A 273412-nucleotide genomic window follows, 5' to 3' on the forward strand; every position below is an offset into this window, starting at 1 on the left:
GGGAGGTGCATCAGTGAAACTGTGAAGTTCAGAGGGGACTTGGTGCACTGGCACCATCCCCCAATGCCACTTCCTAGGCGCTGCATATTTGGTGCCACTGTTTGCCCCCATGAGGCCCCTGAGCTGTTCCCTGAAGCCAATGGTTTCTATGCCCAGTTGCCCACTTGGCCTTGACCAAATCTTCTAACAGCCGCCCTCTCTCCCCTCTCTTGGGACCCTCAGGAGACAGACTGCACCAGGCCAGGCATCCTCCGTGCTTCATTGTGTGTCAGAGTGGGTCTCTTTATAGAAGACATGAGACTTGATGCTTTGATTCCTCACCTGCTCACAGACCTAGTGTTTCTGTCTGGAGTGTGGCCTTTGGTTCTGTGGGCATCTCTGCTGAGAGGCCTGCCTGAACTCTTCCTCTGACACTTCCATAATGTTGTCTTCCTTCTAATGTTGTCCCTATTTCAATCAACAGTGTCTTAGGAGGGAGCCTTGCAGACCAGGCAGAAGCTCCGCCATCAACTAAGAACCAGAGAAACATTCCAGAAGGGAGCTTGCCAGCCCAGAGTCGACAGTTATTGTCCAAAGACCAGCAGAACCTTTCAGAAAGGAATCTGTCAACCCAGAGTGAAGGGTCATTGTCCAAGGACCAACAGAACCTTCCAGAAGGGACCCTGGCAGTCCAGAGTGAAGCATTATTGTCTGAGGACCAGCAGAATCTTACAGAAGGAAGCCTGACAGTCCAGAGTGAAGAGTCATTGTCCAAGGACCCTCAGAACCTTTCAGAAGGGATCCTGGCAGTCCATACTGAAGGGTCATTGTCCAATGACCAGCAGGACCTTTCAGAAGGGATCCTGGCAGTCCATACTGAAGGGTCATTGTCCAGTGATCAGCAGAACCTTCCAGGAGGGATTCTGACAGCCCATAGTGAATGGTCATTGTCCAAGGACCAGCAGAGCCTTCCAGAAGGGACCCTGATAACCCAGAGTGAAGCATCATTGTCTAAGGACTCACAAAACCTTCTAGAAGGGAACCTGACAGCTCAGAATGAAGAGTCATTGTCCAAGGACCAACAGAACCTTTCAGAAGGGAGCCCAGCAGCCCATGGGGGACAGTCATTACCTGTAAAGCAACAGGACAGTGTCTTGAGTGGGAGCGGGCCAGATGTTGTGGACACGGAGCCACTTGCTTCCTGTGACCCACAGGAGACCCCCCTGCTTGGTGGTGTAGGGGCTTCGTGCCAGGATGCTGGACGTCAGGAGCTGGACGGCAGCCATGGCCACAGTTCCCACCACTGGGCCCAGTCAGCAGAGCCTGAACACCAGGCTGCAGAGCAGTGGGCAGGGCCTGGCAGCCCCTGCAGGCCCTGGGTAGAGCGGGACGAGCTGAGGACTTACCTGATGAAGGAGAGCCTGTCTGGCCAGCAGCTTCCCCCTAATGGGCGCTCAGGCTGGGCAGCCTGGCCGCTGTGTGACCCGGGGGGTGCAGAGCAAAGGTGCTGGCGTGTGGGCAGCTCCTCGGCCTGCTATGCTCTGGCCACGGACCTGCCTGGGAAGCCTGAGACCTCTGACAGCCCCCAGTCCCGGCACCTCTCAAAGCTGCCATTGGGTGAGTGGGCGGCCAGTACCTCCTCCCGGCTGCATGCGAGGACCCCCTTACCCCCACTGCAAGCCAGCATGGTGCCTGAGCCCAGTGAGCGTGAGATGCTGCTGCTGACCGGTGCCTGCTTCCACCTGCCGGAGAATCTGGCACCTGGTGCCCATCTCAACACGTCTCCCTTCAAGGAGCCTTTGCTGAACATTCAGGTCACCTCCACGCCGGTGAGAGAGGACAGCTTGCCCACTACCAGGGATGCCACCCAAGTGCCTGAGATCCTGGAGGGCATTTTCTTGGACAGCTGCTACCACCGCGATGGCTCAGAGCTGAGTGCGTACCTGGGGCAGGCAGGCAGGCACAGGGACAGATGCTGAGCTGGACAGGGCATGGGGGGGCAGAGCAGGAAGAGGGGTATGTGTGTGTCTGTGTCTGCATATGTGTGTGCCTGCATGTGTATGTGTGTGCGCACACGCATGTGTTTATGTTCACATGTACCTATGTGCAGGGCTCTGGGTGGGATCGGAGCACAGTGAGCTCAGTGGCCTATCCCTGTGTGTCTGTGGGAAACCCACATAGCGCCCCCTGCAGGCTGGGGTTGGTGCGGGTGGTTTGGAGAGTGTCAGTTTCATCTCATCCGCCCAGGACCACCCTGCTTCCTAGGCTCTTCTGTGTGTGTGGTGCTTGGGCTCTGCTCTGCGCTTCAGTCTGCTCTCAGCGCCTGGCTCTCCTGGGTAGGGCCCCACTACAGTGGGCAGACTGGAAGTATCTGGGGAAGGCTCAGAGCCACCATGTCTGGGAGCAAAGGGTGTTCCTTCAAGGTTGGGAGGGTACCTCTATGACCCTGAGCTCCCAGCCCCACCTGCACCTGTTTCAGCTGCCAGGACAAGGGACCTGCCAGGCCTCCTTTGGAGCCTGACACACAATTTCTTGATGCCAGACCTTCCCCCTGCAGCTGTGCCCTCCCTACACCTGGTGCCCCTCCCTCTCCTTGCAGCTGTGCCCCCCACCTGGTGCCCCTCTCTCCCCCTGCAGCTGTGCCCTCCCCTGCAGCAGCAAGGCCCTCAGGCTACCTGTTCCCCCAGGTGTGCAGGTGGAAGTACGGCGGGTGGAGCTCTGCGACACTGCCACGCTCTTCTGCTGCTGGCTGGTGAAGGGCCTGCTGCAGGGGCACCTCCGCTCGGCCACCCACACCCGCCAGCCTGGCTCCTCCCACCACGAGGATGAGCCGCCTGGGGCCAGCCTGGGCGAGGTGGGTTCTCGTCCTTGGGCCTGGGAAGAGCAGGTCTTTGTCCATGCAGTCGGCTCTGCGGGCTGAGCTCTGGGGGCTCTGTGGGTGCAGAGGTGAGGGTGCAGAGGCAGGGCTCATGGCCCCCCTGGCTGGCCTCTGGTCTTCCATTGCCCTCATAGGTGCTGAGGACCTCTCTGTGGTGTGAAGAGCCCCTCAAGGCTGCGGAGCTGGAGGGCCCAGCGGCCTGGGAGGGACCCTATGCCCACAAGTACAGCACCCTGAGCCCACTGGGCAGCGGCGCTTTTGGCTTCGTGTGGACCGCGGTCGACCGGACAGAGACCAGGGAGGTATGTTCTGGGTATGGCTCTGCCTGTCACCATGGTACCAGTTTGGCTGCCCGACCTGTCCTCTTCCAGACACACTTGCCACCCGGGCATCTCCTCTTCTCTTCATCTGTCCAGCAGGCACTTTGTGCTTGGGGTGGCTTCCCAGTTAGGGGCCGCTGTCTCCATTGGTGCCAGGGTCCGGGCTGGTCCCTGTCTGACTTTGCACAGGACAGGCCTTTCTGACCCTCAGGTTCAACGTCGGTTGGCTGGCTGGGTCCTCACAGTTTGGTTTTGGGGCGCTCTCCATGCAGTGGCTTCTCTAGGAGAGGGGAGAGTCTAAGCCTGCCCAGAGCGCTGCCCACCTAACCTCCCGACGGCTGCCTCCTCCTCCCTTGCTAGAACCCAAAGGAACCATCAGTTGGTTTTGCTCATCAGGCACTGGCCTGCATGTGGATGCTGCCACTAGATAAGGCATTGGCACCGCTGCTGGGCTTTTGTGTGAGAGTCTCATTTGAGTCAGTCCTCAGGTCATCTTGCAGATCAACCCCGTGCATCTTGTTGGTGAAAGGGTCTTCTCCCCTCAGCACCAGCATGTGCACTGCTCTTTCACAGAACAGACATTGGCTGTCTCAGTTCACTAAGTGGTAATTTGCTTTAATACTCAGTGCTTCCTTAGAGGGTCTGTGCTTTTTTTCACTGGAGTCCTGGCTAGACAATCCTCCCTCCCTTCCCTCCTTTTCCCTTCCTCTTCCCTTCCTCCCTCTTCCCTTCCTTCTTTCCTTCATTCCTCCTTTCTCTCCTTTCCCTCCCTTTCCTTTCATCTTCCTTTCCTTTTTTGTTCCCTATTTATGTGCAAGCAAATTCTCTACTGTAGTGGAAGCCTCATGCCCTGATTCCTTAGGATTGGGGAATACAGGTCTGGAAGCAACAGCGACACAGCAGTTAATTCACACAAGGTTGAAGAGACTAAAACAGGTTCAGGAAAATTCCACCACATGCTTTCTGCTAGGTGGCAAATGATACCAGCAGGCAGATAGGCCAGCTGTGGAACCAAAACAGCAAGCAGCTTCTCCCCATGACCCAAGGTCTTTATTGGATAGAGAAGGACCACCTCCTTGGGTGGACAACAGGTAGGTGTAGAGCACCAATCCAGAAGTACTTCCAGTCCATGAGTGACAAGCACAAGTAAAGAAGAATTATCCTGAATAGAGTGAAAAATTGGTTACTCCAACACTCTTACCACTGAGCCACATCCCTGGTTATTACTTTTCCTAAGGTTGGACATTTAAAAAATTTTGGTTTTTTTGGACCACACTCACGAGCACAGATACTCAGGGGTTACTCCTGGCTTTGTACTCAGGAATCACTCCTGGAAGGCTCCGGAGACCTTATGGGATGCTGGGATTGAACCTAGGTGGGCCACAAGCAAGGCAAATACCCTACCTGCTGTATTATTGCATTGGCCCCAAATACATCATTTTGTTTGTTTGTGTTTGGTTTTGGGCCACACCCAGTGGCGCTCAGTGGTTACTCATGGCTCTTTGCTCAGAAATCACTCCTGGCAGGCCAGGGGACCATATGGGATGCCGGGAATCGAAACTAGGTTCATCCTGATTTGGCCACGTGCAAGGTAAACACTCTACTGCTGTGCTATTGCGTCAGCGTCCTTTTAAAAGATCTTCTCTTTGTATTTGAAGTTCTAAATGCATTCTCTGCATGCCATAAAATCTGTTTTTATTTTACTTTTTTTTTTTTTGGCCATACCTGACAGTACTCAAGGCATACTCTTGGCTTTCGGCTCAGGGATCACTCCTGGTGGGCACAGGGGAGCATATGCCATGATGGTGACTGAACTTGGATCAGCTATGTCAGGAAACTTCCACCACAAGCTTTCTGCTAGGTGGCAAATGATACCAGCAAGCAGATAGGCCTTAATCCCTCTACTATTCCAAGCTCCTTGTTTCACTTTGTTGTTGTTGTTTTTATTTGCACCCAGTGGTGCTAAGGGCTTACTCCAGGCTTTGCACTCAGAGATCACTCCTGGCAGGCTCTGGCGACCCATGGGATGCTGGGTGGGGATCGAACTTGTGTGTAAGGCAAGTGCCCTCCCCACTGTATTGTTGCTCTGGCTCCTCCTTGTTTCACTTTTTCAATGTTTCCCAACTTTACCTCTGTATTATTAAGAACTATGATGCTTCATTTCCAAGGATGGGGCTGTTCAGAGATGTTTGTGTTTTCAGTTTAGTGATTTTATGAGAAAACGTGGTTTAAAAAAAAAAGACTTGGGGGCCCGGAGAGATAGCACAGCGGCGTTTGCCTTGCAAGCAGCCAATCCAGGACGTGGTTGGTTCGAATCCCGGTGTCCCATATGGTCCCCCATGCCTGCCAGGAGCTATTTCTGAGCAGATAGCCAGGAGTAACCTCTGAGCACCGCCGGGTGTGGCCCAAAAACCAAAAAAAAAAAAAAAAAAAAAAAAAAAAAAAAAAAGACTTGGGACTGGAGAGATAGCACAGCGGTAAGGCATTTGCCTTGCATGCAGAAGGACAGTGGTTCACATCCTGGCATCTCATATGGTCCCCTGAGCCTGCGGGGGCAATTTCTGAGCTTAGAGCCAGGAATAACTCCTGAGTGCTGCCGGGTGTGACCCCAAAATCAAAAAACAAAAGACTTTAAAAGAATAAAGAATAGGTTTTGGGGAGTGGGGGGGTGGGGAGAAAGAATAAATAATAGAACGTAACTTTTATTTTGGGGCATTTGGATCACTGCTATTGCTCTCAGGGGTTATTCCTGACTGCACTCAGAAATCACTCCTGGGGAACAGCGATGGCACAGTGGTAAGGCATTTGCATTGCACGCGGCTGACCCAGGATGGACTACGGTTTGATCCCCCGGCGTCCCATATGGTCCCCTAAGCCAGGAGCGATTTCTGCATGCATAGGCAGGAGTAACCTCTGAGCGTCATTGGGTGTGGTCCAAAAAACGAAAAGGAAAAAAAAAGAAATCACTCCTGGCTTAGGGAACCATATGGGGTGCTGGGAATTGAACCCAGATTGGCTTCGTGCAAGGCAAATGCCCTAACACTGTGCTATCACTCTCCCCCCGCCCCCCATTGTAACTTTTTAAGGTAGAAGGGTTTTTTGGTTTTTGGTTTTTGTTTGTTCGGTTTTTGGGTTACACCCAGCAACGCTCAGGGGTTACTCCTGGCTCTATGCTCAGAAATCGCTCCTGGCAGGCTCAGGGGATCATATGGGATGCCAGGGTTCCAACCACCACCACTGTCATTCTGCATGCAAGGCAAATGCCTTACCTTCATGCTATCTTTCCAGCCCCAACCTGATTGTTCTTTGGAATGTTTAAATTATTGATGTTTCATAAAATGACTGATAATTTTTTTTTTTCCATCCCTGGTGATGCGCAGGGACTAATTCTGGCTCTGCACTCAGGAGTCACTCCTGGTGGTGCTTGGGGGACTATATGGGATTACAGGGATTGAACCTGAGTTGGCTGTCTGCAAGCAAGCACCTTATCTGCTGTGCTCTCACTCTGACCCCAGGGCCATGAGTCTTTTTATTCCTCTAAGGACACACTGACAGGTGTGGTGACTTTGCAGTAAGTTCTCATGGAGATGAGCTGCATCTTTCATCACATGATGTCTGCAGCTCAGTCATCCCGCTAGGTCTCCAGGTCTGACAGTGCCCATGCTCCTGATTCCTGGTCTGTGCATGCATGCTCCTGTTCCCTTGTTTATGCACATGTGCTTGTGGGGCACACCTGGATTTGAGCTTTCTAATTTCTGGAGCTGGAGGCATTGAAGGCAGAGTTTCTGTCAGTGTCTCTGCAGCGCTGGTGGAGTACTTGTCAGTCCTGCAGCTCAGCCATCCTTGTAGGTAGTGGTGAAGTTCATCAAGAAGGAGAAGGTGTTGGAGGACTGCTGGGTTGAAGACCCCATACTCGGGAGAGTCACCTTGGAGATTGCCATTCTGTCCAGGGTTCAGCACCCCAACATCATCCAGGTGGGAGTCTGAGTAGTATGCATGTGCAGGCTACAGGTGAGTTCCCGGAGGGTGTGCAGCAGAGCGACCTAGGCTTTCATTCCAGATGCTGGATGTCTTCGAAAACCAGAGCTTCTTCCAGCTGGTGATGGAGAAACATGGCTCCGGCCTTGACCTCTTTGCCTTCATTGACCGGCACCCCAACCTGGATGAACCCTTAGCAAGTTACATCTTCCGACAGGTGAGAGAGGCCGCATCAGCTCCTAGCCAGCACTGCACATCTGGAGCGTGAGCCTTGTCCTGAGAAAGGGGCCCGAGGTTGTGAGGTGCTGTGAGGGGCATGCTGGCTCTAGGGACTCAAAGAAAGGGGTTCCAGAAAGGGGTTCCAGGCTGTGCTGGGTGGGCCCTTCCCAACATGGCTACTCTTGGGTACCTTCAGGTGGTGGCGGCCGTGAGCTACTTGCGCTCGAAGAACATCCTGCACCGTGACATCAAGGATGAGAACATTGTCATCGCAGAGGATTTTACCATCAAGCTCATTGACTTTGGCTCAGCAGCCTATCTGGAGAAGGGCAAACTCTTTTATACCTTCTGTGGGACCATCGAGTACTGTGCTCCCGAGGTGCTCATGGGAAACCCGTATGTAGTGCGCATGTGGCCCTCACTGGGCTTGGTGGGGCAGGGTAGGTCGCTTGGGGCCTTGGTCACTGGGTCCAGGGAAAAGATGGCGTCTGCAGAGGAAGTGGCTGGCCTGCAAGTAAAACTAGGTCAAAGGTGTTTGGCCTGGGCATGCATCTCGACCTCACCTTTGAAATCCTAGGTGTCAGCAAGGATCTACCTAGGTAGAGATCAGTCTGGTAGGGGCAAGACCTGGAGGTCCCCATAGTAGTAAAAGGAAGGAAAGTGGTTCAGGGAAGGAGCAAGCATTGGTCCCAGTTAGTTCCTGGTGCTGTACAGCACCCCTCAGGTACTGCTGGGGGTAAGCCCTAAAGTGGCAGTAGAACCTGAGCCCCCAAATCACACAGAGCTTCCTCTGTTTTCTGGGAGTCAGTACAGAGGCTGCAGGGGCTCTGTCCCCTGCCGGCACTGCCTGCCTTAGAGAGGCTCTCAGACCTGGATGGACCTGGATAAGAGCATTCTGCTGGCCCAGCTCTCTTGGGGCCCCGCTGTCTTATGCTTTGCCTCACATGGGATGTGCCAGGCTGGTGGGTGGTTCCAGGTTGCTTCAGGGCGCTTCTCCAAGCCCCTGCCTTCTCCACGCTCGCCCAGACCCCAGTGGTCAGGAATGGGGCTGTGATGAGATCCTGGGAGGATCATGTCACCTGCTCCTCTGGCTCTGTCTGGCCCACTCAGCTGTTTTCTGTCACAATGTCCCCAGCCCTGGGATCTGGACAGCAGGTGACATGGGCCTCTCACACTGGGCCACCTCACTAGCAGGCTGCTTGGGCCTGCTGTATGAGGCCTGGGCAGGGGCCGCAATGAATGAGGCACTGATATCACTGGCCTCTGAGACTGCGTCTCCCATGGTTCCAAAGTCATTGAGTACAGGACTCCACTCCAAACCTGCTTCCCCACATGGCCTATTCCCCTATCTCCCCTTCATGTGGCCATCCCCCAACATCTCACAGCTCTGAACCTGTCCGAGGCTCCCACCTCTTACGCCCTGTACTGCTCTGTCTGTTCTGTCTGTTCTGTCTCTGTCCTCAGAGACACCCTGCACCCCGCAGTGTGTTCTACCTTTTTTTGTTTGTTTGTTTTTTGGGTCATGCCCGACAGCGCTTAGGGGTCACTTCTGGCTCTATGCTCAGAAATCGCTTCTGCAAAAGAAGAGAAAGGAAGGAGGAGGAGGGAGGGAGGTGGAGGGAGGAGGAGGGAGGAGGGGGGAGGAGGAGGGAGGAGGAAGAGGGAGGAGGGGGGAGGAAGAGGGAGGAGGAGGAGGGAGGAGGGAGGAGGGGGGGAGGAAGAGGAGTAGGAGGGAGGAGCGAGGAGGAGGAAGAAAAAAGAAATTGCTCCTGGCAGGCTCAGGGGACCATGGAGGATGCCGGGATTCGAACCAATGACCTTCTGCATGGAAGGCAAATGCCTTACCTCCATGCTATCTCTCCGGCCCATGTTCTACCTTTTTGAACTGGCCCCTCCCCCCATGCCAAGTGCCTGCTGTATCCCATCATTGCTGTGACCCTGTCCTTGTCTCTGGGTGCTGGGCTTGTCTATTCTCTGGTTCTGGGTGCTGGGTTTGTCTATTCTCTGGTTCTACAGTGTGACCGACATGATGGGATTGGTTATACTAGAGAGATGGTGTCACTGGCTCACTTGTGACCCCCCCACCCTCGACAGTTACAGGGGACCCGAACTGGAGATGTGGTCACTGGGTGTCACACTGTACACATTGGTGTTTGAGGAGAACCCTTTCTGTGAGCTGGAGGAGACTGTGGAGGCAGTGCTGAACCCCCCGTATGTGGTGTCAGAAGGTGAGGCCCTCAGTGGAGCAGAGAAAATTATGTGTGGAGCATTGGGGACTTTGGTTTGCTGGGGTCCCTTTGGCTCACAAGCCACAGTCTGTTTTGGGGCCACACTTAGTGGTGTGCAGGGGATACTAATGGCTCTGCACTCAGGAAGAGCTGGCAGGAGCAGGGGACCATTTGGGGTGCCAGGGATCGAACCTGGGTCGGCTGCATGCAAGGTAAATGCCCTCCTGGCTGTGCTATCACTCCTGTCCTTCCAAGCCCCAGTCTTATCCAGAGCTTGCCTGGAAATCTGGGCTTCTGGCACATTGGCAGCAGCCATGTCCCCAAGAGCTAGGCTGGGGTACAGGAGAGGATTTGCTGATCTGGAGGATCCCCCAAGGGACTGGCATGCCTGACAGGCAGCACAGTTGGTGGAGGCAAAGCCGACAGGGCATGATCCAGATGGTCCCTGGCCTCAGGTATGGGGCTGCTAGCTCTGGCTCGGACACAAGGTCTGGACCAGGATCCCAGGATCTTTAGCCCTGATCACTGTCCAGTACCAGGCATGCTCCCAGAGGGTTTGGAAAGTGTGGTGGTGCTACTGGGGGACCTACCTGGGACGAGACCCTAACCCAAGCCCCAGAGTGGCGTCTGATCCAGGCTGGTGTCTGTGTCTTCAGAACTCATGAATGTGGTGTCAGGCCTACTGCAGCCACAACCTGAGCAGCGCACCACTCTGGAGAAGCTGCAGGATGACCCCTGGATCACGCAGCCCGTGAACCTCGCTGACTACACCTGGGATGAGGTGTGTCGCCAGCACAAGCCAGGTGCGTGCACTGCATGCAAGGGTGTGGGGGAGGGCACCAGAGCTTTTGGCTCTGAAACACAGCAGGGCCTCACATGGTCCTCAAGTTCACACTTGCTTGTGGCTGTGAGGAGGTGAGAGGCAGCCCAGAAGGGCCTAGAGTGGCTGGTACAGTTGGCTGCCCCGGTAGCTTGTAACAAAACTCTGCCCTTAGGAAGTGGTGTGCTTTCCCCTGCTGGCCCGGACACCAAGAGCAGAAACTCCAGCGAAGCTGTTCAGTCTCCAGAGCCACGCTCAGCCCCCAGCCCACACTGAATTCCACTTCTGCTACTCCTCCACTACTTGGAAACACCTGCATTCCAGCCAAGGGGTGCACCTGGGCCCTCAGCTTGGCTTTTGGGCTGATGGTCATGGCCAGGGCAAGTGTCTGGTGTCCTGTGCTCTTATAGTGGCAGGCTTGTACTTCAGCACCTAGTGGACTGGTCGGGTGCTCCACGCACCCCAGGACAGCATTTTTTTTTTCTCAGTCTTCCCAGATTAAAGGACTCTGTTAACTGCTTCCTGTTGCCAAATTAGTCTCTCATGGCTGGGAATGCCTCTTGGTGTTTGCTTGGAGCCTCACTCTGGAGAAGGGTTCAGATTGTCAGGCCAGGGGTCTGTTGCAAGGACCAGTGCTCTAAAGCCAGTCTAGGACTGGAGGTGACACTTCCTGGTGTGGTGACTTAGGAGCAGGACCAAGTTAGAAGTTTGCAGAAATGACCTTCCCAGGGAAAGCCTGTCTTGTCAGGGACACACTAGGCCTGGGAGCTTTAGTCTCTCCTCTTGATAACCTGTATCTCTGGGTCTCTAACATCTCTGAGCACCACCAAACAACCTCTTTCCCCAAAAACAATTTTAATTTTTTTTTTGTTTGGTTTTTGGGTCACCCCCGGCAGCGCTAAGGGGTTACTCCTGGTTCTACGCTCAGAAACAGCTTCTGGCAGGCTCAGGGGACCATATGGGATGCTGGGATACGAACCACCGTCCTTTTGCATGCAAGGCAAACGCCCTATCTCCATGCTATCTCTCCGGCTCCCAATTTTAAATATTTTAAACAAGGAAAATATTTCAAGGCCAGAGAGATAGCACAGGATGTGGAATAACCGGGTTCAATTCTACTCAGGATATGGTTGTTATTCAGTGGTCTGAAATACCTTTGGATGGAAGCATCCTTTAGATTGATGCCTTAGACTACCTGATCTCCACCCTAGGGTGTGGTCTGGTGCTTGCTAATAAAGACCCCGATCTCAGGGAAAAACCATTTGCGGTTTTTGTCCACCATGTGGGAATTTCTGAATCTATTTTTTTTGGGGGGGGTCACAGTGCTCAGGGGTTACTCCCGGCTCTACGCCCAGAAATTACTCCTGGCAGGCTCGGGGGACATATGCCGGGATTTGAACCACCGTCCTGCATGCAAGGCAAACACCTTACCGCTGTGCTATCGCTCCGAGCCTTCCCCCCCCCCCCCCCCCGGCGGAATCTATCTTATCCCCTTAACCATGTGTAAATTATTTCCTGCGTCAGTGTTTGCTTCTAAACCCATGTTTCTCCAGTGCCCTGGATTTGGGGCATGAGGCTTCCACTTCACAGGGGAAGGGTGCTTGCACAAGGCAGAACAGGTTCCGTTCCTGGCATGGCATATGGTCCTATAACACTTCCAGATCTGACCCCTGAGCACTGTGGAGTATGCCCTCCAAAAGAGGAAAAGTCCGAGACATTTTCCCATACAGTGCAAGCACAAGTCGGGTATTTCCAGGTAGTGTGCGGCAAGGAAAGCCACGCTCCCTGACTTGCTTCCTGTTATCTGACTCTGCATCTATCTTGGATGCGAGGTGGAAGACTTTGAAGATGCTAAAGCTGAGAAAGAATTCTTGGTTTCCTTCTGGTTCATTAAAGATGAAAGATGTCACTTTTGGGGATGCCTGGGTCCAGCTGCTATTTTCAGGGGCAGGAGACTGCGTGGAGGGCACAGAACCCATGGGTCCTGGGGCTCTAGTCACACAGTAATGGGTGGGATATGCGTTTCTCCAAGGAGTTGGATGGATCACAGACTACTTTCAGGGGTTGCATGAAGTAGATCTCCCAAGGATTAGGTGGGATCCGTTTCAGGAACGGGTGCTATAGACCTCTCCAGACTAGGTGGCCCGGACTGGACGGACCACTTGCACGGATCTGAGAATTCATCCGCTCATTCGGTTGAAGCGAGGTCTTTGGGGCTGGATTGAGGGGTGCTGGGCACCCAGAGCCGAGGGGCCCCTTCGCGCTATCCTGGGCACGGCTGGAAGTGACGAGGGTGTCGCTGTGCGGGGTGCGGTCCTTCAAGGGCCGGGAAGGGGCTGTCCCGTGACCACCCGGCCAGAGCGAGAGCACAGCGGGGAGGACGCTGGTCTTAGGGGCGCCCGGCCCGGTTCGAGCCCTGGTGCCCACGTGGCTCGCCGAGCCCGCAGGGATCATGCTAGGGCCCACCCTTCAAAACGACAAGGTGGAACCTGGGCGGCGCCCCCGTGTGGCGTCGTTGTCCGGTCCTGATTCCCTCAGGCCTCGGCCCGGGGCCAAGCGTCGCCCCGTTCTTCGGGAGCCCCTCCTGGCCTGGACAAGGCTGGCGAACTGGAGCTGAGAGAAGGGGGAGAAGGGCGGGCCGGGGGCGGGGCAGCTTGGGCCGCGGTGCACGCCGGGAGGAGAGCCAGAGGGCAGCGGAAGTGCCTCTCGGGGAAGGCTGACTTCCGGCGGCGCGCGTGCGCGTACGCGATGGCGGCGCTCGGTCGGCAGGTGAGCGGCGCGGCCGCTTTCCGCGGCTTGTCGGCCCTGCGGCCTCGAATACGAGGCTCGCGGGCACCAGGTGCCGCCAGCTGTGGGCGGGGGCGGTGTGCGTGGAGCCTTGATCGTTCCAGACCCGCGAGGCGCGTTGCGTCTCCCCCTCCTGAGGTTCCCTAAACCCGCCCCCCAAGGAGGCGTTTGTGTTTGCGAGAAATGGTGATAGTGCTCTTAAAAGGACGCGCTTCTCCGTGCTCGCAGCGAACCCTGGAGCGGAGGGTTCTAGGCAGGTGTTTGCTGAACCCGCACGTCCGTGCTCCTAGACCGCGCCGTGCAGATGCGAGCTGCCTTTTCTGGTATCTTTGCAGTTCTACTGGCCTTGTAAATGGTTTCTGAGAACGGGTGAGCTGGACGCCGGAGCGATCGTGCAGCTTGGAGTGTTTTTGCCTTTCACAGGGCCCGTATGGTCTTCCAGCACCACCAGGAGTAACCAACCCCTGCCCCTGCGCATTGTGGGTGTGCCCCCCCCCAAAAAAAAACAAAACAAAAAACAAGACCAGAAAGAAAAGAAAAAGGAAGATGGTCAAACTGGGGCTGGCCCAGTGATTAAAGCGCTAGCCTTGCAAGCGTGCTTCTGCAAGTTCTGAGGCTATATGTGCACTGACCAGAAATCCCCACAGCTTTGCTGGTGATCCTGGTCCCAACTGCAGTAGCCACGCGGCCAGCAGATGTGTCTGAACACTGCACCACAGGTTGTCGCTTCAGCCAGCAGCCCCAGACAGAATACACCATGGTAGGGCTATGGCCCATTGCAAGCTCTGAGTTGGTTGTGAGCACTGTAACCTGAGCACCACCCAGGTCATTCTATCAACAGGCAAAGGATTGGGAAGGGAAAGCAACAAAACTGTTCAGTCTTTGGGACCTATACACACAAGTTCCTGGCTGTGATTGGGGCCTACCACATCCTGTACTGAGGACTTTATTTCTTTTTTTTTTGGTTTTTGAGTCACACCTGGCAGCTCTCAGGGGTTACTTCTAGCTCTATAGTTCAGAAATCGCTCCTGGCAGGCTCAGGGGGACCCATATGGGATGCCGGGATTTGAACCACCGTCCTGCATGCAAGGCAAACACACCTTACCTCCATGCTGTCTCTTCGGCCCTTTGTACTGAGGACTTTCTGTCTTGTGTCTCACAGGTCTCTGGTTGGTGCCGCCGACTTCCCTTTCACCCGGCCTGTATTGCTAGGCTTGCTCCTCTTGGAGAACAAAAAAGGACTGTTGCTGCTGCTACCTTTCGTAAACTGACCACCTCCCCCAGTGGAGGGAGACTGGAGTTTCCTTGTGCTGAACCCACAATGCCTGCTCGGGAGCCAGAGCGAAGGGTGAAAGTCAGTCTTGAGCACCATCTTGAAAAGCTCAGGGCCTCTGTGGGCTCTGAGTCCATGGAGCTGGAGAGGTTCACCCAGGCCCTCCAGGACATGGGTTTCAGTGAGGGCCACATAAGGGACCTGCTCAGTATTGGACCAGGTGTCCAACTTCAGAAGTTGCTGGATGTCATTTCAGAATTAGTTCTTTTGGGCGTGAATCCGGATCCTGTGTGTGAAGCCTTGAAGTCAAGTTCTCAGTTGCTGAAGCTGCCCGTCACGAGCATGAGGAAGCGCTGTAGTCAGCTGCGCAGGCTGGGGTTGGGAGAAGGTACCAGAAAGTCCAGCTTTCAGGGGAGCCAGACCTCGGGAAGATTAGCCTCACAGAGGGGTCAGGGAGGGCTTCTGAGGTAAAGTCTTGGAGGTGATCTGTGGGCTTGGTAACGCCACCCAACTTGCTGACCTGGAGCTCTGGTATGTAGAAGGATCTAGGCTCAGTCGAGGAAGCTGATGTGTGACCTTTCAGAGTGAACTGTACGCTTTGTGTGATTTGTAGCTGGTGCCTTCTATTCCCTTGTTAAGATTTGGGATCTAGGGCCCGGAGAGATAGCACAGAGGTGTTTGCCTTGCAAGCAGCCGATCCAGGACCAAAGGTGTTTGGTTCGAATCCCGGTGTCCCATATGGTCCCCTGTGCCTGCCAGGAGCTATTTCTGAGCAGACAGCCAGGAATAACCCCTGAGCACCGCCGGGTGTGGCCCAAAAACCAAAAAAAAAAAAAAAAAAAAAAAAGATTTGGGATCTAGCGTATTGTCTGCCCATATCCCCTCCAGCCATTATCAAGTTCACAGCTTCAGGTTCTGAATTTTCATGGACTCTCTGTGGGCCATTCGGAGTGGCTGTGGGGCCTGTTAGTTTGCACAACTCCCTTCCTGCTCTTGTTCTTGGCTCTTACTGGAGTGATGCAGTGGGGAAGAAAAGATTTGGGGACAGCAGGAACTGTCTAGTCAAGCCCCAGCATGGGAAAAGTTTTCTCATCTTTTGACTCCAGGTGACCCTGCTAAGATTATTTTTTAATTTTGGGCCCACATGGAGATGCTCAGGGATTATTCTTAACTATCCTTACTCCTGGCAGCCCAGGGGATCATATCGGATGCCAGGGATCGAACCCAGGTTGGCTATTGTTCAAGGCAAACATCCTCCCTTCGCCCCACCCCTCTTGAGATTAGGGGAGGAAATGTAGGTGCAGAGATGGAGCCTTTCAGCTGGGAGGGCAAGAGAAAGAAATACTCGGGAGGGGAGCTGGAGGATCTGAGGAATGTGGGGATATGTGGGAAGCTGGTATGCATGCCCATATTTCTGTGCTACTGAGGGAGAGTGGGTCTGAGATACACACATGTTCTGTGGGAGACGGGCCTTCATCCAGTACTGACAGATCTGGGTTTCTGCACGTGTTTGCAGGAAAAATGAAGAGGGTGCTCCACTGCTGCCCCGACATCTTCACCATGCCTTCGCAAGACCTTGAGACCATCTTGGAGGTGCTCAGGGAGAGGTGCCTTTTCACTGGGCAGCAGGTGACCGAGATCCTGCACAGGTGCCCCTATGTACTGCAAGAGGACCCCGATGATCTGGAGTACAAGTTCCAGGTCAGAATTCAGGGAGCTAGTTGGAGCTTATCTCTGTGTTAGGCTCTGGGTTTGGTCCCTGGCACTGCATGGCCCCTGAACATGGCCAAGGTCACCTAGATGGCCCACAGCCCCCATGAGTTTGACCCTAGGGTTCCCAGTTGCCACATGTTGTTGGACCTAGTGATACCAAGTCTAGCTCGAGTGCTTGGTCCAACAACATGTGGCAACTGGGGACCCTAGAAAGAAAAGAAAAAAAGATTATAGTGACACAGAAAATCCTTAGATGTCTTCTGTAATTTTTGTTTTTGGATCACACCTGGCAGCACTCAGGGGTTACTCCTGGCTTTGTGCTCAGAAATGACTCGTGGCAGGCTTGGGGGACCATATGGGATACCAGGAATCAAACCCAGGTCTGTCCTGGGTTGGCTGCATGCAAGGCAAATGCCCTACCACTGTGCTAACTCTCTGGCCTTTGGCCTTTGTTCATGATTGAGTTGAGTTTCTTTTTTTTTTTTTTTTTTTTTTTGGTTTTTGGGCCACACCCGTTTGACGCTCAGGGGTTACTCCTGGCTATGTGCTCAGAAATCGCCCCTGGCTTGGGGGGACCATATGGGACGCCGGGGGATCGAACCGCGGTCCGTTCCTTGGTAGAGCTTACAAGGCAGACACCTTATCTCTAGCGCCACCTTCCCGGCCCCTGAGTTTCTTTTTTTATTTTTGGTTTTTGGTTTTTGGGTCACACCCAGAGGTGCTCAGGGTTTACTCTTGGCTCTATGCTCAGAAATCACTCCTGGCAAGCTTGGGGGGCCATATGGGATGCCGGGATTTGAACAACCATCCTTCTACATGCAAGGCAAACACCCTACCTCCATCCTACCTCTCTGGCCCTATGATTGAGTTTCTGTCATAGGATCTATACCACCCTTCATCTTTTTTTTTGGCATGTTCGGGGAACCATATGAGATGCTGGTATTCGAACCACCATCCTGCATGCAAGGAAATGCCTTACCTCCATGCTATCTCTCCGGCCCCACACCCTTCATCTTCTGTGATTTTGTTTGTTTGTTTGTTTGTTTTTAGGTCACACCCAGCAGAGCTCAGGGGTTACTCCTGGCTCTACACTCAGAAATCGCTCCTGGCAGGCTCGGGGGACCGTATGGGATGCTGGGATTCAAACCACTGCATGCATGGCAAACACCCTACCTCCATGTATCTCTCTGGCCCCATCTTCTGTAACTTTTACTCATTCTTTCTGTATTGTCCTTTTCTCAGTCTGAAGGAAAGTAGCAATTAATTAATGTCCCTTTCCTGTTCCTTTATTTTCTGAAGCATTTTTCTCAACATGAAGTTAGAAGTGCTTTGACAGGGCTGGAGGGATAGTACAGGGGTTAAGGCACTTGACTTGACTTGGTTTGATCCTCAGCACTACAGATAGTTTCCCAAGCCCCACCAAGAGCGATCCCTGATAACAGAGTCAGGAATAACTCCTGCGCACTGCTGAGTGGTCACAAACCAAAGAAAATGAGAAAGGCTCACATAGTCATGAGCCTACTCAGCTGTCACATGTCAGTACCGTGCTTCTCAGGCAGGTATCTGAAAACTGTGGGCAGTGAGAACTGGGTTTGACCGGGGTGGGCATGGGGCAGTGCAGGGCAGTTTGGTGCACATGTGCTTTCTGACACTGTCCATTGTCTCTAGTATGCCTACTTTAGGATGGGGGTGTCTCACTTGGATATAGTGAGGTCTGACTTCCTGCAGTACTCCATTACCAAGATCAAGCAGAGACACATGTTCCTCGAACGCCTAGGACGCTACCAGACCCCCGATAAGAAGGGACAGACACAGATTTCCAACCCTTTAATCAGGAACATTCTCAGAGTTTCCGAAGCAGAATTTCTGTCCAGGACAGCCTGTTCTTCAGCTGAGGAGTTCAGTGTGTTTAAGAAGCTCTTGGCTCAGGAGGAGGAGGAGGAGTCTGAGAGTTGCATATCCAAGGACAGAAGTGACCATTTGGAGGAGGAGGAAGAAGAACAGGAAGAGGAAGAGGGACAGTGATGGAAGAGCTGGAATGAAGAGAGCCTGGAGCTATCAAAGAATACTTTTATTTCCTCACAGTTCTAGGGAACTTTTTTTGGATCTCTTCAGGTTAGTTTTCATTCTGAAACTGGTATTTTGGTGAACAGATAATGACAGATTGGTGGGAAGCAGTTTGGTACTGGGCCATTCTCTTGTCAAGTCTCCATGTGCCAGATTCATCTTTAATAAAAGACTTGGAGTGTTGAGCTGTTACATTCAGAGGACTTGTCTGAAGGACACTTTTGCTGTTGCCTTTTCTTTCATTTATTGTTGAAAACCCCATGACACTGATATTTTCATCATATTGTTCCAGTGCCATTTACTTCAAGTGATGAAGGTCAAATCATGAAAAGACAGCAAGATTCTAACAATAAAGTTCTTTCTTTTGGGGTCAGAACAATAGCACAGCGGTAGGGTGTTTGTCTTGCATGAGGCCAATCCTGGACAGACCTCGGTTTGACCTCGGTTTGATTCCCGGTGACCCATATGGTCCCCTGAGCCTGCCAGGGGTGATTTCTTTTTTTTTTTTTTTTTTGGGTCACACCCAGCGGTGCTCAGGGGTTACTCCTGGCTGTCTGCTCAGAAATAGCTCCTGGCAGGCTCGGGGGACCATATGGGACACCGGGATTCGAACCAACCACCTTAGGTTCTGGATCAGCTGCTTGCAAGGCAAGCACTGCTGTGCTATCTCTCCGGGCCCATTTTGTCAGTTTTTTTTTTTTTCAGGGGTGATTTCTGAGTGCAGAGCTAGGAGTAACCCCTGAGTACCACCAAAAGTTTTTTCTTTTATGGGAGCAAGTAACAAGGTTTCCACACACAAAAAATTGTTTTTTGTTTTTTGTTTTTTTTGTTTTGGGGCTATACTCCATGGTGCTTGGGTCATTCCTGGGTCTGAGTTCAGAAATCACTCCTGGCAGGCTTAGGGGACCATATGGGATGTCAGGGATTGAACCAGGGTCGGCTGAGTGCAAGGCAGATGCCCTCCACACTGTGCTACGCTCCAGCCCCTCTACAAAATTCTTGTGTTTTCAAAGTGGTAGTCAGTGAGAAGGGTGCTTGCCTTGCACGTGGCCAACCTGGGTTTGATCTCTGGCATGTCATGTGGTCCCCTGAGCCCACCAGGAATGATTTTTGAATGCAGAGCCAGGAGTAACCCCTGAGGGCAGTCTTGGTGTATTGCTGGCACACCAGAAGGCACTGTGGCAGGCAAGAGACCCTTGGGTGTGTGGAAGAGTTTGGAGTTGGGAATGGAAGTAAGGGGAGCTAAGCCTGCCCTGGAATATCTGGGATCTGGCTCTGCAGATCAGGCTGAGAACCAAGTGTCCCCATCAAAAGAATCCATGAAGAATCTTGTCTCCTATAGACAGGGTTGCAGGGATCAGGGAAGGGGCCTCAGGGCTGAGACTCTGGGCATGGTGACAGGGCAACTTCACCAGGACCTGCTGCTACTTTGCTGAGCTCAACCCATGGAGTCCTGACAGGAAGAGGGCTTATTATGCCTGGGCTTGTCTTTCCAAGTGGTTGCCAATTGATGGGTTTAGAGACCCACCTATACCCCAACTCCATAGGGGCTATGCTCTAGGCCAAAAGCTCCCTGAGCTCCCCCTTGGGGCTTTTGCTCTGTCTCCAAACCCGTTGAGAGTCACTGGGTGGTGTGAGATCTCCTGGCCCCTATCTGGACATGGCAAGTCTGGTACACTGAGTCAGGCAATGACTGCTCTGGGCCACCTCAGCCACTACCTGGAGCCCCCAACCCAGGTATAGTCCAGGACCCCAAGCTCACAGTGTCTGTCCTTGAACCTGGGGCTATAGTCATAGGTGTGGGTGTCTATGCAGGTGCCTCCATTCTGCTGGGTTCCCCAGGTACCTCTCGACCATTTGTGGATAGTGGAGCAGTACCATCTGTGGCAGGGCCCCACAGGAGCTGTGTCCCCTACGGCTGGAACCCAAAGTTTCTGTCAGGGCATGAGATGGGCCTCAGTTTGCCACACACTTGTCCCATTATGGGGGGTGTTCTCATTGCTGGGACTCTCAGTGCTAAGCCACCGCAAGGGACCCTGACTCAACTCAGTCTGGCAGGTGTTCCAGTCACCATGGGGATCTTGAAGCCCTGCTCTCTGTCACCCCCTGAAATCTCACCTCTGCAAGCTGCCTCTAGCTTTGGCCCAAACTATCAGCTTGCATAGAGCAGCTTAGTCAGTGGTGGAAATTCTCATCCTGACACTGTGTCTTGGTGCTAGTGACTCATTTTGTGCTGGTAGTTTCAGCTTTATCCTACGGCCAGGTAGCCACTGCTGGCAGTACTCAGAGAGCCAGATCTTGGTCACAAAGCACAGTCCTGATCCCCTGCGTTTGCTCTCTGTAAGGCACCAAGAAGCATCCTGCTTTCCCACAGCCTGGCCTTGTTGCCCATTTGCAAATGTCTGTTCTGTGGTCTTCCTCGGGCTCCACCTGGCCCCAACATGCCTGCAGACCCCCTCCACAACACCTCCAGCCTTCTTTCCCTTCTTGCAGAGACTAGCCCTTGCTTGCCCTTTTTGGGGGTGTGTGTGTGTGTCATACCCGGCAATGCTCAGGGGTTACTCCTGGCTTTGCATTCAGAAATCATTCCTGGCACACTCAGGGGACGATACAGGAAACTGGAATTCGAACCACCATCTGTCCTGGGTTGGCTGTGTGCAAGGCAACTACCGCTGTGCTATTTTCTTTGCCCCCCCCCCTGCCCTGCTTGCTTTTTAAATATGTGCAAACACTGTTTCTCTTCCTTCTTTGCCCTCTGATGAAGGTACAGAAACACTGCACACTACAGTTTTACACCAGTGTGACTCATTGGTTTTGAGCATATCCCAATCTCTGTGCATTCTTACCAGTCAGCCTCAGAACCTTCTTAGCGGTTTGGGATCAGAGAGAGTGTACATATAGCAAGTAAGACGCTTGCCTTGCACAGCCCTGAGCCTGCCAGGAGTAAGCCCCAAGCAATACCAGGTGTGATCACCAGACAAAATCATATTCCTGGTCCCTTTAGCAGTTTCTCCATCCTAAACATGGATGCATGGTGTTTTCGGGCTTTGGTCTGCACGGCTAACAACACTGGTGGCTGGTGGCATGGGCTGGTTGGTACTAGTCTGGCTGGTGGAGGCTACTCATGCTTGGAGGAAGGGCTAACGGGCTTCCTCATCCCACACACCCCTGCTGCGTGCTGCTTGTTTTGGTGTTTGTCCAGCCATCTTGGAGGATGCAAGGTGAGTGTCATAGCTGCTGACTGCTGCTGCTGACTAATGACATCCCTGTAGGTCTCCCAGGTCACCAGTGCCTCTCCCTTGGGTGATGCTTTTGCTCCCTCACCCACTCCCAGATCAGCTCTTTGTAAGAGTTCTGTCCACCGGGTGCATGCAAACCCCTTGTGTGAGGCAGGTATTTCCTCTCAGACTGGGCTATTTCCACTTCCTGGTCGGAGGGTAGGGCCTTAGAAGCATGAAAGTTTTAGCTCATGCAAAATCCAGTTTAATCATTTTTCTTTTGTTACTCAGTTATTTAGTGTCAGCTAAAGCTCTTTAAACAGATCTAAGGTAATGATGATTTACACCTCTTTCTCTGAGCTTTAAGGTTGGGTCTTTCTGTGTTGGAATCCTCCTGTGAAGTGTGGTCTTAAAGCCCAGCTCCATTCTAGTGAAGGCACTCAGTCCACTGATATTTTATTCACAAGTCTTATTCCATGTAATTTAACACACCACCATAGGTGTTTATGTTCTCTTTTTTATTGTTTGGAGCCAAACATGCTCAATGCTTACTCCTGGCTCTGTACTCAGAGATGACTTCTGATGTTCCTTGTAGAACCATCTGTGTGTTGTGCCAGGACTTGACCCAGGTCTGTGATGTACTAAGCAAGTGCCTTATTCCTGGTGCACATTTTCGAGCCTGTGTTTCCCTGTCCTTCTTGGACTGTTTAGCTCTTCTGATTCCACATGGATCTTACTTGAGATACTTGAGAACTCAGCAGGGATGGATACCAGGAGTTTGAGAGCGACGGCTGCAAACAGTGTGTCATCTTGGGCAGTGGGGATCCCAAGCCTGCAGCTTATGCACCCACTGGAGCATCATTCTACAAATTTGTCTCCAGCAAATGTGAAGTTTGGGAAACTTGCACACACATAAATGTGAACAGGGAAGACAGGTGGGTGGGGGGGCAAGGTGTGGCTGTGCTAAATGACAGAGGCTTTACATTCTGTCCTGCTCTGCCCTTGCCTGAGGGTAGAAGCTCCTGCCTCCTGCTGGCTGGCAGCATCTCAGGCAATTGCAGATGCCCAGGAACCCTGATGGGGTAGTGGGTAAAAACAGAAAGAATTTGAACAGCTTTGTATCCACCCCCAAGTCCAGGATGACCGTTTCCACCTTAGGACTCCCCTTTCTCTCCAGAAGCTTGAAGGGGCAGCTCTGAGCCTGACCTGCAGTGCCCTTGGCTAAGCAGCACCTTTGTGTAGTATAGTACGGTTGCCCTAGGGGTGCCTGTTTCTCTCAGGGGCCTCCCTTCTTCCCTTGAGAATGACTAACACTTCCAGTGAAGAGGGGTTGCAGCACCCCCTACTTACTGGAGAGATCCCAGCACATCTCTGTCAGGGCTGTATGAGCCTCAGCACACCCTTGAGATGTGCGTGGAGAGTGCTGCCTGTGAGGCCCAGCTCTGGGGCTTGGCCTATGGACACTTGGAGTCTCTCATAGCCAGACAGACTGACTTGTCACTTTCGTGGAACATGTAGGGCCTCTGAGCGTCAAGTGAAAGGTTGGACCTGACTAGAGGCTCATCAAGGAACTGAGGCATGTGAGATCTCAGATTGACATCAGGGAAGAGCACACATAAACCCAAACCCCAAAAGGCATGCCCACCTTCTTGAATTTGGGGACTGGGACACTGGAGTCTCTCGAAACTCCTCACTGTGAGATGTGGATGATGGAACCACATCTCCTCACTGTGAGGTTGTGGGTGACAGGAACTACATCTCCTCACTATAAGGCTGTGGTTGATGGAACCACATTTCACTGATGGTGTGGGTGACAGGAACTATCCTCACTGAGGGTGTGAGTGAAAGGAACCACATCTCATTATAAGGGTATGGAACCACATCTCACCGATGGTGTGGGTGACAGAAAGGAACTATCTTCTCACTGTAAGGGTGTATGGGTGATAGGAACCATATCTCACTGAGGGTGTGGTTAATAGGAACTATCTCCTCACTGTGAGGGTATGGCCGAGGGATCACATCTCATTGTGAGGATGTGGGTGATGGAACCACATCTCATTGGAAGGGTGTGGGTGACAGGAGCAGTTCTGAGCGAAGCCAGGCTGAGGCTTACATTACATAGAGCCCCCAGTGTTGAGGTGTGCTTATGCACACATGGTATCACTCCTCCCCACGGTTGCTCCAAAGAGAGTTTGGCACCAGAATCCCTGGCTTGAGACCACCAGAGTGTTGTATGTTGGTGTCTGATCAGGTGGGTTCCCAAGCCGCTGGCTGTTTGTCAAGCACTTAGAAAGCACCGAGCAACATAACCAAGGATGAGAGAACTGGCATGGGCTCATGAAGACGATGGCAGGGATCATAGATGACTGACCATGCACCATGACCAGCAGGGCACCTGAGGTAATGCCAGACTCTTCCTGCTGGCTCCCCATCGGCAAGCTGCAGATTGTGGGGACACTTGGGCCTGGGTCAAGTCCTCTTCTGAGGGGACCTGGAGAGGTCGGTCACGCCGCTCATGCCTGGGTTTCATGGAACAACAGGTTTAATACTCAATGGGCCAACGTGACGTGCCTATTCCACTTACAACAACAGCCATGTAGATATCTTCCCTGAGGTGCCTCAGCTGGCACTGCTGGTGCCTGTGGGTGGGCCACCAGCCTCACCCCTGTCTGCACTGCGACTGGGGGGTAAGAGTATCCGCAGGGGCTGTACCCATCAGGCAGCAGTTTGGCTCAGGACCCCCTTTTCCATGTCTTCTGCCTCCTTGGGGTTGTGGTGAGCCCCAATGGAGACTGCAGGGTGACATGGAGAAAGGGGCTCTGGGTCCTGGGGTAGCTGTCCTAGAATGTGGCACTGCCCTCTGCCCACTGGCAGGGCACCTGACTAAAGAAGCCCTGCCCAGTGTCTCTTGGAGAGGGCAGGGCACTATAGTAGGATCTCTGTGGGCTGCCTGCTGGACAGGGGCTACCCCCCACCCCCAGTGAGGAGTCACTCCTCACCAGGAACCTTGCTCCCCTGGACCCCCTCTGCTGACTTACTGTTCAAATCCTTGTCCCTGGCGTTTCCTTTGGGGCGCTGGGCTGCCTCATCTGGGTTCCTGGGTTGTGCCAGGGTTGGGTGCTCTAGGAGAGACAATGTCTCCCTCAGGGTGGGTGTCCTTTCCCAGGAACATTGGCACTGGATGGGGGGCTGGACTGGGCCTACAGAACAGGTTCCCACTGGGTTTGCCCTGCATGGCACCCTCTGTAGATGTGACCTCGGTCCTCTGTGGCTCTGGGCTGGTGTAGCAGGGATGCTGGTGACACCAGGCCACTCGCCCAGACAGCCCCTTTGCTGCAGGCAGGTACACACCTGGCCTCATGGGAACTGACTTGCTGGCTGCACTGCCTGCCTTGGCACTTGTATGTCCTCTGCCACCCACCAGCTCTGAGAACCTGTAAGAGCCACAGATGGGGTCAGAGGGCAGGTCGAAGGTGGCTCCTACCAGTTCCTGTGGGGTTTGGGCTGAGGTACTACCTGGGGGCCTGGGTGGGTGTCTGGGGGCCACCCTGGTTGCTCAGCAGGCGCAGCTCCGGCAGGTGTGCGGGCATCATCCGGTTCCTGAGCCCTCGGGGCTGCGGGCCCTCCCGGTGCCAGCGTCTGTCCACACTGTCCCTGGGAGCTGCAGGTAGGGCAGGCAGTGGCACCAAGACTGGCATGGACATTCCCTGCCCCCTACACATGGCCCTGGGGAGGGTCCTCTGCTCTGTGCCACCTGCCCTGGCCCTTTCCCGTCCAGTCTGGTGGCAGCCCTCCCCGCATGTTCCTGTCTAGGGCCACTGAGACAGGGGGCATCCAGCGGGGTCCTGTGCCTGAGCCCAGCCTGGTGCTCTCACAGGTGATGATGTACAGGTTCGCTGGCTCGCTGTGCAGCTGCTGGCCCTCGGCGCCCTGCACGGCCGTCACAGAGAGCTGGTAGTGGCGCCCAGGCGCCAGGTCTCGTACAGTGTAGGCCAGCAGCCGCCCGTTGGGGACGTAGCGGCTCTTGGTGCTCTGACTGGCTGTGACGTTGATAACGTAAGCCTCCAGCTGGGTGCCGGGCACAGGTGCATCCCACACCACATGGGCAGAGGTGGCCGTGACCCGGGCAGCGCTCAGGTTGGCGGGGGGCAGGGGCCCTGGGCAGGACATAGGAGCAGTGAAGGGCAGGACAGCTGGAGTCCCAAGTGGGTGCTCAACTGGTCCCCATCCCCTGGGAGAGGGCAGGACCAGGCTGGGCTGAACCAGACTAGACGGTGAGCCCGCTATCAGGATGGTGGTCCTGGAACTTGGGGGCATCAGTCTACGATAGGGCAAGTGGGATAGACTCAGGTCTCCTCAGGAGCTTCAGCAGTGCCTGGTGGGGAAGGGAAGAAGCAGTTGGTCCCATGAGGGCGAAGGATGGGGTTTCCACTCACGGGTCCAGATGTGCAGTGGGGCTGAGGCCAGGCTCTCAGTGGAGGGCTCCTGCCCCACCTGCCCGCTGAGGGCTGCCACATGGATGGTGTACCTCCTTCCCGGCAGCAGTTCCCTGTGGGGAGGCAGTAATGGTGTCAGGAGCAACCCAGAACTCAGTGCTTGGGATGCCAGGGACAGGCCACAGTGTGCTCAGAACCATTGTTGGGCTGGGGTGGAGGGGGATAGGCCACAGGGCTGAGGCAGCCTGGCTCAGGGATAGAGACAGGGACAGGGACAGGCCTCTGGTGCCTCCAAGGAGGATTCAGCCCTGCAACTGTGGTGTGGCTGTGCCCTGGGGGTACACATGGCCAGGACACCAGAGGGCTGCAGCCTTCAGTGGTGGGTCAGGGCACAGAGGGGTGCCCATCTCACCCGAACATGAACTTGTCCACATGCTGGTCCACATCAGCCGTCTGAGCCTCCTGGGCCCCGGGTTGGTGCAGAGTCAGGCGGACGCCACTGACTGTGGCATGTCGGATCCGGTGCAGGGCCCAACGCACCCACACAGCACTGGCTGTCACATTGATGACCTCAAGACCTTCGATTGGGTGAGGTCCTGGGGACAGGGGCTGGTGCTGAGGCTGAGACGAGGCCCAGGACAGACTCTGCCAGTGGCCCTTGTCCCTCAGTGAGGGTGACAGAGGACATTCCCTAAGCTCTTGCCATTTAGATAGACTGGATGTGGGCCAGAAGGGGGGTACTGATTCGGTGTATCTGGGAGATGGGCTGGGTTGATCACAGAGGCCACTCCTGTCCTAATAAGCCGTGCACTGTGCGGGACAGCCCTGGGGTGTCCCCTCAGCATGGTATGGACTGAAGGTTGTGGTATGGGATTGGGGTCAGAGCCAAAGGGCTATGGTACAGGGTTGGGGTCATGGTCAAAGGGCCATGGTAGAGGCCAGGGTCAGGTCAAAGGGCTGTGGTAAGGGCTGGGGGTTAGGTAAAAGAGCTGTGGTAGGATTTGGGGTAAGAAACAGCAGTGGTATGGAGTCGGGGGTCAGGGTCAAAGGGCCATGGCATGGATTCTGGGTCAGCGGTCAAAGGGCTGTGGTATGGAGTGGGGGGTTGGGGTCAAAGGGTCATGGTGTGGATTCATGGTCAGGGTCAAAGGGCTGTAGTAGGGATTGGGACTGAGGTCAAAGGGCTGTGTAGGGATTGGGGCTGAGGTCAAAGGGCCATGGTAGAGGTTGGGGGCTGGGATCAAAGGGCTGTGAACCAGGCTGGGGCGGCGGGCACTTACGTGTGCGGGCCAGCAGCACTACAGGTCGACTTATGTCATTGCGGTTGTTGGTGTTGCGCTTGACAGAGAACACAGAGACATTGTAGGCCCGGCCGGCTGCCAGCGCCTGCAGCTGGTGTGACGAGTGGCTTCGCTCCACGAAGTCGGTGCGGCGGGGGATGCCGTCAGACGAGGCATAGGATACTGCATAGCCATCCAGCAGCTGCTGGGCAGCTGGGTCAGCGGGTGGGTGCCAGGACACCCACAGACCACTCTCCTCCACCTGCTGCAGCTCCAGGCCCGTGGGCGGCGGCAGCTCTGCCAGTCAGGGACGCACATCAGCAGTGCCTGAGTCCAACAGCTCAGCATCCCAGCCCAGCGGTGTGGCCCACCTGTCCTTGTAGCTCCCTGGTACTAAGCCCAGCCCTTGTCTTTCCTGGCCCCTTACCTTGGCCACAGCCATCGCCAGTGTAGCCAGCCCTGCAGGCACAACTGTGGGAGCCATTGTTGCCCAGACAGTAGCCGTGGTCCCCACAGGGGCTGGAGAAGCAGGGGTCGCCTGCTGTGGGTGGGAAGGGAGGGGTGACTCTCACTACTTGGGCACACGGTCAGGCCCCCCCATGGGATGGGACGGGGTGGTTGAAAGACCCCACCTGTCTCGCAGTGGTACCCGAAGAAGCCCTCAGGGCACACGCACAGGTAGGCCCCGGCCCCACCGTCCTCACAGCGGCCTCCGTGCTGGCAGGGGCTGCAGGCACAAGGGGTTGCCTCTGCGGACAGGGCAGCAGGAGGGCACTGCTGAAGACCCACATCTCCCTTCCACCTCTTGTCCATGGGGCCCGGGATGACCACCCTACCCTGATCACAGAGGGCTCCTGAGAAGCCAGTGGGACACTTGCACACAAAGGCACCCGGGATGTCCTGGCAGGAGCCTCCATTCCTGCATGGCTGCGCCTGGCACATGCGCACCTCTGTGGGTAGACAGGTGAGAGGTCTGTGCAGTCTGTGTGAGGCCAATATGAGGTCTGTGTAGGTCTTCACAGGGTCTATACAGGGTCTTATAGGGTCTGTGTGGGGCCAACACAGTGTCTGCATGGATTTGTATGGGGTCTACAAGGGGTCTACAGGGGATTTTTGAAGCCTACACAGGGTCTACATGGGGCCTACATGGAGTCTATATGGGGTCTACGCAGGATCTGCACAGGGCCTACATGGGGTCTGCATGGGCCTACAGGGGGTCTACATGAGACCTACACAGGGTCTCACAGGGCCTACAAGGGGCCTACATGAGGGTCTACACAGGATCTGCATAGGGCCTACATGGAATCTACATGTGCCTACACAGGGCCTACACAGGGTCTACATGGGGTCTACATGAAGCCTACACAGGGCCTACATAGGGTCTACATAGGGACTGCATGGGGTCTGCACAGGGTCTGATAGAGCCTACATGGCATCTACATGGGGTCTACAGGGCCTACATGGCGTCTGCATGGAGCCTACATGGGGTCTATAAGGGACTATATGGGATCTATATGGAGTCTACACAGGGTCTACATGGGGTCTGCATGGAGCCTACACAGGGTCTATGTGGGATCATCTAAATGGGGTCTGCACGGATCTGCATGGGTTTACACAGGGTCTGCATGGGGTCTCCATGGGATCTCTGATGCTGGGTCCCTTTGAGGGTATGAGTGCTAGACTCTCCCTCCAGCCAAAGCACTAAGCAGGTTCTAGGGAGCCACTGTGAACCATTTCTCTGCTTACAGGCCTGAGATGAGGTTCCAAGTGACCTCAGCCAAATGCCCAGGCTTGGAAGTGGAAGAAGAGAAGTGAGGCACCTCTAAGCTGACCTGGAAGAGGCAGGGGCAAAAGAGGGAGGCCAGGGGCCCGGAGAGATAGCACAGCGGCGTTTGCCTTGCAAGCAGCCGATCCAGGACCAAAGGTGGTTGGTTCGAATCCCGGCGTCCCATATGGTCCCCCGTGCCTGCCAGGAGCTATTTCTGAGCAGACAGCCAGGAGTAACCCCTGAGCACCGCCAGGTGTGGCCCAAAAACCAAAACCAAAAAAAAAAAAAAACAAAAGAGGGAGGCCAGGACAGCCCTGGAGGGGGCAGTGCAGTGCACTGGGGTAGTGTGGGGGACAGTGTGCAGGGGCAGTGGGATGGGTAGACTCACCCCTCTCACAGCGGGCCCCCTCACGCCCTGGGCGGCAGTGGCATAGATACCCCACAGGCAGATCCTGGCAGGTACCTCCATGCAAGCAGGGCTGGGATCTGCACTTGTCTGTCTCTGAGGGAGATCAAGAACAAAGCCATGAGGCCTCACCAAGGCAGGGGAGGTTGCCTGGAGGACAGCATGAACCAGGGTGGGGAGTCCAGGAGACTCTGTGCTGGACTGGGGCACCATGATGACCACAACACTGGTACAATCTGACTTGGGTACTGGGGCCAGGTCTGACCACACCTAGTGTCCAGTTTCATTCCGAGCAGTCACCAGCTCAGATCTATGGGTGTCCCAAGCAGAGGGGACACACCGCAGGACCCTGCACAAGGAGCCTGGCACACAGTGTGGGGCCGACACCACATCTAGCACCCCTCCCGGGCTCTCTGCAGCTCATCTCTGTGCCCCAGCTGCAGCAGGAGTTCGAAGTTGTCACTGTAGGAAGTTTTTGTCCAACACGAACGAGCTGAGTACCTTTAGAGTGACTGCTCTAAATTTCTAAATTTCTAGTGACTGCTCTAGATTTCTGTTCTTGTCAATGGGCTCCAGTCTTCCCAGTCTCCTAATTTTCTCCCACTGCTGGATGTGCTGACTGCTGGTAACTACTGGTGTGTCTGATAATGTCCCTGCTTCACCCTGACCCAGTTGAGTCTGATTTTTTTTTTGTTTGTCATGCTCAGGCTTATTACTCTTTGCTCTGCATTCAGGACTCACTCCTAGTGAGCATAAGGGACCCAGTGGGATGCAGGGGATTGAATCTGGGTTGGTAGTATACAAAGAAAGGTCCTCCCCACTATGCTATTGCTCTGGCCCCCAACACCCCTTCTTTTTTTTTGGGGGGGGGTCACACCCGGCAGTGCTCAGGGGTTACTCCTGGCTGTCTGCTCAGAAATAGCTCCTGGCAGGCACGGGGGACCATATGGGACGCCGGGATTCGAACCAACCACCTTTGGTCCTGGATTGGCTGCTTGCAAGGCAAACGCCGCTGTGCTATCTCTCCGGGCCCCACCCCCTTCTTTTTTAAGTTTATGGACTTTTTTTTTTTGTTGTTGTTTTTGGGCCACACTTGGTGGTGCTCAGGGATTACTCCTGGCAGGCTCAGGGGATCATATGGGATGCTGGGGATCAAACCTGGGTCCGTCCTGCAAACACCTAACCACTGTGATATCACACTGGCCCCAGCTTATGGATTTTTTTTTTTTGTTTTGGGGTTTTTTTGGGTCACACCCGGCAGTGCTCCGGGGTTATTCCTGGCTCCAGGCTCAGAAATTGCTCCTGGCAGGCACGGGGGACCATATGGGGCGCCAGGATTTGAACCGATGACCTCTTGCATGAAAGGCAAACGCCTTACCTCCATGCTATCTCTCCGGCCCCAGCTTATGGATTTTTTAAAGGATCCAGCTCTTGGACTCTGACTTTCTGTGTTTTAATTTCAGAACATTAGATTTTCTGATTTTGTTGCTGGTAGATTAAAAACAACAACAATAAATTTGTTCCAGAACTTCTTATCCTCTAAACAGTTAAGCATTTCTGGCAGTTTTCAGCAGCTAGTTGTTTCAGCTAGCTTATCATGTCAGTTCCACATACTGTGCCTATATGCTTTTTCATGAATGTTAGCACCAGGGCTAGAGGCCAGGATGTCATCACAGAAGGCAGCCCCGCCTTGCTGAGCTGAGCAGAACCAGGCAAATGGGAGAGATGCTGAGAAGGGACCCATCAGGGCTTCAACTGCCCAGCACTTGCTGGAGAAAAGTCCTTGTTTCTTTTTGTTTTGGGGCCACACAGTGATGCTCAGGGACAACTCCTGGCTGTACTCAGGATGTGGGGGAACTATATAGGATGTTGGGAATTGAACTCAGGTCAATTTATGCAAGCCAAGAGCCTTACCCGTCCCATTGTGCTATATCTCTGGCCCAAGTCCTTATTTCTGGCGGTGCTCAAGGGTTACTCCAGGCTCTTTGCTCAGAAATTAATCCTGGTAGGCTGGGGACCATAGAGGGTGAACCCAGAGATTGAGCTCAGAGCTGTCGCATGCAAGGAGATGCTCCTAATTTCAAGGGAAGTACCATCAGGGTTTCCGAGGATGCGTTTGTGGCGTCGTTGTTTGGGGGAGGCCACAGCTGGCAGTGCCGGGCGCAGGGCTGCCTTTGGCTCTGTCTCTGTGGTGAATCTGGTGGTACTTGGGAAACCGTGTGGTGCCCAGAATGAGATTCCAGGCTATAGTCAGTGCAGACAACTCCCACCCACCGCCCTGCTCTTGGTCGGGGCCATGAGAGCCTGAGAGTTGGGACAGGAGCAGAGTTGGGTCCCGACGCCCCACCCAGGACGCACCTGCCTGACACCTGCGGCCAGTGAACCCTGGCGGGCAGCGGCAAGCGAAATCCGAGCCCCGGTCCTCACAGGTGGCTCCGTTCACACACGGGCTCCAGAAGCAGGGAGACGGGGCTGCGGGGCCGGACGGGCGGGTCAGGCGGAGATGTCTGCGGGAAGGGGGTGGGAAGGGAGGGGAGGGGAGAAGGGGAGTCCCGCTCGCCCTCCTGCTGCCCTCACCGTGCTCGCAGTGCGACCCCGAGAAGCCCGGGGCGCAGTCGCACTTGTATTTGCCGATGTAGTGGAAGCAGGTGCCGCCATTGTGGCAGGGGCCCGAGGCGCAGGGGTCCGGCTTCCCTGGGGCGGGCCATGGGTCAGGCCTGCAGGGCTGGACCCAGTGACCCCGCCCGGGTCCCTGCCCCGGGACCCCGCCCTGGGCACAGCAGCGCCCCGCCCACCGCCCACCACGCCCACCGCCACACCCACTCCACCCACCTAGCCCCTCCCCTTCCCGCCCCACTTACTTCCCAGCCACCCGACCACGCCCATTGCCACGTTGACCACGCCCACCACACCGCCCATCCTATTCTGGCCCCGCCCCATTCTGGCCCCCCGTTCAGCCGCCAGCTTCCCCGGCCTCGCTCAACCAGGCCCATCGCCACGCTCCGCTCTGCCCGCCCAAATGTTCATGAATGGGCTAGCCCGCACCAGCCGCTCCTCCTAGTCCCGCCCACTCCTCCACCTCGCTCATCAGCCTCGCCCATTGACCAGCCCCACCCTCCTCACCGCGTTGTCCCGCCCCTCCTCATTCGTTCAGCCCCGCCCACCGCCCCACCATTACACCACAGCCACGCCCCTCTCTTTCCAGCCCCGCCCTCTCACCGCCCCTCGCCCCGCCCACCGATCTCGCAGCGGCGTCCTGTGAAGCGGAAGGGGCAGCTGCAGTGGAAGTCGCCGCCTGTCTCCCGGCAGGTTCCCCCGTTGCGGCAGGGCCCCGAGCTGCACAGCCGAGGCTTGGCTGTGGGGAGGGGACGAGATGAGGGGAGGGGTGGGGACTCCCAGAGGGGACTGAGGGGACCGAGGGCAGCCTGGTCCTCAGGGTATGTCAGGGTTCCATCTGGCCCAAGGCTTCCTGCCAGGCAGGGGCTTGGCATGTCCCTGAGCCCACCAGGACTCAGGGAGGGGGCATTGGGCCAACATGGTCAGAAGTCCCAAATGCCCTTGGTGACTGAGTGGGGCCAGTGGGACTCAGGGTTTGCTTTCAGTGGACCCTGAGGGACTTCAGCCTTCACTGCTCAGGGTCACTCAGGTGAGGGTACGTTCATGCAGGACTCTCGCTGGCCCCCAGAATCCCCATCCGCCCCCTCCCCCTCTCAGCCCTCCTCTGACACCCTCACCCAGCCCCCACCTTTTTCGCAGTGCTGCCCTTGGAAGCCGCTGGGACACTCGCATGTGTAGACCCCATCCTGGGCATCACACGAACCCCCGTTGAAGCAGGGGTCCGAGTCGCAGGGCGAAGGCATGGCTGGTAGCAGAGGGATGACGTAAGATTATGCAGAGCCCAGCTGGGAGGTTCTCTGCACCCTGAGCTCATGTGGAGGTAACAGCCCAGCTCCTTGGATATAGATGCTGGAGCCACTGGGCAGGATGCGGCCACCCTGCCTGCAGAGCTGTGGGTGCCTGTGGGATGAGAACTCAGGGGCTGTGGGCCTGTGGGGGCTGTAGATACGTGTGGGTTGAGAGCTAGGAGGCTGTGGAGCCTGTGAGTGCTATGGGGCTGACGGTCTGTGGGCCAAGAACTGGGAGCTGCACTCACAGTGGCTGGTGCTGGGGTGGCTGTGGTGACACACGCATAGGTGGCTGCCCGCATGCTCCATACAGTAGCCACCATCCGGACACTGTGTGTTCATGTCACAAGGCGTGGATGTGACCTCTGCAGGGATAGTGGGACCCAGTCAATGGGGACTCTAGGGTGGCTCTCCTGGGAGGGGATTGGGACACCCTTTGATCCTCACACTCACCGAACTCGCACAGGAGCCCAAAGAAGCCTGGAGGGCACTGGCAAGTGGCACTATTGGCCCCCAGGCACCGGCCTCCATTGTGGCACTCACAGGTGTCCAAAGTTCCTGCAACCAGGAAGACAGGGTGTTCCCGGGGCACCCTGGACCTGCCCAGAGCCTCGAACTTCTCCATAAAGCTGCATGGATCTCCCCACTACCCCTCACAGCTCATATTCCTCCCATTTCCCACATAAACCCATACCCTCCATCTCCATACCCCCACATATCTCCATACACCCATACTCCCACATACCTTCATACACCCCACAAGCCCCCCCCCACACACACACCATCTACCCACATAGCACAGACACACACTCCCAGCCCCCCACATACACATATCATGATGCTCACAGTGCAAACACAATGCAGTGCACACACTGCCATCCCATAGTGTACATGCATACACATGTAGCACAAAGCCATGCAGCACACATGCGCACATAGCACCACACACAGCATACACACATTGCACAGGTGTCACACTCACTCTCACTGCAGTCACGGCCCATGAACCCTCCAGGGCATTCACACACGTAGCCGGTGTCGGTGTCCACACACGTGCCACCATTGTGGCATAGGGCATCGAGGCAGGCATCGGGCCTGAGGGGACCTCCTGCAGGACAGATGGGGTATTGGCTGAGGCCTCATAATGGGGACTATGTACTCCTATCCTGTACTGGCTGCCCACCTCCCTTCTCAGGCTTCAGCAAGTCTGTCATGTGCAGCAAGTCTGTGATTTACCAAGTCCAGCCCACAGCTTATCACCCAGTATATTACCCAGACAGGGTGACTAAAGGCATATTCTAGTATTTATTTACTTCTCTAGGTTCTCTCTCATAGTGCTCAGGAGGTCCCTGGGGCCACATCAGCCAGAAGTTCAGTGCAAGGCCTGAAGATATATCACTGCAGTGTGGGGCAGAACCTGGGTCACCTGGCTGGTGACACATGCTCAGCCCTCACTGATGCATGGCATTTCCTCTCCCTTTCATCAGTGCTGGGATTTGTTTTCCTTGAGTCACACCTGACATCATCAGGTCAGGAATTACTCTCATCTCTATGGGGTGCTGGGAATTGAACTTGGGTCAGCAAAATGAGCACCCTCACTATTGTGCTTTCACTCTCACCCTTGTGGTGCTGGATTTGAGCCTACATACAGTGCACACTCTGCCACGAGCCTCATCAGCCCAGTTGGAATGATATGAACATTTGTGTTCATTTTTGGTGTGGACATCATTTTTGCTTGTTTAAGGTCAGTACCCAGAGTGGGAAGGCTAGATCATAGTATCATTGTCTGTTGAACTTGATGGAAGACTGCCAGTGTTCTCTAAAGGGCTAAGTGATCTGGAACTGTCTAGTCTTTACACTAGATGACACACATTTTCTGTGTATCCCTTCTTGGAGACCATGACTCAGGCTTTGGTTTGCTTCTCACTGATGGCTGATGGTCATGTGAGTCTCTGCTAACCTCCACATGCTCTAATTCAGTGTCTGTACATGCTTTATTCAGTTTAAAATCGGGCCATTTGTCTTGTGGACGTTGAAATTCTTGTTGTTTTTTTTTTGTTTGTTTTTTTGTTTTTGTTTTTTTTTTTGTTTTTTTTTTGGTTTTTGGGTCACACCTGGCAGTGCTCAGGTGCTACTCCTGGATCTACACTCAGAAATCGCTCCTGGCAGGCTCAGGGGACCATATGGGATGCCAGGATTTGAACCACTGTCCTTCTGCATGCAAGGCAAATGCCCTATCTCCATGCTATCTCTCTGGTCCCAATGAAGTTCTTCATGAATCATGACAACAGACCTTTTTGTGAGCAGCCCCAGTCTGTAACCTGTCTTTTGTTTGTTTTTGGACCACACCCAGTGGTGCTCAGGGGTTAGTCCTAGCTCTGCACTCAGAAATTACTCCTGGCAGGCTTAGGAGACAATATGGGATGCCAGGGGTAGAACCTGGGTCGGCCACATGAAGGCAAATGCCCTCCCCGCTGTGCTATTCTCTCTTGCCCCAACCCCTGCTGAAAACTTTAATGGAATCACATTGGGCCAGCGAGGTGGCGCTAGAGGTAAGGTGTCTGCCTTGCAAGCGCTACTCAAGGAAGGACCGCGGTTCGATCCCCCCGAGTCCCATATGGTCCCCCCAAGCCAGGGGCAATTTCTGAGCGCTTAGCCAGGAGTAACCCCTGAGCATCAAACGGGTGTGGCCCGAAAAACAAAACAAAACAAAACAAAAAAGCCTAGATAGGAATGTAGAGAGAGCAGACATAGCTGCAGCACTGAGTCTTCTGCTCCATGAATATGGTTCAGATGTACACTGGCTTCAGTCTTGTATTTATCTCAACAGAAGTTTAAAGGTTTTATGTTTTTGTTTTTTAAAGTAAAAACAGATTTTATTTGGAAGTACTGAAGAAGAGGAGGAAGAGGATGAGAGAATAATAATTAACGTGCTCATGACAGAATGTGGGCTTCTTCAAAGGTGGAGAGCCCAGATATAGCATAAGAGAGTCCACTGGGCAGGCCAGGCCAGGAGAGGAGTGCACTGGCACTTGTGCACCCTATTTCCAATGCTCTCACCCAGTGAGCCAGATTCAAGGTGCCATAGACCCTGCTTCTTTTTTTTTTTTTTTTTTTTTTTTTTGGTTTTTGGGCCACACCCGGTGACGCTCAGAGGTTACTCCTGGCTATGCACTCAGAAGTCGCTCCTGGCTTGAGACCCTGCTTCTTGACCCATTCCACCAATCACACACTTCTTTCAGCTTATGGCACCTTTGCCCCCTCAAGTGTCTTTGTCTCGGGGGTGTATGGAATTAGGGGGCAGGCATGGAAGGGGTATATGGAGAAAAGAGAGGTGTGAAAAGGAGCTGAAGGGAGGGTAGGAGAGGGATGTGGAGGTGAGGGGATCTGGGGGGAGGTTGTGGAGGGAGCTGAGTGGAGGGAAATATATGGAGGGGTGCTTAGGGGAGGGATGTGAAGGGGTACACAGTGACCTTGGGCACGGAGTGGGTGTATGTGGGCTGTGCCCTCGTTACCTGCCTCACAGCGAGGGCCATCAAAAGGTTTCGGGCACAGGCAGGAGAAGCTGCCCGGCAGGTCCACACAGGAGCCTCCATTCAGGCAGGGTGCTGAGCTGCATTCATCCATGTCTGTGGACACAGGTGGTAACTGGGCTTAGGGATACCCTAGACCCTGCGGCATCTCTCCCTCTGACCCAGCTCTGCTGCATCCTCTTACCCCATGTAGCCCCTCTGCCCTGGGGATCCCACACCTGCCATGCAGGTTGCACCTGGGTAGCCTGCCTGCTGCACACACACAGGGAACTTCCCTGAGCTTGGCACTAGTCCCACTGTGACACTTGTGGGCATCACAGGGAGGCTGGCTGTGGTGAAGAGGACACTGGGTATGAGAGGTGCTCAGGGACCCTCTCAGGCTGTGGGTGGGACACCTGGCTGATCCTTGGGAACTGCTGGGACAGGCTGTGCACAGGCCTGAGATTCTCACTCACTTGATGGAGACAGCTGTGATGGTGCTGGAGGGGGCCAGGGTGCAAGGGCACAGGAGTGCAGAATAAAGGGATACAGGGATATGGGGTGCAGAATAAAGGGACACAGAATACAGGGGTGCAGGGTATAGGGATGCAGGAGGTCCTGATGTATAGCAGGTCAAAGGGAGCTGCAAGTATAGGGTGTAGGAGCTATGAGATACCGGATATAAGGGGTTTAGGAGCTATGGGGTGTAGGAAATATAGGGATATAGGGGATATGGGGTGCAGAAGGGTACAATGGCCCTGGTGGAGGTGAGGTGGGGTGTGACCATCTGTCTTTTTTAGAGATGGTGTATTAGACTTCTCAATTTCTCGATCTGGTATGCCAGCCCCCTAATTCATTGGCTCTTTCCTTAATCTGGAGATACAGGGGTTCCTTTATCCACTATCAGATCATCCAAGGTGGTACTCCAGAGTGTGTGGCTGGATGCCCTGGGTAGCTGCTTCCAGAGAGCCCTGCTGAAGGGGCCCTTTGTGAGCAATCCACCCACTGGCTGCAGACCTCAGGGGCTGGGAGAGCAGTGGGTCCCCCTGCTGGAGTTGGGTATGGGGTTTGGGGTGCTGGCCTTTCCTATGGCCCATCAAGTCTCTGTTGGGGAGCAGGGGTGATAGTCCTCCAGCAATCAGCCTTGTCTGAAGGCTGAGCCCATGTACCAGGTGGGGCTGCTTAGTGCAGGGACCTCTTACCTGCTTCACAGGTAGGCCCCCGGAAACCGGCCAGGCACTGGCAGCTGAAGCTGTTGACACCATGGGTACAGGTCCCCCCATTCTGACATGGCTGAGAGGCACATTCATTTACATCTAAAAGATGGGACCAAACTTGGTGGGGAGCTGGGTGAGGCTTGTTCTGCCCTTGCCCCAACCCTAGGGCTGCCCAGGCCCCAGCGCTGCTGGATGCTCGCACCCAGGTGGCACCTCTGTCCCTCGAAGCCCGAGAGGCAAGAGCAGGCAAAGGAGGGGCTGCCAGGCATGCAGTCATCGATGCACTCCCCGCCGTTGAGACAGGGCTTCTGTGCCAGGCACACGGACACTGTGGCACAGACAGGGGTCAGCACCCTGTCATGCCCTCTGTTCCCTCTGCCCTGCAGCTTCCCAAATTGGTCCGGGGCTTCTGAGGGCACAGACACCCCGAGAGTGTAAAAACAGTCATAGGAACAGTTCCCCGGTGGGAAGAGCCCCAATGGGAGGAGAAGCAGCTGGAGGCTGTGAAAGGGGTTCCCTCTGGGTTTCTGTTGGGACTCCAACCATGTGAAATCCACCCATACTTGAGCTAGTAAATCTGAGGCGCTTGAATCATGGCCTGTGGCCAGTGCCTCAGACCCCCACCCCCGCTGGGCTCCCATGGGGTCCTGTCCCCCAAAACAAAGGTTGTTGAGGGCACCTGGCCAGTGAACACCAGGCCTGCGTATGAGAACTTGCATTCCAGGGGTTAGTACAAGTGTGTAAATGTGTAGGAACATGTGAGGAAGTACTTGCAGGGCATGCATGTGTACATGTACAAGTATGCATGCATATGTATGTGCATGTACATACAACTATATAGGTATAGGTGTTCATGGTATGAAAATACATGGCTATATATACAAACACATATGTGTACAGTATGCACGTTCATATTCATGGGTGTGCATGTACCTATGTTTTGGTATATGTGAATGTGGACATGAATGCCTATAAGTATGTGTGAGTGTATGGGTGCATGCACACATGTGCATACATGTACAGGAACACACAAGCATATGCACACATATGTGGACACATGTAAAATGACTGGGTATGTATAGCCATGTATATATGAACGTGTAAGCATGAGTGTGACTTGTATATGCATGTGAGTTGATGCACTGCATACATACATGAGCATGAACACACATGAGTTGTATGTGCTTGTGCATTTACCTGTGACTGTATGTATAGGTGTGTGACTGTGTGTGGGCTCAGTGTTGGGCACCTCCTTCAGTCAAGCACAGCCTCGGGCTTTTCCAGACTGGGGCTCAGACTCTCACTGGGCTGAATTTCAGCCTGAGTCTTCTTGCTCCTGTCTTGTGTGTGCTCCCCCAGCTGGTCTGGATGGGCCTTGCTTACCCCCGCCCCCTTCTGAACTGTAAGTTCTCAGCAGAGGTCCTGCCTGGGTAGAATTGCCCCCTTCTGCCCAAATGAATCCATAGGTGACCCTCCATCTTGCCCAGAGTTGAGCGGGGAGGCTGCCTGGGAGGAGCCTAACTTGGGCTAAAGGGGAGACAAGATGAGGGCCCCCAGCCCCCCACCGTGGGTCCTCTTACTTGCAGGACTGCAGCCCCCCACGTGCACCTGCGCACCATCGATCCGGAAGGCCCAGCGGCCGGGCACTCCCACGTTGGTGGTTGCTTCAACATCAGCCATGTTGGCGGTGCGGGAGCCAGGGATGCTAAAGTAGCGTTGCCCGTCCCCTGCATTGAAGCCTGCCTGGAGGGTGCGAGAGGGGCCGGTCTCCCCGGGGGTTGGGGGCACAGTGTGACCTGCACACGTGGCCTGGCCCATGTCCCTGCTGCTGAGGTGCTGGTCAAGAGGCACGGGAGATGGATCAGGGGCCACAGGGCATGGGGCAGAGGTTGCAGGATGTAGATCTGAGGGTAGGGGTGTGGTTAGAGGGCACAGGGTATGGGAAAAAAGGTCACAGCATGTGACCAGGACCAAGACACTGTGACCCAAACTGGTCTGACTGCTGGATGGCCTCTGCCTGGCACTGTGGCTAGTGCCGGCTCACCTGGGCTGCGATGCCCCCCAGGCCTGTGGCATTGCCCCCGCTGCTGGCATGCGTTCCCGTGGTCCAGGTGATGGCTGCGTAGTTGAAGATGGTGAAGGAGAAGTTGCCGTCGGTGAGAAGCACCGTCTGGAATGTGTTGACCTATGAGCAGCGGGGGTCAGCCCCTGAAGCCCCTGTGACCCCCAAACCCTCTTTGATCTCTGAATTAGGTTTGGGCTCCCCAGTCATGGTGGCAGAGTCACTGATGGTGCACCTGGGGCCATGTAGTGGGTAGTAGTGGGTGTGAGGAAGCCAGAGGGAGACAGGACAGGGGCAACAACAGACCATGAGCACCTGGAGAACCTGTGTATATGCATGCATGAGTGTGTGTGTATATGTGACTCAAGGCTGCAAGCACTGCACGCTGAGAACAGGGCCTGGCACACCCTGGGAGGGAAGATGGACCCAGGTGTGACCCTCAGCCTGGGAAATTCAGGAAGGTAAGGTGTCTCCTTGGGGCTGGGCTGGGTGTCCCTTCTTTCAGGGTCTGAATGAGAGGATCAGTGGGGAGGTGCCTGAGGCACCTGCTTTCTGCAGAGAGGAGGTGCCATGGAAGTGCTGGTAGGACATGTTCCTTAAGATGCCCATCCTCTTGATGCTCTCAGGCCTCAGCCATGCACCCCTGGGAACTGGACATCTCCAGATGGTGCCTCCCATTGCGTGAGTCCTCCTGGTCCTGCCAGCCATTTGGGTACCACCAGTGTCCCAGAGAAACAGCCAAGCCACCACCTCCACCCCTGAGTATGGTCAGCACCCTGTCATCCTCCATGTCAAGAATCTGCTATCCGCCAGGTGTGGCCACCAAAGCTTTCCTAGCTGGCCACGCTCCATCAACTTCAGCTCCAGAAGTCTCAACAATAATGGCGCAGGTTCAGGACTCAGACCTGCCCAATGGGGTGCTCTCCCCACACCTGACTCCCACAGCCTCCCTTCTGGGGGTCTGCACAGACTCACAGGGGAGGAGGCACTTCCTCCGAAGAAGGTCACACGGTACCAGGTGGCCACGAAGGCCCAGGTGGCCGAGAAGCCAGGCAGCTCAGGGAAATAGTGCTTAACATCGGCACTGGCCCTGCGCAGTGTGGCAGCATCGGTGGCCTCGCGGTAGAACACATCGCCCGCATGTCGATTGTCCACATCAGCCCAGAAGGCTGCCACCACACAGCGGTCCTTGGCAATAGGGAAAGCCGCCGGGGTGAACTGAGATACCTCTTTCAGGAACGAGATGACCCCGTTATTGTTCACCTGTGGAGCAGAGAGCCAGAGGTGGACTGATGGGCAGCAGCAGGGGGCTTGGTCCCCCCAACCTCTACACCCACCAGGTGCTTCTGAGGACGCTACTGGAACCGGGGATTAGCCCCAGTGTCTTAGGGCAAAAAATTCTGGTTGCATCATGTAATATTTTTAATATAGAACTAAAAACAGTCCATATGCTTCATATGGTCTATATTCCCCACAATACACACAGATAAAGTGAACAGGTTCAGATGAAACAAATCACTAGGGATGAAGATTATTGATAGAAGCTACCGGGATTTTAGTTTCAGAACTGAAAATGTAGCAAATTCCCAAGTAGCCAGAAGGCAGCCTGTTTTGAAACAGGAAAGCCCTTCCCCATGCCTCAGCTACTACGGTGCCACCATCTTGGACTTCTAACTCCAGGACTGTGAGAGCAAATGTTCACGCCTTAAACCACCACCCGTTAAAGGAAGGCACATTTGTTACAGCAGTCATTACCAAGATAGAAGATATGAGAATTATTATTATTTTTGTTTGTTTTTGGGTCACACCCGGCAGTGCTCAGGGGTTCCTCCTGGTTCTACACTCAGAGATTGCTCCTGGCAGGCTCGGGGGACCATATGGGATGCTGGGATTCGAACCACCATCCTTCTGCATGCAAGGCAAATGCCCTACCTCCATGCTATCTCTCCAGCTCCAATATGAGAATTATTAACACGGACACTGGCCATATAAAAATATATGTGCTATCTTCTGGAATCATGGAAAAAAATGGTCATAAAACACAGCAAGCATATAAATTAGGAGGGCACCCTGAGTGTTTTTAGATTCTTGCACTTTTGATACAGCAATAAAGGCATTATCGATTCTATGAACATGGACAGTTGATCTTCCTGCTTGGGAGTATTGAGAAAGAGAAGCAATGGACATAGTCCAACTGGATAAAGTGGAGAAGTTGGAATAATCAAATCTGTGGGAAAGGAAGCAGGAGGTCAGGATGGTGGTTCAGTGCATGGATAAATACCTGAGACCCGGGCCCCATCTCTGACACAAAGACTCAGGCTCCATCTTTGACATGGACGGAGACCCAAGATTCATCTCTAATATGGAGCTCAGGCCACATTCCTGACACAGAAACTCATGTCTCATCTCTGGCATGGAGACCCAAGCCCATCTCTGATGCAGAGATCTAGGTCCCGTCTCTAACATAGAAACCCAGGATCCTTCCCTTACACAGAGACTCAAGATCCATCTAATATGGAAACCAGGTCCCATCTCTGACGCCGAGACCCAAGATCCATCTCTGATGCTAAGACCCAGGCCTCGACTCTGACACTGAGACCCAGGACCTGTCTCTGTCTCTGAAAACTAAGATGGTGGAAAGGAAAGGAAACATAATCAGATGGAGCCAGTACTACAAAGGGTAGGAGGTTAAACATAACTGCACCGGTAATGTACTTAGTAAAAGGCAACTAAATATTTTGTTAAAATAGACACTATCCAAGTGCTAACCAAGGGAGGTTGGTGTGGTTGTATTATCAGGGAATGTTCCATGGGGCAAGCATGCAAAGCAGAAGACAGAGCCTTTTAATGAGCGAAGAGGGGTCATTTTGTAATGTGTTTGTTTGAGGCCACTCCTAGTGATGCTCAGAAATGACCCTGACAGAGCTCAGAGGAATGTATGTAATACCAAGGAATTGAATCAAGGTAGGTGAGATGCAAGGCAAATGCCTAACCTCTGTGCTGCCACTCTAGCCCTAAATCTTTATACAGCTCATAACAGGGCCTTAATATTTATAAATCTAAAAATTGGATAAAAGGATATATGTTGATTCATAATAATGGGAAGTTTCAATACACCTCTATAGACATATAGACTAAGCAAAAAATGGTTGATCAGATTATAGAAATTAAAAAAAAATTTTTTTGGTCACAGCTGGCAGCATTCAGAGGTTATTCCTGGATCTGTGCTCAGAAGTTGCTCTTGGCAGGCTCGGGGACCATATGGGACGCCAGGATTTGAACCATCATCTGTTATGTGTTGGCCGCGTGCAAGGCAAACTCTCTACTGTTGTGTTATCACTCCGGCCCTGGAAAATTTAAATTTTAACCGTACAATAAAAAACAAATGTTAACATGTTCCAAATAACTGTAAAAAAAAATCAACTGTTCTGGGGCTGGAGAGATAGCATAGAGGTAAGACATTTGCCTTGCTTGCAGAAGGTCAGTGGTTCAAATCCCAGAATCCCATAGGGTCCCCTGAGCCTGCCAGGAGCGATTTCTGAGCATAGAGCCAGGAGTAACCCCTGAGCGTTGCCGGGTGTGACCCAAAAACAACAACAACAAAAAAAACAAACAAGCAAAAAAAAAATCAACTGTTCTTTGTTCCTAGTGGAATTATACCAGAAATCAAAATGAAAAAACATTGAAAAGTGTCTTGTGTCATGATCAAGAAATATGCTTTGGGGCCAGCGTAGTGGCACGAGACATAAGGTGTCTGCCTTGCCAGCGCTAGCCTAGGACGGACGGCAGTTTGATCCCCTGGCGTCCATATGGTCCCCCAAGCCAGGAGCGACTTCTGAGCGCATAGCCAGGAGTAAACCCTGAGCGTCACCGGGTGTGGCCCAAAAACCATAAAAAAAAAAAAAAAAAAAAAAAAAAGAAATATGCTTCGACTCATGGTATGGAAAGATAACGAAAGTGCTATCAGCAACAACATGTGAGCATATGCTAACCTTAGAGCTTACATGGAAGTTAAAGTCTGGCAAGCACATTTAGGGTGCAAATAAACCCCAAGTTCAGTAAATAGCCTATATGTAAAATCAGTCCCCAAATAATAAAAGTAAAAAATAAAAACCAAGTTAAGCTAGAAAACAAACAGATTCAGGAGATTCAATAAAGCCAAATCTTGGTTTACTAAGACCAACACACTAGATAAAGTAGAGAAGAATTAGCTGCCAATAATACCAGGGCTGGTGAAAATGGCGCCATACTCTGACACTATCAAAAAAGATGATAAATATTAGAAATATCTTTATTGGGCCACAGCGGTAGTACAGTGGTAAAGTGTGCCTTGCACGTGGCTGAGCCAGGATGGATCTGGGTTTGATCCCCGGCATCCCTGTTGTCCCCCAATCCAGGAGCGATTTCTGAATGCATAGCCAGGAGTAACCCCTGAGCATCACCGGGTGTGGCCCAACAACCAAAACAAAATAATAATAATAAGAACAATGAAGCAAAGCCAATGGAATGAAGCTAGAAAAGTGTAGCTTGTCAGAACTCACTTCAGAGGCAGTATTGGGGAGCAGGTTTGTCTGATTGGTGGTGAGTTTTAGGGAGTATAGGAGCCTTTGGGAGAGTCTGTATTGGGTGGGTGAGTGCTCTGTGCATGCCCCACTGTCCTCTGACTAGGTGCACCCACGAGCCAGCTGTGTGATGGTGTCTGATGGGTGTTTCCGTGATGACAGGAAACAATCCTCCAAGGGAGAGAGACCCTGACACTGGAGCAGCAAGGATATAGCGTTGAGGGGACCAGAATTATTGGAGGTGCCTGAGCTGAGTTGTGAGTGGGAATCTGACTGTGGCCACATGTTGTGCTGTCACATGACCTTAATGTTTTGCAGCAGCCACAGACACACTTGCTCTACCTCTGCTCTACCCTTGGATCCTTGGTGCCTCCTCTGACCCATCCTCAGCAGTTGAGGTAAAGGCTGGGTGAGGCAGTTAGGGGTTCTTGGGGAGTGGGAGGGATGTGCCCCCCTCCTTCCTTCAAGGCATGGATGTGTGTGTGTATGCTTGAGTATGGGGTGAAATGTGTGGTATGAGAGATGTGAGGTGTGTGATGTGTCTGAGGTAAGGCATGTATAAAATGTGTGAGTAATAAGTTGTGTACAGTGTATAAAGTGTGAAGGATATGCTACAGAATATATGTAGCGAGGTACATGGTATGTGAAGTGTGTGTTTGGTATGAGGTACATAAACTGAAAGGTATGTGAGGTGCATGTGTGTTGAGTGTGAGGTGGTGTGGAATGATGTTCCATCAGGTGTAAGAAACATGTGTTGTATAGTATGTCTTGTGAAATGTGTGGTGTGAATTTGTGTGAGGTGTGGTGATGTGAGGCTTGTCAATATGTTGTGAGGTATATTGTGTACATAATGTGGGACCTGTGTGGTGTGAGTGTGATACGTGTGTTGTGTGAGGTGTGTGGTTTGTGTGGTCTGACGTGTGTTGTGTGTAGTATAAGATGTGTGTGAAATGTTGTGAAGTGTGTGATATGTGATATGTGATAGGTCTGTGGTCTTTGGTCTGAGGTGTGTGACGTGTGGTATCAAGGGTGTATGGTGTGAGGTTTATAGTGTGTGATGTGAGGCGTGAGGGTGTGTGAGGGCTGAAGTGTGTGATGTGAGATGTGTGGTATTAGGTGTGTGTGTGTAGTGTTATGTTTTCAATGTGTGGTATGAGGTTTGCAATGTGTATGGTGTGTGGTGTGAGGCATGTGAGGTCAAGGTTGCAGCATGTGTAGTGTGAGGTGTGAGATATGTGTGTGGCACGAGGTGTGAAGTTTGCAGTGTTTTTGATGTGAAGTGTGTGTGTGTGGTATGAGGTGTGTATGATATGTGTGGTATGAGATGTGTGTGGTGTGAGGTTTGCAGAGTGTGTTGTGTGTTTGCAGACCTATGTTCAACTCTGGACTGCTTCTCATGCTTGGCTATTATACCCCTGATGACCACTGCACCCAGCACCCCTCAGTATGGGCTTGGACAAGCTACCCCAATTTCCGAATGCTGAGGGGGATGAGGGGGCACCTGAGGGCCAGGAAGAGTGAAGTCTGCCAGCGTTTCCTCCCCCCTAAGGGTCCTGGAAACACCCAGTGCCTGGGATGAAAGTTGGGGTTCAAGGAGCATCAGGCCCCCCTCCTCCTGTCCATGCAGGTGCTACTTCCTGCAAATATCCTCCATCTGTTTTTCTGGTTCGAGATTACCAGCCTGTCGGACCCTTATTCACAGACTTTCTGGGGAGGACCTGACAGACCCGGCTTCCTGCAACTGCCCCTATGGCGCCCCCACCTGAGGTTTTATTTTTATTTATTTATTTATTTATTTATTTATTTATTTATTTATTTATTTTTTGGTTTTTGGGCCACACCCGTTTGACGCTCAGGGGTTACTCCTGGCTATGTACTTAGAAATCGCCCCTGGCTTGGGGGGACCATATGGGATGCCGGGGGATCGAACCGCAGTCTGTCCTACGCTAGCACTTACAAGGCAGACACCTTACCTCTAGCGCCACCTTCCCGGCCCCCCACCTGAGGTTTAAGGTTCCTTCTGACCTGGTTCTCCTCTCTCACCCTGGTGGTCTCCTGCTGAGATTGAGCTGTGGGAGTTGAACCCAGGAAAATGTTCTGGAGAGTTCAGAATAGGTTTGCGAGGGATTCCCTTGCTGGGGATAATGTGATGCGTGAGTACATCTTATAGGCCCACATATATAGGAGGAAAATGTGGGGTGCAGGACTTTGAGCGGGGGTCCGATCTTTCCTGGAGGCTTTCATGACCATGAGGGTCCCCAGGGCAGCTGGTAGGGGTTGCATTGCCAGGATATCAGGGTCATGCTGGTAACCCAGCACTGCAGGAAGGGGGCCAACTGGGGCCTCAGGGCAGCAAGAGAATGGAGAGGGGGTACAGAAGGGGCTCCCATGTGGAGTGGGTGGTCCCTCCTGGCTATGTTGGGCCATGCTGCACCCTGCAGTGCCTGCAACCCAGCCTGTCACAGCCTGTCCCTCTGTTGTCCCCACTCTTGCCCAGTTCAGCCTAGCTAGTACCACCTCCACAGATTTGCCCACAACAGGGCTGGGAGTTCCCTTACCCGCTCTCAGTTTCCCCATGGATCACTGCCTGGGTAGCTTCTGCTAAAAGTGGGGCACACCACCTTCGGGCCTCTCAGAGTTGGGCTCTTTTCCCTGATCCCCTCTAGCTGTAGGCAGTCACCAGAGCTGACTGTGGAAAGGACACACCTGTGACCTTTCCAACCGTCCAGACATGCCCCCAATCCAATGATTAATTGCCTATCCAGACAGCTCAGACACCTGGATGTGCCCATGATGGTCACTTTCTAGTTCATTACAATCATGAGCTTACAGAAAAGGTTGCCAGAGGGATATCAGAGCCCATGACCTATGTCCATGTCCCCCGCAGTGAGGGCTCTAACACTAACTCTAACCTTAACCCAAAACCTAACCCCTAACCCACATGCCACCCCATCCTTAACCCCCCAATTCCTAACACTAACCCCAATCCTGACCCCTAAACAGTAACTCTAACCCTAATGCTAAACCCTAATCCTAACCCCAACCCTAAACCCTAATCTTTGTTGTTGTTGTTGTTTTTGGGCCACACTTGGTGACGCTCAGGGGTTACTCCTGGCTAAGCACTCAGAAATTGCTCCTGCCAGGCTTGGGGGACCATATGGGAAGCTGGTGATTGAACTGAGGTCCGTCCTGGGTCAGCTACCTGCAAGGCAAATGCCTTACTGCCGCGCTATTGCTCAGGCCCTCCGAAACCCTAATCATTTTTTGTTTTATTTTTTGTTTTGGGCCACACCCAGCGGTGCTCAGGGATTACTCCTGGCTGTCTGCTCAGAAATAGCTCCTGGCAGGCACGGGGGACCATATGGGACACTGGGATTCGAACCAACCACCTTTGGTCCTGGATCCGCTGCTTGCAAGGCAAACGCCATTGTGCTATCTCTCCGGCCTCCCCTTTTTTTTTCTTCCGGTTTTTGGGTCACACCCAGTAGCACTCAGGGATTACTACTGGTTCTACACTCAGAAATTTTCCTGGCAGGCTGGGGGAACCATATGGGACACCGGGATTTGAACCACCATCCTTCTGCATGCAAGGCAAATGCCCTATCTCCATTCTATCTCTCCGGCCCCCATAAACCCTAACCTTAACCCCTAACCCTAGACTCTAACTCTAACCCCAACTCAGCCCTTAATCCTAACACTAACTCCAATCCCAACTCCTAACTCTAACCCCAACCCCTAACTCTAACCAGTAACTCTAACCCTAATTTTATGCCCTAACCCTACCTCTAACCTTAACACCAAACTCTAACCTTAAACCCCAATCCCTAACTCTAACCCTAATCCCTAACTAACTCTTACTCTAATCCCAACCACTAGCCCTTAGCTCCTACCTCTAACTCTAACCCTAAAGCCTAATCCCTAATCCCAACCCTAATCCATGTCCCTGCTCACCAGAGTTAGGCTTGAAAAACCCCACTGTGTGTCAGTTACACCCAGTAAACAGAGGCAGAGGGATAACAGAAGAGACAAAGACATCCTCAGCCATTGGAAGCTGCAGAGGAGAGGGCTCCACCCTTCAAACACTTGTGGGTATTTTTCCCAGGAATGGACATTCTTGAACGTGAACATGCACTGTGCCATGTTCAGCACTGACCTCATTTCCGTGCTCCTTTGTCCCTCATCTCCATATTCAACAATTAATACCTGTGAGAACTCTGGCTCTTTCCAGAATGGATTGAGATCAGTGATTATTACTTATTCAAATGATCAGATGGCGCCGGATGTGCCCTCAAGACCCCATTCTGATAGTGCCTGTGTCCTGCCTACACATCCCACATACCTTTGGGGATATTTCCTTATTTCCCAGTACACTGCTCCACATTCATTTGTTTAATGATTGCCCTGCTGAGGCCCCATCTTGCTTGGCATTTTAGTAACTAAATTCTGAGTACAAGGATTGCTCATTACTTTTGGGGTGTTCTGGCTCCCAATGGACAGTGGGGACTATGCATTTATTTGTGAACCAGCAGAGATAAGATTATAGGGCTGGGGTCAGAGAGACAGCTGGTTCAATCCTCAACAGCACATATGATTCTCCAAACACCACCATAAGTGATCCCCAAGAACAGAGCCCAGAATGACCCCTGTACAAGTTTCACAGGGCTCTGGAGTGTGTTGTTTGGTTCCATCTGGCAGGAGGCCAGCGAGCGCATCTGGGGACGCTCAGATGGGCAGGGCACAGAAACAGGAACAGATTTCTGGGGGGATACTGTGGAGACCTGGTCATGTGAGGTGCTAGCAGGGCCAAGGACAGTTCCCCACAAGTTACCACGGGGGTGAGGAGCTCACAGCTCAGCCATCCAGCGGGTCCTCCCTCTCCTCCTCCCCATTAAAGTGCTCCCTCAAACAAGAGGGCACCCCTGGTTGTCTTCAGTGCTGAGGTGCAGAGCCAGCTCTCCAGGGCCTGTTCCACCACCCCCTGTGCTCCTCTGTCCGGCCCAGAGGGACTGAGGCAAGCACAGGGGTGGGGTGCAGAGCCGAGCCGTAAGAGGCTCAGGATGGGTAAGATGCCGGCAGAGGTGGGGAGCTGGAACAGATGTGGCTGCAGGCGGGAGGTGATGCCAGTGAAGGAGGACATTCTGCCGGAACTGGGGGTATCAGAGCCCTCGGTAAGTGCCCTATTGCAACCAGGAGCATTTCGTGCTCCAGGAGCGGCGCCCCTCGTGGGGCCCGAATCCCCACGGGGCCATCAGCCTCAGGAGTCTGCTGGCAGCGGTGGGAGTGGCCGCGCGGGGTTGAGCTCAGGCTGGTGAGTGAGTGGCCAAGAGTCAAGTGCCCCCTAGACCGGGAAGCTCGAGCCTGCGGTGCTCTCAGAGCGGAGGACCCGGAGCCCTGACGAGGGCCCGCCTGGCACGGGGCGCCCGGAACGCGCGGGAGGCAGCGCCGTCCTCAGTCCACCCCGCCGGCCGGCCGCGCCGTGGCCAAGTACTCACGTAGAGGCCCGAGTGCTCGGCGCCGAAGAAGGGGAAGCGCACGGAGAGCGGCCGCAGCCCCGAGCCGCCGTCGTCCTGCTTGGGGGTGATCGAGTCGCCCTGCTCCACGCCGAAGGGGTAGAAGTCGGCGAGGGCTACCGCGCCGTGCGCCCCGCGCGCCCCGAGCCCCAGGGCTACAGCCCAGAGCAGCGCCCAAGCAACGCTGCGCGGCATGGCAGGGTCGGGGGTGCGTGGGTGGAGAGCGCGGAGGGGCGCGGGAGGCTGCGGGGCGCAGCGGGACGAAGCGGGAGCAGCGGGGCCTGCGGGGGTGCAGCGGGACGGAACCGGGCGCAGCGGGAGACAGAGCGGGGCGCCGCGGGGCAGGCACCGGGGGACGGAGCAGGACCCCAGGGGAACCCCCGAGGGGACCGAGCGGGCTGCAGGCGGGGGTGGAGCGGGACACAGCAGCACAGCGCGGGGCGCCGCGGTTCAACCCGGCGAGGTCTGGAATGGGGGGTGCGCCCAGCTCTGCGGGCCGCGCGGTGGGTGCGCTCTGCGCCCCGGTCCACACCCGCGCCGACTCGGCGGTGCTGGGGTCGCAGCTCCGCCGAGGAAGGCGCCGGGCGGGACAGCGGTCGGGGCCGGTCCCGCCTCCGAGACGGCGCCTTAAATACCCCTCGGGGCGGCCCCTGAGCTGGGCTGGGGCGGGGCGGGCCCCTTAAAGCGCCAGACCCGGCCCCCTCCCCGCGCTGGGGAACTGAAGGCTTCGGGCTTCTCTGCCGGCCTGTGTTAGTTCTGGGTCGTGTCTTCTCCTTAAAGAACTCCAGGACAGACCCGGGTCTGGATCCTGCTGTGGGCTCGGCTAGAACAAAGTGCAGGGGAGGTGGTGCGGGGGAAATGGAGGCCTCTGCCTTGCCCAGGAGAGCGCAGTTTTGCTGCTGGAGATCGTTGTGAGCCCCACTCTGACGGCCACCCTCAGGCCTCGCCGCTCTGCACCCCAGAATGTGGGTAGTCCTGCGGCCCCCCCCCCAACGTTACCTTGAGCTGGCCTGATGGGGGTGACGACATGAAGGCACTGAGTGCCCCCGGAAGGGCAGGGGCAGAGCTTAGAGGTGCCAGGCACTGCCTCACAGCGCACTAGGCTCCTGCAAGCCATGCATGAGTGCACACACACATACACACACACCCCAGATGGTCAGAGATGTGTACTCACACCATATGCTCACAAACCTGCACACACTGCTCACCAAATGGTCAGAGATATGTAGTCACACACTGATGCACACTCATGCAGTTACATCACACACTTGTACGCACACTCACACAGACTCTCATGCAATTACATGCCTACTCACTCACACACATAACTCTCACACTCATAACACTGCAGTTACATATTTACACACTCATACATATGTTCACATGTTTATACACCTTCTCACCGATGTATTTGTGTAGTTGTGTGGTCACACATTTGTACACATGTTCACGATTATGCTGTCACGCAACTTCCGTGTTCATACACTAGCAAACACGATTACACTGATATTCAGGCATAGTTCCATGGTCACACTCTTACAAACATGATCACACCAATACACATAGTTTCGTGATCATGCACTTGTGCGTACACTCACTGGTGCTCTTGTGCACAGTTATGCACACACTTGTATACATGCTCACACTGACACTTATGTACAGTGACATGCTCAGAAACTTGCACACTTGGTAACAGTTTATATATAGCTACATGTGCATATCTCATGTACAGTTACATGCTCAGACACTGCGCACACTCACATTTACCTCACATATAATTACATGCTCGTACATGACACACTTATGCTCACATGCTCAGACTCATGCTAGCAATCACACATGCATATGCTCACAAATTCACACTCATGCACTCACACCGACACTGACACATTTATACATTTACACTGATTCCCACACACTGAAACACATTGACACACATGGACTCACACTAACAGACACATGCTCTCATATCCACTCACTCTGATTCAGTCTCACACTGACCCTCTCACTCTAACATGCCTACATGCACTGATTCTCACATTCAGATGCTGGCATACATAATGATTCATGCACTCACACAGTCTAACATACCGACACATGCTGATTCTCACACACATGCTGACACACTGACACAGACTGCTGATCTAATTGTGAGATCACATGGGACTCATGGGACTCAATGTTCACAGGCTCACGTGGTTCCACGTGGTTTCACGGGTTCGAAGGGCAGAGCTGAGGGTTTGTGGGGCACTAGGATTGGGTCCCTGTTGGTTTCCTGAGAGAAAGGGAAGACCATGCTCCTCAGTAAGAGAGGGGTCATAAGACATGGGGTCACGTGGCACAGGGGTCACACAAGGAAACACCAAGCACAGGGTCACACAGAGGTCACACAGCACAGGGGTCATATAAAATGGTGTCAGCTGCCCTCTGGCCCTTTTGTCTCCTGGGTTCCATCCTCTTCCCGTCTTCTTTCCTTCTGGGCAGTAGACCTATAGGCTACTCTGCAGGGGGAGTCCTGAGGAGCCCGTTCAGGCTGCTGGGGTCCATTCCATTCCACACCCCACCATGCTACAGTTCCAGGTGACATAGGGCAGCCAGATGGAGGCATCACCGGTCAGGGGCCCCGGGCTTACTGAGATCCCAGAGACAGCATGTGCGGACTGTGTGTGTGGGCTTCACAGCCTGGGAGACCAGGGGTTAACACAACCCCTCCCCCTGCCATCCCAACTCCGTAGCCAAAAATGAGGGGAAAAAAACTTGTTTTTTTCCTCAGGTGCTAAAAATACGCTCAGGAAATACTTTCCAGCAGCCCCCGTCCAGGTTCCTCGGCCTTAAGGCGCCTTTGTCTGGGTGTAGAAAGTCTGTTTGTCAGAGCCGGACTCCCCTGACTGGCCACCACGTGTGGTGCCAACCGGGTCCCATACAGGGCGCTGGATCCCTCAGGCTGTGTCCTTGCACTCAGGTACTCCGCTCAGAATGAGTTGCCAGGTCACAGCATGCAGTTGGGATCTGGGGTGCCTCTTGCTGCCCTGGGCAGGGGCTCACCCACCTCCCCCAGCATAGGGCCTGGCTCCACTCCTTTACCCTCCTGAGATCCACACAAGGTCCACAAGGGCTCATGACACCATCAAACCGTGGAGGTGCTGGTAGAGTGATGGTGGGCCCAGGACACAACTCTGAGTCGGGCCCTGAGGAGAGTGGTCAGGAACACCCCACTATACACCAATCCTTAGCCCCCCTCCTTGGCCATCTCCAGCATCCATAGCCCCTCTCACTTCACTGGCATTTGTGTTTTTAATTTTTTCTTTTTCATCAATCAGCGTGAGATACAGTTACAAAGTTGTGGACAATTGATTTTCAGTCCTACAATGTTTCAACATTAACCCCCTTCCCAGTGTCCCCAGAGATCCCTCTTGCCCAACCTGCCTCTATGCAGACACTTTTCTTCTTTTTTTTCTCTTTTTTAACCCCCAATATTGTTACTGAAGGGTATTGCATATCACTTTCTCTCCTTTCAGCACTCAGTTCTTTTCCAGAGTGATCATTTTCAACTCTCATAGTCCTAGTGGTCCTTCTCTGACCTAACTTCTTTCCCCACTCTTTGTGGAAAGTTTCCTGCCATAGACCAGTCCTTCTGGGCCCTCATCTCTATTGTTGGGTATTATTCTACTTTTTTGTTTGTTTTACTTTCTTTGTTGTTTTTGGGACGCACACACCAGGCAATGCTCAGGAGTTACTCCTGGCTCTTTACTCAGGAATCACTCCTAGAAGGCTCAGGGACCATACGGGATGCCAGAGATTGAACCCAGGTCAGCCACGTGCAAGGCAAAGGCCTTACCTGCTCTGCTCTACCTGCTCCAGCAGGTATCTTTTTTTTTTGGTTTTTGGGTCACACCCGGCAGTGCTCAGGGGTTACTCCTGGCTCTATGCTCAGAAATCGCTCCTGGCAGGCACGGGGGACCATATGGGACGCCGGGATTTGAACCTCGGACCTTCTGCATGAAAAGCAAATCCTTACCTCCATGCTATCTCTCCGGCCCCAGGTATCTTTTTTATACCCCACATATAAGTATAATTTGTCTGTCCTTCTCCCTCTGATTTATTTCAGACAGCGTGACACTTTCCATGTATAAGCAAAATCCATGATTTACTCTTTTCTTTTTTCCTTTGGGTTTTTGGGTCACGCCTGGCGGTGCTCAAGAGTTGCTCTTGGCTCCGCACTCAGAAATCGCTCCTGGCAGCCAGCGGGGACCATATGGGATACCAGGATTCAAACCACCCTCCGTCCTGGATTAGTGGCCGTGGCACCAGCTTCCTACTTTCTCCCCTGGTTTACTGGAGGGGTCGGGGCTAAGCTGGACTGGGTGGTTGGCACCAGATACTACCATGCACAGGAATGTCACTAAGCAGCGCAGGCTCGAGGAGGAGAGGGTACAGGTTGTGGGGGCCAGGCCCAAGATGGTGACAGGGTCATTCCAAGGGCATGGGCTGGCCTGACCCATGCCAGGTTCTAGAACAACCCAGGGAGGGCTTCTGCATCTGCTCCAGATGGCTGGAAGGGGATCTGGACTGACCCAGCCGAGTGCCCCAGAATCATTAGGGGGGACAGCATCCCAAGGGGATAAGCGGCTGAGGTCAGTGAGAACAGAGGGCACATGGACAAATGGGGTTCTGCTGGCTGCTAGCAGGTCCTTCTCCCCAGCTCTCTGGAGCAGCAGGGATGCAGGAGCGGTAGGAGGCTCCAAGCTGTGGGATCCTTAGTGAGACTGTTAGGCTAGTCCCTAGCCTCTCCCGTGGCCTGCAGCTGCCATGCCCTTCAGCAGGCTCACTTTCTGGCCCGGGAGGTGTGGCCGGCGTGGGTTTGGTGGTGCCGTCATTCTTTTTGGTCCAGCTGTGCCTTCAGCCCGGTCACCTGGGAACAAGAGCAGATGCTCAGCTCAAGACAGGAGGGCTGGGATTGCTAGCAGCACCTTTCCCTGCAGGCTGGGCATCCAGATGGGTATTGAGTCCTCAAGTACTTGGCATGTACACTTGGCATGTACAAATAGACCTGGTGATTCAGAGATACTGACTGGGAGTGACTCTGGACCTGGGATCCATTTCCTCATCTGTGAGAGGGTCTGATCCGGTCGTCCCAGGACTCTGGCCAATAATGACATGAGCACAAGTGTTTGCTCATCCACAGGAACCTGAGACCACTCCTCAGCGAGGGTACAATATTCGGGCGTGCACATATGTGCTTGTTTTGGTGTTTGGTGTATGCCTGTGTGCACATGTGTGCAGTATACTTGCCTAAGTATGTATGTGAGTATACACACATCTGAATTACGTGTAGAGTATGCTCCTGTGACAAGCCTCTCCTTGTGCTCACATATCCAATGTACGTCAGTGTGCGTGAGGCTCCATGTGCACATATGTGCAGTATATGTCTGTGTACAGACCCTCATGTACATGTGTATCCAATGTATGTCTGTGTGCAAGGCTCCATGTACAAGTATGTGCAATGTATGTTTGTGCACAGGCTTCTCTGTGTACGTGTGTGCTGGCTGCTGTCTGGAGTCCTCCCTCTCTTAAGTCCCCAGACAGAAGGACAAGTGTGTCTCTACCCTACTATGGCTCCAGGTCCCGCCCTCTCTGAGGAACCAGCCCCCCTGCAGGATGCTTGGCTACGGCCAATGATCCCCGAGGCTTGGCTGTGGCCAATGTCTCTGCCTGCACCTGGCACAGTAGTCCTGGCCCACCTGCTCCCTTGCTGGGTGTGGGGACACCAGCCTGAGGAGCATCTATGGGGTCTGGGCAAGAAAGGGCACAGGAGTCACCGCCACCAGGGGGCGCCCAGACCTGGGCACGTTGTGGTCTGTGCAGAGTCCTGGGGCAGCTGTGCTGCCTCAGTCTGGTTTCTGCAGGTCTGTCCTTGGCACAGGGGAGTCCTCGTTGCCCCCCCCCCCCCCGCTCCTCCCTCTGGTCCATGTTCTGCTCTGGCCCCCTCATCTCTGCCCCCTCGAAACTGTCCTGAACTTGGGCCCCACAGCCAGGACCCAGGACCCAAACCTGGTGCTGTCCCTGTGCCATTCCCACACCCCCACCCCGTGCCCCAGGACTGGGATTCCGGAGCCTGAGTGTCAGACATAGGCCACTGGCATGAGTGTCCAGGAGGGAAATGGTGGCCCACTGGACCCCTTGAGCACCGGTCCTCCTTGTCCCTGTCCCTGAGTTGAAGAAACAGCATAGGCCCTCCCTGCCCCCAGCCCAGCATTACTGCACAGGCCAGCCCCTCCCCCACCTGGGCTGCCTGTGGTCCTCTCCCCCTCTCTCAGGGGGCTGGCCTGACGCTCAGGGGCCCCGAAAGAGGGGGTCTGGGGCAGCGCTAGGCCAGGACCCAACTTCCCAAACAAGGGCTCCTTTCTTTATCAGGGCTTAGCCTGTCCTGTGGCTTTAAGAGCCCGAAGCCCCCCCCCTGCAAACGCCTGAGGAGGAGAAAAGTGAATCCAAAATAAATATTGGCCACATCCTGGTTTCCCCTCCTGAGACTCCAGTAAAGGGTTTATAGGCTGGGCCTCACACTGACCTCCTGCAACTCCATCTCCACAGTGGCTGGGCACACACTGGGGGCAGGATCTCACAAGGGGAGGGCAGCTCTGCCGCCCAGTGGGGGTCCCAGGGCATCCCCATGCCCCATACAACAGAGGAGACAGAGCTGGGTGTGAGGGGACAGGCTGGGTGTAAGGGGGAAGGGGCTTGGGTGGGTGGGGGACACAGATGGGCACTTTCCTGCCAACTCTCTCTGAGCCGATCTGGGGTGAGGAACCTCCACTCGCAGGTCCCACTGGTTTCTTGGCTCTGTGTACTGTGCCCCAGTACCCATGCCCTGAGTAAATGCCCCAATTCTTATGCCCTGAGTACTATACCTCAATACCTGAACCCTGAATATTGTGCCCCAGTACCCATGACTTGAGTATATGCTCTAACTCCTGTGCCTGAGTACTGTGCCTCAGTACCTGTGCCCCTAATACTGTGCCCCAGTACCTATGCCCTGAGTACATGCCCTAATTGCTATGCCCTGAGTGCCTGTGTCCAAGGTTCTGTACCTGGGCTTGTGATGCCCTAAGGACTAGTACCCCAGTACCTTTCCAGGATGTGCCAGAGCACCTGCCTCTGCACTCCACAGGCCCCAAGAAATGGTACCTCAGTTCCTGTACCCCAAGTGCTTGTGCCACAGTACTTATGTCCTGAGTACTTGTGCACCAGTACCTGTATTCCAAGTACTTGTGCTCCAGTAACTGTGTCCTGGGTATGTACCCAGTTCCTGTGCTAGAACACCTTTGGCCGGGCCCTCTGTGCCCTAAGGCCCAGTACTCCTGTAGCTGTGATGATGCAACAGTATGGTTGGTCCCCTGAACTCCTGCCTGCCCTTCCACCAGGAACCCCAGGATTGGGGACTTGGGCCCTGTGGCACTCGGGTGGGCTGGCCCATGTCCTTGTGTCCTTGGGTAGTAAGCCCTCTGTGATCAGGTCCTAGGGCTGCTTCTGGGTGGGACAGTACATATGGGTCCATCTTTAAGGTTCTCGTTGGGTGGCTGTGGACAGGAGGCCTCTGGGTGTTTCTACCTGCCCTCGGACCTCTCCACATGTCCTGTGCCTCTGGGCACCTCTATCTGCTGCTGGGCTGCCAGTGCCCTCTCCACCTCCTGGCACCTGTGTTCCAGGCTGGCCACCTGCTCCTCCAGCTGCTGGCTGCGCTGCCCACTTTTGTGGAGGGCCTGGTGGATCACATCCACTTCTTTCTGGGGAGGGAAAGGAATCCCCTGGGAATATACAAGGGGATGGCTGAGTTGCTGGGCACACGGGCAGACAGGGCTCAGGAGGGGGGCACAGTTCTGTGTAGGGTATATTTTGACCCCTGCTTGGGGTGTGCAGAGTCCTGTGGGAGGTGAGCTCATGTGTCTGGTGCAGAGACAGGGTATTTGTGTAGAGATGGGGTGTCTGTGCAAATAACAGCCTTTTATGTGCTGGACATTGATTGGGCTTCCTCCTAAGCTCAGCCACTCTGGTTGCACCACTGTTACTGTTTCTGCTTATGTGGAGTGGTCTGGGCAGCCACAGACACTGTTTTTTTTTTTTTTTGGGGGGGTCAGACCCTGTGGTGCTCAGGCTGTCCTGCAGGCTGGGGAACCCTCCACAGTGTCGGGGATATAATTGGCCCTTCCTTAGCACCATCTCTGCAGCTCCTCACACACTCCTATGGCCCCCTGGGTCAGCTCTGGCCTTGTAGGGCCACCCTATTGGGCTGAGGATCAGGTCCAAAGGTTGGGTGTGTATGGCAAGGCTCTCCCTGGGATCCTGGAGAGCCCCTGCCTGTGAGCCTGGTGGAGCCTGGGGAGTGGATGCCCCTGGAGGGCTTGAGGGGCCCAGGGCATCAAGGACAGGATATCGGCCCCACAAGTTCAAGTTCTGACCCCGCAAGCCATGGGCTGCAGCAGGGCAGAGGCTGGGTGGTCCCACTGGACACTGACCCATTCTTGCCCTGCCTTGTCACAGAGGCCCCTCGGACCTCGCCCACCTGCCCGGGAGCCCCTAGCACCACCACTGCCATGCAGCCCAATGCTGCTCGTTCTGCACCCACCACCAGCCTGCAGGACTAGGGGCTCAGGACAGGCCTCACCTCTCCCTTGGCTAGACCCCTGAGCCAGGGCTTTGTGGCTCCTCCATGGAAGGGGGGTGGGCACAGCCTCAAAGGGTCCTAGAACTGCGGGACACCTGCTTTCCATCTGGGCTGATATAGTCCCCGCCACCCCTGAAGGTCACCTTCATCAGCCTCTGCCAGCAGCTTCTGCAGCTGCCCTGTGCGGCTCTGCGCCTGTGCCCACTTGCTCTCCTCCTCGCTCAGATGCAGGCTCAGCCGCTCAGCCTGGAAGCGCCAGTCATCCTGGGAGGGGTGAGGGGTGAGGAGGGCAGGTAGGGGTGTGGGTGAACTGGCCAATGGGTGCTGACTGACTTCGGGTATTGGTATTAGATAGAGACAAGGCAGGTGAGCCTGGGGGCAAAGCCATGTTGGGGTCAGCTTGTCCTTCCCGGACTGGGTCACTTGTACATGGGTGGCAGCCTGGGGCAAGAGGGGACACTGCCTAGGCCTTGGGCTCTGCTGCCAGTGTGTAGGGGAGGCTGGCATACTGGGGTGGGGCCCCCAGGACTCTGGGTGGACAGACAGAAGGATGGGCAGAAGATGGCAGAATAGTGGGATAGGGGGATGGAAGGAGAGGCCAAAGAGGCCATGTGCTGGGGTCCAGCTGTACCAGGCAGGGTGTGCCCTACCCGCTGGTGCTGGGCCTCACGAAGCTGCCGGATCACGTCCTTCAGGGCATCCCGTGCTGCGGCCACATCCACCTCAGTCCCCAGGTCATGGAGCACAGGCCAGGGTCCCCGGAGAGGTGAGCCAGGCCTGAAGAGACCCTGGGAGCTACGGATCCCTGTAGTCCAGCAAGGAAGGGACAGGCTGGGGGTAGGAACCGTGGGCCTGTTTCTACCCTTTGAGATAGTTCCCAAAGACACTGACCTTTGATGGGGGAGCCAGGCCGTTCTGGTGAGGTCGAAGGGCTCCGTCCCTGCAGCCCCAGGCTCCGGCGCAGTGTCCCCCACAGTCGGTTGAGCTGATCCTCTGCTGCCCTTCGGGCACCCTGGACTTGGCCCAGCTCCTCCTCCAGGCCTCGTGCTTGGCCACTGGCCTGGTCCAGGCGGGCCTGCAGTGTGTTGGCCCGGCCCGTGGCCCGCTGCAGCTCTGCCCGTAGTGCCCGTGTGGCACTCTGGCTCTCCCGCACCTGCCTCCACAGCCGCGTCTCCCGTGCCTCCCCCATGGCCTCTGCTTCTGCTAGCGCTTTCTGAAGCCGCAGCACCTGCGAGAGTGTCCAAGTTGAGGTGTGAAGCCTGTGCTCACCCTTGGGGCCAGACTCCCTAGTGTGGGAGCCAGACCTGTCCTCATGATACCAGTGCCTTCTTCTCAGCCTAGATAAGGGGGAGCCAAGGGCCAGCAGGCAAGTAAGGCCCCAGCACTGAGTGCTGGGCGGCCTTGATGGGACACCCCATTGTCAGGCAGCCAACACTGCATCTGCAGAGACCCCCAACCCCCTTCTCTGGGCATGTGGAGAGGCTGTCCCTAGGAAGGTGGACCAGGCCCTGATCCGTGGAGCTCTGTCTTCTACCTCCTTGCAGGTCCCCTCACGGTCAGCCTGGGCCTTGGCTGCTTGCTTCTGGAGCTCCCGGGTTTCTTGAACGCCCCGTGCCTGCAACTGTCTCAACTCCTGGGCCTGCTGCTGCCTCTTGGCCTCTAGCGTCTCCACCTGCAGGCAGGGACTCACAGAACCACTCACTGTAGTTCAACAGGGCTCACCGAGGCTCACTGGGCTTCACTATGGCTCAGCACCACACTCACTGGGCATTTGTGCAGGTGTGCCCCAAGGGCCAAGTACATCAGGAGCCTCTCAGGAGCCCTTCAGGTATCCCTCAGGAACACCTCAGGAACCTCTAGGAGCCTCCTCACTTCTCCCACACATTGAGAGGCCCAGCAGTCAAACAGGCTGACTTAGAATTGTGATGGCAACTCCAAATCTCCATGTTCTGACTAGGGGAGTGGCCAGTGGGGACTCTGACATCCACAGATCTCCACTGGTCAGCATCCCCGGTCCCTCTGAGAGAAGGTTCCAGAGCATCCTCTTAAGACGCTGCATGCGGGGCGGGCGGTGGCGCTAGAGGTAAGGTGCCTGCCTTGCCTGCGCTAGCCTTGGATGGACCGCGGTTCGATCCACTGGCGTCCCATATGGTCCCCCAAGCCAGGAGCAACTTCTGAGCGTGTAGCCAGGAGTAACCCCTGAGCGTCACCGGGTGTGGCCCAAAAACAAAAACAAAACAAAACAAAAAGATGCTGCATGGATAATGCAGACCTACCTGCAGAGCCAGCGCCACCCTCAGAAAAGTGCTGGTGCATGCCAGGGGAAAATGTGTGTGACAAGTCCCCATCATGTGTGTGTGTGTGTGTGTGTGTGTGTGTGTGTGTGTAACAAGTGACACAGATCTCATGTGTGTGGAGCCAGGCTCCCCTGTGTGGATCACCCCCGTGGGTCTGTCTCTCCTGTGGGGTCAACCCTCAGGGGGTCAGTTATCCCTGTGGGTCTCCTGGGGTCAGGCTCACCTGTGCATGAAGCCCCTGCAGCTCTCGGCGGGCCTCCCTCAGCTCCTGCTCTGCCTGCTGCAGGCTCACCCGCAGCTGGGTCATGTCTTCCTCGGCCACCTGCCGTGCCTCCCTCAGGACTAATACCTTCTGGGCCAGCTCCTCGCAGCGCCTGGAGCTGAGACACCGGGCCCTGGGGTCCCTCCCAGAGGGCCTCCAGCAGCAGACAGGATGGCCAGGTCTCCCCAGCCCATGCCCTTGCTGTGCCCGCAGTCTCCTACCTGGCCCTGTGATGCTCAGCGGTACAGAGGGCAGCCCGCAACTCCGTGTTGGAACGCTCTAGTGTGGCCCTAGCCTGTGCTTCCTCTTTCCGTGCCTTCCTGGCCTCTTGGGCTTCCCTGCAGCAACCCCGAAGCTCCTCCTGCAGCCTGGCCAGTGCCTCCCGTGCCTCAGTCAGCTGGGCACGCACCCGCTCAGCCTGCGGGAAGAGGAGCAGGAGCACCAGCAGGAGGACAGAGCAGCTCTAGGGCCGGCTCTGAGGTGTGAATACTCAGGAAGAAGGTCCTAGCATCTGAGTTCCCCACTCTACTCATGAACCCGGGACCCAGTTCCCATACCCCGACATGGGACCCAAACCCCAACTTGGGACCCAGCCTCCTGCACCCCAACCTAGCCCTCCCCAACATCCCAACCCAGGATCCATCCCCTAGCCTGGGGGCCCACTCGGAGTGGAGTGGCTCCAGGTCGCCTGCAGAGACCCTGAGAGGTGGCTGGGCCCTATGGGCACTGCAGCCGGGGCAGCGTCAACCCTCTTGGCTGCGGCGCCCGGAAGCTGGGAAGCTGGCCAGGTTCGCATCCGCTCGCTCGCTCGCGTGAGGACTGTTGTTCTGTTTGGGGCTGGCTGAACCCCCCTCGCTCCCTTCCGCCCCCACATGTAGGAGCCTCGAGCATTTTCCGCTGAGCTCAGCAGAAACGCGTCCAGAGGTCGGGACCCTGCGGGCCAACCCACCCTCCAGGGAGGACTTTTAGGGGGGTGCAAGCACAGAAACGCCCCCCAAAGTGGGAAATGGGTTCCCTCTGACCACTTTTACAGCAACCCAATGTGCTCACAGCCACTTCAGAATCCTCTGAGGAGTGTTGTGTGTGTGTGTGTGTGTGTGTGTGTGTGTGTGTGTGTGTGTGTGTATGAAATGGCTGTGAATGTTTTCTGTGTGTGGTTCTGTCATGTGATGACTTGTGTGGGTCTCTGTGAGTTTGTGCAAAGCTGTTTACGGGTGTGACGACTGTGTGGGTCTGTGTACCCTGTGTGAGAGTGTGCCTGTGTGACATGTGTGACATGTGATTGTGTTTGTATGCATGTGTATCTTGTACGTGACTGTGGTATGTGTTGTGAACATGACTTTGTATTGTGTGTGACAATGTTGGATACGACTGTATGCTCTATATTGTGTGTGGCAGTGCAGTGTGACCTTTGTACATTGTGTTGCTGTGTGTGACTAATATGTTTGTGACTGTGAATGTGTGTGATTTATTGTGACTGTGTATGTTGTGTGTAACTGTGGTATGTGTTGTGGGTATGACTTGTGTTTGTAAGACTGGATGCTGTGTGTTGTGTGTAACTGTTAAGCGTGAGAGTATGCAGCTATGTGTGATTGTTGTGACTGGTGTGTGTCTGTAGTGTGTAACTGTTTGTGACTGCATGTTGTCTGTGACTGTTATAAGTGACTTGCATGTGACGATGTGGTACGTGATTGTTGTGTGTAGCCATGTGTGTTGCGTGTGGCTGCGATGTGTGACTGTGTCTGACTGTGTCACATGTGGTGTGTGACCTGGTGTGTTCTGCAGGGCCCAGGCCTGGCCCTCTGCTTTGGTTTCCATGGTAACAGGAGTCTGCCTGGCGCCTGGAAGGCTGCCCTGGACACCCCCCACAGCCTCTCTCAGTCCCTGGCTTCTCTTCACCCACATTCTCCGTCCACCCCCAGAACCCATGTGTATCCTGCCTTCGCCCCAGTTGAAGGCCCCCTGCGCCCCGTGTGGCCACGCTGGGCCTGACTTTGAAATCTGCTGAAAGGAAACTTTCTCTTTGGGCCAAAGTAAACAGCCCGGGGTCAGTCAGCTGCAAACTGTCCTGGGGGTGGGGATGTGGGGGTGGGAGGATGGAGTTGGGGGGAAGGGAGGTAGAATGGGGTGTTGGGGCCCCCACTGAGTCTTGAGGCATCATCTGTTCCTCAGAGTTTACCTGATAACTAGTCAGACCCCCAGCTCAGCCGTCAGAACTCACATCACAGATAATCTCCAGGGACCATCCACAGTGGAGCCCTCATTGAGGCCTCTCACACAGGGACCAACCAGTTAGACTCTCCTCCCACCTCCCCCTTACCTCCCCCTCATCTCTTGCCCCCTCACCTCTCTCCCAGAGCTGCTTCTCTCTGCCGCCATCTCCCGAAGTTTGGTCCTCAGAGTCTCTGTCTCTGCCTGGTGGGCTGTGATGGCCTCCTCGAACTGGGCCTGCAGGGCCCTCAGCTCCATGGCCGTGATGCCCAGCGAGTCCTGGGGGTGCCACTGGGTCAGGGTTTGGGGGGAACTGCGGCTGGGCCTAGACCCTCCTCAGCAGGAGGGACCCAGACTAGGCCATGACCCTGGTGTCCAGGGACAAGGGACCAGCTCCGTGGGTGTCCCTGAAGCAGGAGAGGAAGGGGCTTCTTTGGGACCTCTCCCTCAGGCCTAGGGTGGGTGTAGGGAGGTTGGGGCTGTCCCTGAGCCTGTTTCAGGGGCATTTCCCTGGAACCTGACATTCAGGGTCGTCTCGGGCTGGCCTTGACTGTGCCGTTGAGTTGTAACGGCCAAGGGCTCATGGGCAGGAACATGGATGGACACAGGGATAGACCCAGGGACAGATCTAGACCTTCTCACTGTCCTGCCCAGGACCCCAAAAGGTGTGGGCCCAGAACACCATGAGGTCTCAGGGTGCAGGCTGAGGAATGGGCCCAGGCAGGTCTGCTCCCCACATGGCCTGAATAGCAGCAGGTGGGGACAGAGAGGGCCATGCAGGTGACTGGGCAGCTCTGAGCTGCTCCCCCAGAGTGGCTCACAGGTCCTCCCTGCCCTTCTCTAGGGAGACTGAGGCAGGCAGGAGGGGTTCCTGAGGGAGACTGAAACAGGCAGGCAGAAGGGCTCCCTGGAGGAGGAGGTTCACCTCAGCTCGAGCCTGCTGGCTCTGGGCCTCCCGCCGCACCTGGTCCAGCTCCTGTACAGCCCTGGCCACCTCCTCCCTCAGCAGCTTCATCTTTGCATCCTTTAGCGACAGTGCCTGATACACAGAAAGACAGACAGATGGGCTGGCAGAGAGGGCAGCACACCTTCCCCATGACCACTACCCTGGCCTGCTCCTGACTGGTCGACAGTTTCTTCCAGAGCCCCTAGGGCTCCCTGTCTGTTTGTCTGCTGCCCCCACAGATTGTAGCCAGCTACAGCATCCTGAGTCCAGTAGTCTTCATCCCGTGGCAGAGCATGGCTGCTTGTGCCATCACAGAAGCACCTACTCCCTGCTTTGGGCCCCTAGGACAGACTCGGGGTCACATTTCAGGTACTCGGCCCTGGTGGCAGGCTATTGTGTGACAAACGTATCTGACAGCATGGAGGAGCAGTGCCATGTCCACCTGGGGGGTCCCATGACAGGGGGTGCTGAGCTCATACTTGTCCACTCCCTGCCCTGATCCCGAGACCTCTGCAGTCCCAGGTCAGGGAGGTTTGCAGTCTGCAGCTCAACACAGCCCTGTCCTGGGTGAGTTGCATTGAGGCCAAGCCCTGTGGCCAGTGATGCCATCACTTGCCCCTAGCAAAAGCCTCTAGCAAAGGGGTGTCTGGTCAGCTTGTCTGTGTCTCAGTGGCCTGGCTGGTTCCTGCTGCTGAGGCTCCCCAGGAAGAGCCATTTATACCCATAGCCCAGGGGCCAGCATGTGGGTGGCAGCACAAGCCAGGCTCCTCCTGCTCCACTGCTCATGTCAGCTCATCCAGGACAAGCCCGGAGGCTGTGTCTCACTGCAAGAGGGTCATGTGCACATAGGTGAAGCCACCCTGTTGGGGTGTGTCTGGCTGGATGCCCAGCAGACATGGATGAGTGGATAATGGATGGGTGATGGATGATGGATGGGTGGATGGATGGTAGATATGGATAGATGATGGATGATGGATGGGTGGATGGATGATGGATGAGCAGATGGATGATAGATGGATGATGGATGATGTAGATAATGGATGGGTTATGGATGATGGATGGATGATGGATGGTGGATGGTGGATGATGGATGATGTATGGTTAGATAGATGATGGATAAATGATGGATGATTGATGGATGATGGGTAGATGATGAATAGTAGATGATAGATGAATGGATGGATGATGGGTGGGGGATGGATGAGTGGGGAATGAATGGATGGTGGACTAGCTAGATGTGTAGATGGATGAATAGACAGTGGATGAATGGATTATAGATAATGATAAATATTGGATGAATGGTGGATGGATGGATGGATAAATGGAGTTTGGATGGATGGTGGTGGGTGATTGTAGGACCATAGGCTGTTAGGACAACCGAGGAAGACAGAGGGTATAATAACAGTGTTCCAGAATGGCAGAGCTCACAGATATCCTACAGGGTCAGAAAGGTCAGTAGCAGTCAGTAACACCTCCTCTGGACATCCCCAGCCCAGGCACCTGTTGCATCTGGTTTTCCATCTGAAGGATCCTCTCATCATTCTCCTGTCGTAGACTCTGAATTTCCTCCTTCAGAGTTTCACTCTGGGCTGCACTTCTTGCAGCCAGCTCCTTCTCTTCTGTCAGAGACAGACTCAGGCTCTCCTGGGCACAGATGAGTACAGTGAACGCCAGGAGTGATGACTCAGTGAGACCCAGGGGGATAGTCCCATGGCCAGAGCATCTGGGGACACCCGGGAGGGACAATCCTGATGTCGGTACAGCTGGGGACACTAGGGTGGGATCGTTCCAGGGCCAGAAAAGCTGGGGACACTAGCCTGCTGTGTACCCTGAGTAACCACGACTGTCCTCTGCCCTCAGTTCCTCTCTTCATGCATGTGCCTCTCCCATAATGAGCTGACCAACACATGGCTGCAGCTGGCCCTGTCCTTAGCTCCACCATGAGGTCCCTCAGGCTCCCATGGACATCCTGGGGTCCTGGTCAACCTAAAGGTGTCTGGACCCACCTTCTCCATCTGCAGTCGGGCCAAGTCCTTCTGGTGGGCCAGGCCTTCCTCCCGCTCCCTCCGGGCCTCCTGCTGCTGCTGCTCCAGGTCCTGCTGCAGTGCTGCCACTTTTGCTGCAAGGGACAGAGGATTAGTCAGGGACAGAGGATGGGTCAGGGACAGGGGCAAGGCAAGACCCTGCATCCCCACACCCTGAAAGCTGCAGTAGACAATGTTGTACCCATTGGGGTGTACAGGGGAAGGGTCTGAGAGGGAACAACTTGATTCATGCAGGGCCTGAATTCTTCTGGGGTTCTGTGGAGAGAAGGGTCCCTGTGAAGAGGGGCCCATGGGGAAGGGCCCTGGGTGCAGGCTCACCTTGCAGCTCCTGTCCTGTCTGCCGTGCACTCTGGGCCACTCCTGCCAGCTGCTCCTGCCACTCAGTCACCTGCTGCTGGGCCTCCCAGAGGCTGGTCTCCAGGGAGTCTCTCTCAGACCTGCGGGATGGGAAAAGCAGAACTCCAGCCCCTTCTCCTTGACCTCCACGAACCCCAGGCCCCAGAAATTTGCAGGGCTCGATGCATAGCTGAGGTGGTGGGAAAGCAGAGATGGGCAGAGGTGGGCACCAATGTGCTGTGTGCCAATTCCAGAGACAGAGTCCCACATTGCCTTGGCCCCCTCTGCAGGAAGGAGGACCCCAGGGCACCACATCTGACATGGCCCCAGAGGATAGCAAGGAAGCTGTGTGGGCTGTGGGCATGAGGGCTGCGACCTGGCTGGGCAGCACTGCTGGGCCGACACAGGAAAGGCCAGAAGAAACTAGTAGCCACACCAGCCACCAGGGTGAGCACAGTGTGTGTATGCGTGACATGCCATGGAGCCCCAGCCAAGCTCAGGCTGAGCTGGAGAACGTAAGGCTCTGACCAGCTGCCTTATGTGGTTCTGGGTGCTGGAGGCCCAGGCATGGGCTCTGGGAGGAAGATTCCCTAGAAGGTTCTGGAAGGGCTCGGTGCAGAAAACTGCCTCCACAGACAGTGCTGCTGGGAGGAGGGAGCAACTGTTTCCTCTTTACTCCACAGCTGTCCTTGGTTCTGGGGGACTATGTGAACCAGGCTCCCAGCTACTTCAGAAAGGCCCAGGAGTGACAGCCATTCAGGATGGCTGACCTGGAGTGTTTGCTGGAGGAGAGTGGCATAGGGCAATGACTCTGGGCACATCTGCCCACTGTAGGAAGAATTGTTAGAGCTGGCAGCACTAAGGAGGGAGAGGCAGGGCCAGGGGGCACCAGAAGAGCATCTGAATGCAGCCGGACCTGAAGCCTACAACTATCTATGGGCAGCTACTCCTCCTCGTCCTGCCTGCTCAGTGCCACTGGGACACTACAGAGCTGGGTCACTCCAATGCTGGGTGGAAGACACGTCCCCAGGTACTGAGTTTATAACCTTTCCCCACTTCCCTACACTGAAGTCCGTGGACACTCATATGGGACTCGGTACCTGAGCTCTGCCGCCTCCTCCATCGTGAGTTGGCCCTGCCGCTCCAGGGCCTCCTGCTTGGCCAGCAGCTGTGCCCGCTCAGCAGACAGAGCCTCCTTCTCTTGCAGCACTCTCTGGAGCATGCTCACCTGGGTGCCCTGTTCCTGAAGGCTCTGAGCCAGCTGTTCCTCCAGTGCCTGCTTCTCACCTGTGACCTAGGAGGGATGGGGAGGGGGTTGCAGAGGGCTTGGAGGTGGTAGAAAGGGAGTGTGGGAGGATCACCCCCACCTCGGCATCTTACAGTGAGGATTGGCCACTTCACCTGCCACGAGGAAGCAGCCTGACTCAGCCTGACACAGGAACATGCCCTGCACAAAGAGCAGCTGGCTGTGCTGGATGAGAGACCGACTGCTGCTGAGACGTGGCCCACAGAGCAGCCATGAGCCAGAGAACAGTGAGGTTAGAGAGCAGCAGCTCTGGGATCTGGCACACCTGACCTCTGGGTCTGACCATGCATGTCCAGCTCCAAGGAGTGAGTGAAGAGAAATACAGGGCAAGTCCCGCACCCATCTCCTGATTCAGCCCAGGCCGGCACAATCCTCAGAGGCCCAAATGGGCCCGGGAGGCCAACTCCAGCCTTGTGTGGATGTGCCATAGGAGGGAGCACTCTCATTCCCCAGACTCGCCAGAGCCTTAGGAGAGGACAGTGTGGTCTGGCCAAGGAGGAAGCAATGAACTGACCACCCAGAGGGGCATCTGTGTGCTCACTTCTACCTGGAGGAACCCTGAGTCCCATGAGTCATCAATGCAGTCAAAGAGGATCATCAGCAATGCTGGGACATGGGGCTGAGAAAGGGTGCAGGATTTGTCCCCACCAACTTTTGGAGTCTCAGAAACCTGGAGGACTGAGCCAGTCACCCAGAGCACAAGTCATCTTGAGCATTAGTTATCTAGAGTACGAATCTTTCAGAGTATCAGACACCTGGACTATCAGTCACCAAGAACATTAGCCTCTGGAATACTTGTCACCTGGAGTATCAGACACCTGAAACATCAGTCACCTTAACTCATTGGAATATCTATCACCCGGAGTACCAATCACCTGGAGTATCAGTTGTCAAGAACATCAGTCACATGGAATAAGAGTCACCTAAAGGGCCGGAGCGGTGGCCTGTTGAATAACAGTCCTGGATGGGGCTGGATGGATAGTGAGGCCTTGCTCCTCCAGCTCGGACCACATGCCTGCAACTCTCTGCAGCCAGTGGGTCTGAGGGTTCAGGGTAGCCTCGAGGAAAAGACTCACAGCAATCAGGTTTCAGGAGACATCAGCTTTATTCAAGGCCCTAGCCAACAGGAGTGGCTTCTATCATAACCTTTTATGCTGAATCCATATTTAGCCCTGCATTCAACAAGTTTCTTCTCCCTCCATCCTGTCAGCTCTCCATCTCCTCCTCTCCCAGAATCTCCCTAATCAATCCTCCAAATCCCCCTTCCTGCCACTGAGGCAAACCTTTTCTTACCTTCCAAAGACCTCTCCCAGAAATGGGCAGGTCTTACCATCAGGTAAGATTACACAGGAAGAATGGGGGATGGGGGTAACAGTGGCCAGCGGTAGGACATTTGCCTTGCATATGGCTGACCCAAGATGGACCTTGGTTCGATCCCACAGCATCCCATATGGTCCCCCAAGACAGGAGCGATTTCTTATGCATAGCCAGCAGAAACTCCTGAGCATCACTGGGTGTGGCCCAAAGTGAAAAAAAAAAAAGTCACCTAAAGTCATTGGAGTATCTGTCACTTGGATACTGGGTGTCAGTCACTGGGGCAATCAGTCGCTGGAGATCAGTCCTGGAAGGCTATAGTAATAGGAGCCTGAGTCAGAGAGTCAGTCCCTGGAGGGCCAGTGTAAACAGTTCTGTCCTCAGGGCTTCTGTCAGTTTTGGGGGCCTATCCCGGAAGACACACAGACCCTGGGACAATAAGAGGTCAGATTCCACTGGGGTCCCCTGGGACACACAGACCCTGCTTGGACTGGAGAGAGATCAGAGGGAGAAGCAGAAGTACAACAGGGTGTCCCTTTCCACTCTTCACAGATATACAGGACTTCCTTCCCATCCTGCACCAGGAGTGAGGATGTTCCTCCCAGCCATAGAGACAGACAGAATGTTCCTTCCCATCCTACACCACGTAGAACCTTTTCAGACAAGACCTCAATCTTACTGACAATACAGGGGCCATCCAAAAGGTGAAATGGTCTGTCCCACTCAGGTACCACATTGGTGACAGAGGACAGCCCAGACACAAGCCTGTGAACAAAGTGCCGTTTGCAGAACCTATTCCCCAAATCCAGTCAAAGCCTGGGTGGATGGTGCCCTTGACGGGTGCTCCCTGATAGGATACCAGTGTAGGAGCAAACCACAAGGTCAAGCTCCCCACAGCACAGCTTGACCCAACAGAGGTTGGCACTCCAGGGAGAGGTGGGAGCCAGAATAGGGCAGGGCTGGTCAGAGCCTGTCCTTTCTGGCCCAGGACATGGGGAGCTCCAGGGGTGGGCCATGCCCATGAGGGACATGGAGTCCTACTGTGGGGACATAGAGCTTGACCATGGGTGACCTATAGCCTGACCGTGAGTGACCGAGAGCCTGACTGGGTGACTGGAGCCTGACCATGGGTGACCCAGAGCCTGACTGTGGGTGATCTGGAGCCTGTGGGTGACCCAGGGTCTGATCATAAGTGACACAGAGCCTGAGCATGAGTGACCTGGAATCTGACCTCTTATTGTCCTGGGTGTGTCACATGGGTGAGTCCTAGCCCGACTCTGGCACAGGAAGTTCCAGGCAGAGCTGCCCTCATGGGGCCTGTCTGGGCAGGTGCCTAGGAGAGGGGAAGGTGCTTTTTGGGGCTGGGTGCGACCTGTCGAGTAGCCTAGACTGGGGGGCTGAGGACACAGACCTGGCCCTGGGTACTGGACAGGCCTGAAGGATCATCTTCCTCCCACAGTCTTTGTCCCCCATGGCCTCAGTGGCCAGCAGAAAGTGCAACTCGTCAACCCTATTACTCAGGCTCCTGGGAAGCAGCAAGGTCACCCCATATGTACACCCATGCAGGACAAATGATCAGTTCACACATGGCCCACCTCTCCATGATGGTCTCGAGTTCTGTCTCTCTATGTTGTTCCTGTGGCCCATCTCTGCCTTGTACCCTGTAACCAGCCTTCCCCTGTGCACACAGCATACATGGGCCTCAGCTCTCACCTGACCCAGTTGCTCTTTCAGCTCATCCTTCTGGCGCCTGAACCTGGCTGCCTGGGCCTCCAGCTGCTCCTCCAGGCCCCTGCTCTCGGCTCCTGCCAGCTCTAGCCGCTGCTCTGTCCTAAGCAGCTGCTCTCGGGCCTCTGCCCGCTCCCGCTCCAGCACTATCCGCTGCTCCTGCAGCTGGGCCCGCTCCTGCTCCAGCTGACATGGGGATGGGTGCTGAGGTCATGCTTGTACCCCCCAGGCCCCACAGGGTCACCTCTCTCTCCCCAGTCCCCTGTGGGAGATAGTGAGGCAGGAGCAGTGGCAGGACCTGGCCTCACCTGCTGGACCAGGCAGCTCAGGGTGCCCTTGTCCTGGGCCAGTTCCTCTGTCAGCGAAGCCACCTTGGCCAGGGCGTCCCTCTGACCCACCCCCTCTGACTTCAAATGGGACACCAGCTGCTCCAGGTCTGCTTTGCTGGACTCAGCCTACAGTGGAAATGGGGACAGGGGTCCCTTGAGCAGTGGCGCCTGAGCATGGCACGGGGGATTTGGGGCATGGACACAAGCCTGGAGGGAATGCGGGGATCGATGGTACAGCCCACGAAGGGGTGACAGGAAAGTTGAAGAGGTCAGAGCTTGGCCAGGCATGCTCAGTGGTCATCGAGGCAGTGCCCATGGCTGGGGGGGATGCTCCAGGGTGGTGGGGGGTATGGGGGTGGAAGTGGGAGAGGCTGGAAAGGCCGTGTGTACCCGGGCCAGGGCGCCCTGCAGGCCTGCGCGCTCACTCTCGGCCAGGTCTCGTTGCAGCTGCACAGTGCTCAGTGCCTCCCGGGCTGACCCCAGCTCTTCCTTGAGTCTTGACACAGTCTCCTCCAGCTGCTCCAGGCGGCCCTGACTGAGTCAGAGGGCAGAAGGGTGAGAGCCTCAGGGGGGCCCACAGACAGGCCAACAGCAGCAACTCCCCACAGAGGTCTCTTGGGGAAGCCTCAGAATCAGACTGTGGTCCTGGTCAGTGGAGACCCCAGTTCACATGCTGCGGCCCCTCTGCTGGGGCCACAGTGGGTTCTGGGGGAATTTGGGGCCCCCACTCTCAGAGGAACAGTAAAGCAGGTCCCAGAGGGCACTGAAAACAAGAGCCCAAATCACCTCTCACAGGTTCAGGAGTGGAGGCCAAATTTCTACCTGTCTCTGGGGCCCACCTGCACTCCTTGTGCCTCCAACCACATCCCACATCCATCCTTTACCTGCCCTGCCCACTCTGCCCACCTGCTCTAGCCCTGCCCACCAGACCCGCTCACCTGCTTCTCAGCTGTCTCCTGTCCTGCTCCATCTGCTGGGCCTGCGCCTCCTGCTGCTCAGCTCCCAGCCGGACGTACCTCTGCAGCTCCTGGTTCATGGCCTCCAGTCTCTGCTGCTCCAGCTCCCAGTCTGCAGCCTGGGCCCTCAGTTTCCCCACCTCAGCCTCCAGCGCTGCCTTCTCCCTGGCCGCAGGCAGATTAGGGTGGGGCACTTCAAGGGACCTGGGGGCTAACCAGAGCTAACCAGGGACCTGCTGGGAGCCAGGGGGTTTGTGGAGAGGGCTGGGGTGTGGCAAGCACTAGGCAGGATCAGTGCAAAGGGCCCTCGTGAGGAAAGGAGGACCCTCTGTGGTCAGTGCTGGTCTGTGCTGGGGACTGCATGTGGTCAGGGTCAGGGAACCTGTCCAGTCAGTGCTGGTCATGCCAGGGCTCTGTCCCCTGTGTCCCACCTTCCCAGCAGCTTGCTGGACACTCTGCAGCTCTGTGCCTGTCGCCTCTGTGCCTCAGCAGCTTCCCTGAGGGTCTCCTGCTCCCGTGTCCCTTCCTGCAGGCGCTGCCATGCTGCCCGTTCCTCGCGCTGGCTCTCAGACAGCTGCTTCCGGAGATGGTTTGCCTCCTCCTGGGAGGCCTCCAGCTGCAGCCGCAGATTCTGAGGGCAGATCCACAGAGCCCCTGATACAGGCCAGCAGGGAACACCCCAGCCCCCACGAACCTACCCTCTGACTCTCCCATTCCAACTGTTCTTCCCAATTGTCCTTCCCCCAACAATTGTCTCATCCCCCACTGCCCCACCTGTTCCCGCTGTTGCCTCCTGGCCAATGCTGCCTGTACCGCCTGCAGTGTGGGGTCTGGAACCGATGGAGAGTGGCCCCGGGTAGGGGACAAAGCCAGCTGGGGGGACACCGTGCGCTGAGGGGTCCTTGGGTGGCCCTGCTCCTCCTGGCCTTCCAGGCCCTGCATATCAGCCTGGGCCACCTTGGTGCAGAGGGCAGACAAGAGGGGTGCTGTGCTCACCGCTGCACCCCCACCTCCGCCTAGCAGGGCACTTTCCCAGGGACCAGTGACCACACCTGTGTGATGCTGCTCAGTACCCGCTGCAGGGCTGCCACCTCCTCCATGCAGTCCTGGTGGCCTCTGTGACGGTCTGCCTCCTGGGCCAGGCAGGACCTCAGTTGGGGGACACCTCACTAGGATGCCCGTCCCTCACTCCCCACCCACACACATACCTGAGCTTCAGCCCGGAGGGCACAGATGGTTTCCTCCTGCTTCGCCGCCTCCTCTCTGAGCTTCTCCATTAGCAGGGCCTGCTCAGAGAGTCTGGACAGGAGTGGTCAGGGCCAGAGGACACCAGAGGGCTCCAGGAAGCCGCCATCCCCTCCCAGGCACCCCGTGCCCACCTGGCCTGCCTTCCCCATGCTCACTTGCCCTCCCTCCCCGTGCCCACCTGGCCTGCAGTGCCACCTTCTCGGCATCCCAACATCCCTGCAGCTGCAGAAGTTCTCGTATTTTGTGCCGCATGTGGCCATCCGGGCCTGGGGAACCTCGTGCCTCCTGCCTCAGGGTAGAGTCCAGGTGCACACAGGCTGTGCGCAGACGCCCGGCCGTTCGGGCTGCATCCACCCGCATGTCGGCAAGGCCCCTGCATTGGCAGCACCTGGTTAAACCCCCAGGGATCTCCTGTCCACGTCCCTGCACTGACATGTCTCAGCAATTCCAGGACAGGACCAAGGATAGTGCTGGCAAGGATGGGGGGAGCCCCTATTTCATCTCAGGATCAGAGGTTTCCAACCCTAATGGCTGACATCCCCCTTTCAGGAAGAAAATCTTTCAGAACCCCCTGAACTCTCCTCCCTTCCTGAAACAAGCAAAAAGTGCCCATAACTGGGAACCCGCCCCACGATGCTGGTACCCACCTGGATCCAGGTGGATCCCTGGATCCAGCTGGATCCCACTCGACCCCAGGGCAGCCTCACCTGTCAGTGGCCTCCCGCAGCTCTGCCAGGTGTGCCCTGAGTGCAGCCACTTGCCGCCACAGCCGCAAGAAGGCCTGGGGCTCCCCGGGACGAGGGTGCAGGAACTGGAGGGGACACGGACAGGGGTTGAGGCCTGGACCCCAAGGCTGGACACGAGATCAGGGCCACCTATGGTGGGGCCCTTGACAGCAGGTGAGGAGAGATGGGCGCCCATCCTCGGCAGGGTCAAGCATATGGTCGCCAGGGCCCAGGCCAGGCTCTCAGCCATGGTGAAGGACCCAGACTGGGCCAAGGGGTCAGGCAGCACTGCCCTGACACTACTGGCAGGGACCCTAAGTATGTCTTGGGGAGCATGAGACAGAGCCAAACACAACACTAACATGTGCACATATAGACACATGAATATACAAACACAAATATACACGAACACAGACACACAAGCATGTACAGAGGCACATGGACAAACACTGTCACATGAAAACAGACACAAACACACAAGCACATGAACAGGCATATAAACGTAAAGACACACCAACATGGACACTAATATACACATGGACACATGCACAGAGAAATACAAACACACACAACGGACATATGAACATATACAAACTTACAAGCACATGAATGCATAGACACATGAACAGAGACACACTAACACATGGACATGAATACACACATGCAGACCTGACCTGCAGACATATGAACATATAAACATGTGAACACAGAGATGCACATGAACATGCACATATAAGACACGGCACATACACACAACAGAGTCACAGGTGCCCAGTACACACCAGCACAATCACACAGACCGTAACCCTGGCATGAACACTGTTGCCCAGAGTGTAGGAGCTGGAGGGAACTTAACGGCCAGAATGAATGTGCCCCGACTCACTCAGCAATCCCAGACCCTGAAATGATGCTGTTGGGGTGGAGCCTGTGACAGCTTATGCTGTGGGGGAGCCCCAATGCTCACCTCCACCCCGTGAGCCTTGAGGTGCACCCTTCACCATTTCCCCCACTGTATCTGCTGCTTCCAGGATGGGCTCAGTGTCTGTGAGCTGAGTGTGTGTGGGGGCGGCCAAAAGCAGTGCATGAAAGACTCCCCTGAGGATATGGGCTCAGGCTCACTCTCAGGGCTCCATGGTGCTCCCAGAAAACCCATAGTCTGTCTCAGGGGTACTGCTGGGTACAGAGCACTCCAGGGCTCAGGAGAACAGCAACCCTGGGCTCAGACAGGACTCACCATGGCCTGGATATGCAAAGGCTCACTATGTACAGCAGGGGATAGGACAGACAGGGATGGATCAGGGCTCGATGGAAGATGAGTGGAGGGATGGATCGAAAGATGAAGGAAGGAATGGACAGATGGAAAATGAACAGAGGGATGGAAGGATAGACATACAGATGGATGGAAGGCTGGACAGAGGAGGGGGAATGAAATACCCTGGGCCCAGGGGAAAAGCCCCCTAGAACAGGGCTTGAGGCTGCAGTGGAAGGGTAATGTGTGTCCTGAGGAAACACCGGAGCCCCGAAGGCAGGAGATGCAGACACAGCTCTGACCCTGTCCTGGCAGGGGAGATAGATCTGGGGTTTGCAGGGGAGACCATCCTCAACCATATGGGATGTTGGAGATAAAACCTGGGTCAGCCACATGCAAGGCAAGTGCCTTAACAACTGTGCTATCTCGCCGTCCCCTGGACTGCATTTTTTTATTTCTTTTCTTTTCTTCTGGTTTTTTTTTTTTTTGGACCGCATTTTTTAAAAAATAAATTTTCTTCATTGAAACATCTTGAGATATAGTTACAATGTGCTCCATGACTGAGTTTCAGTCATACAATGCCCAACACATTTTTAATTCTACGGTGAGCTCTGGTCAGGAACGACCTGTCATGTTGGGAAGTTTATGGTCATTGTGCCCTGGGTCCCAGGGCTTGTGCCACAGCTTTGACCAAGGTCCAGTCAGGAGGGGCAGTTAGGGAGACCTGCTTGTAGGGCGGGCGCTTGACCCAAGTCACCTCTTGTTTCTCCAGGAACCCCCTTTCTTGGTCCTGCTGCTGGTCCCTCCAGCAGTGCAGAGAGTGCCCAGGGGATGGATATGGCCACTAGTCCTCCCCTACCTCTCTCTGCTCCGTCCAGTGCCGTGCCTCTCTCTGCTCCAGTTTGGCCCTTAGGTGCCCCACGCTGCGCGCTGCAGCCACCAGCTCCCTCGCCAGTGCCTCGTTGGCAACTCTCATGTGCTCCAGCTGCTCCCGAAGCACCGCATTTACCTGTGACAGGCCCGAACCCCTGCAGAGGGGGAGCCCCACCATAAGCTGGACCATGGCCCCCATCTCCTTCCTGCCACTCTGTCTTGGACCCTGTGCCACACCAACTCTCCTGCAGCCCCACTTGGAAGAGGCCACCCATTCCCACCACCCACTGTCCATGCCTACCATCACTGCCTGTTCATCCACAGGCCCTTACCTCTGCTCTGAGGCTTCCAGCCGGCCCAATGCCTCCTCCAAGTCCGCACTATGAAGCAACTCAGACCTCCTCAGCCGTGCCTGCGCTGTGTCCAGACGGGCCTGCAGCTGGGGTTCACAGGGTGCTCAGGCCACATCCAGTGGAGACCACAGTGGAGTTTTCAGGCCATCTCCAGGGGTGAGGGCAGCAGAGTGCTTGGGCCACACAGAGGCGAGACCCCATGGACCAAAGGCCAGATTGGGCCCCACTCACCCCCTTGCTGAGTGTGTGGCACCTGGTAGCCAGCTGATCCCGCTCGGTGCCTGCCTGGGCCAGCAGCTCCTCCAGCCGGGCCAACTCGTCCCGCAACAGCCGGTTCTCCTCCTGCTCTGGGGAGGTGGCCTGAGGGGCCCCTGCATGGCATCCAGTCACGAGGACACTCTAATGTCAGGGCTGGGGTTCCACCCCGACGAGGGTGCCAGATCCCAGCAGTCTTAGGTTCAGGGACAGAAACAGCCATGAACAGATCATGAGGGGTCGGACACAGGGCCCAGCGAGCGGAGACCACAACTGTGGGGTGCCTGAGCCCCCATCCCAGGTCTAGGGAAACTGACCCCCAAGACCCTGCTTCTGATGGTGCGTGGTTCTGTCTCATCTAGCAGTGTATGTCCCAGGGCTCACTCTGAAATGGGCCCTCATTCTGAAACGAACCGTGGGCAGGACTCCAAGGCTCTTAGATGAGACAAGAGGCCAGAGTGTGTGGGTGGGTAAATCACAGCCAGAGGGACAGGGCAGAGGGACAGTCAGGATAGAGGGACAGTCACAGCCACAGTTGGCCTGGTCTTTCATAAGGACTCAGAGGAGGACCAGGTCTGCTCATCACTCGCTCACCTTCAGGAGGTCCCTCGCCTAGACTGCTGGCCACGATATCACGGATTCTGGCTGGCACCGGGGCAGGTGGGATCCTCCAGTTGTCCCCACGCATGGTCAGTGCACGGTCTTCTCGATGCGCTCCTGGGCCCAGAACTGTGTCCTGCAGCCTCTGGAATAACCCAGAGGGTCCACAGATCTGTCACTGTCCACAGCCGGAGAGGAGGGGGCTGGCCACCCCAGGACACCTAGCGGGGGTCTCTGGGTGACATTGCCAATCACCATTGCTGATGGCTGAGCGCAGACACCCAGACCACCTCTAGAGAGGGAGGGGTGGGGGAAGGTTGGGGATGAGGCTCCCCTGGGGTTTATAGAAGGGTGAAGGTGCCCCCAGCCCTGACCCATGAGCCAGCACCCCTGCATCATCCCAGCTCTGACCCACTTGCCCCTCCACAGGCTCCCTCCTTCTGACGGCCTCTTGCTGGCCCCCGCAGGACCTGAGGTCTGTGGGAGGGCAGGACTGTGAGAGTGAGGGCACTGAACATATGCACCCGAGTGTGTGCCTATGAGTGTGCACCTGTGCATGCATCTGCACACCTGCCTGTAGGAAGTGTTGTATGCATGTAGCAGGTATGTGTAAATGCACATATGGAATAGGTCTCTGTGTAGGCATGTGCGAAACATGCATCTGTGTGCCTGTGTGCAAGCATATGTATGCATGAGTGCCAATGTGCATGTGTGTGCATGTGTGAGGCTGCCCCCAAGGAGGAAAACCTGCAACCGGAAATATCCCCAAGAGACATCTAGAAGGGAGTCACCCAACTACACTGAGGTCAGTCCTGACCGCCTTTGGGTCGTCATAGGCACCCTGGCCCACACTCCAGCCACGAACCCCATGCCCAACTGCCTGTGTCTCTCCTGTGCTGAATGGGTCTCGGCCCTGGTACCAATGCTGCCCCTGTGTGGCTGTATGTGGTGGTACAGGATGCCTGCTGAGGGGCTGAGGAAGAAAACAAGGCCCAGGCAGGGTAGGGAGCAGGTCAGGCTGAGGTTGGGGTGCACTCCCCTCTACTCTGTGCCTCCCCCAGCCAAGGCCATGCTCTCCTTGGCACTCTGAGAGCTCAGGCTTCTCAAGGTGGAACACATGGAGGCTTTCTCTTGAACCTCACCTTTCCATGGGGTGTCCCATCTCCACAGTCTGCCCAGGCTTCTTGGGGCCCAGGAGCAGTTCCCGAGAACATGGGGTTGACACAGTCCAGAGCTGCTGAGCCTCTCAGAGATGAGGCAGCTTTTCCCAGCTAATAATCCAGGGAGATCTCGTGGTTCCCAGATTCAGGTCCAGACAAGGGCCACTACAGGAACCCAGAGTCCAGCCTGCATTTGACTAACTGTGAGGGTGCTTGGACCCAGCCCCCACAAAACAGGCAGAGCAAGGCTGGAGGAGCCCTGGAGTGTCTGCAGGGGGGTCACCAGGCCTGCCTATCAGCACCCAGGGGGTACAGGAGATGGTCCAGGGCTTTGCCCCACTCAGTTGGGTCCTGACATAGACAGCCCCACTCAGTCCAAAAGGCCCCAAGGCTCTGTGCTGAACAGCTTTGTTGTAGTGAGTGAGGGGTCACCGTCCCCCACCCACTCCCACCTCCCCACTGAGAACTCATGTGGGTCCCTTGAGGGCACAGATGACCCCATCTGTGGTTTGGGGGTACATGCGGGGATATTCAGGGGTTACTCTTGGCTCAGCACTCAGGAATTACTTCCGATTGTGCTCAGGGGACCTTAATGGGTGTCGGGGATCCAACCTGGGTGAGCCATGTGCAAGGCAAATGCCCTCCCTACTGAGGTATCTCTCTGGTCCTCCCAGCAGCTTTTCCCTGCTCTGCCGGCTTCCCATGCCCAAAGCTGGGGGAGATGTTAGAGACAGGAGGGTCTGTCTTCAGCTAGAAAAGTGGTGTGGGCATGACACCCATGAAGGCCCAGCTGGGGCCAGGAGATGGGGGTTTGGGTGACTTGAGGGGAGGAAGGGAAGGGATGTGGGGGTCCCTTTTCTGAAGAGCTGCTTGTGAGAACTCCAATTTGTGCCAGTCACAATGGGAGCAAAAGGGCATGGGGGTGCTGAGGGCAAGGTAGGTCTGATGGCAGGTACTTGGGGGTGACACCAAGCAGAAAACTGCTGGGAGTTATGTGGAAGCAAATGGGGGTTCTGAGTGCTGGGGTGGCCCCATTTCCCCAACATTAAGCAGCATGAATGCAAGCCTGTGCTCTCCGATGCTCACAGCATGGTGGGAGGGGGCCTCTGGGGTCACCTGGGGTCTCTGCCCAAGTCAGGCAGATGGTGGTGAGGGAACCTGCCCTTGGGGTGAATCAATTCTGGAAAGGAGGGGCATATGTTGGGTTTGGGTTGAGGATCACCAGCACAGATGTGGGGGAGCTCCTCACAGGCCCAAGGGTTTTGGAGAAGAGAGGAATAAATCCTCTGCAGAGAGGCCAGGACAGCCCTTCCTCCACCACTTCCCCTGTGGGCCAGACTTCCCTGAGTTGCAGAGGCTGGAGCCAGAGCAGGCAGAGGTCTCCCACAGGCCAGGACCCCCATTCTAGGGCCAGTTTTCTAGGCAGGAGCCCAAGCAGAAGTGCCTTGGAGACATGCCTCCTTCCTCTGTTTGGGACTGTCCCACAGAGCTGGGGAGCCCAGCTGGGTGGCGCCTGTAACTGCGCAGATGACAATCACCTGAGACACAGCCCACAGCTGGACTCAGGGCCAGTTGGAGGGGCTGCTGTACCCGAGGGTCCTCAGCAGCACCTGGAGGGGCTGCCGGGTGGGCGCATCAAGTCTGGGCCTGAGAGGGGACCTGGGTGCAGGCCCACAGGTGTGAGGGCTCACATGTGCCAGCCTTGTGAGGGCAGCTGTGCCTTCACAGTAGGTACCCGTGGTGACATCTCTTGCAGGCGATGCATCCCTCAGTACCACCCTGCACTGGGAGAACATGCTGGGGGGTAGACGGGGCATCATCCTGCTATGATGGACCCTGTTTGGGGGCTGCTGAGGGACTGCTCACAGTTCGTGCTGGAGGTGTAGGAGCTGGCACTACATCAGGAGGGGCCAAACAAATGCCCACACAGAGGCCACATGGAGTTTGGGGGACCCCACTGACTCCAAAAGCCCTCAGGGAGGGGATCAGATCTTGTAAGCCTGGTCAGGCTCAGCCTCTTACTCTGGGCTCCCTAGTGTCCTACCAGAATGTGTCTGTGTGTGTGTGTGTGTATATCTGTGTGTGTATGCATGAGGCATGTGTGCACAAGTGTGTGGGGACCACGTGAGTACTGCCAAGTGATCGGGCCCTGCAGGGAGAGCTGGTCCTCACTGACCTGGATCACAGCGTCCAGCCCCAGGTGGGGCCCCGCAGGTGTGTCCTCGTCTCCCTGCTTGCTTGTCCCGGAGCTCATGGTGGCAGAGCCGGGTGCTGGCCTGGGCTATGGGAGTGTCAGCCCCGGGCCCGCACCTGTGTCCTTGCCGTTGCCCCTCTGGGCTGGCCATGAAGTGACCTGCACCCATAGGGGTTGCTGTGGCAACCACGACGCCCGCCATGCAGGGTTTCCCTGGAAATGGGAGCGGGGGTTGCCCCGGGGACGAGGGACGCTGCTGTGCTGGAAGCCGTGTCCAGGGAGGCTGGGCAGGTTGTGGCACCACAGCAGGGGGGCGGGGCACAAATTCCCCAGAGCACCCCAGGCTCCCACAGCACCACACAGAGTCCCAAACCTCCACAGTGCTCCCATAGAATCCCCACATGGGTGGGTCACTACAGGACCCCCACTGGGTCCCCTCAGCACCCAAACAGCACCCCACGGAGGCCCACTGGGTCCATTTAGCTCCCCCACAGAGCCCCCCCAACATTCTCACAGGATCTCCACAGTGTCCCCCACAGTGGTCCTCACAGGATCACCTCAATCTCCTACAGGGTCCCTACAGTGCTCCCACGGGATTCCCTCAGCGCCCCTTCAGTGGACTCACAGGGTCCCCACAAGGTTCATTGAGCACCCCCACAGGGTCCTCACAGGGTCCCCTCAGTGCCACAAAGGGCTCTCACCAGTGAAGCTAAGACCTGGGCTGCAGTTGGTGCTGCCCTCTTCCCTCCTAACAGCCCCTTAGTACTAGTTTACCAGAGAGTGTGTGGCCTTTTAAGGGGCAAAGCAGAGAGCCAGGCAGGGGGAGGAGGAGAGTGAAGGAGTGCTGGGAGGGGGTGAAAGGAGGGAGGAGGGTTTGCTGAGCTCAAAGCCCTGGAGTCTGGGGTGGCTGGGGGTGGGTGGGGTGTCTGCAGCTCCGACACCCCCAAAACCAGAACAGCTCTCCTACCTCTAGGCTCTGCTGGATCCCCTCAGCATCTGCCTGGATGAGAGTGGAGGAAAGTTCTAGAAGGAGTGGGCCTGGTCAAGGTTCGAGGGTGGCCCCATCACTGCCCCACCTGCATCAGTCCTGGCCACACTGCGTGGGGGCTGGCGCTGAGCCTGGGGCTGTACTTGTCCCAGGAAGGCGCCTCCTGTGCCCGCCATCTGCCCTAGCATCTGCAGACTACCCCACCCTGAAGATGAAGGGGTGCTCACAGCTGGGGTGCTCCTGAGGGACACCAGACAGGGCTCACCCGTGGCTGAGGTGGGGGCTGTGGACAGAGGGGACGGAGGGTCTCAGCTCAGGGCACACGGGAGAGGTGGGCACGGGAGGGGAGAGGAAAACAGAGGTGACCCTGGGCCCCCGTAAGGGTCTCCCTGAGGGTCCTGGGGATGCACAGCCTAGGTCCTAGGCTCTGTGTCTGGGGCCTTGGAGGGCTGGGTGGGGCCTCCATCTGGTGCCACTGCTGCTGTGGGGTCAACGATCTCTGTGGGGGTGGCTTGGCCCCATTTTCAGCCCCAGGCAGGCTCCTGGAGCTGGGGTGTCCTGGGGTTCCCCACGGGAGGGAGAGGAGGAGCTGTACCCGCAGAGCCAGTGGGCACACGGGGCGGGGCGCCTCTGGGGGCCAGAGCCTCTCCGCCCCTGCCCCTGCGACATTCCTGGTTGCCGGATGGGACTGTGAGTGCTTGACTCAGCCGCTCCCAGGCTGGCCGGTCAGACCAGGCACAGCTACTTAAGGCGCCGTTGCCACCCTGCCGCAGCCATGGCCCTGCAGGTGCCCTTGTGGCACCACTACCTGAAGGCCATCCGCTCCCGGGGTGGCTCACGAGCCCGGGACTTCCAGGGCGCCGAGAACACGCTGCTGACTGTGTTAGAGCAGGTGCAGGCCCGAGACTCCCGCTTCCTAGTGGACTACGGGGACTCCCAGGCTGAGCAGTTTGTACTGCGCTCCTCCGAAGACCCCGTGCGCCTGGAGGTGCCCCTGTGCCTGGATGTGGATGCCTTGCATCTGCAGGAGGAGCCCATGGCCCCAGGCGAGGGCCCTCCCCTCTGCCGCCTGGGTGTCCCCCGGGACGTGGCCAGCCTGGAGCCCTGGACCTCAGACGATGTCTTCAGCGCCTTGGAGGATGAGGCCAATGGCTCCTGCAGCGGTCACATTGTGCCCGGAAAGGTGCTCAGCGTCCTGCGGGAACGGCTGGTGGCCGCCATCGTCCACTGCAGGCACCATAATCTCATCCTGCCAGGTAGGAGGTGGGATGGTGGTTACACTCGTTCATGACAGCAATCACGCATGAAAGCGGTTCACACAGGATGGTAGGTGTTTACACGAGACGGGGGTGTATGCCACAGGGTGCTTGCAAGTGGTCTCTCACACATGGGTGTGGATGCACAAATGAAGTGGTAACCTCTGCTCACAGGTGAAAGTAGTGGCCACAGTAAAGATGGGGACATAACAGCAGGGCAAGTGCTTGAGATGGGGGGGTGTACAGAGGCAGTGCGTGTATACACTTAAGGGTGAGGTATGCTCACAGGACAGGTGTGCATACGTGATGTATCATGTGTACATGTGATGCAGCACATACGTGATGTGGCCGTGGCTGCATAGGCAAAGGCTGACTGACAGGGCACCTCAGTTAGCCCTGGTGAGGGTTGCCCTGCTCCAGCTCTGCGATCTCAGGGCACCCAGTACCTATAGACCAAGAGGTTGAGGGGGTTGTGTCACCTCCACCTGGGCCCCTCCGACCACCTTGTCTGGAGGGGGGGGGCTCCTGCCCCACTCCCCTGCCTATCTCACCTCTGCATTCTGCAGGGCTGTCTCTGGAGCCTCTGACACCTACTCCTTGCTCCATGATCCCACCATCTCCCCTTCCCTGGCACTGCCCTGGCTACAGGGCCCTGCACCTGGCTGAGCCAAAGCAGGCAGAATACCAGGGAAATTCCAATCTCTGCTTCCGGCACCTTAAAAGGGCAGGGCGGGGGGGGGGGGGGACAGGCTTTGCACTGACACCCTGGGAACCAGTGGGACCAGGTGGGTAAAGCTGAGAGGAACAAGGAAGTGGGGCCTGGGGTGGGCCTGTGGACAGCGCTACTGGGGAAAACAACGCCCCATGGGTGTAGCAGGCCTACATGGCAGAGCCTGTCCCTGAGGGGAGAGCCTTGGAGAAATAGGAGCTCTTTGCTCCCTGCGGACTCCCTGCAGGCCAGTCCCCAGCTGACTGTGTGTGTGTGTGTGGGGGGGGGGGGGGGGAAGGCCAGAGATGATCCCAGCTCTGCAAGGTGGGGGATGAAGGGGGTCTCTGTGCGGGGTCTCTGTACAGGGTCTTTGTGTCGGTGTCTGTGGAAAGATCTCCTGGGGGCAATCTGTGTTGGGGTTTCTGTGCGGGGTTCCTGTGTGGGGGTCTCTATAAGGGGGTCTCTGTGTGTGGGTTTTTGTGCAAGGAGGGTGTCTTTGGAGGAGTCTCTGTGTGGGTTCTCTGTACAGGATCTCTGTGTGGGGTTTCTGTGTGGGGATCTCTGTGAGTGTCCCAGAACCCTCAGTGTGTGGGGGCTGGAGAAATAGCATGGAGGTAAGGCATTTGCTTTGCATGCAAAAGGTTGGTGGTTCGAATCCTGGCATCCCATATGGTCCCCTGAGCCTGCCAGGAGCGATTTCTGAGCGTAGACCCAGGAGGAATCCCTGAACACTGCCAGGTGTGACCCAAAAAACAAACAAATAAAAAAACCAGAACCCTCAGTGTCTCCCAACAGGCACCATGTTCCTGGGCACCCTGAACAGGGAAGGACAGACAGGCAGGTTGAGGAAAGTCCTGGGGTGGGGCTGTGAGAGGCTGAGAGGGGCTGTGACAGGCTGGCCCAGGAGTTGTGATAAATGGGTGGACATGGCGGAACAGATCCCCAGGGGTGGAGGCAGGGTCATGGCCATGTCCTCTTGGGCATTCCAGCCTGGCTCTGCCCTGGACAGACATAGTGGCCCAGGCTCCAGTGCTTACAACACAGTTCCCCAGGCTCCAGTTCCCTGGGGAACTAGTGCTCACATGGTTCCCAGACTGTAGTGCTCACAGTGCCTTTTCCCGGGGTCCACCGTGGCATCTGGGAATGCCCAGCTCTGCCCACTATAGGTGGGACAATGCAGACAGGTAGGGGCCCATGGAGTGTGAGATTGGGTAGGGGGTGGAGTCAGCGGGCTGTGGGGTCAATGGGATGTGAGGGCCAGTGCCGCCTGGGCCCAGGTTTGGTCCAACAATGGCAGCGTGTCCCTGTAGGGTCCCTGCGTGTGTCCGGCCTGCAGGAGGAGGGCCCGTGGCTGACCGTGCATGTGTCCAGCGGCTGGAGGACCATCTGCTTCCATGTGGTGCCCACAGTCCGACGGAGACCTCGGGGCTGTGCTCTGGCTGGGGGCCGACTGATGCCTGGCTTCCCCGAGGGCATCGTACGAAGGATCAGTGCCCAGGAGGAGTCCCTCTTGCCCACCAGCGCCGAGCACTGGAGGTGGAGTCAGTTTCTCCCTGGGCAGCAGGAGCTGGGCAGGGACATCCAGTGTTCAGGGCTCGTAGCTGCCAGCCTGGCTGACTGTCCTCGCAGGGCCCCAGTTCAGCTGCAGGAACCCCACCTCCGTGCTGGAGCTGGGTCTATCCCCACCTGCAGCAGGGTGTGGTGTGGGGGGCAGGAAGGAACCCCTCAGTTTGGAGCCTCACCCCAATCCCAGGGCAGGTCTGAGGGCTTGGGAGGCTGAGGGGGGTCTGAGCCCATGGGCAGGAACCGAGTCAATTCCAGGAGCGAAGGCCAGAGGGTGGCAGAATGTGGTGCTGGGGCACCGGATACCCTCCCCAACTCAGCACCACCCAGGGGTGCCCCTGCCTTGGGACCTTACCTTGGCCCCCTGCCCCAGGCCTTGCCCTGATCGCCTCCTGAGCTCACTGCTCCGTGCACTGGGCTCACTGCAAGGCCACCGGCTGGACAGTCTCTCCATCCTTGACCGCATCAACCACGAGCACTGGCGGGATGGTGGCCGGAGCCCGGGCCTGACCTTCGCACACCTGAAGGTCAGTGTCACCTCCTCCAGGAAGCCTGTGCGAGGGGCTGAGTGGAATCAGGAGATCTGAACCCCCAACCTGAGGGATAGTCAGGGGCTGAGGCCTCGGGGGCTCAGGTACAGCAGAGGGCAGGCCAGCAGGTGAAGGCCCACCTGGGTCCCTCCTGGGGCAGGGGTGAGGGTGGGTGAGGGAAGGTGGGGAGCATGTGGGTGAATGTGGGCGCGTGTGGGTGAATGTGGACAGGCGTGGAGAGCAAGCCAGGATGTCGGGTCCCTCAGTGTCAGGTCCGGCCCCTCTGTGGAGCCGTGTGGGGAGGGCCCTGGGCTCACTCCTGCCTACTCTGCGGCCTCAGCTGGTGCTGCTGTGGGCGGCCGCGCTCTTCCCGGCACCCGAGGATTGGGCTGAGCTGCAGGGCGCCGTGTACCGGCTGCTCGTGGTGCTCCTGTGCTGCCTGGCCACGCGCACACTGCCCGGCTTCCTGCGGCCCGAGACCAACGCGCTGCGGGACGCAGGCCTGGACCTACACGCCCTCTACCTGCAAGCTGAGCGCTTTGCCAGCCAGCCCGAGGCCGCGCTGCGCATCCACGTCACGCACCTGGGCTGCAGCCGCCCGCCGCGCCTGGACTCGGGGGTCAAGGCCCTGCTGCAGCTCCCGGCCAGCGACCCCGCGTACTGGGCCACGGCCTACTTCGACCTGCTGCTGGACAAGGTGTCGGGATGAGAGGAGCTTCGGGCCAGGGGCGGGGCGAGGGCGGGGCTTCAGGTCGGATCGAGTGGCGGGCCAGGGGCGGGGCTATGGGGCAGGGGTGGAGCGTAGGGAAGGGGTGTGGCTATGGAACAGGGTGGGGCTTGGGGCAAGGGCGTGGCTGTGGGACCGGATGGGACTTGGGGCGAGGGTGTGGTTATAGGACACGGGCGGGGCTGATTAAAAGGGCGCGATTGTGGGTGTGGGCGGGGCTTCGGGGCGGATAAGGGGCAGGGCTCTGGGTGGGGGGGTCGACTTGCTGGGATGGGGCTTCAGACCAAGGGTGGGACGGTGGGCGCAGGGGTGGAGCTTCGGGGCAGGTATGGGCGATGGATAAGCGGCGGGGCTTCTGGCCAGGGTCTGGGAGGTGAACAGGAGGGCGGGCTCCGGCAGGTCAGGGCATCGTGCTGGGAAAGGGGCGTCTGCCAGGTGAGATGGTCGTGGGGTGGGCAGGAGGCCGACTGGACACTGGAGGCCCCAGCGGGATCTTGGGACCAAGAAGAATAAGTCCGAGCTTGCCCCACCTTAATCCCCTTAGTTCTGCCTCTGATCCCCAAGTCCTGGTCTCTTAACTTTTGCCCCACCCTGGCCCCCAGGCTCTGATTCCTCTGGTACCTTAGTTCTCCCCTGCCCTGGATCCCCCAGTTCTCCCCTATCCTGGACCCCAGCCCTCATGAGGTAGGTCAGGGGTACTGCATCCCCCAGAGCAGCACAGCTACACTCTGTTAGGACACCTTGGCCGTGTTCCTCATCTCCTCATCTCCTGGGCCTGGGCTTGGGGTTGCCTGGCCCAACCTCAGGGTACTCCTGCCCCTCCCTGCCCCTCTGCCCTCCCTGTCCGACGCCTGCACCCTCAGTTCCAGGTCTTCAGCATCCAGGCCCGGCTTGCCGCCATGAAGAGTATCTTCTGCAAGACCAAGACCCTGCGAGGAGGCAGCTGTGAGGAGAGCTGAGGGTGGCTGCTGCAGGATAGCTGTGGACACCACCAGGGATGCTGAGACTCAGGCCACTGCAGACAGCAGATGGCTCCCATCCACAGCTCCACAAGGACCGAAGGGCCCCTTCTCAGCTGAGGACCTGACCCCCAGATGCTCCAGGGAGGCCTCATAGTGAATAAATCAAGCCTGAGTGCACGGGCACGAGACAGGCATCAGCGTGTCTGGCTGTGCTATTCTGCCCATGTCAGGCACCTGCAGGTACCTTCCTGGCTACCTTTCATCCCAACCCCTCTGTCTGCTACCTCTGTTGTGCCACACCTGTGTCTCCCCTTTCCCACAAAGGTTCTGTGGGTCCTAGCTCAGTGGGTTCCTTCTAAGGGAAGGATCTGGCCCTTGCAATGTGGGCACCACAGAAGGTGTCCCTGTGACTCCACTTCCAGCTAGGGCTTCCCAAGGCAGCCTAGGTCCCACGAGCACCCCTTTCTCCACACTTGCTGTATCCCAGCGGAGGGGGGGCATCGAGAAGCCTGGCACCCTGCATGGACCCAGAGTGGCAGCCCAGATGCAGAAAGGCAGTGTTGTGTAGAGCAGTCGGTGTAAACACAGGAAATGTGGATGGGGTGGGTGTGGATCCAGGGTTGTGGGGTGCAGGATTGGAGGTCAGGTAAAAGCTATGGCACAGATGTGGGGTTCTGGGGTTGAGGCACAGAAGTGGGGGTACAGGGTATGTTATGGGAGTGGGGTGCAGGGCTGGTCCTCAGGGTAAGGCACCACTGGGTAACTTCTCTAGGAAACTTGGAGAGTGAGAGGAACTGATGATAAATGAGGGTTGAGAGGGATTAAGGGTCTTTGTGGACTAAGGAAATGAGAGGGTAGAGTTGGGGGTCTGAAGGGCAGAGGGATTGAAAGGAACTGAAAGACTGAAGGGGACTGAGAGATCTGATGAGAATTGAGATGGAATGAGGGGGTTGAAAGACTGAAGAGGAATGAGGGAAAATGAGGGGTACTTCCTTTCAGTAAAGGAACTGAAGGGCTGATGGGGTGAGAAGATTGAAGAACTGAGAGAGTTTAATGGGGACTGAAAGGGACTGAGGATATTGAGAAATAAAAGGACTAAAGGAACTGAAAGACTAATAGAATCAGAAATGAGAGGGACTGAGGGGCCTGAAAGACTGATGAACTGAAGAAAATGAGGGGACTGAGGGACCGAGGCAGAATGAGGGGTTGACAGGGACTGAGGGATTCAGGACTCAGAAACTGAGAGTGACAAAGGTACTGAGGGGCTTTGAGGGTTGAGGGAAAGAGACTGAGGGATTGTGAGGGATTGAGGAGGAAGAGAGAGAGAGAGAGAGAGAGAGAGAGAGAGAGAGAGAGAGAGACAGAGAGACAGAGAGACAGAGAGAGAGACAGAGACAGAGAGACAGAGACAGAGACAGAGACAGAGAGACAGAGAGAGACAGACTGAGGGAATGAGGAGAACTGAGAGACAGGAGTACTGAGTATCTAAGGGGGGACTGAAGATTTAGAAGCTGAGGGATTGAGGACTGAACTATTGAGGGAGGCTAAGAAACTGAGAGACTGAGGTGAATTTAGGGGAACTGAGAAAGACTGAAATACTGAGAGAAACTAAGGAAATGAGGGAAAGTGATGCACTGAATGGGACTGAGGAATGAGAGCTCAAGTGGATTGAGGGGAATGACAGATGAGGGGGATTAAGGACTGATGGACTGAGAAACTGAGGGGGGGACTAAGGGACTGGGAGACATTGAGGGGATGAGGGGAACTGAATGGGACTGAGAGAGATTGAGAAGGACTGAGGGGATTGAAGGGAATGAAGAAGACTGAGGGAACTGAGGAGGACTGAGCACAGATACCCCACAGTGAGGACAGACTCCCCCTTCTCTTGACTGAACATTTTGTATTCCAAGGTTAGTAGCTCCTGGGCCTCAGGCCATTTCTAGAAGGTTCCACTGGAAGGCAGGGCTCAGCCTGGTGGTGGCAGCATGTGACGGGGTCATCCATGGTGGCAGTCTCAGTGTGGGGCAGGGTGGCGTATGAGAAGATAGCATAGGCAGGGGGTAGGTAGGCCGGGGCATCACAAGTGGCCATGGGGGCAGTGCTGCAGCGCGTCCTGCAGGGCATCTAGCAGCCGGTCCACGTTCTCCCTGCTGGCGTTGTAGCCCAGCAGTCCGATGCGCAGCACCTGTGGGGGCTGTTATCAGTCCAGGTTCCACCTGGCCCCCATGGGTAGCCCCATGCACATGGACACTAAAACCCCTCACCAGCTCCCAGACCCACACCCAGAGCCCTGCACCATAGAAGGGGGAGTTGGAACCCAGACACAAGGTCTCCACGCTTGGTCCATCATGAGAAAAGCTGCGGCCTGGTTTTTAGGCGCCTGGTTCACCTTCCCCACTGTGGGTCCCATGCCGCCCATGATCTCGATGTTGTGGTGCTGCAGCAAGTAGCGCAGCAGGTCCTTCCAGTCATAGCCAGCAGGCATGGCCACCGTGGTCACCGTGGGCAGCCGCAGCTCCTGGGGACAAGAGCAGCCTGGGTCTCACATGGTGCTTTAGTGGGGTGGAGGAGGCAAAAAACCCCTGCCTGCTGGGGACAGGGGTTCAGTTCCCTTCAGGGAACCCCCAAACAAGCATCAGATTACACCTGACCTGTCCCTGGGAATAGGACCAGATGCTGAGGGGCACTTTGGGACTGAGGGAAATGGATTGAAAGAGGCTAAGGGTCTGGAGTGGGTGAAGGGGGACTGAGGGACTGAGGGGATAGAGGGAGACTAAGGGGAACTGAGGAGACTGAGGGACTGAGGGGGAAGAGGGTGGACTAAGGAACTGTGGGACTGAGACTGAGTGAGACTAAGGACAGTGATGAGGATTGAGGTGAATTGAGGGATTAAGGGAAGCTGAGGGAGACGGAAGGATACTAATGGGGACTGATAAGGACTGAGGGACAACTGAGGGTGCTGAGGGAGAATTGAGGGACAACTGAGGGTGCTGAGGGAGAATTGAGGAACTGAGGGGGCTGAAGGTCTGAGGAAAAACTGAAGGACTGAGAGATGTGAGGGACTTTGGGAGAATTGAGGTATGGAAAGGGAACTGAGGGACTGAAGGACTGAAGGAGAACTAAGGGACTAAGGGGAAACTGAGGGACTGACAGAAAATTAAGGGAGTAAGGGGGAACTGAGGGGCTGAGGAGGAACTGAGGGATTGAGAGAGAATTGAAGGACTGAGGGGGAACTGAGGGACTGAGCAACTTAGGGAGCTGAGGGTCTGAGGGGGAACAGGGACTGAGTAAGTGAGGGACTGAGGGACTGAAGGAGAACTGAGGGACTGAGGGGAAACTGAAAGACTAAGGGGGAACTGAAGGATTGAGGGAGAATTGAGAGACTGAGGGGGAACAGGGACTGAGCAACTGAGGGAGCTGAGGGACTGAGGGGGGTGAGGAACTAAGGGAGTGAGGGGGTTGAGGGACTGAGAGGGTGCTCTCGGAGGTGGGCAGGACCCCTTTCCTCACCGGGTCCTTCACAAAAAGCTTCAGGCCAAGCCCCTGCAGCCGCTCGTGCAGGTAGGCGGTCACCTCACGGTGCCGGAGCCAGCTCTTCTCAAGGCCCTGGGAGGAAGCAGCAAGGTTGTGGGGTGGCAGCCAGTGGCCTGGGCTGGCAAAGGCTCTGGACCAAGGTAGGAGCCACCATGGACTAGACGAACATTATCGACATGGGCAGGAGCAGGCCCTTCAGGGCTGAGGGGGATGATAGTCTTCGTCCCTCTCTCCAGGTGGCCTTGGGCATCCTTCCCCTTCAGCCAGAAGGGCCTCCTCCCCAGCCCATTCCAGGCACCCCACAGCTCCTCAGTGCTGTGGGACTGGACACCTGACTAGACAGTCTGAAGCCTGGGGGAGGGATGAGAAGCTGAGGCCGCCCTCACTCTGCCCACCCTCTCTGGTTTGCTGTCCCAGTCTGTCCCCATGTGCACTGTGGGGTGTCACTGCCCCCTGTTGCTCCTCATCCTTGTGAGGAACCTTCTCCCTGGAAGACTCGTGGGTGCAGGGCTGTCCCTGCCCCTCACCTCCTCCACCACGATGGCCAGGCTCTCTCTCAGGCTGTACAGGCTGATGACCGGGATAGTGTGGTGGTACCTGGACACAGACAGGGCAGCAGGATCCAGGCCTGAATGTTAGCAGGACACAGAGGCCAAGGGAGCTGGGAGCAGAGCTTTGGGACCTCTACGGGGAAACTGAGGCTGGGAGAGGGAAATGATGTGATGGGGGCGGGGATCCAGGATGTCTACGGGGTGCTGGATCACAGCGAGTAGTGACTGCCAAATCACTGACTGACTCCCAGCCCTAGGAAGGAACCTGAGCTCCCCCGAGAAGTGGGGGCACAAGGGGGCTCAGAGCAGGAGACTGGGGCTCACCAAGAGGTGCCCAGCTCAGAATCCATCTGCCCCCGCCTCTAACGTTGGTCCACCCATTCCTGTTTTGGGAGGACCCGGTCCTGCCCCCGTCCCGCCTAGCCAATCCACACCCACGTCCTGGGTCCATGATCCGCCCCGGCCTCACCCCAACCAGTCCACACCCTCAGCCGAGCCTATTCCACGCCCATGTCTGAGATCCAGGCCCGCCTCTGCCCTGCCCCAACAATCCATGCCCGCATGCTGGGGCCCAAGCCCCGCCCTTCTTGCTCTGCTCTCACATCCTGGGCTGGCCATCGCAGCCCCAGAAGTTGCCCAGCATCTTCATATCCAGGTAGAAGGAGAAGGGCTTCGTCTTCCGGCTGTAGATCCTGTTTCTGGGGAGCAGCAGCGGTGTGAGCACCCACCGCGGGGCTGGGTAGTGTGGAAGGTCAGGGTCTGTGTCTGCCCTCTGCAGGCCCTGATATGGGGACCCTCTGTCCCCACCTTTCCCTCAGGCTGTAGGGTTTCAGAATGAGTCCAAAGCAGGACAAGGAGCTACTGGTTTCTGGGAACCCTGGAGCACAATCCCTGATTGGTGTCATGGGGATGCTACTGCGATGCTGGTCCTCTCTGTCAGTTTCTCCAGCCCTTACACACCAGGGGCCCTGGTGATGGCTGTTACCCCACCTTAGATTGTCGTGACCAGCCTTGTCCTACCCAGCCCTGACCAACCCCAGACCCCCTCATCCCATGCAGAGATTCTGGGGGAGACTGTTGTTCTTCCCCTCCCCTCTCACCCCTAGCTGACCTGGACAGGGTGGGGACAGGGTGTGGGCGAGAACGTGGGACTGAGGAGGGGCCCCTGGCACCTGAGGGCAGGTCCCAGGAGCCCCGACACCTCTGCCTCCCCAGCCGAAGCTTGGACACACCTGGGTGCGTGGTACCCTCACAGGGCATTTGTGAGCACATCGGACAGCCTGTCCCTAGTTGTCCTCCACGACCTTGCTGTGCTCCTTCCCATCCCCAGCTGTGCCTCAACCCATCAGCTGCTCCTGTCCCCTAGCTATACCCCATGTTCATTCCCAGGTATCCTGCCTCTCTATTTTCCTACTGTCCCCCTTTATTCCCCAGCTATTTCCTCCTGTCCCCTCTTATATCCTCCTGTTCCACCTCTCCCCACCCGTCCCCCAGCTGTCCCCACGTTTTTCCACTCACTCACTTTGCCCTTTCACTGAAGGAGATGATGGCAGTGCCTGGAGGCGCATTGAGTGCCTTCTGGGCACCAGAGTAGAGCACATCGATTTCTGTGGGGTTGGGAGGAGCAGGTGAGGGTCATATGTGTCGGAGGGCAGGTGGGGCTAGCGGGGCCTGGACCCCAGCTGGGGTGAAGCCTGGACAGCCCTGTGGCCCCTCCCCAGCCTCTCCCTCCTTCCAGAGCTTAGTGAAGACGCAACATGGGGAAACCAAGCCCGCTCCCATATCCTCTGGCCATACCTTGTTGGTCCATGTAGATGGGAGCGCCGCCAATGGAGGCCACTGAGTCCACCAGGAGCAGACAGTTGTTCCTGGGCAGAGCCGGGGCTACAATGACTGCTGTGAGAGCCCTAGGGGCTCCTAACTTGAGGGCTCAGGTGGGGGAACTCAGGATAAAGGATGCAACGTCTCCCCACCCAGAATTCAGGGTGTAGGCCCCTCTAGACGGAGGCTTTGTGGAGCAGAGGGTGTCGGGGACAGGTGGGCACCATGGGATCTTGGGTAATCGTGGAAGGGTTGAGGACTCAGCCCAGCAGGGTGGGCAGGGAGGCTCCTCCCCGCTGAGTTCAGCAAACAGGGGCTGAAGTCACCCAACCCGCCTCCTGGGATTGCCCCCAGGGACCCTCTCCAGGGACTGGGGCTCCCTGAGAACTCACTCTGTTTCCCTATGTGCTGTGCCCCCTTATGGCCTGTGTGATGCTCCCTAGCTCAGTGCCCCCTACGCCCTCCCGGCTCACCTGTGACACAGTGCTCCGTAGCCATCCAGGGGCTGGAGCACCCCACTGGAGGACTCGCCATGGGTGAGGAACAGCAGCACCGGCTGGTACTGGGCCAGGCTCTGAAGGCAGGGGCAGCTGTGGGCGATGTAGGGCAGTACCCCAGGACCTGTCCCCCCTCCCTGCCTGCCCTGCTACCTGAGAACCCCCGGAGCTGCCCTGGAGGCATGTGCATCCACCTCCTGTGCCCGTACCTTTTCCAGCTCCTGCAGCGTGTAATACTCTCCAGGCTCCTTGATGAGCGGGTACACGCGAGCCCCTGTGGGGGCAGAGTATGTGAGCCAGGACCCCCTCCAGAGTGGCAGCTCAGAGTGGTGGGGGCTCTCCTAGGGATCTGGGGTGACCGTTGACACCCCTAGGTTTGTCCATTAACCAGGCTGCTTGTGGCCATCGATCATTAACCACATGTCTCTCTGGAGCCACACTGAGGGTCAGCCTCTGAACTCCTGGCCTCCCAGTGCATGGACCCTTGCTATCTGCAGTGACTGTGAGTGCAAGCCCAGAGGAATCCTGCTTGGCCACTTTGCATGGCCCAGAGACCAGGGACTCTGCTGCTGCCCACCCCCAGGGCTGAATGAGCTTTGTAGAAGGGAGAGAAGGAGAGGGGTCTGGGGCTCTGTTGCTGCTTACCTACTCGTTCCCCGATTTCCACTGCCCGCTGTCCCCACATGCCATTGACACCCACGACCAAAGGGTCCCCCGGCTCCAGCAGGTTGACCAGGGCGGCCTCCAGGGCACAGTGTCCGGAGCCGCTCAGGGCCAGCGTGAGGGGGTTCCTCGTCTGGAACAGGTACTGGATGCCCTCCTTGATCTCGTCCATTATCTGGGGCAAGGGACAGGTCAGACACGTGTCCCAGGCCCTGTGGGTTCAGGAGTGGGGCCAGCTGGACCACCCACCTGGAACATCTCTGGGTGCATGTGTCCGATCATCTGCATTCCCCCAGCTGACAGCACTCGAGGCGCCAGGTTGGCTGGGCCAGGCCCCAGCAGGAGACGGTTGGGGACCTTCAGGGGGCGGCGAAGGGCATCTGGAGGGGGCACCAGCTGGGAGGCCATAGTTCTTGCCCAGACTGAGGCTTGGGGTCTGAGGGCAGCTGTGACCGAGGTCAGTGCACGGAACATGGCCCTATGGTGGCTCAGATTCCAATCGATATGAAATAGTCCTCCTCCTGCTTCCCTGGTTAGCTGATACCTGATCGGCAGCAAGGTGGAGCCTGCAGCATATTTGGGGTTTTTTCTTCTGCCCTCCCACCACATCCTCCCCTCTGGACAGCTGCCCTGTCCAGTTCTGCTGGGCTGCAAGAGGGAAGGGCAGAAAGTCCGAAGCTGGATGGAGACATGACTATGTACCAAAAAACTTTATTGACAAAAATAAACACTGGGCCAGGCTAGCCACTCATAGGAGGGTGTTGTCCCTGCTTTAGCCAGTGGGAAACTTGGTTCAGAAAACCCGCACACATGCTCACATTCACACACACACATGCTCACACACATACTCTCACATTCATGCTCACACTCCTGTGTGCTCGCACACATGTGCTCATACTCACACAATGAGTATGCTCACACTCGAGAGAGCTCACACACTCAGGCTCACATTCACATGCTCACAAACTCATATGCCCACCCACACCCACAGTTGTGTGCACACATCAGGGCAATACCCTCCCTGAGAACTCTCTTGTCTGCTTCAGGCTCTGGGTGCTGGACCCCCATGGCGGGATTCTTCATGAGGTACTGGCCACATAGGATGCACCTTTCCTATGGGACTCTCTCTGCTTACACTGCTGGACAGTCCTGCTGGTGGCTCCAGTGCCAGAACACTGTCAGTACATGGACGACCCTGCCCTCGGCAGGAGAGGGCGGTCACACACCAGGCAGACACAGACCAGGGACAAATGCCCAGTGCCACTGTTGGCCATGGGCAAGAGATCAGGACCTGCTTCAAGGGGGCTTCCCAAGCCTCCCACAGCAAGGCCCTTCCCATCCTCCCATCCTCTCATCCCTCCCCAATCCCTCCTCCCCTCTAGACATAGGGACCCCTCGGGTACCAGGAGAACACTGGAGACGTAAGGGTCTGTCTTGGAAGACAGAGCTGTGGTATCCCCACATCACAGGGCCTGTGGAGTCCTGGCACTGCCAGCTATGCCACGTGAGAGACTGTGTGGCTGGCACAGGGACAGTGCCCTGGGTCCAAGGCCAGGTGCCAGAGCCATGCTTTGGCCATGACCCACCCAGCACCCACTCTCTATCAGCATATGGCCTTCCCAAGGAGCCTAGGCACTGCCTGTGCCCACTGGCCCACCCCCTGGCATTTCTGAGCCCAGCGAGGTCCCTTCATGTGCTCACTGCCCCATCTCACTGTCTCTTTTCCTGGCATCTCTAAGCCCAATCAACTCCCAGCAGGTGGAAGAGCCCCATGCACCAGCTCAGTGCAGCTTTGTGACCATGGAGCAGGGTCTGCCTCTCCAAAGACGGGGGTGCTGGGTCCTTGCAGGCTGGAGTTGCTGCAATCCTGATTCAGAGGAGGAGCCCTCCAGAGTTGCAGTCTAACATCTGACCCCAGCATTCCCCAGACCAGGTGCCCAGGTCCCATTGCCAAGACCAGTAGCAGACCCTCCCCCTGTGGAGCTGCAGCGCCCACCTTGTCCTGTAAGGCTGGCCAAGGGCCCCGGGCAGGAGCTGAGGTGACCAGGGCCACTGGCCACATTGTCCTCTGAAACAGTTCTTCTCCCTGGGGCACTCCAGCCCAGCAGGGGCAGAGTTCTGGATGTGGCCACCAGTGTGGACAGTTTGGGGTTTGAGGTCAAACCCAGCGGTGCTTAGGCTCATTCCAGCTCTGCTCTCTGGATCCTTCTGGCAGGTTTAGTGGACTGAATCCATGTTGGCCATGCAAACCAAGGGCTTCTCCCTTTGGTGATGGCTGCCCGTTCGTGCATGTTCTTGGGTGTGGGACTCTTTCCCATTCTGGGACTGCAGTATCCTGGTTCCTGGCCTCAGTAGTTCTGGGGGCTGGGGTCTACACACACACACACACACACACACACACACACCATGACCATCAGCACCTGCACAAGCAGTACGAGGGGCAAAGGGTGTCAGAAAGCTCAAGGTGGCAGACACTGAGATAACGAGCCGGAAGGGGGCAAGGCCATCATCCATGGGGAGGGGAGAGGAGAGGGATGGCTGGAGAAAGTCTGTGGGGAGAAGGCTTTCAACACTGACAGCCAAGACCCCTCTTGGAGGTTGGCTACTAGTCAGCACCAGGGACTAATGGGGACCCTGCGGGGGCTCCTCCCCTCACTCCCCTGGGTATTGCTTTCTTGGTGAAGTGCTCAGGCTTGTACCTGAACCAGGGACAGCATCTGCCACTTTTTCCTATCTACCCACCCTTGTATATACCTGGGCATATCCACTCACACCTGGAAACACTTGCCCATACCTGCTCATACCTGGGCACACCCGAGCACACATGCTCACATTTGGTCACAACTGCCCACACCTACTCACACCTGCCCACACTGGATAACACTTGCTTACATCTGGCCACACCTCTCTACACCTGACTACACCTGTCCACAGCTCATCTTATCTGCTCATACCTGGTCATATCTGCCCACATCTGGTGACATCTCCCCATATCTACCCACACATGGTCATACATGTTCACTCCTGCCCACACTCGCAATGCCTGGTCATACCTGTCAAACACCAGCCCACATCTGGTCACACCTCTTGCACCTGCCAATAATTGCAGTGGGGTGAGATCCTGTGTGAGCTCAAGGACAGTGGCCCCCAGTACCCCCCTGACCTGTCCTAATTGACTCTACCATCTGCCCTGCTCAGGGGTCTTGTCAGGTGCCATGCAGGGGCCTCAGAGTCACAGGAACAGCCCCTCAAAGTTAATCTCCCTTACTGCCCCAAGTGAAGTGCAGCAGTGGGGGCCCTGGGACCCTGTTTTTTTTTTTTTTTTGCTTGGAAGAGACAGTCTGTATCCCCCACAGTGGAGGTTTGGATGCAGGTATCTTCTGTACCGGAGAGAGGGTGAGCTGGGCCACAGGAATGGTGGTGTCACAGGTGGAAGGATGGGGTGGGCTGCTGGTTTCTGGAGTCCTCGAAGCTCACAACCTTCTGTCCTACCAATCTCACCTCAATCCCCCAGGCAGGCAGCTATTCCTGAGACACCTAGTGGTCACACACCTGCTGGGTCACCCATGGGAGGCAGTCCAGAGATTCGCCTGTGGTCACACATCTCCTTGGGTTACCAATGGGAGACAGTTCCGAGATTTGCCTTTGGTGCTGGAGCGTGCAGGAAACGTGTGTCCCCGGAAAGCGGGTCTGAGCTCTGGACTGTGTACCCAGAGAAGCTGTGCTCACTGGATCCAGGTGCTGGGCTTCTCAGGGCACCCATAGGTGGTCCCTTCTGGCACACTTCAGCCCCCACGGTGCTCACACCAACTTGGACTACCCGGTGGAATACATGTGGACTCCTGCCTGGGGCTCCTCCAAGGGACTGTATGCACAAGACTGGCCCAGCACTCAACCATTCATTCCAGGTTCTGTGGATCCTGCATCTCTCCTCTGCCCCAGACAGTGACTGGACTGGTTCACTGCACTCCTGTCTGAAGAGGTGCAGGCACCACTCCTCAGTCAGGTCTGTGACTTTCTTTCTCTGTGTCTGAGATCCCTGGGTACCCATGTCTAGAATATTCATGCACCCCATATACCCATATCTGAAATCTTGTGTACCTCATGTCTGAAATCTGTTCACCCATATCTGAAATTGTCGTGTAGCCCATGTCTGAAATCCTGTTCACCCCATATCTGAAATCCTCATGTACCTCATGTTTGAAATCCCCATGTCTGAAATCCTTGTGCATCCATATGTGAAATTCCTGTGCACCCTGCTCCTGCAATTCCCTTCACACCTGTGTCTGTTGTTCCTTTGCCCCTACTCACAGCCATAACCTCTTCCTAGGTGGAGTGCTCAGAGCAAGCTCTCCCTGGTGTGGAGGCCCAGCCAACCCCTGGAGGTGTGGCTCTGGACTAGACGAGAATGAGCCAAGCATTGATTGTAAACACTCCTCAAGGCCGGCAGCTTCTGGCAAGGGTCTGTTTCTGCCACGTCACCCTCTGATGTAACCACAGGACAGTGTGGGTGAGCAGCCACATGTGCTACACCCCAGAACCTGCAGGGTACTGAAGAGAGGAGAGACCCCCTTGGAGGACTCAGGACACACTGGGCCCTGGGCCAGGTCCCTTTGGACTCCACACAGCTGAGGTTAGGAACAGCCTTAACCTTGAGCCCAGGCCTTGAGTATCAGAAGTACGAGGCAGGAACAGAGGTCCAGCTTGACAGTCAGGCCCTCAGGAAGGCCCTTCTGAGCCCCTGGAAATGAGAATCTGCATCTGTTTCTTAGGGACCAAGCAACTGAAAGTTCTCACTCATGTTTGGGGCCTTGAGGCTGGGGCCTCACCCTCTTCTGGCTCACCTGTCCCCCCTCAGAGGCACCTGCCATCAGCCCCCCTCAGCACACCTTCTTTCAGTGGTTCCAATTTCTTATTCTAGGCACTCGCCTGCATGGACTTTAGAATGAATTCAAGTGGTCTGGTTCTTACGGAAATGCCAAGAAATAATTTCCAACTTTGCAAATTCATAATGTCTTCAGCAACATTGTCAAGTGTTACCCCATCCCCATTCTTCCTGTAACCTTACCTGCTAATAAGACCTGCCCATTTCTGGGAGGGGTCCTTGGTAGGTAACAAAAGGTTTGGCCCAAAGGGCAGTAGGGGATTTGGAGAGGATTTGGAGGATGGATTGAGAGAGACACATGAGGAGGAGAGATGGCTGAGAGACAGGTACAATGCAGGGCTGAATAGGGATCCAGCGTAAAGGGTTATGATAGGCCACACACATGGTGGCTAGGGCTTGAATAAAGCTGATGTCTCTTGGAAGCCTGACTGCTGTGGATTTTCTCTCCACCGCTATCCTGAACATGCAGACCTGCCGGCGGGAGAGGGTTGCAGACACATGGCCTGGGCTGGAGGAGAAAGGCCCCTCCATCACCATCCACCACCATCCAGCTGCATTCAAGGGTTTTTTTCTACAGTCAAGTTCTTTTTTTTTTTTTTTTTTTTTTTTTTGGTTTTTGGGCCACACCTGTTTGACGCTCAGGGGTTACTCCTGGCTATGTGCTCAGAAATCGCCCCTGGCTTGGGGGGACCATATGGGACGCCGGGGGATCGAACCACGGTCCGTTCCTTGGCTAGCGCTTGTAAGGCAGACACCTTACCTCTAGCGCCACCTTCCCGGCCCCTACAGTCAAGTTCTTACCTAAGACTGTTCATTGCTGAATTTGTTTCTGGCATGTTCCAGCCTTCCTTTGTGCTGTGAGGGCCAGTTGTGTCTGAGAGTATTTGGGGGCTGTAAGGTCTGTGAATCACCAATGACATTGTGAGATTTCCTGCTTGTCTGTTGAGACACTTCTAGGGTTCCTAGGTGTTGTGTATGTAAACATTTTAATGGGATTATTATGTTACTGACCCTACCCTGATCGGTGATTGTGCCCTACCCTAGGGTGTGACCTGGCATTCTGCTCCCACCCTAGGGTGGTACCTGATTCTGCTCCCACCATTGGGTGGTACCTGAGCCCACCATTGGGTGGTCCCTGTTCAGGTGCCATAATGTTGCAAGTCAGCCCCTGAAGAGGTTGAATGATGGAGGGATGGAGAATGAGGCCTTTCTCCTCCAGCTCGGACCACGTGTCTGTTACCCTGTTTAGTCGGCGGTTCTGAGGTGAATGCACCCGGAAGAAAGCCAACAGGCAGTCAGGCTTCCAAAGAAAACAGCTCTTTATTCCGTGAAGAGGCCAAAGCCAAAAGGCCCAAGAATAGGCCACAGGAAAAAAGCCCCTCACCTTCCACAGACCCTTGCTTTTATGCCCCAGAATCAGGTACCACCCAATGGTGGGAGCAAAATCAGGTACCATCCTAGGGTGGGAGCAGAATGCCAGGTCATTCTGAGGGTCCAGGGTTCAGGTCCCTGTTCGGGTGCCATAATGTTACAACTCAGCCTCTGAAGAGGTTGACTGATGGGGGGATGGAGGATGAGGCTTTTCTCCTCCAGCTCGGACCACATGTCTGTTACCCTGTTCAGTTGGCAGTTCTGAGGTGAATGTGACGAGAAGAAAGCCAACAGGCAGTCAGGCTTCCGAAGAAAACAGCTCTTTATTCCGTGAAGAGGCCGAAGCCAAAAGGCCTAAGAATAGGCCACAGGAAAAAAAGCCTTCCGGCTCTCTATCCATCCTCTCTTGAGCTGGAGGCTAGCTCTAGCCGCATGGGGTTTGGGACGACCACATGTGGAAGGCCTTCTCCCTAACTTGGGTGTGCTGGGGGCCTATCCCCTCTTCTGCCCCCAGTCTCCATGCCTTCTGGGGTGGCAGCCTAGGCGGCCACACAAGGTGGGTGTTGGGGGGTCCCTCCTGGATGGGGTCCCAAGCTTTCCTCGCCTTTCCCCCAGCTCTAGGGTGGGAAGGGCACAGGGGTAGGGCGGGCAGATCCTGGCTTCCGGCTCTCTATCCATCCTCTCTTGAGCTGGAGGCGGCCAGAAATGGTGGGTCTTATCTGGGGTGTGCTGAGAATTGCTTGGTTGCGCTGTTTGTCACTGGCAATTTTTGACTAGTCCCCATATGGAAAACCGCGTGGGGGCACTTGTATTAAGAGTATCCCTTATCTTTATGTTTGTTTTTCGTATCCAGAATGTCCATTTTGTATTCTTTCCTTTTCCACACCCCTACAAAGCTTATTTTTACTCCTTAAACTTCTCACCCACCCCAAACATCACGAACCACATTACTCTTTTTTTTTTTTTTTTTGTGGTTTTTGGGTCACACCCGGCAGTGCTCAGGGGTTACTCCTGGCTCCATGCTCAGAAATTGCTCCTGGCAGGCACAGGGGACCATATGGGACGCCGGGATTCGAACCGATGACCTTCTGCATGAAAGGCAAACACCTTACCTCCATGCTATCTCTCCGGCCCCTTCACATTACTCTTTTTAACTTTAGTACTACTGCACAATCCTCATCACAGACCAAAGACGTGCATTGTGTGTGACAACCCCAAACTGTTTCAAAAGACATAAAATGGACATGTATTTCTTTCTAATATTTTGTGTTTTTTCTCTGACAGCTATAAGTCTTACTAAATATTCTCTTATACAGTGACGAATCTAACCACTTTTTATCTTCTCTTTATGAGCTGTTCAACAAGGAATTTTGGTGAAAGAGTCCCCCAGTTTAATGCTTATGATTGAACCATGTCATGGGGATCGTTGGACTTGTTCTTATGGCCTCCATATGCGCCAATAACACCACGTGGCATTGCTCCTTTTTTGCATAGACACATTAAAATAGGAAAATACTATGCATACAAATAAGATCCTATCTAATAGAGATTGGAACACACAAATCTTGTAGTGCAAAGAGACCTTACACCCTGAACATTGACATAACAACCTGGCACAGGCTTCAGAAGAATGGGCATTTTCCATCCACTCCTGAACCGGGGAAGCCATCCATGACACATCCGGGTTTGTCTATAACGTCACCTGGAAGCAATCCTCTACCACAGAAGACCCTACCACTGCTCAGACATCAACCTGCTCAAAAGAGACTTCCCTTAACTCTGAGAAGACTTAACAACAGCAACGACCTGCTTACAGGACAGGGTTCTCTGCATTGCCCTTTAATGGTGAGGTGAAACGAGAGGACGCTCCACATCCTGACTTCAAAGTAGGATATGCAGATTCCAGGATATTTAATACAGAAACATGATACCAACAACAGAGACTGTGTGAAAAATAAAAGTGTGTTGGCACTACAGACAATGTCTTGGATTGGACGATCTAGCTTGCCTGGAGCCTAGAGTTGGTCTTTTTTTTTTTTTTTTTTTTTTTGGTTTTTGGGCCACACCCAGCAGTGCTCAGGGGTTACTCCTGGCTGTCTGCTCAGAAATAGCTCCTTGGCAGGCACAGGGGACCATATGGGACACCAGGATTTGAACCAACCACCTTTGGTCCTGGATCGGCTGCTTGCAAGGCAAACTCCGCTGTGCCATCTCTCCGGGCCCCTAGAGTTGGTCTTATGCCAGGAAACTTCAGGGGTCGGATCTCTTTGTATTTAGGCCAAGGTTATTCTTTTCCATTCCCATCATATTTTGGTGGGCCTATGCAAACAACAATTGCCACTCTAACACCATTTTTACTGTGCTCCTTTGTCTCTAATACTAAAAAAAATAAAAACCCACTTAAAATTTGAGGTTAACTTAAGCTAATATGCATGTACATGGAAAAATATGCATGTACATGTAAAAATACTATGCCTCTAATGTTTAAGGAGTTATGTAAGTTTTATGGCTTTAGAGTGCCTTGTGTGCTGTTAATAAATATTATAATGTGTTACAATCTGGGACTTGAGGGACAAAGTAATTGTACATGGATTCTGTTTTATTTATCTTAATGTTCTTTGGCTGAAAGTTCAAAGTTAAGTTATCAGCAAGGGGACTTCTTCTGAGAATTATGTTATGGTTGATTGTCCTTCCACTGTAACTTTACCTTGTCCTCTTTCTTTGCATCTTTGTTCTCATAATTAAAAAAAAAAAAATAGGCCACAGGAAAAAAGCCTCTCGCCTTCCACAAACCCTTGCTTTTATTGCCCCAGAATCAGGTACTACCCAATCAGGTACCATAAAATCCCATTAAAATGTTTACATACACAATAATTCGCAAAAGGACGGTGGTTCGAATCCCGGCATCCCATATGGTCTCTCGAGCCTGCCAGGCGCGATTTCTGAGCGTGGAGCCAGGAGTAACTCCTGAGCCCTGCCAGGTGTGACCCAAAAACCAAATACCAAAAACCAACAACAACAACAAATAAAGAAAAGGTGCTTCTTCTCACCTGCTACATAACCTTGCTGGCGTCTCTTCAAAGGATCTATGTATGTTGTAGATTTATCTTCTCAGGAGCTAGTAGTTGATTCCTTGATACATGTTTCTGGTTTTAGACACCCTGTGTTTAGATTAGAAGTTTTTCTTTACATTTTCCTGTGATGAGCTTATGCAAACAGCCGCTCTTTTATTTGACTAGTTTTTCCTTTAATAATTGTATACAATATTATTTGTTTACTAAAAACAAATGGGGGAATTGTTGTGTATGTAAACATTTTAATGGGATTATTATGTTACTGACCCTACCCTGATCGGTGATTGTACCCTACCCTAGGGTGTGACCTGGCATTCTGCTCCCACCCTAGGATGGTACCTGATTCTGCTCCCACCATTGGATGGTACCTGATTCTGGGGCATAAAAGCAAGGGTCTGTGGAAGGTGAGGGGCTTTTTTCCTGTGGCCTATTCTTGGGCCTTTTGGCTTTGGCCTCTTCACGGAATAAAGAGCTGTTTTCTTTGGAAGCCTGACTGCCTGTTGGCTTTCTTCCGGGTGCATTCACCTCAGAACCGCCGACTGAACAGGGTAACAGACACGTGGTCCGAGCTGGAGGAGAAAGGCCTCATTCTCCATCCCTCCATCATTCAACCTCTTCAGGGGCTGACTTACAACACTAGGGGGCTTCATTTATGTGGACTGGTGGCTTCAGGCGGTGTGTGTTTGTGTGTGTGTGTGTGTGTGTGTGTGTGTTAAAGGCACCCTGAGAGATACCCTTAGGAGTGTCATACCTTGTAGGCTGGCATTCAGGGCTGTGCCTCAAACCCAATCCCCAAAGGGGTGTCTGACTGCTGTTGGGAGGAGCCTGCTTTGCCTCAGAGGAAGCAGAGAACACAACTGGCCAGGAGAGGCTCTGGAAACCATTGGGCTGATTTGGGGGCATTAGCATTTCCTTAGGGCTGGGTACCTTTTTGGGAGGGGGCATTGTGCTGTGGTATCACTATTGCCCCAGGGCTCTGTCCCCCTCACTCCCACTGGCCCAAGTAACCCCAGAGCCACAGAGAGCTCTCAGCCCAGACAGAAGGGGTCACTCATGGGGACCCTGCCAGCTTGCACCCCTGGGGGAAGGGATCTACTCAGTACTGGCTTGGGGACAGGCCCTGGTGAAGGAGAAGTGTGCAGAGAGGGCATGGTGGGACCAACTCTGCTCTCAGGCTCAGTTTCCCCATTTGTAAAATGGGAGACTGGTCTTGGTAAATCTCTCTAGGAGCCAGCGTTGATAAGCTGCACCTAGATGCTGTGCTAGTGAGGCCCTGGACATGAGAACTGGCACTCCCCTTGCATGCCCTTAGATCAGCCTGGGCATAGTCCAGCCCTGTGACTGAGCCTTCTCCCCTTGGCCACGTAGGAATGGCTGCGGGTGTCTGGAAACCAGTTGGCACCAGCTTTCTCAAGCTCTGCCCCTGCTGTCTGCCAGGCCCTTCAGCTTATGACTTAGAGCAGGGGTCTCAAACTCGCGGCCCGCTGGCCGTTTGTGGCCCTCAGTACAACATTTTGTGGCCCGCAGCCGGCTTTCAAATATCGCAGTATTCGCGATTATTCGCTTACCGAATAATCGCAAAATAAAAATCGCATTAGTAAGAAAATAATCGCATTCAACATTCGCATACCCCGAGCAGTTCCGTTCGGGGTATGCAAATGTTGAATGCGATTTTTTTCTTACTAATGCGATTTTTTTTATTGCGAATATTCGGTAAGCGAATAATCACTAATACTTTGCGCCTAGCGCAGATGTCATTTCTGCTGCTCCTGCCCGCTGTCCCTTTTCTTGTGTGAAATCCCTTATGCGGCCCTTCCTCACCCCGACTTTGCCTCCTGTGGCCCCCAGGTAAATTGAGTTTGAGACCCCTGACTTAGAGGCTGGTTGTGAGCATGCCCTAGAGCTTGCTGGTCGCCAGTGTCCCTGCTTTCATCCAATAGAGCAGCATGAGGGAAAAATGGCCCCAGCAGGGTCCTGCACAAACACCTACACCGTTGTTTCCTTCCTGCCTTCCTGTCCCGGATAGACCACCGGCCCCCTTCTTTAGGAGCGGCCGGGGCGGGTGCACGGACTGCGGATCTGCCCTCTCTGGACCCCGGAAAAAGCCGGGCTCAGCCGCCTGGGTCCGCAGGGAGGCAGCTCCTGCGCGGCGGGGCTGGACACACCCGCCGTTTCTACGGCAACGCTCATCCCCAGGCAACAAGAGATGATGGGGAGGTTGCCACGGCAACCAGGCGGGGCCTCAGAGGCCTCGGGGTCCAGAGGGGGTGTGGCCTAAACAACTCGCCAATCGGCGACTGGGCCCGCAGGGTAGGGCGGGGTGGTGAGGATGGGCGGGCCCGGAGTCAACCCGCCAATTAGCGACAGTCCTCGTGGGGCAGTGGGAGTCAAACCACCAATCGGCGACGGTCTCCACGGGGCGGTGTCTGGCCGCCCCACCCCTTCCCGGTCACACCGCCACCCACTGTCACTTTTCATCCCGAATCTCTTCCCGGTTCTGCTTGTTCAGAGTCCCCAGTCTGAGCGTGTCTGTTTAGCTAGCTGCGTTCTGGAAAGTTCCATTGCCAGCGCTTTGTACTGTCAGCTGAACCCAGCCACACAAGTGGGGTCAGGGCCTCGCACCCAACTTCGCACAGAGCCCTAGGACTTCTGGGGAAAAACTAGGTGAAGAGTTGGGGAGTGGGAGCTGGAGTGGGAGCTGATCCCCCTCACAGACCCCTCGGGTCCGAGCCTTGGCGCTGCCATCCTGGTACCCACAGCTCCGCAGCTGGCAAGGACCTGTCCCAGCTGCACTGGCTGTCCGCATGCCTATCCCGAGCCCTCAGCGGTCCCTGCACCGCCCAGATGCCTGCTATTGGCCGCTGGGTATTCCACCTGCAGGAGCACTTTGTGCACTAATCTTTTCCAGCTATCCCTTTTTATTATTAATTTCAGACGTTTGAAATGACTATTTTTAAGGTGGAAAATAGTCAAATGTGAATGATACAATAGGATTTCCTGAGTACTTGGAGTGCTGTGGGCATAGTCCTATCTAAAAGTGTACAGATCCCATAAACTTTTTTTTTTTTTTGATTTTGGGCCACACCCGGCAGTGCTCAGGGGTTACTCCTGGCTATCTGCTCAGATATAGCTCCTGGCAGGCACGGGGGACCATATGGGACACCGGGATTCGAACCAACCACCTTAGGTTCTGGATCAGCTGCTTGCAAGGCAAACGCTGCTGTGCTATCTCTCCGGCCCCAAATTAGGTGGGGTTTTTTTTTTTTTGCCACACCCATTTGATGCTCAGGGGTTACTTCTGGCTATGCGCTCAGAAATTACTCCTGGCTTGGGAGGACCACATGGAATGCTCGGGGATTGAACCGTGGTCTGTCCAAGGCTAGCGTTTGCAAGGCAGATGCCTTACCTCTAGCGCCACCACTCCAGCCCCAGATCCCATAAACTTTTTTTTTTAAAAAAAATGTTTTTATCTGGCAGACGTGTCATTGGCTTGAGAGCCCAGAGCAGGTATCAAAGTCATAATGAGCTTGAGCTTGAGCCCAGTGTCTACAGAGGCCCAGGGAACCTTTGAGGGATGTGATGACAGCCAGTGTGGAGGGAACCCTGTGAAGGGATGTGATCACTGTCATTGTGGTAGAGATTGTGAGGGATGTGATTACAGCCATCATGGGACCAGAATTGCACCTAAAGGAAGCAGAACTGAACAGCATGAATTGCCCCCATAGAGAGCTCTCAAAAATATGTGGGCCCCAGCTCTGAGTGAAAAGAATCTCGGATCCCCAAAGGGTAAGCATATGGCTGGTCACCAGATCCTTGTGAATTCTCAGGAAGAGAAAAGGGGTGGCCCAGGCCTAACACATTCTCCAGGCTCTATCAAGCCCTTTACTTGACGCACTGTTGTCTACACCACACCAGCATAGCCCTGGTGAGACTCCTTTCCAGCACTTTAGAGAAATTTGTCCTGTGTGAACCTCAGCTACTCTTGGACCCCTGTCCAGGAGGAACTTCCAAGTTTTCTCCCTAGCAACTCACTTCCCTCAGGCTGAAGGGGTTTGTGCAGGAATGGGGTCTTCCAGAATAAGGCTTGAGAGGGTGTGGGGGTGGGGTCTGAGGAGTCACAGGGTTCCTGACTGAGTGTTGATACCCTAGGGAGGCCCTGGAAGAGCCCCCAAGTGGGCACCTGCAAGCCAGAGGTGTTTGCAGGAGGAGACCTGGCATCTCCTTGTCGGGGGACACTGTGGTCTCAACTCAGGTGTGTGCTGAGCGGAGAGGGTGTAGTGGAGGGGTGGGGAGCTGACCCCACCCATCCTGTAGATAACCAGAAAGCAGCTAACTGAAGAATAGGGCTGAGGAGGGAGAAGCCTGGGCAGGGCTGGTCCAGAAGGAGCATCAGAAAGAGCAAATGGGCACTGCCTTCCAAAACTGAGGAAGAAGTCATCCTGGGCTGCAACACAGGGAGGTATAACTCACACCTGCAGAAAGTTTTAGAATTATCTTGAGAAAGACTGTGGAACCCAGCAAGCCTTAAATTTTCAACTATATCTGAAGAAACCTCAGAGAACTTTTTTTTTCTAGTTTATATTTCTTTGGGGACCACACTGGACAGTGCTCAAGGCCCAGTCCTGCACTCTGGGCTCATTTCTGGCTCTGTGCTCAGTCAGGGCTCACTCCTGATTCTGTCTGTGCTCAGGGATCACTTATTACTCTGTGCTCAGAGTTCACTCCTGGATCTATGTTCAGGGATCACTTCTGACTCTGCTCAGGGATCACTCACTGCTCTGTGCTCGGGATTCACTCCTGGTTCTGTGCTCAGGAGCCACATACAAGTACAGGAATGGAAAAGGGTCTGCTATATGCAATGCAAGCTCCTCAGCCCTGTGCTTGCTTCCTTGAGCTTGAAATACTGTCTGAAAACGCAGAAGGAAAGAAACTTGGCTCCAAGGACTTTGCAAAGCCAAGTCCAGTGCTCACCACTCCAAGGCCAGTTAGTTACTTGAGAGACAGATTCAGTGTGAAAAGTCTGTTCGGGGCCCAACCGCCTGAGAAATGCAGACTTTGCCTAGACCCCACCTTCCTTCCAGGATAGGGGACCCCACCCCGTATCATAGATTGGTGTTCACTCGTGGCAAAGAGAGTAGGTCAAAAATGGGGGAGAAAAGAACATGGGGGAGAAAGGAGAGTGCAGGGAGGCGCTTGTCTTGAATGTGTCATCCCACAGACACAGGCTTCATCCCACAGAGCACTACCAGGCGTGTTCCCTAACCCAGAACCAGGAGTCAGCTCTTGGCACCACGGGGTGTGGCCTCTCTCAAAATGAGATACGAGTGAAAGAGCACTGTGGGCAAGTGAGTGTCCTGCCAGGATCCCGGGGCTTCCAAAGGGCAGGTTGCCAGTTGGAGGCTTGAGGGTGGCAGAAAAGGGCAGGGAAGGAGAGGCTGGGAAACCAGTGAGTTAGCATTTACAGAGAGGGCAGGGCAGGTGGGTGGCATAGACCATCCCAGGCCAGGGTAGGAGAAAAGCGAGGAGAAGGCACGCACGCACCAAAATGCTGGAGCTTAAAAAAATACTGCAACGTGAAATGCAAAAATCCTCAAGTACACCCCAAATGCAGAACTGGGGTTGGGGGCGAAGCCAGCCGCCTCACCTCTGGCCCCAGCCCCAAGATTTCCTCTCGCTTGGGGTGGGGCTGGTCGCCCAGTCCGCCTCGCGCTCCTGAAGCCCCACGCAAGACGCGGGGTGCTGCGGAGACCCCTGTGGGGCGCGGTGAGGGGCGGGGCCTCCATCCCGAGGCATGACGTCATCGACCCCCTGCTCTGGAAGGAAGGGCCGGTGGGTCGGGGCGGTCTATCCTTCTGCTCCCTCGGACCCAGGACTCGACTGAGCTCTTACCCACCCCGACCCGGTGCCAGGCGCCCTTGGACGCGGGCTGCAGGGGGGTGCGCGGCCGAGGGGGTGGGGGCGCGGTGACGTCACAGCCCGGCCCGCCCGGCCGTCCCTCCGGCCGCGACACCGCAGCTCGCGCGCAGCCAACCAGCGTCCGGCGGGGCGAGCGGGCGGGCGGGGGCGCAGCCGTCACGCGGCGAGGCCGTCACAGCGCCCCGCGCCCCGCGCCCCGCTGCAGCCTCAGCCGCTCCGCCGGGCTCCGCGCCCTGCCCGCCGCGTCGCGAGGTGAGTGCGAGCCGCCCGCGCGGGTCCCGCACCTGCCAGCGCCGCATCCTGCATCCCGCATCCCGCCGCGACCCCGCGCACGGCGCATCCAGGCGCGCATCCCCGCGCCGCTCCGAGGCGCGCGATCCCCGTCCGGCCCTCGGGCCCACGGAGAACAATGGCGCATTCAGGGCGCCCGCAGGCCCCCGAGAGGCCGCCCGGGTCCTCCGGGAGGAGCCGGCCGGTGGGCGCGGGCGCCGCACGACGGTCCCCGTGGGAGGCGCCGCGAAGCCTCGGCCGAACAGGCGGGCGGGGCCGCGGCGGCCGGACCCTCGGGGCGCCCTCGCTGCCCCAGCCCAGCTCCGCCGCCGCCCCTGACAGGTGTGGCCGCGCGCGGGGGCGCGGGTTGGCGCGCGGCGTCCTGGTACCCAGCGCCGCGCCCGGCGCATCCCTCCGGTGGCGAGGGGCGCCGGGCCCGACAGGCGGAGGGCCCGGAGCTGCCGAGTCACGAGCCCCGAGCGCGGCTCCGAGCGCGCCCCCCCGACCCTCCCGGGCGCGCGGCGCGGACGGGGACGCGGGGTGGCGCGCACGGGCGGCCAGGACCGGGCCCCTCCGGGCGGCGGGGGCTCTACCTGCGGCGGCCATTTTCAGGTGTGGCGTCGGGGAGCAGGTGCGGCAGCTTTGGGGGTCCCAGCCGCCTGCCGGGGTGTTGGGCCGGACTGGAACCGGCCTTTCCCCGGGCCCCGGGACGCTCTACCACGCCCAGAGGCGGTGCCCGAGTCTTGAGAGTGACCCTGGTTCCGGCCCGCCCGAGGGTCAGCCTCTCTGGGGGGGACACACGCCCCCCAGGAGACTGGCGGAACTGGGGCGCAGGGCGGGGCGACGCTGGATCCCGCGCTGGGGGCGTTTCCGAGGACCCACCCGGGAACAGGGACGGCTCGAGACAGTCCTCCCTGCTGTGCCGTGAGGGCTGGTCCCAGGGGTGCAGGAGGGGCCGGACAGAGGAGGGCAAGTCAAGGTCAGAGGTCATCGAGGCTCAGCCTCTTTGCTCCCTCGTGGCTTGCTCCCCACCCTACCCCAAGGTCCTTGTCTGCCCCTCACCAGGCTGGTGACTGCAGCGGGGGTGGAGCCTCTACCTCTGAGCCCCCCTCGGGCTCAGCCCTCCCCCCTCTCCCCGGCCTGGGCACACGGGCAAGGTGGGGGCCTCACTATCCATGGCAGCCCCACCACTCAGCTATGGGCAGATCAGTCAGGGCCCCGAATTCTGGCTGCTGTTTGTTCACTGATGACATGGTCCTGGTCCTGGGCCTGCTGCAGTAACAGGCTCATACCACACTCAGGCACACACACACACACACACACACACACACACACACACACACACCACTCAAGAACTCCACCCGACTTGGTCTGGGGTCTCTGTCTCCACTCACTGCCTGCCTGTCCACTTTCATGGGGGTCTTGTTTTGTTTTGTTTTTGGGTCACACCCAGCAGCACTCAGGGGTTACTCCTGGCTCTATGCTCAGAAATCGCTCCTGGCAGGCTCAGGGGACCATATGGGATGCCAGGATTCAAACCACCATCCTTCTGCATGCAAGGCAAATGCCTTACCTCCATGCTATCTCTCCAGCCCCTCTCACGGGGGTCTTGGCCCAGCAGTGGCTCTGCTGCGACTCTACGAGGCTCTGGGGTGCCCCATGTTGGGGGGAATTGGTGTAGATGCTGCTGCTCTGAAAACGGAATCCTTGGCTGAGACCACCGTAGCCAGCTAGCGACAGCCTCTGGCTGAGTGTGTGTGAGTGTATATGTGAGCATGTGTGCAAACATGTGAATGCAAACATGTATATGTGCATGTGAGCATGCATGTGTGTTTGTGTGTGAGTACTCGGAGCTGTTGCTGGCCCTGTCCTGTGTGGGGCTCCAGGTTGCCCCGCCCCTCAACTCCCTGAACCTTTAGAGCCTGGCAGAGCAGCATTGGGCCTTTGGCCTCCAGCTGGCATCTCGGATGGGTGAGGGTTGGGCTGAGCTTCCTAGCTCCTTGATGTCCTTGGGCTGGCCTGTGGGTTCCAGTTGTGCCTAGCAGAAATCTAGTGGAGTCCCCACTCTTAGGTGCCTCCCCACAGTCCTTTCCCCCCCACCTGAGCAGGCCTGGGGTAATTTCCCTGAGCCTAAGTACGGCCTGCTAGAAGGTCTGCTCTAACCCAGACCTGTCTCTGAAGTCTCCCTGGCTCGTCCTGGATGAGCTGCTGGGGGAGCCCTGTTGGCTCCTCCTCCCCTGCCCCTTCCCTTCATCCACTGCCTTCTTTCTCTTTCTCCATTCCTCCTTTCCTTCCTCTCCATCCTACTTCCTGTCTCCCTTCCCCTTCCTCTTTCCCTTTTCCCTTCCTCCCCTCTGCCTCCTCCCTTCCTCCTCTTCTTTTCTTCCTTCTCTCTCCTCCCATGTGCCCTCTCACACCTGTGTGCCCATAAGGTGCATCCCAACATCTTTTTTCTCCTCATGTCCTCCTCCTCCTCTCCTCTTCTCTCTCTCTCTCTCTCTCTCTCTCTCTCTCTCTCTCTCTCTCTCTCTCTCTCTCTCTCTCCCTCTCCCCATCCTCCTCATGTTCTCCTCATTTGCAGAGAGAGCTTAGGGGTCGCTGGCATCACTGTGAGCAGTGTTGGGTCTGGGGCATCTCTGGGTGGGCAGTGCTGGGTCTAGGACACCACTGATGGTGCTTGTGTGTCATGAAGGCGGGTTTGCAGGATTTTATGAAGGAACGTGGTGTGTTCTGATTGGTGCCAAGAGCCGCATCCAGGCCACCAGGGTCTGGCAAGCGTCAGCTCTGTCCTTCGACGTCACAGCAGCTGGGCTTTGAGGGCCTTTGCTGTTGCTGACACCAGGAGTCCCTGGGCACTCCCCCCCCCCCCCCATGCTGCATGTCCTGGTGTCTCATCCCGGACAGGCCTGGGGACACAGGTGCCTTCCACATTCGGTGGCAGCTGAAAGTCTGCAGGTCCCAACCTACGCAACACACCTCACACCTCAACCCTGTACTCCACATCTCAGACCCCACACCCCACACCTCACACCACATACCCCACACCCCCACACCTCAGGTCACACCACACACCTCACACCCCACACCTCATGTCATACTTCACATTTCACAGCCCACACCTGAAACCCCAACACCTCACACAACACATCTCACCCCACACCCCACACCACTCACTTCACACTCCATACCTCACACACTACATCTCACATCTCATATCCCATACCTCACACCACACCACACACCTCACACCCCACACCTCATGTCATACTTCACATTTCACAGCCCACACCTGAAACCCCAACACCTCACACAACACATCTCACCCCACACCCCACACCACTCACTTCACACTCCATACCTCACACACTACATCTCACATCTCATATCCCATACCTCACACCACACCACACACCTCACACCCCACACACATACACCACACCACACACCTCATATTCTACACCTCATATCCCATATCCCACATCTCACACCCCACTCCTCACACTCCACATCCACATCTCATACCACACACACACACACCTAACACATCACACCCCACAATCCACATCTCACACCACACCCCACACACTTCATATGCCATACCACATACCTCACACCACACACCTCACACTCCACATCCCATACCTCACACTCCACACCTCAACCTTACTCCCCACACCCCTCATGCCATACCCCACACCCCACATCTAACCCCTAACCCTAACCCCATACCTAACACCCCATACCTCATGCCACACCACACACCCCATCCCACACCTCACACCCCACATCCACATCTCATACCTCACACCCACACCTAACATCTCACACCTCACAACATACACCTCACACCCCACCCTACCTCACACCCACACCCCACATCTCATACCTTAACCCCACACTTCACACCTCACATCACACCACAGCACACAGCACACACCTCATACCCCACACCTTACACCAAACACCTCAAATCCTATACCCCACACCTCACATCACATACCACATATCTCACACCCCACACTGGTGTTAGGGTTTGTGTCAGACTGACTGGACCTGCTGCTCTCGGTGCTGGAACCCCAGTTCTCTTTGCAGTCATCTGCTCTCTGACCATGTGTAAATGCTGCCTTGTGAGCTTACACTCAAAGGTCTCCTGGGGGTGCCAGGTACCCCTGGGAGGAAGCTGTTTCCAAGGAGGAGCTGAGTGCCAGGCACATTGGTGCTGGGGCCCCTGTCTGCCATCCGTGTGTCCTGTTCACAAAGGGACCTGGCATGGCTTCCTGAGCGCCTGCTGAACCCATTCTCCGTGGCCCAGCCTGTGTCTCAGAGATGTTGGTGGCAACCTCAGCAGTAGTGTGTTGAGACTGGCCTTAGAGTGTGGCAGGAAGCCTCTCCTCAGTATCTCCCCACCTCTGAGCCTGAGGTCCCCTTGGGCTTACACCAACTAGACACACCACAAACTTGTCAGGATTCTGGCATCTTTCATCTTTCACCTGATTCTCCTGCCTGCCTGCCAGGGGTGTATACAGCTTGGAATTCCCTGTCCCTCCCCCCTTATCTCTTTCTCTATTTCTCTCCCCTCTCTTCCTCTCCCCTCCTTCTCTTCTCTTCTCTTCTCTTCTCTTCTCTTCTCTTCTCTTCTCTTCTCTTCTCTTCTCTTCTCTTCTCTTCTCTTCTCTTCTCTTCTCTTCTCTTCTCCCCTCCCCTCCCCTCCCCTCCCCTCCCCTCCCCTCCCCTCCCCTCCCCTCCCCTCCCCTCCCCTTCTCTTCTCTTCTCTTCTCTTCTCTTCTCTTCTCTTCTCTTCTCTTCTCTTCTCTTCTCTTCTCTTCTCTTCTCTTCTCTTCTCTTCTCTCCATCCAACCCATGTCCTTGGCCTCTACACCTTTCCTGCTGACCTGCCTCCCCCTGTCCATGAGCTCTAATCTCAGTGTGGTCTCTGAATTGTGCTGGAATTTCCATCTGATGGTCTCTGATGTCTCTCTCTTTTTTCTTTTGGTTTTTGTTTTATGGGCCACACCCGGCGGTGCTCAGGGGTTACTCCTGGCTGTCTGCTCAGAAATAGCTCCTGGCAGGCACGAGGGACCATATGGGACACCGGGATTCGAACCAACCACCTTTGGTCCTGGATAGGCTGCTTGCAAGGCAAACGGCCGCTGTGCTATCTCTCCAGGCCCTCTCTCTTTTTCTTTTTGTTTTTGGGTCACACTCAGCAGCCTTCAGGGGTTACTCCTGGCTCTATGCTCAGAAATCGCTCCTGGCAGGCTTAGGGGACCATATGGAATGCCGGGATTCGAACCACCATCCTTCTGCATGCAAGGCAAATGCCCTACCTTCATGTTATCTCTTTGGCCCTCTGATGTCTCTTTCTGAGTGTCCCCCTCTTTCTGGAAGACCTGCTGGCTGGAGCTCCCCTCCTGTCCTGTCCCCCCTTTTCTTGTGTCTCTGCCACCTTCTCCCTGGGACTCGAGTTCATGGTAGCCGGTGGACACGATTGCTGTTGACTGAGCAGTCTGGGAAAGAGCAAGCAAGCAAATGAGAGAGAGAGAAAGAGAGAAAGAGAGATCAGCCAGAGAGAGAGAGAGAGAGAGAGAGAGAGAGAGAGAGAGAGAGAGAGAGCAGCAAAAGAGACACACAGAGAGAGACAGAGACAGAGCAGCCAGATGGAGGGAGAGGGGTATATCCTTTTATTCCAGCCTGGAGTCTGCTGCTGCCAGAGGGTTTTTGAGAGAGAGAGAGAGAGAAGAGAGAGAGATAGAGAGAGAGAGGTAATTTATGGCCAGAGAAGGCCAGGAGAGGCCTGCTGCTGCCAGAGGATTTCTGAGAGAGAGAGGAGAGAGAGAGAGGGAGAGAGGGAGAGAGAGAGAGAGAGAGAGAGGGGGGGGGTAATTTATGGCCAGAGAAGGCCAGGAGAGGCCAGAGGATTTCTGAGAGAGAGAGGAGAGAGAGAGAGAGAGCAGCAAAAGAGACACACAGAGAGACAGAGACAGAGCAGCCAGATGGAGGGAGAGGGGTATATCCTTTTATTCCAGCCTGGAGTCTGCTGCTGCCAGAGGGTTTTTGAGAGAGAGAGAGAGAGAAGAGAGAGAGAGAGAAAGAGAGAGAGAGAGGTAATTTATGGCCAGAGAAGGCCAGGAGAGGCCTGTAGGTCCGGGTTGGAGAGAGAACAGGAATGAGGGATAGAGGGGGAGCAGGTGGCATTTCACCAATGTTTTATCTCTGCAGGACCTGTCCAGAAAGTTCTGCTCTGGTCTTTTCCTTGGGCCCCCCAATGACTGCCAAATTCTTCTTTTTATACTTCAAGAGCAGTTGTCAGTTCTGGAGGGTTGTGTCCCAGTACAACTGCCATTACAGGAGGGGTGTCATCACCCCTTAAAGGTATATTGACTAATTTCCTTAAATATATCAGCTACATAGAGGACCAGGACCTGAGTTCATGGCAGCTTGTGGACACAGGGATTCGGGGGCCCCCTTCTCTCACAGTTCTCCCCAGAAGTTGCTGCATCGGTGTCTGCACCGATCTTGAGCCTACCAGCTCTCCCTGCCCACTGTCCCATTGCTGCCTTCCAGAGCATTTTGGTGAGGCTGCACTGTGAGCACCTCAGGATGGAGCTCCTGTGTGGGGGCTGGGCTTGAGATCTCAATGAGGACCTATGTGAGGTCCTGCTGTGGAACCTGTGTGGGATCCCAATGTTAGGGTGGGTCTCCATATGGAACCTGCTTTGAGATCCATGTGAGGATCCTGGTGTGGGATCCAACTGTGAGATCCTGCTCTGGATCCTGCTCTGCTCTGGGATTCTGCCAAAATCCCAGTATGGGAACCTGCTGTGGGATCCTTGTGTGGGATCCCGGTGTGAAATCCTGTGGGATCCTGACAAGAGGATCCTGGTGTTAAATCTTAGTGTGGGGTCCTAGTGTGAGATCCTAGTATGTATGGGACCCTGCTGTGGGATCTTGTTTGGGATCTTCTGTGGGATCCCATGTGAGGTCCTATGGGGCCTAGTTTAGAATGGCCATCTCCACTGTGGGGGGCTCCCACACACACATCTGCATATTGGTGGGGACCTTTCATCAGGGCCTCTGTGGGCTGCAGACACTGGGCAGGCCTCACGGAGCCTCTGCATTCTTCCTCCTGGGATCCTGCTCTTGCGCCTGTCTTGCCTGAAAGCACTGTGGGCATCTGGGTCCCCGGGCAACAGTACCAGCCTGAGAAGCCTCCAGGTTTGCCTCCCACCGCCTGTGACCTGAATGCAGATGGGCATGGACTCGACTCTGCAGAGCTTCATGCACTCAGGGTTATCCAATCCACTGTTCTCCTTCATCCCAGGCACATCATGGGCCTCCTCAGATGTGCGTGCCCCAGATGGACGTGCAGTCATCCCACTGCGTCTCCTGCCTCTGCCACAGGAAATGCCTGTCCTGGGCTTCACTGTCCATGAGGCCACAGTGGGTCAGGAGCACCTGCTGACCAAGTAGTCCAGGCAGCAAGGACCACTATCCTTTGTCTCCTCAAATTCCATGTGTTCATGTGAGCTGAGTCTACACCAAGTTTGGGAAGATCTGAGTCCTGTCACAGCTCAGCCAGCTCCCATCCTCAGCTCCGAATTCACCTGATTCCTCCCGTTTCAGCTGCTTTTCTACAGCTCTGAGGTGCAGTAGCTGCTCAGTGTCTGCTGAATTTTTGCTCCTGGGTGGCCCAGACACAGGATAAACAGGGAAGGCCCTTGCCTTGCACACGACCAACCTAGGCTCTGTACTTAGCCCCACCAGGAGTGCTCCCTGAGCTCTGTCTGGTGTGGCCTGAAACCAAACTCAAGACAGTGAACATCACTCCCATCCATTCCTCATAGCCCACGCCTGGGAAGGTCCTGAGAATGTTCTCCCAGGTCTTGGGCTGTTTCCTACGATGTCTGAGGGGCTCTATGCCTGTGGTGGTTCCTTGGGGCATAGGAAGGTGCCTCTGTGCTGGGGACGTGGGTGCCTGCGAGTATGGGGTAGCTGGAAATGAGGCTACCCTGCCCTGGGCCTTGGTTGGGGAGAAAAAGCTGTGTCCATCCTGCTCTGACTTCTGGGGACTTGAGAAGCAGGTGGAGCTGGTGGCAAAGTTGGCTGCACCCCCCCTTTAGAGCTCTTGCCCCTCACAGGTACCCTGCTCAGAGGCCTGACTGGCTGCTATCTTGATGCTGGCTCTGCTAGAAGGGTGCTAGGTGTTCCTCTGGAGTCTTGGGGCCTCACCTGGGGGTGTCATCTCAGGCGTCACGGATCTCACCTGGGGATGTTTCCTTAGGGGTCGGGGCATTTTCCTCCTGCTATGACCTGACACTGGAGCCCGAGGCTCACCTCACCATGCTGAGAACCATCTGGGGTCCATGCAGAATCACAATGTGGCCCCCAGTTCTCATCCTCACTCAGGTGCTCTGGGGTGAGGACCTGACTTTGGGCTGGGACTATCCAGATCTTAGTCTGACCTGTCCTGGGGTTTCCAACCCCACAGCTGGCCTGAATCTCTGGCACTTGGTGACCCCAGAGACCCTATCCACAAGCTAGTGGTTCCCATCAGCCCACCCCCCCCAGCTCCTTTCTTGACTTCGTGGCCCCAAGACGTGGTGTCAGGTTCTGCAGGACGCTAGAGCAAGGGTCAAGGGAGGGTTTGCCTGATGTGTCCTTCAGCTCTTCGGGCCTGATTCTAGCTTTGTGTCTGATCCCCAGGTCTCCGCCTGCTGCTGATCCAGGTGTGACCACCCATAGGCGCCGAGATGGCTGGGGCCTCTGTGAAGGTGGCGGTGCGTGTCCGCCCCTTCAACTCCCGGGAGATGAGTCGAGAGTCCAAGTGCATCATCCAGATGACCGGGAGCACAACCAGTGAGTGGGGAGGATCAGTGAGGATTGGTAGCTCCTTGCCCTAGTGGCTATGGCCCCTCCTTCTGTGTCGTCTCTGTAGCTGGACATAATGTCCCTGGATGCCTGCAGGGACACACATGCACCTGCACAGTCCTGAAGCCCTCAGAGGTAGCCATAGGTGCATCCTGTGGGATGTGAACTTGGTGGTTGCTTCCGTGTCTGTGCCTGTGTCCTGTTGTCCTTCCATGTTTCTGTACACCACAGCTTTTGGCTGTATGTGGACAGTGGGAAGACACATGTGTGATATGTCCAAGGCCCCACATTCTGCCCAGGCACCAGCACCAACTGTCTAGTATCCAGGACAGCCCATGAAAGCCCAGGATAGAGAAGCTGGGGGGAGCCCCTGGGTGTTTCCAGGACACTTGGGGTGGCTTGATCTGGGCAGGTCACTTTGAGGGTGCTGCAGAGGGCAGAGAGGTACAGATGGCCCGGCCTCGACTCTGGGTTGTCTGGACCTCTCACAGCTAAGGTCATCCCTCTCCCCACAGCCATCGTCAACCCCAAACAGCCCAAGGAGACGCCCAAGAGCTTCAGCTTTGACTATTCCTACTGGTCACACACCTCGGTGAGCCAGGCCAGCGTGGTGGGAGGAGGCCACTTCCTGTCCCATGGAGTCCCCAGGAAACACACCACAGCCCCATCTTGGTGCTCCAACTCTTAGGGCCCTGCCAGCCTGCAGCCTCTGCAGCTGTCCCCTCCCCCCACAGCCCGCGGACCCCCAGTACGCGTCCCAAAGGCAGGTGTACCGGGACATCGGGGAGGAGATGCTTCAACACGCCTTCGAGGGCTACAACGTCTGCATATTCGCCTACGGCCAGACAGGAGCCGGCAAGTCCTACACCATGATGGGGCGCCAGGAGAAGGAACAGCAGGGCATCATCCCACAGGTACGGGGACACAAGCATCACTGCAGAGACAGAGGACATGGGGCTCTTTCATAGGTATGGAGGGACATGGAGCTCTATCCCAGGGTAGGGGATACAAGGACAGAATCCCACACTCCAGCTGCCTTAGAGCATTGTTCTGCAGCACCCAGGGATCAGGAGACCTGGCTACTGATGCTATCCCACGATGGCCATGCTCTGGGTCATCCCAGATTAGTGAGGCTGGTGTCCACGAGGCCTGAAGGTTGAGGGAGGGCGGGTCTGCTTGGGTTTGGGAGCTCAGCACTTGGGTCCCAGAGAGGTGGACCATCCTGATGGAGGGGAAGCAGACAGCGGCATGTGTGTGCACGTGAGCATATGTGTGTCCATGAGCATATGTGTGATCACATGTATATGGGAATGTGTGTGCACATGTGTGTGCATATGAGCATGTGTGTGTGTGCGGGTATGAGGGGCCCTGTCCAACCATGTCCCTTTGCTCCATAGCTCTGTGAAGACCTTTTCTCCCGCATCAATGACACCACGAATGACAACATGGCCTACTCAGTGGAGGTAGGGTCCTCAAAGCCCTCATCTCAAGGTCCCCACAACCCTCATAATCAGGGCCCCCACAACCCCTACATCGGGGTCTCTGCTCACAGGTCAGCTACATGGAGATTTACTGTGAGCGTGTCCGGGACCTCTTGAACCCCAAGAACAAGGGAAACCTGCGTGTGCGGGAGCACCCCCTGCTGGGCCCATACGTGGAAGACCTGTCCAAGTTGGCCGTCACCTCCTACAATGACATCCAGGACCTCATGGACTCTGGAAACAAAGCCAGGTACCACCTCTTACCCACCCATCCACAGGCCCTGTCCCAGCCACACACAGGCCAATGCCTGTCGGAGGCTCTGCCTATCTGGAGACCAAGGGTCTTCCTGGGTGGGGGCCCTGGGCCCCTCAAACTAGCTGTGGGGTTGCAGTGACCAGATGCCCAGGGACGCATGTGTTCGGCCATGGTCCCCTGGTCACTGTGTGTATCCCATGTCCCAGGACCGTGGCAGCCACCAACATGAACGAGACCAGCAGCCGCTCCCATGCCGTCTTCAACATCATCTTCACCCAGAGGCGCCACGATGCAGAGACTGATGTGACCACAGAGAAGGTGGGTGTGGGGAGGGAGGGGTTAGGGTCCCAGAGATGAGTCAGTTGGGCAGGGAGGGGTCTGCCAGGTGGCTCTGGTGAACCCTAGAGCCATAGAGGATGCCTGGTGGTGGGGTTGGGCAGGAGCATTGTGGCCTTTGCCAGCATAAAGAGGGGAGCTGAGCCCCATCCAGCCCAGGTGTCCGCAGGCTTTGGGCATCTCCTGACTCCACCCAGATGCATGGTCTGTGCTCCCTGGGGTTGCTCCCCATCCCAAATTCCCTTCCACTTGCCTTATGCCCACCCCGGTCCCACCTCTCCATAGGTTCCTTCTGGGGGCTCCTAGGGGCACAGTGGGGCGTGGGAGGCTGGAGTAGGCTGGGAGTGTCCAGGAGTCCAGCTGTATATGTGAGAGTGGTATGACAGTGTCTGAACTTTGGGGGATTCAACTGTCTGTGAGTGGGAGTCTGACTGTCTAAGCATTGAGGGTCTATGAGTGTGGCTCTTTGAGCCTCCAGGGATCCAACTGTCTATGTGAGAGGGGGTCTGTGAGCATTGGGGGAGTCCGACTGTCTGAGCATTAGGGTTTGATTATGTGAATGGAGGTTTGACTGTCTTGGAGTTGGATGTCTGACTGTGTGAGGGATGATTTGACTGTGCCTGGGCTTTAGGTGTCTGACTGTGTGAAAGGGGACCTGACTGTATGTGAGCATTGAGGGTCCAACTGTCTGTGTGATTGGGGGTCCAACTGTCTGAGTGTTGGGGTCTGACTGTGTAAATGTAGTCTGTGTGTGAACATCTGAGGGTCTGACTATCTATGTGGCTGGGTGTCTGACTGTATTTGAGCTTTAGGGGGTTCAACTATCTGAGTGTTGGGGTCTGTGACTGACTATGTGGGTGGGGTCTGACTGTATCTGAGTGTTGGGAGGTCTGATTGTATATGTGAGGGGGGGGTCTGTGTCTGACCATTGAGGGGTTTGACTGTGTGAGTAGGAGTCCGACTGTGTTGGGGTTTAGCTGTGTGAATGTGGGTCTGACAGTGTCTGAGCTTTGGGGAGTCCAACTGTGAGTGGGGTATGGCTATCTGAGCATTAGGGGTCTGACTGTGTCTGAACATCCAGGGATCCAACTGTCTATGTGGGTGGGCATCTGACTGTGTCTGAGCTTTAGGAGTTTCATCTGTCTAAGTATTTGGGTCTATGACTGATTATGTGGGTGGGGTCTGACTGTATCTGAGTGTTGGGAGGTCTGACTGTCTGTATGAGCGTGGTGTCTGACTGTGTCTGAGCTTTAGGGGGTTTGGTTGTTTGTGTGAAGGGGTTCTGATTTAGTCCAAGTACATGGCTGCTGTGTTTAGGCAGGCCTGGGCCCTCTTGTGTCATGAACCCATTCAGTAGAACCATCCCCTTGCTGGGCACTGGGGCCATCCACTGGGGTATAAGTGTGGGAGGAGGAGTCTGATTTGGGGAGCAGCAGGACGGGGTGGGGCACGGGACATGCAGCCACCTAGAAGAGTGGCTTAGAGCGGGGACAGGCCTACCTGTGGGCTCAAACCCCATCATGACCACATGTGCTGTTTCTGCCTCCAGGTGAGCAAGATCAGCTTGGTGGACCTGGCAGGCAGTGAGCGGGCAGACTCCACTGGGGCCAAAGGCACTCGTCTCAAGGTAAGGCTGTGTCCCATGAGAGGCTGCCAAGGGGCCAGGCAGAACTCATGGTGGGTGGTGGTGCCTGAGCTCCTGCCCTGCCCTGTTCCACTTGGCCTGAGTCTGCCCGAGTGACCATCCTCTGCCCACACAGGAGGGTGCCAACATCAACAAGTCCCTGACCACCCTGGGGAAGGTCATCTCTGCGCTGGCTGAGATGGTGAGTGGACAGTGGGCAGGTCGGGTCAGGGGCTGGGCTTGGGTTCTGGCAATGGTAGGGAGCTGTGTTGCAGTGGAGGAAATGGGACTGTCAGCCTTGAACTGGGCTGTGCACAGGGAAAGCCATGAGGAGGGGTCAGGCCTAGACACCGCCTACCCTGCACTCTTTTGGGTGTGCTGGCGGCCTCCTTCCTTGCTGTAGGGCTGTGGTTTCAGGGGACCTTGATGTGACCTTGGGGCCTGCCCAGTCCCATGCCACAGGTTATTGGGGTCTGACAAGGACTCCTAGGGCCATGGCCGTCTTCAGGGCCTCAGACTCTCTGTCTTCCTTTGCAGGACTCTGGGCCCAACAAGGTAAGCTGCTTCCTCCACTCTGGCCTCTGCCCAGCTCTCTGGAGGTGTCCGCCTCCATCTGCTCACTGACGCAAAACTCAGCTTGCAAAGTGGGCCAGGCCCTGGGAAGGGAAAATGGGCCAAGGGGAGCGTCGGTCTGCACAGTCAGAGAGGCTGTTGGGAGTGGGGATAGGTGGGGTGAAGGCAGTGGGTGGGTAGCTACCAAGATGTGGGAGAGGCGGTGTGGACGCAAGTGTGGCACAAGTGTGAAAGTATGTGGGGAATCGAGGGAGAGGAATGAGTAAAGAAGTGTGAGAGAAAGTATATGCAGAAGAGAGAAGTGTGTACGGAAGTGTGAGGAAGTGTGACAGGAAATGTTGAAGGTATCTGTGAGAGAGTGTGAAGAAGTGTGTGCACACATGAAGTGAAGTGTATGGGATGTGTGAGAGAAAGTGTATAAGAGTGTCAGAGGAATTGTGAAAGGAAGTGTGCAGGTGTATAAGAGGATTGTGAGAGGAAGTGTGTAAGAGTGTAAGAGGGTATATGGAAGCGAAGAGATGTACGGAAGTATAGAAGTGTGAGGAAATGTATGGAAGTTGGTGAAGAGGTGTGAGATGAAGCACATGATTCAGTGAGATTATATCAGAATTATAAGGCTGTGTGCAAACTTGTGTGAGAATGAGTGAGAGATTCACTCTGTGAGGGTCTCTGAGGAACTCTGGGGAATTATGTGTGGCTCTAAAACTGTAAACATTGAAAATGCAAGGTGAGACACACACACACACACACACACACACACACACACACACACAGAACAATTAGGAACTGTGAGGAAGATGGGGGAAGCTGTGCCTGCCTGAAGAAGTGTTTGGGAATCTGTGAGAAATTGGGAATTGGGGAGAAGTATCAGGTAGTACCACATACTGAGGAGCTCTGAGGACGATTTTGAGCAACTGGAAACCGTGGATGGTGAAAGCCTGAGAATGCAAGTGAGTGGAATCAGGGGAGGAAGTATATGGAAAGAGGGTGCTGGCTGAGGAAGTTAGGGAGAAGTGTGAGGAAGTGGGGACAGCCTGAGAGGCTCTGAGAGAAACATGGGGTGAGGGGAAACCTGAGAAAACATTGCAAAGAATTGTAGGGAGCTCTGTAGTGACAGCTGCATGGAGACAGTTGGGGGGTGGTGGTGGACCTGAATTGCTCTTTGTAAGTTTGGTGTCTAACACGTAATTTGTTCTTCCTCTGACCGACCTGTTGGTATGTGAGGAATTGTGGGTTGTGGTGTGGGGGGTTAAGTGAGGTAGGCTTGCAGGTAGTGTTGAATTTCAGTGGAGTGAAGGTTCTAGACTCAAGAACTCTCTGTGAAGCTGAGGAATGCTGGAGGGATCGTGGCCGAGGAGCTGTGGGGACTGTGGAATTCCCAGAGCTCACGGACCCCTGTGTGTATGTGTGGGGATGACAGAGGATGCTTGAGGAAACAAATGGTCATTGCCTGGTGTAGGAGGTGATCAGGCCATGTCGGAGTGTGCTGTACTGTGGTTAATAGGGTGTCATGATGGATTCTGGGGGACCTTGAACACTAGTCCAGCTAGCCTCAGGCAATACCTGCTGAGGAAATTCTGCAGACCCTGGCACTGAGAGCTGACCATGCCACTTCCTCCAAACAGAACAAGAAGAAGAAGAAGACGGATTTCATCCCATACCGAGACTCTGTGCTCACCTGGCTGCTGCGGGAGAACCTGGGTGAGGCCGCCTGTACTTGGGGGAAACTCACACATGGGTCAGGGCTGAGCAGCCATTCTGGGGAGCTGGGGGGTTGGGGGGCTACCATAAATCAACTCTTTCCCTGCCAAAGTTTAGAGTCAGTGAGAGAGAGATGGGGGGGTGTGTGGAGACAGAATCCCAGGACTCGGGGCTGGAGAGATAGCAGAGCTATTTCTTTCTTTTTTTTTTTTTGGTTTTGGGGCCACACCCGGCGGTGCTCAGGGGTTACTCCTGGCTGTCTGCTCAGAAATAGCTCCTGGAAGGCATGGGGGGACCATATGGGACACCGGGATTCAAACCAACCACCTTAGGTTCTGGATTGGCTGCTTGCAAGGCAAACACCGCTGTGCTATCTCTCCGGGCTCCTGAGCAGAGCTATTTCTAAGCAGATAGCCAGGAGTAACCCCTGAGCACCGCTGGGTGTGGCAAAAAAACAAAAAACAAAAAACAAAAAAGAATCCCAGGACTCACATTCAATCATCCCGGAATAACCCTAAGTCTTTCTTGGACATATTAGGACTTACATGCAGAGAGGGAAACTGAGTCATGAAATAACACCTCAGTCTCCTTTAAACAAAGTTAACTGAGGAACTCCAGCTTTGCATAACCTGTCCCACACCCCAAAACTAGCCTGGCTGGCCCCAGCTGAGACAAAGGTCACTAAATTTGTTTCCCATCCCCTCAGTGTGGAAGGAGACCCTTTTCTGTAGGGGTTCAGGGTCGCCCTTCACTGCTGCTGGGTCTGTCACAGCCCAGTGCACTTGGCCACACAGTGGGGAGGCAAGAAGCCCACAGACATTTTCCCCCTGCTGTATGCAGTTGTCCTAAAGTGACCACTAAACTGACAAACACGTTGCATGGAAGAAGAGGGGCCTGGTGTGGTGCTGAAGGCTCTACCCACCTCACTGGCCCTGCCTTAATTTATCCAGAGCAATAGCCTCCCAGTTCTCCCCCATACACCCCAGAAACCTGCTGATACCCCCCACCCTTACAGGAGGGAACTCCAGGACAGCCATGGTGGCTGCCCTCAGCCCTGCAGACATCAACTATGATGAGACCCTCAGCACCCTGCGGTGAGTCCTCTCTTGGGAGGAGAACCCTACTGGCAGACCCTTTTAGGTCTTCTTGGGCCCAGGGATCCCAGAGTGGGTTCAACCAGGCCCCCGGTGCCCCCAGCTATGAGAAACCCCACTCTAGGGGAGCTGGGCAGGTACCCATACTATGGTCCTATACCCATGTCCCGGCCCACTTAGGTATGCTGACCGGGCCAAGCAGATCCGCTGTAACGCTGTCATCAATGAAGACCCCAACAACAAACTCATCCGTGAACTGAAGGACGAGGTCACCCGGCTGCGGGACCTGCTCTACGCCCAAGGTCTGGGTGACATCACTGAGAGTGAGTACCCCACAGCTGTGGGACCTGGGCACGACTGCCCTGGGCAAGGCCGGGCAGGGGGCCCTCGGCATGCCGCTGCTGCAGACCCTCCTCGGGACAAACCTTTCTCTCTCTGTCTCCTCCACGCTTTCTCCTCTTAGCCAACACTCTGCCCGGAGGACCCAAATGTGTGTATCCCCGAGTGCACCCAACCTGCTCTGCTCCTGGCCCTGCTACTAGTGGCAGGCGCCCCACCTTCCCACCCGCCTGGCTCAAGGCACCCCTGCCCAAGGCTCAGGGTTACGAGACCGAGCCGTGGTGCTGGCCTCTGTAGAGTGGGGGCCCTGAGTCCAGAGTCCGGCAGCCTCATGAAGGCCACCCTGGAAGGCTGCACCCTCACTCTGTGCCCAGAGCACTGGGTGGTGCCTGCGGTGGTGGCGGCAGGGTGGGAACTGTGGGCGCCTGGGCTCCCAGCACCCACCTCTGCTCTGTGCTGCTGTGTTGCTTCTGCTCCCACTGTCCCATGAGCCGTAGGGTGACCGGGGCTTCCCGGGTACTGGCAGGGCCCCCGGCTCTGGCTCTGCGCCGATTCCCAAAGTGGTCTGACCCCTGACAAAGAGGGGGTGTTGTGCACTGGGCAGTGCTAGCAGGGTTGAAGAACCAGATGTAACCTAGGTGGTATGGGAGAACTTGGCCAGGCCTCTGCAGCTGCGCATGTGTCGGGCCTCTGCTCGGGCTCTGCTTGCACTTCTGCTTCTGCTCCCCCAGCTGCCTAGTTTCTCTCCTTCCTGTCTCTGCCTTTTTCCCCCTGTCCGCACTGTCATGTCCACCCAAGACAGGGGGCCAGGTGAAGTTGAGCCGAGCCCTGCTGCTCTCTCCACAGTGACCAATGCGCTGGTGGGCATGAGCCCATCGTCCTCGCTCTCAGCCCTCTCGAGCCGGGCAGCCTCCGTGTCCAGCCTGCACGAACGCCTCCTGTTTGCCCCTGGTAGTGAGGAAGCCATCGAGAGGCTGAAGGTCAGGGGTGGGACCAGGGCTGAGAGCGGGGTTAAGTGTGGGGTGGAGTGGTACAAGGGCGGGGCCATGGCTGGGCTATGATATAAAGGTGTGACAACCTGGGGCAGGGTAATAATATAAGGGCCTGGTGTTGAAGTGGAGCCATGGCTGGGGCACTATTATGTTATAAGGTGCGGGATTATGATACAGAGTTAAGATACAATGGGCAGAGTTATATTATAAGGGATGGTGTCATGCCTGAGGGGGTGGGATCTGATGTTGGGTGGGGCCATGGCCTGAGGGTAGGGTTATATTATGAGGATATGGCTTGAGGGACAGGCCCTGGTGTTGGGTGGGGTTATGTCATAAGGGCAGAACCCTGTGTATGGGTCTGGGCCACAGTGTGGGTGGACTGTGAGCTTGGTGAAGTGGGTTCAGGATCCAGAGAGACCTCTACATCCCTGACTGGTTATGGACTTGCCAGTGCAGGCCACAGCTCTGCCCCGTCCCAGAGCCTCCACTTGCTGTTTCGGACGGACATTGGTGCAGCTCTTGGGTTTGCTTCTTCCCTTTCAAAAGAATTCCCCCTCCCCTTCTCTGCGTGTGTCTGCAGAAAACATGCTTGTGAACATGAGTACTCAGATCTCATCCTGATCTTTCTCATATCTGGAGAGCCAGCACCTGGGGCTGGGGCCCTGCAGATCCCATCTTCACCTCATTAACTCTCTTTGCCTCCAGGAGACAGAAAAGATCATTGCTGAACTCAATGAAACCTGGGAGGAGAAACTGAGGCGTACAGAGGCCATCAGGATGGAGAGGTGGGCGGGGTATCAGGATGGAGGGGTGGATGGGGCATAGGGTGGGAATGGCAGGGCATCAATAGGAGGGTAGGCATGGCATAGGGTGGGATGGGCGTGACATAGGGTGGAGCGTGGGTGAAGTTCCAGATGGAAGGTGGTAGTCCAGCTCAGGTGAGCTCTAGGGTCCAGCCTTCCTTCCCAGATCTCCCCTGGCATCTCCCCTACCCTGACCACCTTGGCTCACCCTCCTGGTCCCACACAAGGAGCAGACATGGATATGGCACAGGTGTGTGGCCATCATGCCGCTTTGGCCCTGCAGCCTCTGTTACTCTTGTGACCTGCCTCTGTCCCCAGGGAAGCACTGCTGGCTGAGATGGGCGTGGCCATGAGGGAGGATGGTGGCACGCTGGGGGTGTTCTCGCCCAAAAAGGTAGGGACTCTCTTTGTGAGGTGCTCTCTGGGAAGGGAGGGCTCTGAGCTCAGTTCCAGGAGGCTGGTCAGTCCCTAGGGTGGAGCCCAGCTCACCCAAACTCCCAGGGGTTGGTCTGCAGGGGTCTCCATAGGCTCTCACTGTCTGAGGTAGCACCATGCCTCAGAACTAGCAAGATGAGCCATGCCCAGTCGGCACCCCACCACCCAGGCCCCCATCTAACCCCCTGTGCTGAGCCCAGCCTCCAGCCCCTCCTGAACACAGGAACCAAGACTTCACAGCCTGACCCAAACAGCCAATCTCCTCGTGGAGGCCTGAGGGGCAGCTCTGAGCTGCCCTGCAGAGGCTTCATGCCCAGAGGACACTGAACAGGGACTCCTGTATCCCCAGACACCGCATTTGGTCAACCTGAATGAAGACCCGCTGATGTCCGAGTGCCTCCTGTACTACATCAAGGATGGCGTCACCAGGTGCGCTGGGTGCTGTGTCCAGGTCAGCCTGGAGCAGAGGCCATGGGGAGCATGGGGGGATTTCCTAACCATGCTGCCCCCACAGGGTGGGTCGTGAGGACGGGGAGCGGCGGCAAGACATCGTGCTGAGTGGACACTTCATCAAGGAGGAGCACTGTGTGTTCCGAAGCCACGCGCTTGGGGACAGCGAAGGTGCCCCATCCAGCACCCTGTAAACCATACCCCATACCGAATGCCCCATGCCCTGCATTCAACACCCAGACCCCAAACCCAGACCCCACATCCCGTACCCCAGCCCAGCCCTGGCTCCAAGTTCCCTTCCACAGGGCCTCTCTGACAGGCATATCAAGGCTGGAGGCTACTTGCGGTGTCATCAGTACCTTAGTTCCCAACTTGGGAACAACTAAGACCACTTTTGGGGGGTCCCCAGAGTCCATTTCCTATCTTCCCCTGTCAAGGCACCACGAAGGTGCCCATGGACACAGAGCCCAGGACATGTCCCATGGGCAAGAGGTAGACAAACCCTGTGGGACAACCTAGCACAGTGACAGGTGTTGAGGACACGTCACTGCCTGGTCCTCTGTCCAGTCAGGGGACCCGCCCACTGCTGGATCCCTACATGGCCAAGCTCTGCTGTGGACAGGGCACTAGGGTGACAGGCCCTCCTGTCCTTCCCTGCCCTCTGCTGCAGCTGTGGTGACCCTGGAGCCCTGCGAGGGAGCTGACACTTACGTCAATGGCAAGAAAGTCACTGAGCCCAGCGTCCTGCGGTCAGGTAGGGTGGGGACACTACACATTCCCATCTGTCTCCCGAGCACTCACACAGGTGTCCGCAAGGGGAATGGAGGACAGGCAGGTGGGGTCCGAGGTAGGGGGATTCCCGGGGTCAGCCCCAATACTGGGTGTCTGACTGTTGTCACTCAGCCCACAGTGTCACGTCACTTAGCAAACAGGTGTCACCTATAATCAGTCACTGTCACCTATAAAAATCATTATCACTTCTGATCAATCACCTATTACCTGTAATTAATCACCATCGCCTGTAATCAGTCATTGTCACATAGTAATCATCTGTCACCTATAATCAGTCACTACCACCTAGTAATCAATCACCTGTGATCTATCACCATCACCTGATGATCTATCACCTGTGGTCATTGTCACTGGGTGATCAATTACTTATAATCAATCACCTGTCCCCGATAATCAAACATCTGTCAACTAAATCCACAATTTCTCACCTGTAATCACCTGTTCCCAGTAACAGTGATAGTTTCTCTCACTTAGCAATCATTTGTCACCTGGTTATCAATCATTGTCACCTGCTAATTGGTTGCCTGTCCCCTAGCCACCAGCCAGCCACATCTCTGCCCCCTATGTCATCCACTTCAGAGATGGGGGTGGCAGGGCGTGCACTGTCCCCAGCCTGCTTGTGTCCCCAGGAAACCGCATCATCATGGGGAAGAGCCACGTGTTCCGGTTCAATCATCCTGAGCAGGCGCGGCAGGAGAGGGAGCGAACGCCCTGTGCGGAGACGCCAGCCGAGCCTGTGGACTGGGCGTTCGCACAGCGTGAGCTGCTGGAGAAGCAGGGGATCGACATGAAGCAGGAGATGGAGCAGCGGTGAGGCTGCACTCTGCATTTTGCCCACAGCCCTGCCTGTCCTCTAGACCTACACCTGCACCTGCCCACACCCCTGCCGGCTCATGCCACCCCTACTACCCTCCTGCCTACACACACCCCTGCCTGCCCCAGCCTGCTCAGCCTCCTTGCTCTTGCTTCGCAGGCTACAGGAGCTGGAGGACCAGTATCGCCGAGAGCGGGAAGAGGCCACATACCTGCTGGAGCAGCAGAGGCTGGTGAGGGCATCCACTGCTGGCTGCACCTGTCTCCAGAGCCGGCCTTGTGTCCCTCTCCCTGTCCATCACTGTCCCTCTCCCTCAGCCATGTCTCCATCCCATGCAATCCTGCCAGGCTGTGTCTAGGACCCAGGCATGGTGGGCTCATGCCACCATCTGGGTCCCCATAGGACTATGAGAGCAAGCTGGAGGCTCTGCAGAAGCAGGTAGACTCCCGCTACTACCCAGAGAACAATGAGGAGGAGGAGGAACCTGAGGACGAAGGTGAGGGCCCTAGGGGGCAGAATGGGGTGGGGGGGCAGGCTTCTTACCCTGGGCTGTGCCTACCTCTCAGGAGACAGAACCTCAGCCCTCCCGGGACACCTGTGAGGTCAGCACTGGTGAGGTGCACTGCTGCAGGAAACACACGCACACAAACACTGACACATGCATGAATGATGGCTCAGGTGCACACACATGCTCAGGAACCCACACATGTCTACACTGCACATTCCTGAGTGTGAATCTTGCAACCCTCATGACCCTCATGTGTGCCCACATCAACCATGTAATACACGAACACTCACATATGCGCCCATGAGAGCACATGCACATGGGTGCAAGCCCACACAAGATCGCTCCCTGTGCTTTCCCACACATTTGTGCTTCCCATGCAAGTGCTCACACATGCTCCAATCAAGTGTCTTTCTGGCTTATGCTCCCTGGGATGCAATACCAGAGCCCAGCTTCCCAGTCTTTGTATCTCCCGCAGCCCCATGGACAGAAGTGAGGGTGAGTTTGGGGACCAGGCAGGACCCAGCAGCCCCAAGGGGTCCTTGCAGCCCATCCCCTGTGCCTCTCCACAGTGCAGTGGACAGAGCGAGAGTGCGAGCTGGCGCTGTGGGCCTTCCGCAAGTGGAAGTGGTACCAGTTCACGTCTCTGCGAGATCTGCTTTGGGGCAATGCCGTCTTCCTCAAGGAAGCCAATGCTATCAGCGTGGAGCTGAAGAAGAAGGTAGGGACACTGGTTGGTGCTTGGGGCCCCTCGAGGGCCTCAGGAAGCAGGAGCCAGGCTGGGCACACCCCCTTAGGCCCTGCTCCCGCCCACTGCTGTTCCCTTCCCTGCAGGTGCAGTTCCAGTTCATCCTCCTCACAGACACCCTCTACTCCCCACTGCCCCCTGACCTTCTGCCTCCCGAGGCCGCCAAGGAGCGGGAGACGCGGCCCTTCCCCCGCACCATCGTGGCTGTGGAGGTGCAGGATCAGAAGAATGGGGCCACCCACTACTGGACGCTGGAGAAGCTCAGGTGCAGCAGACGTAGGGCCATCAGTTCCTATGGTCATCCTTATGCAGCAGCTCGTGTTTTGGGTTTGGAGGGGCAGGGCCAAAGAAGAGAGGGGCAGGTTAGGGGTGGGGCCAGAGAAGGAGGGTTGGTCTGGAGCGGGGCCAGGTAAAGGTGTGCTGGCAATGGGCAGGGTCAAAGAGGTGTGTGGTTGGCTGGGTATGAGCCACAGAAGGGGTGAGTGGATCAACTAGGGCAGGGCCAGGAAAGTAGTTGGCTGGTTGGGGCATGGTCAAAAGTGGGCGAGGCCCTAGGTGGAAGGGCGGACCCAGAAAGGGGTGGGCAGTATGGGTGGATCCATGCCAGGATGGGCAGGGCCAGGACCAGGATGGGTGGCCACAGCCAGGGTGATCGTACCAAAATCCCAGGCCACCACTGAACTTTGTAGGGCTAACAGTGCCTAGGAACCAGGGGCCACTGGGTGCCCATCTCACTCCTCTACCTGTGATTATAGGAGGGCAGTAGAGTAGTCAGGGTGGGGGCATGTAAAGTTCCTCCTGCCAGGGTCTCACAGTGCCCACACACTCAGTAACTGGAGGACAGACACCTCATTTCCTGGAATTAAAAACCTTTGGAGGGGCCGGAGAAATAGTACAGCATTTGCCTTGCATACAGCCAACTGGGATGGACCAGGGTGCGATTCCTAGCATCCCATATGGTACCCTGAGCATGCCAGGAGCGATTTCTGAGCACAGAGCCAGGAGTAACCCCTAAGCATCACCGTGTGGCCCAAAAACCAATCAATCAATCAATCAACTGCTTAAAAAAAAAAAGGGGCTGGAGAGATTGCATGGAGGTAGGGTGTCTGCCTTGCATGCAGAAGGACAGTGGTTTGAATCCCGGCATCCCATATGGTCTCCCGAGCCTGCCAGGAGCGATTTCTGAGTGTAGAGCCAGGAGTAACCCCTGAGTGCTGCTGGGTGTGACCCCAAAAAGCACCCCCCCCAAAAAAAAGCCTTCGGAGCATTCCCTTTCTCCCAACTTATTCCCAGCCCTGGGCTCATTGCCTCTACCCATTCTGCACCCCCACTCTGGCTTCTGGGCCTCTGTCTGCCTGGACATTGGCTGTCTCTGGGCATGGAAAGTCATAGGCTCAGCCCTTTGACTGTTACTGCCAGAATGATGGGGGCGCCCCCATGGGCAGGCCCTGGTATCTCCGTGACCCCATGCAGGATACAGTTCTCATGGGCTGTGGGCAGTGCCGGCTGCTGCCCAGTACCATGCTGATGGCTGCCCCCTGCAGGCAGCGCCTGGACCTGATGCGTGAGATGTATGACCGGGCGGCCGAGGTCCCTTCCAGTGTCACCGAGGACTGTGACAATGTCATGACGGGCGGGGATCCTTTCTATGACCGTTTCCCCTGGTTCCGACTGGTGGGCAGGTGAGTTTCTTCAGTCCCTTGGGTCTGGGTTCCCTCCACAGCGGGGCCTTCCCACTGAGCCTTGGTCCCAACACAGAACCAAGGACACACTTGTGGCCCTGGGTCCCTGCCATGGCCTCCTGTCTCACACTTGGCCACCCACCCCTGCCATTGCTCTGCACACAGGCTCTTGTTCCTGCTGCTCAGAGCCAGGGAGGGTCCTGGTATTGCTACTATGCCCACAATAGGTGGCCTTTGGGAGGGTTTTGGGATGACGTGGGGTGACGTGGGGAAGCAGGACATTGCACCCCAAGACAGATTCAGGTTCCTTCCTCTCCTTTCTGGAGTCTATATCAGTTCTTTTTCCACTCAGCATTCACAAGGTCCTCTCATGACCATGACCAGAGCAGGCCTGTTGGGCCTTCTGGAACCTTCCAGAAGTTTTCAGAATTCCTTCCAAAAGCTTCCACGGACCACTAGACCATTAAAGCAGGCTCCGGAGGACACAGAAGCCCACCTGGCCCCAGCTGTGGGCTAACTCTCTGTCTTGTCCATTGACCCCAGTTCTGTGGCCACGGGCTGTGCCACCCACCCTCTCCTGGACGCGTGCATGAGCAAGCGCATGGCTCCCACCCCCTCCCCCGCCTTCTCCAGCCCCGACTCCGACGCCACTGAGCCTGCCCTTGAGGAGCAGAGCATGGGGGAGAAGGAGGAGGAGGAGGAGGAGGAGGAGGAGGAGGAGGAGGAGGAGAACCTGGAGGATGACGTCTTCCAGGAGCACACGCTGTGTGGTGGCCGAGACCCATTTTACGACCGGTCGCCCCTGTTCTGTTTAGTAGGAAGGTTGGTGAGGTGTGGCGCCCGAAGGAGCCAGCTCTTCTTGAGGATACTGTGTGCCTGCCCCTTACAGTGGCCTGTCCCAGCAGCGTAGGGTCTTGGCTGCCATCCTTCCCTGGGGAGATGGGCTACTCAGACCACACAGCCTGGCATGGGGCAGGGGATAGTGGGAGATCAGAAAGCCCCAGGGGATGCCTCAAAATCCAGGGAAATTGGCCACAGGTCTATGCTGAGTCGTCCTAGGATGGGCAAGTGGGCAGAGTCTCCCGTCAGGGTCCCGTGGAGACAGAGAAGACAGCATCCATCTGAGCTCCAGACCATTGTGGTGAGGGACATGGCCTCACAGGTAGACATGATGTTTCTCGTGGGTTGACAGAGCCCAAGTGAAGGTGTGATAAACCAGGAACTTCCCAGAAGGTAGTTTGAGCTGAGACAGCTCCTGGAGAGTGGCAGGTGATGTGGGAAAGCAGACAGGACAGAACCCCTTTTTGAACTGTGCACTTAGCTGTGGGCCTGGTGCTGCCAGGGCCTCTCTCTGGTCTAGGCTGGCAGAAGTAGGGTCCTGGTGCAGAGACGAAATTCTTGGCTGCTCAGAAACTGAGCCCTGGGCGTAGGGAGTGTTAGGCCAGGCCATGGCCCAGGAGAAACTGGGCAGGGCTAGTGCCGCAGTTTCAGCTCCAAGAGCTGGGTCCTTCTGAGTCTTCCTCTGGGTCCGACCTGCCACCAGCTGCGGCTGTGCCCTGAGCCTCTTGCGGGAATCCCATGTTTGTGATTGAGCTGCTGCCCTGGGCTTCTGCCCATCCTCCTGGCCACTGTGGCTCTCTCTGAAGCAGAGGGAAACTGGGACTCCCACCTGCATCTCCCCTGGGAGAGGCTTCCCTGACCTCGCATGTGCGTGCCTGCCTCCTCTGCCTCACCCCAGCTGCTTCCCATGCCTCCTTCTGAGTGCGCCCATCTGGCAGCCTGGGGTGCAGTGAATTGGGGAGCAGAGGTGTCAGAGCAGAGGGAGTGGCCTGGAGACCAATGTCTCCCTGCTCGCTTCCAATTGGACCAGGGTTCTCAGAACAGAGATGCAGTGTGCAGGGCTGTCCTAAGGATAGGGTCTTAGGAATGGGGGTGACCCCCAGGGGCAGACCACAGTCTGTGACTCCAAGGCCCCCGGCCCCAGCAAGCTCATCCTCAGCTCCCTTGGCCTCTACCCAAGTCTGGTTGGCCACTGTTCAGGGTGAGGACCCTGGACTTTTTTTTTTTTTTTTTTTTTTGGTTTTGGAGTCACACCCGGCAGTGCTCAGGGGTCACTCCTGGCTCTGTGCTCAGAAATCACTCCTGGCAGGCTCGGGGGACCATATGGGATGCTGAGATTCAAATGACAGTCCTTCTGCATGCAAGACAAATGCCTTGCCTCTTCAGCCCCCGAACCCTGGGCTTTCTGAGGAATGTGACCAAGGACAGGCCTTGCTGGGACCCTAGATGGGGTGCACATGGCTGTTTCCAGGCCCTGCTGGGCTTGCTGGTACAGAGGGTGGGGGATGGTGACAGCTACAGTTAGGCCATGGTGACAGTGATCACAATGATGACAGTGATGGGACATTATGGGAATGAGATTTGATGGTCTTGCTGACAGGAATGGTGATCTGAGGTGAAGTAGCTCTTATGTGACATGATGGTGAAGTGACGGTGACAGCAATGCTGATGGTGACTGTGTGGGAGATGATGAGGATGATGGTGACAGACATGATGGTGAGGGTGATAGTTACAGCCATACTGATGGCATTGGGTCCAGCCCCAGTGAGGTTCCACACTCGTGCTCTCTGTGGCTCAGCCACCATGGGCCCAACCAGCCCTCCTGGAGGTGAGGCGCTGCTGTTCTCCGTATGTCCTGGTGGGCTCAGCACTATACTGTGCTTTAGGGGGCCTGTCTCAGCCTAGGGGCTTCTGGGATGGGGTTCTGGGGACACAGGGACTCACATGAGCTGAGGTCCAAGCTCTGTGTTGTGGGTTGCCATGCTGACTAGCATTTCATAGTCTGGGAAGAGTGGGGGCATGCCAAGGACCAAGTTCCACAGCCTTGCCTTAGGGCAGGCCTGCCTACCTCAGTTTTCCCTCTGTGATCTGTCCTCCAGTCCCCAAGGCCTCTCAGAAAGTTTGAGGTCACTCAGTGAGGCTGTGGGGCCGAATGGGGGTTTTCCCCAAGCTTCAGTTGGGGCCTGTCATTTTCAGGCAACTTTGAACAGTCTTTGGCCTCCTTTCGAGCTTTTGTGAGGAGCCCCCATTGTATCCCTGAGAATTGGATGACCGTTGGGACATTGTCCACAGCAATGAGGATAGGCAGGATCAGGGTCCACATGGAGAGACTGTTGCCCCCTCTTGCCGCGCCCCTGGTCCTGCCCGCCTTCTTCCCCAGAACCCAGACTCCTTCTGTTCCTGCTGCACCTGCCACCCACCCACAGAGTCCCCAGGTCCCCAGACTCAAGCAGGAGAGTGCTCCTTGAGCCTGTGGGGATTCTCTCAGCCCTGCACACCCCAGTGGATCCTGCTGGTGGCTGTGGGCGTCACTGCATGGCCCAATGAGATGCCTGTCTGGCGGCTCTACACCCTTGGCCTGGCTGGGCCTGCAGCCTCAGGTGATGCCTGAGCCCACCAGGGGCCCCTGAGGCAGGCTAAGGCCCCTCCCGCCTGCGCCCAGCTGCCTGCTTCGCTCTACCTGTAAGTGGTGCCATGTTTTGGACCTGCGTGACTCCCGTTTCCCCCAGGGCCTTTGTGTACCTGAGCAACTTGCTGTACCCGGTGCCCCTGGTGCATCGCGTGGCCATTGTCAGCGAGAAGGGAGAGGTGAAGGGCTTCCTGCGCGTGGCCGTGCAGGCCATCTCAGGTGACTACCTAAGGCAGCCCCTGCCCACCCTCAAACTTCCCCCAACTCCCCATAGTCACCTCTAAGCCTGAGCTAGGTTTCTGGTGCTGAGGGCCAGGCTGGAGGGGGCCCGTGAGTGGGTCACCCTGCGTTCCCGGGACAGTGTCTCCTGGGGCGGGCACCCTGGTCTGTATGGGAGAGTGGGCAGTGCCAATGTTCTGGTGACCTGCATCCTGAGCAAGGGAGCTGCAGCTGAGTGAAGGGGGTCTGCAGGGTGCAGGGCCCGGCCTTCCCTGGCCATCCTTCCAGTACAGGCCCTAGAAGTCTCTGAGGGGCACGGCTGCCAGCACCGGGGGATGGGTCAGTCCTAGATGGTGCTGGGTGTAAGGGCACAGTATTGCCTCCTTGGAGCCTGTGGATCCACTTTACTGAAGCCAGAACCCCTATCTGGTCATCACCCTGCCCCAACCCCCACACAATCCTGACACCTCTCCCTCCCTGCAGCCGATGAAGAGGCCCCGGATTATGGCTCTGGGGTCCGCCAGTCAGGGACAGCCAGGATCTCCTTTGATGACCAGCACTTTGAAAAGGTATCACCTCCCACGCCTTCATGTGCCTCCCAGTCAGGCTCCACTGGCCCTTGGGAGTGGCCAGCACATCTGAGCCTTGGCCATGCCTGTCTGTCTGTTCATCTACAGCCTCTCTAGTCTCCTTCCTGCTCCTCTTGGGCCCTCAAGATGGTCCCGGGAATGCCCTGATTTCTGACAGCCTTATGGGGGCGGGGGGCAGGACCCTCTGGGGTAGCTTCCCAGGAGGGCCAGTAGCTGCCTCCCAACCCCCCATCCATGGGGGTTCAGGAGCCTGGGCTGGGCGTGTCCCTCTGTCCCACAGTTCCAGTCTGAGTCATGCCCCGTGGGAGGCCTGTCCCGGTCGGGGACATCCCAGGAGGAACTGCGCATCGTGGAGGGCCAAGGCGGGGGCACGGATGCAGGGCCCTCCGCTGACGAGGTCAACAACAACATGTGTTCTGGTGAGTGCCTTATGCCCATCTTGCCCAGCGGCCCCCCCCCCCCCGGGCCTACAGATCGTGTGTGACCGTGGTGCCCCTCCTGCAGCCATGTCCCCAGAGGGTGTCCTCCCGGATGGCCCTGAGAAGGCAGATGGGCTGGGGGATGGGACGCTAGAGCACCTACGTCTGGGCAGTGTCTTTACCTTCCGCGTGACGGTGCTGCAGGCTGCCAGCATCTCTGCCGAATACGCCGACATCTTCTGCCAGTTCAAGTGAGTGTGGCTGGCCTGCCCCCCAACTCTCCACCAGACCCACACCCCAACTCTCCACCAGACCCACCCCTAAAACACTTCACCAGACCCATATCCCAACTCTCTAGCTCCAACTCTGAATCTTCGCCAGATCCACATCCACCAGCTCTGTACCCCTAACCAGATCCACACCCCAAATCTCCACCAGAACCATACCCCAAATGCTCCACCAGCCCCACACCCAAACACTCCGCTAGACCCACACCCTGACTCTCTGCCAGCCCTGCACCGACTCTCCATCAGCCTTGCACCCGACTCTGCACCAGCCTCATACCCCAAACTCTCCTGCCAGTTCAAGTCAGTCAGTGTGGGCAGGAGTGCAAGGTCTGGGAGTGGGAGCCCAGCCTGCACCCTGACCTCTTCTGCTTTGCAGCTTCATTCACCGTCATGACGAGGCCTTCTCCACAGAGCCCCTGAAGAACACGGGGAGGGGACCCCCACTGGGCTTCTACCATGTGCAGAATGTATGTCCGTCCTGCCCCTCATCCCAACTCTTTGTCCCTACCCCCTCATTCCTGAACCCTTGAGCTCCTCAGTACCCTGGTCCTGCTTCCCGTGGCACCCCTGACTGGCCCCTGGTTGGGTCTAAGATGGGAGCGAGTTGGGGTCCAGGCTGGTACTGAGGTACTGCTCTCCCCCAGATTGCAGTGGAGGTAACACGCTCCTTTGTGGAGTACGTGCGCAGCCAGCCCGTGGTGTTTGAGGTGTTTGGCCACTACCAGCAGCACCCGTTCCCACCACTCTGCAAGGATGCACTTAGGTATATGTCGTCCCCTCCCCTTCTGGTTCCCTGCAGCACCACTCAGCCTCCAGTCTGTGGGGCCCAGGCTCTGCCCACATGGGAGCAGCCCCAGAGCAGGGACGTCTCAGCCCTCTGTTCCAATTTCCCCTTCACTGATGTTGAGCACCAGGAAGGAGAGGCTGAGGCATCCCATCATCCTATCTGGGAGCTGCAAACACTGAGGGGGAGGCCAGGAGCTCTCACCCCAGTTCTCTGGCATCATGTGGCAGATCTAGAGCCCCTTGTCACCCACTCTCCCCCCCACAGCCCCTTGAGGCCTTCTCGCCGCCACTTCCCAAGGGTCATGCCGCTGTCCAAGCCAGGTAGGTCACAGGCTTCCCTGCCTCGTGGGGTCCCTGTGGAGCTGGGGGTTCCCTCTAGGAGTGGGGGCTAGGGGACACTATGGACCATGGCCTGGGAGGGGTGGGAAGCAGGAAGGACCAGCTAGCTGTTAGTGTGGCCACCCTTGGGGGCAAGGAACACTTGGCTCAAGACCCACACAGTGTTCAGACCGGCTCCTGCCTCCCCCGGCACGGAAGCCACAGCTGGGTCTGGTGGGCCTGGGAGCTCAGGAAGAGCCACTGAGTGAGACCCACTGAGCCCAGGACAGGTGGGCAGGGACCCCACCCCCTCTTCCCTGTTCATCCTGCCATGGGAGGGTCCACACAAGTCCGCAAGGACATTTCTTCCCCACCTCCCAGTGCCCGCCACCAAACTCAGCACCATGGCACGACCCAGCCCCGGACCTTGTCACTGCAAATATGACCTCCTGGTCTACTTCGAGATCTGTGAGCTGGAAGCCAACGGAGAGTGAGTGGGGTGCCAGGAGAAGGGGTGTGGGGCAGGAGAGGGAGTGTGGAGCTATGGATGAATGTGGAGAGGCCACAGAGAGTAGTGTGGGGTGGGCACAGAGCATGAGAAATTAGCTACAGGGAGATTGTGGGGACCACAGAGTGAATGTGGGGGCCACGAAGAGGGGGTGCAGAAGTCATGGGGAGAGTATGTGTGAGCACAGACAATGAATGTAGGAGACAAGTATTCCTGAGGGGTGTTTACAGGGGCCAGGGCAGGGATGAAGCAGAGAGGACCCCATCCTGGAGTATCTATCAGGACTGGGACAGATAGACTTTAACTTGGGGTGTTCCTACCCTGCCCTGCCTGCCTCAATGCCCCTCTTCCCCTAGCTACATTCCTGCTGTGGTGGACCACCGAGGCGGCATGCCCTGCATGGGCACCTTCCTGCTGCACCAGGTGGGCAGCTCAGAGACCTGCTCCAACCCTGCCCAACCCCGCCCCTTTGGACCATGCCCAAGACACACCCTTTACCAGCCCTTCTGGCAGTGCTTGAGTCACACCCTTCCAACCTCGCCCAACACACATCCAGTGAATACACCCATCTAGCCATGCCCAGGACACACCTTCAAGCCCTGTCCCTAGAGCCATGCCCCCTTGAGCCACATCTCTGCAGGACACACCCAAGCTACGCTCTATAGACGATCCATCTAGCTATGCCCATGCCACGCACTAAAAGCCCTATCCCTGGACCTGGAGCCACGCCCCTTCGAGCCACTCCCAGTGTCCCCTGCGTGGTACCCAGGTCTGACTCTCTTTTCTCCCCACGGGTGCTCAGGGTATCCAGAGACGTATCACAGTGACACTGCTGCACGAAAGTGGTAGCCACATCCGCTGGAAGGAGGTCCGAGAGCTGGTCGTAGGTGAGTGGTTCCAGTCCCAGCCTCCCTATCATCAGGCTCCTCTACCCTGCTCTGGCTCTCAGCCACTGGGTACTTCCCAGGGCACATCCTCGCCTGTTTCAACGGTCAGGCTGGGCATGCTTGTGTGGGCTCAGGTCAGAGCAGGGTTGCTTCTGGCTCCCAGGGCTCCAGGGATAGTTTGACTGCAAGAGTATCCCCTGTCCCCAAGATGGCTGGCTGGCAAGTGGAGCCCTGGCTACCATGTTTGGTACTGCAGAGTGGGTAGCGCCTGTCTTTCCCTTGGGAAGGGGACACTTGGGAGTGACCTGAGCCCACCGTTTTCGGCAGGCCGCATCCGGAACACTCCGGAGACGGACGAGGCTGTCATGGATCCCAACATTTTGTCTCTCAGCGTCCTTTCCTCTGGCTATGTGCACCCAGCCCAGGATGACCGGTGAGTGCTGGGCGGGGTCTGACCCCGAGGGAGGGAGACCACGGGCCACACAGCAGACAGGTCAGGGGCTCTCCTGGGCCAGGGACAGTATTGGGACTGGCAGGTCCGAGATCTCCAGAGCTCTGTGCTAAATGGAGAGGGGTCCCCATTGGGTGGGCATTTCTGGGCATGGTCTTGAGGTGGGCATGTTCCTGGGCCTGGCAGGTCCTGCTGCACCGCTGAACATGGCGGTTACAGGGCCTGGAGCCCATGGCTCTTTGGAACTGCTGTCCTGGGCATGTGAGATGTGGGGACGGGAATGGGGGCTTGGCCTGTCCATGGGCAGAACCCATACAAGGTGACATGGGGCCAGCAGGTGTGCAGGTCTTGTGCAGGGCCCATGTGGGGGCAGCTGGCTGGGGCATTGGGGTGGTCGAGAAGGCCAGGTCGGAAGTCCAGAGCCAGTCACTGTGGTTCAGGTGAAGAAGGGTCCCCTAGGTCCCTGAGACAGCCTCTGCTCCTGTCCCATGTGACTCTTGTCTGCTCAGAACTTCACTCCAGGCAGGAGAAGCTGGGGTGACTCACACAGCAGGGATGGGGTGATCCAGGCACCATGAGGATGAACCCCGAGTATGTGGCAGAGGGTTTGACATGTCCCTGTCCCTGCAGGGACAGGAGTCTAGGACCCAGGGGAAGGCAACCACTAGCCCCTGACCTTTGAACCACAACCCTGCAACACACCCTGGACTCTCAGGGCAGACCAGGAGAGAGGAGAAGGGCATCTGCATGCACAGATGTTCTGGAGTTCTTGACCTCCCTGTAGATCTGGGGGCTCCAGGCAGGCTAGAGAGGGTCCACCTGCTTATGCCCCTTGTCCGTCTGCCTGCGCCCTGTGGCCTGCACTGCCCGGAGGGTAGATGCTCCAGTTGTGGCAGGGCCCAGCTGCCTGAGTGTCATCCACTTCTGCCTCCTCTGCCCTGCTTGAGCCCAGGAGAGCTCCCCCATTACTGTCCCAGCCTGGCTGCCCCCCAACCCCCTGCGGCCACCATGACCTCCTGCAGCCCTGCAGCCCCTGGCCCTGCATTCACTAATCTGTGGTTGTTTGTGTCTTGCAGGCAGTTCCTTGATTCGGACATGCCTAGGTATCATGAGCTGCCCGCTGACCCTGCCCACCCCGTGCCCTGGCCCCTCCTCTGGGGTTCCCTACTGTCTCTCCTTTCCCATCTCTTCCCTCTCACCTCCCCTGTCCTCTCTATTCCACTTCCCTCCCCCTCCTCTCTATTCCCCCCTCCTCTCCTTTCCCCTCCCCTATCGGCCCCTCCTTCCCTTCCCTCCCTCCTTTCTTCTCTTCTCCCCTCTCTCTCCCCTCCCCCCAGCTCTGCCTTCTTTCTTGTCTCCCCACAAACACTGGCTCTCACATGCTCTCTTCCCACATACTTTTGCTGCCCCCTCTGCTCCCTGCCCGCTCTGGATCCTTGATGCTGTCACTTGCTGCCTGCCCTCTGCAGATGCTGGCTGCCCCCCCTCCCTGAGCCTTGCTCCTCCCCCTAGGATTGCTGGCCTCCAGCACTGGGGCTCTGAGGGGTAGGGGAAGGGAGGAGGACAGGCAACTGCTACCCCTGCATACCTCCTGATGTGGCCGCTGTACACACTGGCAGGGCTGGTAGGACTGGCAGTTCATGTCAGCCCCATGAGGCCCGGTGGAGGGTGCTCAGCTGCCTCCCAGCCTGAGCCGTGTCAGTGAGGGCTCAACCTTAGTCCCTGGGCAAGCATTGAGGCCCTGTGGATGTGGGTTCAAGGACATGTTCTGCATGGGTTGAGTCCTGTCTGGATAGGCAGCCACTGTTTCTCCCATGTGCCAGTTTCTCCCATGTGCCAGTTTCTCCCATGCTGCAAGGAGGCATGAAGTGCCACCATGACCCTGGAGCAGGAACCTACCTTCCTCAGCCCAGGAAGGCTTCCTGAAGGCAGTGAAGCACCAACCACACCTGCCCACATGGCTGCCATGTTGGGAGGGGCCTAGCAGCCAGGGTCAGCCGGGCTGTGTCCTGGCCTGTTGGGTGTGTGTGGACACATGGCAGAAGCTTCTGGAAGGTGCTTTCCTTGTCCAGGACAGAGGGTGGAGGTGAGGGCAGGAGCCTCTAAGCCAGGGACATGATCTCGCAGCAGGAGGTTCTGGTAGCCCTGCCCTGCAGGGTCTCTCTGGGCTGAGCGCCGGGCACACCTGAGCCCTGCACTGAGCCTGTGACACAGAGAGGTCCAGGGCAGGCAGGGGTCCTGGGTGAGCAGGTGCTTCAGTGTCATCAGCTCTGGGCCTTGGGTGTCTCAGCACGTGCCAGTGTACCTGGGCAGAAGCCAGCGAGTCACCAGGCTGTGCCGCCACCCAGGCCCTGCATCTGTGGGCCCCTGTTAATGGGCCCCGCATCTGTGGGTCCCTCATCTATGGAATCCACATCTGTGGGCCCCTCCTGTGTGGCCCCTGCGTCTATGGGCCTGCATCTGTGGGATTTTGTGTCTGTGGGCCTGTGTATGTGGGACCCCATTTCCATGGGCCCCACGTCTGTGAGCTCCACTTTCGTGACCCATGTCTGTGGGATCCACATCTAGATCTGTGGGGTCTGGAGACAGAGCTCAGGTGGTGAGTGTGGTGAAAGGTAGCTGCCCTGGCCTCCCCTGTCTGGCCTAGAGCTCTCCAAAGGCTGCAGTTACTGGGCCAGGCCAGCCTCGCCCTATGTGTGTTTGAGCCCTGGTAGGGGGCAGGGCATGAGGAACAACCAGGGTCTGGAGAGGCCTCACTGGGCAACATGTGCCAGGTGTTCGGCTGGGCAGAGGGGTCAGCTGCCGTAGGGGTATCCCGGCATCTGGGGTGTTGTGGTGTCCTGCGTCTCGGGGTGTCCCGGGCACAGCCCTGACTTGTCCTCTCTTGTGTGTGTGTGCGTGTGTCCGGCTGCTCCGCCTTAGCGCTCCCTTCGGAGACGAGCCTAGGTACATGCGCCCTTGTCCTGTGACCCTGCCCACTCCACCTCCACTCCTGCCCCTGCTCCCTCTCCCGCTCCTCCTGCTTTCCCCCTCCCACCCGAGCTGGCCCTGCCTCCCTCTCCCCAAAGATCTCCCAAGATCTTCCACAGATCTCCCCGTCTCCTTGCAGATCTCCACTTTTTCCCACAGATCTCTCCTCAGATCCCTCCAGGTCTTTCCACAGATCTCCCCTTCTCCCCCAGATCTCCCCTTAGATTCCCTGGATCTCCCTTCAGATCTTTCCACAGATCTCCCCTTCTCCCCTAGATCTCCACCTTCTTCCCCCAGATCTCTCCTCAGATTCCCTAGATCTCCTCTCAGATCCCCGGATCTCCCTGAAGATCCCCCCAGATTTCTCCCAGAACTCTCCCCAGATCTCCCTCTCCCACTAGTGCTTCCCTTCCCTCCGATAGCCCCTCTCCCCAGCCCCTCCCCTCTCCCCTGCCCCACACTATCCCCTGTTCTCCTCTGCTCTTCCGTTCTCCCTCCTGCTCTTCACCCTTCCATACCCTTACCCCCATTACCCCCTGTGTCCTCCCCCACATTCCATCTCCTGCCCTCCCTCTGGATCTTTGTCCTTGAGATTCCCTGTGTTGGACAGTGACCTGCCCCAGACTGTGCCATGGAGGGTGGCGGCCGAGGTACAGTCTGAGCCCAAACTGGGCATGGCCATGCTGGGGCGCTGGCCACTGTCTCCCCTCTCCGGAGGATGCAAGGACAGCATGGGGGCACTGGGCTGCGGCTTGGGGGATCCAACAACTGTTCAGGCAAATTCTCTAGCTGGGTCCCAGCAATGGGAGGGGTACCCAGTCCCCTGAGGTACAGAGGAGTGGCCTCTGGGCCTTGGGGCCTAAGGGGGTACTGAGGGCCCCTGATTCCTACCCTGCTCACAATCCCATGGGCTATACAGATGGGAGACAGTCCCTGCCACTGCACCCCAGGTCCGCTCCAAGCATCCTCCCGGTGCCCACTCCTCCCACTGGGGAGGAGCCACGGAGGGTTTGGGTAAACTCGGGCCCTCCCCAGGGTCCAGGGAGAAGGCCCGTTCTCATTCAGACCAGGCTGGGGCACTCCACATCCTGTCTCTGCTCCTGCCTCTCCAGCCTCCACTCTTCTAACTCATTCCCCAGCACAGCCCAGGGCTGCGGCTAACATGTCCTTAATACAAGGAGTCAAATTCCGGGGTCCTTACGGGGGTGACAGCTGGAGGCCCCCACCTGGCACTGAGTGGAGAGGGGACTATCCTTCCTGGACTCCGCTACCCAGGCGGGCCCACATGTCTGTCTGTCTGCATGACCCTGCCCCCATAAGCCAGGTGCACAGGGCCTGACCTTTGATCTCTGTCTGCCTTCCCAGGACATTTTACCAGTTTGAGGCTGCGTGGGACAGCTCCATGCACAACTCACTGCTACTGAACCGTGTCACACCATATCGCGAGAAGATCTACATGACGCTTTCGGCCTACATTGAGGCAAGGATCCAATCCGTTACTCCATCCCACTCTTGTTGCAGACACATCCCTGGACTTCCTGTGAGCTACTTCCTGTCTGCCTCCCAGTGGGAAGGAGGGGATTCATAGTGAATCACTTTCTCTTTGCCTCCCAGTGGATGGTTCATAGTTCATTTTTTGGCTGTTTCCCAGTGAGGTTTCATAGCGATACCACCTCTTGTCTGCCTTCCAATGGCAGGCTTCATGCTGAATCACTTCCTGTCCCCCTCATATACTGTGGTCCTATGTCCTAGGGTAGCCCCAGAGCAGCAGCCTTCCATGCTCTCCCCCATGTCTGCAGGAGAAGTGGGTGTGGGGGTGAATCCCGCTGAGCACAGAACAGGAAGTGGAGGGGTTTGAGGTCATGTCTGCAGAATAGAGGATGATAAAATGCCCCAACCCCTCACAGCCCAGTTCTTAGGGTTCCAGTCCCACTATGTGCTGGTTCTGGACTGGCCGCCACTCCCGAGACCCAATAACTGCCATCAGCCATCCCTCTCTACTGTTCCCAATCTCCACCAAAGCCAAATGGTGTGGGCTAGCGAGTCCAGGCTGCTGGCTTCCTGAGCCCAGGGAGTGTGACTGGGAGTTAGCCTGGGGCACCTCACAGGATCTAGTTTACTCTTCCCAAGTGTTTAAGGGAGTGTGCCCCCCGTATGCCAAAGAATGAGGCTCAGAACTGAGGGGTGCTGTCTGAGTCCTTGCCACCTGCAGATGGAGAACTGCACGCAGCCTGCGGTCATCACCAAGGACTTCTGCATGGTCTTCTACTCTCGAGATGCCAAGCTGCCCGCCTCGCGTTCCATCCGCAACCTCTTTGGCAGCGGAAGCCTGCGGGCCTCGGAGAGGTGAGCTGGGCACCTCCACGGCCTGCACGCCCTGATGCTGCCCTCTGCGGGCCCCTGTTCCCATTTCTGATGCTGGGGCCATCAGACCCCTGGCGCCTCACTACAAGTGGTTGTGTAGGGTGCCTTCGGCAGAACGAGTCACCCTGTGCTGGGTGGAAACAGGGCAGTGAGGTTCTCCCAGTGACATCATGCCTGTCCCAATCCTTATGCAGCAACCGTGTAACGGGAGTGTATGAGCTGAGCCTGTGCCATGTGGCCGACGCGGGCAGCCCAGGTAGGCACCTGCCTTGGCTCAGCTCACCTGGGCCCTGCAGGTTTCCCTTCCGGACTCAGGGAGGTTGACTGCCTGGGGATGAGGTGGGGACACACAAGCCCAGCCTTTGTGCCAAGGGCTGGGCTGAGGCGGGTGCCCTCGGCAGGCATGCAAAGGCGGCGCAGACGGGTTCTGGACACATCAGTAGCCTATGTGCGGGGCGAGGAGAACCTGGCAGGCTGGAGGCCGCGCAGCGACAGCCTCATCCTGGATCACCAGTGGGAGCTGGAGAAGCTGAGCCTGCTGCAGGAGGTGGGCAGCAGGAGTGGGTGGGGATCCTGGGGGTGGTCCAAGGTGGGCAGAATCTGGAGGTGGGGCCTGAGGAGGGCAGAGACCACAGGGGATGAGGAAAGGCATCACAGGGCTGGGGTTTGGTGTGGGCGGGGCCCGGCATGGAGGGAGGTGGTCTGGGGCATGGCCTAAGATGGGCAGAGATCTCAGGGGATGAGGACTGGGGAAAGGAACCGCATGAGCCCCCCTCAGGTGGAGAAGACTCGCCACTACCTGCTGCTGCGGGAGAAGCTGGAGGCGGCACAGCGGCCAGGCCCCGAGGCCCTGTTCCCAAGCGAGGACACCGATTCCCGCAGCTCGTCCAGTGCGTCCTCGCCGCTCTCGGCTGATGGGCGCTCCCCACCTGATGAGGCCCCCAGCGAGAGGCAGCGGGAGCTGGCCGTCAAGGTGGGCATGCAGGGCTGGGGAGGGCGTTGGGTTGCTGCTGGGACTTTGGGTGCGCTGGCGTGGGACATGGGATGCGCTGGGGAGCCCCTGCCCCTGCCTGTGCAGCTAGGATCCCCTGGATAGCCCCAAGGCCCAGGGCCTGGGACCTACAGAGCAGGAGCACTAAAGATGGCCAGGGCCTAACCTGACTTGCCTTTGCTGCCCACAGTGCTTGAGGCTCCTCACACATACGTTCAACAGAGAATATTCCCACGGCCACGTTTGCATCAGCGCCAGCGAGAGCAAGGTGGGCAGCCTGACCCCCCCATCATCACCCACTGTACCAACCATCCCTGCCATCCCCCACTGTCTCTCACCCTTCGTAGCTCTCCCCTCTGCAATCCTCAGCCCCCACAATCCTTAACCCTCCCCCACCTACCTCACTCCTCCCATCATCCGCGTGCCCTCGCCCACCATGACTCAGGTCCAGCTTCTTCGTCAGGGTGAGGTTGGAGCTAGGGTCAGGGGTATGGCCGCGCCTTGTCCACCCCACAGTCAGGCTCTCTCTCCCTCAGTTGTCCGAAATGTCTGTCACGCTGCTGCGGGACCCATCCATGTCCCCTCTAGGGGCAGCCACGCTCACACCCTCCTCCACCTGCCCGTCTTTGGTTGAAGGGCGGTACGGAGCGGCTGACGTGACGTGAGTGGGGGCCCTACCCAGCTTGTAGGTCAGGGCATGGTCATGTCCTGTGGGAGGGACCCCTCAGAAGCCACCCTGGAGGGAAGTGAGGGAGGAGAGGGAGAGAAGAGGGGGAGGGGCAAGCAGCTCCCCTCGTCCTTTCAGCCTTGTGTGGTGCTTTGTGCCCTCAGGACACCTCAGCCCTGCTCGAGGCCTGCCAGCCCAGAGCCTGAGCTGCTGCCAGATGTGGACCCCAAGAAACCCCTGTCCCCAGGGCGCACCGAGGCAGACAAGGAGCCTCGGCGCCTGCTGGTCCCTGACATTCAGGAGATCCGGGTCAGGTGGGTGATGGCCCCGCACAGAGGTGACAGGGCTGTCGGAGAGTGGGGGTCCTACGTGGCCCCTGACCTGTCCCGTGCCCTGTCCCCTGCCTGTTCCCTGTAGCCCCATTGTATCCAAGAAGGGCTTCCTGCAGTTCCTGGAGCCACACACGGCCGGCTGGGCCAAGCGCTTCGTGGTGGTGCGACGGCCCTATGCATACCTGTACAACAGTGAGCGAGATTCCGTGGAGCGCTTTGTGCTCAACCTGTCCACGGCGCAGGTGGAGTACAGCGAGGACCAGCAGGCTATGCTCAAGGTGAGGCTCGGGGCTGTGGGAATGAGGTGGAGGGGCAGCCACTCACCCCTCACGGCCCCACCTGCTTGCTGCAGACCCCCAACACGTTCGCTGTGTGCACGGAGCACCGTGGCATCCTGCTGCGGGCAGCCAGCGACAAGGACATGCACGACTGGCTGTACGCCTTCAACCCGCTGCTGGCCGGCACCATTCGGTAGATGCCACAGGGGGCTGGGCAGGGCAGGGCAGGGCAGGGTAGGAAGGGCTGGGTAGGGACAGGCTGGGTAGGGCAGGGCAGTCCTTGTGCGGGCAGAGAGGAGCCCTAACTCCACTCACCCCCAGGTCCAAGCTATCAAGACGGAGGTCGGCGCAGATGCGTGTATGAGTTCAAGACCCCACCATCCCACGGCCGCTCCCCTGCCCGTCCCCACCACCTCTGGCCCTCCGTGTCCCTGCCACCGCCCTCGGGGACGTGATCACATGACCTTCTCACCATCAAGGCCACGTGCCGCCTGCATGGGGACCTGCCAGGTCCTCTCTGATGAGCTGGTGTCTAAGACTGCACAGAGATGCATGGTTGGAGTCGGGAACTGTCTCCTCCCAATCACCTCCATGGAGCCCCATACACATGCAAGGGCCGCATGCAGGGTGGCCCGGCCAGGAAGTGGGAGTCTAGAAACAGGTGCCCCAAGATACCAGGGAGATTGATCTGCTTGTTGACCCCAGGGAAGAGAATGTCTGCAGACCCATGAGGGTCATGTCCCCCAGGACCACCCGTCTCTGTGGCCGTGAGTCCCTCTCCACCACCCTCCTGGTCTCCCTAGAGCCCACTCGGAAATGTCCGCACAGCCGGGGCCTGGGGATTCATGTCATCTCTGAGCCCAAGGGGGGACCACCCGAAGCCGAAGTCCTGTACCCACCCAACCCTCAGGTCAGAGAGTCAGCTAGAGTTTGGGGATCCACCAGGCCTGATATGTGAGGGTCTGGCTGGAGTTTCTCTGGGAAACTGCTCAGGCCCTGGGCAGGGAGAGGGCGGGGAGAGCGAGGGGAATGAGTGCAGTGGGGCTCAGTGCACGGACAGGAAGCGGAAAGTAAGTTTGCCTCACACCTGACCTTTCACCCCATTCACACCTGACCTCTCTCACCTGGTCTCATACGGATCCTCTCACCTGACTTTTCTTCCGACCTCTCATCTGATCTCTAGCTTGACCTCACCCATCCTCTCATCCTGCCTTTCATCTGACCTCTCACCCATCTCGTCTCACCTGGCCTGTCACCTGGTTCCACACTTGACCTCTCACTCACCTCTCACCCAACCTCTCACCTGAAGCACAGGCCCCAGAGTTGTCTGGGCAGCAGGAGTACTGGCTCTGCTGAGAGCGGAGATTGGAGTGTTTGAGAATAAGGGTCCCGAGCCCTCAGGCCCACTCAGGTCTGCCAGCCTGACAGGCCGCCCATGGGTGTCGAGGCCAATCAACCTGCAGAGCACCTGTGTTGGGGGCTCGGGGTGCTTCACCCGCCTGCTGCCTGCTTGTCCCATCCTTTACAGCCTGCACCTCAGTTTCCATGTCCAACAACGGAAGGCTGGCAGGGCCCTGCAGTGGGGGCAAGGGCAGCGACGCAAGGAGGAAAGATCCAGAACGCCTGCACTCTGCTCTTGTACGGCTGCTGCCTAGGCCCCAGCCAGCCTTGCCCCAGTCATCTCCCCTAAAAGCAGCTTTCCTGCCACACAGGGCTTAGGAGGAGGTGGTGGAAGCCTGGCGATTTCTCTTGACACTGGCGGGTCATGCACAAAACATACATGTGCACACACGTACACCATGTGAACACACATGGGCACATATCAGGCATATATGCACACACATGCACACATGCATGCTGGACACGCTCATGGCACACATGTACACACTCCACATACACACTGGCATACATGCACATTCGCAGGGTGTCTGGTTGCAGTGGATTCTGTCAGTCCTGGCCTCTTGCGTGCATGGCAGAACCCCTGAGGCCTGAGTGTCACTGGTGTCCCACGGTGAGTGGGTGACCCTATGGGCCCCTGAGGTACCTCTTCTATCCCTAGTCCAGGCTGTGATGTCCCCCAAGCCTGAGGCCCCATAGTGACCCTGAGTCCCACGACTGGTACATTTTTGGTTGTGTGGCCCCAGCCCTTGTGCGTGACGTCTCCTGCCATCCCCTGAGTGTCTGGCTCCTGTCCTGTGCCCTCCACCCTCTGCTCCCAATAAACGTGGCTCTTCACTTAGCCCCAGACTTCCAGCACTCCTGTGCCTTTCTTTGTGCCTTGGCTTTGTCTGCTGGGCATGGAATAGGCAAGATAGTTAGGCACCATGCCAAGGAGCGCCTACCTCCCTGTACAAGACTGGGAGTGGGGTCCAGGTTCGGTCCCCATGCTGGTCTCACTGAGCTGAATGTGTCCCATCCTGCAATTCGGCAGGCACGAGGGCCTTGGCTTCATGCAGGCTGTGGCCAGGCGGGGTCAGGGCCACATGATGGTCAGGGTGGCCCAGGGTCCCATCCACACATTCTTACCAGCCCTGTATATTCCCCGCCCCCCCCCACTGCTCAGGATGCGCTTAGACCAGGGGTGGGGGACAGGGGCTTCCTTGGCACCAGTGAGAAACAGGGACCCTCAGCACATGGGCTCTCTCAGTGCCCCTCAGGAGGTCCCCTTGGCACCATGGAAAAGGGGGAAAGGACAGATGGCTAGCGGGGAGGACACGGACCTCAAACCAGGGCACGAGTACTATCCCCGAGTCAGTGAGGGGCTCCATAGGGTGACGGGCTAGGCAGGCCAGGTGCAGTGTGGCTGGGGGTGAGAAGAGTGTGTGGACACGGGACACTCTCCACGGGCAGAAGAGTCAGGAGTCAGTCTCACTTGCTGGGAAGCCTGCCTGTTTCAGGCAAAGTCCCCCATGCCTTCACCTGTACAGGAGCATCTGGGACCCCCACCTGCAACAGGTGGGCCCAGGGTCCCGGCAGTGGCAGGATGCATGGCCAGTGGTGCCTGGCCAATGGGTGTGGGGCCAAGGGTACAGGCCGTAGGTGCGCAGGGAAGGGCGGAGCGCTCAGGCACAGCTGTCCTGTTCCCAGGCTGGCTCCCACAGGCAGCGCTGCTGTGTGCTCACTCTCTCGCTCCCTCACTCTCGTGGGATGGCGGGGCTCAACGTGTCCATCGCCTTCTTCCTGGCCACCCTCGCCCTCTGCGAGGGGGTCCGCAAGGCGGCCAAAGCCCTGCTCCCCGCAGATGCCTACAGTGTGGCCCGGGAGGTGGCGGGTGCGGCCCAGCTGGGTGCCTGCTGCCTGGAAATGCGGGCGCTGGCTGAGGTGGGACCCTGGGCGGGAGGTGTGGGGCCCGACCTGCTGCTGACTCTGCTCTTCCTGCTCTTCCTGGCTCATGGGGCCACGTTCGACGGTGCAGCGACCAACCCCACCGTGACCCTGCAGGACTGGCTCCTGGCCGAGGCCTCGCTGGCCAGCGCAGGGTTGCGGGTGGCCGCACAGGCACTGGGCCTGCAGGTGGGCTGCACGCTGACGCGGCTCTTCTGGGCCTGTGAGCTCAGTGACCTCCACGTGCTGCAGCACCTCATGGCCCAGCACTGCAGCTCGGCGCTGCGCACAGACCCTGCACATGGCACCGCCGTGGAGGCCGCCTGCGCCTGCCTCTTTCACCTCACTCTCCTGAGCCTGCGCCGCAGCCCGCAAGTCTGTAAGGTGCCCGCCATAGCCCTGCTGGTCACTGTCATGGCCTACACAGGTGGGCATCTGGAGGGGCACAGAAGGGCAGAGGGTAGAGGGACAAAGGGGACAGAGGACAGAAGGAACAGAAGGACAGAAAACAAAGGGTCTCAGGGGACAGAGGGAAGTGTGGTCATTGCTCATTCAGGCCTTCCCCTCCAAGCTGGCACAAATGGGTCTGAGCCGGGTCTGTCCAGGGTCACCACGACTGAAGGGGGGCAGCCTTGTTCCTAGGCCAGGCTGAGTCCCCCAGTTGCAAGATTCCTGGAGGACCTGAGTTTCCCGGTCCACGTTTTTCCTCCCCATGGGACTTCCAAGAGTCCAGGGTGCCTTGACCATCCCCCATCTTCCTGGGTCCCTGCACCACCCAAACCTCAGGCTTCCCAAATTCCCCTGCACTGTGCCCGCTTGAGGGCCCATAGACTCTCTGCTCCACCAGCTGGACCCTTCACATCCGCCTTCTTCAACCCTGCCCTGGCTGCCTGGGTTACCTTCGGGTGTGCGGGCCACAGCTGGCTGGAGCACGCCCAGGTGTACTGGCTGGGGCCGCTGGCAGGTGAGTCTGGGCTGGGGTGGGGTGAAGGCAACTTAACAACAGGGAGGTGGGGACCCCAGCCTTGGGATTCCCTAGAGCCCTACGGAGCTGGGGCCCCACTGTGCCCCAGAGCTGTGAGTGCTGCTGAAACAGGGTCTGGGGACAGACAGGCACTACCCCCACTTGAAGGGCTCCCCCAAAGGCTGCTGGGCTCTGTGTGTCTATGTCCATTTGCATGTCTGTCTGTGTCCATCTGTATGTTCATTTGTGTCCATTTGTGTCTGCATGTCTGTCTGTGTGTTCGTCTGCATGCTCATCTGTGTCCTTCTGTAAGTCTGTGTGTCCATCTGTGTGTCTGCCTGTCTGCATATCTCTGTGTGTCCCTCTGTGTCTGTTTCTATCTGTGTGTCCATCTGCCTATCTATATTTGTGACAAAGGAGCCCTCTGGAGTCCCTGTGAGCAGCAGACTGAGCAAAGTGTCCAGGGTGCAGATGGGGTCCTCTCACGCCCCTGCCTGGCCTCAAGGCAGCACAGGAACCCTCCTGGTGTGGTGTGGTCCTGTTTGGGGGACAAGGGGTGCTGCCATTGGCAGGAAAGGAGAACCTGGCATGCCAGTGGGTATAGAACAGGGAAGGGGCATGAGGAAGAGAGAGTGGGCACAGGAAGTTCAGCTCTGCACCTCACTAGGTGCTTAGAGGCCTCAGAAGCCCATTCCTGGCCTCTGCAGCTGCCTTCTAGGTGCTTTGCAGATCAGAGTCATCAGGGGGGTGAGGGTTGCCTGGCACTTACTAGCCCTGCCACGCTCAGGGCAGACAGGAGCTGTCCAGGTTCACCTGGCCTGACCCCTCCCGTCTCTAGTTCCTGCTCTTCACTACCCCAAATGGGTCTCCCCTGAGGGCAGGGTGTGGCCTGGCGGGTGCCCTGGTCCTGCAGCTGCCCCTTCACAGGCATGGTCCTGGCTGTCCTGCTGCACCATGGACACCTGCCTCGGCTGTTCCAGAGGAACCTGCTATATCCGAAGAAGAGCAAGTTCCGGGTGCCCCGTATGAAGCCAGCTCAAGGACCCAGCAGCCGGCTGGATGGGGGTTCAGGACGGGGTGGCTGCTGAAACTCATGGAGTCAGGCTGTGATGAGGCATCGGTTCACCCCTCCCTCTGTAAGAACCCTGTCAATAAATGGCTTCTAAGACACTACGGCCACACACCCTTCTAGAAGGGCAACAGGTGGTAAAAGGGCTCAACAAGATGCAGCTGCTCAGAGATTCAAGGGTGTGTACGAGCTGCCCACTGCTGCCCTGCCCTCAGAGCAACCTCTTCTGCCCTCCCCAGGGCTTATCTGAGCCCTCTGAACTGTATGTGACCCCCTTCTGCCCTATGTGGCCCCAGCACCCCCAGGGACTGAGGGGCTCAGAGTCACAGCCCTGCTGCTGGCTGAGTCTGAACTGCATGGAGCCCAACAGGACCTGGAGTGCCCAGGTATGGGCTGTGTTCCTGGCTGAGCTGCCAGCATCGATCCTACTGCAGATCACAAGCCTGGGTTCTTAGCCTGTGATGTGTGATGGGGACTCACCCTGTAGAGTCACTTGGGGACTCTGGGATCCTGTATCTTGGGGTGTCAGCTTTGGGGCATGGACGAGCAGCACCTACAGGGATGGCACAGGCACCCAGTTCTGTTTTGTTGAGCTCAGAGGCAGGTGCAGACATTGCCCAGGATTGGGGGCACTGTACGGTAGACCTGGGCAGCTGTCCACATGGCGGGCATCCTTGGGAACAGGGGTGTAAACAGGGTCTTCGGGAACAGGAGTGTGGGCACAGTGGAGCTCCCTGGCTGCAATGGTGCCATCAAAAGTATCTGGGCAGCAGATGGCACTGGGCTGGGGCACTCTCAGCACGTGGGGCAGGAGCACTGTCCCCTGGGCCACTAGCCTGACCACACTAGCAGAAGGCACCATGGGTCTTGTGGGAGAGCCCTGGAGAGGCAGAGAGAGGGGCAGCGGGGAGACTAGCACAGCCTTGTGCCTGCCCGAGCACAGAGAAGAGCCTGAGCAGGAGGAGATAGGGGAGACTACATCAGCACTCTGGAGGGGGCTGGTGGCAGCAAGTCCTGGAAATCAGGAACAGAGGCCACGTTCCCACTCTCCTGTAGGTGGTGCTCACAGATGGGGTGATTTGCACACTCGCCTGCAGGTGGCGCTTATAAACCCAGGCGATGTTACCACTTGCCTGCAGATGGTGCTCACAGATAGGCAGATGCTTTCACTCGCCTGCAAGGGGCGCTCACCGATAGGGCAATGTACCCTCTTGCCTGAAGGTGGTAGTTACAAACATGAGGCTTGGAACTGTACGCACTCTATGCTAAGGGCTGCAGCATTGAGATCCCAGCAAGGCCCTCCCCCAAGCCAGGAGAGCTCATGTTTTCTGTTACACTGAAGTTCCAAAGCCGTGGGCAGATGAACTGAAGCTATGGTACACTGGGGAGGACATTTGCCTTGCACGTGGCCCACCCAGGTACCATCCCTGGCATCCTACAGGGTTCCAGGAGTGATTGCTGAGTGAAGAGACTGGGGTAACCCCTGAGCATTGCAGGTTTTGGGTGTGGTCCCTAAACAAAAACAAAAGCTGTGAGGGTGAGACAGGGAGACACCCCCAATGCAGAATGGCTTCAAGACACTTAGGACTCACCAGACCATTCCTGGAGTCCAGGAGAAGGGAAATAGCCCTGCCTTGGTGTAGAGGGACCCCAAGGTGCCACACACCTGGCACCCAGCAGGACATCCGAAGATGGAGGACCCTGAAAGCATGTAGGAGATCTAGGCAAACTTCCAGGAGCTTGGGGACAAACGTTCCCACACCACGGCCACTAGGGTCCCCAGACCCACAGCAGAGAAACCTCTCCCGAGGGGCAGCGGGATCTGGGTTGCTCTGTGGGTACCCAACTCTGAGCTTTTTTTTTTTTTTTTTTTTGGGCTACACCCAGTGATGCACAGGGATTATTCCTGGCTATGAGCTCAGAAATTACTCCTAGCTTGGAGGATCATATGGGACGCCAGGGGTTTGAACCATGGTCCGTTCTAACATGCAAGGCAAACACCCTACCGTTGTGCCATCGCTCCAGCCCCCACTCTGAGCTTTAGCCAAGCTTCTTCTCCATCCTCCATTTCCACTTTCTGACATGATTCTTCTCCAGCAGACCCTGCACACGCTCAGTCCTAGTGTTACAGCAGATCCAAGCAGCACTGGTTCCCATGGTGTGTCTGGTCAGCATGGTGACTGCTGCAGATCTCAGTCACAATATTTCCTTTTATTCAACAGGTCACATGGATGCATCTTGTTTGCTTGCTTTTGTTTGAGGGCTACACCCAGCAGTGCTCAGGGCTCTGCAACTCAGAACTCACTCCTGGTGATGCTCAGGACACCCTATGGGATGCCAAGGATCATACATGGGTCAGTTGCATGCAAAGCCAGTGTATTCCCACTGTGCTGTCCCTCTGGGTGTATATCTGGAGGCTGATGTGGTTGCAGAAACAGGAACCTCTGAGTCTGGGTCAGCAGCCTAAGTCACTGTCCCTCTTCTCCTTTTTGTTTTTCTGTTTTTGTTTTTATTTTGGAGTGTGTGTGAAGAGAGTTTGGAACACACACAGTGTCTTCAGGGTTGACCCCTGGTTCTGATCACTCCTGGAAGGCTAAGGTTCTAGATGTGGTGCCAGGGATTGAACCCTGGTCAATGTATGCAAGCGCTGCCCCTCCTTCCAAGCAGTGGCCCAGGTTTATCTATTTCATGTCTTCCTGCCCCTCAAATGCTTCTGCTTTCTGATTCGTTATGCTCTATGAGGTCATGGGATAACCAATCCATGAGGCATATGCAAATACTGATATGGGAGATGAGGATTGACTGGCCAATCACACATGTCTTTGTATGGGTTCTGCCATGATCTCCATGCATATATTTAAATTAGGTTTTTAAGACTCAAAGTAGAGTGTGTGGGACCCCAGGATGGGGGAGGCCAGAAAGCAGGAGAGCAGGCAGTGGCTGGACTAAGGTTAAGTGTTGCCCTGTAGAGACGAGCACAGTGACTAAGGTAGATTGCATATGGACGGAGCCACTAGGAGGAGACTTGTGACCCCCCCCTTCTTCCTGCTCACTCTCATCTCCAATGTCATTGCTACCCTCCCCTTTTCTCTCCCCTGCCACCCTCCCCTCTTCCTCTCACCTCTCCTCTCCTCACTTCCACTCACCTCCCACCTTCACCTCCGTCCCTCACCACCCCTCATCCCCTGGCAGAACAGGGGCCTTGCAAACCTGGAACCGTTTAGGGCTGAGAGCTTTATTCCAGCTGTGACAGGCAACAGCAGCAGGAGGCTGGCAGGAACCCCCCCCCCCCACTCTGCCCTTCTACTCTAGGCACTCGGGTCCCTTCCTTTGCAGGAAGCAGCACCTTCCTGGGAGCTGGAAGTGGGCACCTGGGCCAGAGCCACACACACACACACAGAATCCTGATTTGGGTGGGCCTTGGAGCTGCAGACCATGGGCCACACCGAGACCTCCTGAAACTCCTTGGCTGAGTAGTAATAGCAGACTGCGTCCAGGCAGCCGTTGGCGTCTGAGAACTTGCTGGTGACGAAAAGGGCGCTCTTGAGGGCACAGGTGTGTTGCTTGGGGCCCAGTGCCAGGTACACAGTCAGCACCAGATGCAGAGGTAGGAAACAGGCCACGAACACGGCCAGGTTCGCCCAGACCATGCGGGACGCCTTGTGTGTGGCCTCCACCTGGCCTGGGTCAGCCACGGGCCTCTGTGCCAGGGCCGCGCCCACACGCAGGGAACAGAAGGCAAGCACGGCCAGCGGCAGGTAGAAGCCCAGCAGTGAGAAGATGGCTGGTTGGGGGTCCTGAGTAAGGGCATCAAAGAGGCAGGTGGCACCCGTACTGGATGCCAGTATCACCCGCAGGCCCAGTGAGCCGCCCACCAGCACCCAGAGAAGTAGGCACAGGGCCAGGGCACGGCCTGGGGAGCGGAGGCTGCGGGCCCACAGCGGGTGCTGCACGCCCACGTAGCGGTCTAGGGAGATGGCCATGATTAGGCTGATGCTCATGTACCTGTTGGCCAGGTAGCAGCCCTGGCAGATGTAGCAGAGCAGTGGTGTTAGGTACTTGCTGAACAGCAGGGTGGGCAGCGTGCACAGCAGACACAGGTCGGCCACCGCCAGGTTCACCATGTACACATGCGTCGCGGTCCAACGTGGCAAGCGGCAGCAGAACACCCAGAGCGCCAGCGCATTCAGTGGCAGGCCCAGGGCCAGCAGCAGGCCTGTGTAGGTGTATCTGAAGACCTCGCTGCCCCACAGCCTGAGGTACTGGCACGGCCCGCTCAGGTTGTTGTTCATGGTCCTGAAGGGACTGCAGATCACCACTTTCTGGGGCCTGGCCACAAGCTCCAGGGGATCCCCATCTTCCCTTGCCCATGGGAAAACCCAGCCTGGGATAGCCCCCCCCCCGTTATATATGTGGTTTTGGGGTATTTTTTTTGTTTGGTTTTTGGGTCACACACAGCAGCGCTCAGGGGTTACTCCTGGCTCTATGCTCAGAAATCGCTCCTGGCAGACTCGGGGCTCCATATGGGATGTCAGGATTCGAACACCATCTTTCTGCATGCAAGGCAAACACCCTGCCTCGATGCTGTCTCTCCAGCCCCCCTGTTATATATGGAAGCCTTTAAAATATTTCTCTGTAATATCCTTATCTCTGCCTGTTGTCCACCTATGACCTTCCAGGTGGGGGCGCTGTTGAGAGCCCAATAAATAGTGTTCAAGCGAGGTGCTCAGGTTCTTTGGGGGCAGCTAACTAGCTAGCTCTAGGTTTTTGGAGCTGGTGGTAGGCTGACAAAGGATTCTGCATCCGACCTTCTCGCCTTTTAACCCTCCTGTCTGTGTGGATTATTTGCCGTGGATAAATATTACCAAGATATCTTCCCCCTCCAAGGGAAGAGGGGAATGGGAATCAATTTCTCATTCTGGGAGCTCTTTGAGGATCCATCGATAACCAGTCAAGGAGTAAATTTGACACAGCACTCCGCCCCCCATTCCCTGCCCCTTTCCTGGAAGCTGAGGGAGGTCCAAAGTCCCCTCCAAAATTCCAGAACCATCTCCCTCAGATCCCAGAATGAGTCCTGCTTGCTCCCCTGTGGGGTGGGGTAGTGGAGGAGGAGATGCCTCACCCCCCCCAGTCCTGTCTGCAGCCATCCCTAGGGCCCCCACAGCCAGGGCTCCCAGAAGCCGTGCCTGAGACACAAGGTATGAACATAGGGTCAGACCTGGGCCCCGATCATGGTGGGGGACATCAGCCCCCTGCAGGGTCCCCTTGTGGATCCAGGTGGAGATTCTGAGGGTTGTGGTTGTGGAAGGGGAGTCACCAGGGAGGGTCTAAGCCAGACTCTCCCACCTCTATGCAGCACAGGAGAACTCTCTGGAACTCTCCAGAACATTCAGGCCAGGAGGGGCCAGTCCATTAGGGAGCAGGAGCCCCTGGGAACTAGGCGGCCACACCCGCTTCGAGAAGTGGCTGCACTGCCTGCAGCCCAGCCCCTACACTCAGATGCACCTTGAGCTGTCTTCAGGGCCTAGTGCCTGTTTCAGTTCAGAGGTTGGGGTCTGGCTCAAGGACATCCAATCACTCCACATGCTCCCATCTTCCTTGCTCCCCAAATTGAACCCCATCTAGACTCCCCGATGTTAACTGTCCCCAGCCCCCCACTGATCCTCATCAACCCACACTAACCTCTTGGCTGCCCCCCCCAGACCCAACCTTCCCCAGAACTCCTCAGCCTCCCATGGGATTCCCGCCCTCATCTCCCATCGTGGGGGTTCTGACCTGCTTCTTGGTTGAGGCCCCACAGCACAGGTCTTTCCTTGGTTCCGGGCCTTGGTGGGTGTCCTGGGCACTAGGGGTGTGAGCTGGGCTGGGGAGGAGATTGAGTGTGGCTGTGATCACAGCTGACACACACCAGAGCATGGGGACAGGGGATGCAGGGCAGAAGGCTTCCAAGGAGGTGGTACCCCAGCTTCCTGGAAGAACCTAGGTTGAGTATTAGGGGCTGCTGGAAAGAGGGGGAGGCTGGGGTTGCTGCCTGGGCCCCCCATGAGCTCAGCCTAAGGACCCCTCCCCCTGGCTGTGGGCACCTCTGACGCTTTGCTTTCTGTTCCCCTGCAGAGACACAGAGATGAAGGCACGAAGGCACCGTGGGGGAAGGGACCCAACCCAGGATACTGCCCTTCCAGGGTGTGGGGCTCACGTTCTGCTCTCCTCACCTCCAGCCTCTCCTCACAGGAAGACTCTCTCAAGGCCCCCTGCCCTCATGTCCTGCCAGGCGGCTGTGACCCTGCACACAGGTGGGTGGGCAGGTCTGTGCTGAGCCCCATGGGGGAGAAGGGGCAGGGCCAGCTTTCCGAAGCACCCAGTGGGACCCAAGCACTTTGGGTTTCTGGGGGACCAGCAGGGGCTTGTGGTTGGCACTGCATGAGGATGTGGCCATGGGTGTGGCATGAGGACACAGGCCTGACCGCCTGGCCCGTGACACCCACAGCCGTGGTTTCTGCCCTGCCCAGCTGCCTAACCCAGGGTGACAGACAGCCCTGTCCCTCGGGTCACTCACCCACATGGCCCCAGCACCACTCACTTTCTATCCCCTGAGAGGCCAGGTCCAGGTGGGGGTTCCGAGTGTGAGGGAACTGGCTGCTGCTCCTTCTGGTCTTCCCCTTTCCCTGCCCAGGCTTGGTGCCGTAATCACGATACCCTTCTCTCACGCCACTCCTTGGGGAGTCCCTTCCCTAAGCTCCAACTGCCAACTTCGCTGTGGTTGGCTGTGTGGGTAGAAACACGATGCACATGATGTGTGGGTAGACACAGATGCATCCTGTGCGTGAGAGCAGACAAGGTCATACACATTGTGTGTGAGAGAGTAGACATGGTGCCCACATGGGGTGCAGCTCAGCTGTGCACTATGCATTTGAGGACATATACATATACATTGTGGGTGCAGACATTTCTGTGTTCATGTGTGAGCATTCCTATGTAACCTTGCATTTCACAAGTGTGTGTGAGGATGATTACAAACATGTACTGTGTGTTCGTGCAGCTTTTTGCACATGTTCACATGGACCTGGGGGCTCAGCTCATGTTGCATACCCTGTGGTTTACATATGTGCACATCTGTGTGGATCTGCATAAATGTGTGTGCATATGTAACTGTGGAGGACATGCAGCCATGTCCCTGAATTACTGCATACTGCTGAGGTTGTTATACATTATATGACTGTAAATCAATTATGAACAACTTTATCTTTTTTTTTTTTTTTGGTTTTTGGGTCACACCCGGCGGTGCTCAGGGGTTACTCCTGGCTGTCTGCTCAGAGATAGCTCCTGGCAGGCACGGGGGACCATATGGGAAGCCGGGATTCAAACTAACCACCTTTGGTCCTGCATCAGCTTCTTGCAAGGCAAACGCCACTGTGCTATCTCTCCGGGCCCAACTTTATCTTAAAAATTATAAACAGGGCCCGGAGAGATAGCACAGCGGCGTTTGCCTTGCAAGCAGCTGATCCAGGACCAAAGGTGGTTGGTTCAAATCCCGGTGTCCCTTATGGTCCCCCGTGCCTGCCAGGAGCTATTTCTGAGCAGACAGCCGGGAGTAACTCCTGAGCACCGCCAGGTGTGGCCCCCCAAAAAAAAAATTATAAACAAACTCTAATCATGGTTACATGATATAATAAAGTATAACATATTTATATATTTATTATATTTATATATAAATATATATTTATAAATATAAATATATATAAATATATAAATATAAATATATATAAATATAAATATATTATATTTATATATAAATATGTTTATTTATATATAAATATATAACGTATTTTTCAGTTATTTAAAATTTTAAATAATAATTTTATTTAAGCACCATGATTACAAATATGTTTGTAGTTGGGTTTTAGTCATAAAAAGAACACCCCCTTGGGCCTGGAGAGATAGCACAGCGGCGTTTGCCTTGCAAGCAGCTGATCAAGGACCAAAGGTAGTTGGTTCAAATCCCGGTGTCCCATATGGTCCCCCGTGCCTGCCAGGAGCTATTTCTGAGCAGACAGCCAGGAGTAACCCCTGAGCACCGCCGGGTGTGGCCCAAAAACCAAAAAAAAAAAAAAAAATAAAGAACACCCCTTAACCAGTGCAACATTTTAACATACAATGACACCCATCTCCCTGTAGCATATTACATACTTTTTGATTTATTTGAAATTCATCCAGGGTTGGAGCGGTGGTGCAAGTGGTAGGACATTTGCCTTGCATGCACTAACCTAGGATGGACCTCGGTTCAATCCCCTAGCATCCCATATGGTCCCCCAAACCAGGAGCAAATTTTTTTAATAATTTTATTGTGACCAAAGTGAATTACAAATCTTTCACAGTAACATTTTAGATACATAGTGGTACTGAACCCAGGGCATTCCCACCACCAGTGTTGTCCTCCCTCCAACCTTGTTCCCAACATATACCCCATATCCCCATCCTTTGTCCCTGGGCTGCTAGTATAAGTGGTTCCCTCTGTGTCTAGTTTGTTGCAGAATGGGTATCGATTCTGTTGTCTTTGGCTTTGGTGTTTAAGACTGATCATTTTTTTTTCTACTCTATGTTCATACAACTGTTTGGTCTTGATACCATCCATTTTTCCGCCCTCAATTTAAGGGGCAAAACAAGATGATTCAAGTTATATGGTTCGTTTTTTTTTTTTTTTTTAATGTGGTTCGTTTTTTTTTTGTTTTTTTTTTGTTTTTTTTTTTTGGTTTTTGGGTCACACCCGGCGGTGCTTAGGGGTTACTCCTGGCTGTCTGCTCAGAAATAGATCTGGCAGGCACGGGGGACCATATGGGACACTGGGATTCGAACCAACCACCTTTGGTCCTGGATCGGCTGCTTGCAAGGCAAACGCCGCTGTGCTATCTCTCTGGGCCCAATGTGGTTCGTTTTTAAATGGAAAGGAAAATCATGGAAATGTAAAAAAGTACTTTGCCTTCAATGTTTAAGGAGTTACATAAGTTTTATGTCTTTGTGTGCTGATAAGAAATATTATGTACTACAATCTGGGGACTTGAGGGACAAAGTAATTGTACATGGGCTCTGTTTTATTTTTCTAAATGTTCTTTGGCTGAAAGTTCAAAGTTAAGATATCAGCAATGGGAAACTGTGAATTCTGTTTATGGGTGATTGTCCTTCCACTGTAACTTTACCTTGTCCTCTTTCTTTGCATCTTTGTTCTCATAATTAAAAATAAAAAATTAATAAAAAAAGGGGAAAAAAGGAAAAAATGAAAAGGAAAATAAAAATAAACACAAAAACATGGGGCCGGAGAGATAGCATGGAGGTAAGGTGTTTGCCTTGCATGCAGAAGGTCAGTGATTCAAATCCCGGCATCCCGTATGGTCCCCTGAGTCTGCCAGGAGTGATTTCTGAGCATAGAGCCAGGAGTAACCCCTGAGCACTGCCTGGTGTGACTCCTCAAATAAAACAAACAAAAACCCCACTAAAACAATAACAAAAAACAAACAAACAAGAGAAAAAATCAAAGCAAAAAACAAACAAACAAAATCCATGAGGGTCCATCTAGTAGAGGGTTATAAATATCAATTTAAGAGAAGAGAGGGGATAAGGAAGAAAAACATCACAAAAAGACAAAAAATAATTAAGAAAAAGAACAGATAAACAAGAAAACAAGGGGCCGGGCGGTGGCGCTGGAGGTAAGGTGCCTGCCTTGCCTGCGCTAGCCTAGGACGGACCTCGGTTCGATCCCCCGGCGTCCCATATGGTCCCCCAAGAAGCCAGGAGCAACTTCTGAGCGCATAGCCAGGAGTAACCCCTGAGCATCACAGGGTGTGGCCCAAAAACAAAAAAAAACAAAAAAAAAAAAAACAAGAAAACAAAAACAAAATAAAACAAAAACTACAATGACCAAAAAAAAAAAAAATCCAAAAAACCACCACCATGATACAGAAAACAACCAAGCTATAATCACTATAAAATATTTATTTTATTTTATTTTGTTTCTGAGCCACACCGGTGATGCTCAGGGATTACTCCTGGCTATGCACTCAGAAATCGCTCCTGGCTTAGGGGACCATATGGGATGCCCGGGGATCGAACTTTGGTCCATCCTAGGTTAGTGCTTTCAAGGCAGATGCCTTACCGCTAGCGCCACTGCTCTGGCTCCTAACCATGATGTTTGAATTAAAAATTACTTTGTAAGTGCTAGCCAAGGAAGGACAGTGGTTCGATCCCCTGGCGTCCCATATGGTCCCCCTAAGCCAGGGGTGATTTCTGAGCGCTTAGTCAGAAGTAACCCCTAAGCATCAAATGGGTGTGGCCCAGAAAAACTAAAAAATACTTTGTAAAAAAAATTACTTTGTGAGGGCCAGAGAGATAGCCTGGAGGTAGGGCGTTTGCCTTGCATGCACAAGGACGTTGCGGGTTTGAATCCTAGCATCCCATATGGTCCCCCGAGCCTGCCAGGAGTGATTTCTGAGTGTAGAGCCAGGAGTAACCCCTGAGCACTGCCGGATGTGACCCAAAAACAAACAAACAAACAAACAAAAAAGACAAAACAAAACAAAACAAAAAAAACAAACCAACTTTGTGATACTTCAAAAAAAGAATACTGTGGGTAGTTTGCATGTGTTCATGTGTTCGTGTGTATATATGCCTGTGGGTGAGACACATGATTTGCTGTGTCAGTTTAGTGCAGGGATTAGGGGGGTCAGCAATGGGAGGGCCTGTGGGCCAAGCCTGTGGCGTGTCATGGTGACGGGACACCCTTTCCCCACTTTGTGTGAGGACACTGAGCAGGATCCCAAGTTCCCAAGTAGTTTGTCCATGAAGTGCCAAAGCACAGCAATTGCAGCCCCATCTTCCAGGTTGCCAGGCCTGTGGGAGCCACAGAGGGGAGGGAAAGGAATGGGGGCCATCCCCAGGACACCCCGAGTCTCCTGCATGGTATGGATGGGTGCAAGGGGACAACTCTGAAGAACAGAGAGGAGGAAGTGAGTCTGTAAGAGGTGTCTAAGAGAGCAGATACGGCCTGGAGCTCAGCTCCTGGAGGCCTGTGACGCCTGCAGTGGTCCCTGTAGTGAAGAGACATGGACCTGGGCAGAACCTCATGTCCTGGCAGCCCCATACAGAGTTCAGCAACTGCAGCTGAGGATGAAGAAATCAGAAGAAGTCTTTTTTTTTTTGTTTTGTTTTGTTTTGGTTTTTGGATCACACCTGGCAGCGCTCAGGGATTCCTCCTGGCTCTATGCTCAGAAATTGCTCCCGGCAGGCTCGGGGGACCATATGGGATGCCAGGATTTGAACCACCAACCTTCCTGCATGCAAGGCAAATGCCTTACCCCCATGTTATCTCTCCGCCCCCTCCATTTTTTGGTTGAAAACAGAAGTCTTATAAGCACAGTGGGTAGAGGAAGGAAGGAAGGAAGAAAGGAAGGAAGGAAGGAAGGAAGGAAGGAAGGAAGGAAGGAAGGAAGGAAGGAAGGAAGGAAGGGAGGGAGGGAGGGAGGGAGGGAGGGAGGGAGGGAGGGAGGGAGGGAGGTGGGAAGGTGGGAAGGAAGGAGGGAGGGAGGGAGGGAGGGAGGGAGGGAGGGAGGGAGGGAGGGAGAGGGGAAGGTGGGAAGGTGGGAAGGAAGGAGAGAGGGAGGGAGGAAGGATGGAAAGAAGGACGGACCTACATGGGGATCCAGGAGACAGACCCAGGACTCAAGGCATGGACCCTGCACACAGGTACCACATGGGGAAGGGGAGAAACAGGGGTCACAGGCTTTGTGTGAAATGGGAGGCTGGGTCGCAGGAAGCTGCTTGGCCACAGACACTGCTGTGTTTCGAGAAATGCTTCCCTTTTCCTCCTCCAGAGACATCATCATCATCAGCACCCGTCTGCCCAGGTTGCAGGGCCAGAGGCGTTCTGCCCTCTGTCCTCTCAGATCTGCTCAGAGGGTTCCTGAGTTGTCGGCAGTGTGGTAGGGAGCGGTCTCACTGATCCCAGTGAGATTCCCAGAAAAGCCCCTAGAGGTGTGACATGTGGGGCCTGAGAGAAGGCCATATATAACACAGGGATGGGAGAGGGTGTGACACATGGTGTGAGAGAGGGCATGACACGTGACACGTGGGGCTGGAGAGGGTGTGACACATGGGGGCACCATGCAAGGTGAGGGTAATGGGGGGTTATGGCAACTGCATGCACAGCAGTGGCAGGTTCTCAATGAGGGAGAGGGCACAGCGCCCGCCCAGCTCCACCTGCCCAGCCAGCCCCTGTGGCAGTGCAGCCTGACCCTTTGCTCTCCTCCCCACCCTGGCCAGTTCCTGGCAGAAGAGCCTGACCTCACACACCTGTACAACGTGCAGGTTTCTGGTGATGTCCCCATGGCCTGTGTCCCGTGGCCTTTGTCCCATGGCCTATAGCCATTAGGACCACCTGCTGAGAAGCCCAGGGAGGAGAGGGAGAGGGGGGGCAGGAGAGGCCTGAGATCCAGGAGAAAGAGAGAGAGAAAGAGAGAGAGAGACAGAGAGAGACAGAGAGACAGAGACAGAGACAGAGAATGAGGAATAGAGGTGGAACATGCAACATCTTGCTGCTGCTTTATCTCTGGTGTAGACTCGGGGAGCCTGGGCCTTCAGCTCCCTCACCATGGGTTGGCAGGCTCTGCTGTTTTATTTTTATGCCCCCCAAATAACTGGCAGATTCTCTTTTTTATACTTCAGGGACAGTTGTCAGTTGCAGGGGACCATGTCCCATTCCAACAGCCATTACATTACAGTGGTAGTGTCATCACCTTTTAAAGGTCCCAGAAGACCTTTAAAGGTACAATGAGTAACTCCCTTAAAAACATCAACAGTGGGGGCCAGAGAGATAGCATGAAGGTAAGGGTTTGCCTTTCATGAAGAAGGATGGTGGTTCGAATCCCAGCATCCCAGATGGTCCCCGTGCCTGCCAGGGGCAATTGCTGAGCATAGAGTCAGGAGTAACCCGAGCGCTGCCGGGTGTGACCCATAAAACCAAAAAAACAAACAAAAATCAACAGTGGCCTATGTTCCTCGCCTGTGTTGCTAGGTCTTATGTCCTGTGGTCTGTGTTCCCAGGTTCCTGCTGAAGGTCCCTAAGGCTTGATGTCACCTCTGGGATGGTCACCCAGGATGGTAGCTCCTGATGGCTCAGCCCACGTCCACCATGTCCCTGGGGAGAAAGAGCTGTGCACTATCATCCAAGAAGCTCCCAGAGAAGTGGGGAGGTGGTCATGTAGCCAAGGGGTGCGGAGACACTACAGGGCACCTCAGGTCAAGACCCATGACAGACCCAGGAGCTGGGTCCATGCTGCCATGTGGGTGTCTTCACCTTGTCCCAGGGCCACTGACTCAGAACTGCAGAGCAAGGGTGAAGCCCAGCTGAGGGTGCAGGTGGGCACCATGGGTCCTTGGATGCTGCCAGCTGTGTGTGGGTAGCCACTGAGGGGGCATGTTTGGGTAGCCTTCTGTCAGGTCTAAGACTGGAGTATGTGGGGGTGCAACCATGGGGACAAGGGACATGGGGACTGAATCCTCCTGACCAGGCCAGGGAAATATGGGGAGTTGGAATGGGTGGGGGCCACAGTCCCTGATATACAATGATAGGAGAGCCCATGGCTGAAGAGGGGCGGATGCATTGGTGTCTGTGTTCTGTAGACAGTGTGGCCCCTGGGAAGAAAGGACTCAGGGTTCTGGGCACAACATCCCAGGATGCCGACAGACACACAGGCCTGTGCCTTCCTGTGCAGGATGGAAGCAAGTGCAGGGCTACAAGGGTCTCACCCGACCCTGCCCCCCTGATCATGGCAGTGATGGATGGAGACAAGCAGGACTGCAAGCTGCTCTTTATTGAGAAAGTCCCTGTTGGGGGCACCACAAGGCCCGGTCCTCACTGGGCTCTGGCTACTGGCTGGGGTGCCTGCCTGGCCTGGCCTCCCTCTTCTTCTCTCTTCTCTTCCCTCCTCTCCTCGGCTCAGGGGAGCACCAGTGCCCAGGCGGAAGAGCATGTCAGGGTCCTTTCTTCATTACCGCCAGGAAGGAGGCCTGTGTGGGGAAGGCAGGGGGTGGAGATGAGGGGCTGCCGGGCTGTTGGAGTCAGTGCCTACCCCAGCCCGTCTGATGCGGGCAGGACCACGTACCTCGGTCAGGGGCTGGCCCAGTAGCTCGCGGCTGTGGATGGAGGGCCTGGGGGTGCGGCCGGGGCTGGAGCACCTGGAGCAGGAGTGGGGACATCAGGGGGGGCACCCAGTGCTGGGGAACTGGGCAGAGCAGCGGGGCGGGGGGGGCACCTGTCGGTCCTGGTGGCAATGAGCAGCGTGAAGGAGCCCTCGGTGTCAGGTAGATATGTGGAGGGTACCACCCGGTAGGCGCCTGCGGCCAGATGGCAGAGTCTGCTCACTTCGGGGGCAGGGCAGTGCGGGACACAGCTCAGCACGGGCTCCTGCAGCGGCTGCGGTGCTTGGCCTGGGTCTTTGGTGTCCTCTGGGATCTGTGGACAGAGGGTGCCGCCATGCTCAGGCCGGGGTGGCTACGGCTCTGTTCTGGGTCCCAGAGGGGACCTAGCTCTGGGCCTGCAGCCAGAGACCTCCCACCCCATGCCCCCAACCCTGGCCTCACTGGACCTCACTGTCCCACCATCTCGTCCCCGGGCTCGCCTGGAACACGTGGAAGCCAATAGGGTGGCACGGGCCGCCCCCGCAGTGCTGGCGCAGGGAGATGCGAACGCAGCGCGGTGCCGGGCCGGGCAGCAGCAGTGGGAAGCAGGGGTTGCTGGGGTACGAGGCGAAGTTCCGGCTGCCGCCTGCTGACACACCACGCTGCCAGGAGCCAGGCAGCTGCACCGTCTCCCAGTCCCCAGCCGGCACTTCAGCGCTGTAATCCTGGCTCTGTGGGGCCAGCTTGATGGCGCTGCAGGACAGAGGGGAGGCTGGAGGGGTCCCGACCCGCAGGCCCTGTCCTACCACACCCATCCGTGAGCCCCTCTCAGCCCCCTGCCTGCGCCCCAGCTGAACCCCACTGCCTTCAGTCTTGAGCCCTGCCCCCCACCTAGCCATGATCCTCAACCTGAGCCACGCCCCCAGAACTCAGTCCTAGCCCCACTCTCTCCACTGAGCCCAGTCCTCTCAGCACCCAGCACCCGGTCCCTGGCTGAGTTCTGCCTCCTGTTGAGCGATGCTCATTAGATGCCCCCCCTCTCTGCAACCCCTTGAGGAATTCTGCCTCGTGCTGACCACGTCCATTCTGGGCCCTGCCCCTCAAGCCCCGCCCTTTGTGCTGAGTCCCGCCCCCACTCTGAACCACACCCTCCCACCTAGCCCTATCCCCTCCTTATCCTCTTTTTTTTAATTTTTATTTTTTTTAGTTTTTGGGTCACACCCGGCGGTGCTCAGGGGTTACTCCTGGCTGTCTGCTCAGAAATAGCTCCTGGCAAGCACGGGGACCATATGGGACACCGGGATTCGAACCAACCACCTTTGGTCCTGGATTGGCTGCTTGCAAGGCAAACGCCGCTGGGCTATCTCTCCGGGCCCCCTCCTTATCCTCTTATTGAGTCCCACCCCACTTGCTGAAATCCACCCCAGCCCCCCTTGAGCTGAACCCCACCTTTCCCCACCCACCTGAGGGTCACCCTCCCAGTGGAGAAGACACGCAGCAGGAAGCGCCCGGGCACATCCTTCAGGAAGGTGCTGGGCACAGCCAAGTAGTACCCAGGGGACAGCTCACAGCGCAGGTGCACTTCCCGGTCATATGCATGGCAGACTGTACCTGCCACGGGGGGCGCAGACAGGACTCTGGGCAGGCTGATCCGCTGCTTCTCCACCTGCCATGCGAGGCCGGAGGAGGGAGGTCAGTGTTGTGCCAGGACCACCAGCCTGCACCCCAGCCAGGAACCACCTCTCATAGGACAGGCCGACTAGAATACATGGCACGAAGGGTTAGGACTTGCACCGTTGCCTCACATCACAAGGCTGCAAACCAACAAGCAGCAGATACCAGAGGCAGTGCACTGTGAGCCCCGGGCCCCAGTCAGGTCCTGGGATGGCTGTTCTGTAAGGGGCTATGACCTGGGAGGTGATGGTGGGCAGGAAGGAGCTGTGCTCCATCTATTCTAGCCACTTCAGCAGGAAGAGGCCAGCTGGTTTCCGGCACCCTGTGTCTGGCCCCATGGTGGGCTGGAGGTGGGTGAGTTACCTTCCAGATGTGCAGGCCCACTGCCTGCTGGGTGCTGCCTGCACCCTGGACTGTGCTCATGGAGTCCTCACCCGCTGTCCTCAGTCCTGGCTGCTGCAGTAGGGCCACATACACCTCGCTGGGCTCCGACACTCGCAGCCAGAACTTGGGGTTGCTGGGGAAGCCGCTGTGGTTTCGGCAGCCTCCAGCTGACTGCCCCCGGACCCATGCCCCTGGCAGCTGCTGCGTGTGGCACAGCTCCTGTCCTGGCAAAGGGCACGTGCATCAGAAGAGAGTGTGCACACTTTATCTGAGCAGAGGGCAGGGAGCGAGCACCCCTTTAACTGAGCAGAGGTCAAGCAGCGCATGCCCCTTTACCTGAGCAGAGGCTCTGCAGGTGGCCTGACTCTGAGAGCGGGAAGCCCACGGTGACCTCGTCGAACTCCCGGAGAAACTCCGTCTCCTCCACCCAGAACTCACCCGCCTGCAGCTGGCCCAGCAGCGAACAGGCTTCAGCCGGGGTCACGCGGCTCCACCCTTCGCCCCTGCAGGAAGCCTCCCTAAGCAGGACTCCCAGTGGGGTCATGCAGCCTCCCTCCCGAAGAGCTGGGGTCTGAGTTGGGTGGAACTTCAAGGGATGGCTTGGAGCGTGTTGGGTGCCAGTACTACAGCCCGGGGCCCAGCAAAAGTAGCCATGGAGCCTGACACCCACTGGAAATGGCAGAATCGCTCCTGCTAGCCCAGCCGCCCCTTGGGGTCTAGCCGCTCCTCACAGCAGCAACCACACCCAATCGGCCTGACCCACTTACTCCAGGCCCCACCCACTCATTCCTCTTCCCTCCAGACCCCGCCCACTCAGCATCTCCCTCTAGGCCCACACTCACCCCTCCCTCCAAGGTCCCTGCCAACACCTGCGGCCCCAAGGGTTATGAATCCGTAGCAGCAGCAGGCTCTGGCCCGCCAGGTCCTGGAGCTCTCGCAGACTCGAGACAATGAAGGCGTGAAATTCCCCCAGTTCCCTGGTTCCTGCGGAAGGACACTTGGGTCACCAAGGGAGGGGCAGGTGCCAAACAGCAGGTGCACGCTGGGGCTCCTTGCCTGAGCCTCAGGACAGGAGGCCTTGGTGCCCATGGATAAAGAGGTCCCAGGGTCGGAGCCAAGCGGATCCGCTGGGCTGTCTCTGGGCCTTGGTGTTGGAAAGCAGCCCGCCTCATCCAGACTTCCAGATGGCACAAGGGAGACTTGGAAACCCGCTGGCTGGCAAGGAGCAGGTGGGGTGCATGCAGTGGAAGACAGATTGTCTCCCCCTCCCAAGAGTAGAGTGGCCCCAGCTATGGTGGGGACAGGACAGGTGCATGGGTCCCCAGTACACCAGGGAGGCAGAAAGGGGGCCACGGAGGGGACACCACACTGCTGCCATCACTGGCGCCACCCCTGAGCCAGCCAGGTGCCAGCAGCCCACTTCCCAGAGGGCAAGGAGGGGCAGCGGGGCAGGCGGCAGGCCAGCACCTGCTGCCCACATGGGCGTCGCTGGAAAGGAGGCTTCGCGGCCCCAGGCGCCCCTCACCGGCCCTGGGGCTGAACACGGAGCAGCTGATGGGGCATCGGTCCTGCAGGCCCAGCAGCCGCTGGCAGGTCCGGGGCTCCGGGGGCTCCGGGTGCTCTTTCAGGCTCCACCGCTCTGCCAGTCCCCCCGTCAGGTCTACCAGGGCTTCAGCCACCTGGCCTGCCCACAGATGCTCGTAGCTCCCGTAGACCCTGGGGGCACGGAGGGAAAACTCAGTGCCACCTTCAGGGGTGGGGGGGGCGCGGAGGGGAGACTAAGTGCCACCTTCAGGGTGTGTGTGTGTGTGTGTGTGTGTGTGTGTGTGTGTGTGCCCCAGCACCCCAGGACGTACTTGGCATAGGCTTTCTCCAGCAGGGGCAGCCAGAATACATCCTCCTTGTGGCAACGTGAGAAGCACAGTCGCCCCGCCAGGCACGGCAGCCGGTCATCCACAGTCACCTCTGCCCATTGCCCGAACCGCCATATCCGGCAGGTGAAGGCGCCCCGGTACTCGGCGTCCAGCCAGCATGGCTGGTCGGCTGGGAAGACCTGGGGCACCGGGCAAAGAAGTGAGAGGCTGAGACGGGCCGTTCTGGGGAGAGTTTGGGGGTCCGGAGCAGGCGGTGCAGGACAGGATCACATCCTACCCACCCCCCCCCCCACAGCCCTGGGGTCCACCTGGTACAGGAGGCGGCAGTTCCGGCTGAGAGCTGCACAGGCGCACAGGAACCAACAGTCCCCCAGCAGGCCCTGCTTCACCTGTCCCTCTTGCGGGGTGTCTGCGAACAGTTGAGGTGCGGCACATATCTCCTGCGGAATGAAGGGCAGAGTGAGGGCCTGCCCAGGGCTGGGAGAATGTGGGGCCTGGGAAGAGGCGCCGCTGCCCTTTCCTGCCCTCGCCAGGCCCAGCTGGGGTCTATCCTGTCCTCATTTGCACAGTCTCTATCTCCACCAAGCGCTGACCCAGAAAACGGTCCACTTTGATTCTGGAAGGCCCGTGGGGGTGCCGGGACCCCAGCCACGGAATCCCTCTGAGGAAGGGCAGGAGAGCAAACCAGTCTTCTCTCACCACTCACTCTGCTAATCTCCCTGGACCACTCCCATCTACTGCAGTCTCTTGCCGCAAAGTCTGTGGTTCTTTGGGCTCAGTGCGGGGTCTTCCTGGCTCACCCCCCATTTGCAGCTCCACTGACACAAGCACTGGCAAATCTCCCTATGCAACCCAGCTCCGCACCCAGCCCCACAGACGGGCCCAGATCCTTCCTTGGCCACACCCTCTTCTCGCTGCAGACCTATCGGGCCCCTGCTCCAGGGTCTTTCGCCCCATCTGCTCCCTAGCCTCCACACACCTAGGGCCACCTGCTCCAAAGAACACTAGCTTCCCTGACCCTAAATCCTGCCCGTCAGGCGGATTCATGGGTGGCCAGGGTAGATTAGGGCACCGGGAAGGTGCACGCCTGCCATGACCTGCTGCATGCGACAGAGGGGGGCGGTTCTTCGTGGGCTCAGCTGGCCTTTACAGGGATGCGGTTCGCGCCGGGCTAGACGAGGCCCCCTGAATGCCTGAACTGGGCAGAGGCGGGTCTGCACGCGCACCCCAGCCCTCGTTCTCTAGAATGCCTGGCAGCACGCGTTGGGCTCGCCGCCGCCAGGTGAGCGAGCAAGAGGCCTGGCACACCCCACCCAGGACAGGCTCGCGAGCTGCAGAGTGGCGTCGGGGGCCGTGGACTGGAGTTATCCGGACTCCCCAGCCCAGGCTGCCGGGCAGGGACCCGGGGTGCTCCACCTGCGGCCGCCGCCACGTGATGTCTCCGCGGAACTGCGCCAGCGGCGTGGAGAGGCCGGAGAACACCGACGCGTCCGAGGCGGGGAAGACGGCATCCCGGAAGAGCTCCCTGCTGGGTGTCCGCATCCTTAGCACTGCGCGCTCCCATCTGCAGTTGCACCCGGGTCCCGAGGCACCTCAGCTCGGACGCATGGCAGTTCCACTCCGGCTCCCGGCCCCCGGGCCAGCCCCGCGGACCTCGCCCGGCCGGACCCTGAACACCGGGGTGGGGGGGGCCTGCTCCGCCCGCCCCGTCACCCAGGCAACCGCCAGAACAGCCAATCAGGCGCCAAGCTCCCGGTCATGTGACACAACGACCCAATCGGCGTGAGCACCGGGAAGACATCTCGAGAGTCCCTCTTCCAGGGGGCGTGAATCTCGAGTCCAGCTCTCGCGATAGCTTGTCATTCACAAGGCTGAATTTCTCTTACAGGGTTTTGTCTGCCCCGGCTTAAGCATCTACCAGGACCTTGTCTTCTCTGGGAAGATGCGTTCAGTGTGGTCGAGGAGTCGGGACTGCGGGCGGACTCTGAGAGCTGCAAAAACTGCTCAGAAAGCTGCGGCTAGGATGGAAACTACAAGACCCAGCAGGCATCGCAGCCACCCAGTTCACCCGCGCTTCCGGGGCCCAGCCCCTTCCGGAGGAGCGACTGGGAAGTGGCGCGTACGTAATGAACGTGGAATTCCGGCGCCCCCTGGCGGCTGCATATTCACCCTGCACGTATGGTCCAGGCTCTGCTGGAACGTCCTTCCCCATCCCTTGCCGCGCCGAGGCTAGGGCCCGCGCCGCCTTTTCTGTGTCTCGAGGTTCCCCAGATCACCAACCAGCCGCCTTGCGGCCCAAACACTCTCCTAGCGGCTGCCTCAGTGTCTAGCCCTGCTGCCCCGGGAATACGCTTCAGCCTAAGCACCAAAAGGAGCAGCCGCTGGAGCTGCTGAAAGGAAGGGGGCGAGGCCCACACTGTAGCCCGGGGGTAGTGGAGGAATAGGTCTTTGTGCTCAGCTTTGGTGTACAACTGTCTTACCTTGGAAAATATCTAGGGGTTCTAAAAACAGAGCAGAGCCAGGCCCTTTTGTGCTGCTCGGGGTGTAGCCACTACTACCTCCCTACTCGTGTCATGAGTTCTGAGCCTCTAGAACAGACCCTCCCACCACCCTATCAGTTCTATACCTGAGCACGGGCCCACTGAACACCAAGGCACCAGATGGGGTGAGAGGTGGCCGTGGGATTCAGACGCAGAGTCTGAACCAGCAGCTGCCCAGCTCCTGAGCACCTTGCTAGGGCCGTGTGACAGAGGCACAGAGTCAGGACAGACAGGTTTTGGGTCATTTGCAGAGTGGGGTTTAATGAATGGGACTGCCCGTGGGTCTGGCGTCCCAGTGTGCGTGGTCAGGATTCCCGGGGGCTAAGAGCACCTGCCGCCTGTCCCCAGAGAGTCACTGCATTGTCCTGTCCCATCCGGTCCCTGGGGCCCAGGACCCCGAATTCCCTGAGGGGCTAAGGCTTCTCCCTGCCCAGGGTGGCCACTTTGTGTGCTCACGTGTCCGCTGCCCACAAAGGAGAGCATGTCTGGTCCTCGTCCCTTGGCCTCGGAGAGGAGACAGCTGCGGGGACTGCAAGTGGGGGCCCCCCTCACAGACATAAGGCACAATGTGGGGTTGTGGCGGGCCAGCCCCTGGCCCACAGCCCGCAGTCAGCTGGGAGGGGCCACAGTCTGGTGGCCTGGAAAGGCACAATTGTGGCATCTGCAGGCAGAGGCTACGCAGACACGTTGACATCCCTGAGAGCGATGGCGCTGCCTGGGGCCTCGTCTCCCCGCAGCAGGGCAGCTGGCGCCGCCTGGGCCTCCCCTGTGGCCCCCTGCTCGCCGCAGGGACCCAGGCCCTGGGACAGGATCTGCTGGATGGTCCTGCGCAGGTTGGGGTGCAGCCGGCCCTGGGTCTGGTAGAAGACGTCCAGGGCAAAGGACTTGAGAGCTCCGGTGCACAGGTCCTCATACAGAGGGATGGTGTACATGCGGGACATCTGCGGGACAGCCGGCTCAGTGTGAGCATGGGGAAGGGCCCGGCTCAGTCCAATCGCCACCAAGAAGGGCCCAGTTCAGTGTGAGTGCCCGGGGGAGCGCCCTACCCACATGCCCAGAGAAAGGCCAGGCTTGGCTCAGTGCCACCATGAGCACAAGCCCAAAAGGTGTGTGGTGCCCTCACACCCAGCCTTGGGGTGGAGTGGGAAGGACAGACTGGACAGACCACCTGTGTCTAGTCTTGGTGGGGGTTGAGGGCAGCGGGGTTGGGGTAGGGGCTATAGGCTCCTGTGCAAAGGAGGACAGAGAGCAGGGCCATTTGAAGATGGGGGGGGGCATTTGAAGAGGGGGGGTAGCCCTGTACCAGCGCGAAACCCACCTGGCTCTCTAGGAAGCGCCGGACTCGGTGCAGGTCTGGGTAGTAGTCGTTGCGCACCACGATCTGCAGCCAGCGGATGCGGATCTCGGCATTCATGGAGTCCAGCAGGGCCGAGTAGCACTGGGACAGGCTGGTCACCACCTCTGCAGGACAGAAGCAGCTCAGCAGGGAGCCCAGGCCCCCCACTTCCCCCATTCCACCCCTGCCTTCTGGGACCCACCTTGTGGCAGTGGGGAGCCGTCTAACAGGCGGTCCAGAAAGAGTGCTGTCTGGAAGGTCCTCCACTTGGAGATGTCCACAGCACTGGCTGAAGCAGCGGCCTGGTCCACAGGCTCAGCGGTCCAGAGCTGGAAGAGCGCCTCCACAGGCCGGGTCAGGCTGAACCCCTGGGACAGGTCAGGCTCGGCCAGAGGGGGTCCTGTGGCGTTGAGCCAGCGCTCAAACTCCAGCCCTGTTGGAGAAGCAGGCAGTGGCCGTTCCGCCAGACCCTCGCCGCCCACCCTGTTCCAGGCCCAGGGATTTGGGCTTGGCTCCTGGCGTGACGTGTCCCCTGCTGCTGGGGCCCTCTGAACCCACCTAGGCTGACTGCATGGACAGGGAGGCACATGTGAGGTAGTTCTGCTCCAAAAGCCCTTGGACCGGGCATCAGAGATGTCACAACTACCCAGCTTAGTATCTCTAAACCTCCCATGTTCAGCCACCATGACCAGACCCTTTGTACCTCAGTCCCTCTGCCAGCCCTGTTCTGGACTGAGGACTTGAAGTTGTGCCGGGAATGCTCCCCCCAATGGTGTTGAGACCATGGGGATGCAGCCCAGACTCCCATGTTTAGAGTGACTTCAGACTGCCGAGTGTCTGCCCTGTTCCCCATACTCTGTCCAGTGTCTCAGCCTGACCCCAGGGACACCTTCATGCTGGCACCTAGCAGATGGGGAGCCTTACCTACCACCACCATCTGAATCAAGTACTCAGCCAAAATGTTACTTCTTCCAGGAAATTTTCCTGGCCTAATCCTCCTCTTTACTATCAAGGTGTATCCTTGGAGGATTGTAGGGCAGTTACATGAGGCCATGGGACTGACCTGAGGGGTTTTTCCCTAGGCACCTGGGATGGTGAGCCCCTAGCCCCCTCGCCCCTCACCTGCTCGGCAATCCACACTCTGTTCCTTCAGCTCTGGGAAGAAGCTCAGGAAGGAGTCCAGCAGGTCCTGTGCAACCACGCTGGTGAACTTGTACTTGTCCACGTAGGCCTGCTCGGGTGGGGCCGGGCTCAGCAGGCCTGGGGCTGGGCATGTGCACCCCCCAGTGAAAGGCCCTGCGGTCACCTGAGTCCTGCCTGGTAGTTGGGCCTGGGATGGATGGGGTGTCCGGGCCTGATCCTGGGGCCCTCAATGTGGGTGTCCTGGCCTGCTCCCAGGACTTGGGATGAATGGTGTGTCCTGGCCCTCTCCCAGGACCCTTAGTGTGGGTATCCTGGCCTGCTCCCTAGTCCCCCAGTGACTGCAAGCTGCCTGAGGGTGGGGGCCAGGAGGTGGTGGCCCACAGGGTGGAGGGACTCACACGAAGGAAGTTGTCGAAGTGCTGGGGGTCCCCGCAGAGCTGGGACAGGTAGTACACAAAGCAGTACCCCTTCTCGTAGGTGAAGAGGTTCATGAGGTGGCTGGGGTTCACCCCTGTGGGAGAGCAGGGGATCAGGATCCGCCAAGCAAGGAGAGAAGGAGGGACTCACCTCAGCCCTCACACCTGGGAGGTGTCCAGGCTAAGGAGACACACTTGAGTGCCTGAGAGAGGTGGCAGGGGCAGGCAGCAGAAGGTGCAGCAATGGGGTGAGGTAGAGGCAGGGGCGGCACCTGGAAAAGGGTAGGACCTCTACAGAGGGCCTGGGGACACCTTAGGATGTGGCACAGCAGAGGGGGCGTGGCAGCAGTGGGAATGGGGGCCGAAGAGGGACTGGGCAGGGGCTAAATATGGGGTGGGGGCAGGGCTGAATTGCAGCAGCAGCAGGGGCGGAGCAACAGCAAAGTGGGCGGAGAGACAGAGGGGGCAGGGTGGGGCAGTGTCGAAGCATCCGCGGGGCGGGGCTACAGAGGGGATGGGCGGGGTTTCGGAAGCGGAGGTGGGGCAGCAAGAGTGGGAGGGGCTACAGCAGAGGGGGCAGAATTGAAACAGAGGCTAAGGCGAAGCAGGAGTGGGGGGCATCATCAGGAGGCAGGGCGGAAGCAGAGGATGAGACAGTGGCAGGGGCGGGGCCATATCCGAGTGGGCGGAGGTACGGCGGAGGGGGCAGGGTAAAGTCACAGCAGCAGAAGGGCGGGGCATCTGCAGGGGAGAGGGGGCGTTGGCCCGGCAGCACTGGTACCTGGCTCCAGCTTGACCTGCAGCTTGCTGACCGGACTGTCCTCGCCCAACAGCTTCATCTGCCTGTGCAGGGCGTCCAGCCGGAAAGCGGTCTCCAGGCAGGTGAAGGCAGCACCTGCGCAGGGACGGACAGGTGGGTGGGCTGAGCACCTGCCCTTGCCCCCTGGACTAGGAGGCCCCGCCCCACGCAGCACTACCGTAAGTCTCCGTGGTGATGCGGCGCTGCGCATAGGTGGCCAGCCCCTCGCTCAGCCACATCTCCTCCCAGGTGGCATTGGTGACTGCGTTGCCGAACCAGCTGTGGGCCACCTCATGGATGACGTCTATGACCAGGAACTCGTCGCTCTCCAGGATGGAGGAGATGATGAAGGTGAGGCAGGGGTTCTCCATGGCCACGATGGGGAAGGAAGGGGGCAAGAAGACGATGTCGTACCTGCGGGCGGGTAGCGCGGGGGTCAGCCGGCCCATCCCTCGGGACCCCTCCGCCCTCCAAGCGCCCCCACCTCACCTGCCCCACATATAGGGCCCATAGAGCCGCTCCGCAGCGCTCAGCCATTGCTCCACGGCGCCTGACAGCTTGCTGGTGGCCGTGGGCAGGAGGCAAGGCTCAGCCCACACGCGGCTCCTGGCAGAGGGAAAGGGGGTGGGAGGGTGGTCAGCCTCGACCCGCCACCTCACTCGCGCCTATCCCCGCGCGGGGGCATCAGACCCGAACCCTAGAGCCAGAAGCACGGGCAGGGGTTGGGCTGTCTGTACCAGGGCTCTTGGGCTGGAAGTAGCGGGCGGCCCTACCTGGGCCCGATGTCAGCCGGCTGGAGGTCCCCGGCCACCAGGGCCACGAGGTAGGCGGGCACGGGGTGTTCCATGTGGAAGCGGTAGACGCCCTCCTCTTCCTCGTAGGTGCTCCGTGTGGCGCTCATCAGCACTTGCACCCCGGATGGCGCCTGGGTGTGTGGGGCCGCGGTGAGGACCAGCCCAGCCGCGCCCCCAGCCGCGCCCCCACTTGGAGCTGGAGCCCTGTGCACCCACCTTGACCACAGCTGAGTAGGTGCACTTCACCGCGGGCGTGTCGAAGCAGGGGAAGAAGGAGCGGTTGCATACAGAGTGGCCCTGCGTGAATACGAAGGGCTTGGTGCGGCCGTATGTCAGCTCGGGCTCCAGCCACCAGATCTGCGGGCACATTGGGCGTCAGTGGCACTGCGTCTGCAGTACTCCAGGGGCCAGCAGGCACCTGCACAGGTCTCGCTCCAGAGGGAAACCAAGGCCACAACAGCCTCCCTGCAATCTGCTCCTTGTCTTCCTGTATTCCTGTGAGGCCCCTCCCTGCACCCCTTCCTCGCCCTCTCTACCTGGGCAGCCCCGCAGAGACCCAGCTTCAGGGACATTCCTTTCAAGGGTCCACCAACTCAGGGCGCTCAGGCAAGGAAATGTAGGCGTGCACCCCAAAGTATGCAGCACCCCCAAACAGCCCTGGGCGCTGGTACAAGGAGAGGGGAATTTGGAAGAGGGAGCCGCCCCTGCCTGGGGTTCCCAGGACCCAAGTTCCTGGAGAAGGTTAGGGGAGGAGCTACCTGTACCTACCTGTCAGGGCCCCGTCCCTTGCCTACCTACAGACAACCCCAGACTGGGGGGGGGGGGGGGAGAGAGAGAGAGAGAGAGAGAGAGAGAGAGAGAGAGAGAGAGAGAGAGAGAGAGAGAGAGAGAGAGAGAGAGTGAGTTTGTGTGTATGTGTGTGTGTGTGTGTGTGTGTGTGTGTGTGAGTGTGCGCGTGCGCCAGGATAGGGGGGTCACTGTGGGCCCCCACGTGGCTGGAACGAGACGTCAGGACCAGCCTTTCTGTCCAGACCGGCAGCACTACGGTCTCATGGGCCACGGATCACGGATGGCGCGGCAGGCGCCCACGGAGGCGGGGGGCTCCCGTCCCCAGCCCTGAGTGCCCGCGCTGGGCCGAGGCCACGCACACGCCGCGGGGGCCGGGACGCGGGCAACGGGGTCCTTGGGAGCCCCCCGGGGCCGGATCACTCACGGCGGGCGCGTCGGTCGAGGTGTAGCGCAGGATGACCTGGAAGGGCTGGTGCGCCGGCAGCTCGGGCGGCAGGGTGACGGTGAGCGAGGAGCCGTAGTCGGTGAACGGGTCGAGCCGGAAGGCCAGCGGGCAGCCGGCGGGCTCGGCGGAGGGCGCGTCCGGGAAGGCGGGCTGCGGCGGCGGCGGCGGCGCGGGCCCCGGCTGGGCGGCGAAGGCGAAGGCGCAGGTCTGCGCGGGGGCGCGGCGGAAGGCGGCCGAGTGCAGGCGCAGGGCCGGGTGCGCGTCGAGCACGAGCGCGCGGAGTGCGGGCCGCCGCGCGCACAGCTCGAGCACCAGGCAGCCGGCCAGCTCGCGCGCCTCGGGCCGCAGCTCCAGGCCCAGCTGCAGGTGGCGGAGGCGGAAGAGCTGCGCGCTGGAGGCCGAGGCCACGTCCAGGGCGGGCGGCGGCTCGGGCGGCGGGCGGGCGGGCGCGGCCTCGGCGCCCGGCGCCTTGCGGCAGCAGCACTGCGCGGCCATGGCCGCCGTGCTAGGTGAAATCCATGGGCGGCCGCGCAGGCGGCGGCCGCGAGACGCGGGGCGCGGGGCGCAGGGCCGGGCGGCGGTGGCGGTGGGGCGCGGGCACAACAGGAAGTCGCGCCGGGAGCCGCCCGGCCAGCCCCGCGCGGTGCGCCGCCCCGCTCGGTCTCCGCTCGGTCGCCGCCGGGGGCGCTGTGCGCGCGGTGCGGAGCCGGGGGCCCGGGCGCCGTGTGCGGAGGCGCGGGGCCCGGGGAGGGGCGTGGAGCCCGGGGCGTGCGCGTTCGGCGCGGAACTTGGGGTCTGGGGCCCGGGCGCTGGATGCCGGGGGCGCAGAGATGCGGGGCCGCGGCGCTGAGTGCGTGGTGCGGAGCTCAGCTGAGATTCTGGGCCCGTGTGCGGGAACGCGGAGCTGGCGTCGGGAGCCCGGGCCGCCTGTGTGTGTGGTGCGGAGCCCGGAGACAGTTCAGGGCGCTGTGCATGTGCACAGGATTGGGGCTTAGTAGCTGTGTGCGGGGGCGTGGAGCCCGGGTGGCGGCAGGGACCGGGGAGCTGAGAAGCCCGAGCTGGGGCCCAGGTTTCCAATGTCGTGGTGAGGAGCCGCGGGGGGAAGGATTAGGCGCCAGCCCGGGCACTGAGCGCTGTGTGGTGCGGTGCGGAACCAGGGACAGGAGCCAATGTTGAGTGAGGGGCGCGAACGGGGCTGCAGGAACCCGTGCTGGAAGCTGTGCTGAGGCTAGGAACCCCAGGGCTTGAGTCTGGGAAGCTGCTTCTCGGGTGGCATGCAGGACGGTGACCACAGAGCGCTGTGCGCTGGGGGTAGCGGAGCCTCGAAGGGTCCACGGTCTTTTTGTTTTGAGGCCACACCCTGCGGTGCTCAGGGTTACTGGCTCTGCGCTTACGATTCATTCCTAGCAGGGGGACCCTATGGGATGTCAGGGACCTAACCCAGGTCAGTCCCAGGTGGGCTGCTTTGCCCTACCTGCTTGTACTATCAATCCCGCCCAAAGACTCACAGTCTTGAGGCACCAGTAGGGGGTGTGGTATGTCTGGGGAGTCTGACCAGCACCAGGGAATGAGGAGCTGTGGACAGTGTGCATGCTATGCCCTGCCCACGGGCCAGCGCCCAACTCGGTTGTCATGATCCCTGATCGCTGCTTCCTGAGCTCTCGCTATGGGCGAGTGACTGGTCCTGCTACACATTGTGTGTGGCTGGATCGCTGGGTCTTGTGTTCAGGGAGGAGGGAATGATTCTCAGGGACTCCTGAGCCCCGAGGTCTATGTGGTAGCTGGGAGCCCATTCAAACCTGCTCCAATTTAGATGGAATCTAGGGTTCACACCAGTGGGATCCAATGTCTCTGAGTCTATCTGCGCGGCTGCCAGAATGCAGATGTCCCGCACACGCCCGTGCATGTCTCCATGTGGTTAGAAATCTGTGTACAAAGGTCTGTGGACTCGGCCTGCGAGCACATCTGTGCAGGATGCCTGTACTCAGAGCAGGCGTGGCTTGTTTGTTCCTTCTTGCTGGAAGCAGAGGTTGGAAGTGGGGGGCAAGGCCGTTTTTTCTGGACCCCAGGGCGTCCGCTTCGCCCATGCAGAGGGGATGCGCCAGGCTGCTGCCTGGCCCTCTCTGCTCTGGGCTGGAAGCGGAGCTCCAAGTTTCCAGCACCTTATGGAAGCTACAGTAGGTGTGGCTGTCAGAAGGACCAGAGTAGGTCAAGTTCATGTATTCACTACAGTAGAACCGTGCAAAGAAAGCCTGAGTCAGAGTCCAGAGCGCCCTGAGCAACACTGCCGTGGTCCCTTCCTTGAACAAATCACTTGATTAATGAAGCCAGGTCCTCTAGGCAAAGCAATAGGGCAGTGGAAGGGCATTTGTCTTGCACGCAGCTGATCCTGTTTCCACTCCTGGCATCCTGTATGAGCCCAAGCACTTCCAGGAATGATTCCTGAGGGCAGAACCAGGAGTCAGCCCTGAGCACCGCTGGTTGTGGCCTCAAAACAAACAACAACAACAAAAACAAGCTGGGTCCTGGGGAAACAAGTCAGCTCAGAGTATATCCTAGACCGCACACTCCACTCCCAGCAAGGTGTCAGAATGACAGCATGTGGCAAATATGGCCTCTGCACTTTTCCTGGCAATTGCAGCCTGAGTGACCCAGCCCTGCTGAAGTCCTCTGCAGTGTGGCTGGCTGAAGGCTGCTGAGCAGGAGATATAGGCGCACACTGCGCTGTGGTCCTCCACACACAGATATGTTTATGCAAGTCATCCATGGTGCAGAGGGCAGGGGTTTGGCACCCCTTACCCTCATCCCTGCTTTCTTCCTCCCCTACAGGGGCCCTTTGGGTCTCGGCCCTCCCTGCTGGGGAGTCCTAGGTATTCTTCCCGGGCAGATCTGCACACAGGAAGCGGGGTTTGAGGGCATCCCCCTCAGCAGGATGCTGGTCCTTACTTTTCCATCAGTGAGTGCCCTGCTGTGCAGCCTGGGAGGGTCACAGCCATGTGCTACTCCATCGGTGGGTGCCTGCAGGCAGCCCCACCACGCACACTGCACTCAGGCAGGGGTGTGTGTATGAGCAAGCCTGTGGGATAAGGGCAGAGTGTGGCAGGGGCCCGGACAGGGACAGAGGGAGGACAGTTCTCTGGGACATGACCCTGGGCCTTCTGAAGCAGTCTGGATGTCCTGCCAGTAAAGGGAGCAAGTCCCAAGCCTCACTGAAGTTTGGTTCTAGGGTGATGGTGGGAATGTCCAGCCTCACTGTGGGTTTGGCTCCAAGGAGAGTAGGTCTCTAGTCTCACTGTGAGATTGGTTCAGAGTCAGGCTTCCAGAAGGTGGTGTTCTGGTGGGGAGCTGTTCCTGGTTGTGTGCTTGGGGGGCTGGTTCTTTGGATGGAGCTGGAGTGACCCTGTGTCTCTCTCTGAGGCATCAGGGTAGCACTGGGTTGGGCTCCATCTGTGGCTTGTGGGCAAGCCTTCATTAGAGGTGGGGGGAGTGACCAGGGAGCAGGGGCCTCACTCAGCTTCCCTTCTCTGATGTCCCTATGCCTCCTGGGGGCTCTGTGTACCTTGAGGGAGACTGAGGCACTTCCAGCTCCTCTGGTCTTTTTTTTTTTTTTTTTTTTGGTTTTTGGGTCACACCTGGCGCGTTGCTCAGGGGTTACTCCTGGCTGTCTGCTCAGAAATAGCCCCTGGCAGGCACGGGGATTATATAGGACACCGGGATTCGAACCAACCACCTTTGGTCCTGGATTGGCTGCTTGCAAGGCAAACGCTGCTGTGCTATCTCTCTGGGCCCAGCTCCTCTGGTCTTAAGGGCCCTTCACAGAGAGGGGACTTTACTGCTGCTCAGAGTCCGGGATGTAGAATCATGGTCTGTTTCTGCTGCGTCCAACCCAATGTCTGGGTTGGCCAGTGTGAAGGCTCTGGCAGGGCAGAGGGGTGGAAAAGAAATGAGACCACACAGCACCACCTTCAGCCTTTATCTGGAAATGTCCCAGCAGCCGGAATTTGAGGCTCAGGCTAGCACAGTCTCCTCCCCGTCCTCTAGGAGCAGATGGTCAGTATGCTACGGGGGTAGGCTACGGGGGTCCCTGGGAGATGCATCCGGGAACCACCATGCGCTGTGGCTTCTGGAGTGAAGGTGGGTTGCCCAGAGGCTGCTCACATGTGGTGTGGTCTTACTTTCCAACAGTGACCAGTCTGGAACCTGGGATGGTGCTGACTGGACATGAGGCGGGCACAATGCTGACCAGCAGTCCCAGCATTGTCCACAGCAGCCATTACTGCAGTAAAAGACTTTCCCGTGTAATGAAATAAAGAGGCCGAGGCTTCCAGCTTCCTGCATACCTCAAGTGGGAAGAGACCCCTCCCTAGCCCTGTGGTTCAGAGAGACACAGCTGCTTCATGCTTCTTGCCCATTTTCTTTCTTTCTTTCTTTCTTTTTTTTTTTTTTTTTTGTGGTTTTTGGGTCACACCCGGCAGTGCTCAGGGGTTATTCCTGGCTCCAGGCTCAGAAATTGCTCCTGGCAGGCACGGGGGACCATATGGGGCGCCGGGATTCGAACCGATGACCTGCATGAAAGGCAAATGCCTTACCTCCATGCTATCTCTCCGGCCCCTCCTTGCCCATTTTCTATGGAGGCCCTGCTTTAGAGTATTCCATAGGCTAGGTGTCAGCAACCTGTTGCTCCAGAGCCGCATACCGCTCTTTTGTAGCTTTGCCCTGACAGCAGGGCCGATAGCAGGAGGTGGGGAGTGGTATCACTTACCTCTGCAGTCTCTGACGCTCTGTGTGGCAGGATGCCATCAACTTGGCGTCAGCCTCCTCCCTCACATCACAGAGTGTGATGTCACTGAGGGCACGATAAGCGTGCACCTCAGTGCTGGGGAGGAGGAGACTGCTGTGAGGGAAAAGAGGAGTGCTGACAAAGGGGACACTGAAAAATAATAATAAAAAAAGCAAATAAGAGAAAAAAGGGATAAGAAAAAAGACAGAGAGGACTGGAATAAGATAAAGAGAGGGTTTGTAGTGTGACTGTTACACAGTCAAGCCAGTACAGTGAGTGGAGAACAAGAGTCTTGAAAGAGAAAAAACAGCAGCCAGGTTAAAAAAATAAAAGAACTAGGGGCTGGGCGGTGGCGCTAGAGGTAAGGTGTCTGCCTTGCCAGCGCTAGCCTAGGACGGACCGTGGTTCGATCCCCCGGCGTCCCATATGGTCCCCCAAGCCAGGAGCAACTTCTGAGCGCATAGCCAGGAGTAACCCCTGAGCGTCACCGGGTGTGGCCCAAAAAGCAAAAATAAATAAATAAATAAATAAAAATAAAAGAACAGATAGTAATTTTTGTTGTTGGTTAAGCATCGGAGACAGGTCCTTTTGTAAGGTGACACTGTAGGAAAGTTGTGGCTATTATATATAAAAATTTTTTTGTTTTTGTTTTTGGGTCACACCTGGCAGTGCTCAGGGGTTACACCCAGCTCTATGCTTAGAAATCGCTCCTAGCATGCTCGGGGGACCATATGGGATGCCAGGATTCAAATCACCGTTTTCTGCATGCAAGGCAAATGCCCTGCCTCCATGCTATCTCTCCGGCCCCTATAAAATATTTTTAATAAATTATTTACATTTTTTATTTATATATGTATGTGAGCAGGTCTTCTCCAACATTATATTAAAAACAAATATGTATCACGCCTCACAGATGATAGCTTACAAACCTGTTTGAAAATGTAACGTCTTACAGCCCTGATGTGCACTGAGGTTCAGGAGCAAAAATCTCATTAAACAGGTAAATTAAATGTTTTAATTAGTTACTAATTTGCACAAATGTATTTTACATTGTTAAGTGAAAAACTTTTTTTTCTTCAGATCGATAGCTAATTGCACGATCCTGTATCTATATAGCATTAAGATAAGAAACAACGTAATCAAAAAAAGAAACAATGTAATCAGTACTGTATTTGTTTTAAATGTTGCAATGCTTTTGCGGCTCCCAGGTTTTTTCCCTTCGGAAACTAGTCCAAGTGGCTCGTTATGTCTTAAAAGGTTGCAGACCCCTGCCCTAGGTTGACCATCAGTGCTCACACCAGGGCTCCCGGGGCAGGTGGCCCTGGGCTTGCAGGGCCTCCTCGTACTTTTGGAGCTGAGACCAGAAACCTGGATTGGGCTCAGCTACCGGGCGGGCGCTCTTGACTGTCTGCAAGGAGAGTTTTAGGTTAAAACCCGAGCTCAGAATTTCCAGCCGGCCGGGAGGTCCCTCATCGAAGGAGGGCGACTCCCCGAAGCGTTGGCTCGGCTGACAGAAAGACCCGCCCTTCGCGGAAGCCCGCCCCAAGGCAAGGCCCCGCCCTTCTAGGAAGACCCTCCCCGAAGCTCAATCCCCGCCCACCTGGGAGATCCTCCCCAGGAATTGGCTCAGCTGACAGAAAGACCCGCCTCATACATAAGCCCCGCCCTCCAGGGGCCCGCCCCCAACGAGGCCCCTCCCCTCCAGGAAGACCTGTCACGAAGCATTGGCTCCGTTGACAGGAAGACCCGCCCCAGTGCAAGGGCCTTTCAGCATCCCCAGCCCCGGGAGGTCCCGCCCACCGGGAGGCCCACCCACCTGGAAGGCGGGTGCCAGGCGGAGGCCGCGGTGCCGCATGAGGTAGGCGGTGCAGACGGTGGCCGAGCGGCTGCGGCCGTTCTTGCAGTAGACGAGGCAGGCCCCGCCGGCGCGCACCGCCGCTTCCATGGCGGCGCAGGTGGGCTCCAGGTGAGCCAGCAGGTCCTCGGCCGGGTCGTCGAACACGGGCACGCGCAGGTGGGCCACGCCGGGCGCGCACGGCCCCGGTTGCTGGCGCGAGACATTGACGCACAGGGTCACGCCTGCGCTCGCCAACAGTTCTGGCCCGGCCGCGGCGCGCGCGCTGCCGAGGAAGAGCCGAGGAGCGACGCACACGAACGGCAGGGGCGCCGAGGCGACGGCCTCTCGGTGCACGGTCGCTCCGGACTCCATGGCCGGCCCCTCCCGGCACCTGACGGGGAGCCGGCTGGGCCCGCCTACAAGACTCGGGCCGCCCGTTCATTGGCGGGTGGCTGCGAGCGCGGGCGGCTATTGGCTAGGAGCTTGGCCGTTAGCTGGCTCCTATTGGCCGCTGGGAGGTGGGCGGGGCGGAAGGTTAGGCCCGCGCGGTTCTGGCCCTGGCTCCTTGATACGACCCCAAGGACTTGTGACAACCCGCCCGGTCCTGTTCTTTGAGCACCAGTGCTCTGCACGCAGAGGGCGGTCAGGGGCAGAGGGCTTTTGCGTTTTTCCAGCCTAGGCGCTGTGCAGAGGATTATCTGCCTGGTCCTTTACCGCTTCCTCCGCGGCGATGTGTACTGGGTGTTCGTCCCCGCAGTTCTGTGGTTATTTTTTTGTTAACTGCTGCTAAAAAAAAAAAGCCTCTGGGTAAATTATACCTTTGATTTTCTCACGTCAACATGACTTTTTTTTTTTTTTTAAATAAAGCTATTATTAAACGTTGGCCGATTTTTCAGACTTTTTTCTTGTATATGTGTGGGGTTCCCTTGTCCGGAGCATGGTATACTTTGAGGATTGTGCAACTGCAGTTTCCTTCTTGTTTTAACAAAAGCAAACCGCATCTCTAGTTTCGTCTCCTTCATTTAACACATGCAGAGTGTTCTCTGTTGGAAGGTACTCTTTTACCCACATGAACCTGTTAAAACAATTGGGTAATTCTGGATATTATCATCTGAGGTCTCCAAATGAACGGACACAAGTTTCTTTCTAGCTGTTCAGCCATTCACATCAGATGGTGCTTCTTTCCTGGAACAGATGTAACAGCCAGCAGTCCAAACTGGGCCGTTTGAAACACCATTTGTGCGGATCTTCAAATTCTGTGTTTAGGGAACTCTCCCTCATTGAATCCAGTAGGGTCTCATCTTAATTATTTTCACACACACACACACACACACACACACACACACACACACACACACACACACACAGATCTCCAAAATAAAGTCATGGTTCCAACATCATGAAGGGGAACTTCATATCCAGTAGATGGAGATTTAACAAGTTTAGGGATTTTTGTTTTAGGGGGCCCCACCTAGTGATGCTCAGGAATAACTCCTGTGATGGGGAATGGGACAACATATATTGGTGTCTGTGTCAGGGACTAGAGCCAGGCCAGCCATGTAATAAGGTAAATGTCATAATCACTACACTCTGGCCCTGTAGGATTTTTTGTTTTACTTGACTTTTGTCATGACCCGAATCAGCACAAATAACACAATTTTTTTTTTTTTTTGTAGTTTTTGGGTCACACCCGGCAGTGCTCAGAGGTTACTCCTGGCTCCATGCTCAGAAATTGCTCCTGGCAGGCACAGGGTACCATATGGGACGCCGGGATTCGAACTGATGACCTGCATGAAAGGCAAAGGTCTTACATCCATGCTATCTCTCCGGCCCCCAAATAACACAATTTCTGATTGATGTGAGCTGGGCAGAAAAAGAGGGGTGTGTGTGTGGAGGAGGAGATTGGTCCAGGTATATACCCAGAGCTTGCGGTGAAATGGGACTGGGGATGGGAATGACCTCAGAGCTGCCATGTGCCCAGGACCTTCTATCCCTGCAGCCCCACCTTGAGGGAGGTCCGGATGCTGGTTCTGCGTACTGCTGTACCAGATTCTAGGGCAAAGACTGGCCCAAGATCGAAGCTCCAGTGCACTTTAGGGAGCCTGTCCAGTGACAGGTGCTCAATTGTGATACACTGTCCCCCAAGGTCAGGTGTGTCAGGTTCCTGCTGGCACAGCCCCGCCCGCCCAAAGCCTGTCCTTTGAGTCTCCTAGTTTACTTACGGACCCCTAAATTCAGGTTTGGGGGCGCGGCAGTACACTAGGGAGGGGTAAGGGCAAAGCAGAGGCGACGCGCACCCCAGGCCCTATGACATCTCAGAGGCTCCCAGGGGTACTAGCCCCGCGCTAGTCTGGGATGCAGCTCGGGGCGTGACCGGAAGGGGCGCGGCCGGTGTGTGGGCGTGGCCTGGAGGGCGTGGCCAGGAGGCGGGCGGGGCCTAGCGGCTGACTCTGGCGGACAGGTCTCCAGGGAGACCCGACGCCCGCCCTTGCGCTTCGTAGCTCGCTGAGCGAGCGGCTGCGGGGTTGTGCGGAGCCGGTGTCGGTCTGGGACGGCCGGACCTGGCTCGTGGTCTCTGAGCGAGGTGCGGGGGCCCTGCCGTCGTGGCCTGGTCTGGTCGGGATCCCCGGTGGCGGCTGCAAGTCCCTGAGCTCTTGGGCTCCGCAGTGTCCCTCCTCAGGTGTCCCCCGACCTTTCCGCTCTGGGCACCCACCCTCGAGGGCAGCCCTGGAGCTGGCTGAGTTTGCCTGGGGCGGTGCCACTGTGCGTGTGTGACTGAGTGGCCATGGGTGAGTACGTCTGTGTGTGACCATGCAAGGGTGTGATTGTGACTTTGCTAGTGTGTGTATGAGTGCAAGTGTAAGCATGATCGTGTGTGAGTGTACAAGTGTGACTATGTGAGAATATGTTTGAATGTGAAGGTGTGACTGAGTGTGTGACCATATGTGAGTATAGCACTATTAGTGTGACTGTGTAACTGTGTAAAATGTAAATGTGAGTGTCTGCAAGTGTGTGACCATGAATTAGTGTGACTATATGGCCACGTGTGAGAGCATGCGTATGTATGATCATGTGAGGGTGTGACTGTGAGTTTGTGGTTGTGTGACCCTGTGTGAGTGTGACTGTGAGACTGTGAGACCGTGAGAGTTGGTGCGATCAGTGTGCTGGTGTGTGTTGTGACCGCGTGTGAGGCTTGTCTGCTGAATTGGCCATGCTGGCTGTCTTGCAGGAGTAGCACATGGAGCCTCATCCGCCCTCCGTGGTCACTCTGTGCTCAGAGCTCCCCTCGGCGGTGGCATCTGAGGAGGAGCAGCAGGCGCCTCCTATGTCTGGAGATGGGAACCCGGTGTGGAGCCCTGAGGAGTCCATGCACAAGTAAGGGGTCTCCTAGAGGGAGTCCTGAGCCACCAGAAAGAGCAGAGCCCAAGGAGTCCTGGAGTGAGCATGGCTGGGACATCCCTTATTATGACTTCCCAGATGGAACAGGGGTCGTACCTTGGCCCCCGGCCCCCAGGCCTTACATGGGTCTGTTCGCATTGGGCAGGTGCCTGTCCCCCATTCAGGTGTGGAAACCCCAACTCACAGTGGGCTGCATGGGTGGCACCTTGGAGGTTCATTCTGTTCAGGTCATGGGTCAGGGGTTATGTCCTGGGGAGGGGACCAGTTGGCTTTGTAGGGGCCCCAGCTTGCCTCCAGGAACCCGGAAATGTCTGCTGGACAGTCCCTAGGCCACGGGGTTCCTTTCTGGGAATGCCAAGTCTTCTCTCCATGAGGTTATAGACCTCATCAGGTAACAGAACTGAGGGGGGTCTTTGCTCTTCACCATGTCCAGTGACCCCATTGTGGCTCTCACAGCTAATTGGTTGTATAGGCACTTTCAGTGGGTCTCAAATTTGTTTTCTGCTTGCTTTTGTTTTGGGGTCACAGCCAGCAATGCTTAGGAGTTATTCTTGCCTCTGCATACAAGAATCATACCTGGCATGCTCAGGGACCATATGGGATGCTGGGGATTGAACCTGGTTTGGCTATGTACAAGCACCCTCCCCACTGTTCTATCACTGTTTCATTTTTCTTTTTTCTTCTCTCTCTCTCTCTCTCTCTCTCTCTCTCTCTCTCTCTCTCTCTCTCTCTCTCTCTCTCTCTTTTTGGTTTTTGGGTCACACCTAGCAGCGCTCAGGGGTTACTCCTGGCTCTACACTCAGAAATCGCTCTTGGCAGGCTTGGGGGACCCTATGGGATGCCAAGATTCGAACCATCGACCTTCTGCATGCAAGGCAAAACGCCTTACCTCCATGCTATCTCTCCGGCCCTGTTTCATTTTTCTTAAGAAAAAAAATTTGTCAAACTTCCCATCTTGGGGCCAGAGAGATAGCATGGAGGTAAGGCATTTGCCTTTCATGCAGGAGGTCATCGGTTCGAATCCCGGTGCCCCATATGGTCCCCTGTGCCTGCCAGGAGCAATTTTCTGAGCCTGGAGCCAGGAATAACCCCTGAGCACTGCCGGGTGTGACCCAAAACACACACACACACACACACACACACACACACACACACACACACAAAACAAAACAAAACAAAACAAAAACAAAACAAAAACAAAACAAAACAAAAACTTTCCATCTTCTTTTCACAAAAATGACCTTTCTCTCTATACTAATATATTTTTTAAAATCTTTAAAAATGTATTGAATCATCAAGAGATATGCAGTTATGAAGTTGTTGATGGTTGAGTTTCAATATCCCAACCCCACCCCATTTACCACTATCCACTTTCAGCCACTAATGTCCCCGTTTTCCTCCCCCAGCCTGCCTTTATGGCAGACAGTTTTCTTCTCTCTCTTTTGCCCCCCCCTTTTTTCTATTTAGGCACCATGGTTTGCAATACTGTTATTGATCCTTTTTGCCACTCCACAAAGGGCTGCTGTGGTCCATGACTGGTCCCTGGTGTCCAGCTGTGCAGCTCCTGGGCTGGGCCTCCCTGCTCTGTTTTCCAGCTGTGCCAGACAAAGTGCTCTGTATGGGTCAGCTCTAGGAAGGCTGTATCTAGGACATGCCATCTGGCTCAGGGTCCACTCTTTCTTGGGCCTCCTTCACACCCCAGTGGGTCCTGATATCAGCCACTCTTGGAGGTAGTGAGAGCAGAGACCACCAGGCTCAGGTTCATGGGTGGGGAGTGTCCAGGAGTATCCAAAAGGGTTTGGGGAATTCTGAAGAGAATCAGGGAGGGTCTGAGGAAAGTCTGGGAGGCTCTGAGGATAGTCAGGGAGGGTCTAAAAATGGTCTGGAAGGCTCTGAGAAGGCTGAGGAGGGGCTTGGAGGTTCTGAGGAGGGTATGGAAGTATCTGAGAAGTGTCTTTAAGTATCTGAGGAGGATTATGGAAAGGTCTGAGACAGTCTGGAAGGGTCTGAGGATGGTCAGGGAGAGTCGGGGCTGTTCCCAGCATAGGGTTGCTCTGGAGGCTCCATTTGCCAGGAGTTTCCCTCTCCTAGGGACACTTCTGAGACCCAGGAGGAGGAGGAGAAGGTGGAGGAGGAAGAGGAGGAGATACTGGACTTCTCCAGGGGCCAGGATCTGGAGCACATCACACAGGAGTGGCAGGATGGTTGCGTGTACCAGGGGACGGTGGGACTTGACATGAAGCTGGGCTACGGGCATTTCTCCTGGCCTACAGGCGAGGTGAGCACTCACATTGGGGTAGGGGCCTGTGGGAGAATAGGGTAGGAGCTCTTTAGTAGGAAGGCCCACACCTTCCCCACCTGAGTGACATTGCCCACACCACACGCAGCTGAGTTTCCAGTGGGACCTGGAACTGTGTTTCCAGCTGTGGTGCCAATGAGACTAAAGGCTGCGACATGGCTGAGGTTGGGTAGAGGAGTGGACTGCCCAGGCCCAGGTCAATACCCCTGCACCAGGGATGTAGAGTTCTGAGGCCCCCTGGGCTGTCTCCAGCTTGTCCTGCACTCTCAGCTGAGGCTGTACCTGGCAGGCAATGCGAAGTTGCTTGTGTTTTTGTTGTTGTTTTGTCTTGGTTTGGTTTGGTTTTTGGGTCACACCTGGTGGCACTCAGGGGTTACTCCTGGCTCTGCACTCAGAAGTCACTCCTGGCAGGCACGGGAGACCATATGGGATGCTAGCTGTTCGAATCTGCTGCATGCAAGGCAAACACCCTACCGCTGTGCTATCTCTCCGGCCCTGCGGAGTTGCTTGTGTATTTAAGGTAGTCCCGGTGTCCAGAGGCAACTAAGTATGCAGAAGAAGGACACCCAACCTTGAAGCCCCAGGAGGAAGGTCAAGACTGTCATGTTGTTCAGGGCTCCATGGACTTCCAATCCTGTCCTTTCTTCTTCCTTTACCCGGTTTGCAGCATAACTGGCCAGCTGTGGGCTGTGTGGATCGGGTGTAGGGTTAAGTCCGACCACCAGAGGTCGTTAGGGTTCCAGTCTTTCTAACTGAGCAGGTCCTGTCCTGCAGGTGTGTCTGAGGTCTGCAGAGCTGCAGAAACAAGAACCTGGCGCTAGGCTTCTCTCTCCTCTCGCTCCCCTCTGCTATTCTATCTGGTGACCTGGGTTCATAGACATTGGAACTCCCCACAAGCCTAGTTGTTTCTGCTGCTCTCTGATTGGTTATGCCCTATGAAGGCATCCAATTGAAAAGGCCAGCAGATCGCATACGTAAATGAGGATGGGTGATTGTGGGGGTGGCCAGTCAGATCATATATGTGCTTCTAAGGGTTTTTGTAGAGTAATCAATATGCCTTTATGCAAATGAGGTCTGGAGGGTGACCAGTTGGATCCCATATGTTCTTATAAGAGATTATAAGATAATCAGTTAGGGCTGGAGTTGTAGCACAGTGGGAAGAGCGTTTGCCTTGCATGTGGCAGGCTGACCCTGGTGTGATCCTTAGCATCCCATAAAGGTTTCCTGAGCCTGCTAGGAGTGATTTCTGAATAGAGAGCCAGGAGTAATCCCTGAGCACCACTGGGTGTGGCCCCCAAACCAAAAAAAAAAAAAAAAAAAAGAAGAAGTTGTAAGACAAATATCAGAGATCATCTGCCCCTCCCCCATTTCCCCATAACATTCTGGTTTTGTAATTTTGGCACCCAAGGCTGGGTCACCTCACCCAACCACACATCCCTTTAACCTTAGTTGTTCCAGTTCCCCAAGCAGCCTGGATGGATCTAGGATCTCTAAGTGCCATGCTGGACCTGTGCACATATCACCAGTTTCCTGGTTGTGTGTGTCTGCCCTTCTAGCAGCTGTGACCAGGCAGGACCAGGGCAGACACCCTAATGAGGCATTTTTTTGTGTTGGTACTGTGATAAGATACCAGGCATCCCATTAGGATGCTTTGTTTTAACAGATCAGGGGTAGGGGATGGGTAGAGAAGCCAGGGCTGGGCAGGATAGACACAGCTGATGGCTGGGCCACATGAGGGGGCATTTACTCGAAGGGCAGTGGAGTGAGGCAGAGCAGCAGGAGGGAGTGAGGCAGGCAACAGATGGATGTGAAGTTTCTGGGAACCCATCCCACTTGGGGGCATGACCTGGCAGAGCCAGGAGTAGGGCGCAGGGCCTGAGCATTTGCAGTCCTTTCTTTGTTGTTGTTTGTTTGGAGGTCACATCTGGAGATGCTCAGCGATTCCTCCTGATTCTGAACTTAGAAATCACTCCTGACAGGCTTGGGGGACCATATGGGATGCTGGAGATCAAATTTGGGTTGGGCTCATGCAAGACTAATGCTCTCCCTGCTATGCTATTGCTCCAGCCTCTGTAGACCTTTCTTCAGAATGCAGGTCATGGGATGGTGATGCAGCATCAGTCTCCTGTGGGACCTCAACACTGTGGGGAGGCTTGGGGCTGGGGAGCTGGGACAGGACTTATCCTTCTCCCCTTCCTGGAGTGGGGGCATGAACTGTAGACCTCCCTGGGCAGGAGCATGGATTCTTACCTGAAAAGCTGTTCCTCCCCCTGCAACTCCCCAGATCTACCATGGGCAGTTCTACCATGACCACCGCCATGGTGTGGGCACCTACACGTGGCCTGATGGCTCCAGTTTCACGGGCACATTTTACCTCAGCTCTCGAGAAGGCTATGGCACCATGGACCTGAAGCTGAGCCTCTTCCAGGTGAGGTGCCCAGGTGCGAGATGGTCAGTTCAGACTACTGGACAGCAGGGTCAGCATCTGAAAACATGTGCATGTAAGAGTGTTTTCCCCATTTGTCCACGTTTGCATAGTACCATTGTCAAGTGTGTGAGAGGAGAAGCCACAGAGTGTCTGTGTTGTTGTGGATCTCGGTGTGTGTACAGGATATTGCAAGTTGGCTCTATCCTTGGATGAGAGGAAATGCACTGTGTTTACTTTATCTTAAATTTGTGCTGTTTGGGCAATACCTGGCCATGCTCAGTAATTACTCCTGGCTTTGCACTCAGGAATTTCTCCTGATGGTGCTCAGGGGACCATATGGGATGCCAGGGACTGAACCCAGGCCACATGCAGGGCAAGTGTCCTCCCTGCTCTGGCACCCATGTGTGTGTACATATATATGTATATATATATATATTTATACACATACAAGGAATAAGACACCTCCCCTTTCTTTCCTGGTTACAAACACTAATTTGGCTGCTCTTCCTTTTTTTTTTTTTTTTTTGTAATTTTTGGGTCACACCCGGCAGTGCTCAGGGGTTATTCCTGGCTACAGGCTCAGAAATTGCTCCTGGCAGGCACGGGGGACCATATGGGGCTCCGGGATTTGAACTGATGACCTCCTGCATGAAAGGCAAACGCCTTACCTCCATGCTATCTCTCCGGCCCCATTGGCTGCTCTTCTTTTGTTAGAGTTGAACTCACAGAAAAAGTCATGAATTTCTTTGCACACATCTCTGAACCTTTGGACAGTCTCTGGACTTGTTTGGTCGCCCCAAAACCTGAGCTGGCCCCTGCTATTTCTCTGTTGTAGGAGTAACATGAATGAAATCATGAATAGCATGAATTCAAACAATGTGTGGCCTTTGAGTACAGGTGTCTCACATGGCTAATTGCACTGGAGACTCACAGGTTCTACATACGTTGAATGGCTGCTTTTGCTTGCTGAGTCATCCCCACATATGAGTCTACACCACTACCTGGTCCCAACTGACAGATGGGTCAGGGAGGGCAAGTGTCCTTTGCAGTTTGGGACAATCAGGAACAAAACTGTCACAGCCTTTTATTTTCAGTCACCATGAATGACAAAGTTACTCATGTTTGCGTTTCAGGTATTGTTTCTGATACAGTTTCATGCATGACACTTTCCCACCTTTCAGCCCCTCTTCCTTCTCCTCCTGGGTGAAGGCTTCCTTCTACCATAGATGTCTTCTCCCTGTCCTTTCTCCAGACCTGTATTAGGTGGTTTGTTTCCTACTGAAAGTAAGTTCTCATATTCTGTTTTCTTTGTTTATGGCATTCATCATTCCACTAACATGTTTCTTTATATCTAGCATCTGAGAGATCATTTCATGTCTGTCTGTCTCTTACTAGCTTCACTTGGCATGAGACTCTCTAGGTCCCCTCATGAAGCAGCATATTGCATGATTTTTGTTTGTTTGTTTGTTTTTGGTTCACATCGGGCGCCGCTCAGGCGCCGCTCCTGGCTCTACACTCAGAAATCGCTCCTGGCAGGTTCTGGGGAGGACCTATGGGCTTTGAACCACCATCCTTCTGCACGCAAGGCAAACGCCTTGCCTCCAATATTGCATTATTTTATCCTTTTCATGGTTGAGTAATATTCCTTGTATGTGGATGTGACATAGTTTCTTTATCCTTCGTCTATTCTTGGACACCTGGACTGTTTCCAGGTTATGGCTACTGTAGATAGTGCTGCAGGAAACAGAAGGGCATCCTGAACCTTGTGTGTGTGTGTGTGCCAATGTGTCTTCTTTTTTTTTTAATTGTATAGCAATGTAATAGTTTTCAGTGTATAAGTCTTTTACCTCCTTTGTTAAATTGACCACTAGGTATTTTAATTCATATAGATGTGATTGTAAATGAAATTGTTTCTTTATTTCTTTCTCTTTTGGCTTATTAGTTACATAAGAAAATGTAATTGATGTTTGAGTATTTACTGTATGACAGACAAGCCACATTTTATACATAAGTCTAGTATTTCTGAGTTTTTTTTTTTTAATCTTGTTTTGGTTATCTTGTAGGATACTTGTATCTTGTGGGTTAGTAGTGCTCAGGTCTTACTCCTGGCTCTGAGCTCAGGGGTGTGGAGGAAGCCTTAAACTCCAAGACCAGAACATTGGAGAGACGTGGGTCTGGAAGCAAATGCTAATGCAGGAAATAATCCACATACAGTGAAGGGAATAAAACAAGTTCAGGAACTCCAACACGCAAACCTTCCGCTCCTGAGAAGCAGATAGCTCAGTGGAGGAAAACCAGAAATTCAAGAGAACATTTTTCCTGAGACCCAGGGTCTTTATTAGGAAGTGCCAGACCACACCCTGGGGTGGAGAATAGGGAAGGGACCTTGTTACTCCAACATGGAAGCACCAGATCATACCCTGGGGTGGGGAATAGGAAGGGACCTGGTTAATCCAACATCTCCCCTTAATTGAACAAAGGCATATGATATAGTCAAAAACTAACAAGGTGAATTAAAGTTAAATTATGGGGCCAGAGCAGCGGCACAAGAGGTAGGGCTTTGCCTTTCACGCGCTAATCTAGGACGAACCGTGGTTCGGTTCCCCGGCGTCCCATATGGTCCCCCAAGCCAGGAGTGATTTCTGTGTGCATAGCCAGGAGTAACTCCTGAGCATCAGCCTATGTGACCCAAAAAGCAAAAAAAGAAAAAAAAAAAAGAAAAGTTAAATCACAAAAAAAAAAATATGCTCAGTTGCTGAGCACTGTGGCAAGAATCCATGGCATTCAGATGCCTTATCCCAGGATCTTTGTGGAGAGAGACATGAGATTATACAAGCATGTGTAATCAAATGAAAAAAACTAGTAATTTAAAATATATTTTAAGACATTAAGAGGCCGGAGATATAGCACAGCAGTAGGATGTTTGTCTTGCACGCAGCCGATTCAAAACGAATGGTGGTTTGAATCCCAGCATCCCATATGGTTCCCTGTGCCTGCCAGGAGGAATTTCTGAGTGTAGAGCCAGGACTCACTTTTGAGCGCCACTGGGTGTGACCCAAAAAAACAACAAAAAAGACTATTATAATGAGCACTGTTAGTCCAATGGAATATATCACTGTAATGCAAAACTAGGGCATCCAAACTATCTCCATAGATAACTGTGAATAAAAACATTAAATGGGGAGCCAGAGAGATAGCATGGAGGTAGGTGTTTGCCTTTCATGCAGAAGGACGGTGGTTTGAATCCCGGCATCCCATATGGTCCCCCACGCCTGCCAGGAGCGATTTCTGAGCATAGAGCCAGGAGGAACCCCTGGGCACTGCTGGGTGTGACCCAAAAACCAAAAAAAAAATGTTATTATAAACAGGGCTGGAGAGATAGCATGGAGGTAGGGCATTCGCCTTGCCTGTAGAAGGACGGTGGTTTGAATCCTGGCATCCCATATGGTTCCTGAGCCTGCCAGGAGCGATTTCTGAGCGTAGAGCCAGGAGTAACCCTTGAGTACTGCCAGCTGTGACCCCAGAAAACAAAAACAAACAAAAAAGGTTATTATAAACATAATAAAATATAAATTAAGATTCTAAAACATTTTAATTTTTTGGACCACACCCAGAGGTGCTCATGGGGTTATTCCTGGCTCTGTGCTCAGATCACTTCTGGAAGGCTTGGGGGTACCATATGAGATGCCAGGAATTAAACCTGGGTCTGTCCTGGGTTGGCTGCATGCAACGCAAACACCCTACAGCTGTACTATCACTCTGGTCCCCCACTCCTTCATTCTTTTTTTTTTTTTTTTTTTTTTTTTGGGCCACACCCGGCGTTGCTCAGGGGTTACTCCTGGCTGTCTGCTCAGAAATAGCTCCTGGCAGGCACGGAGGACCATATGGGACACGGGGATTTGAACCAACCACCTTTGGTCCTGGATCGGCTGCTTGCAAGGCAAACGCCGCTGTGCTATCTCTCCGGGCCCAGTTCATTCTTAACAGTACCTCTTGAAAAGAAAATGTTTTTACATGGTGATTGGGTCCATTTTAGACAAGTTGTGTGTTCTTGCTTTCTCTGTGACCTGAGCCCTCTTTGCCTAACCCACTTCCATCGGGGCTTTCTTCTGCAATAACAGCCATGGTGGGGTGCACCATGTTCCCATGTGCTGGTGCCAGACCCTGTGCTCGTTGTTTCTCTTCTGCACATGCTGGAGGGTCCACACACTTGTGGGGCATCAGTTGGAAAGGCCCCTGAATCTGCTGCCATCAGCTGGATGTAAGGAGCCACTTGTAGTAGCTCCAATCATGGTTCACAGCTGCCTAGCTCCTGCACCTGCAGGAGAGCATGGTGAGGACTTCCTAGGGGAACCCCTACAGCCTGGTCCTCCATCAGAGTTGTGGATCTCTGCTGAGTGCCCCACATTGAACTGCCAAGATTCATCAGCCCTGGGACAAGGCCGGTGGACCTTCAGTCACCGTGGTTCTGCAAGTGAATCCATTTGAGGGGTCTGCTTTCTAGTCCAGGAGCTGCCAGTCTGGCCCATTCCACATTGCCCCTCTGTCCTGCTGACCCCTCTTTGTTTCATGTTCTCCCACGGCAGGGGCTGTACAAGGCAGACCGGCGGTTTGGGCCTGGCATTGAGACGTACCCTGATGGCAGCCAGGATGTGGGCCTGTGGTTCCAGGAACACCTTGTCCAGCTGTGCACACAGGCCCCTGGTGGTTTCTCTATTCAGGACCACCAGGAGTACTCCAGCTTCCTCAGCTGTGCCCCTCCCAGAGGCAGTATCTCTGAGGAGCAGGGGCCAGAGCAGGCAGCAAGCTCGCAGGACGAGGACCCCTTCTCCTATGCCTACAAACAGCTGCTGATGGATGATAGCGTGATCCTGCCCCCTGACATGGGCACCTACTCCACTGATAGCTGCCACCTGCCCCTGCCCTACTCGCTGCGCCAGGCCCTGGATGCTTGCATGGGCCTGGGCAAGCCTGACCAGTCCATGTCCCCATCTGCCGAGAACAGCAAACCATGGCCCATCAAGAATGAAACACCGCTGCTGGTCCGCATGCAGAAGCACGCATACAAGTTCAGGTGATGGCCCAACTCTGCTGGCATGACTGGCATACCACCTCTCCTGGGAGCATGATTTTGGGGCACTCAGGACACCTGTCACCCAGGAAGGATGGCCCTAGTGGATTTTAGTGATCATGTGATGGGCACACATATGAAGGTCACTGTGAGTGTGTGTGATGTCGAGTTGCCTCCCCACTATCCCCTGGCCATTTTGGTCTCCTCCTCCTTCCCCCTTCCTTCTCTTCTTCCCCTCCTCTTTCATTCCTCCTCTTCGCCTTTCTCTTTCCTTTTTCTTCTTCATTTTCTGCCACACACTAGCAGTTCTCGGAGCTTGCTTCTGACTCACTTGATCACTTCTGGCAGTGCTTAAGGAACCCTATGGGGTGTTGAGCAAGGCAAGTGTACTAACTTCTGTGATTTACTTTTAAAGACTTTGTAAGTGTTTCTTTTTTTTTTCTTTCTTTTATTTAAACACCTTGATTACATACATGATTGTGTTTGGGTTTCAGTCACGTAAAGAACACCACCCATCACCAGTGCAACATTCCCATCACCAATGTCCCAAATCTCCCTCCTCCCCACCTGACCCCCGCCTGTACTCTAAACAGGCTCTCCATTTCCCTCATACATTCTCATTATTAGGGCAGTTCAAAATGTAGTTATTTCTCTAACTAAACTCATTACTCTTTGTGGTGAGCTTCTTGAGGTGAGCTGGAACTTCCAGCTCTTTTCTCTTTTGTGTCTGAAAATTATTATTGCAAGAATGTGTTTCATTTTTCTTATTTGTAAGTGTTTCTATTTTAAGTGTTTCTATTCTGTTTTCATGAAGCTGGATCTGGAGACTTTCCCACCTATAAACGTCCTTAGGAAATGAATGTTTATAGTTTAAAATTCCAAGTATATTTTAGTCTTTCTATCAAACTTTGTCTTCAGATATCACCAAACTGTTAGAGAATACATATTTTATAAACACTCATGATAATTATGTTTCTTATATCTACCTACCCACCTATCCATTCACTAGCCACTTGTTACCTACCTTTCCACCATCCATCCATCCAGTCATCCACCTGTCAAATGCCAATCCACTTACCGACTCATCCAGTAATCCATTCATCCATCCATCCACCCATCCATCTATCCCATCTATCCAATCTATTTACCACCCATCCATCCCATCCATCCATCCCCACCCATCCATCCATCCATCCATCCATCCATCCATCCATCCATCCATCCATCCATCCTTCCATCCATCATGCATGCAGACATCCATCCAATCATCCATACTTGTCAAACACCCATCCATTTACCCAACCATCCATAAATACATTTATTCACTCACTGACTCACTGACTGACTGACTGACTGACTGACTGACTGACTGACTGACTGACTGACTGACTCACTCACTCACTCACTCACTCACTCACTCACTCACTCACCCACCCACCCATCCATACATCCATCCCATCTATCCATCCAATCATCATTCATTTCCCCCTATCACCAAGACTCATCAGTCCAGACTTTAAGCATTTGCACTCCCACCCTCCCCTCCTTCCTCCCCTCCTTCCTCCCCTCCTTCCTCCCCTCCTTCCTCCCCTCCTTCCTCCCCTCCTTCCTTCCTTCCTTCCTTCCTTCCTTCCTTCCTTCCTTCCTTCCTTCCTTCCTTCCTTCCTTCCTTCCTTCCTTCCTTCCTTCCTCCCTTCCTTCCTTCCTTCCTCCCTTCCTTCCTCCCTCCCTCCCTCCCTCCCTCCTTCCCTCCCTCCCTCCCTCCCTCCCTCCCTCCCTCCCTTCCTTCCTTCCTTCCTTCCTTCCTTCCTTCCTTCCTTCCTTCCTTCCTTCCTTCCTTCCTTCCTTCCTTCCTTCCATCTGTTCATCCATCCCTCCATTCATCTATCTATGCATTCATCCTTCTAACTATGCACCCATCCCTTCCCAATCCTCCTAGAACCTGCCCATTTCACAGTCCACCCATCCCTCTGTCTTCTTACCCATTCATCAGTTTATGCTGCATTGACCCACATGTGTAGGCACTGGTTCATTGTCCACAGACCATTCTATACACTTATACTCCAGACAGCAGCTGGCCCACATTGATTGGTATTGGGGCTGGATCTGATTCATGTCATGGGATCCTGAAGGACCACGCATGTGACCTGTGCCATGGATGACTTGCTAATGATATGATGAAAGTTGGTGTGGGTGCTCTGAGAACCCCTTGTGAGGAGTGCCTAAGGCAGCCCACAGTGGGTAGAGGTGAGAGCCTGGCCTCTGATGGTCCAGAGGTCAGAGGTATGAGTGAGATGCCTTCCCCCAGGAACAAGCCAGCTCACAGCCGATGGAGGATGGATGCCATTCTGGTAGGGGACCGCAGTGGCTTTGGGCAGGCAGGGCCCAAGGAGCAGTTGTCCATGGAACTGATCCTGAAGGCCAAAGAGGGTGACTACGCATGGATGTGCCAAGTCCTGAGGGACAAAAGTGTCAGCCCTGATGTGGCTGACTCCCGAGGCTACACCGCACTTGCTTCAGCTGCTGTGAGCATTCCCCCAGACCGCTGACCCTTCAGGCTTCCCGCCCCTTCTCTGCTTAGTCTGCACCCAGGCCCACAGGCTGATGATCATTGCTCTGCGCCCAGGTGAACAGCCACATGGACATCGTCAAGCTTCTCCTGGACTTTGGCGCTGACGTCAACAAGCTCTCAGATGAGGGCTTGACACCACTGGCCATGTGTGCCCTGCTCTACTACCCAGCCTGGGCCTTCAAGCACAATGTGGCTGAGCGTACCTTGGCCCTGGCCAGCCCCGTGCACGTGAGTGCCATGGTGAGGAGGCACTTCCATCCTGGGTTCCTGGAGGCCTTCACGAGGGCCTTGGGCACCTCCACCCCATCCCCATCTTCCAATTGCTGCTGCTCAAAGCCAGGCAGGGGCTAGAGACAGAGAACAGGGCTTAAGGCACTGGCCTTACAAATGGTCACATGAGTTTCATCCCTGGTACCCATACTGTCCCCTGAGCCTGCCAGGAATGACCCCTAGTACAGAGCCAGGAGTCAGCCCTGAACACCTCTTGTGTTGCTCCCAACCAAAATCTAAACAAAGGGAGGGGGAAAGGAAAAGATAAAGGAGTTGCTGGCAAGGAGTCTGATCTCTCCCATCCATCTATCCATCAATTCATCCATTCATCCATCCATCCATACATACATACATGTTCTGGCCTCTTCTCTTTCCTGATCCCTCCTCCTTGGTGCCCATGAGACCCTCACAGGGCTAATGGGGGGTGGGGAATGCCCTTTATACTTGTCCCATCACACCCTGTACCTGGTCCTTCTGGGGCTTCCTTTGGAGAGCACATGTCCAGGTGTGGTCCCTTGTGGGACAAGGCTTGGGGACCTGGAACCCCAGTAACAGGTTTGTTACTGTCTGGGGTGCAGAGTGGCCGGGTCTCGCTCTCTATGAAGGACGCTCCGAAGCTGTCCGTTACGTCCGTGCCTGACTCCACCCTCCCCATCCTGGACATGGTGCTCGGTCCCAGCTCCAGAGAGGAATCAGAGGGCAGCCAGGAGGCCCACCTGGTGCCACCCACCAGGCCAACCGAGGGCTCCATCGAAGGGATGGCCTCCACCACGGAGCTGACGTGGGAGTCCAGTGAGCTGTGGAGCAGTGCCCAGGGCTGGAACTCCTCATTTGGGGGCAGCCTCAGTGATCTGGAGCGCGAGCAGGATGCCAGATCAGGACATCTGGATCAGGCTAGTAGCTTCAGCCTCTTTGAGTCCAACCTGTGTGTGCGGAACCTGTCGCTGGAGCTGTCTCGAGGCCTCCTGGAGAGGGGCGCACAGGCCTTCTGCGGCCTGCAGCATCTGCCTGGGCACCAGGCTGGTCGCACCCAAGGTGGTGCCCTGTGGAGGATGGCGATGTCCATGGTGGAGTGAGTGTGCCATGAGGGTGCTGGAGGTGGTGAGGGCTGATCAGGATGGACTGGCATGGGGCACTGTCAGATGGGGGACAGTTTGTGGGGATGGGCAGTTCTAAGACTGCAGCTGCTTTGGATCTTCAGTGACCATTGGGGCAGAAGGGATCCTGAAACGTATGTGAGGCAACTTCTTTGCAGGGACCATCCTGGCCCTTGATCCCAGCTCCCTGCCAGTGGGTCCCATGTCCCACCCACTTTCCTTGCAATTCCCATCACCCTGAGTGGCTCCCACTGAACATCAGAGACACTTGTTGTGGCACAGCTCCCCAGAGGTACACATGCCAGAAATTCAGTGTGTGTGTGTGCCTGTATGATGCTGTGTGTGTGCATTTATATAGAGGTGTGTGCTGTATGTATACACATGTATTCATGTAGGGTGCATGTGCATGCAGTGTATATGCATGTATGTGTGTGAATGCTTGTGCCAGTGTATGCACGCTCTGTGTGATGTGTATGTTCTGTGCTCTGTGTGCTAATGTGTTTGGCATGTGCATCTATGCACTGTGCTGTATTGCTATGTGTGCACATGTGCATGGTATGCATACAGGCATGCATCTGTGCTGTGTTTTGTGTGCACTGTGTGTCTTTGTGTAAATGTGCACTGTGTTGTGCACCACTGTGCATTCATATGTGCACAGGCACACATGTATACGATGTGCTACACACATGCCATGAGCACGCAGTGATCACACATAGATGTGAATGTATGTCATGCAAGTCAACTGTGAACACATATATGTGGCCATGGATATGCTACATGTGGGACCTGTCACCCCAAGAGGGAAGGTAGGTTTTTCCTTTATCTCTTGTCCCTCTCTAGGCTCTGTGTCCCCTTCCTGGGGCTAGAAGCAGGTCAGCCTGGGTGCGTTGGGTGCTGCAGTCCTGGGAAGCTGGTCTAGCAGTATGGTGGGGGGAGCTGAGATTGTGGGCAGAGCCCTTCATCAGTGCATAATGCCCCACAGGCAGAGGAGCAGGTGGCTGACCATCTGCCTGCTGCTGCGCCGAGGAGCCGACCCCAACCTGAGCTGTGTGCCCATGCCAGTGCTCTTCCTGGCTGTGAAGGCTGGAGACGTGGACGGTGTGCGGATGCTGCTGGAGAATGGGGCACGCACTGACATCCAGTTCCCCCCTGAGGTGGGCTGGGAGCCTCGCTGAGGGGCTCGGGACCGTGATGGGGAACTGTGCAGGGTCTGAGGTGACGATGACAGGAACCACTGTGGGGCCTGAAGTGACAGTGACAGGAGCCCACGTTGTGAGGCTGAGGTGCCACCATGGGGGTCAGAGAAAGACTGTGGTGATGAAACCTGAGTCAAGGTTTAGTCCACCTCAACCCCTCTTGTCCCCTTCATTTATGCTGTCCCCTTCCCTGACCCTAGTAGAGACGCTGTGCCTTCTCCCCACTGTGGCCACAGCTGCTGCACTTCCCTGCTGCCCTATGTCCCATGCCCGAGCACTGAACCATGGGTGCTGATCCTCGTGGGCACCGCTTGCCTGACTGCTGGGCAACCTTAGGGCACCACGTAGGGGCAGGAAATCAAAATGGCAGCCTCGGTGTGATTTGAGGGGTGCATGGCTGCTGGATGCATGGGCAGGGGCCAGGCCTGTAACCTCTGCAGCACAGGTCCCTGACGCCCCTGCACATCGCGGTCGCCCTGCCTGGGGAAGAGGGCATCAAAATCACTGAGCTGCTGCTTGACGCCATCACTAATGTGGATGCGCGAGCCAACGACATGCATGAGACCTGTAAACCACGCAAGGTGGGGGCCCAGAAAGTGGGCGTGGGAGTGGGCGGTGTCTGATCATGGCTTTTGAGTGGACGGGGTAATTAAGAGGGCGGGACTGTCGAGTGGGCATGGCCTCACCGAGAGTGAGGCAAAGGAAGGAAGGGTCAGCCAGTAGCTGTACAGGCCTGAGGACAGCACCCTAGTCCCTGCAGCTCACTCCATGCTGCCACATCCCTGCTCTTTACTTGGGGAAACTCACCCTGGGAAGCCCCCCGAACACGTGACTGCAGCACCAGTCGCTGCTCACCCCACTTTGGAGGCACAGCCTGACCCCAGGTATCAGCAGGGTGCTGGGGTGTTCAGAGAGCTACACTGGAGCCTTTGGGCTTTGGGCATTCTGAGTCTGTTGGTGTGTGCATGTGTGCATCTGAGTATATATTGGTGTGTGTGACAGTGTGATTGAGTGAATGGCAGTATTAGTGTGTCTGAGAGTGTGAGTTTGCATGGTGCATGGCTGTACATCTTTGTGAAAGTTTGTGGATGTGACTGTGCATCTATGTGAGTGTGTGAAATTTTGTGGATGTGTATGTGTGTAAGAGAGAGAGGGAGAGATAGAGAGAGAGAAAGAGAGAGAGAGCTCATTGAAGGTCTTTGGGACTCTGGACATGTGAGCTCTGGGCACAGTGCAGTTGTGCCAGCAGTGTCTCTTGTATGCACACAGCTGGACCTCATGATGTCCACCATGAAGCTCAATGGAGAGCTGGGTCCACCCAGCAACTACTATAAAGTCCCAGCCTCAGGAGCAGACAGCCAGGGGGGAAGGACACCTCTGCATGTGGCCTGTGAGCGTGAAGATGACCAGAAGGTGAGCAGGTGTTGAAGGTGAGAGTGATGGGAGGGGAGCAGGTTTGTCAGTATGTATACTCATGTGTTGCAGTTATCTGGTTGGTGTGTCTGCACTTGCCATATGTATGCTGGTATGTCTGTGTCCCCTGCCCTGTGTGCTCACACAGGGATACACATGTGAACACACATATGCACATGGGCAGTGCATGCTCAGAGCACACACATATGGAGATATGTTTGCATACATGTCCAGGTTATTTTTTCCCATGCTTTCATACTCATGCCACACTCCAGGGCCCAAGGTCTGGGCAGTGGCCACTGTAAGGCTCACACGCCCCACAGATAGCCTCCATCTGCGTGGTCCAGCCCGGCCTGCAGCCACAGTCTCCTGCAGCTCTGAGCTCTGCTTCCCTGAAGGACATGTGAGATCCCCCAAGAATCTTCAGCCTCATAGTAGAATGGTCACAATTGCTGAGCACACAGTGAAGGAGCCTCAGTTGCGTGTTTCCCTGCATGAGGTGGGGACTGGGCAGGGTGAGGGGCAGCACTGCTCAGAGGCCATGATGCTACCCATTTTTGTGGCCCATCAAATCCCTTGGGTCTTGAGAGCAGCAAGTACAGACCTAGGAAGGCGACTCTATGCACCACTCTGGCAGCATGAATCCCACTCTTTCCAGTTGCACGCCAGTGCCCTTTGTCCTATTCATGAGGGGCTGCTCTACACTCTACTCAGCCATGTCAGGTGTTGGTGCTGAGAGAAAGGCTGCAGGAAGACAACCATCACACCTGCTTCCAGCTGGAAGAGGAAGGATGGGAAACACTTCTTGGCCCTTGCCAGGCCCAGCTCTGCAGCCCAGTGTGGTCAGGGAAGTGCTGCCTGGGGCCACTCCCCGGGAGTACCCAGGCAGGACTGGGCCGTGGGTAGCCATGGGTTTTTGGGGAGGGGAGCCTTGTGGGAAGACCAGCCTCCTGTCCTGTTCAGAGCAGGACCCGGCTCCACTGCGACTCAAGGACCACTTAGGTGGGAGCTCAGAATGGGCAGGCCAGGGGGCTTTATTGGTGGTAGGCTGGCAATGTGGTACTAACAGTGACCTTGCAACTATAGGCTGTAGGATTTTACAGGGTAGGGGGCCTGGCCCCAGGACAGTGGCTGTAGGCTGGGAATCCACTCTGTGGCTACTGAGGGAGGCCTGGGGCTCTGTGGGCTGGACACAAGAGCTTGCAGTTTCAGCACCTTTGAATTCAGCTCTGAACTGTGCTCACTGACTGTCTCCTCATTCTGAAAGATGGTTAATGCAAACAGACACTCTTAAATTTCCCGACCTGTTTCCTTAACTTATCTGCCACGACCAACCCACTCACCCATGGACCACTTACCCATTCCTTCATCCATCAACCACCCACCTACCCATTTACCAATTGACCACCCACCCACTCACTATTCATACATCAGTCACCCATTCACTCAGTGACCACTCACCCATCAACCACCAACCTATTTACCTAAAAACCATTTACCCATTCACCCATCAACTACTCACCATTCATCCATTGACCACCAACCCATCGATTCACCCTTCAATCACCCACCCAGCCATTTATTCATTGACTACCCACCTACTCATTATTCACTCATCAACTGTTCACCATTCATCCATTGACTACCCATACACCTATTGACCATCCACTATTCACCCATTATTGAGACACCCACTCACCCATCATTCAGCTGTCCACGCACCCTACCATTCACCCATCACTGCATCTATCTGTCCATCCATTTGTCCATGTATCTATTCATTAATATCTCCCTTCACAACCATCTATCTATCCACTTACCTGGCCATGAATTTTCCACCCATCTACCTCTACCCACCCACTGTTCACCCATAGGTCACCCCCTTTTTCCCATCCATCTACCATTTATCCCAGTTGTTCAGAGTTAGGGGTTCCCTGAGAAGATGCTGTTGTGGAGAACCAAAGCCACAACTAGAGCCAATAGTGATTTCATTGCTCTTGTAATACTTGAGTTAACAAGTATGGATGTCTGGTGTCCCACAGAAATATGTCTCACTTGTGGTCCTGCTTTTCCTCTAGCATGTTCAGGACGTGGTCCGGCTTCTCCTTTCCCACAAGGCAAATCCCAACATGCTGTGGAGTGGGCACTCACCACTCTCCCTGGCCATTGTCAGTGGGAATGACCTGGTGAGCATGCTGAGGCAGACTGGGTCTTGGTGTCTGCCTATCAGCAAATGGTACTGTGTGATTGATGTGGATGGTAGCTTAGGAAGGCTTGTGGAGGTGCCTCCATTATGCAGGAACTCTGGAATGTGGGGATGCAGAAGCGAGAGAAACAAAAGGGTTCTGCTGGGTAGAGGCCCCTTCCAGGGGTGTGGATCAAACCCATCTGTCCTACATACTTTGTCCCCCATTGCCATGTCCTCAGCACATTATTGTGTGCTAGAGAAGGCAACAAGATAATACCTCCTGATGCTGCCAAGAACTGTTTGTCATTTCTCCACCTACACATCCACCATTCATTTATCTACCCACATATCCACCTGTCAACCCATCTGTCCATCACCCATCCATTCATCCACCCACCTATCCACTGTCCACCCACTGTTCATCCATCTACCCACCCACCTACCTATCCATCCACCCATTCACTTATTCACCATGCATACATCCATCTATCCATCCACCCATTCAGTTATTCACCATATATCCATCTATACATCCACTCACCCATCTACCCATTCATCTCACACATCTACCCATCCAATTATCAACTCACCATCCACCCATCCACCCATCCTCCAACCATACATCTACACCCACCCAACCATTCATCCATCCACCCACCCACCCACCCACCCATCCATCCACTCATCCATTCATGTATTTATTCAGTCATACCTCCTCCACACCATCCATCCATTTAACCTGCCCATAAATCTTCCACCGAGCTTCCTAAATCCTACCTATCTATTGTATCCATCCATTCTTCATTTCCTCACTCACTTTCTCTTGTCCAGCCATCCCTGCTGGGCACATAGTGTGTGGCCACACTTCCAACCAGGTGTGGAATGGCACAGGGCTCGCGTGTGCTGGCGATGGGTGACATCCTGGTCTGGGGAGGCGGAAAGGATGAGGACAGGCTGCTTCTGCAGGGTCTTCTCTGTGGGAGAGTTGTGGGCCCTTCTGGCACCATTGCACTGGCTAGGAACTGACCCTTTGGCCCATGTGCACCCTGCTGCCTGCCCAGTCTGGGCTAGTGACTGGGTGTGAATGGGTGCAAAGGCAGGTGAGTCCCCAGCATGCGCTGTGCCTAGTGCAAGGGACATCTGCCTGGCCCATCTGTGCTTTAGGGGAGTAACAGAGAGAGGAATACTTATGGATCATGGCAGGTGTCAGAAGGTGTCTGGGGGTGGGTCCAGCCCCAGAAACCCTGGGAGAGCTCTGTATGGCCCCATGGGAGTGTCCAGTGGGAGGACAGGCTGAAAGTCCCTATGGTGTGGCAGTGGGTCCTGGGGCTCCGGTCCCTCCTGTGCAGATTGTGAAGGAGCTGCTGATCCATGGGGCTGACCCCAACTTGCTGCTGACCAGAGGCCTGGGCAGTGCCCTCTGTGTGGTCTGTGACATCAGCTATGAGAGCTACAGGAACCTGGAGGGAAAGCTAGCCCTGGTAAGCCTGCACCTGTTCACCTGTCCCCATCCCCTCACCCCCATCCCCACTGGCCCTGAACCTAATGAGCTCATCCATCCAGGTGATATCCTCCCCTTAGTGATTCTTCCTCCCCTGGGTTACACCTGTCTCCCAGGTGTCAGCAACTGTCCTTGGTGGTCTCCTGTCTGCACCCTGTTCCTGTATTCCCCACTCTGTAAACACATCCCCCCCCCCGTTCCAGAACAGCTGCTATAGCACAGCAGACTCAGGCCCCACACCCCTGGCCTGAGGGTGTTTGGGCTGAGGCTGGCATGTGTCCCCATGAGTCTTAAGACCTCTCCTAAAAGGGGCAGTGGCCTGTGAGGGAGTTGGGTCACACCCAACCACAAGGCACTGGGCATTTTCACAAGGGATGTGGCTGTTCCCACAGGAACAGTGACCTATTCCATGTGGGGGAGCACTGGTTGTTCCCCTGGGACACAACAGCCCTTTTGACAGAGCAAAGGGCCTGGCCCCTGTTGGCAGTGGGGTCCCAGCTGCTGGGGTGTGGGGTTTGGGATAACTGTGATTATGGACCTGGTCACTGGTGGACATGCATGTCCTGGTGCATCTGACTCAGGCTCTGTCCCTAGGTTGACCGACTCATCAGTTATGGGGCTGACATCCTGAACCCCATTACGCTTGTGCAGGGGGACAAGATGGCTGTGGGCACAGCTGTGGACTATGGACACTTCCGGTTCTTCCAGGTGTAGCCACTATGCCCATGGGCATGAGTGGGAGGAACTGAGTGGGCCTCAGTATATAGGAAGGGTGTTTAGGCCCTAGGTCTGCACTCAGTGATACTCCCTGTTCCCAGGACCGCAGGATAGCCCACAGCGCCTTCCACACGCTCATGCCCCACGAGCGGGACACGCTGGTGGCCCGGAAGAGGCTGCTGGACTACATGGGCTTCCTGCTGCGCAGCGCCGTGCTGGCCAAGGAGGGCCAGTGGGACCCCCAAGAGCTGTACCTGAGCAAGAGGGGTATGTGCTGCAGGGGCCTGGGTTCTTTCCATAAAGGGGAGGATGGAAAATGGAAAATAGGCAGGCTGCATGGCACTGCTAGCAAATTAGGGGACCCTGCAGAGGAGTGGGTAAGGGGAGAGGATGGCAAGGAGCAGAGGGAAGAGAGACAGTTTTGGAAGAAATCTCCAAATAGGGGTACATGCAGGGGTGAGGGAAGAGGAGGGGAAGTAGCTTTGGAAGAAGCTGGAATCACCAGAGCTGACCTGCTGCTTGGCAAGTCTTCTGTGATACCGAGGAACACCCAGTGTGCTGTCAGCAGGACCACAGACCCTGGGAGTCTCCCCTGGGCTCAACAGAACCACGAGCTTGTAGTCCACAGAAGCAGCAAGACACTCGGTGACCAACTGGCCCACAGGGGTCCATAGCCAGCAAAGCTCTTCCTGAATTCAAGGTGCACACTTGTGATGGTTGCAGGGGCCCAAGTCACAGTGGCCCTGGACATAGACCCGCTTTCCATTCTGTGGGGCTCACAGGAACTTGAGTGTCTGGGTACTGGGTGCCAAGTCTGAACCACGGGCCCCATAGGGCTGCATTGTGTGTGGGGAAGTGGAGACCCCCAGGAATCTGCAGAGTGATGGGGCAGGACATGCATGGTTGGCTGTGCTTTGCTCTCAGTACTGGGCAGTCACCTCTGTGCTGACATCAGCACTGGGGTCAGTGACCCTTGAAGCCAGGCCCTACCTCCCTGGTGTTGCAAGGCAGCCCTAGATGGGGTTGACTGATGGAGGGATGGAGGATGAGGTCTTTCCCCTCCAGCTCAGAGTACGTATCTGCCACCCTGTTCAGCCAGCAGTTCTTTTTTTTTTTTTTTTTTTTTTTTTTTGTGGTTTTTGGGTCACACCCGGCAGTGCTCAGGGATTATTCCTGGCTCCAGGCTCAGAAATTGCTTCTGGCAGGCACGGGGGACCATATGGGATGCCGGGATTCGAACCGATGACCTCCTGCATGAAAGGCAAACGTCTTACCTCCATGCTATCTCTCCGGCCCCTCAGCCAGCAGTTCTGAGGTGAAGCGGCGGGTAAAGGCTAGCAGACAGTCAGGCTTGTGAAAATATTAGCTTTATTCAGAGGACAAGACTGAAGCCCAAAGCCTCAGCATCCATTCCAGCCAAAAAGCCCTCGGCCTTCCACAGACCCTTGCTTTTATCTCCCAGAATTAGGCACCACCCAATGGTGTGATCAGGTACCACCCAGTGGTGGGAGCAGAATCAGGTACCACCCTAGGGTGGGAGCAGAATGCCAGGTCACACCCTAGGGTAGGGTCAGTTACATAATAATTCCATTAAAATGTTTACATACACAACACCTGGGATCCCTGATACTGCTGCCTGCACAGCAGTGGTTGCTCCCTCTGCCCAAAACCAGCTCAGTGGCATTGCTGGGTCAGCCCAGATGAGGAAGCCACAACCGTGTGCTCCTGGGTGGACGTCCAGAAGCAGCTTGCACCCCAGAAACTCACTTGAGCCCTCTGCTGGCCTTTTAATGGAGGGAATTTCATACTGGAATCCCAGGTGACCCATACACCATACAGATCTTGCTAAACAGTTCTGGGACTGTTGATGGGGGCTGCTGGTGCTGAAGCCTGAGAGAAGCACAGATGTGAGGTACATGGTCCAGACCCACCACGGCATGTCCAGGATATCATTGATTCTGGAACACACCAGTGAAGGACTGGTTCCAGAGTTACATGGCTCCCAACACTGGAGATGCCAGGAAATGCCAGGCTCTTCTGATGGCCCATGTCCCTCCAGGCAGCATAGAGGAAGAGGAGCAGGGAGGGGTGGAGGGCAGTGCTCCTAGGGGAGGGGATAACCTCGGGTGATGGGGGGCAGAATTGGGGGCAGGAGGAGATAAGGCTGGGAGAGGGGAAATATCCTGGGAATTCAAGGTGGGGGCAACCCAGGAACTGGAGGGACAGGCCTGGCTTCATATCTTGGGGAGGTGCCTTGGATAGAGCTGGGGGGGGTAAGATTGGGCCACTCATTCTATTGGGGGACCTGCTGCAGCACCTTCTTGTCCCTGTGGTCCTAGTGCTGCTCATGCTTCTGTCCCCATGGAGTTAGGCCCCTTCCTGTCCATCTCTTAGCAGCTGGGTGGGTGTGGCTCTTGGGTGGAAGCAGAGGACCTCATACCCCTGTGGGGTCCCTGCATTCTAGGGGCTACCAAGGAGGTTCAGCCACTGAGTGGGGCTTCTGGCATTCAAGTGAACACTGGCAAGGTCCATCTCATCCACACAGGTCTCACTGTGCCCCCCACATCCCCATGAAGCTGGGTGCCTCCTCCCCCACTTAGGTACAGTGGCATGAGTGAGGGCCAGAGGGGGCAGTGATTGGGTTATCTGTCACAGCGGAGCTGATCCACTACCACAGACTGAGGAGGAAGAGCACGATCAAGAAGCCGTTGGGCCGGGATGACCCGAGGCAGTGAGTGAGCTCATGGGGGATGGTGGTGGGGTGCAGCGGGTCCTTTCCTGCAGCCCTGAGCTCAGCCGGGGGCTCCCCTTGCAGCATTCCCTTCTTCAAGTTCTGCTACCAGTGCGGTCGCTCGGTGGGGGTGCGGCTGGTGCCCTGCGTGCGCTGCTATGGGGTCCTGACCTGCAGCAAGTTCTGCAAAGGCCGCTTTTGGGTGGATGTCCACAAGAAAGAGTGCAGTGAGCTGCAGGCACTTGGTGAGTCTGGGGCGTTTGGCTTGGCTCACTGTGGCCCGAGTCCTCCTGTGGCCACCCTGACCCTATTCCAGCTCCTTGCTCAGGGAATCAGAGGCTGGAGGAGAGTGACTTCAGGGAGGACCGAGATTTCCACACATAGCTGTACCCCAGCTAGCTCAGTGCCCCGTGGGCTCCGAATGAATACATCCACCCCTTGACCAGCAATAAAGCAGCCTTGGGCATGTGCCCCTCTACCTCTGTACCTTTCCTGCTTGCCTATTGCGGCAGACCATGGAGGGCAGGAGGGGAGGCCCAGAGAAAACATGGGAGCACAGAGCCCACCTGTCAAGAGCTGCTGGCTGGTTTCTGATTTCTTTGGGTTTTGTCAAGTAAAACTGGCGATGCGAGCAATGTCAACTCCACATTCTTCACTATGGACTTGTAACTTTCCTGTCCCAGCAAAGTGGCTACTCAGTTACTTCCTGGCATCCCAGACTGCCTCAGCATGCCTGTCCCCCACAACATACATCAGACACTAACCACAAACCACTTGACTCTTTAAACATACTATTCACACAATGACCACATATATAATGCACACATGTACAACACAGCCAACTCCACACACCCTCTGCAAAGGTTGTAAACAGGGCCATGGTGGAAATCAGAGTCACGATGTAGGAACCTTCCCAGACTCACTTGGAACATTTGGGCTTTAATTTGCTAGCAGCCACGTGCAGCATTAGCTCCCAATGCCCCTTCACCTCTGTTAACGTGAGTGGTCATCCAGCCTGTGTGTGGGAAGCACAAATGCAGATGGGATGTGCAGGCAGGATGCAGACGGGCAGGACTCACACATGTAGAATGCTGGCAGGACACACCAGGCACGCTCATACAGGCAGGGCACACACACAGGACACGCATATGCAGAATGCTGGCAGTATGCTCGAAGTTTGCAGCGACACTGAGGCAGAATTCTCACACAGGCAGGACCCATACATACCGGACAAGGGCGCCTACCAGTGCAGCTGCAGGAAACAAAAACTCCCGAGGAGGCTTTCCCTTTGAGCTGTCACACCGGACACACTTTCAAGGTTGGTATCCCATGACTCTAAATTTTGGGTTTGTTTTGTTTCGTCCCTCCGGACCATGGGGTGCTGGGTTTTCATTATGTGCAAGGCAAGTGCTTTACCTCCTGGCTCCCCACCCTCCTGCTCATGGAGTGGAAGGTTCTTGAAGGCCCCCCTCCTCCTCTGTGCCCACCTCTCCACTTTATTCCGGATACTTCTACATCTGTGTACTGTGAGGGTTGGTGGGCGCTTCAGTGCTCATTTCCTGTTTGACTCTGGGGGCTATTGTCTCCTGATCTCAGCATTACCAACCCCCTCACCTTAAATCAAACCATTCCTAGGAGCTCTGTGCCCCTCGGTGGCAGCTGCTTCCCGCACCCTCCCTCACTGTCCAGCTTAGTGTCCTGACTGCTCTTCTAGTCCCTTCGCACCTGTCAACTCTCATGCCCTGAAGGGGAAATCATGGGGGCGGGGAAGGGGCAGTAGGCATTCTGCTGTGGGTGTGGCCTTGTGGTGGGTGGAGCCTACGCATGGCGGGGCCTGTTGGGGGCGAGGCCAGTGCCTGTGTTTTTCTAGGCATATGCTGTAGTGCCAAGTCTGTGCCAGAGCCTTGCTGGAGGCGGGGCAGTTGTTAGCATGAACAGATTCCCCAAAGTGGAGGTCACTGCGAAGGATTCGGTGGAAGGGAGATGGTTCTTCTTAGAGATGCCTGAGGGAAGCAGGAATGGTCCTCGGAGGCCCAGGGCTTCCTGATCATGGACGGCTCCTGCTCCAGCACTGGGCTGGGATCCCGTTGCCCGGGATGGGGGCGGGGAGCGACTTCGGGGCTTGCAGGCTGACCAGGCAGTGTTCAGGCTCACCAGTAAGCTAGCGGCTGTGACTGGGATGCCCAGGGCACCTGGAAAGGACAATGAGGGGAACCGAGCTGTTCCTGGCTTTCCAAGTTCTTGTTACTGCAATGTCCTTCCGGGGCTAGCGGCTGGGTCTGAGCGTCCCTCGCTGAGCCGTCTTCTCTGTTGTCTCTCTTCGTGGCTGAGCTTGGCCAGCTTGGGGGTGCTGCGTGGAACAGGGCTGTGACTGGGTGTGGTGAGGGGAAGCCCAGAAGGACCGTGTCAGATATCCACCTAAACTGTGGGGTGCCGGGCAGGGAAAGGACCACGCGCGGCAGAGATCTGAGGACCTGCTGACCAGCAGGTGCTGCTGGAGCAAGTGAGGGGAGGGGACTGGTGGAGGAGCCATGGGGGGGGGGGGCTGGTGATGAGGGCAGGTGAAGAGGTGGAGGCAGGGTCTGGGATGCAGCATGGGGCAGTGAGGGGGCACTGGGGCTTGGACTGGGGAGTGGAGGTTAGAAGGATGCATAGGGCTGGGCCTGTGATGGCATAAAGGGTTTGTGACTGTGGATTCTAAATTCTCGGGTGGGGGCAGGGTGGGTCCCTTCAAGACCTTCAATATATCCTAGGTGGGGAAACTGAACAGTTGGACAGTGAACTTGGACTAGGGCCCAGGCTCGGTCAGGCCAGTGGGCTGCACCCTGGGAAGAATTTCCAGGGTGCTTCTTTCATCCTCAAGCCAAGCCCTTGAGCCCCCAAACCCTGTTCTCTGGAAATGAGGCAGGGGGACCTACGATTGTGTGTGTGTGTGTGTGTGTGTCTGTCTGTGGAGCAGATGAGCCATTGTGGGCTGCAGATAATGTCCACACTCAAGTAACTGCACACATGAGCATGTGGCTGGGAGCCCATGGACACCAATGTGTTCATACATGGAGAGGTGAATTGTAAGTGTGTGTGCTCATGTGTGTGTGTGTGTGTGCATGGGCCGTGCCTGCTGCAGAAGGCTCCAAACACCAGCGCCTGCCCTGGTGGGTTCTCTCCCCAGCAGGGGTGAAAGACTACAGATCCTCAATGCCTACGAACAGGACACCGGCTCTGCATGAAAACAATTGGCTGCAGGGGCACTACACGGACTACAGCCAGGATTGAGCTTGGGTACCCCAAAAGATCCAGGCTGGAAAATATATGTCTCACATGCGTGCACGGAGAGGCTGCCAGGACAGAGAGATGACAGTCACCACAGGCTCCTGTTTCCCTCAGGGCTGCACCTCACAGCCTCCAGGACTGGGTGATGAGGCCGGTGAGTGCTAGCAGAGGAGTGGATGGAACATCAGAATAAAGTGGCCTTTTGGCAACTTCAGCCTGAGGGTCAAGGCTACTCAGCCCCTGGTGGGCACCTGGGGCAGGGGGGAAGAGGGACAGACACAGTTCCTGGCCAGGCTCCTGCGGAGGACCTCCAAGCCAGCCCCTAGTCCACACCATGCAGACCACATTGACACTGGCGGGTGTCCAGACTTTTATTTGCACAAGGGCAGTGGTCAGCAGTGGAGCCACACACTGCCCTCAGCTACTCTCCTGGCCCCAGAGGAAAAGCGAAGCCAGCCAATGGCCTTGGGCACAGGTCAGGTGGATCGGCACCCCTGGCCCTGACCAAAGAAGAGGTGCCACAGGACTCACAGCCTGAGAGGGGACCCCCACCATATCTGAGCCCTGGAGGAGCCTCTGGGGATGGGGCGTCACATGTTCCAGAAAGCTCTGAGCAAGCACACTGGGCGCATCCTTGTTAGGCAGCCAGGCACCTCTAGGGCCAACCTGAGTCACCTCCTTCTCTGGAGGGGGGGAGGGGGAGCCCAGAGCAGAGCTGGCGATGCCAGTGGGACACATGGAGGTGGCTGGTCTTCCCCCAGGAGGAAGCCTGTCTGACTGAGTCTGAGGGTTCATGCAAGATCTCAAAAGGCCCAGCAGACACAGATGCATGTTGAGTATCTCAACACTCCCTAGGGATTTCGGGGTGCTAGGGGAGCCCAGCTGAGACACCCACGCTGGTTGTCAGCAGGTGGCAGGAGAGGAAGGCACAGGCTTGAGCCCGACAGGGATACTCCTTGGGGCTCCCTGCAGCCCCATCACCCCCAAACTCCCTGAAAGACATGGCTGAGGGGCACTCTGGCTGGCCTGGAGACCTGATACAAAATGGAAAGCCAGGACAGAGTCCCACCACACTCCACAGGGCCTTTAACTGTTCCTCACGCCCCCAGCCTCTCCGGGCCATTGTCCGAGCAGAGATGGGTCGTCTCAGTCCCGTGGCCTTGGTTGCCAGAGCTGCAGGCAGTTACCACCAACAGGGCCTGGCCGCTGACAGGATCAGAGTGAGCAGCAGGAGCAGCATGGGCACGTGGGGCTGCGGGCACCCCACGCCCGAGGTCTTCTGGCCTTCCTGCTCCGACAGACCGGGCAGGGCATGGGTCAGGGATGTCCTGGAGCTAGGGCTTTTCCTGCCTCCCCGGTGGCCACAAATGGCATCCGGGCAGCCCTCTCCACTGCCCGAGCCGCTCCCATCGTCACCTGGGGGTGAGGAATCTCCAGTGGGTCCCTGTAGACTGGCAACCCCAGTTTGGGGGTCCCCATCCTGTCCTAAGCCACTCCTAAATAGATCCCAAATAGGACAGAGGATGACAGCCTTAGCGGGGACAGGGCTTGGGAGTCCAGGCCAGGTGCCAGGTACTAACAGCACCCTCAGAAGACCACTGTGAAGACCCAGGCTGGGGGAGACAGGTCCTGAACCTGCCCTTGCTCCTGGGGATGGTCTGGCTGGTTCCACCAGGCCCAACATCCCGGCCCCATAGACAGCCACACCTCTAGACTAAGCTTCGCCCAGCTCTGATGGCCCCTCCCCAAGACTGCAAGCCCTGGTCCTTTAAGTCCTGCTCCTATTGATAGAATGTAAGCCCCATACTGGCCCTAATGGCCCCTCCCACAGCCTGTAAGCCCCGCCCTGGACCTGATGGTTCCACCCCTAGCTTGTAAGCCTTGCCCTGGCTGTGCCCTTCTAGCTGATGGCCTTCTAGCCCTGCCCAGGGCTTGATGGTCCCACCCCTAGCCCGTAAGCCCCGCCCTCACTGGCATCCTGGAAGTCCACATCGTCACCATTGTAGGCACTACGCAGGCGGTTGGTCATGATCTTCAACTGCATGATCTGCTGGCGAATGCTCATGTCTGGCTTGGTGATATCCACCTCCACCTCAGGGTTGTTGATCTGGTTGGCCAGGCCATCACCCATCACCTCTGGGAGGTACCTAGTGGGGAGAGGCCCAATCACCTAAACAGCCGCTGCCGGGCCTCCCCCTCTGCCTGTCTGAGCACAGGATGTCCTGTTGCATGCCTTGAGCCATGTGGCACCTACCGGCCCCTGGCCATGCCATTCCAACAGTGCTCATCACTGGCAATGCTCATGGCCAGCTTCTCAGTGCACAACATCCCTGGAAGGCTGATCCAGAAGTCCTGTGCGGCGCGGAGCTGGGCCTTGGCCTCGGGTACCTGTGGGGCAGTCATCAGTCCACAGAGAGCCCTGCCCAGCCCGCCCAGCCTGCAGACCTGCATGCCCAGGGAAGGTGCTACTCACCAGCTTGTCCAGGGCCCCTGTGGGTGGCATCTCTGGAAGCACCAGCTTGTTTCGGTGCCGAGACTCCTCGGCACCTTCAGGGTTCACTCTGGGATTTCCGCAGCCCTGGATGACCTAGGGGAGACTAAAGGGTCCTACAGGGCTACACTGGAGTCCCCCTTCCCCGCCACTCCCCATGAGGGATCTCCTTCCTGCCGCACCTTGGCCATCATTGTGTCCTGACTGTCCCGCAGCGCATTGACAGCCTCTGCCAGCCAAATGTGTACACTGCCCATGACGCTCTCTGCGCCTGACGGGCCCCAGAACTTGTCGGTGACCAGCGCCATGGAGTCTGGGGTGGGTGGGGGGGAGACCAGGTTAGCTCCCAGCATGTGCATGTAATGGCAGGGGATGCAGTCACACTTAGCCCCACCTGGACAGCTGGGTGCAAGTGGGGACACAGGAGGACCAGGACCAGGACCAGGGGGGGGTCCCAGGTTCCCTCTACAGACGGGGCTGTGGGGCTCACCCAGGAGGTTCCTCCATTCAGCGTCCAGGTCGGCCTGGTTGGCCAGGCAGCCCTTGAGCACGTTTCGACAGTAGTCGGGGCAGGGCCGAGCACCAGTGACCCCCAGGCAGGGTGCACAGTACATCAGTCTCATGACGGCCCTGGAGCACTCGGGGCCCAGAGGCACCTGGGGAGGAGATGCACTGAGCCTATGCTGCACTCTGACCCCTGGGCCCGGTGGTGGTGGGAGTGGGGGGTGCTTTGCTCTGGCCATCCTTCGGGGGGGGGGGGGACCCATGGTGGGATCTCTGTGTCTGTTAGGCAACACGCGGGCCTGGGTCCAGCTCAGGGGTAAGGTTGGGGGTGACCAGCCCTGGGAGGTGGGAGGGTCCTGCCGTGCCTAGCCCTTCCCTGAAGGGGACCCTGGCTGCTGGGGGAGCCATACCTGGACCACCTTCCGGACTACGTCCCCGGCCACGCCCAGGCCCTGCAGGAAGGCGCGGGCAGCCACAAGCGTACGAGTGGCACGCAGGCGCAGCTGCCTCGGGGCGTCTCCAAAGGGCCGCAGCGGCTCTGCCTGCTTGCCCAGGCAGTCCAGGTAGTCGTCAGGCAGCAGCAGGCGCGGGTGCAGCAGGCGCAGAAGCCGCTCCAGCAGCCGCGCCCAGAACTCGGCCAGTGTCTCTTCTAGGTGCAAGCCGGCCCCGCGGCAGTAGCGGCGCAGCTCGGCATACAGGTCCCGGAAGGCGCGGGCGCTCTGCGCGTCCAGCTCCCCGAAGGAACCGGGGAAGGCGGCCAGCAACGTGCGCTCCGACTGGTTCAGCAGGCGCTGGAAGTGGTCTGGGGACGGGGTGGGGGCGAGAGTTTAAGGCTCGGGGCCACTGAGGGCCCAGAATCATGCACCCTAGGCTGAACTCCAGGTCAGGCGCGGGGGTTCGTGGGGAACGAGCTCTGGATACAGGATTGGGAGGAGCAACTAGAGAGGGCCGGACTGAGCATGAGCTGTCTGGGGGCTGCTGCAGGAAGGGCACTGTGTCCATTGTCCTTCCCGCCGGGGCTCCAGGATGGGGGTACCTGGCTCTGAACCCTGGGTCACAGGGAGCCCGTCTGTTTCCAGGGACATCTCCAGACCTCTTGGGGGATAGCAAGAGGACCTGGATCTCAGGCACCCTCAGGACCATGATTTAAGGGCTCTAAGCGTCTCCTGCTTGGTGGTGGGGCGAGGATCCCCATCTCAGGGCACCCCCTATCCCCTGCCAGAGCCCAGGGCGGCACAGAACTGGGCTCCACAGCGGACACAGACGGGTGGACAGCCTGGCGTGCTAACGTACGCACCGTCGAAGGCCCGTAGCTGCGTGGCCAGCACGGCCTGCAGGGCGCGGCCGCTGTCCAGGAGCGCTTCCTCCAGCTCAGCACGGCTGCGGTTGGCCAGTTTCTCCTCCATGGCAGCACTGCAGCAGGTGGAGCCCTGGGGGCAGATCCGCAGGTGTTCCCCTGTGGGGGAGGAGGCAGGTGAGTGGGACGGCGGGCAAGGCACAGAGCAATGCAGAGACCGGGTGGGGCAGGCCTGTAGGTGCTGGGGTGCAGGGAGGTGGAAGGGAGCCCTAAATGGAGTAGCTACGGTGTGGTCCCCACTTGACTCCTGCCAACCCAAGAGTGATGTGTAGGCTGCCAGGCTGGTGGGGGGGGGCCTTCAGGCTGGGTGGGAGATAGGGCAGGTGACCCAACCCCAGACCCTCAGCTGCCCATGGGAAGCATGTGTCCGTCCTCTCTAGGGTGCAGTCTGGGGTGGCTCACTCATTCTAGCATGTGCCTCGAATCGCCTTCAGTACTACCCAGCCACCCCCAGCCGAGCACCTCCTGCCCCGTAAGGGGTTTCAGTCCCCCTTTCCTGCTTTTCCCTTCTGAGGCCCAAGAGCTGCCCAACCTGACCCTTTCAGGAGACGAACCTTTAGGAAGTGGGGGCTGTCTCTGCACCTAGTCTCTGCAGGTGGGTCCCCATGATTGGTCTCCCATGCATTCCTGACACAGGCTGGTTCTAAGCAGTGGTTCCAGCCACTATGACCCCAGCCCGGCAACCTGTGCTGTTCCGGCAGCCCCAGCCAGCCCCCGGCCCTCCCTCCCTCCACGACTCACGGGAGTGAAGACACGGAGCCAGAGCCGGGGCGCCGGGGAGGCCGGAGGGTTGGACGGTCTGTAGGCACCCCAACTCCAGCTTGCCAGCCCTGTCACCACTGCTTTTGCCGGAGACGGGGGCTTCTGCCCACCCAGAGGGCCACATCTCCAGTCTCACCCCTTCTTAGCCCAACCCCCGGCTCCACAATCTGCCCACAGTCCTCGAGGCTACTCTGTGAGCACTGTGCCAGGAGTCCTCTCCCTGTGCTTTCTATAGGTGCATGCAGGTATTGGAAGTGCGGGAACTCCTGCTTCCACCCCTACCTTCCCAGGACCCTCTGCCATTTGGCACAGCCTCTCCTCTACCTGCAGCCCCAGCCTTCCACATACTCCCATACACCCCATATACCCATTCTGGGTAGCCCGGGGCCCTGCCACACAGAGGCCCACGTTTCCACAAGTTTCCGGTACTCCCAAGAGATTGCAGCCTGCTAAGCAGGCCTAAGGGGATATGCTGGGTGGGACCCGCGGAGAGCATCGCCGGCACCCAACCACCTACCACCTCAGGGTCCCGACCGGGCCCCGGATCTCAAGGGCGCCCCCAGAGACTGCGCTCGGATCTGCAGAAGCAGATCTCCCCGCACCCCACCCATCTATCGGAAAGCCCAGACCCAAAGCTCACCCCTGCCCCGGGACACCCCCCTCCTCACATACACACACACACACACACACACACACACACACACACACACACACACACACACACACACACACACACACACACGTCTGAGCCAGGCGGAACAAAGACCAGCGGCAGCCCCTGCGGCAGCCCCTGCCCTTCCCTCCCTGTCCTCCGCCCCCCGTCCCGTCCCGTCCCGTCCCGCGCAATGAGGGTCCCGCGGGGATTGGGGGACTGCAGCCGCTGGGGCGCCGGCGGGGCGGGGGCTGCGGCAGAAGAGGGGCCCGGCGCCCCGCGGTGTGCAGGGAAGGGGCTTGCCGCAGTGGGCGCGGCGGGCGCGATGCGCAAGGCGGGGAGGGGAGGGGAGTGGAGGGGAGCGGGCAGGGTCGGGCCCGGGCGACGCGGGGACGACAGGGGCTGCGGGCAGAGAAGCCCGGCAGGCGGCGGGGAAGGCGGGATGAAGCCGGACGGCTACGGGCGGCCAAGGGACCGAGGGGCAGATGAGGATGGAGAAGGATGGAGGAGGATGGATGGATGGATGGGCTGCGTGCGGCGGTGCGGGACGCGGGAAGGTCGTTGTGATCCGGCTCCGCGGCTTCCAGCCGGGCCGGACCGGGGACGCCCTTGGCGGCGGCGGCTGTTCCCAGGGCGAAGTCCCGGCAGCGGCGGCAGCGGCTCCGGTGGCGGTGCTCGTGCTCGCGGTTCTGCGGTCCGCCGGGCAGGTGGGGCCGAGAAGCGGCGAAGCAGCAGGACGTGAGGGCAGCACCGCGCCCCGGGCACCGCAGCCGCACTGGCGCGCTGGGCAGAGGCGGCGGCTCCCGCGCGGGGCGCACCACCCCGGCCCCGCCCCCGGACCAAGCCCCGCCCCTCTTCCCCACGCCGCACGCGTTCCCAGTCCCGAGCCGGCTCTTCATTCCGTCTCCGACACGCCCCTCCTTGAAGCTCCGCCCCGCCCCACCGCCGACCACGCCCAAAGCCTCGCCCCACGCAACCCAGCCACGCCCCCCAGCTCAGGGCCGCTCTCTCCTTGCCCGCTGCCTGCTCAGGCCGCCAAGTTCTCGCCCTCCCTGCAGCACCGTCTGGCGCTCCCGGTGCCCGAGGACCGGGTGGTTATGGGGGCGCCTCGCTGACCCCGCGAGAGTGGTTGCTAGATCCCAGGGGGGGGTCCCCTTTCTCCGATGGCTGCTGCACACGGAGGCCACCAGGTTACCCCCCTCCCACCCGCGCCCAAAGCCCATCACGGGGAATTCCGGGCCGACGCAGGTGGCGCTGGGCAGGCGCAGGCACGCCCCGGGCCCCCGACTCCGCTCAGTACCAGCCCGGCTAAAGCGCCACTTCGCCAGGTGTGTGGGGCTGCACCCCGCCCCGCCGCTCTGCACGCTGAGTACGTCCCGTGAAGAGGCAGTGGGAGAGGAAGCTGGGCCTGCTGTGCTCGCCGCGGGCCGCTGGTGCCCGCGACCGTGGCTCCCACTGCCGCCAATCGGCTGGAAGTGAGCCCCGAGGCCGAGGTGGCCCCAAGCGGACGGGTGCGGCGAGGCGGGGTGTGGGCCTAGACATGTGGGCGCAGGGAAGGGCCCGGGATGGAGTCTGGGGGCATCCTCATGGGCAACAGGCCCCGTTCCGGCCCAGCAGCAGCTGTGAGTCGGGCGAGACCCCAGGGTTAAAGTGCAGGGCCACCAGTCTCACGGCTGCAGAAGTCCCTCATATTTGTGGGACTCTCCTGTACAGTTCTCCTGAGCATAGTGCCCAGCTGTGCTCACATACATGTACTGGCCCTTTGCTCACAAGTATCCAGGTCTTTGCCGACAGGCGTACGGAGCAGGCCCCAGCACGGCAAGGAAAAAGCCTCCCACCCAGGTGCACTTCAGGGACTCACAGCTCCCTGCCACAGAGATCAACTTCGAGATTGGGAGCCGCTTCTGCCTCCAGACTCCACAGTGACATAGAATGGGGTTTCCATGGGGGACACAGACTGCAGGGTGAGGTAGGGACACATGGGGCTGGGAGTCTTATGAGGAACACTGGGCTGCAGGCAGTGGGGTACCCACTGATAGCCCCTGGATGGGAGGAACTAGCCTCCTGGTACAGGAGTTGCAGGACAAGGCTATACACGCCAGCCCCTGGGTGCTGAGGGACCCCCCCCCCTTTGGGGTGTCTCCAGCTCTGCTTCTGGGGACCTCAAAGCTCTCAGCACTCTGTAACCACCACGGTGCTGGTGAGGGTGGTGATCTCAGAACGGATGAGCACAGGCTCCCATCCCATCAGCACCAGGCATAGGGGCCAGGTGAAGGGCCATGGTGAGGGGTAGGTATGGAGGGGTGCAAGTGGGCAGGGAGGAGAGGGCCTGTGTCACTAAGGGGACTCTGGTCCCTGCAACTCCCAGCAGGGCCAGGCTGTCTGTCCCTCTAGTCCTGAACCGTCCACACGTCCCACTTGGTGCCAACTGCAGACCGCGGGGACCTGAGCCAAGTGAGGCGGTGTCTGGCATCACCCTCCCCAGGGCCTGCCAGGCGGTCACAGCAGTGGGTGGTTCCTGGGCCCAGACGGTGGATACGCCTGCACTGCACCTCACCAGAGGCCCAGAGGGCCCCAAGTCAGGCAGTGGGGACAAAGGGACAGCCTGGACATCATGGGCCAAGCATGATGCAGTCCCCTGCCCAGTAACATGGACAGAGCCCAGGTGCCTATCTGAGTCTGCACTACTGACCTCAGACTGCTGAATTCACAGCTACCAGCTGGGCACCTCAGGGAGAGTCTGCAGGTTGGACCTGGGAAGGGGGTGGATGGACTGACGGACTCAGGCAGGGAAGCTATGCGACTGACTGTGCCATCATCAGGCCTCAAGAGCCCTGGGTTGGCCTTATTCCCGCTCTATGGGTACACCTAGTCCCCCTATTTCTCCACTCTGGTCCTCACTCTGGACCTGGCCATGCAGGGTCAGGAGGCAGACACACCTGAGGCAGCAAGTGGGGACCAGGCACTTGGGGGTCCCCAGAGTCCTCACAGGCCTAAGACGGCCCCTTCCTCCCTACAGGGCCCAGCCACGTGCTGTCTTGTGGAGATTCAGGCGCGGCTGGGCCCTGGGGGGTAGAGGTCAGGGCGAGTAGCCCGGGAGTTGGAGGGACAAGGGCCCCTTGAGGCCACCCTGTCACCTGGCCAAGCTGGGGATCCCAGGGAGCATTTAGCACAAATGAGCAGCACTGAGGCCCCCGAGCGCCTTCATACTGGGCTCATGGGGGCTAATTTGGCACCGAGGTCCTGAGCTGTGCACCACCATGGAGCCCCCAATCCAGGGTCATGGTGACCTTCTGGCTGAGAGAAATGGTACCTGCTGGCACAGCAGACGGGGCCCCGGGAGAATGAGAGTAAGCAGAGCCCCCTACCTCCACAGGGGAGTCAACCCCAAGGGACTGCGCCCCAGGCAGTGAGGTCTGAAGGAGGCCCTGCAGGAAGCACTCAGGATTCCTGCTCAGATAGCTGGCTACTCCTCACCTGCTGCCTGCCCCACCTGGCACCATGGGCATTGCTGTGCCCCAGACCTGTGGTGCCCAGGCCCGTCTGAGCACAGCCAGGGAGAAGAGCTGCCAGACTGGGCAGGCAGAAGTGGGGCTGGGGGGAGGCCTATGGCTGGGACTGCCTCGGATGGGCCAGCGGTCCCTCCGGTGGGGCTGACCTTGTTCTGGGTCTCCTGTCCCCACTTGGGCTATGCCAGTCTTGTCCCAAGGCCCCTACATCCTCCACCGCTGCTGGCCTCTGCACATGGCTCCGCCAGCTCTGGGGCCCAGATCCATGACTTCCCTACACCTCAGTTTACCCCTCTGTGAGGCAGCCCGAGGATACGGTCCCTGATGCCCCAACAGTGATGCTCTCTGTGGGTCTGTAAGCCCAGCCAGAGAAGCCCCGGGGGGAAGCAGGCGCAGAGGTGTGGCCAGCGAGAGCTGTGGGCGGCTATGGCCCGTTGCATCATGCGCTGCCCGGCTGGTTCCCCTGGGCAGCCTGAGGGCACCCTCGCAGATCTGGTCCTCACGTTGGTGATGAAACACAATGTACTGCATGACACCCCTTCAGTGACCATATTGCAAACCAGTGTGTAAAGGGGAAGAAAGTAAGATAGAGAGAGGGAGGGGGGGGGGAGAGAGAGAAAGAGAGAGGAAAGAGAGTTGGAGAGAGAGAGGGAGAGAAAGAGAGAGGAAAGAGAGTTGGAGAGAAAGAGAGGGAGAGAGGGAGAGAGGAGGGAGGAGAGAGGAGGGAGAGGAGAGAGAAGAGAGAAGAGAGGAAAGAGAGGGGGAGAGAAAGAGAGGGGAGACGGAGAGGAGGGAGGAGACGGAGAGGAGGGAAGAGAGAGGAGGGAGAGGAAGGAGAGAAAGAGAGGAAAGAGAGAGTTGGAGAGAAAGAGAGAGGGAGAGGGGGAGAGAGGAGGGAGGAGAGAGAGGAGGGAGAGGAGAGAGAAGAGGAAAGAGGGACGAGAAAGAGGAGAGAGGGAGAGGAGAGAGGGAGAGGAGAGAGAGAAAGAGAGGGGGAGAGAAAGAGGAAGAGGGGGAGAGAGGAGGGAGGAGAGAGGAGGGAGAGGAGAGAGAAGAGAGGAAAGAGAGGGGGAAAGAGGAGAGAGGGAGAGGGAGGAGAGAGGAGAGAGAGGAGGGAGAGGAGAGAGAGGAGGGAGAGGGAAGAGAGAGGGAGAGGGAAGAGAGAGGGAGAGGGAAGAGAGAGGGAGAGGGAAGAGAGAGGGAGAGGGAAGAGAGAGAGAGAGAGAGAGAGAGAGAGAGAGAGAGAGAGAGAGAGAGAGAGAGAGAGAGAGAGAGAGAGAGAGAGAGAGAGAGAAAGAACAGTGGGAGGGAAACTGGGGACATTGGTGGTGGAAAATGTGCCCTGGGGAAGGGTGTTGGACATTGTATGACTGAAAGTCAACCACGAACAACTTTGTAACTGTGTTGCACAGCGATTCAAAATAAATAAGTTAAAAAAAAAAAAACACTGGGGGCCGGGCGGTGGCGCTGGAGGTAAGGTGCCTGCCTTACCTGCGCTAGCCTAGGAGACGGACCGCGGTTCGATCCCCCGGCGTCCCATATGGTCCCCCAAGCCAGGAGCGACTTCTGAGCGCATAGCCAGGAGTAACCCCTGAGCGTTACCGGGTGTGGCCCAAAAACCAAAAAAAAAAAAAAAAAAAAAAAAAAAACACTAAAGAAACAAGGGTCCTGGGGCTGGCGGTGGATGGGTGATGGGGATGGAATAGGTGGCCATACATGAGGCCATCATAGTCACAGGCCTTCTGATACCTGTTGGGGACAGCTCTGGTCCAGGCAGAGGCCCTGAAGGGATCTTTCCCCTCGAAGATGGGCCAATCCCATGGCCGCAACAGAACTTCCGAGGAGGCTAGAATGATAGTCAAACGAAGAGGACAGCTGACCCAGCATCCCATATCGTTCCCTGAACACTGGCAGGAATAATTTTTGAGTGCAGAGCCAGGAAGAAGCCCTGAGTGGTGCTGGGTGTTGTCCTTCCAAAACCAAAATAAAAAACCCCAAAACTCAAAAAAAAAAAATAATCGCAAGTGTCCAGGGGACCCCAGCAAGGGCAGGAAATAGAGATGGATCCAGGACCCGGTTGAGAGTAAGAGAAACGGCTGGACTCTAGATCTGGGACCCCGGAGTGGACAGGGAAATACTGCTGGGCTCGGGATTCACCAGATGCTGGGGCGCTTCTGACCAGAAGACCCAGATTCCGACCCCTGCCCCAGCCACTCCGAGTGGACAGCCCCACCCATAACCCGGGACAGCACGGTGGGACCTTGGCGTCCGTCGCGCAGGCACATGTAATCGGACACCCTCCCCGTCTTGTCACCCTTTGGTCACGCACACAGGCCCACACGCTGGGATCTGGGGCCAGCCCACACAGCTCCGGACCCTCCTGCCCATGTCTTCTCTCCCACAGCACCAGCCCCACCATCCACTCAATGCAGTCCATGCAGTCCACCACACGCGAAGACCTGCACGCCCTTCCGCCCATCAGGGCTGTGCACACAATTAGGGATGGTCGTACAGGGGCCCACAGGGACCCCCAGCTCCACAATGACCCATGGTCCCCAGGGGCCCGCACGGCCACCGGACCACCAGAGGGCGCACGGTGCGGCGGGCACGACCCAGCGGCTGGCCCAGGAGTGTGATAGCCCCTAACCGGCAGGTCACCGCGCCTCTGCCCCGGTTGCTGCTGGCACCGCCGGGCGCGCGGCCTCGGAAGGCCCTGGCTGGGGCGGGCGCGCGGCCATGGGGCCCGAAGGACAGTGTCCCCGAGACACCTCCGGCCCCGGGGAGGGAGGTGCTGGGATGAGGCGAGGCGGCAGCGGCCCGGGATCTAGAGGCACCACGGACGTGGCTCTGCGGGGCGGCCAACCCGGGGCTCCACGGGGACAGCGGCGGCCTTCAGCCTGCTCTGTCCTGCCCTGGTGCTGCCCAAGCCGGACACTGGTCCCCACGAACCGGGCCACGGGTCTTAGCACGCGGACAAGTTCGGGGGAAGGGTCCCACGTCCAGGGAACAGGGGGGTGGCCTGGAGCTACCTGGACCCCCCAACGCGCAATGGAGAAGGAGAACCCGGCAGTGCAAAGCTTCCCCGCAACCCCCTCGGCAGTCAGCAGAACGGGGCCGGGGCCTGCCGGAGGGGTCCCCAAGGCCTTCTCCGGGAGGCGGGTGCGTGCCGGTCATTCGGGCCCCCGGTCAGCACTGCGGGGCCCCTCACCTACCCGCTGGAATCTGGCCCGCGCCCGTCCAGACCCTGCCCCGTGCCCCGCCAGCCCACGTGGCCGGCTCCGCACACGAGGGCAGTGGGATTCGGGGGTGCGGCGGGGGGCGCGGAAGCCCCGGGAAGGCCCCACCCCCACTCGGTCCCCGCGCTCCCCGCGGGGGGAGGGGCGGCCGCGGCAGCTGCAGGGCCGGGCGGGCCGCGGCCGACAAAGACCCGCACGCGACCACCTGCAGCGGCTACCGCCCGGCGCCCCCAGCCAGGCTGCGCGCGCGGCACAAGTTCGTGCAGAACTCGGGGTCCTCCCGGCTGCCTCCGGAGGAGGCCGGCCCTGCCCGGAGCGAGCCCTGCCCCGCGGCCATCGGCCCACGCTCCCAGCCCGTGGCCACGGATGCGGGGGCCGTAGAGCGGGACGCCGCGCTCCCGCACTCACCCGAGAGCTCCGTCTGGGGCACGTCGCTCAGGCTGAAGCCCTTGGCGCCGTAGATCTGGCGGACTTCGCCGCAGCTCCGGCTCTTGCTGGCCGGGTCCCCGCGGGCGCAGGCGGCCAGCGCGGCGGCGCACAGCAGACACCAGGCCGGGGCGCGGAGCTCCATGGCGCCCCCGGCCCGGCCTCTCGCGCAGCCCCGGCGCCGAAGGCCCGCACCAAGGTCCCGGCGCGGCTGGGGTCCGGCGGGCGAAGGCGGAGACACAGGGGCGGTGGGCGCGGGGCGCGGGGCCGCCGCTCGGAGGGGACGCCCGGAGCGGGCAGCGAGCGCACAGCCCGGCTCGGCGCGGCGCCTCCCCCGCCGCCGGCCGCGGGAGAGGGGCGGAGGGGCGCTGGGGGAGGGGCGCAGGGGCGGGGCGCGGTGCCGGGGAAGGAGGCCGGGGAGGCGCGCGCAGGGATGCGGACGCGGGCTCGGGATGCCGGGCTGGCGGGCGGGCGCGCGCGATCGCGGGCCAGGGAGCGCGGTGTCCGGAGGCGCGCGGGCGGCGTCCGGGGTCCCCGAGGGCGGGTCCCCCACGCCCTGCGCCAGGGGCCGCGGCACCACCTGTGGGGCGGGACTCGGGGCCGAGGCAGGGCTTCCCCCGCCGGACGTGACGCCACGCAGCCCGCGCACCAATCAGGGGCGACCCCGCCCGGACCCCGGCATCCCTCCGGCCGCCCCCGGCCCCGCGCACCCCGGCCCCGCGCACCGCCCGCCCACTGCGCCGCGGCCCACCTGCCTGCGCGCGGGGAAGCCGGCGCCGAGACCCCGCCCTGCCCCGGGCCCCCAGGCCGGCCCGCACGTGGCCCGGGAAACAAAGCGTCGGGCGGTCGGAGCCGGCGCGGGCGTCGGCAGGTGGCCTGCGGCGAGGCTGGCCCGTGGGGCAGTGGCGCTGAGCGGGACCGGTGCGGAGACTCCGGGGAGCCCGCCTGGGGCGGAGTGCGGGGCTTAGGACCGGGTCTGAGCGCGCCCGCGTCTCCCCGATCAGCTGCGCCTCTCCAGGCCCCGGAGGACACGCAGCGCCCCGCGCTTGGCCCTGGGATCCCGGGGGGCGGGGAGAGGGTGATGGGTGGGAAGGAATGAGTCAAGCCCCACCTGCACCCAAGCGCCAATCCTGGCCCTGCCTAGCGTCTCTGTCTTTGAGCTGCTGGTTCAGGGGTCCGGGGATCCCTCCTGCTGCCTCCCCACTCCAGTGGGATCCTTCAGCCCCCCTGCTTCAGCAGGCCGCCCTACGGGTGAGCCCTGTCCAGACTGCAGGGTGCCTCTCTGTGGTCCCATAGCTGACCTCTGATCAGGGTCACAGTCTGGGAGAAACTGGGGGACCCCTTTTGGTGTCTGTAAAATCCTTGCTTCTGGTCATCGTGCAATTCCAGTGTCTCTGGGCAGGCTCCATGCCCCTGTGCCCCTGTGGCCGATCACCTCCCGCCGAGGACACCCGAGGGGTTAACCTCAGCAGGCAACTTCACCATGGGGCCCAGCCCCTCACCTGGCCACCACAAGTGGGATGCTAGCCCCAGTTTTCCAGTTCTCCCAGTGAAGTGCAGGCACACCATCATTTGGGGAGGGGAGGAGGGGACAGCAGGGCCTGGGAGAGTGTGGCTCCAGGACAGGACACCCTCGGGTGAATTACCCACTTTTGATCCTCTCACCTTCACCCTCCCTGAGGGCTCCAGGAGCCCCTCAGGAGCTGTTCCCCTCCGTGCTTTTTGGGAGGAAGGGTGCAGACCCAGAGCCCCAGTCTTCGGGTACCCTGCTGGCTGCAAGGAGCAGAGTGTCCACTTCTGCTCACTCCTCGCCCAGCCCCTGGACCCCCAGAGAAAGGCAGCTCGTGGCCCACACGTGGTGGTCAGCAGCATGGGAACCTCACTTAGGTCCCCCACCGAGTGGGCTGTGCATGGTCTAGGTCCCTTCACTTGTCCCTGCCATTATGCTGCAGGGGAGGGGGGGTGACAGCACTCCAGGTGGGCACAGGCTGCCCCCATTGGATTGTTCTGCGCTGTGGCCATCCAGAGTCTCCATGACCTGCAGCTGTAGAAGGGAGGGCCTCTCAGGTGACCCTGCAGCAGCCTCTGCTCTGCATCCTTGTCACGGGGTCTGTGGTGACACATACCTGTTGGGGACATGGAATCTGGCAGGAGACCCTCCCCGTGTGTTGCTGCCTGGAGACATGAAGAAGCAGCAGCTCCCACTGCAGGCGTGGCATGCCCAACTGGGTCCGTGGGGATGAGCAGGCCAGGGTGGCCCCTCAGAAGTGCCACACCGAACCCAGAAAGGCTCTTGGGGTCTAAAATGGGACTCTGGCCTGATCCCACTCCCAGGAGCCTGGATCAGTTGTGCAAAAGGAAGGAAGCGGGCTGAGATCCTGATCCTGGGGCTCCCTGCTGCTTCCTGAGCCCCGGGCAGATGGCTCAGCAGTAGGGCCCTGGGGCAGGCATCTGGGGGCTCTTTAGGGCTGTGTGAGGAGGGAGGAGAGAGGAGGGAGAGGAAAGAGAGAGTTGGAGGGAAAGAGAGAGGGAGAGGGGGAGAGAAGAGGGAGGAGAGAGAGGAGGGAGAGGAGAGAGAAGAGAGAGGAAAGAGGGGCTGCCTTTTCGGGTTGCTCCCAGTGTCTGTTCGGGTGCTCTCTGCTAGCCTGTACAGCTCCTTGACTGCCCTGTCCCCAGAGAAAGGGAGACATTGGGGGTGCAGAGCCAGGAGTGCCCTGACAGCCTGGGACAAAGCACCTAGCAGTACTAGGGGAACAGGGATCCCCGGGTCCTCTCTCTCAGCTCCACACTTTCCTGCGCCATGCTCCTCTTCTGGGCATCTAAGGAAACCAATGGTCGGACAGATTGACCTGGGGGACCCAACAATCCACTTCAGGCTCCTCTCTGTCCATTTCCTCCTGGGCAGTCTGGACAATCCGGTGGCCCCAAAGTTCCACAGCCCTGATGCCTTCCAGATGCTCCTACAGTGACAGCTATCTGGGTGACTGCCTAAAAGGGGTACCATATTTTCTGGCGTATAAGACGACTTTTGAAACAAACAAACAAACAAAAAACGTCAGCCGAAAATCAGGGGTCGTCTTATACGCCGACAAGTATATCCTGAAAAATGTTTCAATATGCCGCTACACGAAAATTGTCTGAATATTGCCACAAAACGAATTTTCCAACTCGATTCTGCACCAATCACTGCAAGGCTGCTCGGACCGCCTCTCTAACTCAGCCAATCCAAGCAGGCTTTTTATGCATGCAAATTAGACAATGTTCTGGACCGAATCTACACTGACAAAAGCCTGCTCAGATTGGCCAGAGTCAGAGAGGAAGTCTATTACAGTAGAACTTTTGAACCTTTGCTTGCTGTGATTGGCTCACTGTGGTACATACAGTTGCAGTGCAGGAACGTTCTGTCTGATACAGCGAATATAGGCCTAAACCCATGTTTTAACTGCAAAATTAGGGGGTCGGCTTGTCTTATACGCCCATAAGGTACTTCAAAGGGACCCCAGAAACCCCGCCTCTGCACTGTAAGCCACACCCTTCTCCTAGGTAGGGGTGGCTGCACCCTCCAGGTAGGTCTTGTTGATCTCTAGAGAGTGTGTGTGGGGTGTTCACTGAACGTAGCAGGTGAGTGCAGCATTGGAGCGGGCAGGGTGCAGGAAGGAGGAGAAACTGAGGAAGACTGGCCACAGATGGAGGGGCCATCAACCAGGCTGCTAAGGAAGGCCCATTATTCAGAGAGAGCCAAGCTCCACCCTGGGTGGCCTGACCCTGGAGGTGAATGTGGGGTGAGTGCAGAGGTGAACCCCTCACCTGCCTTTTCAGAGACTGCACTCTCCCCGCCTGCACTCTTCCCTACCCGGAAGCAGGCTGTGTGCCCCAGATGGAGCGTTTGCAGCGCGGGTGGTGCCCGATTTTGTGCGCCCACGAACTCAGGCTGGCTCCGTTACCAGCTAAGTTTTCCCCAGAGAAGGGAGTGCATCGCCCCAGCACCCATGGGCCAAGCTGTGGGTGTCCTTGCCTGCAGCACTTGCGTCTCTGTCACTGCTGGTCATGTGGCATCATTGCCTTTAGGGTGCTAGTGGTGAGCGACCCTGGAACCCCGAACCAGTGTTGCTTCCTGACTCTGTCTGGCCCTTCCTCCGAGTCCCTTGGATCCTGCAACCTCAGCCTGGGGCTTCCTGCAGGCACCTGGCACTTTCTCCCGCACCACCTTTCCCTGAAACATTTGCTAATAATAAATCACCCTCTTATTTTAAAGAGGTAGTACTAGGTTTATACTGGCCTTAGTTCCACCCCCTCAGCACCACATAGGATCCCCCGAGCCCCTACAGAATTGATGCCTGAGCACAGAGTCCCACCCGGTGTGGCCCCCACACCCCAAAATTTTTATTTTAAGTTTTTCCTCTTGCTTGGTCCAATTTTCAGCTGGTTTTTCCACACTATCCTCCAGAAGAACATTGGCTGTGACCCTTTCAACCTCAAGAGCCCAGCTCCTGGAGGGGGTGGGTTTGTCTTGGGGAAAGACTCTGGCTGCTGATATTTCTAGAAAACATGTTCTAGTGGAGAACTTTTGCTCTAGTCTTTTCGTCCTGCAACGTTGCCTAATGGCAAAGCCCAGCAGACAAACAGATGTGGGAGAAGGGGGGCAGGTCTCTGGTCTCACCCTCCCATGAAAGGTGCATTTCAGTGGCATGATTCAGGGTCCCCAATCCTGCTACAGTCACAGCTGCCTCCTCACACATCCTTGGAGTTCATCCAACCTGGGCGCTTCTCCCCTTCCCTGTCTGGAGCCCAATCCTGAGCCCTTGTGGCCTGCTCACCCCATTTTCTGGGGTGTCTCCTAGGGGGTTCCACACCTGCCTGCTCAACATGAGAGGGAAGTCGGAGACTAAATGTGTTCGGCCTCTGCTGCGACCCACATGGGTGAATCATGGGCAGCTCAACTGCTGCAGCCTGGTGCAGGGTGTGGCCAGTTCTGGGGAACTCTAGGGTGGCCTGTGGGCTGTGGTTGCCTGCAAAAGAGGGCAAAAGGGGGTGGAGAGACAGCCCCTGTCTAGCCTCCACCAAGGGAGGCCACCAAAAACCCACAGAGGCTCTGGGCGCTTATGGCGCTGGCCTGGCACAGTGTGTGGCTTTGCCCACCCAGCATGGCCTGGTGATTCCCACAGTGAGCACCTGTGAGTCCCTTAGCCCACAGCAGGATGCAAGTGTAGCCCCTTCCTACGGAGACAGCACCTCTGGTGGGTGAGCTGAGTGCTGGGGAGCCTGTCTGACAACCGTGGTCCTGCCTTTACTAGAGTAGCTGATGTCCCAGTTCCCAGAAACACCAGTTGTTTGGAAGGGGGGCACATCCCTTCTTGCCAGTTAAGGGAGGAGGAAGGAAACCCTGGCACAACACAGCCAGCTGCGTGCCAAGCCCAACTATGTGAAGGAGAAAGTCACAAGATTCCTTGCCAAAGTCCAAAAAGCCTTTGATTCTGCTTGAAATCTGAGTTCTATGGCCAGGGTGGATGAGGAGCCGGGGTGCCTGAACCCCTCTCTGAGGCCCACACACCCTAACTCTACCTTGTCCCAATGTGGGGGGTCCTGAGTCCATGGCTGGACTGACGGGGTTGTAGGGTGTCAGCCCTGGGGTTCTGGGGTGTCATCCTTGAAGGCTTTTGGTGTCAGCCTTGGAGTTTCTGGGTGTCAGCCCTAAGGTTTCTTGGGCATCAGTCTTGGGGGTTCTGGGCTATTAGCTTGGGGGCTGGACCGTGTGAGCCCTGGGGGTTTTGGGTGTCAGCCCTGGAGGCTGTGGGTGTCTGTGTCAGCTCCAGTTGTGGATCCCCCTAAGGGTGAGGCCAGGTGCCCTGGAGAAAGGGTCACTGTGGGAGCTACCCAGGCTCCTGAGTGGAGCTCCCTAGCTGGTGATTGATAGGCCCTGGGGAGCTGCCAGGATCGATGCCATGGAGGCCGGCTGCCGGGCTGGGCCTGGGGCTCCCCGCCAGGGCCCTCAGGCTGGCACTGTGCAGGTTCCTTGGCTGGGTGACCCGGCGAGAAGTGAGGTGGACAGGTCACTCCACATGTGGGATCAGAGGGACCAGCAAGGGGATTTACCTGCTTTAGCCACTACCTGTGCTTAGCCACTCCCCAGGGCTTGGAGCTTGTGTGGGAGTTTGTGTGGGAGGAGTCCCCAGAGGGGCCAGGGACCATCAGAGACACAGCCGAAGGTCATGTCAGTGGGGGAGAGACTGATGAGCACAAACCACAGGAGTGGGGGTGGGGTTGGCCTGCTCAGATTAGGCCCGCCCTGCCCCCCAGTACTGGAGTCAGCCACTGTAGCTGGGACTCACCAGGACTTATCTTCTAGCCCTACCTGTCAGTCCCACCACTAACCTCTGACCCGGGTGGTGGTCAGTCTGCACAGTACCCTGGGGCCAGCCTCTGTCCCACCCACCAGGGCAGACAGAGAGGGGAGACTCTGCCTAGCCACAGACAGGACAGCACTGGTGTTGCCTGCCTCTCAACTCTTCTCTGGTGGCAGGTGAAGGAGATCCCTTCCAGACATGTCTGTGTCTGGGGTTGAGGAAGCTCTGAGTCTTAGGAGCCGTGCATGGTGGACTTCCTGGAAGCAGAGGCCTGACAGAGTAGGGCCTTCTCTGGTAGCTGGTAATGTAGCCAACTCAGCCTCAATGAGACCTGGTGAACCCTGTGGGTGCAGAGTCTGGGTGTTTCTGTTGTTTCTTTTTTCTTTTCTTTTTTTTGGTTTTTGGGTCACACCTGGTAGTGCTCAGGGGTTACTGCTGGCTCTACACTCAGAAATAGCTCCTGGCAGGCTCAGGGGACCATATGGGATGCCGGGATTCAAACCACTGTCCTTCTGCATGGAAGGCAAACGCCCTACCTCCATGCTATCTCTTCGCTCCCTCTGTCATTTCTTGTTTGGGGGCACTCTAGGTGCTCAGTACTTAATCCTGGCTCTGTCCTGGTTCTGGATACAGGGGTGCGGCAGGAGCCCCCAGGAAAGCTGCTTTCCCCACCACTGGGGTGGCCTGGCTTGGCGGTGCCTCAGGCTGTCTCCCCACCCATCACCCAGGTGCCGTCTCTGCTCCAGGTGCTGCCTCTGCTGCATGTCCGGGCAGGTCCCTTCGTGCCTTGCCGGCTGCTGCGGTGACACCCAGGACTGCCCCTCCCATCATTCGGGCCTTTGATCTCTGGCTTTCTCGGGCTGATACCAAGGCCTCATGGAGAAACTGAGGCAGAATGGGCTGGAACAGACACACCAGCTGGTGCCTCCTGCAGATTCTGGGGTCTGTGCTGGAGCCCCTGAGCAGAGACAGGTAAGGATGCAGGTGTGTGGCCTGGCCCAAATATTCCCAGCTAGTGCCCAGGTGGGCTGGTCACCCACAGCCCCATGCCTGACTCTGGCTTCTTTCTCCTGGGCAGCCCCTGACCCAGTCTGTATGTCACCACCATCTGGCTATGTTGGGTGACCACCCCTATCTGGTTGGAAAGGGGAGTCTCTGTACTCTTATTTCTGGGCCTGTCTCTGTTCTCAGTCACGGGGCCCAAAACTTCAAGGCTCAGAGACAAGTCAGGTGCCAGGCACGTGTTGGGAACACGTGGCTCAGAAGCTGTCCCCAAGCCTGCAGGTGCTTCCTGGGCTCCAATATCGTGTCCAGACACCCAGGTGGGTGTCTGGGGCGGGACCCTCGCACCAGCCACGAGTTCAGGAGAGACCTAGGGCATGTGGAGAAGTGACTGAGAAGTAACTGGTTTGGGCAGGCTGCCTCTGGCCTGATCTTGGGCAGCCCCAGAATTCACTGGGCGCAGCTCAGCCTTCTGGAGCCTGGTTCCTTTTGGAGATGCTGGTCCTTCTCCTTCTGCTCTTCCTCCTCCTCCCCAACCTCCTGTATCCTTCCTTCTTCTCCCTTCTCTCTTTTCTCCTCCTCCCTTTCTCCCTCCCTTTTCTTCCCCTTTATCCCCTCTTCCTCTCTCTACTTAATCTTCCTCCCCTTCTCCCCTTTTCCCCACTACATGTAAACAGCCCAGCAGGTGCTCCCAGACCCATTCTTGGGATTCAAAGCTTCATAAACATCTGGAAAAGAAGAAAGTAATGTGGGTGGTGGGCACAGGGGAGCTGAACAGGGCCTCCCTGTCCAGGCACCGAGAGCAGCCTGGCCCTAGGGCCTCCGTCTGCTGGTGCCCAGCCCAGCCTAGCCTGGCGGCCAGGCCAGTCATGCCCTATTTTTAGAGGCTGGTCCGGAGTCCGGAGCTGGATTTCAGGGAGTGGAGCAGCCAGAACCACAGTCCCAGCATCCTCAGGAGGGCTGCAGGGAATGCAGGGAGGAGCCCAGGGCGGCCTTGGGGCACTGTGTCTGAGTCCCCTTTTGTGTTCCTGGCACTGCCAGACCTCTAGCCCAAGTTTACTGGGGGACGGGCTGGAAGGCTCCATAGTGGGAATTGGTGGGAGCACCCAGAGCTTGGAGGCAGGCAAGCCTTTCAGACCCTGCTCTCTGACCCTGATCCTGTTTGGTTCCAACTCTTTCTTTTTTTTTGGGGGGGTGCCCACACCTGTTTGAGGCTCAGGGGTTACTCCTGGCTCTTCACTCAGAAATTGCCCCTGGCTTGGGGGGACAATATGGGACGCCGGGGGATTGAACCGAGGTCCGTCCTACACTAGCGCTTGCAAGGCAGACACCTTACCTCTAGCGCCACCTTCCCGGCCCCAAGTTCCAATTCTTTCTCTGGGTCCTGCTGCAATCCTGATGCCCCCCCAGGACCCATCTTTGCTATGCCCTGTGTGCCTCACCCTCTACCTGACTCCACACATCTTTGGGCGCTGGGCCCACCCATGCAGGGCCTGAGGAGGGAGAGTCTATAGGTGAGGATCCGAGGAATGAGTTTCTTTCTTTTTTTTGGGGGGGGGGGGCACACCCGTCACCAGTCAAGGTTTTCTCCTGGCTCTGCACTCAGAAATTGCTCCTGGAAGGCTCAGGGGACTGTATGGGATGCTGGGGATTGAACCCACATCAGCTACGTGCAAGGCAAATGCCCTAACTGCTTTGCTATCACTCCGGTCCTAAGAGGTGTGAATTTTTGAGGGTCTGAAGATCTGAGGAGTGAGTGTCTGAGGGTCTGAGGAGGCAGCTTCTGTGGGAGAAACATCTTAGCTCTGCCCTCCTTCCCTCTGCTGGCAGGATGTGGGGGCAGGGATAGAAAAGACAAAACTCAAGGAGGAAAAACCCATTTTGTAAGAAATCTGGACCTAGGAGGCTGTGTCTCCTTCTGGGGTAGGCTTATGCTGTGGTGCTGTCTTTGTCACCTACTGGTGGCTGTTTCGACCCTTGTGGGTGCCGCAGTGGATGTGAGCCCTGACCTTCCAGAGTCCTGACCAGGGAGTTCTGACCTCAATAGCAGCCAGCACTCTCCATGATCCCGTGCTCTGCTTCAGCGGACAGAACATCTAGGCAGTGGTCCTCAAACTATGGCCCTCGGGCCACATATTGTATTTGTATCTGTTTTGTTTCTTCATTGCAAAATAAGATATATGCAGTGTGCATAAGAATTATTTCATAAGTTTTGTTTTTACTATAGTCAGACCCTCCAATGGTCTGAGGGACAGTGAACTGGCCCCCTGTTTAAAAAGTTTGAGGACCCCTGAGAGGGTCCCCAACTGGCCGCTTGCCATTCTGGTACTATCCTAGGTGCAACCTCTGGTGGACCATGGGGTCTTTATGGTCTCAGGAACAGCTGCTCCCAACCTATTCACCCCACCCTACAGGCTCTCATCAGAGGCTCAAACCCTAGTCAGCGTCCCACCAGCTTACCCTGGGGATAGACTGAGGTAGTCCTAGCTTGTGCTGGCTATCCTGAGTGCGAGGCTCCAGGACAGGTGCCATGGGCCCCAGTTATACCCCAGGGTGGCTCCCCCTTCTGCCGCAGCCGTCCCCCTACCCCACCTCTTCTGGCCAGCCCTGGTGCCTTGTGGCCTTTGTGAACCCCACATGCTCAGGCTGGGCGTGAGTTAGTGAACGCCTGGGGTCCCTTCCAGCTGGGCCTGACTCAGCGGTATGACTCAGGACTGTCCCAGCCCGCCCTGGGGACACATGACTCAGCGGTCCCCACAGCCAGGCTGCAGGACTCAGGGACTCTGGGGGTGTTGCCACACTGTGGGGAGGCCAGCAGGGCCCCCTGGTTGGAGGTGAAGGACTCAGTGCCTGGAGTCTGTGCAGGGCTGGGCCTGGATCCCTGACATCAGCATCAGTCAGGAGAAGCAAGCACCCAGGACCCCAGTGAGGTGGCTGTGTGGGTGTCAGAATGGATGTGAGGCAGCTTGACTGGAGGCCACAGCCCCTCCCTACCCAAGCCAGGTGCATGGTCCGGGTCCGTCTCTGCCTGTTCTCCACTTCTCTGCTGCCCTGGTCGTTCCTGCAGGGCTCACCCCACTGGGTGGCCTGGTGGCTCACACGAGCCCTGCCACTCTAGGTCCACTCTGTACTTCCACCTCCACTCTGGGGACCCTAGGTTCCTGTGTGTCTGGGCTCTCGAGTCTCCCTACCCAGCCCTGCTCTGTCTGTCTGTACGGAGACACTTGTGTGTGGGGACCAGCTGGGATCCACCCTTCCTCCCTGTCCCGTTCTGAACCTGCAGAAGCACTTTTGCAGGCCCCAGGTCTGATTCGTCCTCAGGGAAACCCTGTCCTGTGTCCTCTGCTGGCTGGTTGTCAAGTCCTGGCACTGGCAGAGTCGTGGCTTAGGGAACACAGGAAGGTGCCAGTGTCCTGCTCTGAGTGTTGCTCTGGTGAAACAGCCTTGTCTCTAGTGTTCTAGAGCTGCTACTGCTAGAAGAGTGAGGTGGGAGCTGAGACTCCCAGACTGGGCCAGACTGGGCTTTTTGGCCTAGATGGGGGGTTTGGCAGGCTATGCGCACCTGTGTCCTGGGGATGCTGGGTGTGGGCTAGGCGGGCCACAGAGACCATGGGAGTTGTGGATGTGGGCAGGATGTGGGGAGCCATGGGCCATGGGGAGACGTGGGTGTTCCAATCCTGTTTCTTAGGCAGAGGATCTCTGTGAGGAAACTGGGCCCATGCTGGGATGCACAGACCTGGGGAACTGGTGTGGAAGAAAAGAGGGTGAGTGGGGCTGGGGTCTTGGAGGGCTCTGTTGTCCCACAGTGTACATTGTCCTGGTGGAGCTCTGATGTTCCCCCATCCACCGGGGGCTTGGCAGGCTCTGTCATCCCCACTTGCACCCTTTGCCTGTACTGGTGGGGGTCCAAAGTGAGAAGAGGTGGGGCTGGAGAGATAGCACAGCGTTAGAGTGTTTGCCTTGCACGCGGCCTACCTGGGTTTGATTCCCAGCATCCCATGTGGTCCCCTAAGCTTGCCAGGAGTGATTTCTGAGCACAGAGCCAGGAGTAACCCCTAAGCATGGTTGGGTGTGGCCCAAAAAGCCAAAAAATAAAAAGTGATATGAGGTGCAGCGGGACCTTATTAAGAGGTCACCATGGCCAACCCCAGGGCCCAGGTGGGTTCCAGGATGGGGGGCATGCACGGGCCAGTGGGGCCTTGTTTGTGATGAAAATGACCCATGGGTGCAGGCACAATAGGACTGAGCCAGCCCTGCTCTGTATCCCAAAAGCCTAGTACCTGGGCACCCAAGTACTTAGGTACCTGAGTACCTGGGTATCTCTAGTGCCTGAACCTAGGCACTGAATCCCAGTCCAGTACCCCAGGACTTTGGTACCATGCTATACCAGTATCTGGATACTCAACTATGCAGATATCAGAATATCCTGGTGCTGCCTAGGATACCCTCAGTATCCCTGGTGTCTGAGTACTCAGTACCCTAGTACTTTGATACCCTGCTACCTAGTACTCTGGGACCCCAGTACCCAAGTATGCAGGTACTAGAGTACCCAGATACCCCCCAGTGTCCTGATACTCTAGTGGTCGGCAAACTGTGGCTCTTTACTCATTTTTTTTTTTTTGTGGTTTTTGGGTCACACCCGGCAGTGCTCAGGGGTTATTCCTGGCTCCATGCTCAGAAATTGCTCCTGGCAGGCACAGGGGACCATATGGGACGCTGGGATTCGAACCGATGACCTTCTGCATGAAAGGCAAACGCCTTACCTCCATGCTATCTCTCCAGCCCCTCTTTACTCTTTTTAATGCTCTGTGCCGGGCGGCTGCTCCAGGAGTCAGGACTCTGCTCCTAGCCTCTGTCAGTGTGCGCCCAGTGTGGCTCTCAAAATAAATTTCAATCGTGGTTTTGGCGAGATTTGGCTCAGTTGAAAAAAAAGGTTGCCTACCACTGCTCTAGTACCCGTGTTGACTGGATGGATATCCAGTATTTCAGCACTTTGTTACCCTGCTACCTCAGTACCGTGGGACCTCAGTACCCAAGTATGCAGATACTAGAATATCCTGATACCTCTCCGGGTCCTGATACCCTCAGTACCCCGGTACCCCAGCACTCCAATACTTGAACACCCAAGTATCAGGCGTACACACAGTATCTGGTAGTACAGTGCCCTGATACCCTCAGTTCCCCCAGTGCCTTAGCACCTGGCACCTCAATACCCTGGTACCCCACCTACTCTTTGTAGCTGTGCAGGGCACAGAAGCAAAGGGCATCTGTAAACACCCAGGTCTAGGTTCCTGGGTATTTGGTAGGTTTGGCCATCACAAGCCAGGGGCTGAAGGACAGAGGCCCAGGTGAGACTTTCCAGGGATGCAGGGTCCAGAGATGGGTGCTTAAGAACATGAGGTCCCAGGGGACCTTGAATAGGGCATCTGTAGCACAGACTGTGAAATCGCAGTTTGTACCCTCTCAGGCCCCGAGCCAGACCTGAGATGGTCTCCGCCCACTTCCCCCAAGGAGAACCCTGGGTCCTGGTGCTGCAGGGATGGCTGGCACATGGATGGTGCAGGGATGGCTCAGCCCCTGGACATGGACTCCTCCCTCAGGACTGGCACTAAGTGCTGGTTCCAGTCTTAGTAGTGCGGGTGACCAGAGCCTATGGCCACCTCCTTATCCTGCCCTGAGGCTGAGCATCCTGGATGGGTTGGGGACGCTGAGGATAGTGGCACAGTGCCTGTCTGCCTGTGTGTCTGTCTGTCCATCTTTCCGTTTACTCATTTGTCCATCAAGCCCACAGTCACCTCCAGCACAGGGAGGGCCCAGGGACATACTCCAGGGACTCATGTTCTAACAGTCTCGCTATGCATGTGAGAGAGAGAGAGAGAGAGAGAGAGAGAGAGAGAGAGAGAGAGAGAGAGAGAGAGAGAGAGAGAGAGAGAGAGAGAGAGAGAGAGAGAGAGAAGGAAAACATCTACACTGGAGTTGAGAAGCCAGGGAAGCTGAGAAGAAGCTGAGAAGCCCCAGCTGCCCTCAGCCTTCTCCTTGCTTCATCGTAGACCCCATCCCTGATCCATGGTGGTGTTTCAGGGCTGCAGGACAGCTGTGGCTGCAGCATAGGGGCCTTTTACAGCTGCCTCTCAGGGGATCCCGAGCCCCCTCCCTGCTTTCCAGAATCACTTAAACAGGGCTCAGGCCCCAGGAAGCAGCTGTCTCCTCAGCGTCCATCGCACCTTTGTCTGTCCATCTGTGAGTGGAGGGAGAAAAGCAAGCCCAGGTCATTCACCTCTTATGCCCCAGGCCGTGTTCTGCAGAGACAGCTGGAGGGGGGTGGTCTGGGGTCTGGGCACATGGCAGATGATGTGTATGGGACTCCCAGGCCCACTGCAGGGCAGGTGCAGCCAAGAGCTTTGGGTGCTCCCTGAGGCCCGCTGTCCCTCTGATCCCTGAAGCCTGCCATTCCCCAGCTGCCTCTCAGCTGTCCCCAGCCACTCCCAGAGCTCACTGGCTTCCTGGCACCCCCAGCTGTTTTGGGCTCAGCTCAAAGATTATCCCCTAAGTTAGTTCTGGAGGCTGTGCTTGTGGGGATGATGCCCCAGTCAGGTGTCTGCCCGTCCCCAGTACCCCTTCTTCACCCCACACAGCTTCACACAGCTGGTACCCCAGATCCTGTGAGTTCTGCAAAACTAAATCTTGAGCCTGAGAGGTGGGGTATGGGAAGGAGGAGGGAGAGGGAGGACAGGAGGGAGGAGAGACATGGAGTAGATTGGGGGACAAAGTGGACGACAGTGGTCATGCTCACTGGGCCTTTGCTGCCCCCAGTGCTGTGCTCTGACTGCTCTTAGCAAGGAGGCCCCAGTGCTCTGCAGGACCAAATGGACAGTGCCCGGTGCCCTGGTGAGGGGCCATGAGGTGATGACAAGAGCTGTAGGTCCAGCCCTCTGATTTCTCGGAGGTTGTGGGTTACCCTTGGCATGTCAGTCCCTGGGGACCACACTGGGATTAAGTGGGGACCGTGGTGACAGACTTTCTGAGGTTAAGAGAGTTATCGTGCTTGGAGCCGTGTGATGGGTGACTTGAGTGAACCTGGGGTCCCTGCCCCCACCTGCCTACCCGGCCTTGGTGTGGATGCAAGTTCCATAAACCTCGAAGGTGGGTGAACCTCAGCCACAGCTGAGCTTGGTAGATGCCTGTTTTTTACTGTTATGCCTCCTCCACCTTAGGGTGCTGCCTGTGCCTACACGGAGGGTCTCCCTGTGAAACAGAAGAGGAGAGTCAGCCTGACAGGACAGGAAAGAAAAGATAAAAAAGCCCAAGGATGCAGGACACAGACAGAGGCAATGGATGAGAAAACTGTGAGTGACTGTTTCAAAGGCAAGTTGCTCTAAAGCTCTGCTAATGACAGAGCCTGGCGCATGGATAAAAATACACGGTCCAGCTCCAGGTGGTCCCGAGACATGCTTCAGTTCCAAAGATACACACAGTTGAAAGTGGGAGGAGGGACAGGATTGTGTGAACATTGACCAGAGGAGCCCTGTGAGGCGGCCAGCATCACACAGAAGGACCCTGGAAGCGGAAAGCTTCCCAGAGACTAAGAGGGACAGTGCATAACATGTATAACATAACAGAAGCGTCACAAATCTGCAAGTCACGACTGTCCCAAACATCTGAGCACTGAATACACCAGGCAGACTAGCAGGATTGGGTGTGGAAGAGACAGCGGTAGTGGCCCTCATGGTGGGACATGGGAGACAAACAGGAAGCTGAGGTCTGAGCTCGACCAAGCACACCCCCAGCTGTACTGCAGAGCCCCTCTAGAGCATCTCAAGGACCTCTTCTCGGGGTCCAGGTGCTCCCTGAGATAGGCCATGTGCTAGGTACAAAATGAGAGTCAAGAGACTGATGGACAGACAGACAGATAGCGAAGCCTTATCTCTGAGCACAGTAGGATGATTCTAGAAATAAATAATAAGAAGAGGAGTTGTTTCTAGGATTATGTCTATATTCTAGAAATAACAGGAAGTAAACTGGAGGGAAAATGAAAAATTACAGAGTTGTGGGAGTTAAAGAGTTTGATTGGGGGTGGGAGGGGAATGTTGGGACACACCCAGCTGTACTCAGAATTGACTCCTGATTCTGGGCTCAGGGATCACTTCTGGTGGGCTTGAGGGGAACCATATGAGGTGCAGGGGACTGAACCCAGCTTGGCCCTAGTTCAAGGCAAGTGGCCTCTTAGAAATAATGCACTTTACGGGGTCGGAGAGATAGCACAGCGGCGTTTGCCTTGCAAGCAACCGATCCAGGACCAAAGGTGGTTGGTTCGAATCCCGGTGTCCCATATGGTCCCCCGTGCCTGCCAGGAGCTATTTCTGAGCAGACAGCCAGGAGTAACCCCTGAAGCACCGCTGGGTGTGACCCAAAAAAACAAAAACAAAAAACCAAAAAAAAAAAAAAACAAAAAAAAATAATGCACTTTACATGACTTGTGAAACAATGAAGAAAATGCAAGTGAAATTAAAAAGAGATGAATGGACTAGAAATATATTTTATACTCAAAATACTCAATAACCCAAATAGACCCCCAAAACTCAATGCAGCAAACTCCGGGCAAAGGGGGTCAGCTGTAGATGTTAGAAAACAAGAAGGAAAAGCCCTCACTCAGCTGGGAAAAGCAGCTGATGAGGTGTGACCTACACACCCATCAGAATGGCTGTTGCCATGACAGGTGCCCTTTGACCTCTCCATGTCTCCAGGACCTTCCCACACTCCAGGACCTCTCCACACCCTCAAGACCTCTCCAGGACTTCCAGGCCCTCCTCACGCTGCCCTCCCTTCTTCACAGGGCTCCTCCGGTCAGTGTTCACACAGTCTCGTCCCTCCTTCTACTTTCAACTGTTTGTGTCTTTGAAACTGAATCGTGTCTCGGGGACCACCTGGAGCTGGACTGTATTTTTATCCACGCGCCAGGCTCTGTCGTTAGCAGAGCTTTAGAGCCACTTGCCTTTGAAATAGTTACCTAGGTATCCCCTCTGCACATGGACCTTCACTGCTTCTTTGGTTTCCAGCACACTTGTTCCCTGGTGCTGCTATTAAGTGAGCACCCTACTTGCCTTCTCTGGCACATGGGCCTCTCCTGCCTGCTCAAGTCCCCCATGGGGAGCGAAGCTGTGGCCAGGCCCCTTCTGTCCTCCAACTGCTGGGACCTCGGCCCTTCCATGAGAAAACGGGCCCCTCCACATCCTTCTACCCAGGGTCCACCGTGGAGAGGGAGGGCAGGACCACACTGTCTGTCTGCCACGGGCACCCCGATGCCTCCTGTACACTGGCCCATCTATCCCTGCAGGTGCCCGTGGAGATGGTGGAGAAAGCAGGAAGGGAGCTGATTTTGTTCATAGCCACTTCTCAGTGTTCCAACACTAATATTGCCTGGATTCCTGTTGGTGCCAGAGAATGAGGGAACACACAGGGCACTGTCAGCACTACAAGGTTCTGACATGGGCACAGCTGGAACTGGAGGAGAGATGGGTGAGGGGATACAGGGGGACAGAGGAAAGAGAGACCTCCCTGGGATCTTTTTTTTTTTTTTTTTTTTTTTTTTGGTTTTTGGGCCACACCTGGTGGTGCTCAGGGGTTACTCCTGGCTATCTGCTCAGAAATAGCTCCTGGCAGGCACAGGGGGACCATATGGGACGCTGGGATTCGAACCAACCACCTTAGGTCCTGAATCAGCTGCTTGCAAGGCAAACGCCACTGTACTATCTCTCCGGCCCCAGACCTCTGGGATCTTGAGGCTCAATTTGCCCTCCCCACCCAGGGCAGCCTGCCACGCCTTCTGGGAGGCCATGCTAGACTATTTTTTGCTTCTTGACTGCAGAGCTCAGACTCCGCTGCGCCCACAGAGGCTCTTTGTGCTGGTGCCCAGTCACCCCACACCCCAGCTGGAGACCAGGCTGGGGGAGGGGCCCACCAGGCCACACTGACCCCACCCTGGCAGCCTCTCTGCCTCAGCTCCTGAGCTGTTTGTCTGGGGCTCCCCAGTGGCCTGGCCAGGACCCCCAAGAGGTTTGCCATACATGGTGTGTGCACATGAGTGCCTGTGTGTGAGTAACCACACGGTGCATGTATTTTTTCCTAGAAGTAATTGATTTCACACCTACTCAGTGAAAGCAGTCTGCCTATCCCCAATCCATCTGTAAGAGAAAGGCATCGCTTGTCCTGAGTATCAATTCCCCACTCCTTTATTAATCTATTTTAACCTCAGGGTTAGAAAAAGAGGTCAATGCATTTTAAACTGACCTTTGTATGCTTGTAAAGTAAGACATATCTATTTGGTAATGTACTCTCAATTTTTTTTGTAGGCTTGCACATGTGTGGAAAGCATGCACTCTGTGATTGCATGTGTGTGTGCAATGCATGTGTTTGTGTTTGTCCATGTATGCTTACATACATACCGATACGGCCCGGGCTGCGTGAAAGGTCCCTCGCTCTGTATAGGGTGGAGGAGTTCGTGGACTCAGCCTGGTGGTGACAGCCTGATGGACTCAGCTGGGCTGTGTGGGGAGCTCCTCTCAGAGGGGCTGAGTCCCAGGACAGGGGCAGGTCGTGGGGGCTCGTGGTCTGCAAAGTGGGTTTCCTGTATTGGCACTGAACGTTAGGGCACTCCATTGTCCCAGGTTTGAGGCAGAGGGATCTGAGGTTGGCTTGGAAGTGCAGACCTGCAGGGAAGGCCCCTCAGAGTACCCCTGGGCTACCAGTAGGCCAGGGGGCTGAGGTGTTGGGGGCAACATTGATCTTGGTGTGTGCTGGGGAGGAGCTGGGGCCTCCGGACACTCACAGATGAAGGGCAGGAGAAGGTGCCCTGGTCACCCTTAGTCCGGCTTCTTGCCCCTCCTGCCCGGGAGCCCCCTCCTCACCAGCAACATATCTCTCTAGCGGTTTTGGTCGGGGTCCAAGGGGCGGTGACAGGAGGGCTGAGTTCATGCCTGGGGGCGTGGCAATCATGTGGGCGTGGCGAGCAAGGGGTACATGGTGATGTGTGAGTGTGGTAAGCATGGAGGCATGGCAAGTGTGTGGGCGTGGCTACCAAGGGGGCGTGGCGAGCGTGGGCGTACCGAACATGGAGCATGGTAAATATATGGGTGTGATGAGCATGGGCTTAGTGAGTGTATGAGTGTAAAGAGCATGGGGCGCGACAAATGTGCGGGCGTAGCAATATGGGGGTGGAGACAACAGGGGCATGGTTGGAACGCAAGTGTGTCCCTCCAGTCTTTGCATGCACATACCCACAGATATACATAGACACATGTGTGCACACACATAGCTCTGGGCTATGGCACCCAGACCTAAGGTGTCTGACGCTGCTGTGCTGGGGTGTGGCAGAGGTGCTGAGCAGGGTGTGTGGTGAAGCAGAGGGCATGGAGACCTGCCCTGCCCAAGCTCTGCCTTCCCTGCCCCATGCTGCCCTCTGTCATTCAAGTCCCCTTGAGTCTTGCCTAGTCCCTGTGGCAGGGGTTCTGCAGTGGCTCCTCTGCGGGGGTGTCTGGACCCTGTAGCAGATGACAGGGACCATGTGATCCCGGTCAGTACTGACTCATTTCTGCAGGGATCTAGACCTGTGTCACTAGCCACAGACACAGCCCGTGGGCGTTTCTAAAAGGAGTCAGGAATGCTCACAACCCTGTCATCCTGTCCAGTGGCCACAAAGCAGCCCCTGTCCTGCTGTCCTGTGGCAGCCTGGTGACACAGAGCATGTGGGGGCAGTGCCATTGGGGAATGCCCAGCTTAGTGACTGTCTGGGGGCAAATGGCCCTCTCTGGGCTCCCCACTCTGACGTTTTCTTTTTAAATTTTATTACTGTATCTAAACACTATGGTTTGCAAAGCTGTTCATGAAACAATTGTTACATTCAGTGCTCCAACACTAATCCCACCACTAGGTGACTGTCCCTATACCCTTGTCTCCTGTTTCTCACCCCACCCCCCAACCTTTCTCCTTGACAGGCACAAAATAATCTATCATATGTTGCTTGTAACAAGAAAATGGTGAATGGAATTATTGAAAAATAATTTAGTAAAAAAAATTACGAAAAATTTATCTCACTGAACTGTTTGTGGCTTATTGATCCTTCAGTTTTTTTTTGTTGTTGTTTATTGAACTTAGTTGGCTTATATGCTATCTTCCCATCTAATTTGCCATGTTCCTCCTGTGCTGTCGCTATAGAAGAAATTGGAGGAATTCGTGTGGCCTTATTTGCAAAAACTCCAGGATCTGTGGAGCTAAGCAGATGAGTTTACATGTGACTGCTGGGGCTTCTGCAAGTAGAGAAGGATTTGGGGAGACTGTCCACACCCATTATAAGAAGACCCAAAGCCCAGTGTGCCTGGAATTTTTATTGGTTTGGTGTCTTTGCAGATCAGTCACGAAACAGTGAAGTTGAACTGTGGGGGTATCAGCAGGTGTAGGATGTGAGTGCAGCTGTTGGGGATTTGGCAGTGCTGGGTCTTGACCTGCTCTCCCCTCCTGCTGGTACTCCCAGAGTTTTCAGTTCATCAGAAGACCTGATGTACCCATGAATTTTGGTGGCTTGGCTTGCAGCTTTTCAGAAGTTAGTCATGAGTCTGTGGAGATGAGGATGAGTAGCACATGGTGGGTGTGGGTTGTTGAATGTGGCAGTTGGGGCTTTTGGCAGTACAGGGAGGTGTCACTCCTCTACCTGTCTCCATCACCCCCATCTTCCTGTCCCTGATTACCTGACTTCCTGTCCCTGGTCACCCATCTGCCTGTCCCATCACCTGTCAGCCTGTCCCTGTCACCTGTTTACTTGTTCCATCACTTATCTGCCAGTCCCTGATTACCAACCTGTCTGCCTGCCTCCATCTGTGTGTCCTCAATTACGTGTCTGCCTGTTGCTGTCACTTGTCTACCTGTCCCTGGTCACCTGTCTGCCTGCTTCCATCACCCATTTGTCTGTCCCTGTTACCTGTTTGTCTGTCCCTGCCACCTGTCCCTATCACCAATATTCCGGTCCCCATCACCCACCTGCCTGTCCCCATTACCTATCTGACTATCCCTGTTACCCATCTACCAGGTACAGATGAGGGAAGGGCCAGGAGATGACACTGTGGCTCCAGATGCCAAAGGAATATCTCGGTCTCTATGTCTTTGGCTGATACTATTTCTTTCAAACACACTAAGCAGCAAAGGCAGGGGCACCGTTCAGTTGTCTCTATTGGTCTACACCATCATGCAAGAACAGAAAGACAGACAGAATATGGACTTGTGGGACCCATGGCCATTTCTACCTCACCAATGCCCATTAGACAAGCATCATTGGTTGAAAACTCAAATCAGGTGCTTCTAGAGAAGGAAAAGAACAAGAATGTCATATAGAAACTGCAGAAGGATCCAAAACTTAATTCTCTGAAGATGGAAATGGAGGTGATGCAGAATATGGGCCTGATGATGAAATATTTTTCTCTTTGATTATTTTTGGGGCAGCACTGGGTGATATTCAGGGATTACTTCTGAATCTGCACTTGGGAATTATACCTGGTGGTGCTCAGGAGAACATATGAAATGCTGGGGATTGAAAGTGGGTTGGCTGTGTTCAAGGCAAGCACTTTACCCACTGTGCTATGGCTCTGGTCCTGAGGGGGAATCTTTTTACAGGGAAAGTTTTCTTATTTGAACAATTAATGGAAGCCTTGGGCAGTAAGGTGGAGCCAAGAGTGCCAACTATATACAAATTGAAGTTTTAAAAAACCCAGACCACAATACACCTAATAAGAGAAAAACAAAACTCAGAATAAGAAAAATAGTCCTTGTAACTATCAGATTATGAGAATTAGGGGCCAACAGGATTCTGGGAGACACCATGGCCATCTGTGTGTCCAGAAACTCTCCTTGGTTAATAAACAGATACACAAAATACAGAACACTGCATTTAAATGATATTACTATGGAACTCGCTTAAGAAAAACCCTCTCTCTGGTGTTGTGGCTGTGTATTTGCAGGACTGTTTTGGAAAGCATTGTGTCAAAGATCTTAAATATCACCAGCTCTTTAAGCTTGTAATTCCACTCTACTTTAAAAATGATTTTCCTTTTGCAGCCCTGTTGAGAAACTAATCCTGGTCTAGAAAGAAGCTTTTTAACACAAAGGTATCTGGAAAAACAAGAACAGAACAAAACAAAGGCTCTTCAAGGTCCACCTGCAGGATAGAAAAGTGAGGCCTGACCCCCTAAGTGGGTGTCCAGCAAAGCCAGGGGAGGGGCAGGAATAAAAACCTCACCAGGATGAGGCTGGGCCAGACTATCTCAGCCACTCTCACAAAACGCCCAAGCTTCCTTTGATAAGCGTGTTTCTTTCACAACTTAATTCAAGCCCATGATTTATTTATGTTATTTAAATTAAATTAAAAAACACTGCAAATATTGTCATGCTACATAAGTTTTCAGCAGAGTTTAATTGGCCCCTTATTTATTTTACAGGTCATTTCGTCTCATTAACAGTAGCAACGATCATAGCAAGTCTTGGAAACAGCTGAGTCCTGGCGACCAGGCATGGGCACAGATAGGCCCATCCACCAGGCATGGGCACATGTGGCCCATCCTCAAGGCAGGGACTCCTAAAGCTGTGCTGTGGGCAGAGATGACCTTGGTCAAGGAAGGACTCTCCAGTGTGCCATTCTCTCCACATGGCTGCCCCAACAAGGCAGTTTGTGTGTGTGTGTGTGTGTGTGTGTGTGTGTGTGTAATTCTAAAATTACATTTCCTTCTAACATCTGGAGAATGTCCCATGTGCACTAGAGAAGAATGTACATATACATACTTAGTCTCTCTCTTCTAGATCTTCCTTTAAAGCAAATACTTTCTTACTGAACTTTAGTTTAGTTGATCTATTAAGAGGTGATATATATAATATTGATATATTGATATAGTAATGATATATATTGGGGCCAGAGCAGTGGCAACAGTGGTAAGGCATTTGCCTTGCTTACAACTGACCTAGGAGGGACTGTGGTTTGATTCCCCCAATAGCCCATATGGTCCCCCAAGCCAGGAGCAATTTCTGAGCGCAGAGCCAGGAGTAACCCTTGATCATCATCCAGTGTGGCCCAAAGGCCCCCCCAAAGAATAATGATATATATTAATATCCATTAAAAGCAATGTTGAAAGTCTACTACTATAGTGTTACTATCAATATCTTTCTTCAAGTCTATTAGCAATTGTTTTAATTATTTTGCTGGTCTTGCATTAAGTGCATATATATTTAGGAGTGAGAGTTCTTCTGGCATACATATCCCTTGGTCACTAAGAAGTGAACCTCTCTGTCTCATAACTTTTTGAGCATGAAGCTTATGTCATCTGATACTAGTTATGGCCATCCAGGCCTTTCTGAGGGGATTGTTTACTTGAATAATTGTCTTCCAATCTTTACTTTGAGCCTGTGTTTGGCCTGACTATTCAAATGTGTCTTTCAAAAAAATTTTTTTTTTTTGCTTCCGTCTTTCAAATTTTATTTCAAATTTTCTCTCAGGCTGAAAAATGTTGGGTTCAATTTTCTAATCCATCCTGCCATGCTGTGTCTTAATTGAAGCATTTAATTCATTGACATTGAGAAAGATGATTGTTATGGAATTTTCTTCTATCTTTCTATAGAACTTCGGTGTGTCCATGGGATTCATCTTGACTTAAATCTTAGTCTTGTTAGTTATCATAAGGGTGGTTCAAGTCTACAAAGTTCCTGAGCTGCTTTTTGTCCATGAATCGTTGTCCATGTATCTTTCCTTCATATCTGAGTTGTTGAGTGAAATATTCTTGATTATGTGTTCATTTCATTGCATTTTTCATTATATCCCATCACTGTCTTTAGGCTCAAATAGTTACCTTTGATAATTCTGTTGTAAATATTAAGGATGCTCCTTTGTATGTAATTTGCTTTTATGATCTTGTTGCTTTCAATATTCTATCTTGAATCTCTAGTTTTTATTATTGGATTAGGATGTGCCTTGGGGTGCTTTTATTTGGATCTCTGTTAACTTGTACTCTTTGAGCATCCAGAATGTGGGTACAAACATTCTTCAGCTTTGGGAACCTCCCGACAATGAGGTCTTTCACTGTTGCTTCTTCGTAAGGGGTTCTCTGAGACTCCTATGATTCATATGTTGTTTCTCTTGAAGTCATCAAAAAATTCTCGCATCATCTGTTCACTTATTCTGAAGCTTTTTCCATCTTTTGTTGTTGTCTGAACTTTTTCTTGGAGTTCACTGCTATGGTCCTCAGCACTTATTATTCTGCTGGTGAGGCCTTCTAGTGGGTTTTTCATTTTCCCTATGAAATATTTCAGTTTTCTCATTTGTTTGTATTTTTCTCACTTCAGCTCTCATGTCCTCCTGTGTTTTATTGTCAGTATGTTCCATTGTTTCTTTGAGCTCATTGAACACCCCAAGCATTTCCACTCTCACCTTCATTTCAGAGAGGTTCTACAGAGGATCAGTACTGAGTGGGTCTGCAGAATTGCCATCTTCACTCTCCAGATAAGGTGGAATTTTGTGTTGCTTTATTGCGGTTCTTTTTGTGGCCTCAACAGTGTCTTTCCCTGGCCACTGTCAGAATGGTCCCCACTGCTAAGGAGGTCTCAGGGGAGCTTTATGTGGGTGGAGATTAGAGGAAGACCCAGGTTCGTGGGCGAGGCCTCTGACCTGTTCTGGGTTGTCTCAGAGTTTCTTAGTTCCAGTGGATCGAAGCCCCACTTTTTCCTAATGTTGAGGAGTTGCACAAAATTAGGTGAATTAAGTAACTTCTCTCATGGACCTTCTAGTGTACTTAAGGTAAAAAATAACCATATTAAGTGCCTACAGGGAGGCAGTGAGGTCTGGAGAGCAATACATTCTCTCCATCCTACTGACCAAGGACAGGGTGAGCCACCTGTGCACGAGCTTTCTGAAAGGATGGAAGGAGCTTCAAGCTGCTGAGCTGCCCTTGGGACTGGCTACTTTGCACCATCTGCCCCAGGGCCTTCCCGGTCTGCACAGCTGACCTGGTCTGTCACTGAGTGATAACAGCAGCTGCAGCTCTTTCTGGCCGGAGCCTTTGTAAGTGGCCGCCCTGCGGCTAACAGGCACGTCCCAGCTCAGCTCCTTGGGGCCCCGGGACAGATGCCCACGCTCTAGCCGCTCCCTGGAAACCAGCTGCATCCCATCAGGCCAGGCCAGGCAGGTCACCCCTTCCAGGCAGCCCCTCCCATCACACGCGTCCCCACTGCAGCTGTTTGGAGCAGGAGGGAGCTGATGGCACCAGCAGTACTCAGGGATCTGGGCTGGGAATCTGGAGGGTCTGGGGGCTTCTGGGAGAGCTGGGAATGCTATGGGGGGCTGGGATGGTGGGTGGGAGCAGATGAGTGGGGTCGCTGAGGACTCTGTGCTCATGCCCCATGGGAGTGGGTCAGGGAACCTCGTGGGTATGAGGATGAGAGTTAGGAGCCCGAGACCTCTGGCCCATCTGCACCCTGTCTTGGTCCTCAGGATGGGCCCTGCTCCTTTTCTGTTACTGAAACTCAGTCATGATCACCCCACAACCTGCAGGTGTTCCAGGGAGGGGCATTTGGACCTTGGAGACAGGACGTGGCTCACACTGTTGTAGGAGCGGCGCTTGCACATAGGCGAGGGTGGGGTTTGCGCAAGGAGCTAGCCGGATTTGCACAGGGTGACAGATTCCTGCAGGCTGTGTCCCCTCTTAGCTCCATGACTTGAGCTGCTCCCCTCCTCGGCTCTGCCAAGCAGCATCTGTGGGGCTGCTCCTCAGCAGGACATACCTGGGGTTCTTGTCCCGGCCCCTCTGAAGACCCTCTGGGCTCAGGTACCCACCTGTCCATTTCAGTGTCCCTCACTGCCACCAGGTGGGTTTCTCTGGTCAAGCTGTGACAAGTGTCTTCTAGTCCAGGGTGACTGTCACAACACACATGAGGGAAACCTGGGAAGGGGTGGAGGAGCCCCCCTGCTGCCTCCTTCATTGCCTATAATTCTGTCCCCTGGTGGGGGTTTGTGCCTGGACCTGTGGATCCAGCAGGGGGGTCACAGTGGGGAGGCCTCGAAGAGGAGGGTGGGTTTATGGTTAGGGTGTGGAGTGCAGGTATGTGTGAATGCAGATGGCATGTGTGTGTGTGTGTGTGTGTGTATGTGTGTGTGTGTGTGTGTGTGCAGTGTAGGTGTGGAGCTGGGGTGTGGAATTCAAGGCTGGGATGTGGAGTGTGGTGTTCAGGGCCGGGGTGCAAGGTTCAGGGTTGGGGTATGGGGCTCCGGACTGGGGTGTGGATCAGGGCTGGGTTCGGGGCTGTGGTGCTGGGTTCAGGATTGGAGGGTTGGGGTACAGTGTTCAGGATTGGGCTGTGGGGTCCAGGGTTGAGGTGTGGGGTTCAGGACTGGGGTGCGGGGTTCAAGGCTGAGGTGTTGAGTTCAGGGTTGGGGTATTAGGTTTGGGGTTCAGGGCTAGATTTGGGGCTGTGGTGAAGTTCTGGTTCAGGGTTGTGTGGGGTTCAGAGCTGGGTGTGGGGTTCAGTGTTGAGGTGTGCGGGGTTCTGGGCTGGGGTGCAGAGTTCAGGGCAGGGACCCTCCTGCAGATGCTGGGTTGAGACGTCTTGTTGGAGCACGCGCGCCCTCTGCCGGTGCAGCTATGTTGGCAGCGTGGGCGGGCCCTGATGACAAGGACACATTTTTCATGTTTTGGCCATTTGCACACCTTCTTTGAAGAAGTTTCTGCTCATTTCCTCTCCCCATTTCTTGATTTTTTTTTGGGGGGTATTGTTAATTTCTACCAGTCCTTTTTTTTTTTTTTTTGGTTTTTGTTTTTGGTTTTTGGGTTACACCCTGCAGCGCTCAGGGGTTACTCCTGGCTTCAGGCTTGGAAATCGCTCCTGGCAGGCTCGGGGGACCATATGGGATGTCGGGATTCGAACCAATGACCTCCTGCATAAAAGGCAAACACCTTCCCTCCATGCTATCTCTCCGGCTCATACCAGTCATTTTTATATCAACTTGTCATCTTAGCAGTAAGCAAATATTTTCTCCTGGTCTGCGGGGTCTTTTTCTGGTCACTTCTGTGGTTTATGTAGCAGCTGTCTGCTTGGCCCGCGGCATCCACTCATTGAAGATGCTCCCGCTTCCTGCTATGCAGGGTGCTGCTGTGTCCTGAATGAGGGTCTGTGGTCAAGATATTGGACCTCCTTTCACTGGGCTTTTGTGCCTGGTTTTTAGGAAGAGTCTGAGTTCATTTTTTGAATGTGACCAACCAGTTTTTCCAAGCGCCACTTGTCAAAGAGATTTTCTTTTTTTTTTTTAAACTTTATAAATTTATTGATTAATTGATTGGCTGTTGGGCTACTGCTGGATCTGTACTCAGAAATCGCCCCTGGCAGGTTGGGTCCCTCCTGGGTTGGCAGCATGTAAAGCAAATGCTCTACAGTACTGCTGTGCTATTTCTCTGGCCCCAAAGATTTTCTTTACCAAGTAAATCTTTATTTGGTTTTTGTTTGTTTAAATTTTTGTTTTGTTTTGTTTTGGGGCCACACCTGGTTGCCCTCCAGGGTAACTCATGGCTCTGAGTTTAGAAATTTACTTGGTCTTTTTTTTTTTTTTTTTTGGTTTTTGGGCCACGCCCAGCGATGCTCAGGGGTTACTCCTGGCTGTCTGCTCAGAAATAGCTCCTGGCAGGCATGGGGGACCATATGGGACACCGAGATTTGAATCAACCACCTTTGGTCCTGGATCGGCTGCTTGCAAGGCAAACGCCACTGTGCTCTCTCTCCAGGCCCGGTCGTTTTTGTTTGTTTGTTTGTTTGTTTGGGGTCACGCTCAGGGGTTACTCTTGGCTTTGTGCTCAGAAATCGCTCCTAGCAGGCACTGGGGACCATATGGGATGCCCAGATTCGAACCACCATTTGTCCTGGGTCAGCAGCTTGCAAGGCAAACACCCTATGGCTGTGCTATCTTTCCAGTACCATTACTTGGTCTTTTAAACAAAATTTTTCTGGGGCCACATGGGGCACATGGGTGCCCCTTGTGCCTGGCACCCAGCGCTGGGCAATGTGCTCCCTCCAGCCCCATGCCCATCTGTGCCCTGGGCTTCAGTGCTGGAGGAGGAACTGGTCTCACATTCAGCCCAGGGCACTGGCTCCTGGAACCTGGATCTGTTCAGTAGAAGCTGCACAGGGCCTGGTGGTAGGGACCTGGTAGACTCTGTGTCCTCCTCCTCTTCCTCTCCCCTTCTCCTCCTCCTTTTCTTTTATTTTTTGTTTGTTTTTTTTTATTTTGGGTCACACCCGGCGATGCTCAGGGGTTACTCCTGGCTGTCTGCTCAGAAATAGCTCCTGGCAGGCACGGGGGACCACATGGGACACCAGGATTCAAACCAACCACCTTTGGTCCTGGATCGGCTGCTTGCAAGGCAAACACCGCTGTGCTATCTCTCCTCTTTTTCTTCCTCCTCCTTCTCCCCATAGACTGCACAGGCGTTGAGTCCCATCCCAAGCTTCACAGGGAGCACTGTGGGAGAGGCCACGTGGGGGGGGGGGTTCATGAGCACTACCTGAGGGAAAGGGTCATCTGAGAGTTCCAGCTGGACTTACCCAAAATATGCTCTGCAACAAGCCAGGACTCAATGCATCTGGGGGGGGGGGGGTGGAGGGCCACTAGACAAACTGTGGGAATCTGGGGTTACAGGATGCAGGCCCCACCCCACCACCGCCCAACACCAGAGGTCCCAGTCTCTGTAGCCCTGTGTCCTAGAGACAGACTGGGGCGGTGGGGTTGGGAGAAGGTTCTTGCTGGCAGCATTTCTGCATGTGCAGGAGGCAGGGATCATGATTAAACTGACCATCTGGAACCCATTAGGCATGAGCAGCGCTGGCAAAGCCAGGGATTGTGTACTAGTGATCTGTGTGCTGCCAGTGACATTGTGTATGTGGGTGACTGTGTATGTTGGTGACCACGTTTGTGTTGTTAGTATCCGGCAGAGTTAAGGCAGGGTCAGGCCCTCTCTGGTGTCTGCATATCTAAAGTTCCTGCGAAGAACAGCAGGGGGCGCGATGAAACCGGCTTGTCCAGCCTCCCTCACCTGGCTCAGGTGTGTAGCTGAGGAGCGACCCTGCAGTTCAGCGGTGCCTGGGGAAGGTCCAGGGAAGGTCCCCTCCCAGCTCAGAGGCTGCCTCCCATTTGCTTGTGGGAGGGGCACACACAGCCTGTCATGTGCAGCGCACCAAGCAGGTGCGGTGACCTTTTCTCTGATTCCCACGGTCCATCTGAGTAGCCAGAGCGACCCCTCACCCAGGCAGGGCGACCTGCAGAGCCTTTGGGTGTCTCTAGGAGGGGTCTGTGCAGAACTGCGCAGGGGAGTCGACCTGATCTGACCCCAGGGGTGGTCACTCAGGGGTTCCCTGCACAGGCACTTGAAGGTTTGCTCCTTGGACCCCTGGTTCTGTGACCCTGGATCCTGTGACGTCTGGAACTCTTACATGCAGTGGCGCCAGTGCCTGGTTTGGTGCAGGATTGGGATAGGGAAGCTGGTCCCCATGTGTGGGGGTGTGTTCCTTCTTTCTGCAGCAGTGCTCATGGCGTCCAAGCCTATCCCCCCATCCCTCCTGCCTGCCCCCTCTATCCTGTGCTTTTGGCCCCACAGTGGACCCAGAGCTTATCCTGGGCAAAGGAAACCTAGTTTGCCTGGGCACAATCCCAGCCCTGCAGGCGCTTCCGGCCACCCTTCTTTGAAACAGATTCCAGCCAGTGCCAGGACGGGATATTCTGGCCAAGGACTGATGGCTGCAGGTGGGCTCCTCCCCACCACATACCCTCTATATAGAGGGCCTTGTGCCTGTGGGGCAGACAGTCTCGTTGGCGGACACAGCAGCTGGTTAAGGGCGAGGGAACTGTGGAGCCGCTGCTCTTCCTCTGCGGGGGCTGTTAGCTAAGGCAGGTCAATGCCTGGATAAAGCTGGAGTGGCTTCTCACCGTGTTGAGGCTCCTTCCCCCCGGAAACAATCTCTCTGGGGGTGCTGGGGATAGTGCAGTGCACATATTGGGGATGTTGTTGAATGTTATTGGGGATATTGTTGGAGATATTGTTGGGATGGTGTTGGGGAAGGTACTGGGTGTTGGGATGGGGTTGGGGACTGTGCTAGGACAGATGCCATGTATGGACCTGCTCAGGGGACAGTGCTTCAGGAGACAGCAAACGCACTGGCCGCATCCGGTTCCATGATGAACTGCCTGGTTCCAATACTAGCCCTCTGGCTGCTGCTGGGGGCTCTCGTGGGTGAGACCTGCCCCCCATGGAGCACCCTGTACCCCAATTCTTGGGACCCGGGGCTGGTATCTGCCTGGACCTGGTGACTGATGCATCTTCTTTTGCAGGGGCCAAGCCTGTGCAGGAGGCAGGTATGCTCCGCCATGAGTACTTTGTATCAACAGCTGCCAAGTCTGCCGGGGACAGGGAGAGTAGGGACGCTCTTCTCTGGGGGTAGGAGTTTGGGGGGCTGGTGTCTCAGCAGAGCAGATGAGGCAGGAGCCTGGGAAGTCCAGGAACTGGAGCCCCTATCCCACCTGTGGGACACTAGGCAGAGCAACTGTCTGTGCCCCTAGTGGGTCTAGGTCACCCTATTCCTGGTGCCACTCAGGGAGGCCCGAGCTCTGTGCCAGGCTGCTGGACATGCGGGGATGGGGTTGTGCAGGGTCGTGGTTGTGCGGGTTGGGGCTGTGCCATGCGCCCTGAGCTCGGGGCCCTGTGCCTTCCAGACCCCTACGAAGAGCCGCCGGCCCTGCCCTACTGGCCCTTCTCCACCTCGGACTTCTGGAACTACGTGCAGCACTTCCAGGCGCTGGGGGCCTACGAGCAGCTTGAGGACATAGCTCGCACCTTCTTCGCGCACTTCCCTCTGGGGACCACCCTGGGCTTCCACGTTCCCCTTGGGGAGGACTGAGGGCGCTGGGTGGGGCTGCAGTGGCTGCATAACCCCCTGGCTACGCGCGCCCCAGCTCCTTAATAAAGCCCGACTCTGCTGTGCACGAGAACCTTAGGTCTCTCCCTTGACGCGCTGCTGCGCCGCGGGGCTCTTTGCGCACGTCTAGGGGCTTCGGATGGTCAGTGGCTCTTAAGGACGTCGCAGTCTCTGGGCAGCTCAGCGGGCTCTGGTCTGGGGCTCGGGCCCCGCAGCTTCCCATCCCATAGCAATCCAAGAGGAGCTACAGGTCTCCTAGCTCAGGTGGGGGAAATCAAGGCAGAGAGCAAATTAGCAAAGGGGCCCTGGCACAGTCCAGGAGCCTCGCCCGAGACCCTGCGCTGGGCTGCGGAGCTGTGGCGGCCGGATCCATGCGCTCGCTTGGGAGCCCGAGCCCGGGGAGGAGATCGGGGCCTGCCCGGACCGCGGTGCCACCAGACGTGCCGCCGCGCCTCCGCGCGCTCCAGTCCTGGGAGCGGTGCTGGGGACGGGACCCCGCTCTCACAACTGTGGTCACCGAGAGGGGCGAGTCCCCATACCAGGGCCGGCCGGGGATCCGCGGGGTTCCGGGAGCGCCCCTTTCGTCCCAGTCTCCGAAGGTCCGACCCACGGCGACGCTCAAAGGGTGAGCCTCTCCCAACCCGCGGGTGTCGGCGACCCCCGGCCCGGCTCCGTTGAATCCCCCAGGGCTTCTGGTCTGAGCTGTGCGCCCCGGTCCCATCTGTGCGCCCAGTCACGGTTGTGTACTTCGTCCTCACTAAGGCCCCGATTCACCACTGTGCACCCCAGTTTCCGCTGTGCGCCCCGTCCCCGCTGAGAGCCCCGATTCCCCTGTGCGCCCTGTCTCCGCCGTGCGCCCCGGTTCCAGCTGCGCGCTCCGTCCCCGCTGTGCGCCCCATTCCCGCTATGCGCCCCGGTTCCACTGTGCGCCCCGGTTCCCGCAGTGCATTCCGTCCCCGCTGTGCGCCCCGTCCCCGCTGTGCACTCCTTCCTCACTCCTCAACCCCGAGTCAATGCGAAGCTACACCTAGGACCAGTCCCCGGGGCCGATGGTCCGTGCACTCCGGCAGGACCCGTGGGATCCTCGAGGCCGGAGTCCGGGCTCGGAGCAGGCGGCACCCGGGATTCCGCGGGTCCCCGGACTCCCAGTCCTCCAGGGCCACAGAGATGCCGCCCACTGGCGCCTAGAAGAGCCCGCCGCGGGGCTGACACCACCGAGTTGGCCGCACTCTGGCGTCTAGAGCGGCCCCAGCGCAAGGAGCGGAAGGGGCGGGGTAAGAGCTGGAAGCGCCCGGTTTGCCATGAAGCCGGCGGTGGACGAGATGTTCCCCGAGGGTGCTGGGCCCTACGTGGACCTGGACGAGGTGAGCGGGGCCCGGTGTCCGACTCCGGAGGGTGTCCCGACTCGGACAAGGCCCGGGGGCCTGCACAGAGGTGCCGTCGAGCGGGCCCAAGGTTGGCCCCTCCTGCCAGCGTCGGGGCGCTTGTCCCTGGGAAGGGGCACCTGGGTGCTGGTGAGGGCGGGGCTCGGCTCTGCGCTGTAGGCGGCGATGTGGGGGGGTGAGGGAGTTCTGTGGTGCGGAGTAGGATTTGGGGAGACCCGTGTTTCCCGGGGATTTAGCCCCCATGTCTGGAGGATGCATTTCTCTGCTCTGACCGCCCCGTCCGTCCCCAGGCTGGCGGCAGCAGCGGGCTCCTGATGGACCTGGCGGCCAACGAGAAGGCCGTGCATGCCGACTTCTTCAACGGTGAGTGAGGGGACCAACAGGGAGGCTAAGGGGTGCTGGGCTGGGTCCAGAGGTGTGTCCATTTGTCACATCTCAGCTGCCTGTGATGGGTGACAGGCTCCCTCCTGAAACCAGATCCCCTTTGTGAAGGCCGTGATCAGGCCCAAGTAAACAGTGTGGGAGGGAACCGAGGCCAGGGTGACCTTGGGGAAGGCTGGGTTTGGCAGGACCATGGAGAGACATGTCTGGGAGCTGGGGTGTCTCTCTTCCTCACACTCTCTGGTTTCTGTTTTGTCTTGTGTCATTGAGTTGTCCAGGAGATAGCCTGTTCCGCCCTCCTGCCGCTCTTCTCTCCCTCAGAGGTTGCTGGAGGCCTGTTGCTGCATCAGGTGGCACCCGAGCTGTTGATGCAAATAATGCTGGCACTGGGGAGAGGTGTGCGGGTGCCTGGTGCTTGTGTCCCTGGGGGTCCCAGAGGCCCTTTGACTATCCAAGGACATGTTGAGATGGACCGGCTGCTTAGGGCCCTTCTCATGTGCCCTGCAGGAGACCTGGATGGAGATGCCACTTTCTCTGGCTGAGGTCCCTGGGGCCTGTTGTAGTGGGCTGGGGTGCTCTATCAGCACAGGACAGAGACTGACAGCTGTAGTGTGGGGTCGTGGAGGGCTGGCTGCAGGGTCTCAGGGTGTGGGGGTCCCCCCTAGATGGTCCTTGCAGCCCCTTAGTGCCAACAAGCCTTCAGTAAGCAGCTCCCCCACGCTGTGCTCCCCAGAAGGCCAGACTGGGCAGCCCTGAGCTCATGGTTGGGGGCCCTGGGCTGTGATCAGGGAGGGTCCTTTCCCCAGGATCCTACGAGGTCTTCTGTCTCACTCATTTGGACTGCCTCCTGGTTCCTGCCAGTAGCTTCTGGGGCTCCCCATCGGCACCTGCTCATGGGACTCACCCATATGGTTGGGGGCTGCTGTGAGCTGGGCCTCTGATTGGTCACAGCTCAAAGTACTGTTCTTACTGTCTCTCACCCCTAGACTTTGAAGACCTCTTTGATGACGACGATGTCCAGTGACTTGCCTGGGTGCCTGCTTCCCCGGGTCAGATGGTGTCAGTGATGCTGACAGTGACATGGATGGTGACAGTGCACCAAGAAAACCGAGAGCCAGGGAAGCTTTTGCTTTCTGTAGGGCCTGATTGTTCCCGAATGTGACAGCGGCATCCTCACTTCATTAAACGTGTCCTCACTTGGATGATTCTTGGTTTGTGTGCAGGGAGCCAGCGTCTTCAGGAGCACTCTGGGCCATGGGTACTTCTGTGTGGGTGTATAGGGTCAGTGCCCTCTTTGATCTGGCCCCTGGGAAGGGGGACTTTGTGAGGAGCTGGGCCTGCAGCTGCCTCATCAGCTGGCCCCAAGAGCACCCCAGTACCGGTGCTTGGCCTGTGGGGTTATGGTGATGGTGGCCTCTCATCAGAGCAGCTCTCATGGCCTTATCTTTCTGCAGTGCCAGAGGGAACGAGCATCCTGCATCCAGGCAGCTCCTGGCTGCTCGGCATACTGGGGTGGCTGAAGATGGGCAGGCACTGGGCTAGCCTTGTGCTGTGGGGCTTGGTGGAGAGCCATCTGGGCTGGGCTGGTCAGGCATAGAATTTGAGGTTTTTTATTTTTTTTTATTTATTTTTTATTTTTTGTTTTTTTTTGGTCATACCCTGCAGTGTTTGGGTTACTCCTGGCTCTGTGTTCAGAAATTGCTCCTGGCAGGCTCAGGGGGACCATATGGGATAATATAGTCTCCAGGAGTCAAACTGGGGTCCGTTCTATATTGGCCACATGCAAGACAAACGTCCTACTGTTGTGCTATTACTCTGGCCCCTGAGAACTGAGTTTTTACTGCTCTCCACTTGCATCTGTCTAGAGAGCATGTTAAAGTCCTCAAGAGGGACAGGCCAGGTCTTGTCTCAGCCCAACAAGGGGCCCTGCAGGTCAGCCTGACACCATGACAGGAAGTGGTTTGAGGGGGCTTTTCAAAGTTTCCACATGGTTGTCTAGGGGCCACTTCTGTGATCCCACAGACAGACCCTGCTGGGTTCATCTATATATGAGATGTGTGTGTGTGTGTGTGTGTGTGTGTGTGTGTGTATGTGTGTGTGTGTGGCCACCCCCGTGATCCCTCACAGTGTGTGTGTGTGTCGGGGTCTATCTATATATGAGACCGGTGTGTGTGTGTGTGTGTGTGTGTGTGTGTGTGTGTCCACCCCTGTTATCCCTCACACAGACCCTGCTGGGGTCCATCTATGAGACCGGTGTATGTGTGTGTGTTGGGTCAAAATCGAAACTACTCTTTGTCAATTTTTTGACAATTTCCCTTTGTGGTGTGTGTGTGTGTATGTGTGGTCAAAATTGATACTACTCTTTTGTTGATTTGTTGACAGTTTCCCTTTGTGGTGTGTGTGTGTGTGTTGGGTCAAAATTGACACTACTCTTTTGTTGATTTGTTGACAGTTTCCCTTTGTGGGAGGCGGCTGTCACTGCTCTAAGGAAACCACCTTTGGACACTTGTTTCTTCACTTGATCATTTAAGGCCCAGATGTGTGAGCTCCATGCTCTGTCCTATCAAAGTATCTCAGAACTTTCCAGAAGGGCAGGTGCTGTGCTCATTTCACAAAGCTGCTGAAGATCAAGTGGGAGATGACTGGCTGGTGATGTTTTCTGAACAATGAGGCCTGAATGTGAGGCCAGACCCACTGCTCAGGAAGAGTAGACACTGCACACGAATACATGTGGTATTCTCTGGTGCATGATTTTTGGTTTCCGCCTGTCCGTGCCATTAGTCAGAGAAATGTGGGCGTCAGTACTTAGTTCAGATGCTGGATTCGTCCCGCACCTGTGGGCTCCAGTGCTCTGTTCGGTGTCCACTGGTGTGGTGTCTGCTGTGGCCTCTGCCCTGTTTTGTGCAGTGTCCAGACCCCAAGCACTCTGCTCTGTGCCTTGTTCTGCTCTTAGGAACCCCTAGAATCCCATCACCTATTAAAGATCTTGGTAGTGCATAGAAACGCAGCACTGGAGATGAAGGCTCTGGGCCATGCAGCTCTGTCAGAAGTTGGAAAATGAGTTGGAAAAATCACTGTACTGTATAATTAATGCAGGTATTGTTTGCAATTTCTTTCATTTGCTTTTCTTTAGCAAAAAGAGGGTTGTGATCATTATGTGAAACTTCTAAAACACTGTGAGGGCAAGATTGCTGGGAATGAGCATCTTTTTTTTTTTTTTTTTTTTTTTTTTGGTTTTTGGGTCACACTTGGCAACACTCAGGTTATTCCTGGCTCTATGCTCAGCAATCGCTCCTGGCAGGCTTGGGAAACCATATGGGATGCCGGGATTCGAAACACCGTTCTTCTGCATGCAAGGCAAACTCACTACCTCCCTGCTATCTCTCTGGCCCCTGGGAACGAGCATCTTTGGGAGCATGAAAGTGGCATCAACCCCAAGAAGAAACTGAACTCAGCATCTCACAAAGGGCCTTGCTGAGGGAATTCAGTGGGAACAGCTATTACTGGGACCGCAACTGGGAGCTGCCTCTTGGGGCTACTGAGAGGCCTAACCCTAGGGAGGAGTGACCCCAGCCCATTTGACTGAGGCTCAAACAGCCCTTTTGAGAATTGGCAACCTTAGACATATGAGGAACATAGGAGAACTTCAGTGCAGTAGTTCTGAATGAAGGGAGAAGTCTCAGAAAAGTTGTGTGAACAACTTTATGTCACAGAGTGGAATCATCTCAAAGAAAGGACAAGTTCTTAGGATCATACAACCTCCCAGGGTTGAATGAGGAAGTGGAGAACCTGAACCAATCAGTCATGAGTAATATGACTGCTTGAAACAGTAATGATACCTTTCCCTAAGGAGTCAGAGGGATGGTACCATAGTAAGGTGCTTGCCTTGTATGTGACAAACCCAATTCTGTGCCAAACACTGCATATGGTCCCCTGAACACTGCCAAGAATTTCCTCAATACTGCCTGATGTGGTCCAAAAACCAAAAGAAAAAAATAAAAACATCTTCAAGTATACAAAAGCCAGTTGGCTCACTTGTGTGTTTTATGAAGACTTCAAAGGAGACAATACCGTTACTTTTCATTCTTCTAAAATACCAAAGAAACAGGAGCCCCCCTAGCAGAGTCAGTGAACATTGCAATAGGCCACAAAGCAGAAACATTTTTTAAAATACTATTTTAAAATATTTTTATAAATTTTATATATTTTAAAATATTTTTAAAATACTATCTTTGGTTAATTTTTAATTATAAAATTATCGATAGTTGAGACTGGAGTGACAATAATAATGAGTAGGTGTTTGCCTGGCATGCAATTGGCCATGTTTGATCCCCAGCATCCCATATAGTCCTGAGCACCCTGGGTGTGGCTTCTCTGCCAGAAACCCAATGAAGTTATTGATAGTTGAGTTTTAGACATATAATACTTAAGCATCAATCTCACCACCACCAACTGCCTCCACCAGTGATGATACTCCATCACCCCGCAATTCCCTCCATGCCCCCACCCACTTTGTCATACACCTGTAAAAATCACCTTTTTCTTTTTCCTTTCACCTTTTCTGAGTTAATTAGTACAAGTACCCTTAATTATGTCAACCCTGACTGTCTTGTGATTTATGGTAAACTCTGGCTAATAAAAGTGGCAGGAAAAGCAGCAAAGAGCTAGAAGCTTGACTGGCTCAGTAAGATCCTAGAGATTCCTTGACACTCCCTGGCTGAAATACACTTTCCCTGTGACTCCATCTGCCACTTCTTGCTTCTAATCTGTCCATTTCAGTCATGACAAGGAGAATACTGCAAACTTCAAGCCCCTGAAAGTAAGCTGCAGGCGGCAGCAGCCATCAACCCCTGGAAAACCAGCCAACCAGTGAGCCCCAGAATTACCCTCACACAGCTCTCCCCACTCCACCCCCACCTTGGCAGGTACATTACAGAGTTTAGAGGTTGAAGCTTAGAGCTCATGTTTTTATTGTTGAGTTTGTTTAGGAGATAGTTATTACATTCTCATATCACCAGTATAACCAAAGCCCTAACCTATTTTTCCCATGACTCCCCTTTCCCATCTTCCTTTCTACCTTGGTTTCTTTCCTTCTCTGTTCTCTCTCAGTTCTCAGAAGAGGTATTCCTCTTCTACATCACATTTTCTCATCCAGTTATTCTGTAAACCACAGGTAAGTGAGATTATCCTGTGTTTGTCTTGTGGCTTCACTCAACATGGTATCTTCCAGTTTCAGTTGCAGCAAATTGCATGATTTCATCCGTCATTCCAGTTGCATACTATTACATGGTGTCTATGTACTGCATCTTCATAATCCATCTGCTGTTGGACATATCTACATTGATTCATATCTTAGTTATTGTACTCACTACAGCTATCAGTAATTGCATGTATCCTTTTGAATGATTGATTTTATTTATTTTTATTTAAGCACAGTGGTTGCAAACATTTGTAGTTGGGTTTCAGTCATAAAATGTCCACCCCCCCTTCACCAGTGCCTGCCTGTTGTTTTAATTTAAATATAAGTCTGTAGTCCTAGTGTTGAGGTGATGCCTTCCTTCCTCTCCAGGGGTCTCAAACTTGCAGCCCGCGGGCAAACAGCCCTCTTGGCCCTGCCCTAGAGGAATCTTTTTTTGTTTTGTTTTAGTTGTTTGGGTCACACCCCCCAATGTTCAAGGCTTACTACTGACTTTGCACTCAAGGATCACCCTGACTTTGCCTCCTGCGGCCCGCAGGTAAATTGAGTTTGAGACCCCTGCTTCTAGGCCCTTTAGCTGGTGGGTTTGAAGGTGTAGGATAATGGCATAGAAATTCACAGGCAGTCAAATTTCATCTGAGACAGCTTGGTTTATTCTATGGCCATAACCGTCATGTGCAAACTCTGCGCCATTTCTTCCTAACTCATCTCTATCTCTCAGGAGCTCTCTCTCTCTCTGTCTTCCTTCCTGTTGATCTCCACACTTCCTTGATTCTATTTTCCTGCCCTCCTCTCTCCCAGCCAGCATCTTATATTCTTTATTTCAAACCACAGACCCCTCTCAGGGGTGGGTGGGTCTGACCATCCAGGCGATATTAACATAGGGCATTGGGGAAGGGGTCATCTCACACCTGCCTATCTAGAATTACTGTTTTTAAGTCCTGAGGGTAGTAACTTTATTATTTTTTTTAAAAGAAAGTCTTTATTGCATAATTTATCAAATAAATCCCATAGCCAAAGAAAGTGACCATAATCTTACACCATGGTAACTTTTTTTGTTTGTTTTTTGTTTTTGGGTCACACCCTGCACCGTTCAGGGGTTACTCCTGGTTCTATGCTCAGAAATCGCTCCTGGCAGGCTCAGGGGACCATATGGGATGCTGGGATTCGAACCACCGTTCTTCTGCATGAAAGGCAAACACCTTATCTCCACGCTACCTCTCCAGCCCCGAGGATAGTAACTTTGAAGTGGAATTGCTGAGTTATATGATAGCTCAATTCTAAGTTTGCTGAGGACTCTTCATATTGTTTTCCACTGGAGTTGAGCCAGACAACAGTTCCATCAACAATGGATGAGAGCTCCTATTTGTTCATCTCGTCCAGCACAAATTGTTCCTAATTTTTATTTTTGCCACACCAGGAGGTGCTCAGTGATTAATCCTGGCTCTGCATTCAGGATTCACTCCTGGTGGTGCTCAGGGGACCTTATCAGCTGGAGGTCCTATTGGTGATGTACTGGTCTTCCTTTGAGAAGTGTCTATTCATTCCTTTCCCATATTTTTATAGGGTTTTTGAAAAGTATCAAGCTTTATCTAATGTATTGAATGCAAATATTTTCCCCAGTTAGCCCACGTTTTTTTTGCCATGCAGAAATTTTAATTTTATGTAGTCCCTTTTGTTAATTTTGTTGTCTCTGTCAGTAATATCAGAACACCAAAGATGTCTTTGAGGTTCAAATCTTGGAGTGTTCTGTCTATACTTTTCTCAATCTATAGTTTCTGGTTGGATCTAATGGTCTTGAATCCACTTTGAATTGACTTGTGTGTAGGGTGTGAGATATGGATCTAGTTTTAATTTCTTATATGTAGTTACCCAGTTTTTACCAGAATCATTTTTTGAAGAGACTACTTTCACTTTACTTCATGTACTCAGATTCTTTATCAAAAATGAACTCCATTTATATGGGGGTTTGTCCTTGGGCATTTGATTCTGACCTGTTGATCAGAGAGGAACCTATATTTATTCCAGTAGTAGGCAGTTTTGATCATTACAGTTTTATAATACCGCTTCAAATTAAGTAATGAGATATATTCACATTTCTTATTTTTCAGTATGGCTTTGGTTTCTCATGGTCTCTTTTGAATCCATACAAATTTTATTGACTTTTATAGGTCCTTGAAGAATATCGTCTGACTTTGGATGGGGACTGCATCACATTTATAAATAGCTTAGGTAGAACAGTCATTTTAGTAATATTGACTATTCAAATCAATGAATGAGCATGGAATATTTTTTCTAAGGTGGTCTTCTGTAGATGATTCCTCAATTCCCAATCCCAATAATTCCCAATCCCTAAGGGAAAGGGAAGCGTATCTGGAACAGAGTCACTGCAGGAAATAGCCTAAACCAAGCAGGAGAGATGAAATGGGTCTGGGGATCCTTCCACCATGTGGAGAGAGAGCAGATTCTCTGGAGCTACAGTCTTTATTGGGAAGAATAGGACCACCCCTATCAGTGGAGAACAGGTTGGGGTAGACAGCCTATTCAGAGGTTCAGATAGGATTTAGATACATTGTGGATGCTCATGGCAAAGATAGGTGCATGAAAGTGTCAAATGTCTGAGACTTTGTGGCAGGCGAGGCACTGGACTGTGGATTTGAACTGGTCTTGAAAAAGTGTAACAATAATAGACTCATTGATCTGCTTGTATCTCTGCCAAGCATGCTCCACAGCTTTAAAGTCATAGAGATAATCATTATTTTTCTCTTTATGTTTTTTCTTCCTATCAACTTTATTCAGATCTTCATGGAGGCCATTTATTAGAAATAGAAGTAGTTCATGTGAATCTTGTTAGCTGAGCTTTGCAAATTGGTCATTGGTCTTCCCAATGGTCATCTTAAAGTCTTTTGGGCTGATATACCTGTACTTTTCTGTCACAGAGCTTTAAAAATTTTGCCAAATTCTTCAGCCACTTTACTTTTATGTCCCAATGGATTTGACCTGTTAAGATCATTCTTATAATGGTTTTGGTTAAAATAACCAGCTACACATGTAGTGTTACACAGGCAATGTAAAATTAAGTTCATGTAACAAGTGTTTCCTAAATTATGAAGTCCAGTGAATGCCAGATCAGTTCCTTCAAAAACAGAACTGAAATTCTGAATCTGGTCACTCAGTCCCTGTAAGCTCTGCCTAAGTGTGATATGTTGCCTTGTTGTCCGAATTACCTGTTGGGGTTGCTGCTGGTTTCCTTTTTCTTTTGGGTAGTTTATGTGTGATCTGGGGAGAAGCAGAAACACTTTAGCTTGGAGGGTTCCTTATCCTGTTCAGTAATCTGTAGGTTTGTTTTGTCATTTGTAAGAATTCTGTTTTTGACAAGATGTAGTGGAACCTAGAGTCTTTTGGTATGGCTGCCATCTGTTGAAATATAAATATATCCTTTTCATTGAATGAAATTACCAGCTATCCATTCTTCATACATTTTTACCCAAATAGGTGATTTAACTGTTTATTGAGCCCATGTATCTTCTTGAAAGTGTCTTTCTTTGGGATAAATTCAAGAAGTTTAGTGAAATTAGTGTTAAAGATAGAAGGTCAGTCAGTGGAATGCCCTCTTTCCTGTATTTTAATAATTGAGTTTTCAGGGTTCTGTGAGCATGTTTAGCAATGCCTTGTCTCTGAGGATTGTAAGAGATACAGATGATGTTTGATTTGCCATTCATTGCAGAATGATAGAAAAATTTTACTTGTATAGGCTGGGCCATTATCAGTTTTGATGGTGTGGGGAATTTCCATGACATAAAAACATTGTAGTAAAAAGTACAGACAGACCACACTGTCTGACAGTTAGAGCTGGAGGGTGGAATTGACCAGGAAGGATGAAATTCACCAGGCTCGACTGGCAGAGCTCCTGCAGCTGCTTTGCCATTACCGGGTGGGGACAGGCGCCATTGGAGGGGAACCACACGGTCTGAAAAGTAGAGGGGGAGGGGGTAATTGACACAGGTTTGGACCTCTGCCACATCTTCTGACTGGTGAAGGGAGAGGGGAAATCTTGCTGCAGTTGGGAAAGGTGGAGAGAACCTATGCCTTCTGGCAGGTAAAGTGAGAGAGTAGTCTTCACAGGTGACAAAAGAGGGCTGAAATCTGAAGGCAATAAACTTCAAACCACCAATACAAAGAAATATGGGTAAACTAAGGAAGGCACTATCAACTGGGGATATGGAGAGAAATCCTAGCAAATTTCCAAGTCCACCAAAACGCATGGGCCCAATAGATGAGGACCTAAAAGTGGCAATGTAAGCCATGGCAAAAGAAACCAAGGAATCACTAGCTAGTGAGTTCAAGAAATCTAATGATGAACAAATCAACCAGTTCAAAGAAGTACTTTTTACAGAAGATGAGAGAATCCATACAAATGAATTAACGGAATTGAAAAATGTCTTAGCAAGTATAGTGATGAGTTTAGAGAAATAACTACATTTTGAACTGTCCTAATAATGAGAATGTATGAGGGAAATGGAGAGCCTGTTTAGAGTACAGGTGGGGGTCGGGTGGGGAGGAGGGAAACTTGGGACATTGGTGATGGGAATGTTGCACTGGTGATGGGGGGTGTTCTTTACATGACTGAAACCCAAACACAATCATGTATGTAATCAAGGTGTTTAAATAAAAAAAAAGAAAAAAAAGAAAAAGCTTTAAAAAAATGACAAGCTAATAAGGAAATAAAAGATAAAGCATTGAAAGAAAAGGTAGGTATTTAATGAAAAAAGATAAAATAAATAATCTATGGATTGTAGGAATAACAGAAGGGGAGGAAATAGGGAAAGGGGAAGAACAAGTGGTTAGGGAAATAATAGCAGAAAATTTTCCCACCCTCTGGAAAGAGGCTCTGGTACAAATCCAGGAAGTGAAAAGAGTTCCTAATAAAATAGACCCTAATAAACCAACACCAAGGCATATAGTAATCCAAATGGCAAAAACAAAACAAACAACAAAAACAAAAGCAAAAAAACAAACAAAAAAAAAAAACAAAGAAAAAGATGAACTCCTTAAAGCAACACAGAAGAAAAAAACCCCTCAGGTACAGAGGAAGGTATTCCATTTGAAACAATTCAAGCAAGACGACAATGGAATGGCATATTTAGATGACTGAATGAAAGAAACTTCC

At 56.0% G+C, this 273412-nt stretch overlaps 16 protein-coding genes and 1 long non-coding RNA gene across 26 annotated transcripts in view; 9 read left to right on the forward strand and 8 right to left on the reverse strand.

Annotated features, from left to right (window-relative positions):
- The window catches only part of PASK (PAS domain containing serine/threonine kinase), a 16590-nt gene extending 5790 nt beyond the window's left edge, over positions 1-10800 (forward strand). The window contains exons 10-18 of the mRNA XM_049772889.1: positions 464-1918; positions 2617-2833; positions 2992-3159; positions 7027-7152; positions 7238-7372; positions 7571-7770; positions 9469-9602; positions 10259-10405; positions 10598-10800. Coding sequence (XP_049628846.1) covers positions 464-1918; positions 2617-2833; positions 2992-3159; positions 7027-7152; positions 7238-7372; positions 7571-7770; positions 9469-9602; positions 10259-10405; positions 10598-10698 — 2683 coding nt within the window. The 3' untranslated portion in view covers positions 10699-10800. The remainder of the gene's footprint in view (positions 1-463; positions 1919-2616; positions 2834-2991; positions 3160-7026; positions 7153-7237; positions 7373-7570; positions 7771-9468; positions 9603-10258; positions 10406-10597) is intronic.
- A 2074-nt stretch (positions 10801-12874) lies between these two features.
- On the forward strand, positions 12875-18374 carry MTERF4 (mitochondrial transcription termination factor 4). Its single transcript, XM_049772891.1, has 5 exons — positions 12875-12904; positions 12961-13191; positions 14372-14870; positions 15999-16183; positions 17864-18374. Exons 1-5 carry the CDS (start codon positions 12875-12877, stop codon positions 18218-18220), a joined length of 1302 nt encoding a protein of 433 aa, XP_049628848.1. The 3' UTR covers positions 18221-18374.
- Positions 18375-22896: 4522 nt separating this feature from the next.
- On the reverse strand, positions 22897-50474 carry SNED1 (sushi, nidogen and EGF like domains 1). Its single transcript, XM_049773384.1, has 26 exons — positions 50121-50474; positions 41042-41329; positions 40049-40189; positions 39585-39747; positions 38207-38332; positions 37990-38103; positions 36791-36904; positions 34258-34383; positions 33729-33833; positions 33524-33640; positions 33116-33232; positions 32609-32725; positions 31948-32064; positions 31729-31842; positions 29353-29466; positions 28033-28146; positions 27829-27945; positions 27624-27737; positions 27197-27493; positions 26329-26512; positions 25917-26029; positions 25356-25637; positions 24997-25141; positions 24832-24914; positions 24519-24602; positions 22897-23999 (listed from the first exon to the last, which is right to left on the reverse strand). Exons 1-26 carry the CDS (start codon positions 50331-50333, stop codon positions 23950-23952), a joined length of 3669 nt encoding a protein of 1222 aa, XP_049629341.1. The 5' UTR covers positions 50334-50474; the 3' UTR covers positions 22897-23949.
- A 7011-nt stretch (positions 50475-57485) lies between these two features.
- On the reverse strand, positions 57486-81522 carry CROCC2 (ciliary rootlet coiled-coil, rootletin family member 2). The gene is made up of 28 exons (XM_049773818.1): positions 81170-81522; positions 77828-77978; positions 77210-77349; positions 76958-77064; positions 76612-76780; positions 74486-74589; positions 73957-74151; positions 73739-73829; positions 73583-73663; positions 73305-73487; positions 72962-73161; positions 72513-72695; positions 71965-72109; positions 71554-71700; positions 71231-71431; positions 67998-68191; positions 66880-66998; positions 66523-66635; positions 66017-66160; positions 64496-64609; positions 63706-63849; positions 61581-61777; positions 61321-61477; positions 60335-60472; positions 59692-60028; positions 59451-59605; positions 58944-59064; positions 57486-57922 (listed from the first exon to the last, which is right to left on the reverse strand). Exons 1-28 carry the CDS (start codon positions 81245-81247, stop codon positions 57696-57698), a joined length of 4335 nt encoding a protein of 1444 aa, XP_049629775.1. The 5' UTR covers positions 81248-81522; the 3' UTR covers positions 57486-57695.
- Positions 81246-87959, forward strand: MAB21L4 (mab-21 like 4). The gene is made up of 6 exons (XM_049772892.1): positions 81246-81478; positions 82893-83431; positions 85451-85676; positions 86077-86230; positions 86574-86930; positions 87824-87959. Exons 1-6 carry the CDS (start codon positions 81246-81248, stop codon positions 87917-87919), a joined length of 1605 nt encoding a protein of 534 aa, XP_049628849.1. The 3' UTR covers positions 87920-87959.
- Positions 87960-89802: 1843 nt separating this feature from the next.
- Positions 89803-95514, reverse strand: AGXT (alanine--glyoxylate aminotransferase). Its single transcript, XM_049773269.1, has 11 exons — positions 95238-95514; positions 94971-95163; positions 94535-94599; positions 94302-94402; positions 93805-93875; positions 93530-93614; positions 92610-92705; positions 91984-92053; positions 91433-91528; positions 90312-90440; positions 89803-90107 (listed from the first exon to the last, which is right to left on the reverse strand). The coding sequence occupies exons 1-11, from the start codon at positions 95460-95462 to the stop codon at positions 90000-90002; spliced, it is 1239 nt and encodes a 412-aa protein (XP_049629226.1). The 5' UTR covers positions 95463-95514; the 3' UTR covers positions 89803-89999.
- A 23693-nt stretch (positions 95515-119207) lies between these two features.
- KIF1A (kinesin family member 1A) lies at positions 119208-150068 on the forward strand. Of its 8 annotated transcripts, none has more exons than XM_049773323.1 (48): positions 119208-119360; positions 119888-119964; positions 120107-120286; positions 120770-120835; positions 120925-121103; positions 121316-121427; positions 122995-123072; positions 123206-123271; positions 123607-123624; positions 125268-125343; positions 126359-126437; positions 126618-126760; positions 126901-126927; positions 127623-127756; positions 128474-128553; positions 128890-128965; positions 129356-129435; positions 129521-129627; positions 130127-130210; positions 130878-131058; positions 131222-131294; positions 131465-131558; positions 132140-132288; positions 132402-132580; positions 133860-133997; positions 134541-134819; positions 137567-137685; positions 138169-138254; positions 138556-138694; positions 138780-138945; positions 139358-139448; positions 139626-139744; positions 140033-140088; positions 140467-140575; positions 140950-141016; positions 141396-141480; positions 141808-141913; positions 146267-146381; positions 147114-147247; positions 147460-147521; positions 147667-147812; positions 148044-148238; positions 148447-148524; positions 148793-148917; positions 149088-149237; positions 149341-149533; positions 149608-149726; positions 149855-150068. In XM_049773323.1, the coding sequence occupies exons 1-48, from the start codon at positions 119255-119257 to the stop codon at positions 149895-149897; spliced, it is 5364 nt and encodes a 1787-aa protein (XP_049629280.1). In that variant the 5' UTR covers positions 119208-119254; the 3' UTR covers positions 149898-150068. The 8 variants fall into 8 exon arrangements, with proteins under 8 accessions (XP_049629280.1, XP_049629283.1, XP_049629281.1 ...); XM_049773326.1 differs by lacking the exon at positions 134541-134819 and adding an exon at positions 143008-143034; XM_049773324.1 differs by lacking the exon at positions 126901-126927 and adding an exon at positions 143008-143034.
- Positions 150069-152680: 2612 nt separating this feature from the next.
- LOC126008654 (aquaporin-12-like) lies at positions 152681-154909 on the forward strand. Its single transcript, XM_049772893.1, has 3 exons — positions 152681-153284; positions 153705-153821; positions 154749-154909. The coding sequence occupies exons 1-3, from the start codon at positions 152681-152683 to the stop codon at positions 154907-154909; spliced, it is 882 nt and encodes a 293-aa protein (XP_049628850.1).
- Positions 154910-154969: 60 nt separating this feature from the next.
- Positions 154970-159182, reverse strand: GPR35 (G protein-coupled receptor 35). The gene is made up of 4 exons (XM_049772894.1): positions 158237-159182; positions 155878-155981; positions 155529-155770; positions 154970-155009 (listed from the first exon to the last, which is right to left on the reverse strand). The coding sequence occupies exons 1-4, from the start codon at positions 159180-159182 to the stop codon at positions 154970-154972; spliced, it is 1332 nt and encodes a 443-aa protein (XP_049628851.1).
- A 9547-nt stretch (positions 159183-168729) lies between these two features.
- On the reverse strand, positions 168730-174644 carry CAPN10 (calpain 10). Of its 2 annotated transcripts, none has more exons than XR_007495872.1 (12): positions 174405-174644; positions 173297-173428; positions 172971-173167; positions 172640-172830; positions 171957-172098; positions 171451-171617; positions 171094-171338; positions 170520-170722; positions 169529-169809; positions 169191-169390; positions 169041-169113; positions 168730-168945 (listed from the first exon to the last, which is right to left on the reverse strand). XR_007495872.1 is itself a non-coding variant. In XM_049773206.1 (12 exons), the coding sequence occupies exons 1-12, from the start codon at positions 174528-174530 to the stop codon at positions 168910-168912; spliced, it is 1965 nt and encodes a 654-aa protein (XP_049629163.1). In that variant the 5' UTR covers positions 174531-174644; the 3' UTR covers positions 168730-168909. The 2 variants fall into 2 exon arrangements, 1 of the variants encoding a protein (XP_049629163.1); XM_049773206.1 differs by having other exon boundaries at positions 169557-169809.
- A 1118-nt stretch (positions 174645-175762) lies between these two features.
- On the reverse strand, positions 175763-181745 carry RNPEPL1 (arginyl aminopeptidase like 1). The gene is made up of 11 exons (XM_049773197.1): positions 181230-181745; positions 180233-180373; positions 179996-180147; positions 179712-179828; positions 179401-179636; positions 179205-179318; positions 178406-178518; positions 177987-178095; positions 177067-177297; positions 176847-176989; positions 175763-176469 (listed from the first exon to the last, which is right to left on the reverse strand). Exons 1-11 carry the CDS (start codon positions 181743-181745, stop codon positions 176203-176205), a joined length of 2139 nt encoding a protein of 712 aa, XP_049629154.1. The 3' UTR covers positions 175763-176202.
- A 1489-nt stretch (positions 181746-183234) lies between these two features.
- On the reverse strand, positions 183235-188239 carry DUSP28 (dual specificity phosphatase 28). Its single transcript, XM_049772895.1, has 5 exons — positions 187847-188239; positions 187329-187438; positions 186013-186144; positions 184078-184139; positions 183235-183383 (listed from the first exon to the last, which is right to left on the reverse strand). The coding sequence occupies exons 1-5, from the start codon at positions 188237-188239 to the stop codon at positions 183235-183237; spliced, it is 846 nt and encodes a 281-aa protein (XP_049628852.1).
- Positions 188240-190652: 2413 nt separating this feature from the next.
- On the forward strand, positions 190653-215191 carry ANKMY1 (ankyrin repeat and MYND domain containing 1). The gene is made up of 18 exons (XM_049772896.1): positions 190653-190656; positions 191146-191242; positions 191345-191411; positions 193341-193544; positions 195850-195993; positions 200580-201067; positions 203373-203589; positions 203691-203884; positions 204319-204978; positions 205986-206157; positions 206640-206780; positions 207469-207612; positions 209691-209798; positions 211150-211281; positions 211896-212009; positions 212120-212285; positions 212742-212816; positions 214803-215191. The coding sequence occupies exons 1-18, from the start codon at positions 190653-190655 to the stop codon at positions 215189-215191; spliced, it is 3516 nt and encodes a 1171-aa protein (XP_049628853.1).
- A 471-nt stretch (positions 215192-215662) lies between these two features.
- Positions 215663-218222, forward strand: LOC126009019 (uncharacterized). The gene is made up of 2 exons (XR_007495878.1): positions 215663-216067; positions 217922-218222. It is a non-coding gene; the product is annotated as an uncharacterized LOC126009019 (long non-coding RNA).
- Positions 218223-219171: 949 nt separating this feature from the next.
- GPC1 (glypican 1) lies at positions 219172-231125 on the reverse strand. The gene is made up of 9 exons (XM_049773221.1): positions 230939-231125; positions 222312-222470; positions 221425-221816; positions 221001-221166; positions 220693-220823; positions 220493-220606; positions 220274-220407; positions 219991-220166; positions 219172-219435 (listed from the first exon to the last, which is right to left on the reverse strand). The coding sequence occupies exons 1-9, from the start codon at positions 231099-231101 to the stop codon at positions 219203-219205; spliced, it is 1668 nt and encodes a 555-aa protein (XP_049629178.1). The 5' UTR covers positions 231102-231125; the 3' UTR covers positions 219172-219202.
- A 10894-nt stretch (positions 231126-242019) lies between these two features.
- On the forward strand, positions 242020-261261 carry OTOS (otospiralin). Of its 2 annotated transcripts, XM_049773317.1 has the most exons (3): positions 260540-260597; positions 260696-260719; positions 261077-261261. In XM_049773317.1, exons 1-3 carry the CDS (start codon positions 260540-260542, stop codon positions 261259-261261), a joined length of 267 nt encoding a protein of 88 aa, XP_049629274.1. The 2 variants fall into 2 exon arrangements, 1 of the variants encoding a protein (XP_049629274.1); XR_007495874.1 differs by lacking the exons at positions 260540-260597; positions 260696-260719 and adding an exon at positions 242020-242066 and having other exon boundaries at positions 261077-261190.
- Positions 261262-262553: 1292 nt separating this feature from the next.
- Positions 262554-264245, forward strand: COPS9 (COP9 signalosome subunit 9). The gene is made up of 3 exons (XM_049773319.1): positions 262554-262643; positions 262955-263027; positions 264032-264245. The coding sequence occupies exons 1-3, from the start codon at positions 262581-262583 to the stop codon at positions 264067-264069; spliced, it is 174 nt and encodes a 57-aa protein (XP_049629276.1). The 5' UTR covers positions 262554-262580; the 3' UTR covers positions 264070-264245.
- The last annotated feature ends 9167 nt before the right edge of the window (positions 264246-273412 follow it).

Source organism: Suncus etruscus, chromosome 5 (assembly GCF_024139225.1).
Source record: "Suncus etruscus isolate mSunEtr1 chromosome 5, mSunEtr1.pri.cur, whole genome shotgun sequence".
Classification (NCBI taxonomy): domain Eukaryota; kingdom Metazoa; phylum Chordata; class Mammalia; order Eulipotyphla; family Soricidae; genus Suncus; species Suncus etruscus.

Bases quoted from the DNA above. Each gene is read 5' to 3' on its own strand.
- MTERF4 (XM_049772891.1), top strand. From the start codon at position 12,875: ATGCTAGGGCCCACCCTTCAAAACGACAAG. The intron at 14,871-15,998 runs GTACCAGAAAGT...ACGTGTTTGCAG, and splicing joins CAGGCTGGGGTTGGGAGAAG to GAAAAATGAAGAGGGTGCTC. The intron at 16,184-17,863 runs GTCAGAATTCAG...CATTGTCTCTAG, and splicing joins ATCTGGAGTACAAGTTCCAG to TATGCCTACTTTAGGATGGG.
- SNED1 (XM_049773384.1), bottom strand. From the start codon at position 50,333: ATGCCGCGCAGCGTTGCTTGGGCGCTGCTCTGGGCTGTAGCCCTGGGG. The intron at 32,726-33,115 runs GTGGGGGCTGGG...CCCTCCCCACAG, and splicing joins AGGGCAGCACTGCGAAAAAG to CCAAGCCTCGGCTGTGCAGC. The intron at 24,000-24,518 runs GTAAGTCAGCAG...CATGAAACCCAG, and splicing joins CAGGGACAAGGATTTGAACA to GCATGAGCGGCGTGACCGAC.
- MAB21L4 (XM_049772892.1), top strand. From the start codon at position 81,246: ATGGTGGCAGAGCCGGGTGCTGGCCTGGGCTATGGGAGTGTCAGCCCC. The intron at 85,677-86,076 runs GTGGAGTCAGTT...CCCCTGCCCCAG, and splicing joins ACCAGCGCCGAGCACTGGAG to GCCTTGCCCTGATCGCCTCC. The intron at 86,231-86,573 runs GTCAGTGTCACC...CTGCGGCCTCAG, and splicing joins TGACCTTCGCACACCTGAAG to CTGGTGCTGCTGTGGGCGGC.
- CROCC2 (XM_049773818.1), bottom strand. From the start codon at position 81,247: ATGAGCTCCGGGACAAGCAAGCAGGGAGACGAGGACACACCTGCGGGG. The intron at 61,478-61,580 runs GTAGGAGACTGC...CCGGTGTCTCAG, and splicing joins GCTGAGCATCACAGGGCCAG to CTCCAGGCGCTGCGAGGAGC. The intron at 59,606-59,691 runs GTCAGTGTCTTT...GCTGGACTACAG, and splicing joins GCCTGGCTCCCCCATCAAAG to GGATCCGTAGCTCCCAGGGT.
- AGXT (XM_049773269.1), bottom strand. From the start codon at position 95,462: ATGTTCCGTGCACTGACCTCGGTCACAGCTGCCCTCAGACCCCAAGCC. The intron at 92,054-92,609 runs GTGAGAGCAGAG...GTCTGTGTCCAG, and splicing joins TGCGATGGCCAGCCCAGGAT to GTACCACCACACTATCCCGG. The intron at 90,441-91,432 runs GTGAGGAAAGGG...TCTTGTCCCCAG, and splicing joins AGCTTTTTGTGAAGGACCCG to GAGCTGCGGCTGCCCACGGT.
- KIF1A (XM_049773323.1), top strand. From the start codon at position 119,255: ATGGCTGGGGCCTCTGTGAAGGTGGCGGTGCGTGTCCGCCCCTTCAAC. The intron at 130,211-130,877 runs GTAGGGTGGGGA...TTGTGTCCCCAG, and splicing joins GCCCAGCGTCCTGCGGTCAG to GAAACCGCATCATCATGGGG. The intron at 149,534-149,607 runs GTGAGGCTCGGG...TGCTTGCTGCAG, and splicing joins ACCAGCAGGCTATGCTCAAG to ACCCCCAACACGTTCGCTGT.
- LOC126008654 (XM_049772893.1), top strand. From the start codon at position 152,681: ATGGCGGGGCTCAACGTGTCCATCGCCTTCTTCCTGGCCACCCTCGCC. The intron at 153,285-153,704 runs GTGGGCATCTGG...CTGCTCCACCAG, and splicing joins CACTGTCATGGCCTACACAG to CTGGACCCTTCACATCCGCC. The intron at 153,822-154,748 runs GTGAGTCTGGGC...GCCCCTTCACAG, and splicing joins CTGGCTGGGGCCGCTGGCAG to GCATGGTCCTGGCTGTCCTG.
- GPR35 (XM_049772894.1), bottom strand. From the start codon at position 159,182: ATGAACAACAACCTGAGCGGGCCGTGCCAGTACCTCAGGCTGTGGGGC. The intron at 155,982-158,236 runs GTGCTGCTTCCT...CGCCACCTGCAG, and splicing joins CACTTCCAGCTCCCAGGAAG to GCGAGTGTGCAAATCACCCC. The intron at 155,771-155,877 runs GTGCTGATGTAG...CTGCCTCTCCAG, and splicing joins TGCCACCAGCCCCCTCCAGA to GGCTCTCCCACAAGACCCAT.
- CAPN10 (XM_049773206.1), bottom strand. From the start codon at position 174,530: ATGCGGACACCCAGCAGGGAGCTCTTCCGGGATGCCGTCTTCCCCGCC. The intron at 170,723-171,093 runs GTAACTCACCCA...CTCGCATGGCAG, and splicing joins TGGGCCTGCACATCTGGAAG to GTGGAGAAGCAGCGGATCAG. The intron at 169,114-169,190 runs GTGCCCCCCCCG...CTCCTGCTCCAG, and splicing joins ATTGCCACCAGGACCGACAG to GTGCTCCAGCCCCGGCCGCA.
- RNPEPL1 (XM_049773197.1), bottom strand. From the start codon at position 181,745: ATGGCCGCGCAGTGCTGCTGCCGCAAGGCGCCGGGCGCCGAGGCCGCG. The intron at 178,519-179,204 runs GTACCAGTGCTG...GCTCTCCCACAG, and splicing joins GCAGGTCAAGCTGGAGCCAG to GGGTGAACCCCAGCCACCTC. The intron at 176,990-177,066 runs GTGGGTCCCAGA...TCTGTCCTGCAG, and splicing joins CGGCTCCCCACTGCCACAAG to AGGTGGTGACCAGCCTGTCC.
- DUSP28 (XM_049772895.1), bottom strand. From the start codon at position 188,239: ATGGAGTCCGGAGCGACCGTGCACCGAGAGGCCGTCGCCTCGGCGCCC. The intron at 184,140-186,012 runs GTAAGTGATACC...TCCTGTGTGCAG, and splicing joins GAGCGTCAGAGACTGCAGAG to ATCTGCCCGGGAAGAATACC. The intron at 183,384-184,077 runs GTAGGGGAGGAA...CTCCGCTTCCAG, and splicing joins CCGAGACCCAAAGGGCCCCT to CCCAGAGCAGAGAGGGCCAG.
- ANKMY1 (XM_049772896.1), top strand. The intron at 201,068-203,372 runs GTGATGGCCCAA...GCCTTCCCCCAG, and splicing joins AAGCACGCATACAAGTTCAG to GAACAAGCCAGCTCACAGCC. The intron at 212,817-214,802 runs GTACTGGGTGCC...CCTTTCCTGCAG, and splicing joins ACAGGAACTTGAGTGTCTGG to CCCTGAGCTCAGCCGGGGGC.
- GPC1 (XM_049773221.1), bottom strand. From the start codon at position 231,101: ATGGAGCTCCGCGCCCCGGCCTGGTGTCTGCTGTGCGCCGCCGCGCTG. The intron at 220,824-221,000 runs GTGAGCCCCACA...CACCCACCCCAG, and splicing joins TGAATGGAGGAACCTCCTGG to ACTCCATGGCGCTGGTCACC. The intron at 220,167-220,273 runs GTAGGTGCCACA...TCTCCCCACTAG, and splicing joins AATGGCATGGCCAGGGGCCG to GTACCTCCCAGAGGTGATGG.
- OTOS (XM_049773317.1), top strand. From the start codon at position 260,540: ATGATGAACTGCCTGGTTCCAATACTAGCCCTCTGGCTGCTGCTGGGG. The intron at 260,598-260,695 runs GTGAGACCTGCC...CTTCTTTTGCAG, and splicing joins GCTGCTGGGGGCTCTCGTGG to GGGCCAAGCCTGTGCAGGAG. The intron at 260,720-261,076 runs GTATGCTCCGCC...TGTGCCTTCCAG, and splicing joins CAAGCCTGTGCAGGAGGCAG to ACCCCTACGAAGAGCCGCCG.
- COPS9 (XM_049773319.1), top strand. From the start codon at position 262,581: ATGAAGCCGGCGGTGGACGAGATGTTCCCCGAGGGTGCTGGGCCCTAC. The intron at 262,644-262,954 runs GTGAGCGGGGCC...GTCCGTCCCCAG, and splicing joins CCTACGTGGACCTGGACGAG to GCTGGCGGCAGCAGCGGGCT. The intron at 263,028-264,031 runs GTGAGTGAGGGG...TCTCACCCCTAG, and splicing joins GCATGCCGACTTCTTCAACG to ACTTTGAAGACCTCTTTGAT.